Source organism: Tenrec ecaudatus, chromosome 10 (genome assembly GCF_050624435.1).
Source record: "Tenrec ecaudatus isolate mTenEca1 chromosome 10, mTenEca1.hap1, whole genome shotgun sequence".
NCBI classification, from domain to species: Eukaryota; Metazoa; Chordata; class Mammalia; order Afrosoricida; family Tenrecidae; genus Tenrec; species Tenrec ecaudatus.
The window spans coordinates 34,884,345-35,169,182 of record NC_134539.1 but is presented as its reverse complement, the minus strand read 5'-3'; the positions used below and the strand labels follow the sequence as shown (position 1 = coordinate 35,169,182).

The following is a 284,838-nucleotide window of genomic DNA, read 5'->3' as shown; positions in this document are numbered from 1 at the left end:
CCATATCACCCATGAGTCAGCAACGCATGGTCACAGCTTGGACCACACACCCAAGTCTTGGGCCCAGAGGTTGTCAAAAGTACACACACATAAGGAACCAGAAAAAGCAGCATACACTTGGCCCAAATCCAGCAGAAGGGAAGAAATCATGGGCTCTTGCTTCCTGCCTGTCCTCCCATCCTCTGTTCCTACCACCCTGAGTTTTGTCTCCCACCTGCTGTCTAGGATAAAAGTGGACCTGGTGTTGAAAAGGCAGAGAGACCCTTCTCCATTTAGGCACAACCCTCTGTTTCAGGAGCCCTTGAGGGTGGTTCCACACCGTACCCCTGGAGGAAGCAGAAATGGCTGGTAGACACAGCTCAAAGAGAAATGCTGATTAAGTATGGCAGTTTGGTTTGAGTAGGAGGAATTGTAGTTCATGGATTGAGTTAGTGCAGTCTTGTCTTCTTCCTTTTCTTTAGAAATGTCTTTTTTATTGTTGTTAACTGCCTGACCTTTTGGAGGACTGGTTATTCCCAAAATATCATAACGCCTTTGCTTTTGATGGTTTCTCCCAGTTTCACCAGTTTCTCCATCAAACAGCAAGCCATCCAGGGTCCTAGGTCTTGGGAAGCTCTGACATTTACAGTTCCAGCTCTGCTCCAAGACGCCTTCCCGTGAAAGTAAATTCAGCTGTGCACTTCTGTTCATTCAGTGTCATGTTCCATTTTAAAATCACCACCTCAATTCTTACAGAGAAGGGACTTCAGATCTCTAAAGGGTATCAAGACAAGTAGTTTATACATTCTGGGTAACCTCAAATTTTTCTTTCTTCCCTGGGGGAAGAGGCCTGGCTTTTTAAGAAAATCCATATATTTGCATTTCAAAGGCAAGTTTGAATGTGAAATCTAAGAGGACCTTGCATCCAGTCTAAAAATTAGGGCAAGAACACTTGATTGTTATTGTTCAGTCTAGTCCTGTAGGGAGTGTGTGTGTGTGTGTGTGTGTGTGTGTGCGTGTGCGTGCGCGTGCGCGCACCTCCATTTCCTTGTTGGTTCTTTGGTGGTAAAAGGGAATCCCTTGCAGTGCCAGAGGAAAGACCTGTGGAAGCCGCAATAGAGGGCATGGAAGGAGCATTGTGCTTAGGGTCTATCATTGTTCAGGTTGTAGATCTATAACCTTTTGTGAGTCACCTTGACCTCTCAGAGCCCTGTTCCCATCTTTACATGGGTGCTCATCGCTGTCATGAGGTCAGATAAAGTCCTGTGAAAAGGACTTTGAAACAGAGCTGCTACTAAAAGGTTATAGAGTTGGTCCCAAGTCTGAAGGAGGGGGAAACCATGATGGCTCCACAGAGAAAAGCTTGAAAGGTGTTCCTGTTTGTCAAAGCAGTCCTCTCCCAGGAATTTGTCCTGAAGACAAGGTGAAGATTCACAGTGATTGAGTGACAAAGGTATTCAACTGTGCGGACCACGGCAACATTGCGAACCATGGGAATTCCAGAACACTTAAATATGCTCATGTGGAACTTGTGTGGAGATGTGTGCCAAGAGATGTGTGCCAGGGTTGTATCGTTCCCCCATACTTGTTCAACCTGTGTCCTGAGCGGATAATCCAAGAAGCTTGGCTGCGTGAAGGACACGGCATCAGCACTGGAAAACGGCTCAGAACAGCTTCGATACATAGATGGCACAACCCTGATTACAGAAATCCGCACAAGTGGACCGCTAAACAACATCGTGATAAACAAGGAGTTCCTTTTCCTTGGATCCCCGGTCACCACGCATGGAAGCCTCAGTCAAGAAATCAGAGGACGTATTGTAATTACACTGGGCAGATCTGCTGTCCAGTACTACTTTAAGTCGTTAGAGCCAAGTTGTCACTTTGAGGACTAAGCCCTCAGCCCACTGCCGACTGGTCAATTCTGCTTCAGGATAGGATCACACAGGAGAGACCAGCCCTTCCTTGGAGTCCCCCCTTCCTTGGAAAAGGGCATCAGAAAGAGGAAGCCCCTGAAGGAGATGGATTGACATAGTAGTGGCAACAATGGGCTCAATAGACAGTTGAGGAAGGTACAGGCCTTGGGAATGCTTTGTTCGGTTGCGCATAATCTGACTGTGAGTCGGAAGCAACCCAATTGGCAGCAACACCAACAGCATTGTGCCAGCTAAAACCAGTTGTCATGTCTGACAGCCCGTGTGTGTCATTAGAACTCCGCTCCACGGGGGCTTTCAATGGCTGGTTTTCAAAAGTAGATGCCCAGGTCTTCCAAGGTGCTTCTGGGTGAACTCCAACCCACCCACCTTTGGCTAGCAGCCGAGCACGTTAACCATTTGCAGCACTCGGGGATCCTGATAAGTAACCTATAGCATTTTGGAAAAAAAAAAACACAAAACCTGGAAATTACCTAAATGTTGAACCAGAGGAAACTGTTGAAGTGTGTATGCAGATGGGACGCAGCCAACATAAACTGAGTTACTCCAGGACAGTGGGATGGGATCGTTCAACAGTTCACTGTGCAGTGCTTTTTAAAAGCAGGATTGAAACAAAACCCAAATCCAAACTATTCATATATGATCTTCTCTCCCACTTCCACCTGCATTTGTAGAAACAGACTGGAAGGAAATATTTCAAAATGTGAGCAGTGGCTAGCACGGGACACTCGGAATCTTTCCTTTATCACAAAGGTAAATGTAAAACGCCAACAATAAAACAACAGTGATCTCTCAAGCCCAAAGTGGGTGTGTATGTGTGTGTGTGTGTGTGTGTGTGTGTGTGTGTGTTGGTGACTTATAAGGGGTAAAGTTTAGCCCACAGCCTCCCAGCTAGGGGTGGGGGCGGAGGGGTCCCTGAGTGAGTGATTGAACTTCAAAGCCTGGGCTGAGAGAGTGCCTCATTGTGTTGGAATGTGGGAGATGAGGATCACAGGAAGTGGTGACAAGCCCTTTGTTACATAAGCTCACCGGCTGACTTGCTGGTTGGTCAGTGTTTGGTGCCAATGCTGGCCCATGGTGCTCTCCATGGGGACATCATCTGTGTGTTTCTGTGATGCCAGCCTTAGCTTGGGCTGGGATCGGTTAGGGGAACTGGCCAGCCAGACATATGCTCCCCACATCTCTTTTCCCTCCCTAGTGTATCAGCTCTCCAGTGGTTAGAAGGTACAGTCCAGAGTGGGGGCACTTAGTGGGGGCACTTAGTGGGGGCACTTACTGGCTGACTTGTCCACTCTCCATCCCTGAAAGGAGGGCATTTTCCATTGCCCGTTTAGAAGTCACTCTGTCTTGTCTACCTCCCAAAACAAGAGCAACCTGCATTTTCCTCAGTTCCCATCTGTTTGTCCCATGTTTAAAACCCTGGACCTACCCAAGGAGCAGGCTGGAGAGGTGACTGTTCTTGCAGGTGGAAATGCTGCTGTTCAGGAGGATGGATGGGGGTAGGGGGTTCCCCTCTGTTAACTTCCCTGTAGGAGTCAGGCAGACAGGGCCAGCACATCGCAGGTGCCCGGTGAACCCTGGCAGTCTCCAAGGCCTTCCTGTACAGAAGAGAGAAAGAGTGTGTGTGTTGGGTCTGGGCAGTGGAATCTTGCCTTAAGAAAATATCTCGCCCTCATGTGTGAAATGACTAATTGCTTTGCCTTCAACTAGGTGCTTTAGATATATCCCTTCCTCATAATCTTCCCAGGAAATCTATAAGGAGGGGTTTTTGGTTTTCAGATAAGGAAACTGAGTCAGAGAGATGAAGGGATATGCCCAAGGTAAATGTCTCTGTTTTTATTGACATACCTGTCTTATCAGGCTCCCAGGGATTCTGCTCTTGGCTAACATGTATTCCTTGCTGATGGACTCCCACAACTCCTGGCACAGGGCTCTGGGCCCTATTGCCTCTCTGGGCTGAACTGAACAAGGAGCTTTCCCCTCTGCCTGCCACTCAGTGGCTGGGTGACTTTGACCATGCCCCAACCTTTCCCTGGGTCACACTGTGCCCATTTAGAAAGGGACCAGGAGTCTTCTATCACCAGGCCCTACTCTTCTGAAGACTTTCCAGAGCAGCCCGAGCCCCGCCATAACAGCCACCTCCAGACCGCACGCTTCTGTGAGGTTGGAGGTGTAAAAGACAGTCAGAGGGGAGAGGAGAGAGCCCCAGAAAGTTCCTACCACACATATTTTATGGCTGTTGTTCCCAATTAACGAGACACAGATAAGGTTGCACAAATGTATAATGAAACCACATTTCTCACCAGTTTCATCCACTGTTCAAGGCTAGCAAGTAAGGGAACCATTCTGCGCGCTCTCGTTCTCTCTCCCTCTCCCTCTCTCGGCTTTCTTTGCGGATGATGTCCTTGATGCCATTCCACAGCTCGCCTGGTCTTCAGTCATTAGTGTTCACTGTGTCCGTCATTAGTCCCCCATCGGTTCTTGAGATGGTCTCTAGAGTCAGGTGGCACATACTCAAACACACTGTGCTGGGTAACGTTGAGGGTCAGTGAACAAGGGGATGACCTTCAATGAGACTGCTCGGCACAGTGGCTGAAACAGTGGACTCACACACAGGAGTGACCGTGAGGGAGGATGGAATTGGACTGGACAGTGTTGCCTTCTGATGTACACAGGGTCGCTGAGTCGCAGTTCATTTCATAGCACCTACCAATAGCAGCAACAGGGTTTAAAGCACATGTCCTGCCCCTGGCAACCTGGTACATTCATTCCTTGCCATGTGATTCCCCCACCTTTCACTTAAATTGGTTTGGGGAAAAAACAAAACAAAAAACTATGACACTTTCTGAAGCTTAAAGCTACTCTAGCAGATGGAAGTCTACCATCCCCCGAGATGTTCAAAAGATTCCAACTCACAGCAACTCTAGGGAACTATCCCATAGGGTTTCCAAGACTGAAATCTTTATGGGAGCATCTGCCATATCTTTCTCCTTTGAGCAGCTGATAGGTTTGAACCACTGACCTGTCAGTTAGCAACTGGGTCCTCTAACCACTGCCCGCTAGGGTTCCGTCTATAGCACAAAAGTAGCTATGAACAGGAGGGAGATGACCAGTCATGACCATGTTCCCCTAAGAGTTCTTTACAAAAGTCAAGCCTGCTGACTCTGGTTCTGCAAAGTGGCTCATCTCTTTGTGGATCCTGTCCATGCTGACCAGTCTTCTGTTATTTCACACAAACCTCTGTTGACCTCCCAGAAATCCCCTCACTCCCCTTGCTTTCTTATAAGCTATCTCTGACCTAGACATGCTGGAAGATCTTTAACCACTGCTTACTTGCACACAAGGGACAAGCATGCTCGTATCAAAAGGTCTTAAGAGACCATGTCCCCCATGCAGCTGTACGGTGGGACCTCTTGTGCTCTCTTTGGCTTCTGGGAAAGGTGTAGGAAATGGACACTGGCAAACTGGTTATTGTTAGTGCTGTCAGGAGAAGCTGCACACTTGGGGCTTGACCCTCTGGCCCATCTTTCATCGTCCGTCTTCCAGATGTCAGTGCTTACATACCTACCCTCACAGCGTCTGTCATGTCCCCAGCCTCCAGCTCGAGGCTCCCGCTGGCCCTCACGCTTCTGAGGGACTTCCTGCTGCTGGAAAGCTCCTGTGACTTACCAGGATGTGGGACTTACACAGAGGCCTCGCTGTTGTTACATGTGGCCTCTTGGGTCTGTCCAAATCCAGCTCGGATGTCATGCCATTGAGAAGGCTACCTGCTATCCCTCCCTCTCTTCGTCTCTGGACACGTCCCTGTCGCTCTGGGCGCAACGTCCTCCACAGCATGGCTCCTGGCCTACAGTCCCTCAGGGCGCCAGGCTCCTGGAGAGCCAGAATGCACCTCACACAAGGCCTGGCCCAGAGTGGGTCCAAGAATGCTTGTCAGATGAGTGGCCGCAGAGAGGGGGGGAGGCTGGGCCTGGTGGGCTCTGAAACCCCCAACTCTGCAGTAAATCTAACACAGGAAAGCACCTGAAACCCGGTGCCCTCTGGAGCAATCAGGATGCTAAATTACAGGCAGCTAATGGTCCTCTAACAGGTTGAGTGGCTTCTGTTGCCTGCTGAGGTGGTGAGACTCCTGGGAAGGGGGGCATCTGGGAAATCAGCTTCCCCCCTTCCCAGGGGTGGGACGGGGAGGGGCAGTGGTCCCCAGGGTTGAGCATTGTAGGCAGTGCTCTGCGCTAGGCGTTTACACAGGGGTCAGGGCAGTGGTGCTTAGGGGTCCTTCAGCTCCTTACCATCCCACCTGGAGCATAATTAGTGCTCAGGAAATATTTGGTAAACGGACTACTAAATGAGGCTAGAGAGTTTTCGGGAAAGATTTGTTGGGAAGATGGAAGGGCCTCAGATGCCACACTCAGAGCTAATTGTGCCCTTGCCCCACAGGCACTCAGGACCAGTTTGTGCAGGGAGGGACGGCTGCACAACATGTGTCACGCTTACCCCATTATTTGCCCTTTCCGGCGTGGCTGAGGTGCCAGATAATGAGGTGTTGCGCTGCACAAAGCGCTTCCTTGTGCTGGAGAGAGGCAGGGCCAGCCTTGGAGCCAGTTGGCCAGCGGCCTCTCCTCCCTGTAATTTATGGACAGTGGCAGGTTGGAGTGGGCTGTCAGGTAGAGCCAGGGCTTGCCCGCCTCTCCGGGTTGCCGCCTCGGCTTGCTGGCTGCAGCACCAGGTTGTGGCCCTGCTGGGAGGCCTGCCCCTCTGAGCCTTCCCTGCTGCCAGGGTGTTCAGGGAGGATTAAAGGTGGTTGGCTTTTCCGGGGTGGAGGGGGGGGGCATGCTGACTCAGTTCTTTAGTACTTTTGGCAGGGGAGAGGGAGTACCGCTGACTTTGGTCTCTGTGCCCCTTCCCTCTCCAGTTCCCCTTTCCCAAGCTCCCAACCTGGGGCTTCTCCCGCCTAAAGGTCAGCTGGTTCCCCACAGCTAAGCATTTGGGTGCCCTCCCGTTTATGGAGAGCATTTTTTTCAGGGAGGACGCATTTTCAGATGGGGAAATGCACTGTCTGGAATCCAGGTGTACAGAAAGCTATCCTGTTCAAAAGAATGTGTAGTGGTTCAGTTCCTGGCATCCTTAGTGGGTGAGCGCCCCCCAGCATGGCCCAGTGGTGAAGGTAGAACAGGAGCCCTTAAAGGAGAAGCAGAGAGGGGCTAGGGCAGAGGAGTGTTCACAGCCACAGGGTTAGTATTAGGAGTGTCCGACCCTGGAGAGGGTGCTCTGAGTCTGGTCCTGAAGCAATGAGGAGAGGAAAGGCTGCTTCTGGGCTGAGAGCAGGGCTTGGGCAAAGTCACTCAAGCTGGGGCTGGGTCAGATGGGAAAGGGTGGGGCTGGAGGTGGTCTCGGGGATGGGGGTGCATTTGAGTGGCTTCAATCATGTGGCCAGTGGACCTGTGTTGTACAGTACTGGCTCTGAAGGGGCCCCTGGGGTGGGCCTCTGTCACATTCAGGACCCTGGGAAGACCCTGGCCTGGTGTGTGTTCTGCAGGGTTGGAGGCAGTAACAGACTCCTGGGAAGCCCATGCTTGGTTAGGCCGCAAACAGCCCCTGCTGTTCAGGCTGTGGTGTCTGCTTCCTTGGCCGGCCTTCAAGAGCCTGTCACAAGTGATTTCCAGGGAAGCCAACAGAGAGGCAAGGTGGAAAGCTCTCTCCTGTGGAGGGAGGCCCTTTCTGGTGTCCCCAGCCGAAACTGGAGGCCAGAGAGCACAGGCCACTTGGGCACTTAATAATTTGCCACAGCTCTCCCATCACTGTGGTCGCCCACTGCCCCAGGAGGCAGACCAAGCAGGGATTTCCAGTTCCCAGCAGGGATAGAGGAGCGAATTGCAAGAAGGGGCACCACAGAGCCAGGAAGCATTAATGGGGGCCAGGGCCTCCCAACTCCCAGCGCTATTACTCACCACGCGCTCTACCCCTCAGTAATTAAAGGGCACACACACACATTTTAGAGCTGAGGTTTGCAGTAAGTAACAACTGAAGGGATGGGTGATTCCTGAACTCACTGGTATGTCTTAAGCTCCTGCTTGCTGTGTACCAGGCAGAATCTCTGGGTGTCCTGCAAATGGTGATTGTGCCCAGATGTTAAATGGAAGGCCGACAGTTCTCAGAGACCCAGCCGTTGAGAACCCTGGGGACCCCAGTCCCTCTTGCACACATGCTACCACCAGAGCTGGAGTGGACTTCACAACCAATGGAGTCTTTAGGTGCTAGGCCCAGTGCTGAACAACACTTCTTTCGCTACATCCTTAGAATACCCTCCCTGGTGGGTTCTTTGCTATCCCCATTGTGGAGACGGGGCACCAAGAGTGTCAATAACTCACTGACAGGGCTGCGCTGCACAGAACAGATGTGGCCTTTCATTTCAGTGGCCCGACCCTAGGACCTGCACTCTGTGAACCTTGATATTGTGGTGCCCTGGGAAGCCAGATGTCGACACACACCCCCTGGCCACCCTGGCACTCCTAGCATGTTTTATAATTAGAACAGACTGCAGTTCTGACTAATGACTTCCTCATGAGATTCATATGCAGAAACTTAGGGGGGGAAATTGAAGAAAAAGAAAGGAAATAAGCAGAGAATGAGGTTGTTTCCACGAAGACTCAAAGCACCGCTTAAAAGAAATGTGCTTTTCAAAGGTAGAAAGCCGACTTTGACAGGCTGCATTCCGGCCATTATTAGAAGGCCCCCACCCTTGGTCCTCCTCATCTTCTGTGCTTTGTGCATTCAGCCCTGGCCGTACCCACACTGTCCACATGGGGTGAGAACAGGATCACACGTTCCCTATGGAAAATGCACTTGATCCAGTCTCACGGTGTCTCCAAACCTACAGTGGTCTCACAGAGCCTTTGGGACAGTACTGGATTTTCCTCTCCAGAGCATCTTTCCTGAACTCCTGCATTTTCTTCCCTCTGCTCCTGTCCATTCCTGTGGACAGCATACCCTTTTTCCCTCGGGTCTCTCATGGCTGCCTAACCAGTGCTTTGTCAGCCCTCCCTGACACCAGCTCTCCAGTTAGTCTCGTGGTGCTGTGCCAGCAAAGACCAGATTAACTTGGACCTCTACTGGACCAATGTACAAAGAAGGGTCTTGGTTTGTGAGCCGGCTTCCTTTCCCAGGTGCTCGGTGTGAAGGGCCTCCTCTTTCCTTTGTGTAGAAAAAGAGCAGGACTCCTTGGTGGTGGTGTCACATTGAACTTGCATGCCTGCCTGGAAGAAATTAAGCTTTTCAGGGTAGAGAAGAAAAGGCTTGGCCCTTAGACCTCACCTGTTCAAGTCCTGCCAGGTCCTGGGTCCTGTTGAAGTTAGCATCTGTCCCTAACACATCTGGAGCAGGTGTCTCTTCTCACCTGACCCTGCCACCCCCTTAGGGAAGTGGGATGTCCTCACACTTCTTCCTTAACCTCTGAGCGCTTTATACCTCTGCTTTAGAACATTGATGGCTTCTCTATTTACAGTAAAACTCTGATTGTTTAGCATCTAGAACTTTCAAATCCCACCCCCAAGCCCCATTTCCAAACAAATCCTGCATACATCCACCACTGTACCCTGATCTATTTACTCCCCCCCACCCCACCTCCACACATAACACACACAGGCCTTACCACTACTGCTCACCTGAATCCAGGGGAGATTGATTGTGCCCTCTTCCTGAGGCTGCCCAGCCCCTCGGCACTGCCACTCACCCTCACTGGCATGTAAGAGCCCTCCTTCAGCAGAGCCTCTCGCACCCTCCCCCCTCCCCCACCCCCACCCCCCGATCGCATTCCGTGGTTGCTGGTGCATGTCTGGACCCGTGTGTACAGGTCTCACTTCTGCCTCTTGGTGGCCATCAGATGACTCACTGCCATCAAGTCGACAGAGGCTCTAGTTGACCCATGAAGCAGCTGAGACTTATCTAAAATCAGGGCCGGAACCTGGGCTTTTTCCCTCTGATCTTGCACTTTGGGTCCACCTGTATGAACCACCTCTCAGCCACCAGAAACAGTGGTGTGAGCCTCTGAGGGAGGTCATCCCCTGCAGACTGAAGCATGTCAGCGCCACCAAGAGTCTCTGAGAGAGCTGGGCTAGTGGCAAGCTGCTTGGGGTGTTCCAAGGGGGAAAAGGAGCACAACTTGTTCATAAGAATTGGGCAGCTGTCCACAATCCTGTTGTGGTACAGTCCTCGAAGCTACTTCAAAATAAAACTATGGCTGAGGGACTTGTCCTCCCACCCTGACAGCTGGAACTGATCCATGTCAGGGTCAGAGCCCAGGGAGTTAGTTGCCTGCTGGATTGCCCTGGGGGTCGATGGCAGGCCCCGAGACAGGAGTGGCTCAGATTTGGGAGACAAAAGTTGCACTTCCCTGAGGTATTTTTGAAATCATTGTTGTTTCCGGGTGACCTGCTTGCTCCATTTTTAAACTGTGGGTTGTGTGGTCAAGTTAAAGAGGTGGTTCAGAAACCTAGGCTGGCATGTACAGGAAGTAGGATCACAGCAGACCCCTTGTCGCCTTGTGGCTGTGACCTCTGATCTATAAATGGTGGGAAGGGGTGGGTGAGGAAGGGCCGAGGGAAGTAAATCCAGAACATTTCAGGCAGGAATCATGGGACTCATTCATTCATACACTTGGGACCATGACCCCCTTTCTTTGGATCTTGTAACCTTAAAATCTGCAGAAGCACTAACAGGCTAATGACCAAGTAATTCCTACATTAATAAAGTCTCTGCCTCAGCTTCCTCATAGGCTCATAGGTCAAAATTCACTTTTTGTCCAAGAGCCTATTTTGTCAAGTTCCCTCTGGTTAGAGACTGACCAAACCGAATAGAGTTGCTGTTTCTAAGTTTCCAGTGGTCTGCTGTGGTCACAGTGTTGGGTGCTTCAAGGGCCAGCAGCAGTCTCATGACTAATCACTTCATTTTAAGGATGCTTTTCATCCTTTGAACAACCCATTATCCACATTTTGCCGGGGGGTGGGGCTGTGTGTGGCACACTTTCTCCTGTTCGTGCTGTCCAGGCCAGCCCACTCTCCCTGCCAGCTCTACCTGATAAACTGCTGGAGCTCAAGGACGCCCACCACCTTTCTTGCTTGGACTCCCATGCCTGCCTTTGCTCTCTCTTCCACAGACATGCCCTCTGGGGCTTCATCTGCTTTTCCTACTTCTCCTAGTCACCTCCTTGTTCAGGCCCTGTCACTCTTGTATAGGCAGTACTCCAAGGGTCTGGGCGGAGAGGCAGTGGGCTCGGGTAGGAGGAAGGCTCCGAGACCCGCTGCTTTCCTCCACTGTGTCATCTTAGGGCAAGCGATCCTGTTTCCTTTCCTTTCTTGTGAATTTTTTGTTCCTCCCATCTACTGGACACCTTACTGTGTTGTAGGCCTGCCCTGGGACTCACGTTGTCTTCAAGCCATTTCTGACTCCTAGTGACCTTGTATTGCAGACTACTAGACCTGCTCTGGGTGGAGGATGGGGTTTCTTTGTGGATGGAGCCCCAGTGGAGAAATGTTAAAGGGTTTGGCAGCTAGCTGAAAGGTTGGTAGTTCAAACCTCACATGGGATCAAGAAATCAATTCAACAGCATATTTATGGAAGAAAATTGCCAGACCTTTTCTATGTTGCTGCTGTGGCTTTGTTGGTTTAAACCACCCATCTTCAGGCTAGCAGTCCTGCGTCACCCAGGGACCTGACTTTGTTGGTGTTTGGGAAGAGTAAGTGGTGTCCAGAGAAGGAAGCATCCTGAGGTCTGTGGCTACTTTGATAAAAGGAGACCTGGCATGTGAAATCGGGAGGCCCTTCAAGGCTGGTGACTGCTGACCTGCATGCAGGGACTGTACGAGTGCACACACGGGCAGCGGAGCATAAGGCAAGGGGAGGTGGGAACCAGAGGGCAAGCCCCAATTGTAAAGTGCCGGGGAGAGAAGATTCCGGGGCTGTTTGTTTGGAGTGTTCCAAATGTGGTTTGACCTGGTTGTTGTTGTGTTTGTTTGTTTTTTCCTTCTAGCTCTTAGACAACTGGTCAGGAGTTTCTGAAACTATTTCAGTCAGTGGGAAGAGAGCCAGATTAAAAAGGGGAAGGACTCTTGTTAGAGTGTGACAGGATGTGAAACGTCACTTTTGGCCCCTCTTGCAGCCTAGCCACTTTGTGTCCTGGCTATTTGTGAGCCACATCTGTCCACCTGACCAGCCTGGGGCCTCTGCAGGACAACAGTGATGTCTCACTCCGCTCTGTGCCCCAAAGTTGGCCCTTGAGCCAAAGGCGGAAGGCTCAGAGAACAGTGTATATGGGGGCTGTTTGCTAGGTACTGAGGTGGCTCTGTGAATATCCTCACTTTATAGATGAAGAATCCAAGGTCCAGAGAGATTAAATAGGCATCCCAGAATAACACAGCTACCTAGGGGGTGAAGTCAGGATTTGAACTCAGCTCTCAAGATAGAGCTCATGTTCTCAACCTCTGTGCCTTGGAGACTGGGTAGAATTTGAATCCAGGCTAGGGAAGTGACTCCTTCATGTGAGTGTGTTGGGGGTGGGGGGAGGGCAGGGCAGGGCATATGACCCAGATGGAGGTGCGGCAGGAAGCTTCTGAATGGCCTGGGTTCTTGCAGGCAGGAGCTCTGTGAGTTGACTTCCTCATGCTCAGCATTCCTGAGCACCCTGTCTGAGCCCTTGACCATGAATCAGGAGGTAGCAGAGTCCTCCAGCAAAGGGAAGACTTTGGTTCAGCCTGTCTGCCAGGGCTCTGTGTAGGGTGGTGTCTACAGCCGATTTTCCCAGTCCTCATGCTCTGTGGTCCCACACCAGCCCCTCACCTGCTCTGAGACGGTTTCTCCATGTAATATTAAGTGGCATCACTTCTAAAGAGCTGTGCTCCTTGCAAATAAGGTTAGAAGCCCAGGATGGTGGACAGAGCACCTGAGTTGAAATCCTAGCTAATTGCTTGAGTGAGCTTGGGCAAATTCGAATGCCTCAGGTTTTTCAGTTGCAGAATGGAGGTAATATAAGAATCCATTGTTGTAAGCATTCGGCGTATTGAGCATTACCCCCGAAATTTCCCTCAGTCTTTATTGTATTATGCCTTCTCCTCACTTATCCACTGACCAGCTTCCAAAGACCAGGTTGTTGTGCAAAACCAGTATTATATGAAAATGGGGGGTGACTGCATCAGATCGCAATGGAGATGAACTGTGTAACTGCAGACGACTTGGTGAAAGGTCGCTAAATGTCAGGCAACGAGAAAGTCAAGTGAGAAGAAGGTGCCTGGCTTGTCCCATGACTCGGTTATCGAGGGAAGGTCTGGACTCTGACCACCCTCAGCTCTTACCAGGCAGTGGGGGCCTGGGTTTGCCTGGTTTGCCAGAGCTCGCTTCTCTGCAGACGTTGAGATCACCACAGCCAGTGGCCGCTCAGCTTCTGCCAAGCTCTTGCAACATTCCTAAGGACTGGGGGTTCCTTGTGCCCGAGTCCTGTGTGAGCAGAGCTCCAGGTGGGCGGCACGTTTTGGCAGGTCCTCATGGTATCATTGGTAAGTGCTTCCTCCCGTGGCTTCACCGGCAAGGAAGGAGGACATAGTTTTTATAGCTGTCTTTCTTTTTCCTCCCAGATGCTAATAAACTGGTAAGAACTTGGTCAAAATGCAGTTTCACAAAAGAGAAACATGTTTAGGGTATTCTGTTTTTGAGTTTGTTTGAGGTCACTGAGGTGTGGTTTGGTTTGAAACAGGGTAGGTGTCCAGTGCATAAGAGTGCGTTGGGGTCATGGCTGCATTGGGCACATCTCAGGGGTCTCCACTTTCCCAGGGAAGTGTGAGGTGAACAAGGAGGTGGGCCTGCGTCCCAAGTCCATCTAGGTCTGCCATGGTGCAATGAAAAGATCGAGCCTGGGATGCCAGGCCAGATTCCTTGCCTCTTGAATCACTGTGTGACCTATTCTCTAACCCTCTCCTGACAGGCTGGTTGAAATCAAATGGGATTGTGGGGAAGTGTTTGTTTACTGGTGCCTCTGTTGTGCTGGAGAGTGGGGACTCCCAGCCTCAGGCCCCCACCTGGGTGGGGCCCTCAGGTATTGCTGGTTGTAAACACCCCCAGGTGATTCTCCTGCTGTCCTAGGAGAGCAAACTGTAGTTCTCCATCTGCTGCCACTTTACTTTGTGTCAGTAGTCTGACTGGAGCCCAGCTGCACTCATTCCTTTACAGCTTGTCTAGGCTGCAGACCCCCTGAAGCTGGCGAGTCGCTGCTGCAGTGGGTGATTAACTCCCCAAACATCTATTTTCTGACTTTTCAGAGAAATGTGCTGGCCTCTCAGATAGACTGTGCTCTTTCTGAGGGACTCTGAGCAATATTGGTCCATCATCTTGGGCATCGCTTCATTCCAAGACAGGTGTGATTCCCTGTTTCCCTCCTGACCACCCCCATCTAGTTGATTCTGACTCTCTAGCAACCCTCCAGAAGAGAGTAGAAGTCCTCCAGCCTTTCCTGGACGGTCAGCCTCATCTTTGCCCCTCAGTGGGACACCAGTACCAGTGCTCCTTCTGCCTTCTCAGAGACTGTTGGTGCCCCGGCCCTGTCTTAGCTCAGGTTGAGACACCCTACTCAGTAGCCTCACACTCTCTGGGGAAAGGAGTTGCCCAAAGGACAAGCCCTTGGGCCCTAAAACCAAGAAGTTGTAGGGACTGCTCATGGAAATAGGAGTGCTGAACCCCCCGACCCTGAGTCTTCTGTAGACCAAACTCCGTGGTTCCTTCAGGGACATTTAGGGGACAGAAAGTCTAGCCCATTATCTTGGTTACCGCTGTGTACCCAACATGCAGGGTCCAGGCTGGGCATGCTCTCCAGTAGCCCCTGATTGTGCAGATCAGGGAGGACCACCTCTCTGGCTGTGGGAATCTCAGCCACCAACACTGCCTGTAGCCAGGGTGGCTTCTGGGGAGGGCAGTCTGTGTGATCACAGCATCATTTTAATAAAGGTCCCAGGCACTGGAGGCCCAGGGCACTTCCATATGGGTGGTAAATCCTGACGTTAGTCTGCCAGCCTGTGCACCTGCAGTTGGCTTTATAGGGCGTCAGTGAGCTTCCCCAAAGGGCTCTGTACTTGCCAGGCTCAGCCCTGGGGGGGTAGAGGCGTGCCCTCACCCCCTCACCTAGCAGATGGGAAGTGTAGTCATGAGAGAGCTTCATGAGCCCTGTCTTTATGACATTGCCAGGCCAGGAATGAGGGTAATATTTTAATGGTGAGAGGTGAGCCCCATTATTACCCCAGCTCATTAATCAATGGCAAAACCCGTTTTACCTGTTGGGTGCCCTCTGAGTGAAGAGCTCATGAATGGGAATCCAATTTTCTCTTTAAAACCCAAGCTGCCTCTCCCCTCCTTAAATCCAGGAGGAGGTTCTGCAGAGGGCGATCAGTGCCTTACAGCAGATCCGTCCATCTGAGGTGGGCAGGCCCATAGCAGCCGACTGCCCAGCATGGCCACCATCGGGAACAGGCAGCCAGTAGTATGCAGCTCCCTGGGTGCCAGCCTGGCCTGCAGAATCGGGGGCCACTGAAGAACATACCCAGCCTGGACCCTGCATGTAGTACACAGTGGTGACCAAGATAATGGGCTAGACTTTATGTCCCATGAAGGTAACGGAAGGAACCACTAAGTGTGCTTGGTCTACAGAAGACTCAGGGTAGGGATGGGGGTTCTTCTCTCCTATTTCCACGAGGCGGAGACCTCACCAGCTCTAGTTATGGGACACAGGAGGGATCATGCGTCAACGATTGTTCTGTTGCCTGAGACGAAAGCAGCACGTCTTCAGATTTCCCATTGGAGACCTCTTCACGTCCAAGAACACTGCCAGAAACACCACAGATTCATTCGCCATTGATTTTGAATTAATTTTTGGTTGTTGCACATTCAGAAAGCTTTTACTCTTGGCACATTTCCACAATCCGATACGGGGTCAAAACCCAGTTTACCAAGCTTTGGATTGGGGGGAAGGGGGAAGGCAGAGACTGAGTGTAAGGAGAGCACTTTCCTAGGATCTATGGGATGAGGGACCATCGTGGTCCACAAGGCAGCTGTGATACTGCTGAGAAATAGCTTGCTTTTATCCTACACCTTGCTCTCCCCCCCCCCGTTCTTTCCCCTTCCATCACTGAGCTGTGGAGGGACCCATAGTGAATTTCAACCAGTCACCCCAGCCCCAGAGTCCCCACTTCTCCAGACACCAGTCCCAGCCCCTCTGTGCCACACTATATTTGAGCATGCCTGCTTTGTTTTTTTCCAGTTCCAGCTGACTCATGTTAACAAGATAGTGAACCAGCCCTACCACAAAACACCCACTATTTTGAAAATCACTAACATGTTCTGGGTATTGTAAACTTCAACTTGGGTGTCGTCCACCTTCTTCATGAAGTCAAGACTGACATCTAGGTGTACCCCAGCTTTTATTCTACCTCCCAGGATATTCTGGGGTACAAAGGTGTGGGGAGAGGTGCCCCAGACCTCTCCACTACCTCACTGGGGTGCTATGAACCTGTTCAGAGCAACACTGGCACACCAGTAACCTCTCACCTAACACCAGGACCAGGCCTGTGCCACACGGTGCTTTCTCTGGAGTATGGGGAAGAGATGAGGCCCTTCTCTAGGCAGCACGGGTGAGGCAGGTGAGGGCTGAAAGTGAGTGAGCAGGCTGCAGGTGGAAGTAGCTACTTCCCAGGTGTGGGCCTGACAGGTTGCAGGTGTGCTAAAGTCACAGGGAAGCCAAGGAAGAGGAAGGGCGGTTCCATCACACAGTTGGCTGCGGGCGTGGCAGGGGTGGCCCTTGCCTGGAGTTGGCACTCCTGAGCCAATTGGCAGGGCTTCTCTCTCTCCTTTTCAAGTCTCTCGGAGAGATTTCCTCCTCTGTCCAGAAGGAGCCTGGGATGTTAGCAATGTAGACAGTGGGCCATGAGCAGCAGAGGAAAACTGGAGCTTTGGAGGGACGCTGCCCTGGCTTGGCTCTTGCTTCTAACATCCACTCTGCCGATGAGCAGGGAGGCCAGGAGGACACTGCGGACCCTCTTTGGTTTTCTCATCTGAATATGACAATGACACCTTTAGGAAGAGTAGAGAGTCCAGTATGTAAAAACACCTGGTCAGGTGTCCTAGCAGCAGGCCTTCGTGGTCACCAGCCCCTCTCAGCCTCCTTCTGGCTCTAATCCTTAGGATCAGGGGCTTCTTGGGAGCCTGGCCCTAGGTGCTCGGGTCCTAACCCTGGAGCTTCAGTGCACAGCCTGGCAGGGACATGTGTGACCAGAGAAAGTGGGCTGGTGCCTTGGGGACGGTTTCAGTGAAGCAAGCCTGTAACAGCCCTCCTATCAGTGAGAGGTCATACCTACCATAGCCCTTGGTTTGCTAAGCAGCCATGGATCAAAGTCTGCTCTTTTGAAATTGATGAGTCCAGAGTTTGGTTCAAGATACTTCTGCCACCCTTCACAGATAGAATGTTTCCGGTGGCTGATGATTTACGGCCTTCCTGCGGCAAGGCTTTTGCCATGTGAGTTAATAAATACAGGCCGCTTTCTGCCTGATTCATGAGGTTCCTGTCAGCTGAGGTGCTGGAGGCGCGGTATCAAGGAGCCCAGGGGTGGTCTAGAACGTGCTTTCAGAGTGAGAGGACTGGGATGAGGGGCAGAAGTCCACACCCTTACATAGTCAGTGGGTGGGCACCCAACTGTTGAGACCCAGTGGAGGGCTTGGGTTTTTTTTTTTCCCACATGCCCAAAGGACCAGGGAAGCATAGGCCCTGATGGGCAGTGGAGGTTCTTCCAACATGAAAAAACAAAGCCTTCTCTTGGGTCCCAGTGATCTGATGTTCACCCACCGGGCCTCCTTGCCTTCCCTGATGAGGCTGCCCCTTCTCTGCTTCCTATTCAGTGGTGACAGCCTCGCCTCCAGAGGAGCCCTGGCCACAGTTTTCCTTTCCCCTTGACTGGGGAGGGTGTGGGGACTGGTTACCACCACCCTCCCTGGCCCCAGAAGCTCATCACTGTGTGCCCAGCATAGAGAGCTTGCTGCCTGCCACGATGTAGGGCACAAGGTGAGTGGGTTTGAGCCAACACTTGAAACAGTTACCCTTACTCAGGAAGTGACGAAGCGCTGTCCCCAGCACCTTCACACACACTGGCAAGTGCCGCTAGGTCAGAGCAAGTGTGCTCTAGGGGTCAGGACCGGATCTGAGACCAGGTGACTGCACTTAAGAAAACAATCACCCAGGAAGCCTGGTTACTGGAGGAGAGAAGAAGATGGCATTGGTGAGAGACGGAAACCAGCATTGATAGAGCACCCCTCTCCAGCTGAACATAGCCCGGAACCCTGCAGCAGCACTCTGGGAGATGGCATCTTGGGAAAAGAGAACGTGAGGCTGGGGGAGGGCAGCTCTGAGCACGGCTATGTCTTCAACGCGCTGGCCAGCCTCCTCCTGGCTCCCAAATTGGAAATGTACATGAATCATCTTAATGCCCTGTGCTGGGAGAGAGAAGGTCCTTCTCTGAGTGCCTTCTTGGCCATTGCCACTGAAACGAGCGAGCGATTGAGTGAGCTGCACAGGGCTCACCGGCCCCTCCCCCCACCTGTCCCTGGCAGGCCCTGCATGCATGTGCTCCTGCATGCTTGGTGACTCCTGCCGGTCCCAGGTTCTGGAGGGGCCACTGTGGCCTGGTGTTTCAAGCAACCGTATTCCAGAGGAAAGGCTGCTGGGCACTGCAGTTTTGCTTTGCATACTTTTGCTGTGAGCACACTGCACTGGAGACAGTTTCTCACTGGGAGGACCTTCTGGTACCGTGAGAAAGCCTCACGGGCATTCCCGGTGCTTTTTCCTGGGAAGGGACCCGTGCCTGGCTGTGCCTATCAGAAGGGGAGAAACGCCCGGAAGCTTGCTGGCTCAAGCCCGTTTTGGAAGCAGGCTGGCTATAAATATATAGGTCAACAAACGACTGGGTATCCTATGACTGGGATGTGTCGCCATGCTAATGAGCATTCTGTCACCTATAGGCTTGGGAATCTTTGTTGGGTACTTGTCAATGTGATGGGGAGTCCCAATCTTCAGTTTGACTCTGTCACTGAGCATCTAGATGACTTGGCAAGACCCTGTTCCTCTCTGGGTGGTAGTTTCCTCCTCTGTGTAATGAGGGCACTTGCCAGAGTAGATGGTGTGTTAAGATGATGATGATAGCACCTGACATTTATTGAACACTTAACTGTGTGCCATGCTCACCGTTTCAAGCATGTCACATTCATTCATTCTGTGCATGCCCCATTGTCATTTTAAGAAATGGAGGCAGAGGGAAGTGGCTTGTGGGACCCTAGCCCCCAAGTCCGAGCTCTTGGCTGCTCCACACTCTCAGTGCCTGGGCTGCCCTTCTTGCTCCAGGGCTGGTCTGAGAGCATTTCCCAGACATTGGTCTCATACACCAAGAATAGGAGCTGTGGGAAGAAAGCACTGATTGGGGAGGTAGGGGGTGGAGCTTGATAGGGTGTGCAGGAGGACTGATCGGCACTGAGTTCATTTGGTGACCACAAGTGTTGTGAAGCTGGCTTGGGCTCATCTCCCCCAGGGACATCTTTATGGGGATGGGTGGTGGTCCTTGCAGGGACAGCTCAGAGGATTTTCTTGTCTCTGGGATGGTTGTGATAGATAACATTCTGAACATTGTAGGCATAACCATAGCAATAAAGCTGTTGCTGAAAGTGTGTGGCCTGGGAGTTAGGAAACGTGGCTTTGGCTAGCTGTCTCTGTCATTGACTTTGAGTTCATCCCCTCTCCAGCCTTCTGCTCTGGTGCATTTGTGCTATTCAGCTGGACCCCCTGGAGGGGGAGAGAGAGAGAGAGAGAATATGAATATGTGGGCGTGGTTGTGTGTGTGTTGCCGGGGGTGGGGGGTGGGGGGTGCTGCATGTAAGATTTCCTTTGTCCAAATCGGACACACAGAGAATTTGAAGGACCTCCTCAGCTCTGACCTCACAGTTAGTGATGCTGCCAACCCTGGCTGCGTTGACCCTGTGAGTAGCACTGCAGGCCCTCCATCTGTGGCCCTGGCAGGGGATGGGTAAGAAATGCTAGAACTGAGCTATTTCTGGGTATAGGGTAGACCCTATTACAGTGTCAGATCCACACTCCTCTGTAAGGGGTGGGGGGGGGGGCGGTGTGTGTGTGTGTGTGTGTGTGTGTGTGTGTGTGTGTGTGTGTGTGTGTAAAAGAGAAAGAGAGAGAGAAGCACTCCAGTAAGCCGGCCTCCGAGGAGTTGGCAGAGGCTGTAAATTAGTGTGTTTTTCCTGACAAGCTGGAGCCTGCAGTGTCTAGGCAAGCAGCTGAGCCGTGGGAGGGGCAAGACTGGAAAGACCAGTGGTGACCACTTTAAACACCGGCTCCTGACTTGGGGGCCAGGCAGCTGGCAGGTCTGAGGACACATTTTACAACGAGGGAGGTCAGTGTAGCTCTGGATCACAAAGAAGTGGCAGGCTTTGCCTGCGAGGGAGGAAGCCTGCAGAGAGTGAGACCCACCCCCTCTACTGGAGCAGTGTGGGCAGGGGCCCAGGGCGTTGTCCTGCTGAAGGAGGGGCCTGGGACTCGGAGGTGGCCTGGCCTGGCAGTAAAGAAAGGGATCCTGTCCTAAAGTGATGTGGAAAATGTCACTCACCCCACTCCTTGGTTTCTAGGAGTTGCTGCTGAATGCATGAATGTAGCTAATTAATCTTCTCCCAAATTAATTTCCTTACCATGTCAGAAATGATTTCTTGGTGAGCCTGTGAGGAGAGTTGGTGTGTGGTGGTCAGCAGCACTGGGAGAGGGGGTAGAAGGTGCTGTCTGTGTGCGGGTCCCTGTGGTCCTCCGTGTGACGATACAGCCCTGGACACTGGCTGGCTGTAAACAACCAGGTGGGTGTGACTCAGATCGAAGGGCATCCAGCCCCCCCTCCCCCAACTAAAAGGTGCTCTTCACGGAAAGCATAAAAGAGGAACAAAAAGATCATTCACAAACAGAGTTCTTTTTGGAATGTGGCAGCTGTGGCTGTGCCTAGTGTAGCCGGTTGACTCTGTGTGGTTCCAGGGCAGTGGTTAAGCTTTCTTCTCACGCCTCTGTCTTGCTTCTGGGCAGAAACCAGAAGTGGCTTTGCGAATCCCCACACTTAGCTCAGGACCGGTCACGCAAGAGGTACCCCCTGATCTGTAAGAGGATTGGCGCCTTTCCTTAAAACTGCTGACCCTTCCCCAGAGCAGCTCTTTATTCGCTCTTCCCCCACCCACCTGAAGCAGAAAAGGCAAAGGGTTTTGTCCACTTCACAGATGAGCTGTCGTGCTTGCAGTTGCCCAGTGAACGTGGAACAGGGCAGAGGTCCTGGGTGTGGAGTGCCGCTGCTCAGTTGTGCCCTTTCTGCCGAGTGCCCAGTGTTCCATGTGTTTTCCCAAGCAGCTGCTGCAGCCCACCTGCTATTGGCCACCACGGGTTTTGTCACCATGCCTGCCTCCACACCAATTTGGGTTCTGCAAACAGCCCTGAGAGCAAGGGTTTGGCTCAGACCTGCGTATCCAAGGTGACTCTGGTATTCCCCACTGCATCTGCATCCAGACAGCACTGAGAACACAGATAAAGGGCGTCTGGTTAGCCTGGTCTTTCATCGCTGCAGAGCCCAGCCTGGTCACCTCAGCTGGCAGGAGCCTGATCCCTTGGGTGCCATGTCCCTTTATGGGCTCTTCCTGAATCCCTTTTCCCTGCCTGCCTCTCAAGCTCCAAGAGCTTTGATTCCTTCTCCAGATGCCAAGTCCCTGCCCACTAAGCCCCATCTCTTAGTACTATCCTCTGGACAGTAGGCCTGCCAGGGCTCTGGCCCATCAATGGGGACGGCGACATAGAGGCTGCTGCCACCACATCGTGCCCCACATGCTGCCCACTCACTCTTCAGGGAGTGCCGCTGACCCCTGAGTGAGGGAGATGGCCAGGCAGCCCTTACTCCAGAAGGCCACTTGGCTTCTGGGTTCCCAAACAAAATGCTTTGTGCCACTATTATCTCACTGGCCACCATGGCTTGGCAGGCCAGGCAAAGCTGGCACTGCACCTTCACCCTAGTGTGTGTTGTGGTTGGACTACCAGAGAGCCAGCAAGGCCAAGGGGACACAGTTCCAGACTCCACTGCCCTTGTAATGGACTCTAATGTCCTGGTCTTCACCTGGGGTTTGAGACCTTTCTGAATTGCTCAGCACTTAGTGGGTATGTGTAGCAGAAAGGGTCAGTTGTCAGATCCCCAAAGAGATCCATGACCCCAAGACTGTTAAGTAAAGGGCTCTGAGAGACAATCACCTGGGAGTGATGAGCTCCTTTAATAAACCCTCTCTATGAGACCAAAGGGTTGAAAGACAACGGGGGCAGGAAAGCTAGAACCCTAGAAATGATGCAAGCAGAGCAGTCTGCATGAGCTTAATGACACATTGGGGGCAATGTAACCTACGGCACCCACCGAGTAATTCATGGTATTGGATCATTCAATGAGAACCTTATCCACACCAAAAACAAAAAACTATTACGTAAAAAGAGCTAGCTGCTCCAGTGGCCCCTGACTGGCTCCACTGACAGCAACCCCAGGTGGTGCTCCTTCAAAGCAAAGCTGGGAGCTCACTTGGGAGGACCGCAGGAACACATCCTGGGTCTGAAGGTCTTGTCGCCTGAGGGTGGGTTGCCCTCCTCAGGATCCAGAGCCTGGGTGCTGCTGGTCCCACCAACAGTAGTACATGGAAGGGTCTGAGGCAGTGGTGACAGTCAGAGTGATCACCCCCTGGAACATGAGTCTTTCAGACAACAGGGGCCACTCGCCCTCTCCCATTCTTCCTGGTTTTTGCAGGGATGCCCATGTGTGTCAGTGACACTCCCAGGAGTCCTATCTGGAGCCAGGTCACCAGTCCTATCTGGAGCCAGGAGTTTGCTGAGAGCAGGTAGATTTTAGCAGTGGTTCTTAAGCTGCCTAATGCCGCAACCCTTTAATACAGTTCCTCATGTTGTGGTGACCCCCCACCCATAAAATTGTTTTCGTTGCTACTTCATCACTGTGTGTTTGCTACTGTTATGAATTGGGCGACCCCTGTGAAAGGGTTGTTTGACCACCCCCCCCCAAGGGGTCATGACCCACAGGTTGAGAACCACTGACTTAGAAGCTGATATGAGTTTTAGAGCCCAGAGCTTTCTGCACAGGCCCAGTTGCTCAATCCGGGTCAGCCCACAGGATTGCATCCAGAGTGCCATGAGCTCCAGGTCTTAGATCCTGGAGATGGACCAGGATGGATTGGGTCATCTCTTTTATTTATTTATTTATTTATTGCTTAGATAAAAATCCTTTTCAGTTTATTTTCTTTTTTTTAATTGGTTTTGGGGGTTTTATTAGGGACTCATGCAACTCTTATCACAATCCATATATACATCAATTGTGTAAAGCACATCTGTACATTCATTGCCCTCATCATTCTCAAAATATTTGCTCTCCACTTAAGCCCCTGGCATCAGCTCCTTTTTCCCCTCCCTCCCCACTCCCTCCTAACCTCATGAGCCCTTGATAATTTGTAAATTATTATTTTGTCATATCTTGCCCTGTCTGATGTCTCCCTTCACCCACTTTTCTGTTGTCCGTCCCCCAGGGAGGAAGTCACATGTAGATCCTTGTAATCGGTTCCCTCTTTCCAACCCACTCTCCCTCTACCCTCCCAGTATCACCACTCACACCACTGGTCCTGAAGGGATCATCCGCCCTGGATTCCCTGTGTTTCCAGTTCCTATCTGTACCAGTATACATCCTCTGGTCTAGCTAGACCTGCAAGGTAGAATTCGGATCATGAGGAAGGGTGTGGGGCTGGGGGTGGCATTTAGGGACTAGAGGAAAGTTGTATTTTTCATCGTTGCTACATCGAACCTCAACTGGCTCGTCAACTCACCTAGACTCCTCTGCAAGGGGATCTCCAGTGGCCGGCAAATGGTCATCTCTTACTCCAGTCGGTCCCAGGGATGAAAGCCAAGAGCTGCAATTAGCATGCGCTTCTTGCTTCACTTTGCTGAATGAAGAGTGCTGAGAAATCCTGGGCAGGGTGAATTCCTGAGTCCTAGCTGGAGGCTGTGTTTAGACTTTCCAGGGCAGGAAGGGTGTCTCTAGGTCTAGCATCATGCTTTCCCAACTTTCCTGATAAGAATCACCTGGGTTGCTTGCTAACTATACAGATTATTGAGTCTAGGAAGCTGGTTTTTAAAATATGTATTCCACGTCATGTTCTCCACAGGCAGTTTTAGAAAACAGTCTATTGAAAATCCCCACAGAAAAGTGTTCTATAGGAAGCCTCGCTTTACATTTAATAAGTGCATAAGCTCTCCTTGGTTTTTTAAAAAGATGTTTTGACATTACAGAGTTTGATTTCCCAACCACACCAGTCCCTGTTCCTCCTCCCAGAGGAGGTGTCAGTTTGGAGTGAGTATCCCCCAGACTTTTTTGTCACTGACAGAGAGTTACAGCTGTCTGATTTGTGTGATTCATGAATGGACAGCTTGTTGCCTTTGTCATGCTTACAGCTTACTTTTTTTCCCCATTCAAAAATATGTCCTGGAGAACAATGAGGACAAGGAGCCCTAGTGGTGCTGTCTGGTAGCTAAGCCAAGCATAGGGCTGCTAACTACAAGGTCAGAGGTTCAAGCCTACCAGCTGCTGCTCCTCTGACAAAAAATGAGGCTGGTTGTTCCTGTAAAGCAGTTCTGAGTTGAAAGCAATTCTTTGACAGTGGGCTGTTTATTTTCTGCTGCATACTACCCTGAAGTATGGAATGGGCTCTGTTTCTTTCACAGTTACCTTACTAATGGATATAGCAGTCGCTTGCAGCTATTTCTCTATTTCTTGCCTAGTGAGCATCCTGCCATGTCTCTATGAGAGAAAATTTGAGATGAGAGAAAATAGATGAGAGATGTTAGGTAATGCCAGTCCGGCTACTATTCATAGTGACTCTGTGTACCACACATCTGGAAGCACTGCCCAGCCCCACAATCACTGTGTCATCCATCTTGCCGACCCTCTGTGTTCCTCTCCAGGGATTGGGCCCCCTCAGGAACATGTCTAAAGTAAGGCCATGTGTATTTTTAGACTTTAATGGGTTTGTACCAAAAGTTACCCCTCACAGTGGCTCTACGAGCTGGCATTTCCACAAAGAACACAGAAGACGGCCCAGGTCTTCAGCGTCGTTAAAATGCTAGTCTGCTAGCTTGTGCATACAGAAGTGTGGGGAAGCCCGCGCTCACCAGTCCCATACTTCCTGCAGGGACTAGTAGGAAAGCTGCTTCCTGAGTCAGGCGCTGCAGGACCTCGGACTGCACCGATCCCTCCTGGCAGCTCCTCTGTAACAGACAGGAAGTGTCTGGCACCCACTCTGTTAGCAGCTGTCCCAGAGGTGGCTGGCACAATGGAATTCTAGAATTCCAGTCTGGGAGTTGGAATGTGAGGGCTGGCTTGGTGGGCACCTGTGGCCACCTCGTTGGGTCATGTGAAAAGCCAGGGAGCTTGAGTTGGGTCTAAAGTGACCAGATTTTAACATTGGTAAAGCGGGACACCACAGGACACCATTGATAAAACTCATATCCTGGCGAAGTAGCCACATAGCAGCCGAAAGCCATATACCCTAACTTGTCGTGCATTCTTTAAAAAAATTGGGACTTTTAAAAAATGCCGCGGGACGCGGGAAAAATTGTTAAAAAGTGGAACATCTGGTCACCTTAACAGAGGACACCAGCTTTGCTGCTGGAGTGTGAAAACCCACCGGGCTCTCAGCTGAGCCGGGTTCTCTAGTTTATTTGAAAACAAGAGAAGACCTTGCTTAGGGTTTTGTCATCGCTGCCCCTTAACAGGAGCCCTAGTGTTGTGATAGGTTACATGATAGACAGCTAAGTGCAAGGTCAGCAGTTCAAACCCATCAGCCAGTCCTCAGGAGAAAGACTAGGCTGTTAGCTCTCTGTAAAGTTTTACAGCCTTGAAACCCCTAGGGAACCAACTTGATGGCGGTGAGTTTGGCTTTGGGGTTTGGGGACTTTCTCCAATGGTAGGCTAGTGTATTTGTCCTAGGGGGCCTCAATTGTGAGAGATGGCTCTCTGCCCAGGTGGCTACCTCCAGCAGCCTGCCTGCCTGCTGCTGCCCACCCCTGCCTTGCAGGACCACCTCAACAAGCCTCAAAGGGGGTCAGATGGCCTGCCAGGTCCTGGCCAATCTGAGATCAATGCCAAAGGAAAGCTTCTCGTGGACCCAGGTGGTGTGACCTGCAGAGAAGTCCTGTCTGGCTCCCTTTTGGTCGAATTGTGCAATTAGATTTCAGGGGTTTGTCTGCTAAATGGGGCATTTTAGAGCAAAGCAAAGTGGTCCCAGCAGGGCTCCAACCCTACATCTAGGGACTCATGTTCCCTTTCTGTAAATGCAGCAGAGCCGCCCTGCCCGGCCAACCTGACAGTGTGTACCATGGCCATGCCGCTCAGTACTTGGGTCGGTGCCCATGACATCTGGTTGACTGCCCACTCAACTCTCCCTAAAGCCTGGTTAAATTTTTACTCCCAGATCGGCTACAGGCTTTTGTGAAAGGTCAGCCCGTTGGGTGTATTGTTTGCTGAGTTTCGGGTTCCTCTCCTCCACCCACCTCACTTTGAAGTTCAAAACCAAATTGATTAAATATACATCCCAGGAAACTTCTTATTTGCTTCTTAAATGAACAGAACTCTAAACATTTTCTTTTTCTTTCTTTAAACGGAAGGATTTTTGGCTGTCAGCAGGTATAACTGGAACCACATGTCAGCAGAGGCCAGGGGCTTTTCCTGGTTTTAGGATTTGTAAATTCTTATTGAAACGGAAGTAAGCAGGGCAGGCAGCTGGGGGCCCCATGACAGTCAGGGCTTAGATCTCATTTTAATTAGAAAATATAGATAGCGCCTGCTGAATCCAGGACTCCCAGTGCGCCTGTCCCAGGGCGAACAAGATTTGGTTTATATCCTGCAAGCGTCCGTGTTTGCAAATTACAGAGGGACTGGGGAGTGTGGATTCCTGCATCCGGGAGAAGGCAGCCCGGCCCCTCTTTAGCCCTCCCTACTCTCAGCTAATCCCCAACGATGATTTTGCAGACTAGATGGGGAATGTTCGTGCTCAACAGAGACACAGAGAGGACAGCTGGGCGAGATGCCACCCATAGCACGTTCTTCGCTTCCTCCATGTGGACTGTGGTGCCCTGTGCCCAGAGCCTTTCATTAGATCAGCAGCAGCGGAGCTATTGGGTTGGACAGCGGTCCACTTGTATGATTTTCTTCCTAATGTATTCTGCAAGAGGTAGAGTAGAAATATCAAATGAAAGACAGTGTCAAGCCTGCTTCCCCCACCCTCTCTCTTCTTCCCTCTGCCTAATGTCATTTGAGCTGAGTGTCACTAGCTCGCTTGCTCTCTCTCTCTCTCTCTCTCTCTCTCTCTCTCTCTCTCTCTCTCTCTCTCTCTCTCAGGGCCATGATTACAATGTCAGCATCTGGAAGCTGTCCCCTCAGAGACCATCCCTCCACCAGGATGAAGTGCTGGGCAGTGAAGGGCACACTGGTTCAAATGGTGGGCCAGTGAGGCTGAGTCTTCGCTAACAAGTCTTCTCTCATTTGGAGGCAGTGACAGAGCTGCTGCCTGTTGTTCCTCTGAGGGCATCACATTTCCAGCAGCTGGAAGCGAGCTGTCACCCAGGTCACTCCTGCTCTGCACTCTGCCAGGCCTGCTGCCACAAGTTGCCATTAGCAGACAGACAAAGAAGGGGTTTCTTCCCTCCAGGCTGGCCAGAGGCTGGCCTTCCTTGCCAGCCTACCGCTCCTGATGACTTGGCATCCCTTTGATGCCCAGAATGACCACAAGGACAAAAGGACAAAGCCTGGAGGGCGGTTTCTAATTAAATGACATTTCAGGTAACCAGAAAGGTTGAAAGAAATGCTAACCTACCCCCTCCCCAGGCCAGATGTGTGACCAGACTGATGACTTGAAGTCACAGTGGGTTTGGGGTGACACTCAGGTGTGTTTTGAGGACTGAGGTTGGTAGGTTCATGGAAAACATTCCTAATAAAGGTTCCTCCAGTTGCCACTGACTCCAGCTCCTGGCAAGCCCAAGTATAGAGCTCTCCATACTCCATAGAATTTTCCCCGGAGGGTTTTCTGAAAGTAGGTAGGCAACTTATCATTTCTTTCAGAGCCATCTGGGCAGACTCGAACTTCCAACCCTGAGTTAGGCAGCAGAGTACATCAAGCCTTTGTGCCAACTAGGGACCCTAATTAAAGTTGGGGAGTAGAAATGTAGGGAAAACTGCCACGTGTCCTTGTAGCCTTTGAGTTTTATCCTCCTCGGGGCAAGTGTGGAACGTGGCCTGCCGTGTCTTAGAGTCCAGATTCTCCACATTTCCTGGGGCTTCTCCAGGGGCTGGCTTCTGTCCACTGCCTGCCTGAGCTGCTTCTGTTTTCCTTGGGCCCACCTGTGCCCACAGCCCTCATGACAGTCCATTGATCTCCCCCCGTCGTTTTCTGGTTCCCCAGGCCATGGTTGTGTTCCAGACTTGGGGGGACTGGGATGCTGAGACCACTTACCTCGAGACAAGCTCTTCTGTGCCTCAGTCAGCACGGTGAGCCTGTCAGCGTTTCCAGGCTCCCTGCGCTACTTTCCAGCCATCAAACTGAGTATCTCATCCACCACCATCACCCCCCCAACACACACACATGCCCTTGCCTCTGCACTCCTGTGCCATTTGTTGCCCCTGCCCAGGCCCCACACCAGTCTCTGGAGCACCCCTGTCCATGCACAGGCTCAGGTTCCTCCCTGAAAATGGAACACTGCCAACCTGCATCATTCTCCTTAGCAACCCTCGGGGACAGACATTGGGCCTGGTTTCTGCCACCACTGCCCCTCCACTCCCTTACCCAGCCAGCCTGGTCATGCTATGGGGGCTCAGCATGACTAAACAGAAGGGTGGACTGACACCCATCCCTGTCCTTCTCCCTCCAGGTGACCATAGCTGACGACTACTCAGACCCTTTTGACGCCAAGAATGATCTCAGGAACAAAGCCAGCAAGGGCGAGAGTGCCGGCTACATGGAACCCTATGAAGCCCAGAGGATCATGACAGGTATGCTGAGCACAGGGAGCCCGGGATGACATCGGGGCTCTCAGGAGCAACCCAGGCTCACCTCGGTGGGGTGGGGTGATAAAACTTATCTCAGAGCTTCCTAGCAGCCAGGGCATAAAGGGGTGGCAGTCTGGGTCACCTTGCTTTCATTGCCAGATGTTTTGTGAGGACAAATTTATTTCTGGCCACATACCCAGAAGTCTTTGTTTAGAAACTGAAGGAAGCACTAAGAAATGTGGTGGGTTTACAGGAAATGTGGAGGCTGTCCCCCTGTGTCTGCTTTCCTGTTGGTCTGGATGATAGGACCCTGTCAAAGCAATGTGCAGGCCCCGGAAAACCAGCAGCTGTCCAGTTTCCTGGGGGACTGTCCAAGTTTTGCTCAGAGAACCTTCAGGAGGTGAACAGTTATCTGGGACGGGGGAGATGAGCACAAAGGGGCATTCCCTTAAGTGGGTTCTTCTGGCCTAGGTGGACAGTCCAGGGACAGAAGAGTGATCATGTTGTTGGCACCCTCGGGGGCCTAGCCCACTGCCAGCTGCTGGAGGGTGGCCAGGCATGGGTGTGGATCCTCCCAGAAGGTTTAGACCTGGTGACTGGACTCCCTGTGTCTTGCTCGCTGGATGTAGGAGCCTTGTTCTGGAGGGGTGGTGGTTTCAGTTGAGTGTTCTGGGTCATTTGAGATTTTGTGTGCGTGTTTGTCATTGAGCACTTTCTCTTGGTTGCTCTTAAACTCGAGGGAGGAGGAAGGCAAAGAAGAGACTAGGTGCTGGGCCCATGATGAGTGTGCCCCCACAAAGCTATGGAGCCCCTGTAGGATGGGTGATCTGAGGGCAAATCAGATGTCTGCCTGCTGCTCCTCCTGTTTTTGGAAAGTGGTTCTGTGGCTACAAGCAGAGGCAGAGACTGCTTGCCAGAGGGACTTGGGCTGAGCCTCAAGGTGGAGATTCCCACAATAAACTCTTTGGTACTACAGCCCCTCCACCGCCTTCCTGCCTTCTCTCTCCTCCCCCTTTTCCTAGGGTTGGAAAACTCGGGGGATAGGAAGGGGGCAACTGCTGAGGCCTCTGTGTCCCACCCCCTGCAGCTTTTGGCCAGTCCGATGTTTAGTGAGTATTGACCAGGGCACAAAAAGTGGCAGTTTCAGGAGCCAGCGGGGGCCACTTGAGTGCATTCAGAATGCCAGGGCTGCAAGGACCCTACAGATGAAGCAGGGGAGGCTTGGGAATGAGAGGGACTCGCCCAAGGATTGCCCGCTGCAGCCTGACTTATCAGGGTAGCCTCTGAGGTAGGGTGGGTGGGAAAGCAAGAGTAAGGCATGTGTTTGACATCTGGGTATCTGGGCTGATGCTGGGCACTTGCACATACATGCTCATTAAGCTTCACACAGTTACAGGGAGGGAAGCAGAGAGCATCAGCCGTCTGTCTCCACATTGCTAGCAGTGAGTGGCTGGGACGTCATGGAGGCAGAGGGTGGCTGGAGGTCCTGCAGACAATGCTGAGCAGCAGGCAGACTGGTGGCTTAGTAGTCCAGACTCGGCTCCTGGGGTGGGAAGGCAGCCTCAAACCCTCATAGTCTTTGCAGAGCCAGAACCCCCACTGAAGTGCTGCCACGGACCCCAGTTAAGTGGTCATTTGGCTGGATTGCTGACATTTCACGGGCACACCCTGTAGGGACCAGGTCCACAGCAGAACCATTTGAGTTAGCCAGGCACCTGTTTCAAGATCTCTGGCTTTCTCGCCAAGGAAGCATCCAGTGGTTTGCTGCCCTGAACCAGCCACACATAACATTTCTTCTCAGTGCTGACTCAGAGCAATCCCTATAGGATGGTAGAACTGCTCTGTAGGGACAGGACTCCAGGCTCTCTATCTTTATAGAAGCCGACTGCCATGTCTTGTTTGCTCTGGCACCACTGGCCGGTTTGAACCACTGACTTTTTGGTTCCTAGCCAAGCTCCTAATCACTGTGCCACCAGGGTACCTTGTTTCTAAGGCCCCAGGAGCTTGAGTGGGCCATCTTCTGGCTGTGCTTCTCAGTACTTCTGCTGCAGTTCTCCCTCATCTCAGGTTCTTCGTGGGTCTCATCACCTCAGTGATTGATGGCAGGGGTTGACGTGAGCGAGGGCGAGCCAGGCCTGAGTCATGTTCTGGGAAGCAGCTCTCTGGAGCAGGCAGGAGGAATGCGGGGGACCGGAGGCTGGTGCAGGCTGTGGGCAGGGGTAAGATGTGTCTGGGTGAGCACAACGTGCCATAACAGGGTGTTGTGCAGGGCCTACACGTGACCATGGTGACACTGAAAAGCAGATTGTACCCTTCGTGCATCTGGGAAGGCCACATGCCACCAAAGTGACCCACAGACTGCAGTTGCCTCGTGCGAAGCAGTGGCCTCACAGCAGCCCCTCATCCCAGGCTTCACCATGTGTGGGTTCATGGAGGACAGAAGCCAGAATGGCAGCAGCCACAAAGTCCTCCTGCTTTACAGCCTGTTTACAGCTTGCAGTTTGAATTCCTATAGGCCTTCAGACCCACCCTTCCAGGGTCAAACATAGGTGACCCCGACTTCTGGCCACTCCATCATCTGTCGGTTTTCTCCTAAGTCAAATATGTCCTTTCCCTTCTGCTTTGCCTTGTTCCCACCTTTCGGTACCTCTGTGGATGCAGGCAGCGCCTGTCTTTGGGAGCTGGAGGTGTTACATAGACACTCACTGCTTCAGTATCAGTGCGCCCCGCTTCTGCACTTTGACACATGTTAAGAAACTAGAAGGCAAAACTCAACAAATCAGGCAGAGGCCGCACAGTGGGTTGTAACTCAACGACAGCAGAAGTGCACTCTCCTGCACTCCCTGTGCTCCATTTTAGCACGGAGGGGTTTAGTCAGTGCTCCTAGATGGGCCAGCTAAGCAGGCCGTTGAGGCTGACTCCCAGGGCCACCATGCAGGGTGGCTCTCCGGGCCCTGTGGGTTCCCCTGCACAGACAGCGAGGGCTTGACTGACGGGTGAGGAAGTTCTCCCCTTGGCTCCCCTGGCAGGTGTGCAGAGTGTTTGCTGGGTATGTCTGGTGAGCAGGGGACTTGGCCTTGTCTGGTGGGCTGTGGCTGGGATAAGGACATCGGCCTGTTTCCCCAGGGGCTCCTCTCACTCTGCCTCGCCGCCTCGACACAGGAGCCTGCAAAACACACGTGGGGAGAATCCCACTGTCTCTAAAGTCCAGGTTTTCCATGCACTTTTGAAGTTTCCTGACATGTCTCCTGCAGGGACCGTGCTGTCACTCTAGCGGGGAGGCTCAGCTCTTCACAGGTCCGCAGAGTCCAAATGCCCACGAGTTGCTGGGCCTCCTTTCCCATCCCCGCTATTTCTGGCACCCCGGCAGCAGCGCCAGAGACCTTCCGTGAAGCTTAGATCTCTGGAGCCCAATTGGAAAACGAATGATCCAGCCCAAGCTTCCCATTTTATAGAATGGAAAACCGAGCCTCCAGTAAGTCATAATACTGTTGAAGCTTGGCTACCTCATGAGACAGTCAGCTGTCTGTCAACTGGAGTTATCCAAGCAGAGGCAAATGGTCTACATTGGGAGACAACACAAAGGGTAGTTAAGCCTAGGCTGGATGGCCAGCCCAAACCACCCTGAGGTTTGCTTCAGCTCTGAGCTACTGGGATCTGCCTTTTTAGTTTGGTCTTGGTCACTCATCAGGTAGGACCAACCCTAGCAAGGGAGCACTTGGAAGTGACTCTGTAGAGAAGTGAAGCCGGCTAGTGCCAGCCTGACTTGTTTGAATGGCTCAGCCCTCTTCCCCTTCTCACACCATGCTGCCCACCATGCCTCAGTTTCCTCATCTGTAGATGTGAAAAATCAGAGCATTTCTTCGTTTCTGTGAGCTTGGTGTCACAAGCCAGGCCAGCATCCTGTTGGGCTGGCAAAGTGAGACTGCTCCCTCTAGGCCTTACTTCACAGCCCTGTCTACCCCTACGCTTCAGACAGCAGCCACAAGGGGACTGGCTGGTGCCATGGACAGTGCCCAGGTGGTCAGGATGCTCGCTGTCCAGTAGCCTGCAGGTGGCGTGGTGGTGTGTCTGGTGTGGAGGACCCAGCTCTGCCCATGTGTGAGGAGCAGAGGGGGGAGAGCTTGACCAAGGGCTCGGGGGTGGAATGGTGGGAGATGAGGTATCTGAGAAGACATGGGCATGAACAGGTGGTGTGGTTAGTGAACTTCGCTCTTGCCCAGGTCTTCACTGTGTACCAGGCACTGTCCTGAGCTCTTTCCACAGATTCCCCTATTTAATCTGCAACAGTGAGCCTGCAGGGCATCAGTATGACCATCTCCCCCGAAGACTGAAACTCAGAAAGCGTCCATGAGGGGCAGGCCCTCTCAGGGCTACACCACGCTGGAGCCGCCATGCTGCTCAAGCAATCCGTGCACATCCACCCCAGGAGGCTGCGCTCCCAGAGGGTCTGGGGAGTCCATAGCTCGTGAGTCCCCACTGTGGGTGTGACTCCCGCTCAGCATCCCTTATAAAAGTGTTCACAGTGTCATCTCTCAGGATGAGTCACCCGTGCACTAATTAAAGGCATTTTCACATAATTTTTAATATGTGAGCAATTACACATTAAAAAGTCCTAAGCATGTTTTTATTATTAAATCAACTTTATAGCATAATAAGAGGAAATTAAAGGAAAGCCATGCCGCACAGAGCCTGCTCCCTGCCTGGCCTTGTTCTCAGCCTGCCTTCTGCCCTCTGATTCCCTGCGCCAGGAGTGAGCCAGCTGAAGCCTGTTGCCTGTCTGAGAGATGGACGGGGCACCCCCGTGTAGCTTCTGCCCTCTGCTGTTGCCTCTTCGTGTGGTAACACGTGTTCTGATGCAATTCTGAGGGGGGAGGGAGAGCAGAATCACATTACATTGCCTTCCAATGCAGGCTCCCTCCTTTTCAGGGAGAAGGGTCTCAGGCAGAGGCACTGAAACCCAAGTTCTGTCCCAGCTCTGCCTCTGGTCTGCCATGTGGCCTCAGTCTCCTATCCAGCCAGACTCAGCTTTCTTCACTGGATGTCCTTTAGCATCTAAAGAGCTAATGGATCTGGCATGATATTAGAAGAATCCCAGGGCTTCCTGCTTGTGTGGTCGCCCTGTGCCCCCCCTGCTCCAAGTCCTGGGCGGGGACTGCAAAGAGCTGACCCTCACCCCAGGCCCTGCCACTGGGCTGGGTGGCTCTGTTCCCCTCTGGCCGACCCACCCAAAGCTTCCACCCTGATGTGCTCACTGTTATCCCAGCCCCATGGTTCAAGGCAGAGCCCCATGGTTCAAGCCGGGCCCCTGTTCTCCCAGTACCTGGGAGGGCAAAGGTCTTTACTGCGTGGGCCCCGGATCTACCCTTCCCAGCCCCTGTGCCCTTGCCCATGGACTCTGCCCTTCCCTCCTCCCCTAGCTCTGCCCTGCATTCCTCTCTGGTGCCATGCTCCTCTCACCAAGACCCACAGCCTACAGCCCTCCAGGTGGGGAGGGTCAGGATGGAACTGCCCTCTAACAGCAGCCCTTGCAGCTCAGCACATTATCTTTCTGCTCCAGACCCAGAGAGGGCCAAGACCTAACCAAGGTCACACAACATCTCACCACAGAGCAGGCCTCCTAAATCTAACTGAGGGCTCTTGGACCTTGTTTCGAAACCTGCCCTGAGATCCTCCCTCCCACCTGCGAGACAGAAGAGAAGGCGGTTTCGTCACAGGCTGTGCCGAGTTCCCTGACTGGTCTATCATTTACCAGAATGACTTACCAGCCCAACCGGAAGGGGATAATCAAGTGTAAATAAATTCTGTGTTAGTCACCCAGTGACTTTCCAGTGATTGGGAAACAAGACTCACACGCCCAGGAGCTCACCTGCTGAGCCACAGGCCCAGCGGGCTAGATGGAGGGGGGGGCAAGTGGGCCCCCCTCTCGTCGTCACTTCCAGTCTCTCACCCACACTTCCCTCTACCCTTTGGCCCCTGGCCCTGAGCCCCGCCAGGTTTTCTGGGAAGTTGTGACAGGACTAGACCAGGCCAAGGAAAGCTGGCAGTGGCTTCAGGCACAGCTCCTGCCCATGGTACGGACCACAGCCCTGCTCTTCAGTTGCTCCCTGCCCCATCCAGGTGACAAGGACCACGTGAGCTCTCGGCATCTATACTGTAAAGCCAGTGGAACTAAGAGGCCCTGAGGAGAGAGTCCATCTTGGGGAGCACAGAAGAGGGACAGTGCAACCTCCTGAAGACCAGGGTGATGTTCATGCCATGCCACGAGGGAGGTGTGTTAGTCTGGGTAGACCAGAGAAACAAAATTCATAGATACTCATGTTGTATAAGAAAGAGTTTTATACAATGGGTAAGTGTCCATTCAGAAAGCATCCCAACCCAATGCTGTCCAAGCCCATAAGTCTGACATTAGCCAATATGTCCGGCATTAATCTACAAAGTCCTCCTCCATCTCACACAACGCTAAATAATGCTGACTGCAGGAGGAAATCCTAATCAGTGAGCATGTAAGCATCTCAGTGCTGGCAGGGGTCTCCACACAGCTGCTCTAGCACCTAGGGCTACATCAGGGTAGTTCCATGTGTCTTCTCAGGATATCTCACAGGAACTGAGCCTTGCCAGCTGAAGTAGGGAACTGGCTAAGGCAGCTGCAATTGATCTGACCATCAGAGAGCAAGAGACCAAGAAAGGGGAGGCTCGCTTAGCTATTTATCTCTCTGCCCTTCAATTAATCCCATATGTGTTCATTGGCCAAGTTGGCACGATAAACCTTAACTATCACAGAGGTCGTGACTCAAAATGACCTGCCCCAGTGAGGCTCTACCTGGCCACTTAGCTTAAGTTGAAACCCATCCAAACACTTCCTCCCCAACTCTGCTACTTTGTTTTGTTCTCTGACCTTTCACCATTTAACATGCTATATATGATTCCTGTCTTATTGACAGTCTTTCTCACACTAAGATGTAGGGTGACTCTTCTGTCACCAGGCCAGTAGAGTGGTCTGTTTGGTCCCTGCGGGAACCTCAGGTACCTCAAGCAGTACCTGGGAGCTTCTCAACAGGCATTTGCTGTGTGTTGAATGAGTGAGTGAATTGACTCCCAAGGACCCCGGGGCTAATCCACAGAAGGACTAGGTCTCCTTTAGGGGCCCAGAGACTTCCCACCTTCCTGAAGATGGATATAGAAAATCTGAACTGAGCCAGTTGCTAAAGGAGTAAGAGATCGGGGAGGCTTTGGCCTAAGGGTGGGAGTAGGGCAGGAGACCCTTGGTGCCCTCTTCCCTTTGTGTTGAGACATGTGACTGTGCTAAGAGTGTCACCCTCCCTCGCTGAGATAAGAGGTCTCTGAGGGATGGGACTGATTTTTGTCTCCACTGCTGTTGAGCAACTTCTGAATCTTAGTGACCCTGTAGGACAGAGTAGAGCTGCTCCATAAGTGCCCAGGGCTGTATCATCTTTATGGAAGCAGACAGCCACCTCTTTCTCCCATGGAGTAGCTCATGGGTTTGAACTGCCAGCGTCTCTGTTCTCAGCTGAGTGCTTTAGGACCACTATGCACCAAGGCTCCTGCTCCTAGGCCAGTAAAGAACGCATGCAGGAAGACGAGGCCGTGTGAAGATGAAGGAGAAGCACATGCGCTCTATTAGGGGCTTTCCCTACTACTCCAGAGCCACTTGTGGACAGTCACAAGGCGAACAAAGTGCAACCCAGTCACTCAGTAGATGGGTTTGTGCAAGCGCCTGCTAAGTGATGGCTGCTGGCCTGTGCTCTAGAGCAGCGGTTCTAAACCTCTGGGTCAAGAGGGGTCGCCTAAGATCATTGGAAGACATATTTCCAATAGTCTTAGGAACCGAGACACTGCTCCTCTATCCATCTCCAGGCGGGTCCACCCACATGCAGATACACCCACCTACGACTACCCAGCGTGAATACTGTTACCCATGCTACAACATGCTTCAAGACAACATTTCATTTATTTGTCATTAGAAATAAATACTTCACAATATACAGTGGCATATTGCTTTTGTAATTAATCACTGTGCTTTAATGATGTTTAATTTGTAACAATTAAAATACATCCTGCATATCAGATCTTTTTTTTCCCCTCCCTCCCCTTTCCCCCTGCATATCAGATCTTGACATGACGATTCATAACAGTAGCAAAATGACAGTGATGAAGTAGCAACAAAAATAATTTTATGGCTGGGGGTCTCCACAACATGAGGAATGGTATGAAAGGGTCACGGCATTAGAGAGGTTGCATACCACTGCTCTAGGGGATTCTCAGGAAGCTCACTCTGTGCAGGGCCAGCAAGGACTCCTGAGAACTCTTGAGCAAAAGTATCTCCCCAGTCCCCCACTGCTTCGTCACTATGGATCCGGGTTACAGGGTCATTGGTGTGGTCCTGACCTCCATGGGGCAGAGCCCCTGTTGCTACTGTGGCACCAAGCCTCTTAGGGGGTGGGGCCTGCTGAGCACTTGGCAGCCAGGGGCCCAGGCCTCCTGGAATGCAGCCCCTAGGCCCCACCCTTCCTGGGCAGCTGTGAGAGCAGCAGCCACTGCCAGATCCCTGTGACCCAAGAGGACCCTTCTCCCGACAGCTCGCCACAACTCCGAAACCCCAGAGAATTCAAAGGTAACAAGGACCAGAAATGGCTGGAAGGAAATCACCGTCCAAAAGTAGGCCCGGGGAGACTCGGGTCTGTACAGTGTGGAGCTCTTCAGCCACCGAGTACCCCGCCCCCCGTGCCAGGCAGAGCTTGGGGACAGTGCGGGCAGAGTTAGGCTTTAGGAAGATGAAGTGCATAGGTGGGAAAGAAGGATCAGCATCAGTCAGGGGGCAGTGCTGTGAGCACTACAGTCATCTAGGCCAGAGACCTGACCCTGGGCGGCAGGGGCAGAAGCTCCTCAAGCTGTTCAGATGTGGGCACCAGGGAGGTTGAAGCAGCCCGCCTGGTGCTCAGGTGATTTGAAGACCAGGTTGTTATCTGTTCTATGTAAGAACCCAGGTAGCACCTGGGGTGAGAGCCTGGCTGAAAACTGAAAGGTTGGTGCATCCACCTAGTCAGTGGGAGAAAAGGCCTGCCTGACCATCTGCTCCTTTGAAGAGTACCACCCAGGAAACCCCCCCCCCCCCCCCGGAGCAGCTCCCCTTGTCTGTACAGCAGCACTGTGGGTCAGAATCAGCATGAGGGCACACAAAGCTGCAGGTGCCAAGGCAGAGGAGGGCTCCCAGGGGGGGGGGGGGAGGGGCCCAGACCTGGGGCCACACCTAGAAGCTCCTGGTCTGGTGGGAGGAAGTGGTATGTCGAAGCTGACCCCACCTCAGCTGGGTTTCAGACAGTGCAGAGCAGCCCCTGATGCTCCAGAAGTCTGCAGACCCAGGTTCAGTGATGTGCCCCACCCCTGTGGTTTGACTAGCTAATTAGTGCCCTCCGCTGACCATGTCTCAGGCTAGTAGTCTGGAAATTTACAGACGTGACAGTGACCTGTATTTAAAGGGCAACTTTTATAGGTTATCCCAGCAATCTCCCTAAGGCTCAGGGAGGAAGCAGGTGTGATTGTTTCTGTTTGGCAAATGAGAAAACTAAGTCATGGTGGTCTAGCAGAAACTTTGTTGGCCACCTCCTCCCCAAGGGGGTCTCTGTCTGGTGGTAGCAGGGAAAGAGGCTGATTTGGTTACCTAGTGCTGTAACAAGCAGTGTGGGAGATTAGAAGTCTGAATTCAAGGTGCTGGCCTTAGGCAGTCTTTTGCTCTCTGTGGGCTCTGGGAGAAGGCCCCTGGTCGCTCAGCTTCTGTTCCTGAGCGCCACCTTCCCTTGGCTTCACACCCTCTGTCCCCATCCCCCAAGCCTAGCTGGCTTGTTGAATTTCTTTTATATCTTAAAAGAAGTTGGCTAAAGATACAACCAACACTAATCCTGTCTTAACATAACAAAGACGACCCATTCCCAAGGGGGATTACAACCACCGGCATGAAGCTAGGATTTAAGACAGTATTTTGGGGGGGAGACACAGTTCAACCCATAACAATGGGCTTTCATGTGATGCTGACTCTCCTCCAGCCCTGCCTGCCCCTTCAGTGCCTCAGGTTCACCACTGTCCCCTTCTTCTCTGAGCAGCGCTTCCTGTTTGCTCCTTCTGCTGGCTCAGTCCAGAAACAGGCCTTGTGCGCATCTGTAAGTCAAATGCTGCCTCCTCGCTCTCCCTTGCCAGTCTTCAGTCCTCTAACTGTACCCAGCAGCCTCAGATGCACTGGAGGAGAAGGAGCCATCCAGGGGCCTGACTGTCAGGTGTCGGTCCACCCTCATTCTCACTGCCACCCTCACTCACGGGACTTACTGTGTGTGTCTGCATGCTGATTACAGGACATACCACATTCCTTCCTAATTTCTCTGCTGGCCTGGGGGACCCCCTGGAAGGCAGGGAGCACAGGGCAGGCCAAGATAAGGAACCCTTGCCCCAAGACTGGCCTCATCTTTGATTTGAGGGATTGTTCCAGAACTTTCTGGGAATGTGTGGCCCCAGGTCAGAGCTTGTGGGTTTGGGTCGAGTATTGTACAAGTGCCCAGCACACTCTTCCCAGGGACAAAAGGCCCTCTCAGCTCTTGGAACTGGCTTCATCTGCTGTGGATTGAATTATTGTGTCCCCCAAAAATGCCTTAGAGCAGCAGTTCTCAACCTGTTGGTCGGGATCCCTTAGGGGGTTGAACGACCCTTTCACAGGGGTTGCCTGATTCATAACAGCAAAATGACAGTTATGAAGTAGCAATGAAAATACATTTTATGAATGGGGGGCAGGGGTCACCACCACATGAGGAACTGTATGAAAGGATCACGGCATTAGGAAGGTTGAGAACCACTGCCTTAGAGGCTTGCCCCTCAGGCCTGTGAATATAGTACTGTTTGGAAATGGGATTTTGTTATATTAACAAGGTCATATCAGCCTAGGGCATGTCCTAGGCTCAATGGCTTCTAAGGGACACAAGGTAACAAAGACACACAGTCAAGTGAGAGACGGCAGACACTGCCTGTTGAGTGTAGAGGCAGGTGTAGCCACCAGTCCAAGAACTCCTTGGATGACCAGCTGCTAGAAGTTCTGCTGGACATGAAGGCCCGCCCCAAGAGCCACACCAGAATTTAGACTTTTAGCTTCTTGAACTGTAAGAAAATTAATGTCTTTTTTTTTTTACAGCCATTTGTGTTATAGCAGCAGTAGAAAACTTAAGTTGTCTCTTTCCCAACCAGCTCCCCACTCTGCCCTGGACCATGGATCTGGCTACTTCTTACCCATGCTTGATCTCCTCTTAACTAGCATGGAGCTCTGTGGACACAGTCTCACCTATGAGGCTTCATGTCCCCATGTTCCCAGTGATAGAGCCTTCCCGGAAGCTGCCCTTTCCCGTGTCCCGTCACGCAGCCTTAACTCGGTCCTTACCATCTCCCTGCTCTCAGCATGTGGGTCAGGCACACAGGTGCAGCTTCCTTGTGCTTGTCTTCTGTGCTAGCCTCTTACCTGCCAAACCAGGGCTCCCATTGGCCAGACTCTCACCTGATCTTTCTAGAGCCTCCCCAGATTCACCCACACAGTTCTGGCATGAGTGGGCTCGGGGGTTTGCCTCCTTGTTGATCTCTGACTCACCCAGCTCTTGCTGCTGCTCCTGAAGCCAGCCACCACTAAGGTTCAGGACTCACTGTCCCTTGAAGCCATGAGGCACACATTCATGCTCATTGGCCTGCTTCTTCCCCAAGTGCCTACAGTTTTAAAATTCATAACCAGGCCACCTAACAGTCAATTTTCTGCCTGAATGGTGTGTGTGTGTATGTGTGGATTCAGGAGCCCTGTGACCTCACAGCCTACAAAGCTAACCTCCTGAGGCCTGGCCAAGGTAGGCCATGCCAGGTGGTTCCTTTGGGGGAATGCGAATGGGAGGGGGAAGGGGCAGGGCTAGAGTACCTGCTGCCTCTAGGAGGAGTTCTAGTCCCTGGGGAGTCAGGTCTGCAGTCCAAGTGGTCAGTGAAGTAGAGAGGATCACCTGGCCAGCCTCTGCCCTCCCCAGGAGGAAAAAGCCAAGGTCTGATGCAATGTGCACCCGCCCTATAACAGCCTCCTTACCGAACTGAATCGGAAAATATCTGGTGGGTGACAGAAGTACATGTGCATACACCCCACCCTTACCCCCTGCCCTGCACACACACAGCTCCTGGGCTTTGTCCCATTTCCGTGCTGTTTCCAGTTTTCTCTTTGCTAAGGAAAAAGGAGGAACCGACCCGGTGGAACCTAAGAACAGCAAAGGCAGAGTTGTGCTTGGCCTTGACAGCCTGCTTGCCTGACACTCCTTGGATTGGGGTGGGGGTTGGGAGCCAGCTAACACAAAGGAACCAATGCCCCTACAATGGCTCTGTCCCTGCCCTTCAAGGTGAGGATGAGTTACAGGGCTTTTGCCAGGTGTCTATGGAGCCCTGGCCACCTGGGCACGACACTAAGCACAGGGTGCAGAGTGGAGGGCTCAGTCTGGGGCCCTATGGGGAGTCAAGTAATCACTGTGTCATTCAGGAAGCCAGAAGGGTGGGGAGGTGGGTGCCTTCTGGTGTATAATGGAGGTGCAAGGGATGTGGTTGGATTGAGATGGTGGGGATGGGCTGGGACCAGAAGCAAATAGGAGCTGGAGGACTGGTCTGGGGGCAGACCACAAAGATTCCCGCCCCATGTTTTGCTAAGAGAAGCTTTCTCTCCCCGTACCCAGCTGAGCCCAGGCTGCTCTGGTCTAGTAATCTAATAGAGTCTGAGGACACCAGGCAACGTTACAAGTAGTTTCAACTTCACACCCAGAAATTAGGAGGAAGTGTGTACTTGTTAGGATACTCTGCCTGTGTACTCCCTTGGAACTCATTTTCCTCTGGACCAAGATGAGCTGTGCACTCCAGAGGCTCCCAGTGCTCGTGAAAAGGCCCTGCTACCTTTGGGGCCCTCTGGCCCCATGGTCTGGACTCGGCTCGGAGCACTCAGAGTAGTTGCTTACTCTCTTGGGCTAAGAGCAAGGTGGATGCCTTCTGTTGCACGGGACCCATGGGCCTCCACCTGATGCCAGGGCCTGACAAGCCTCCCCAAGTCAGCAGGAGCTGGGGCTGCATTTAAAGTCCATGGGCTCGTTCTTCACCGCCTTTGACCTGAGCTGTATGTGGTGCTTTGAGAAACACTTGAACTCAGGCATGCAAACCCTACCCCCCTCTGGAAATCTTCCCTTGTTGAGTGAGCACTAGAAGAGCAGGCTAGACTGGGGGCTTCCCTGGTCTGAGAGGGTGAGAAAGTCCTGGTCTGTGCTCCCTTTCTCTCTCATGCCCCTCCAGGGAGCTTCCTTGTGTGGTTCCTTGTGGCCCTTTGTTGCCAAACAGGGCAGCCGGTGCCATGTTCAGTATGGGAGGTCACTGCCTGTAAAGCACAGGTGACTTGCTGCTGCTGTGCATCCTTCCTTGACTGCTGCCCCCTCAGCTAGGTCATGGGGAAGACCCACTGCCTGCATGACACACACACTCGCATGAGCACACCAGTTCCTATGGGCTTAGATTAGGGCGTGGCAGAGTAGAATTGTGCTCTATGCTGCTTTTAATAGCCGATTTCCTGCAGAGACCACCAGGTCTTGGATTCAAACCTTCAACCTTTCTATTAGCAGCCAAGAGTGGTGACTATATATACCAGGGGTTCCCAGGTAGGCAAATTGCTCTGGTGCTAACTGCAGAGCACGCACGTGGACGGGGACTGTCTCTCTCTCTCTCTCTCTCTCTCTCTCTCTCTCTCTCTCTCTCTCTCTCCCTCTCTCTCCCTCTCTCTCCCTCTCTCTCCCTCTCTCTCCCTCCACCCTGGTGTTTCTCCAGGGAGCAGTGTCTTTGGGTTCTCAAGTTTAAGTCTGCAAGGAAAACATCTCTTTGTTTCAGGAAACCCGTGGGTTTGTGGAAACTTCTAATTAATATTAATCAGATGAGCTGGTCTCTCTAATTTCTTCCAGACCCTGGGCTGTGAGTTAGACATGTGGAGTTTCAATCTTTTATACTCCCCTCTTCTGCCGACGACAGAGTGCTTTCCGAGACATTCGCTCATCTCATCCTTAGCACAGCCCTAGAGGCGCCCCTCGTCGTTCTCCTTTTTAAGGTAGAGAATTGGGACTCCACAGACCAGAGGTGGAACTGCACAGATCACAGTGCTGGTCTCCAGACACAAATCTGATAGTCTTTGTGATGTCATATCTTCTACCCCGCCCCTTCCTCTGTCAGCATGAGCCTGCGCTCGGAGCCCATCCTGCGGACGGTGGAAGACAGCCACAGAGGCGCACCCCACCACCCCCGCCCTGTCCAGGGCTCACAGGCTGCTGGGAGGGGGAGGCAGGGCCAGAGGTGGTCTTTTCCTGTCCGTGCTGTGTTCTCTGTCCTTCAACTTTTTGTTTATGGAGACCACTGAACGGGGAAGTCCGGTGCCCAACTTGTTGGTGGACAGCCAGCATATGACCTCCAGGGGACTGGGTGGCATTGAGGCCTGCTGTGCCTTGAAGCAGTGTCCTCCTGTCCACTGTCAGGGGCTGGCCTGTCACCTGATGTCATCCTGCCTGCACAAGTCTCCCAGGTTAGCTCAGAAGGGGTGTAACCCCTTGGCAGCCACTCACCCGTGACTTGATAGACAGTCCACAAAGGGCCTCGCGTGTTTCCACACCTAGGCCAAGCAGAGAGACAGCAGGGGCTGTGACGAGCCCCGGGTTTGACACTAGACACAGAGCTATAATTATCGTCTTTAATTACACGACAGGGCCTTTGCCAGGGAGACAGGCTTGATGAGGATCTCCTCTGTAAGCTCTGACATCAACAAAGCTCCCTTGGGAATCCGGCATTTAAAAAGAGCTGTTCAGAGTTGCCTTCCAACGATGCCTGCCCTGCCTTCCTTCCTGAGAGGGGGAGCCCACTCTTGAAAAATGGTGCTTGTTCATACCTGCGTTGAATGGATCTCTACCACAGAAAGAACAGTTAACCCTTTCCTGATGTGCCCTCCCCTCATAAAGGGGCAACGACCATATAAAACCCACCCTTTGTTTACGTAGAGCACATCCACACAAATATGATACTTGGACCACTGTTGAGGGGTAAAAGGTCAGGTGCTGCGAGTCTGATTAAATGGATAAGTAGATGGAGGCTCTGAGAAGTTAAGGAACTTCCTAAAAGTCACACAGGACACTAGGCCTGGGTGCCAGTACAAGCTTCTGCATCAGTAGGCTGTTTTTTTTGTGGTTTAATTTGGCAAACTCACCTCCTCCCCCACTCTAGGATCACAAGTAAAGCCCCGTGTCTCTGGTCACCCGTCCTCACAGCTGACTCCTGAGGCGTACGAAGTTTCTGGATCCACCCAGCACCCTGGACCCGGGTAAAGGCAAGCTGCCCGGACAACAGGTTGAAAGTAGAGTGCGGCCTCCAGCCCTCGAGGCTCGTCTAGGGTAGAGCTAAGTGGAGCCCAGGAACCTGCCTCTTCATAGAAAGCTTCAGGATGCAGGGACAGTGGTTCTGGCATTTGAGAGATCCTGCTTTAATTAGCAAAAGGGCTCAGACCTTGGCCCCCTTGACTTTCTTAAGCTCTCTGACCTAGCCAGGCTGCTGCAGCCATCTCTCCCCAGGACCTGCTGCCTGTTGTCTCCTTGTTTTTCTGTCATGGGTGTTGAAAACCCGGCCTTGGGGCTTCAGAGAGGAGGTGGAACCCCCTACCTGGGGGCTGATGGCAATAAGGAGGCCCTGCCATGGCTACCCTCCAGAGTTGTGCATCTGTTACCTGGCCAGCAGCAAGTGTGTGGGAGGGGAGGGGAGGGTATGGGGTTAGAGAGAGGTTGAAACCATGAGCTACATGGACACCCTCCCATCCCCCAAGAAAAAACTTCGTGGCCACTGTTTGAAGGGATGCTTTTGTGCCTTTGTCAGAGCCCCAGGGTAGTACAACTAGCGTATGCACTTGGCTGCTAACCAAAAGGCTGAAAATTCAAGTCCATAAAGAGACACCTCAAAAGAAAGGCCTGGTGACCTACTTCCCCCAACTCTGCCAGTCAGAGCACATTCCACTCTGACACCACGAGTAGGTGTCCACTGGACAGCACCTGGTGTTGGTTGGTTGTCTGTCACTATCTAGTCAGACCTCTGTACGACATGTGACACTCGGTGTCAGCAGCTGCCACTCAGCACCCTGGGACCTGTTTGTGTGCTAACCCCCGGGGGGTGTCTTTCCACTGAAGCCCGATTCTGAATAGAACATCGTTTCACCATGCTTGCTCAGAACACACTTGACTCCATCTTACAGGGCTGTCATTCAGCACTTGCATCATGAGTAAGGACAAGCAGAGTTGGGTTCCTGTATCTGCTGGCAACCTGCTGTCTCTCCCCCCCACCCCACCCCCAGCCAGGATAAGCCCAAGGGAAATCCCTCCCAGGAGAGATCTGAAAACTGGTTGAGGGGGTGGGGCTGAATCTCCGCAGGCAACTCAAAGGTCTGCTGGGTCTTCACACCTACATATGTACAGACAGGCTTTCTAGGGCTTGTATGCTAGGGCCATGTCCCCATTGCTACCTCCAACACAGCTTGTCCTTCCTTAAACTTCTGTGATTGCTGTAAATTCTCTTCTGAGAAGCCTTTCCCAGGCTCCAGCGTATCCCACTCCCACTCCAGAAAGTCAGACGCGCTGTCATTGCGTGGACTCCGATTCACGGCAGCCCTGAAGGCCAGGGAAGAACTGCCCTGTGGGTTTCCGAGACTATAACGCTTTATGGGCGTAAGAGACTCATCTTTTTCCCCAGGAGTGGCTGGTGATTTCAAACTGCTGACCGTGCAGTTACCAGCCCAAGAGTCACCGGCTTAGCACTGGACTGGCTTAATCCCTCCTTCCTGCCCTTGTGTTCCTTCTTGTCCTGAGTTCCCAGGGAGGGTGCCTCCTCCTGAGCGTCAGCCTCCTCCCTTGGGGCAGGGCCTGCATGAGTGGCTCACAGGACCCAGGACTCAGAGCCCCTTCAAACGGGGTTAGGCGGGCCTTTCCCTGCACTGGCTAACCCTTCACTTTGAAGGTGGTCTCCTGGCTGCAGACACTACTTTTTTTTTTTTTTTTTTTTTGCACTGTTGGCTCTTATTTGTCCCTGAAAAAATGTGAGCACACACAGAAATAATGGTTTTTGAGGCATGTGCCAGGATTTGTGGGCCTCTCATGAGAAGGGTGCAGTCAAGCTGGGCTGTGCACCACAGCAAAGTTCATGGCAGCCTGTCACAGGGTGGGCCTGCCCCCAGCCCCACCCTCCGCAGGGTAGCTTGGTGCACTATGGGAACCACAAGCCAGCCAGAAAGACATGTGCCTTGTCAGGATGGTAAGAGGCTGCTGGTGTTTGGGACAGACTGACTGCCTGACAAAGGGACAAGGATGCCTCCGCTCTGCCTCTCTGGGGTATGGACTGCAGAGTGCCGAGGGTGGCGTGTGTGTCAGACTGCACTACGTGGACCTCTCAGAGGCTGGCGTACACACACGCTCACTCACTGATTTTAGGCCGGGGGTGGGGTGGCAGTGTTTCAAGAGGGTTTTGTTCCTTTGGCATCTGTTAGCATTGCTTTTAGTCAGACCTTGTGCTGGGGAGTGCAGAGACCCTGGCCCCCAGTGCAGTGGAGGCAGACACAGAAAGGTCTTGGGTTAGACTGGAGGTCCTTGCTGAAATGGTGAAGTCACTTTGCTTCCAGCTGGCTTCCAAGGAGTTGAAGCTTGACCCGTGTCTTCAAAGACGTTGTTCCCCAGCAGGCCACTAGGAAAGGGCCTTCTGACAGTGGCTGGTGTGGTGGGTCTAGGGTCCTGAGGGTAACGTCAAGGTGGGTGCCCTGCCTTGTGTGTGGGAGAGGAGGGGGTGGTGTCCAGAGGAAGAGTGCAGCCTGTGCCCCTCCCCCACAGAGGTAAAGAGAGCAGTCAGGGTGGCTGTGGAGTACGTGTCAGGGGGTACATTGCTACCAAGTGTCTCTGACGACCACTAACCAGTTGGTGGAAGCCCATCTGAGCCCCTGAAAAGTACTGTCTCTGGAATTCCCTAAAGTAGCTCTGAGGGCTGGGTACCTATATTCATCATCAGAATTCTGCACACACACACTTGGGCTAACCCTTGAGCTGAGGGCCGCACAGCCTTCAAGGTCACCATTTCTACCTGCAAGTCTCCCTCCTGAGTGGCTGTGCCTGAACTCAAAGGTTACCGTACAGGCAAGACCTTCGCACCTTCCTTCTCACCAGCTAGGCAGAGGTGGGCCCTGGCCCTCTTGGACAGGTGGCCAGCAGCCTCACGCATCCCCCACCCCAACCCCCGAGGACCCAGGCTGACTATGGGCACCTGGCAAGCATGGCTGCAGTCATTTCTGCTTGGACACCTTTCAGAACAGCCATTTCAGGTTGTCCATCACACGGCCAAATCTCTATAAAGCACACCCGCATTGCTAATGTTAAGCAGCGGGAGCTTCCTGGTGAGCCCTGTAAGAGGAATTAGTTGCAAATTAAAGCCCCAGGAAACAGAATGATTTGACCTATTGTGGAGAACTGTTGGATGGGAGCCAATTGGATGTTGCAAGGCATCTGCCTAAGATGATGATTCGGGTCTCCAAGTAATTGATCTTGAGCTGTCCCTTCTGGCAGATGGAAAGGGGAGCCAGCCTTTACCAAGCAGGTAAGCATGAGGTGGAGGGAGCCTGCCCCCTTGCAGGTGTTTGAGGGGTTTCTTGAAAAGTTTGTTCTCTTACTAATCCCCCTGCCCCCCAACCATTGCCATTATTTCCGGAACCTTTCATTACTCCCAGACTTCTGCTCAGTACCCATTAACTAATCACCAAGCCCCGAGCCCTTAGTCCCTGCTACCCACGAACCCAGTTCTTGTCTCCCTCCATTGCTGTCTGGGCATTTTCCACCCGTTTCACTGAACACGAACCTTTGTGTGTTCGAGGTTCGTCACACTGTGGCCTGTGTCAGAGCAATGTTCTTTTCCGTGGCTTGATCAGAGTCCACTGTACATTCATACCAAACTGTGCTTGTCCACCCACACACTTGGGCTGTTCCCGCCTCTTGGCTCTTGGCAGTAGCCTGCAGTGTGCAAGGCTGTTGGAGTCCCTGCTTTTTGTTCTTTGGAGTGCACCCCTAGGAGTGCAGTGGCTGGCTCAAAGGGGGTCTCTCTCCCGATTTTGAGCGCCGCGCTTCCCCACCTTCCTGCTCTCACTCTTTATCCACTTGCCATTGCCTGGGAGGGCTGAGGAACACAGCTAAGCAGGAGCAGGCTTCCCCCTGAGCAGAGTCTGAATGGATGAGATTTTAATGGACTGTGGGGACAAGCAGCTGCTGGCAGGCCCTCCGAGGTCCTGTCCTCCCTCCGGCTCAGCGCCTGTAATCACTGCCTGCTGGCAGCTAGCATAGACTGGCTGGCTGATGGAAGGCTCAGTGGTCACCCACTAGAAACCGGCTGTAGGCAGGTTACTGCGTAGCGGGCCCAGTTGAGAGGGCCAAGCAGCACTGAGAGAGGGCTCCAGGGAAGGGTGGGGAGCCCTTCCCAGGAGAGGCATCTTGCCTCTCTGTCTCAGCAGGACCTGGCATCCTCATCGCCCTGTGGCTGCGGTTGGTGCCTCAGTCAGGGAACGTGAGTGAAATCCGAAGTGCGTGTCTACATAGTGGCGGCAGCTGTCACATTTCAGCTGTCGCCCGCCCTGCCCCCTCTCCACCGGCTCACCGCCCCCACCCCCGCTTCTGAGTGGGGAACTCGTCCGGCAGCACCGGCTCAGCTGTCACCCGCATCCATTTTTGTAGGTTCCCAGCTCGTGGAAATTTGCCAACCGCAGGCGGATGATAGACTAATAAGACACCCAGGAAGAGCACTCTGCTTCCAGTCTACACCTTCCAACAAGGCGTCCCTTCTCCGGCGAGTCTCCCCATTGTTCCGTGGTAGGGACAGTCCAAATACGGCGTGCTCTGGAACCCCATCACAGGATGCAGGACCCTGCCTTTCCAAGATTTTTTAAATTCTGTATTGTTAGACTACTGCCAGGTTTCCAACCAGTTCATTCCGGTTTGACCTCTGCTGAGGATATGCCTGTCTGCCCCCAGATATTCCGTATCAGAACCCACATTGTTAGCTAGATCCCCAGGTGCTTCTTAGCAAATTCTCAGGAGGGTGGGGTGTGGAACCAGGCAGAATCAGAACAAAGCCTGCAGCCCTGAGGGGTGAGGTGGAACATGGTTGGTGTGCAGTGTCGGTGAAAATCTGGGCACAGGGGAAGTGAAATGTGCACACAGCGAGTCTTCCACACCACAGCTCAGGCTGTATGTCCGCGTGAGCGTGGCTTCCCTTCACATGGTCTTGACCCCCAACTCACCCTCTGCAGCACCCCAAAGTTGATACTAACATTATCCCCACTCCCAACAAGGTTGCCAACCCAGATGCTGCTAGGCCCACTCCCTCCCCAGAGGGCACAGGCTGGTAAAAGACAAGGTCAGAGCTTGAGCCTCTGCCTCTCCTAGCATGAGACTGTGTACACAGCAGCCGGGCTCAGTATGAAAAAGGGGGTGATTCCAGAAAGAACTGAACCTTTGAAGTCCATCTGCCCATGAGGTCAGCTCAGCCAGGCTCTTGAGTGGGCTTAGGTTCCAACGCTGCCTCCTGAAGGTCCTCCAGCTTGAGTTTTCCGTAGACCTTTGATACCACAGACCGGAATGTTCCTCAAGTAGCTTGCAGCCTCGTGTCTTAGTTAGACCTTTAAATGCCAGACTGGGCAAGCCCTCCGGGCCAGGTGAGCCTACACTCAAAGAGCTATAGCAAGGGGTCAGGTTTGCAGTACTTAGCATGCACAGCTGATTGTAATTGCTGTCAATGTTGTGTCCACCTGTAAAGAGTAAGGCAGAAGCTTCGAGATCATATTCACACCAATTCCATACCTACTCCCCTCCCCACCCCACCTTCCAAAGCACCAAAGGCTGCTTCTGTACAACCACAGACACCTCATGGGATTTGATTCCTTGGCTTAGAGGTTTGGGGGTCATAGTTTCTTGGGGACTTAATGACTGACTTGGTGATTCTACTTTACCCCTAGTTCTTGTGTAGGATCTGAAAAGCTTACATACAGACCATCTTGAGTACAATTGGTCTCTGTTCACCTGGAACACCCTGGGAAAGAGTTGGGAACAGGAGCAGGATATGAAATGTCTGGCTGGTTGACCATCATGAAGATACCTGAGACCAAGAACTTGAGTGGTGCCTGGCAAACATTACTATCAAAGATTTTACAGAATTCTGAACTTAAGGGGGTGGAGAATATACAACAGAATTTTAAATTTGCCTGGACACCTGACTTTCTGGCGCTGTGGAGAATGAAGGAATCCCTGAAACTACTGCCCTGAGATGATCTTTACACTGTAAACGGCAAACATCCCCTGAAGTCATCTTATCAAACCAAGCCATAGTTTAGCTCACTAGTAAAAATTTAAAAGACCTGCTCTAAGGATTCTGCTCTCTTAAGCCAGGGTCAAACTGATAAACAGCAACTCAAAAGATGAGGCCGGACCCTTCATGAGGGCTGGGTTTGTTCCTGGGCAAGATGGCTGCTCAACTCAGAACATGAGCCGTGCTTCCCCCACCCCAACCCATGATAGGTGTAATAGCTGGATTAGTGTGTGGTGTTGTGTGTGTTCTCAACAGAACAAAATAAACACCCCCCTGCCGTTGCCCCCTATTTCTCCCCCAGCACTGAATCCACCCTCACGTTCTCAGGTATTTTAGGTGGTCTTTGTTTTCTGTCTCATACCTCACTGGCTCCCAGCCTCATTGGGGTTCTGGTTCCTGTCTCTAGCCTTATTTTTAGCTTGCTTCATGTTTCTTCCCATGATTTGTGTTTTCTTCTAACCTCACGCATTTAAACAAGCATCCTTTCTCTTCTCTCCCTCCCCTCTGTTCTCATTCGCTGCATTGCTTGGCTTAATCCAGCAGACATCTCTAGACCTCAGCTTGTTCCAGGAAAAAGGAAGGGGGAAGAGGCCCCAGCAAATCTCTAGCATCTGCTTGTAACCTGTGCTGCTTTTATTATGGTCTTATTGAAGTCTCTTCACTGGTCATTCACCTGGCCTGTGGACTCCTGGCTCACTTGTGCACACCTGGTAAGAAATGCCTTCTGGCCCCTCTTCCCCTGCAGAGAAAACGTGCTGACCAAGGGCTCCAGAAGCTGGGGCACTGGGCTTCTGGAAGGTCTCACGTGTGTGTGAGATGTACTATTGCCATCCAATATGGTCGAACTTCTACAGAAAGGAAGAGAATATCATCAGCACCAAATGGATTCCTAAGGTGTACCTCCACCTGCCAACCTTTTTTCCCATTTTCTGACACCAGCTGCCCACCCCCAGTGCTCTCGATTTCCCCAGCTGGGCTTCATAATTCATTGCCATGGCCACACAGAACTCACAGAGCATACTCCTGATTGAGTTTATTAGAGAAGCAACCAGTTATATACCTTGGGATCAGGATCAGCTTGATAGGAGCAGGAACAACACAGGACAGGGTCAGACCCTTGGAGCAGGATTGTCTCCAACCAGGACAGCTCTTGGCTTCTTGGCTGAGCCACAGGCAGGCCTTGATCATTTTATCTCTTCTAAAAAATACCCGGAGGCACCCCATTAGACCGGCAAAACTCCCCTGCTTGGCCTTCTTTCTCCCAGGATCAGGAAGCTCACTGTGGCCCTCCTGCTCTTATAGTTGAGAAGCCCCCCACAGCTATCTCTCCTGATCACCTAATTCCTGCCACTTGTGTTGCTGTGCTATCTTATGCCATCATCTGTGGTATTTAGCTCTGTCTCCCGGGTCTAGGAGGTTCTCAGCACAAGGACCCGAGTTGCAAAGGGCATGCTTCACCCAGGTTTCTCTTCTTGATGGTAGTAAGGCCCCATTTAGCCTGTATGCATTTGGTTCTTTTTTTTTTTTTTACATTTTATTAGGGGCTCATACAACTCTTATCACAATCCATACATATACATACATCAATTGTATAAAGCACATCCATACATTCTTTTCCCTAATCATTTTCAAAGCATTTGCTCTCCACCTAAGCCCTTTGCATCAGGTCCTCTTTTTTTTTGAGACTACATTTATTTTTAACAATTTTGGGGGGCTCATACAATTCTTATCACAGTTCATACATATACATACATCAATTGTATAAAGCACATCTGTACAGTCTTTGCCCTAATCATTTTTTCTCCTCTTTTCTTTTTTTACATTTTATTAGGGACTCATACAACTCTTATCACAATCCATACATATACATACATCAATTGTATAAAGCACATCCATACATTTCCTGCCCCAATCATTCTCAAGGCATTTGCTCTCCACTTAAGCCCCTTGCATCAGGTCCTCTTTTTTATTCCCCTCCCTCCCCTTTGCCCCCTCCCTCATGTGCCCTTGGTAATTTATACATCGTTATTTTGTCATATCTTGCCCTCTCCGGAGTCTCCCTTCCCCCCTTCTCTGCTGTCCCTCTCCCAGAGAAGAGGTCACATGTGGATCCTTGTAATCAGTTCCCCCTTTCCAACCCACTCACCCTCCACTCTCCCAGCATCGTCCCTCACACCCTTGGTCCTGAAGGTATCATCCACCCTGGATTCCCTGTACCTCCAGCCCTCATATGTACCAGTGTACAGCCTCTGTCCTATCCAGCCCTGCAAGGTAGAATTCGGATCATGGTAGTTGGGGGGAGGAAGCATCCAGGATCTGGGGGAAAGCTGTGTTCTTCATCGGTACTACCTCACACCCTAATTAACCCATCTCCTCTCCTAAACCCCTCTATGAGGGGATCTCCATTGGCCGACACTTGGGCCTTGGGTCTCCACTCTGCACTTCCCCCTTCATTTAATATGGTATATATATACATATATATATACACATACATACACACACTTATATCTTTTTTTTTTGCATGATGCCTTATACCTGCTACCTTGGCACCTCGTGATCGCACTGGCCGGTGTGCTTCTTCCATGTGGGCTTTTTTGCTTCTGAGCTAGATGGCCGCTTGTTCACCTTCAAGCCTTTAAGACCCCAGACACTATCTCTTTTGATAGCCGGGCACCATCAGCTTTCTTCACCACATTTGCTTATGCACCCATTTGTCTTCAGCGATCCCATCATGTAGGTGTGCAGTCAATGATATAATTTTTTGTTCTTTGATGCCTGGTAACTGATCTCTTCGGGACCACTCGATCACACAGGCTGGTGTGTTCTTCCATGTGGACTTTGTTGCTTCTGAGCTAGATGGCCGCTTGTTTATCTTCAAGCCTTTAAGACCCCAGTCACTATCTCTTTTGATAGCCGGGCACCATCAGCTTTCTTCACCACATTTACTTGTTCACCCACTTTGGCTCCAGCCGTTGTGTCGGGAGAGTGAGCATCATAGAGTTCCAATTTAATAAAAGAAGGTATTCATGCATTGAGGGAGTGTTTGAGTAGAGGCCCAAGGTCCTTCCGCCACCTTAATACTTGACCTATAAATATAGACACATAGATCTATTTCCCCATCCTCCTATATATATTTACATGTACATGTCTTTGTCTAGACCTCCATGAATGCGCTTTGACTCCTAGCTCTTTCCTCATTCTCCCTTGACTTTCCTCCTGCCCTACTACCATGCTTCGTCGCCACCTGGGCTAGAGTATACCTCTTCTCTAAGCAACCTTACCGCATTTGGCTCTTTTATACACCTACTTCTCCCACCAAAGCTATCACCAATCCCCTTAGTAAGCCACAGTCACTTTATTTGCATACTGTAAAACTATCCAGTCCCTATAAGATTGTGCCTGGCTCATCTTTGCAGAACTACAAACCTAGAGCCAGAAAGGCCACATATAAAGAGAAGAAGCCCATTGCACTGCAAGGTGGAATATGGGTGTTCACCTTTATGTGTATACATACATACATACATGCATGCACACATACACTCTACTCAGACCCTGAGTCTACTTATGGCACCTGCAGCACTGGATTCTGCCTCATGGTGTCCCAAAGATGACACTTGGAAGTAACAATAGATGTGTTGGCATCGCTTAAACACTCAGTCCAGAAGTTGGTCCTCTACCCCCGGCATTAGACAGTATGCAGGGGGAAGACTGAGACCCGCTCAGCCCCTTGGCCTCATGGGGCCCTTGCTGGCTCCCGATTGCCTGTCCGGACTGTATGAGCCTCTCAGCTGCTGCTGGACTTGAGCAGGTGTCATAACTAGCCCCAGAGAAGACTGCAGGTATGTGTGGCTCTCAGCAGGTCGCAGGTCTCGCCAATTCTTGTTTCCTCATAACCAGCACTGCAGGTTCTCAGCAGGTGACCAAGGCAGGGACAGCCCTAGTGAAGCTCCCTTCCTCACCCCTTGGCCCCCACGGACCCCAGAGTCAGAACCCACAGGCTCCTCCCCAGGTAACCTCACATTTCACACATCCTTGTCCCTGCTGGATTGAGGAGGCCCGTGTCAGCCCTGTGGATGGCACTCTTTAGAGCTGCTTGTAATCCCTCTTGGCCAGGGTCCTGCAACTGGGCAGTGAGGACTCCATCTTCTGCATCCCTGCACCTCCCCACCCCCAAACGGTAACCGGCCTGTTATTAACCATCTAGGCTTGGTGTTCGGTTCAGGGCTTGCTGATAAAGGTGGCCGATGGGAATTATCTGCACTGATGGCTTAGCAGAAAGGGTAGCTAACTCAGGGGTGGGAGCCAGCCGCAGTGAAGCCATGGCCCCCCTAGCCATCAGGCCTGTCCTTGGACCTGTATATTATATGGTGCTGAGACTCTCTCTCCAGGTCGTTAATGTGTCTTTTAAAAACCCAGCGTCTCCATGGATGGCCAGGGGTGTGCTTGAAGCCATGCTGTAATGATAATGTACATCTTTGCACAATGGTTCTTAACCTTCCTAATGCCATGACCCTTTAATACAGTTCCTCAAAAAAAAAAAAAAATAACAACAAAAACCCAATACAGTTCCTCATGTTGCGGTGATCCCCAACCATAAAATTATTTTCATTGTCACTTCATCACTGTCATTTTGCTACTGTTATGAATCGGGCAACCCCTGTGAAAGGGTCATTTGACAACCCCCCCCCCCTAAAGGGGTCGTGACCCACAGGTTGAGAACCTCTGTCTTAACATTTAAAACCAAAATTATTTGCTCTGAGCCCTAAATTGTCCATTTTGAATGTGTAAGCATGGCATGGAATGGAAGTGGTTTACAAACAGCTCCAGAACAGAAACTGCTGCCTGGAATCTGCTCCACTGGAACTCTTGGGGGGGCTCTCCTCTTAGGGGCTGCCCAATGGCCTGTGATGACAATGGATAGAATTAATGTGCCAACTCCCCCAACAGTCTCTTCCTAGAGGAGCTCAGCTTCCTCTCCTGCCCTCAGACTGAGGAGGAACGCCCAGTGCTGTGCCTGCTTCCCAGTAGATGCCCACTCGGGCTGCTGTGAACAACAGGGATGTCAAAGAGAGTGGTTTCTAAGTGCCACCTCAACCACTTCACCCACCAAACACCTATTGCCATCAAATGGATTCTGAAAGCTGATGGTGCCTGGCTATCAAATGATATACCTTCTGGGGTCTTAAAGGCTTGAAGACAATCAGGCAGCCATCTAGCTAAGAAACAACAAAACTCACATGGAAGAAGCACACCAGCCTACCCCAACACGAATGCTTAAGACAAAGCGGGTGCATAGGCAAATGCGGTGAAGAAAGCTGATGATGCCCAGCTGTCAAAATATGTAGAATCTAGGGTCCCATAGGCTGGAAGATAAACAAGGGGCCATCTAACAGAGAAACAGCAAAGCCTACATGAAAGAAGCACACCGGCCTGAGAGATGACAAGGTGTCGAAAGGATCAGGTATCAGGCATCAAAGACCCCCAAAAAAAAAAATCATACTATTGTGAATGAGGAGGGAGTACAGAGTGGGGACCCAGGGCCCATCTGGGGGAAATTGGACATCTCCTACAGAAGGGCTGTGGGGAGGTGACGAGCCAGTCAGAGTGCAGTGTAGCAACGATGAAATATACCATTTTCCTCTAGTTCTTAAATGCTTCCTCCCACCCACTATCATGATCCCAATTCTACTTTACATATCCGTCTGGACCAGGGAATATACACTGGCACAGATAGGAACTGGAACTACAGGGAACCCAGGGCAGATGAACCCCTCAGGATCAGTGGTGAGAGTGGCGATACTGGGAGGGTGGAGGGAAGGTGAGGGAGAAATGGGGAACAGATGATAAGGTCTACATATAACCTCCTCCCTGGGGGATGGACAGCAGAGAAGTAGGTGAGGGAGACGTTGGATGGTGCAAGATATGGTAAAATAATTTATAAATTATCAAGGGGGAAGGGAGAGGGGGGAGCGGGGAGGGAGGGAAAAATGAGCTGATACCAAGGGCTCAAGTAGAAAGCAGGTGTTTTGAGAAGGATGATGGTCACACGTACGAATGTGCTGGGCACTGTCTATGTACGGATTGTGAAAGGAATTGTATGAGCCCCTAATAAAATGATTTTTTTAATGAATTCTGATTCACTGTGACCCCGCAGGACAGAGCAGAACTTCCCCTGTGGGGTTCTGAGACACAGCCTTTCCTGGAGCAGAAAGCCTCGTCTTTCTCAGTCGGACTAGCTGGCAGTCACGCTGTGGACCTTGGCGTAACCTACTATGCTACCAGTATGCCTTATACAAACATGTCTCAATTATTATACACACCCCAAAATATGTGCTCTGGATAAGAAACTCTGCATCTAGAAGTAGGTGTTAAAATCTCGATCCTGACAAGGACTGTTAAGTAATTTGCTGGCTTCTTGGGGCCCTTTTCTGCTTGTCTGTCAGAGGGCACATCCTCCAAGAATGCTCTCCTACCAATCATTGCCCTGCACGACCAGTGTTGTCCGAGGTCACCAGAGAGGGTGAATGGCTCCGTATGACACCACTGTGTGGCTCTGGCAGTGTATTCTGTCCCTGGACACCGCCACTTGCCCTCCTCTGTAGCCTCCACACTGTCCCTTGGTTTTTTACTCGTTCATTTCATTCAGCTGCACACAGTCATGTGCACAGCGTGTTGCATGTGTAGCTGGGAGTTTCCACTGACAAGATCTCCAGAAGCGGGTTGCAGGTTACGGGACTTTTCATTTCTGTTTCATCTACCAGATGATCCTCTGCAAAGGACAATTTCTTCTTTCCTTATGTCAGCCAGTATTTATGGAACACCTGTGGATCCCAGTGCTGGGAATCATGGGTGTTTGGCGGAGGATTAGACTTGAACTTGGCCCTCAGACATTGGGGTTGGGGCAAGATGCCCATGTGCATGTTTCCCAAAACCTCCAAGATGAGTGAACATCTCGGAGGCCCAGCATCACGACAGGGAATGACCTCTCCCTCGGCTACATGAAAAGGACGCCATGGTGCTGGATTCCTCCTTAACCCCTAGGCTGCCCCTGACTCACCTCGGAAGCTCTACCGCACTCCCAAAGTGAACCGCAGCCAGGATGTGCTGCTCTGGCCAGCCAAGTGCCAGGCTGAGGAACTAGGAGAGGAAGAGCTCCCCAGGGGTATCATGGCTGCCACCTCGCCGAATCTCAAGGCGCCTTTCCAGAAGCACACTTTTGTAGGGCCCGAAGAAGGGACTCTCTCTTTCTTTTTCCATCAAAAAAATTTCATTATCCAGATGTTTCCTCCCAAACAATTCTGGGGATGGTGATCTGGCTGGTGTGATCTATAATATCTGTGGATGGAAAAGAGCCACTTGAAAGTTATTTGAACAGTGTATTTCAGGTCCCCACACCTTTCCCTTCCCAGTCCTGTTTCAATCAAAAGTACTTAGTAGGGTTTTATGTGCTCTGACCCTGAGAAGTACAAGAGAGGGAGGGGGGAGAGACTGATGGGGCAGGAGCTGGGAGGCCCGGTTGTTCCTGGCTTGGTGGCTCTCTCACTGTGGCTTTGATAGCAGTGGTCATTGAGTTGCTTCTGGCTCATGATGACCCCGTTGGGTGCTCCCCAGGGTCTTCAATGGTCAAGAAAGTCGATCACCAGCTCCTCTTGAAGGACCTCAGGTGGACTCAAACTTTTCACTTAGCAGCCAACGCTGCTCATCAGCGAGGTGTAGCTTTCCTCTTTCCTCTGTTAAATGGGAAGGCCAGCTGGCCTACCACAGTGGATGTCTGACAGCAGGTAGTGATAACCCAATACCTCAGAAAGGGTGCGTGGACCATGAAGTGCTGGGAAATATGAGGGAGTCTTGCTGTTGGTCTCTTTGGTGAAGATGGGTTCTTGGGTAGATGGTCATTCCTGGGCCAGGTATGGTCATTCTCCAACATCTCAAGTGTCATGATACTTTTGTTACATGTTACAACTCCCAAAGGTGTACCAGCGGGTGCCTCTCTCAGATATAAGAAGGGGCCGGGTGGCATAGTGGTTACATGTTGGGCTGCTAACTGCAAGGTCAGTTGTTCAAAACCTCCAGGCACTCCATGGGAGAAAGACTAGGCTTTCTACTCCCACAAAGAGTTACAGTCTCAGAAACACAGGGGCAGTTCCACCCTGTCCTTTAGACGTGCTTTAATGTGTCATCTACTTGATGGCAGTGAACTTGGTTTTTGGTCTCAGGTACAGCAGCTGCTAGTTTGTAATGGTCAACAAAGTGGCAGGCCACCCTCCCTCCCAGCTCTCTTTACAGGAACAGTGTCACTGGACAGGCAGCCCATCCAAGTAATACATACCGGTTTTTACAGGGGGAGTTCTTCATAGAGAAAGGAAGGCCCAACTTTTAGTTGGGGTGGAGGGTCTCTCTGGATAGTTTCTCCGCCCATCGTGTGGCAGACTTACAGAGTTGACTTAAGTTCACTTGGGTGAGAGGCCAGTGACCCCACACAGGTGGCCTAGGTGCTGTACCTCCTGTCTCCACATGGCTGGGATGAGAGCCAGGCCTGAGTGTCCATCCCTTGTAGAAGCTGAATGAGGGACTCAAATCATCCAGTTAAGCCCCACCCACCTCACTTGCCATGTTTTTGAGTCCTGGTGACCAGGTATCCTATTGGTGGAGTTTGGGCAGTCTGTCATGGGGTTCAGGCTGCCTTCTGCTGCAGGTAGGGGCCAGGGCCTCCCCTAGGTGTCTTTAGGTGCAGATTGGGGGGACGTGTGTGCCCTGACTCTATCCCCATGCACGTGAGTCACCATCACTGGCCTCCTTGGTGACTTGAGGGTACTTGGCATGTGGTACCTGGTGCGGTGGAGGGAACACCCACTTGGTCTTGAAACTACCTTATGCCGAGAGCAGGGGCCCCGGAGCCCAGCCAGCATTGGCACTCAGGACAATGTGGCTGTAACCTGGCAGTGGCGACCATTGTTGTGAGAATGAAATGGGGACACAGCCCTGCACAGCGGGGTTCCTTCACTGCATAGTTCCTTCACTGTCTCACTCAGAGACCGCTCGCTTGTCTGCAGGGTCAGGAGGCAGCATCACTAAGAGCATAACCCTGCTCGGCCTCACTCTGGCAGTTCTGTGAAAAGGTGGAGGGGAAGCTGCTCTCTGAGTGGTCAAGTCCCCACTGGGTGCCAGTGTGGCTGTGACCAGCCTGGTATGACAGCCTACTCCCTGTGGCTTGATCACATTAGTTTGGCCCGAGCATCTCTGGAAGCTTTCCAGCACCCACCCCTGCCCCGCCTCAAGCTGAGCTTTTCAGTGCCCAGCAGACTGGAAGACTACACTGGGGGGGGGGGGGCGGCAGGGGGCAGAAACTGGCCCTCTTTGTAAGTCTGTTCTGTTGATGCTCAGAGGACACAAGCCTGCCACTTTTACGGAACCCCCAGGCAGTCCCTGCTGAGGCTGTTCCTGTGGTGTGGGGTCCCGGATGCCCACCCCTCTCAAGGTTGTTTCTGCCTGGCCTCTGCCCCTCCCCCTAGGGGCAATGCCAGCCTATCTACATAGTGTTTACTGACATGTGCTCACTTCTTGAAAGGTGGACTTCCCATTGTCTGGAGGGTTGGACCTTCAGGTCATCAGCCGCCACACCCTGGCATTTCCTGCCAGCCTCTCCAGGACTTTGTTGTGAAAGCAGAGGCTCAATGAAGGCTCCTTGTCCATGTTGGCAATCCCTTGCCCAGGCCCCCACAGCCAGACCCGAGTTTCTGCCTTCTCCTCCTCCTCCTGCTCCTCCTCCTTCTCCTCCTCCTCCTCTTCATGAGCCCAGGGCTGCAGACAGACTAAACCATCTGCTGTTTGACTCCAATTCCCTCCAGGATCCTGGCTTTCTGACTCTGCCTCATCTGTGCCTTTTCCCGATACACTTGCCACCCTCCTTTTCCTCTGGTGGGCTCTGCTCATGGGCCCTCCATTCACTGTTGTGACCCAGGCTCCCCTCCGGAGGCTTCTTGTCTGCTGCTGTGATTGTTGCTGGCTGTCACCGTTTCATTAATCTTGAGCCAGAGACCTCTTGTGGAGTTGCTGCGGGCTGGAACCACCGGGCTTTGGTGATAATGCAGCCCAGGCCTTGGCCACTGCGCCACCAGGATGCCTCTCCGAAGCCCCTGGGGTGGGGGGGGCGGGGCGGCATTCCTTTCTGTCTCTGGTGCAGGGAGTTCACGCCAGCATGTGGCAGCAGTGGGAGCAAACATGCTCACCCACCTAAGCCTCCATTTCTGTGGTGAGGACAGGCCACCCCTCCCCCCGCCACTCTGGCTGTGTGGGTGGGCAGTGCCCAGCACAGGCAGGAGCCCGGCATGTGCTGTGTGTGCAGGTGTTCTTGCTGAGCCAGGAGTTGGCTCAGGGGCAGGTCTCATCACCCTGTTGGTTGCCATCTGGCAGAGCAGCCAACTTAGCACACACTAGGGCTCCATGATGTCTCTGGAAGAAAACACACACACACAACTTTAGGTCTGACAGCTGACTCGAATTAAACCGTCCTCTGAGAAAGTGGCCACTCTGAAGGGAGACTTGCTCTCAACCCCCTGGAGCAGCTGGCTCTGGGGGAAGGGCGCTCACTTCCGTGGGGTAAGCAGGGCTGCTGAGAGCTCTGTGGCCAGGCCCACGTGGCCTCTTACATCAGGACAGATGCTGAGCGCCTATCAAGGTGCAGCCACCTTGACCTTGGGCCAAGCATGAAAGAGCAAGCAGTACAGGCAATGACAGGCCTCTCTCTCTGCTCCTTCCGATGGGACCATTGTTATCGCCCACACCTCCTGCTTCCGCAGGGCTCACCCTCTGGTGCTTGGGTGTTTCTGGGTGTTTCTGTGCACGCCTGGAAAAGGGCTGGTAAAAGAACTCCAATTAGTCAGTCTCCTGGCTTCTAGACAGCTCCGGAAACTGGACCTGCTAGAGGAGGAGCGGGGCCTGCCGCTTGTGTGAGGTGTTGGGTCATCTCCAGCTCCATCTCTGAGCTGCCCTGCCCTGCCCTGCTGACCAGTCTGCAACATGACACCCAACCCCCAGAGTTTCGCCGCCTCAGGATCCCCACCCCCTGCTCCAAAGGACCCTTGCATGCACACATTCATTGAAGAACCCTGGCTGTGGGGGCGAGGGGTCTCCAGCAGATGTTTTAACATTTCAGATGAGGAGAGAGTCCTGTCTTCTCTTTCCTGTGGCGCCTCCAAACGTGGCTGTGTTTAGGCCGCATGTCTAATTAGGAACAGCTGCCCTGTGCCCCTGAGGAGCTCATGGCGCAGGACAAGGCACTGGTGCGTTGTTAGCACCTTGGAGACCTGACAGAAATAGATGCCCCCACCTCCAGAGTATGACACACTGCTGAAAACTGCAGTTGAGCAAAGGCAGGAAGATCCAGGTAGGGCCTAGGCCCTGACTTCCCCAAACCTGTTTCCTAATCTATAACAGGTGGTCACTAGATGCCTGGTCACTGAGCCCCTCAAAAAGTGTGGGGAAATGAGATGAAAAGGGAATGGCATTTGCCCATGTCCTTCATGCCCTCCCCCAGCATCAATCACAGACACCGGTCCTGAGCAGGGCTCCCATGTGGTGTCAGCTTGCCAAGGCAGCCGCCAGGTTCGGAAGCTATGGACCCAGAAAGGAAATTGGTTCAGAGGTTGGTGTTGAAACCATTTCTACCCTTGGGAAGGTTGGCCTGTCAGTGCTGTTAGACAGGCCTCGCTCCATACCCTGTGGCTCTGGGAATTGGCACCATGCAGCCTTGGAGGAGGCAGGGATCCTGCAGCAGCAGAACTTGCCGTGGTCAGAATAGCAGTCAGCGTGTGCTCTTGGGGTGCTGCCTGTGGATGCCTGTACTCCCTCTACACCTTCCATAGTGGGGACTGGTTGTGTCCACTTTGACAGGTGAAAACTGGGGGCCCCACTGCATCTGGGCATCAGGTCCAAAGGACTCGGACTGGTCTGTTCTGTCAGATGAGAGTCTCAAGCTGGGCACCCATGTACCTGTCACCACAAGGGCCTTGGGGCTAGAGTAGATGGGCCATGACAGGTACATTGTTCCAGCCCCGAGTCCTTCCTGACACTGGCTGGACTCTTCAATTGACACCAGTAGAGTCTAGTCCACTTGCCCCCTTAGCAGTCTGGACACAGAGTCCAGGCATTGGCAGACCCTGTGGGAGGGGTCAGGTGACTACCCCAGGCCTCAGTGGCCATTGTTCAAGGTCACAACAGCTGGACACACCCACCACAGGCAAAGTAGAGACTTATACTTAGAGAAATAGAAGGTAGTGGCAGAGTGGGCGCCCCAGTCCCTCCCCACCCTGTGATTTGAGGCTTGGTGTGACTTCCCAGACAAAGCAGGTCGGAAAATTAGAGGTGAGGGGCCTGCATTTCCAACCTGGCTCCTGCAGGTCTGTGCCAGCCTCTCCCTGCCCAGAGGCTCTGGGGCCTCCACTTCAGCCTCGTGAAGCAGTCAGGGCTTCCAGCTCCCCGTGTTCCTGATACATACTGACATACTGGAAGGCTGGCCCTGGTCTCCTCTGGCAGAAAACCACCTCTTAGCTCTCTAGGTTCGCAGATTCCAGTGTCACTAAGATACCCAAGCCTTCTCTGGTGGCAGCTCTGGCCCTCTCTCGCCCCCTCAGGTGTCTGTCTCTGTCTGAGAGTGCTGGACATTAGGGAAATGCCCGTCCAGGGGCAGCTAGGTGCAGGTGAAAACACCAGGGGTGCACTGGCTCATTGCCACAGCTTCCCAGAGCCAAGCTCCACTCTGGCTTTTTTATTCCTAAAGGACAGGTAAAGATATACTTTTCTGTTCTTACCATGTGTAGCTTTATGGTTTGGTTTGGGTTCATTTTTTTATTTAGATATGTGTCCAACTGATTTAAAAAATATAGATTTAAGACTGTGCCCATAATTTTAAAAATTGCATATATTGTGGCTGTTAGGAATCAGAATCCACAGCAAAGGGGAGGGTAAGGGTAAATCTGCTTGACATTTAGGTGAATAAAGCTACAGCAGTTAAACACCAAAATTAGCAGAGCTTCCTGGCAGCCAAAGCAAAAAAATAGTACTAATGCTCAGAGTTGAGCACTGGAGAAAAATGAAGCTTTTTGAAATGAACCCTGAGTCCCTGTCCCATCTAATCAGGAGGCTCCTGTTTTCCTCCAGGCTGTGTCCTAGGTCCCAGCCCTCCTGACTCTGTGCCCTTGGGGCAATTGCCTCATCTGCGAGCTAAAGGGGTTGAGTGTATTCCTTCCAGTTCTAGCATTCTCTGATTCTAAAGAAAGTGTTGTTTGGGTTTTTTTTCATTCCTTCTCCATTTGTATTTCCACTTGAAAACCTTTCTCTTCCCAAGGTCAAAGAGAAATCCCCACCCTGTCAATTTCATGTTTCTGCTCTCTGCCTAAGAGGCATGAAATCACAGCCTGCCACCCAATATGAAAGGTCATTCTCCATGAATTTATAGAGAGGGATGTTCAGATAATGTGTGACTTTAAACATGGACACCAACTCCTCTGTGACACCAGTCTCTGCCCCATCACTGATTGGTCTGAGTAATAAGAAGGATAGGTTGGTCATTAGAGACATGGGGGGTGGGGTAAGGGGTGGCGGCTGGCCTGGCCTGGGGGCCCATGACTCCTGGGGGATGCTGGTAAACCATGTCTGGGAGGGAAGATGTTCCCATAATGGATATTGTTCTCAGGGAAAAGCAGGTGCAGCTCCCACAAGCCCAACCTGCAGGAAATCATACTGATGCTCCTGGCTTCCTGCCATCATTAAGTTTCTTCTGTACCGGTGTCTTTATTCATTATTTAAAGCCACTAAAAATAACATTGCCGTCACCCCTGCACTGGCACACAGTCTCCGTTCACCATCTTACATCCGGTTCTCGGCTCCTTATCCGAGTGTATCCGCATGCACCCTTACAGCCCGTCACCAGAGCTGCACTGTTACAGGCCACGTGTGGGATGCTGACATTCTCAGCACTCTCAAAACAGGGAGCAGAATCCCCTTTGGGGCGCTGCTCACGTGCCCAGGACAAGTCTGGGAAGCCCCACAGTATGTAGCTTGCCCTCGACACAGTAAACAACCCCAACACATAACAGTCTTCCCTTTTATCTTCGCATAATTTCATGCACGCTTTCCCATGGAGCTACATAATCTTCAAATTTATCATTATAATGGCTGTTTAATATTCCATCCAGTTAACATGCCATAATTTACTTAACTGTTCCCTATTGTTGGACTTTAATGAAAATTTGGATTCCCCTTGTAAATACAGGGAGACTCTGGTTTTAGTGATTACCGTTATGCATGATGCTCCCCGCCCCCCTCCCCCCAGTCGTGTGCTGTAACTCTCCCTGCATCAGGGACCTATGAATGCACTTACAACCATGACTCCTGTGGGAGCGGTGCCTTCCCAGGCCCCTCAGATTGAATAACTAGCTGATCCACTGCAAAGGCCTTCCTTTCAGTCCTGTGTTTATGTAGCATACCAGTCTCTTCAGAATATTGTGTAATGCTAAACTGGATGCGCTGGGCATATTATACCAGCTACTTTATCACTGTTATCAGGGACTTTCATAAATTAAGTGGCTCTCGGAGGGTAAAGAGTCGTTTCTGGCTGTCAGTTCTCATTCATTTACCCAACCCACACTCAGAGAGAGAGCTGTTCGAGGCTGGGCTCTCAGTGTGAGCCAAGCAGGCAAAAGGCGCTCGTGATGTTTGGGGGCCCCGTGGAAGAGCATCTGTGAGCCATGTTGCAGTGCCTGAGAGTAAATGATGCTTCCGACACAGAAAGTTGAGTAAGCTGCCGAGTGTTTTTAGGGGCTGACAGTTCTGCTTGTAAGGCGGGGTGAATGGAAGGCCAGGTTCCCAAATAAAGCCATGTCTTGCGGAAGCACGGGCCACCTTTGCCTGCAGCAGGCCCCGTTGCAGGCCCTGGTGCACAGGAGGGAACCTGCTTTTTGGCGGCGTGAGAACCAGGTAGTGAGAAAGGGGAGGTAGGGTGGGGGTTTGTTTTGTTTGCGGGGAGTAGGAGTGGGGTGGGACAGGAACCCCAATCCGTTTCTGTCAAACCAATTCCAACTCATGGCCAGCAACCCCGGCCATGTGTCCAAGCAGAAATACATACACACCCTCACTCCTCAGACTTCCGTCTGCTCAGCAGTCAACCTCATTAACTGCTTGTGTCACTCAGGGGCTCTGCTCTCCAAAGAAAGCAACAGAGATGATTCTTCTTAGTTGCCAAGGAAAGTGTCTCCGTGTGGCAGTCCCCCTTCAGCTGCCCGCACTTGGCAGGCTCTTCACCAGAGGGAAAGCAGGCCCTGAGCTGCTCTAGTAGTTGTTAGTAGTTGTCTCTAGTAGTTGGTTTTGTTCTCATTTGTTTATTTCCTGTTTGTTTTGACAAAGATGAGTGCTTTACAAAGTGGTGATACAAAGTTTTGTTTTTTTCCTTCCTTGTAAAAGTGAAGCAACCTAGTGTTACATAGATAGTAGCCTAGGTGGTACTTCCAACCTGCAACATTAAGGCTGGCAAGGGTGCTACTCAGTGACCCCTAGGGAGCCCTCGCATGGTTGGTCTTCCCCCATCCCTTTGCGCTGACCTGAGGACGCATAAAACCCCACTCAGAAGCAGGATTCTTGGGAGAAGTTAACGTTCATTTAGCAGCTGCTCTTGTTCAAGACCCCTCTGTGTGCCATTGGAACCCCATTTGGGGTGCCTCAAGGTAAGTTTGGGGCACCTCGATCTCATGGCCCTCTGGGTCTAGCTCTTGTGGTATTAAGTGTCATCTGCTTTCACCTCTGGACCCTTCTGGTGCCCAAGGAAACATGGCTTCCCACACCCCTTCCAGCCTCCTGGCCATCCAGGCCCAGGCCCTGCCCTTCCTGGAAAGTCCTGGCCCTCATGAGAGAGGGGTGGGCACATGCGCAACAGGAGCTCTAGTGATGCAGTGATTAAGTGCTCAGCAGCCACTAGAAGGTCAGTAGTTTGAGCCCTCCAGCAACACCATGGGAGACCCTGCAGAGTAGCTCCCCTCTGCCTTTAGTTGGCGCTGTGAAGCAGAATCAACCCAGTGGGGGCAGTGGGCTCAGGTACGTGGGCCACTCATTTGGAAAGAGTGGGCTTCCTCCAGGCAACCTGTGGCAGGCCACAGCCTTACCCCACGGCTGTCCCTGTGCCCCTGGCAGGCCCTGGTGCCCAGGAGGCATTTGTGATCAGTGCATGCAGATAAACCTGTTTGACTAGGAAGCACCTGGGTTAGCATCCCAGCCCCTCTGGAATGAACCAGATGCGCGTCTCCTCCCTCAGAGCCTCGTCTAGAGCAGCAGTTACCCAGCTGGAGCCAGGCCAGGTGTCCTCTCCGGAAAGTTCTGACCTTTGTTGCTTATTCAGAAATGAAATCTGACAGCCACTCTGAAGCCCTGTGGGTATCTTCAATCTGACAGGAGCTGGGTGGATGGGTGGGCACAGGGAGGCCTGGAAGGGGACACTCAGTGCTGGGGATGGGAGGGAGGGGTGAGAAATGGCACCCTTGGGTGTCCTGGGATCTCCTTGCTTTTAGTTCTTTTCATTGATTCTGTGAGTGGGTGGAAGCTCGAGGTTTGTTTGGCCCAAACTCCTCTGGTCACAGGTGGGAATGAGTGAGAACTGGAATGGACAGAGACTCCACTGGTCTGGGCAGCAAGGAGCTAGGGCTCTGTATGTCCTGACCAGTCTCCAGCCTTACCTGGAAGCTGTCTTGGAGACTGGATGAGCTTGGCGGGCAGGAGGAAGCAGTGTTTGCAATGCATGAGAAGCCAGCTGGTGAGGGATGGACAATACCTCCCAGAGACCTGATCTCACCTCCGTGAGTGGTAGGTAGGCTCTGAGCTCCAGTGGGGTGGCCCAACGGAGGTCCAGTGTGTTCCTCGCGTCCCTGACATCCCTGCTTCCTCCCCGTTTGCCCACAGAGTTCCAGAGGCAGGAGAGCGTCCGCTCCCAGCACAGAGGCATCCAACTGTATGACACCCCTTATGAACCAGAAGGCCAGAGTATCGACTCAGACTCGGAGAGCACAGTCAGCCCCCGACTGCGTGAGAGCAAGCTCCCCCAAGACGACGACAGGCCCGCAGATGAGTACGACCAGCCCTGGGAATGGAACCGAGTCACCATCCCTGCGCTGGCAGGTAAGGAGCCCGGGGCGGGGGCCCACTCCCTGCTGACCCACACTCACGGCTCACCCTGGGTCAGGGCAGTGGGCACAGCGCATCCCAGCCCTCAAGACCAAATCCAGGGCTTGATATTATCGTCCAGCTGTGTAGTTAGGGGCCATGCAGTCAACTCCTGCTCACAGAAACCCCATGCGACAGAATCGAGCTGCCTCCTCGGGCTTCCTTGCAGCCTCGCAGGGCCTGTTGGGCTTCCTGTACATGTCCCTGGAAGACTATTCCTCGCACCACACCAGAGTCTACTTTGTAGGTACTAGTCTCTTGCCTGCTAGGCTGTGAGATTCTTGGGGGGAGGCGCCTTCTCTGCCCATGTCCTCAGCGCCTGGCCAACAGCCAGAGACAAGAACAGTCATGTGGATGAAGGTCCTTGATAACCCCAAGTCTCATCCATGCATTTTACACTGCCCCTCCTGACACCTAAGGGAAACCAAGCCTGCGCCCTGCCAGGGCTGATGAGAGGCTGGGGGCTTCCCGAGAGAGCTTGATCTCAGCACACACCAGGACCTGTTACATAAGGACCCACTGGTCAGAACTGGTACCTTGCTGCAGAAGGCTGGTCCCTGGACAGGGCCTTTGAGTGTTCTGACCCAGAGTCCGAATTCCCTTTAACAAACTCCCTGGTCATGTGTGTTCCATTGAGATGCGCGCCCCTGGGCCATCATTTCCCCACAGGCACAAGTCAGGCCCAGACTTGTCTGCTCTGGCTCGAGAGTGGTTTCAGAAGGTCTGGAGTAGCCTCGCCTGAGAATGAATTTCTGAGCCCACGGGTCCATTTTGTACATGGCCTCAGGTGGTGACAGAGCTGCTATCACCAGTGTCACTGCAGGTCTGATGTAGATTCAGCATCATGCAACACTGATAACACAGTCTTGATTCCTGGGGCATAAAATCAAGAAGCTGTCGCAGTCAGGGCTGGAGGGACTGTGAGGTCACCAGGCTTCAGCCGTGATCACAGACTCGGTGACAGTTTGCTGGGCACAAGCCAGAGCACCCTTGTTCGTTCTTCTCTCCAGAGAGGAGGTGGAAGGTGTTTTGGGTGGTGGGTACAATGGCTGAGCATTTAGCTGCTCGTCCAGAGGTGGGCAGTTTGAACCCACCACCTGCTCTTCAAGAGCCATGATCAGTTCTGCTGAGGATCACCCCCTCGGAAACCCTGTGGGACAGTCCTGGACTGGAATGTATGCACGTGTGGGAGGCACAAGCTGGTGGCCTGGCCCGGGAAGTGAGGCAGTGTGTGGATTGGCCTCAGCCCCATCCTCCAAGTCAAATGCCTGTTGGGAATACCTCCCTCAGGTTCCCCTTCTTTCTTCCAAGTCTGGAAGCCTGGGAACAGCTGTGTGAGATGCAGCTGGCTGGGCAAGATGGTTTTCATCCCTTACCCCCTCTCAGCGTGGCTAGCTGAGTGAGGAAACCTGGACAGAGAAGTTTGTCAATGTTGTCAAATTTTGAAAGGGGGATGGTGGGTCACAGGTGTGGGATGTGGCCTGGGAAGACACCCAGAGGGCAGAGCTGGTCCCACCTAGCTCATAGGGAATTGGGGTCATGTGACTTGGGAGTTTTGCCCATGGGCCTGATAGCGCCTAAGGGAGTGTCCCACTAGTGGAGGTGTGTGAGTCTGAGATTGACTGTGACGGGCTAGCTGGTGGGGGGTGCCTGGATGCTGGCTGGAGGTGAGAGACAGGGAGACTTCTGAACACCACCATGGTGACTCCATTCATGAAACTTTTCATCTTCCAAGATGCTGCCTGCACCCCACTGTTGATCAAGCCCCGGGCATCCACCTTGCTCACCTGTGCTCTGAGTAGTCATCTGCTGGGTCAGCAGGGTCCCTTCTGGGTCATACTCTGGGGCCCAGAGCTTGAGGAAGGCTAGATAATCGCTTCCTGCTGTTGCAGGGTGTGAAGAGGCCTTTGCTTCTTGAGAATGGCAGTCTTGCCGCTCTCTGTCCTGGGCCCAGAAGCATGTGATGAGTTTGAGAAGCAGGTGACGAGACCCTGTGAGTTGTCGGCAGAGTAAGGATTTTCAGCATGAGGAACACCCAACCCCAGGTCCAGAATCCTGGCCTGTGGAGCCCAGTGTGGGACAGATGCTGGCAGGTGGTACAGCTGGCGTGGGGTGAGCTGCAGCCCCCTGCCTCTGTGGAGGACGGTGTGCTTCCTGTCACCATGTCAACCCAGAGAGACACCTGCCTGCCTAAGCTGTCTGGAGCCTGCTCCCACCCGCCTCTGACTCACCCCCTGAGAGTCTTTATAGCAACAAATTACACAGCCAGCAGGTGGGTCTAGAAATGGCCACTTGCCCTGCCCTCCAGCTCCTACTCTGCCAGATGCCACACTAGTCACATCAGAGACTGGGGTGAGAGTCTGTCCAGCCCTGGGATTGTCTCCTCGGGGACGGCAGTGGATCCAGCGTGGATACCGTGAGATGAGACTCATGGTGAAGGATGCATGCCATTTGTTTCTTCCCATCTCTGAAAGGCCTCACAAAACCAGCTCGTCATCTTCTGCTAGTACTCAGCAGGCGGAGGAGCACCGTCCTCATACCATCGTGTGTGTGTGTGTGTGTGTGTGTGTGTGTGTGTGTGTGTATTGGTGGGGGCTGGGGGGCAGGTTTCAAAGCACCTCCTAGAGGAGCCAGGCAGGCCTTACACAGAGAGTAGTTCAGCATTTCCTTGTAATCCAATGAGCAGAACTAAATCAGCTGCTTTAATTATTTGCAGTTGCCTCTGAGAAGTAAGCTAGCACTTCATCAAAGAGCCAAATGGCAGGCGAGTGTAGAGAGGAGCCCCAGAGACCTCTCTGAGAAGCAGTCACTTCATTTGCAGCTTGCCATCTGAAGATTTCTCTGCAATGGAATTACTTTCCAGCAATGTCCTGGGCTCAGCCAGTGACAGCCTGCCTCAGTGGAGATGACAGACAGATGACTCAAGCTGTGCTCGGCAGAGTTGTTTTGTAGATTTGTCTGCCTGCCACACTGGCTCCCAGGTGGGTCTCCGTGTCCTAGAAAGCTTAGGACAGCTTCTGGCATTGTGGGGACCAGCAAGCCAGTGGGAGGGGGTCGGGCAATCCCAAGTTGATGGCCTGTACCACCAGACGCCAGCCCTCAGACAGGTGGTTTGATGTCCTGGAGACTGTTTTCCCATCTGCAAAATGGGCAGCCCCAGCTTTGTCACACTGCACCTTTGTGACAACCAAAGGAGACTATAGGCCCTAAAGGGCCATGCATATTAGAGTTAGTATTGGAGTTAAAGGAAGACTTGCTGTAGTAAATACAGTTTAATTTTATATTCGTTAGATGTTCATGTGTGAGGACAATGGGGTCTCCTGGTGGGTGTTATTAGATGTTGGTCTGCGAGTCACAAGATTAGCAGTTCAAACCCACCAGCTGCTCCACGGGAGAAAGTTGAGGCTGGGTGCGCTCTAAAGACTTACAGCCTCTGGGGCCCTCTGTAGGGTCTCTGAGCTGGAAATGACTCAGTGGGTGTGGGCATGAGAATAGTATTTGCATAAAGAGGTATTTAAAGGGCACCTGACACATTGCTACCCATTGATTCCAACTCACAGCTCCACTGAAAGGTCAGAGTCAAACCACCTGATGGGGTTTCCGCTAGGCCAGTGGTTCATACCTGTGAGTCGCAACCCCTTTGGGGGTCAAACGACCTTTTCTCAGGGGTCACCCAATTCATGACAGTGATGAAGTAGCAACGAAAATCATGTTATGGCTGGGGGGGGGGCGTCCCCATCACATCAGGAACTGTGTGAAAGGGTCGTGGCATCAGGAAGGTGGAGAACCACTACTGTAGGCTATCATCTTGACAGAGGCAAGCTGCCATATCATTCCCCGTGGAGCAGCTGGTGGCATCGAACTGCCAACTTTTTGGTGAACAGTGCACGTACCTACTGTGCAAACAGGGCTTTTTTTTTTTTTAAGAGGGCTCTGGGACGCTCGCCTGTTGGGTCTGAGTGAAGCCTGCATGCACACAGGGACCCCAGTGGATGCCGTCAGCATCACCTGGAGGAAGTGCCCCATAGTAGAGGGTTTGGCCCATCTGAGGTTGATGCATGCAACTTGACATGTCTAACAAGGGCCTGGGGAGCCCTAGTGGTGCCGTGAGTTAAGCACTGGTTGAGCTGCTAACTACTCAGTGGATGACTGCTCCTGTGGGGCTTTCCAGTTCAGTCGCAGAGACCCTGTGTGGGGATGGATTTGTGGCAGGGAGTCTGGTTCGAACATCATCAGCTCGTGCTCGTGCTGCACACTGGAGGGGCCAGGCTTTACACACTACTGGCCCAGTTCTTACTGGATGTTAGGTGTCAGGCAGGGGGAGGGAGGGGAGAAGATGATGGTCAATTCAGGTGATACCAGCTTCATCTCTAGGAAGCCTTCCTAGCATGACCCATCCCTTCCCCGCCCTCATCCAGGCTGGGCTGGGGCTCTGCTCTCTGCTCTTCCACACACTGCACACGTTGTGTCTGTTCCGGAGCGGCAGGATCAACATCTATGACTGTAAGTTTCAGAGGTGCTGATGTCAGGGTTCTCGGGCAGGAGCCCCTGGAGTTTTGACTCCTTTCCAGCCTCTTCAGGTGAGACTAGCTGGGCAGAGAAAGTAAGGGCCCAGATAGTCAATTGCACGTGTGAGTCATCTGTGAGCCCGCTCCATTGACTAATTGTAAACAATCCTACTAAGATTACTAAGGAAGGGAGAGAAGGATGGGAAAGGAGCATTTACTGGGCACCACGCATGAGCCGGGCAAGGTTAACCCATAAAGGCCTGCGAGGAGGATGTTGTCTCTCCCCTCCCACAGGTGACACCACCGAAGTTCCGAGAAGGTGCCTTGCCTGCTGTAACTGCGCAAAGTGACAAAGCCATTGCTCTTGCTCCATCCATAGCTGTGTGGGCATCATGAGTATTGACAGGGTTGGCTTGAACACTGCCCTCACCTGGAGCCCGTATGAGATGGGCTTTGTGATTGACACAAAACCGCGGTGCCCACTCCATGTTGGCCTGGTGACTTGTCATTGTCACTGTCGAACCCAAATGTTCTGGTGCTGTTAGCACTGATGCTCATCAAGACACTGAACCACATTCGCTGTTCCCACTCCTCTCCGCACCAGGCCACATTCGCTGTTCCCACCCCCCTCGCTGACTCAGCCTCTGGGCAAAGTCAACAGGCCCAGCCTCTGCAGAAGGAAGGCTCCGAGGGAAGGCTGCTCAGACCTGGCTCCCACTTGACGCACCAAGATGCATGCCCCCACCTCCACTCCGTCCCTCCTCCTCCCTCTTGGCTCCGCTCACTCCCATGATGCTTTTTGCCCCCTGCATAGCTTCCCAGAATGTCTTAGGCCTGTAAGGAAATTAGCAATTGTGTTGCTACTAAGAGCTCTTTGCTATGTAATGAGTAACCATTACAATTAATGTTTAACACATGTGAACAGCTGGTCTGCTGAGGAAAACCAAACCTCCTGCCATGGAATTGATGCCAACTCATAGCAACCCTGTAGGGCAGACAGTAGAGCTACCCCTGTGGGATTTACAAGGTTTGAAATCTTTATTGAAGCCAACTTCCACCTCTCTCCAAAACGGCTGGTGGGTTTGAACTGGCAACTTTCTGGTGAGCACCCAGCAACCAGGTGCTTAACCACTGTGACCCCCGGCTGCTTCTGCCAGGAAACCCACTGCTGCCCAGTCAGTTCCACTTCATTGTGGACCTGAGGGAGACTGATCTCACAGAAGCAGACTGCAGAGCTTCCTCCGTGAAGCTCCAGGTGGGCTCGGGCTGCTGACTTGTTGGGCCTGCAGCCAAGCACTTTAACCACTCTGCCACCGGGGCTCCTCGGGTTCTAGGTAGGAGCTGGCACCACTCGCCTGCTTCAGCTAGTATGTCACTGAAGGACAGGTTTTCCCAGTGGGTGTTTGTTTGACATCTGAATGAATCCTTTTAGTAACCTAAACGCAGAAGCACTTCGGTTCACCTGCTCCTTACATTGATGGATAGAGATGTTCCTCCAAGGACCTTTGTCTCCTGTGGACAGAGAGAGAAAGAGAGAGAGAGAGAACGAACTCCACAAAGGCTTGGAGACGCCCAGCAAGTCTGAGACAAGCCACTGCTCTCCAGATAGATAGTTTGTAAGCTCCACCTGGCGCAGAGTAAGCACTCAGATATTTATTAAATTATTGAATGAATTGCTCAGGAAACCAATCCCAGGTTGGGGGGGGGGGCAGAGCTGGTATTAGAACCTCAGGCATTAGAACCTCAGGCATGTTTACACCCACAGTTTTATGAAACAAACCTGTCCACTCCAGGTGAGCTCTGCGGAGACAGACGAGGGCAGGGCAGTCGTGACTCTGTGGACTGACTACTCATGCTGCCACCTCTGGTGGAAGTCCCTGTGAGGATTGGGATGGGAAAGGCTGGAGAGCCTGTGGGAGAGTGTGTCTAGCCAGCCTCTGGCCTATTCCCTCTGTCGTCCTGTCTGCCACCTGCTCTGAGCCAGAGCCTTGATGGAGACAAATGCCCAGCCTGCTCTGTGCAGGTCCCCACAGGCTTGGGGGTGATGTCATAAGAGTCACTTCCCAGGCATTAGGCCCAGCTGTTTACGGGGAAGCTGTCAGGAGACACACTGCATCCTAGGAGCAGACCTCCTCCATCTGTCTGCGTGGCCACTTGTTTTGTCCAAGGTCCCGGGTGCTGGAGACATGAGGTCTGGCATGACACCCCTGTGTCTGTGATGCTGGCAGGGTGACCAGAGCAAGTTGCTGGATAGTCGTGTGGCCCGCCCCAGAGACCGCCTACATGCAGAGCTGGGCCGTCAATTTTGGCGTCACCGTTCCTGTCACTGTTGTTTCTGAGAGCAGCTTGTGCAGTGGGTTGGATGATGCTGAACTTGACTCCCGGGACCCAGGAATCCTGGGTTCAAGTCCAAGGTGACTTTATCCAAGTCTGTGCTTTTTCCAGAAGTGGGTGATTGTTCTGTGGCTTGATGTGGCAGCTGTGAAGGTGCCTGCACTTAGGATATTGAGTCATTTCCATCAGGGTTATCATCAGGTTTCCTGTAGCCAGCAACAGCCCCTGGGGTGGGGTCTCAGCACCCTGGGCATGCACAGATAGAGCACAGAGACACGCCTCCTTCCCCCAGGCTCACCCCAGTCCAGGCCTGTAGGCACGTGTGGACAGCGTTCCCAGAACCTGGCTGTGGCTCAGAGCCTGCCTGACAGCCTTCCCAGTGACCTACCCCTCGCTTCCCCACACAATGGGGACTTCTGTTCCTGGGCACCCCACCCCGAGTGGCAGTACAGTGCCCCAGGGCCTGCGTGTGCCAGTGAGGTGAACACAGAGGCCTCTTGTTGGCGTCCTGGGAATGCAAAGCAAACATTTGCTGAGCGGCTGTTTTACAGGCCGACTGGAGGGCGAGCGAGTGGGCAGGCAGAGCAGAAAGGGAAAATGAGGCCGGCTCTGACTGCAGCGAGGGGACATCAGCCTCCAGGCCTCGGCTCCTGCTTCTGACTGGGGTCCCCCCTGCCCAGGGTCCCACCCCCCCATCAGAGCCACAGTTAAAAGAGCTCAGGCCTCACGCGTCTGGCTCTGAGGCTCACTGCCCTCCTCCAAGACCCGAGTTCTGATTTGATACCTGTAAGTGGAATTCCTGGGAGGGAGATGGGTCTGTGTACACCCATGAACGTTCAGTCACTGAAGTGCTGGAGGGTCACTATGCGTCAGAGTCAACTCGATGGCAGTGAGTTTTATAGGTAAATTAATTAGGTTCTGTCACTCTTAACGATGCATGCGGGTGGCTTGGTGGTGGTGGTGTGTGTGTGTCTTTTTTTCTTCTCTCTAAATGCAGGTAGTCTTGTGAGGGATTGTATCTTTATCTTTTACAGAAAAATCACTAAATTAGAAGTATTGCCATTTTAAATTGCAGATTAAGGAAAAACTTAATTAGAAGGAATGAAAGCAGTTGTATTTGGAGCTTTTGTTCCTTTTTTTTTTTTGCTGCTGAATCATGGCACTTAGAGTTTATATATTTTCATTTTAGGCGAAATGATTTGCCTAATTAAGCCTGTCACTCATCACCACCTGTTCTCTCTTAAATACATAGCTATATTATTAAGCTTGCAGCAGAAGCTTGCAAGTAAATGTATAAATTAATTCAGTAGGGAATTACAGTGTTGACTAGGATGTTATTAGGTTTTATCCAGTTTATCTGCTATGAAAACTGATCTCCCCCTCCCAAAAAAAAAAAGTAAAATAGTAGCTCATTAAGTGTCCTGATCCTGAGCACTCATTCTGTCACAGGCTCAATACTAGACACTGAGGCCAGTCACAGGCACAGACAAGGGTGCCGTGGGGCCCAGAGTCTGAGAGCAAGGTGAGTCAGGAGAAATTGCAGTCGGGTAAGGCTTCTTGAAGCAGGTGACCCCTGAAGAGCAAATGGAGTTGTTCCAATGGAGACTTACATAGGTTAAACATAAGAGGGGTGCCGTGGCTATTTGTGTGAAGGGAAGGCTTGTTCAGAGGCAGGTGCCCCCAGGGAGGCATAAAGTGGGCTGGCTGGAAGCCGGGGGTCATCCTATAGGTTGTGCTGAAGCACATGGGTCTCCTCCTCCCCGCAAGTGAGCATTCTTTGCTCCACACCCTGGGCTCGCTGTACGCAGGAGGAGGTTTGTTGCAGGCAAGAGCAGAACTGTCCGCTTTCGGATTTTTAACCAGGGGAGCCCTAGACGCTCAGCTTATAGTGCACCTCGTTCCTCCCTTGCCCCAGAGAAAGAAGCCTGGAGCTTTTGATTGATGGTCTTCCCGTTGCCTGGAGCAGCCTCTGGCAAGTTGTGAAGTTCCAACTAGGACAACCAAACCCATCCCACACGAGCACTGACCTCTGGGCTGAGATCCCTCAGGGTAACCGTGCTGTCTTTGCTCTCTCCCCACAGCCCAGTTCAACGGCACTGACAAGCGGCAAGCATCCCCCTCGCCTTCCCGGGACCGACGGCTCCAGCTTCGAGCTCCTGGAGGGGGCTTCAAGCCCATCAAACATGGGAGCCCCGAGTTCTGTGGGATCCTGGGAGAAAGAGTGGACCCAACTGTGCCCCTGGAGAAGCAGATGTAAGTTCAACCGACAGCAGTGCTCAGCCATCAACACCCCACCCCCAAGCATTCTGCTTCCACTCTGCTCTTTTCCTCACTTTGAGAACTCAGGCCCAAAGAATGGCAGTGAAAGGGCCTTTTGTCCTGGTAACACTTCCAGCTGCTAACCAAACCCACCAGCCAGAAAGATGGGGCTAGTAGCCTCAGAAAAGAGGTAACTTCAAGAGCCCTGTCTGGTTCGCTATGCACTGGACTCAAAGGTGCTGGGTGTTTTGTTGGGGGTTTAGTCCGGGGTCAGTGCCTCCAGCAAGGTGGTAGGAGATAGAACCCACATTGGAACCCACACTGCCGAGCCCTGGCCCTGAGCTCTGCACCCGTTTCCTCCCTGCCCTTGGATGCCAACAGCATGCCACTCCATTCACCCCTCCCTCTTACACCCTTGTCTCAAAGCCAACGAGTTCTTATGAAGCCAAATGTGGCCTAAACCCCATCTCATCCTGATTGGTTTGCTCCACAGCTGGAGTTTAGTTGGGCAAAAGCCTGTACACCTGTGGGGTGAGGTTTCTCAGTTCCTCTCCTGCTTCGCTGGCCCATCACCCCCACCCCCACCCACCCACCCCCACTCCCTCATGGGCTTCACCTCCTGAAAAGCCCTCGCCTCCACACTCACCTAGCTGAATCACCTCCAGAGCCAGGTACAGTCTCTTAAGCTGCTCTTCGCTCTAAGTTTGACCAACTAAGGTGGCCAGTTTCTCACTTGCCCTGGCTGTCTGGACTACAGTGAGAGGCTGCTCTTGATGCCCAGGCACCTGGTGGTACTCGGTGGTGTGCTGTGCTTTGAGGTGTAGCTCATCCTCTTAGCAAACATATGTGTAAGAAAGCACACCATCTCCTCACTGTTCAGAAGCAGACTTTGGCTCAGAGGGCAGGCTCAGTACACACTCCACACACTCCCGTTCTTCCCTCACCCTCACTCTCTGCCCACCCTGTGCACACCTGGCACAGCACAGGCCTCTGTGGAACTGGCTCCTTGTGGGTTGTGCCCACTCCATGTGGCCTATAATGGCCCCAGTTGGGGACTCTGGTCCTGGCCAGGCAGTATGTCCCCTCACCCCCGCCCCCCCCGCCCGTTAGTAGGATGCAGAGCTTTCCGAAGGATGCAACGCCCCCTCTGCAAGCATATGCTGAGATCTGTGGAGGCTGGCCTGCTTGGGACCCAGCATGCCGGGACCCTCCCAGCAGGTGGCCTCTTAATCACTTCCCACAGCCACGCAGATTGGCTGGCAGGTTTTGCGTATTTCTGATCAAAGGGTGCGCTTTCTCATCAACAAACAAAATATGAGGCCAGCTGCCTAGGGCTGTTCCCAGGCATCCTGACCAAGCACAGCCAGGACTTTGACTCAGCCGGTTCCTCCTCTCCCCTGGCCGGACAGGCCTCTGAGAAGCTAGGCCCTTGAAGGGCCTCTGACAGGACCCTCGGCCATGCCCAGAGCAGCCCCAACATTTTCTCCCTATCTTCTCTTCTCTAGAGATCATGCTGGCCTCTTCACTAAGAGGCGAGATAAGGTCAAGTTCACCTCTGGGGGATCCCTCCTAGTCTGTGCTGCCCTGCTTGGTTCAGGAAAGGCAGGGCTCCAGAACAGTGCCACATGCCCCACTTTCACTGGGTTATTGGGTGGAAGCCACAGGCTTGGCTGGGTGCCCAGAACACCTGCCTTCCCATATGGGCTGGTGACAGCCCCACCTTCCTGCCTCCACATGACCAGCAATGCTCTTGACCCTCATGGTGTTTAAAGGGAGTGAACGGAGATGGTGTTGGCCCAGTATCCCTAGGCTCTAGCTACTGCCCCTCTGCGGACAGGAACGTGTCTGGGTTCTCACTACGCTCCTAGTGCCTAGAACAGGGCCTGACACCTAATGCACCAGACAACGGACAAATCCACTGCCATCTAGTCGATTCCACTCTAGTGACCCTGTGAAACAGAAATGCTCCTTAGGGTTTCTGAGACTGGAAACCCATACATAAGCCTCATCATTCTCCCTTGGAGCAGCTAGCTGCTGAGTTTGAACCACCAACCTTGCACTTAGCAGCCCAACTCTTCCAGGGCTCTGACAGCCCCTAAGAGGTGCTCAGTAAGTAACTATGGGGTGAATGAGCACATTCTTGAGCTTCAGCTTTGTTCTCTGCCTGCCCTCTCCTCCACTCGTTCCTCTCCCACCACACCTGTTTCCTGCTCTGCTCCCCTGGCCGATACTGTGCTGGCTCCTCCTCCTCTGCTAGACCTGAGGTGGAACTTCCAGGGCCGCGTGTCCAACTACAGGCCCACACTGCTCCCAGGGACCCCACCTCTACATCCAGCTGCTGCTTGGCATGTCCACCTGGCTGAAGGTGGGGCCTGTCTGTCCTCGTGGGTTCCCGGCCCTTTCCTCTAAACCCACTGCTCCCCCTATGCCCACAGCTCAGGACAGCATCGCATCTGCCTGGGGGCTCCTTCCATCTTTTCACCTCACACCCACAACTGTCAACATGCCCTGCCAGCGCTTCTCCAGATACAGCCAGAATCCCCCTCCATGTGGACCATGCAGCAGCCTCCTACCTGGTGTCCTCATTGTCCCTCTAGCCCCTGGTTGGTCTTTAATAAGGTCATGAAGAATGAGTCGCATCCTTATTCAGAACTCCTCATGGACCCCCGCTATGCTTAGAATAAGATCCCACAGCGCCCCTGGGCCCCGGACTCTGCCTCTTGCTGTGCCTTCACCAGGCTCTGCAGCCCACACTCAGGCCGTTCTTGCAAACCTTCTGCTCTGTATACAACCCAAGTTCGTGCCTACCCCTGGACCTTGGCACATTATGTTTGATCTGCAGAAAAACTTTAACTGGTGACTGGCTCCACACCATTACAGGTCTCGGGTCACATACTGTCATCTCTTTAGAGAACCCCCCTCCCCCAATTTCTTCTAATGTAGTCACCTCCTCCCACCCTAGACCCCTTCTCATCAAGATGGCCCAGTTCCCAGCAATCCTATAGTAGAACTGCCCCATAGTGTTTCCAAGACTGTCATCCTGACAGAGCAGACTGCCACCACTTTCTCTCGCAGAGTGGCTGCAGGTTCGAACCACTGTGAGCAGCCAAGCACTTAACCACTGTGACATCACTCCTGCCTTCCACCTTAGTCACTTAGCAGCTCTGCTGCATGCCACGTGTCACTGCCTTGGTGCTTCCAGCTCTTCATCCTGTGGGAACAAGGACATCATACTTGGTGAACAGTCACTGAGCCACTGCTCTGGCCAGCTGCTTGTGGTCCAGCCCAGCATTTTCTTTTGGGAACCTCCTGCCTGGCTTCTTCCAACAGATACATTCTGCTCAGGCCCAGTGGCTGATGGCTAGCCCCACAGAACTACCAGTAACCCCTCTGCTTAGCTCTCCTTTGACCCCACATCCTGGCCCTTCTCTGTGTGTGGTAGCCAGGCAGCCGAGGAAGGAACCAGAAACCAGATTCTGCTTCCCCACCAGGGATTATTCATAACAGGCCCCAAGGAGCCCACCTCTACCACCTCCCCTGGATTTACTGCCGCACTCCAGGGCACTTCCCTCGAGAGCCCTTCTGGGCTGTTCTCTGAGGACCGCTCAGCTTCAGTGCCCCAACTTATTTTCTGTATGAAACGACATTTTTGCCAGCCCATTGAAAGGTGAAATTTCTTGGAGAGTCAGAAACTCAAAAACCAAACTCCCTGCCAACGAGTCCATTCCTACGTGTGGGCTGTTAACCACAAAGTCAGCAGTTCAAATCCATCAGCCACTCCTAGGGAGAAAGATGAAGCTTTCTACTGCAGTAAAGATTGACAGTCTCAGAAACCTACAAGGGCAGTTCTACCCTGTCCTGGAGAGTCGTTACGAGTACTGGAAAGCAGTTTTCCCCAAGTTCTGGTCTCTCTCCCCTCCGCCTTGGATTGCAGTGGCCTGTCCTTTCTAGCACATGCCCAGGCTTTAGTGTCCCTGAAGCAGTTTCAGTACACACCCCCCATGTCACTGTCTCTCTGTGTCTACAGCAGTTTCCAGAGGAAGGTGACCCCGTGCCCCGCAATCACTCCCTGCGGGTGTCCAGCTCTACAGTGAGTGGCTTGGTCACATTCCCGTTGGGCAGCAGATCGTGCTGCTCTCTCAGTGACAGCAAAGCTGGGGTTTGTTGGTTTTCAGGTTACAATTAGATGGGGGCCCTGGTGGCATGGTGGCTCAGCACTCTGAGCTCCCCGGCTGCTCTGTGGGAGAGAGATGTGGCACCTGCCTCCGTGGAGGTCACAGCGTGGAAGTCCCTGCCCTCGAGGGTCACCCAGTCGGGGCAGCAGCCACCTCTTGTCATACCAGGGGCTAGCTGCACACAGCCACAACAGAGGCTCGCTCCCGTATCCTGTGGGCCTTCAGCCAGGGAATCGAAGGGGGTCCTTGGGGGGCTGCCTACACAGCAGGGACTGCATGGTTGTGTGCAGCTTCAGCCTCTTCCTGCTCAGGGGCAGCTGCTCAGCCAGTCTGGGAGGGGCAGGCCTAGGGTGTCTGGGCTATGGGCCAGCCGCCCTGCTGGTGCTGACCCCTCTCCCGCTTTCCCCCAGATGGTATCATGGAGCCATCAGCAGGAGTGATGCCGAGAACCTGCTGCGCCTCTGCAAGGAGTGCAGCTACCTGGTGCGGGACAGCCAGACGAGCAAGCACGACTACTCCCTCTCCCTGAGGTGAGTGTGCCTCCCACCGCCACTGCTGCCGCCCCTGCCTCCCCTGGGATCCAGGAGGTTTTAGAGGGGGGGGTTGTTTTCAGCGAGGATTCCCATTTAAGTGACCAAGAATGGCTTCTGTATTGGCTGTGTGTTTAAGATGGTGTGGTAGACCTTGCCCCTCCCCACTCCCCTGGTGAGGACTGGATTCTCTCCACTGTCCAGACGAGGAAACTGAGGCTCAAGGGGGGGTCCAGGCAACACTGGAGGCCAGCTGGCCCAGCCTTGCAGGTGGCACTGGTGTGGGAAGGTCTCTGCTGGTATATGTGCTTGTGGCCGCTTTCTTAGCCTTTGGCCTTCCTGACCCATAGGATGGACGGGCCTAGGCTTAGCAAATGGGACCAGAGAGAGTGTGTAAAACTCATCTTATGGCTAGGAAGACGAGGCCAGAGAAGGCAGGATCTCCCAAGGACAATTGGTGCCAGGGTAGGGGGTAAACACAGGCCCTTGGTCAGCATAGTCCACTCAGAGCATTGAGGACCAGGCCCCTGTCCCTGAGGAAGTGCTGTGAGGCCCTGCAGTGGCTCCGGCAGCCTGGCCTGCTGCAGACAGTTTGCTGAGTGCTGGAGTGAGCCAGGCACAGGCTTCACCAAGGGGCAGTTGCAGAGGGGCCGCGCCCAGGGTGCTCTGCAGGCTCCTGTCACAGCCCCAGAGGCCAGCTCCCTGTCCACCCCTGCTTTGTGCCATTCCTTGGTCAGTAGGACCACCTTGGAGGGGCGGCTGACAGACGTTCTGGCTGCAGGCAGCAGGGCCCTCAGTAATGGTGGCCTGCCTCTCACCCCATGGCCAGCCGGCCTTGCAGTCTGATTGAAGCTCAATCTCAGAGCTATGGGCTGGAGTCTCTCTTACTGCTCACGGTGGACACATCGTCCGTGCCTCCCTAGGGGGTGGTAATTGATGGATTTGAAGGCTGCCATTGCCCCTGATGTCCCATTTTGCCCCTTCTGTGAGCTAAGCCGCCCTCTGCCTTCCAGTGCTCCCAGCCAGGGGAGGGGGACTAAGGAACACCACCCTGGAGTCTGCCAGGACCCAGGGGGAAAACCCAGCTGTCTGGTGCAGGGTCCTGCCAAGTCTGCAAACCAGTGGTGTGACTTGGGTATTAGTCTCACTTGTAGGATCCGGACACTCAGCGTTCTGCATACTCACCCCAACCCCTACCCCCAGGAACCTCACCTGACCTTCTTGCCCTTAGAGAGGCCAAGCCGGGCAGGGGCCACTGGATTGGGCTGAACTGGGACTGGGACTGGGGCATCAGACTGAAGAAGGAGAAGTGGGCTTGCCTCCTCACAGTCCTGTTCCCATTGACCAGTCCCATGACCACCCTGACTGTCCCTTTACTGAGGCTGGCCCCGCCTTTGCCGGCCGCCACCATCCATGGGGCTGGGTGGCACTGCCTGGCGCAGACAGATGCGGGAATTCCAGCTATGCTGCCATGCCGCCTCTGGCCCCTGGTGTGTGAGAAGCAGCTTGGGCTTGGCCACGCTTCCTTCAGCGTTTTTCTCAGCCCCCTGTACCAGCCTGTGCACTGGGTTTCAGAGGGGGAGTGCCGGGGGTGAGTGTGTGGGTGGGTGGTGAAGCTGCCAGAAGGAGGTGTTCATGGGCCTTACAGAGGGGACAGGGTCTCCAGGCAGAGATGGCTAAGGGGGTACATCTCGGGAGGGGGGCTTGCAACAATGACAAGATGTGGGAGAGGCTTAGCAAGTCTTGAGTGACCCACATGGGGGGGGGGGGCAGGGAGACACAGTTTGAGCACAGGGACCCAGCCCACATTTGAACCCCCTTTACATCTGTCCACTGCACTTCAGTTTGCACATGTGACCTGGAGCACATGATGAGGGCAGGAGGAGCCCCCCTCTTTCCCCTCAGGTGTGGGAGCTGAGTCCCTGCCCAAAACCTGCCCCCACCCTTCAAGGCTTCCTGACATCCAGTTAGAAGATCACAGATGTCACCTGTGCTCTGTCCCTGAACTGCACAGATGGAGACAAGACCCAGAGGGGACTTATGACTGGCCTAAGGTTGTCCAGCTGGCATTAGCGCTAGTGGCTGCTTCCCACTGTGGGGGCTGTCACTAAAGGCACCCAGCACTGGCCCCTGGGTGCCATAATTCTGACCTCAGCCTTTAGAAAGAAGTTGGCAAAACATGTCAAACTCCTGAGACGGTTTCCTGTCTTTGGAGAGGCGGGCCATGGGAGAAAGAAGCGAGATCCTTGAGAAGTCTCATAAAAGGACTCTTCGGGCCTGTGGGCCGTGGAGGGCTCTGCACGAGGTCTAGCCTCATGACTTTTTACAGAGGGGTCTGCACCAGGAGAGGGAGAGTGCTCAGACAGGCGCCCAGAGGGGCTGAGGCGAGTGGTACTCGGCCTTGGCAGAAACCACAGCCAGGGAGGGCGAGCTATTGTAGGGCATGGCCCTGTCCACCTCTTTTGAAATCCCCAGAGGCCCCTGCAGGCAAACTGGCTTCACTGACTTGGGAGCCTTGGTCTGTTCCCATGGGGTGGTGACTCTGGCCTTCAGTACCGGCACACTGGGACTCTCGTGCTAATGGAAAGTGGGTTAGGGCTGCTCTTTACAGTGTGCAGCCCAGGAGACTGTGACTGGGCTCCCCAGGGAGTTCTGCTCAGCTCCCCAGCCTCTCTCGGAACCAGCACTCAGCAGCACCAAGGCCCCAAGCCAGGAAAGGGCCCTGCAAAGGGGTGTTGCAGGGCGTGGAGGGTGAGGGCGGAGAGGGCAGCGGGGCTCGAATGGCCCAGAGGAGGGCCCAGAGCCGAGCTTGGACAAGAGCAGTAAGAAAGCCCTCTCCTGGGCCTGGGAGTGACCAGGCCAGGGGACTTGGCTTCACCCTGCGGGACCGGCAGAATCCTTTTTCTGGGCTGTTGTGACAAGTAACGCAGCTTGCTAAGTGAGCCCTGCACACATCAGGTGCCGGGCAGGTGCTGGTCCTGCCCCTCCCAGCTCCCTGGACCTCTAGCAGGCACCTTGGAGTGCATCTGAGCAGTGTCTGCTGGATCTTCTACCTGTATGATGAGGGTTTGGGGTGCTGGCTACCTGTTTCAGGGTTTCTGTCAAGTTGCCCCATAGTGCCCATGTGTGTCTGCTTAGAACCGGCAGGGGGAGTATTGACTGGTGGGCACCCAGTTTTACCCAGCCGATGCTGCTTGGGGCCCCAGTGGAGGTAGGGGAAGAAGGGGGCTGATGGGCTGCATTCCAGGAGGCACTGGGCCAGGCAAGGTGAGGGGGCATAGGAGCTGAGGTTGTTTTTCTTTCCTCTTCCCCCCCCCCCCCGCCAGTGATTTATAGAGTGAGAGAGAGTTTTCAAACAGTGGGCATGTCTGGGTCCAGGCAGGCCAGGCAAGTGATTAATCTTAGTTTGTTGCTGCTGACAGCCAGGAGCAAGAAATAATAAAGGTTCACAGGATGGGAAGGGGGTGGGACTGGCTGTTCACCACCGTCTATCAGGCGGTGCTATCAGGGAGCAGCCTTCTCATCCCCTGATGGGGGTACATCTGAGGCCCTGAGCCCCTGATAGCTTCCCTGATGCCCCAGGGCCATAAGTGAGCCGAGCAGCCTCAGCCCTCAGCAGGGCTGCTGAATGAATGGCTGCACTCCCTCCTTGCCCAGCACACCCTCCGGCCGGGCGCCTGCACTGCAGTGCCAGCCTCTTTCCCAGCCCTGCCCCTGCGTGGCAGTGGAGCCTCCAAGAAGGCTGGCCAGTGATGTAATGGCACAGCCATGCTGTTCTTGGACACGCACACACACGAGGAAATAGCTTTCTCATCCACAATTTCCAAAATACCCCCTCACCAATACCCCACCACCCCGGATAGAGGCCGCAATGGAGACCCAGCTGCCAGGTCAGGCTGGCTTGAGCTCTTGAGCCCCAGCTTCACCACTTACTAGCAGAGTAGACTTGGAAAAAGCAAATGAACTTCTGGGCCTTGGATTTCCTGCCTGCAAAATGGGCTGGTGGCTTCATGTTGAGAGAATGCACGTGAACTGCCTTAGCTTGTGGGCCCCCTTCCTGCCTCCTCCCCCCACCCCAGTGAAAGTGCATTCCTGGGGCCTGCTGTCTTCCTCTTGAACTTCCAGAGCCGCAGGTTGCTGGGGGCTTGCTCTGGGCCGCCCTGGGTCTGACTTGGAGACCTCAGTCCCACACCCACATCCTTCACAGCGGTGGGTTACTGCTCTAAGAGTCCCCAGGACCCAAATGTAGAGCCACAGGGTCCCTTTTTGGCAGTGAGTGGGACCTTGGTAAGTCGTTCACCGGCTCTGATCTCCCAGTAGCTGGAGATGATGTTGACCTCAGCAGGCATTCTTTTTGTCCCCTTCTGCATCTCCAGCCACCATAAGTCAAGCATGCCACCCACCCCCTCCCCACCCCGAGTTTGTTCTGGGTCCCTCGTCATCTCGCACTGCAACATGGGTGCAGCAAGCTGCTCTGGGAATAGCGCTCGGTAGAGAGCCTGTGATTTAGAGGACAGAAACACACCTTGTCCCATCACCTGTTAATAGCCTATACAAGTGGGGAAATTGAGGCCCAGAAAGGTGCCGGGCTCAGCTGCCTCCCGATTCCAGGCCAGACCCTATCATCTGGCTGCATTTGAGCTGAGGGAAGTGGACTTGCTGTCCAATTGACGTGCAGCATCTCTCCGTCTACAAAGGCATGAGGAACTGCCGCAGGTGGGAGTGAACGCTGCAGGCCAAACGGAGGCCCTGCTCACGCTTCACAGGGGACAGGGGTACCGTGAACTTGAAGATGCACAGATGCCTCACAGGAAGGAAGTGTGGGCCCTCAAGAGGACACAGGAATATTCAAGGCATTTCCTTTTATTCCAAATTACTGGGCCCTGGCTCCCTGTTACCAAACCAACCACGCCCTCCTGTTCCCACCGCTGGTAAGGCCTCCCCAAGCACCTGCCCTCCCTGTTCACATGGGACCACTGCTAGGCTCCACCACTGCCCCTGCTGATCTGGGACCTGGCGGTATGAGTGGAGAAAGAGCCCTTGGGCCCAGAGACCCTGGTTCAAATCCTGGCTTTACCTCTAACTAATTAGCTAGGACGTCCGGGCCAGGCTTTGATTTGTTTGCTCACTCTTGAGCACACTTCCCGCACCACCACCACCCCGCTTTTGCCCTCCAGACTTGAGGGAAGGGTGTGCAGGTTGCTGCCGGGGCCCAGGGCCAGGCAGGCCTCTCAACCCACTGTTCCCTTGGGGCTAGGGGTCGCTCAGTGAGGCACTGGACAGTGAGCCTTGACTGCCGCTCAGCCCTGATGCTCAGGGACACTCTGTCAATGTGAAGGCCTCGGGTCACCCTCCCAAGGTGTTGGCGAGGTCTGGTCCACTATTGCTGACAGCTGGGTGACCACCTCAAAGGTCTCAGAGAAACTCTGACTGGCACCCACCATAGACCCGTGGAAGGGTCCACCCCACAAAGGGAAAGGCCCAAGATGCAGGGCTGGACTATCCCTGGACCTGCGGGCACAGAAGAGCTGGGAGGGGGCATGGCTTAGCCAGTCAGCTGTCGTGAGTTTGGCGGTGGTGTCCAAGCGCCCCAGCTCCCACCGGGGCTTCAGAGCTCCACAGGCACTTTCATTCCTTCCCCGACTTCCCGCCCATCTGTCGAGTATTGGAGGCAGATTTAGAAAGTCAGATGTCAGATTTCGTAGCCTTTGTCCTTGTTCCAACAGTTCAAGTACCAATGCCATAGGCATGGTACTTTTCTGGGTGGTGAGCTTGGTGCACACACGCAGGCACCGTGCCCCTTGCCAGTGCCCCTGGGCTGGACCCCAGACCCCCCCCCCGAGAGCAGCCTCCACCACACTTCCAGATGGGAGTGGGGGGCTGCCACTTTTCCTGTTTGTGCTGTTTGTTTAAGAGTACTTCACCCAAGAGACACATCAGAAACAATTGGGCTTGGCAAAGTCGACTTATTAGAATTGCTTTAATTAGAACCATTTTTACCCTCCCCTGTATTCCCTTTGAAAATCTACCCCCTGCTCTTAGCCCCTGGTGCCTTGGGGACCAGCCTGCCACATTCTCAGCACAGACTTGTTGGGCGGCACAGCTGTCATGCTTGTACTGTGGCCCAACCTCCAGCTGGTGGGGGGATGGCGACCATTAAGGAGCCCGAACTTTGGGCAAGGAGGTAGCTGGGACTTGAGAGGGAAGGAGGGAATTGGGCTGTGGCGTCTTAGAAGGCTTCCTGGAGGAGGTGGCATTTATACAGAGGCTTGAAGGGTAAGATTTTGAGAAGAGAAACCTGGGACATAATCGGAGACTGATCTGCAGCAAATACGCAATGGTTAGGTTTAAGATGGGAAGGGGCTCTGCCATGTCCCCTCTCCATCCTGGTTCCAACCTGTAGTTCCCATTGTCCCCTCTGTTTGTAAAATGTCATCCAGTTTTCACATCCAGCATAAACTACAGCACCCTGCTTTCTAAATGAGCCCTCGCATAGCCTGAGACTGCTGACCTTGGCCTTCAGAGCTGTGGTCTGAAATGATTTGGTACCTACCACGTACCTTTGGCTAGGGGCTTCCTTGGGGGTGTCTTTCTGATCATCAGAAGGCCTGGCACGTAGGGGGTATCATGAAGCATCTGGGGATTACATTCAGGAGAAAAATAATCCCATAGAACCTCAGAATGAGACAGGGTTGTCATAAAATCCTGTCACCACATCCCGTCCAGTTCTGTGTGCCACCTGTGTGCGTGTGGCTGGAAATTACCAGAAGGCACCAGGCCAGCTTGTGATTCACAGCTTTCCCGGGGTGGGGGTAGGGGGTGAAATGACGGGAGATTTGGAGATTTTTGTCTTCATTTTGCTTATTTGTGTTGCTAAGTTTTCCTCAGTCTTCTCTTCACAATAGGATTTTTTTTTTTTTAAACGTGGCAGAGTAGGGCGTTTGTTGGCTGTGGTGTCCGAGACCCGGTTCTGGTCTTGGCTCTCCTTGACATTTTCCGGTGCGAGGGCCAGCAGAGAGACTGGGCAAGGTCGTGGCTGACCCGTTTCAGGCCCTCTTGTACCCCTCTGCCCAAGGGGCGCTGGGAGAGTGAGGAGGGTGGGCTGTGCTTTGTAAGTCAGCTATCTCCCTCTCTGCAAACCCCACATCACCCCAGGAGAGGAGTACAGAGTGGGGGGCCTGGCCCAGGGCTATGCCAGCATCCCAACTTCCCAGTTTTATGCTGCCCCTCCCACCCCATCCCACATGCGTCCCCTTCTCCCAACTTGCAAATAGTGAATAGTGTGCTCGAAGAATTGGCCTGAGCCCACTGCTCCCAGCACAGCTGCCCAGTAAGAGATGCGCTAGTCCCTGAGCTGGTGAGCTCTGCAGTCCCCAACACTGGGGTTTGACACTAATTTGAAGGGGCTACAGAGGCAGGAAGAATTGTGCAGACCACACTGTGGGCAGGACAGCAGACGCTGGAACCCCCAAGAGCCTCGCGGTTCTGCGGGAGTTCAAGGCTTTAAGAGAATAAAATGCCTTTCCCGGCCCTGAAGAGTTCCACGGTGAACCTCCCCCAACCTCCTCTACAAAGAAACTGGGCCATCTCGCTCTTGGCGGGGGTTGTGTCCTTAAGAAGCAATGCGCTCTGAGAGTGAGTAACTTTTTTTGGAACCCAATTACTTGCAGCCATGCTGAACAAACCAATAATTAATGTGGTCAAACCCGAGCCAGAGACTAGAACGGAAGCTTTGTTGTGTATCAGGGCAGAAATCAATTTCATCCTGAGCTTTCATTCTGACAAAACTGCCCTGTGGAAAGAGCTTGTCAGGAGGCTGTTGGGCTACATGCCCTGCCCTAGGGATGTCCCCCAGAGCCCAATGACCACGGGCTGGCTGTGACCTTTCAACACTGCATCCCCAAACCTCCCAAGTGGGGACAGAGCCCGCGGGGCTATATTTCTGGATGTCGCCATACCAGTGTCCCTTCAGTTTGGGTCATGGGGTGAGTGCTGTATGCGCCCAGTCACACGTGAATGACAATAGGGTCTTTGGCGGTGAGCTTTGGGGGGGGGGGGGTAACAAGCCTCTGAGGACAGGTCAGCAGAGAGTTTGGTGTGCACACACTGACAGGCATTGTGTCCAGAACACAAGACTGATGGTCTTGGTAGACAGAGCTGGACAGAGGCTCATCAGAAGACACTGACAACCAGGAGGGGGCAGGACAGGAGAGAGACTGCCCCGTGAGCTCATCTGGGGAGGATCAGCCTCCCCTCCCGGCTGCTGCCATGTCTCAGGGGCCCTGGCGGTGGGGGGCGGCCTGGGCCGACATGGGTAACCCAGATGTGAAGGAACTTGCCCACAGACAGAGCTGTCTAAGATTGAAAAGGGTTGCCTTGGTGGGTAGTGAGCTCCCCAACACGGAAGGTAACAAACAAAGGCTGGACACTAAATATTGTCAGTAATGGAGCAGTTTCCATCATCTGCTGGAAGTAGGTTGGTGGTCCTCAGGCTTGGATGTGTCAGCATCTTACAGAGGACCTATTAGAAGCCGCTTCTGGCTCCACAGAAGCCCAGGGGTCTTCTTTGTGGTAGGGCTGCCTCCACCCAGTAGATGCCAGGGGCACCCTGGAATCCAGATGCTGCCTGGTGATGGCTGGGTGGCAAAATCGCCCCAGTGGAGAATCACTGTGCTAAGAAGAAGGTGGGTCAGTGGGGGCAGGCCCTCCACAGAAGAGGACACCTTGGCCAGAATAGTTTCTGCCCAGCCCCAGTGGCCATCACTAGAAAGCCTGCTCTGTTGTGCCATGCTCAGCCCAGGGACACACTGTGGTCAGTGCTAAGCCCTCCTTCCCTTGGTGTGAGGGGGGTAAAGGAGCTCCTTCAGCAGAAGCACAGGTCCAACAATGACTCCTGCCAACCTGTTTACCACTTCCTGCACCAGCCAGCCCCCCCTCCTACACTCCCTGCTGGCTTGTACGGTTTGTCGCACACTGTTGCAACAGTTCCACACAACTTAACTGCAAGTGGGATTTATTAGGGAGATAACTAGTTACCATTCAGGATCAGGAATGAGTCAGGATACAGTTCTTTAGTCATGCAGTTGTGCCTGCAGGCAGATCTCTCTCTGGCCCTTGGACCCTCAGGCCTCTTGGGCCAGCCTGGCTTCTGCCCTGCCCAAGCAAGCATTACCAATAAGTGGCCAGAGGCACCTCACTCTGTCAGCAAACTTCATAGCCAGAGGCACCCGGCTTTCTCCCCCTCTGAGCCAGGAGCCCACCATACACCTCACACTGGTTCCCAGGTTCTGTGTCTGTACTGCTTCTTGCTGTGTTGGTCCAACTCTGGGCCACAAGCACCTTGTTTCCATAACCCCACCCGATCTTTGTGGACGGTGAAAGGCCGTGTCCGAGCGACCTATCACATCACACTTGCTCTGCCTCACCCCCGGGCTGGAGCTGGGTGACCCACACCTCTCTGAGGTGCCCCTCACTGAGTTGAGAACTTCAGCATAAGACCCTTCATCTTTTTTCAGTTGGAGACACAGCCCCAGTGAGGGAGGGGGCTTGTGCAGCAAATGACATCAGTGGGGTCAGAGTTCAAATCCAGTGGCATCTTTTTCCAGGGTATAGTCGCATCGAGCTGGCGGCACATCTAGGACACGCATAGGACTTTGTGTTTCTAGAAAGGTTCTCAGAGATAAAAGCACTATTCAGGGGTCCTCAAACTACGACCTGCAGGCCACACGTAACCTGCCGAGGACATTTATCCGGCCCACTGGGTGTTTTTGCCTCCGCTGCCTGTCCTGCTGCATAGGAATTTGTTCATAATTTTTTTAAAAACTGTAGTCTGGCCCTTCAATGGTCTGGGGGACAATGAACTGGCCCCCCGTTTAAAAAGTTTGAGGACCCATGTACTAGACCCTCTGCCCATCACCCAGTGGCTCTGTCAGCATTTCAAACCTCACCCATCTCAGATTCCACCGCTGCTTGCTGTTTACATGTCTAGTTAGCTGAGCCTGAGGAGCAGACCAGAGCACCAGTGCCTCTTGTTTACATTCCCCCAGTGATGGGAGACTCACTCCCTATACTCTCAGGCTTGATTATAAGAAACCTCATGTTAGCAATGCTTTGCTCTCTCCTGAGAAAATTGACCAAAATAGGTTTGATTTGACCTACCTGCGGTGCAGTGTTCACGGGCAAGCGTCTGGCATCTCTTCTTGTGCCTGCAGGTGACTTTTTGTCGAGATTTACACCCCCCCCCCCCCCCCGCCCTACTTAGAGCTTGAGAAGTGCCTGGGGCCTGTGTCAAGTAGTCTGCGCCAGGAGTTAACAGCATTTGCACATGGGTGTTAGTCTGCACCACAGTCCTGGAGGCCGTCCATTTCAGGAGGCCAGGTGGGAGAGGGCATTGCAGTGTAACCATCTCCACAGGCAGCGGCTCGGAAAGCACTGGTGTCCCTGTGGTCCCCCTCCTTGCCACAGTGACCCCATGGAAGCTCTCAGGGCTCTGCCCTCATGGGGCCCCTCGGCCCATCCTCACTGGCTCTCCCCACGACCAGTACTGCCTGGACCAAGCAGCTCCTCAGACTGAGCACCCAGTGGCCTCTGCCCACCACAGAGCTCACGACCCTGCACACTGGGCCTCGCTTCGCTGGCGGGGCGGGACAGGCCCTCCCTGGGTCACTGCTGGCTGTGTGATTACAGCAAATGCAGAGAAGAAGGGTCAGCACCCGGAGGCAGTTGTGGCTGAGGGTTGGGGCCTTATCAAGTCCCCTCAGAGACAGAGCCTGCCATGCAGCAGGGATGTGCGAAGACCCTACGGGAACTGGCCGGGCCATCTGGGAACAGCTCCAGAGCCCCCAGAGCCTTGGGGAGGCTGCCCCTCAGGCCAGGATCACCCAGAGGCAGGCTGGTGGGAACTCCCAGGACTTAAGTAGACATAGGTTCAAATCCTGACTGACCCTCATCCCATGGGACAGACACCTCACTCTCCGAGCCTCAGTTTCCCTATCTGCAAGCAGCAGTGGCTGTCCTTCATTGGCAGTGCTGCTTTGCAACTTGGATGAGGTAGCTGCCTGCCACCCCGGCAGGTTTCAGGTCAACGATGTCTGTGGTGAACAGCCCCCCCTCACCCCGCACCTGTTAGCCAACATGTCCCAGAAACCTCCTCCTCCCACTGACTCTTCTATGGGGTCCTACCCACAGCTCCCTCTGGGCCTGTTCCTCGCCTTCTCCCATAAATATTGTATGCAAGTATTTTTTAAGTCATTTCATCATGAAAAGGAGCGATTTAACATAACTATTACCCTGGATCCTTCATGAAATATGCATCAAGCAATTAGGTCTAAAAGGGAGAGGTGAGGCACCCCCACCCCTGCACGCAGCCCAGTCGGCCGCAGCTGCAGGCTGAGTGTCATTTGATTAAAGCCGAGGTCTTGAGGCGGGGCTGTTTCTGGGCCCCACGCCCCCAGCATGTTTCATAATCCCAGGGATCTGGAGGACCTTCTGAGATGACAGTGAGCTGTCCCAAGCCTGGGACAGCCCCAGCACCCCGACCTCTTCCCCCAAACAAGAGCCCTCAGGACACTGCCAGAGGCACCCCTGATTGTGACTGTGACCTCACGAGATGTCCTATCCAGTGATGGGCTGACACACCTGTCGGAGCTCCCTGGGGACTGAGGCCTTCCCTCCCAGAAGTGATGATGTCGCCGGTGCTGCACAGGCTGCCTGGGCGGGGGCATCTGAGGCCCACCCAGCCCCAGACACATGGACCCTAGGTTGGCTGCTACTGTGTGCCCTGGGCCAGGGTGGTCCCTCCTCCAGCCTTAGTTCCCTCCCAGGACACCAGGTGGCTGCACTGGTGGCTGGACCACCAGGGTGGTCCCCATCTTGTCGCTCCAAGCATACCCCAGCAGGGCAGCTCCAGCACCCCTCACCTTCCCGCTGCAGGGTACTTTCTGAGTGGGGGGAGAGTCACCACAGCCATTCCTACTCACAGGGCCTTGTAGCCAGTGGGGGGTGGGACTGGGTCTGCTAACAGAGCTCTACTTACTGGCCATCACACTGACTGAGGGTTGGCAGAGACTTGGAAACCATGGCCTGTGTGACAGGGTTTCCACACTTGCCACCAGGACCACTGATTCCTGGGGTCGTCTTCTGGTGGGTCTGCCAGGTGGGTGCTATGGGGGGTGGCAGCCTCGGAGACAGGAGGCCTGGGCCCTTGAGCATGGGCCCCAGAGCTGGGACCAGAACTTGGGTCCTGGACCTCAGAAGCCGTCCAGTTGCTGGTCCGCAGTGTAGGGACACAGAAGCCCACAGAACAATGCTTGAACCCAAGAGGAAGGGGCTTCCAGGACCCTGGTTCTGGTCCCAACTCTGCCTTGGTCTCCAGCCTTCCCCACAGGCCTGGTCCCTGGGTGCAGCTGGGAGAGGTGAGCATGGGGGTCAGGGAAGAACAGTACCGGCTGAGCAACCCCACCAGACCCGTGCTGCCAAGACGGAGGTCGAGTGTAGCCACAGCCCGGGCCCTGCCCACCACTGCCCGCTCTCCTTGCTGAATGTTTTAAAAGAACTAAATCACGTGGAAAGCTTGCCTTCATTAACCTGTGTGAGTTGTTTTCTCTGACCCCCCCCTACACATGAAATCCTCCCTCCCCAGCCTCCAGCCTGCGGTGCTGGCAGGAACCTCCTGTCACAATGCCCACCCAGTCACAGAACCGTGAAAACCACGACGCAGGGCAGGACGCTCACAGGGGAGTGACATGCTGGTCACACTGGCCTGGCTGCCTGAGCTGTGAGTCACACTCGGGATCCATTCTAGTGAGTTCTCACTCCCGGGCACACCAAGTCCCGGAGCATCCAAGAACAGCCTTCACGGCTCCTGCCATTGGCCTGCGAGCTCGGTGCTAACAGAAAGGTCAGGGGTTCTGGTTCACCCGGGGGTGCCTCAGAAGAAAGGCCTGGTGACCTCCTTCCCGGAAGCCATGTGAAGCAGAGCTCTGCTCTTGACAGTCCAGGGGTCTCCAGGGGTGCCTCCGTCAGAGCCCCTCCCAAGTCAATGCAGCCTGTGCGCTCCCCAGCGTGGGTCAATGGGCCTCCACTCAGTGGGTGTCAGTTTTCCCTGAGCAAGGATGCGGCGGCGAAGTAATCTTCCCATGAAATGACCCTTTGCTGAGGCACAGAACCTGCCACGGGCTCTGTAATTAGAACATGGCCAGCCTTAAAAAATCTTGATTTAAATTTCAATACTTTACAGGAATTATTCTCTCTTGAAACATAATTGGTCTCCAAATGATTTCCTTTAAGCCAAGGGTGACATCTCTAAATACATTATTATGAGCAGATGTATTGCTCTCTGCCTGCACTTTATTAAGTGTTTGTTCTGTCCATTTGGAAATGGTCCTAGAGTCCAAATTAACGCATCAATAGAGCCAGTGCAGGGCGATGGGGGTGGAGCTCAGGGAGCCGCCTGATGGGAGCAGTGTGTCCAAGCGGCCACAGCCCTTACCGGAGCAGCAGCGGCGGGATGGGGGCTCAGGCTCAGACTGCAGGCCATTCACTGGGTGCTCTGGGCCTCCCAAAAGCCCAGGGACAGACGCTGGGGTGGGGGCAGGGGCCCCTCAGTGACCAGCATTAACGGACTGGACCAAGCTTGACATTTGAGGCATTGAAGCAAAATCCCAGCTCAAGCAGGACACCCCATCCTGCCTCACACACCAACTTTCCTGTTATTTGACGTTCCAGATTTTCGACAGCGATAACCATCTGCCACATGTGTGTTCTCAGCATGTGTCTGAGACGAGGTGACTGGTGGTGGCCAAGGTTGCGCATCACCTGCCAGGCCAGGATTTTTTGGTGCTCTGGCAGTGGTACACTGATAGGATGGCATGGTGTAGTCATCTTTCAGGGGTGACCTGCTGTGATCATCCTCCGTTTACACACAACACCCAGTGTCAGTGAGTGAGACTAGGGTAGGGCTGAGTGAACAGGCACAGAGGAGCCTAGGCGGAGGTGGGTGTTGGTGAGGGGTCCTCTGGGTCTGGCAGGAGGGAAGGCAGTTCCCAACGCTGAGGCAGGGCCAGCGCTGCCTCCTGTGCATGTATCCAGCGATCTCCTCCCAGCCGGGCCCAGTGCCAGCCTGGGGAGCTGTCAGAACTGGGAAGATGGACAAGTTATTACAATTCCGAAGGCTAGTGCTGATGGGGGCACCTTCTGTGCAGTCAGGCAGGAAGGGGTACTGCCATGGGAGCCCTGGGACACTTCCTGCAGAGGAAACACAAAGGCTGGTTCCTTGAGCCAGAGGGGAAGCATGCAGGGGCAAGAGAGCCTGTGGTGGAGCAGAGCTGGTAAAGTGTACACATCCTGTCCACGTCCCATTGGTCAAAACTAGTCACGTGACTGCATGGCTGCAAGGGAGGCTGGGAAGTGTAGTCCCTGAGTGGCTGGCTTGTAGTTCCTGTGGCCCCTCCATACTGTGGAAGCAGGTGCTTCTGGTTTGGGAGAGCAGCGGCAATGGCCTTGCTCTGCCCGTTTGTCACAGTGTTGTGGGTGCTCCACACCTGGGGACAGCTCCAGCATCAGGAGCAGCACTGGAGCAGGTGGGTGGTTCTTCCCTCAGGAAGCCCGGGAGGCTCCTCCCTGCCAGAACCCTGGAAACTGCAGGGCCCTGGGCGCAGCTGCTCAGCTGACCCAGGTCTTGGTCCTGGTGTGGAAGTGCCGCTCCACCTGCCCCAAGCTCCGCCAGTGCCAGTGGAGTGGGGCTGGGAGTGAACACACAGTACAGCCTTGGTCAAAGCCACATCGGGCAGCTCTCTGAGGCATGTCCCCTGCCCGTCAGCTGACCTCACATCACTGTGGCGCCTGGGTCTCTGTTATCCCACACATCTCAGTGGATCTTTGTGTTCTGTTCACAGGAGCAACCAGGGTTTTATGCACATGAAACTGGCCCAAACCAAAGAGAAATATGTTCTGGGTCAGAACAGCCCCCCGTTCGACAGTGTCCCAGAAGTCATCCATTACTACACCACCCGGAAGCTGCCCATCAAAGGGGCCGAGCACCTGTCCCTGCTCTACCCTGTGGCCGTGCGGACCCTGTGAGCAGACCAGCCCCGCCTGCTTGGACAGAGCTCGAGACTTGGGGAAGGGCGCTCCCCAACCCCGGCCAGCGTGTCCAGTCTGTCCTGTGTACGGTACTAGCCCACCACTGCATGTCTCTCGAATGCTATTGCCACGCCTGGGGCTGGCAAAGGCCCGGACCAAGACAGAAATGATGGTGAACGCGCCACCCAGCCCCACCCACCCCTCCTTGAGTTTTCTGTGAATTAAAACATTTGCAAATCCAAAGAGAGGCCTTCCCGGGTGCCCAGAGGCAGAGCAGCTCCGGGGGCAGGAGTGCCTGGTTGTGTCACTTTGTTCTCCGGCTGTCACCGCGGGACACCTGTGTGTGGGCAGAGCTTCCCACCAGCGCCCGCAGGCCCCCCAGAGTCAGCTGCTGGTGCTGAGGGAGCCTGGGCCCCTCCCCGTGTGCATGTGCATGTGCGCGATTGTGTCCACCCATGGGAGTCTGAGCACATGCAAGGACCTGGGCACAGGCAGGTGTGAATAAACCCTCAGTCTTCTTGTAGTCCCTCAATGTAATCGGTAGGAGAGCTTCCAGGAATCATTGTGCAGTCAAAAGAGGATTCGATTATTTATGAATAGGGTGTGTAAATAAAATAGTCATTTAATATAGATTCTTATCCTTTCTTTACGTATACACACTCAGCAGAGGGTCCCTGAGGGGCAGCTGCTGACTCGCTGGTCTCAGGCCCGGGCCAGATTGTCTTCTGACTGGTATAGGATGGCGACAAGGGCAGGATGTGACAGTCCCCAACTGGGCCTCTGAGGCTCGAGCACCAGTGTGTGTCAGCCCTGGGAGGAGCTGAGCAGGGGGGCCACAGCACCAGGGGGGTGTCCACCTGCAGGAAGGTGCAGCCAGGCTTCTTAGTCATGTAACCAGCCCTCTGGTGTATAACCAGGGTTTTCCTCCCTGGCCCCACCCCATGCCGGGAGGCTGTGGGGAAGGAAACCAGAGAAGAGGTGCCATGCTGAGATCAGTGGATGAAACAGGCCTTGTGCTGGCTGCCCGCTGCTCTGTGACCCCTGGAGCCCCATAGGTCATGCCCATGGCTGCCACACAGAAACCAGCTGCACGCAAGTGCATGCACCTCCGTCTGCCCCTGCCCTCCAAGGGCCAGCAGTCTTCCCTCGAAGCCAGCTAAATCTAACAGGGTGGTGAAGTCCAATCCCTCTGTTCCCCGTCCTTACCCCATCCAGTGTGGATGGAAGAACAGAACATCAACCGCAGCAGCAGGAGGGTGCAGCTCTCATCTCTGCAGGCTCGGAGGGACCGGGAGCCGATCCTCACACAGCGTCCTGCGTGCCCGCCCACCCGGCTGGTCTGAGCAGCCCAGAAGTTAAGGGACGAGTCCTGCACAAGTGGGAATTGGGTCAGAGCTCCCACAGGCTTGGGCCTGACCTGAGAGCAGCGAGTGTCACTGTTAGGATGTGGAGATGCAGGTCCCGAGAGGGAGGGGAGTCGCCAGGTCACCTGTCAAGTCGGGGCAGGACAGGACCAGACGCTGTTCCTCTTGAAGTGGTTTCTGATCAGCAGTGTCCCCTCAGCTGTAGCTCGGGCTGGGTCCATGGCCCTAGAGTGTGAGCCTAGCAGGCCTGTGGGGCAAAGGGGCTTGTGCTCTGTCCACCTGGCCCTGGCCGGCCTCTAGTCTCTGGAGAAGCCCATCCTGACCTCTGGCCTGGATCGCATTTCCCAAGACATCCTCCGTGGCAAGAATACTTGGAGTGATCCATGCCTTCCTTTTGTGAGCGTGAAAATGAGTGAGGAGTTGGCACTTGGTCCGAACAGAGGTGCCAGGGCAGGGACAGGGGGTGTCTGCAGGAAGGGCGATGTCACACGTCTGTCCCCGCCCACAAGCAGGCTGACCGAACCTGCGCGCGCGCACGCGCACACAAGTCATGGGGGCGAGGCTGGGAGCAGCAACACATGCCCCTTCTCTGGAGGCAAAGCTCCCTGCAGACCTGTGCACACACCCCCGCCCCCCCTGCCCTCTGGCATGGGCCGCCCTCCTTCCCTGTCCTTTATCTCCCGGACGTTTCCAGGAGAGGCCCGGCCTGGGCCTGGCTGCCAGCGGAGGAGCCGCTCACAGGATGGGAGCTGCGGGAGGATTTTCCTCTGGATTTATGGACCTCGCCCTCCCCTTCCGCCCATTGTGGTGATTTCCTCTGCCCGTGGGCATTCGTGCTTTCTTGGACAGCGAACAATTGAAGCTGCTTCTCCCTTTCAGAAACACTCAGTCCAGCTGACCGCCTTCGGTTGGGGGTTTTGTTTTGGCCTGCTTTCTTTTTCTCATCTGCTGCCAATTAATGAGGGGGGGCGGGGAAGAGGAGCTGGGTTTCTCTGAGGCAAAGAAAGGCTCACGGCCACACAATATCTCGCCCTCCGCCTTCTGTCTTGGAACACAACCTGCAGCCACTCGAAGGCCTCACTGCCGAGCCACGGCCGCTGTCCCCCCGGCTCGTCATTGGTCAGACGTCCAGGGCACTTCAGCGCCTCTGTCCTTGAGCGCCGAGGAGTCAGGCCCTGTGGGCAGTTCCCAGACAAGATGGCGTCCGAAGAAATAAAGGCTTTGTGGGGACAAGGAGGGCTCACCTGCCTCTTGACCTGGGCTTGTGTGGGGCCTATGATGTCATAGAAGAATCTGGCCAATGTAACAGCCTCTCCTAGAGAGAGAGGCTCTCTGAGCAAGCAGCCTTTGCAGCAGAGGGAGGTTGTGGGAAAGGCTCCGGCCTTCAGCAGACAGCTCCTGGAAGCCGAGTTGTGTGTTCAAACCCAGGGCCGCTCTGGGCTGGTTTGCCCTTGGGGGCCAACCTGTGAGCAGGAGGGTAGCCCTGGACAGCAGGTGGACCCAGCTTTGACCACATGGTCTGCCCATGTTTGAAAAGTGACTCATGTCACATTTGTCAGGAAAATAGCCCGAGCAGCCAGCCTCCCAGACCATGGGGGCAGTACTTGCAAAAGTCCCGCAGAGTTCGCATTGGTACCTGGAGTTGGCCCAGGCTGTCCACATGGGGTCCTGGCTAGACTGGGCACCAGCCAGCTCACAGCCACTTCTGTCTTTTCACAGAACGGGAGCAATTGCCATTGAAGAGCAGAGGGGCCAGCACAGTCCACGCCTTCCATAACCCACAGAGACACAGGCACCAGCCCTCTGTGCCACCCCCACGCCTCACCCAGGGCCCTGGTATCAGTCCCACACATTTGTGTTTCCTTTTAATCTCGTGTGGTAAACACTGCGGGAATGCGTTGACGGGAGGCATTTAGTGTACACGTTCCCTCATTGAGTGAGCATGCTGCGTTTCTTTACACCACAACCTGTCAAGGCCAAGGTTCTGATGCCATCCCCCATGGTGGGTTCTTACAGGAAAAGGAGAGTTGTCCTGCTTCCTCATTGGAACCCACAGAGACACAGAACTTGGACCCACAATCTCGTTTGTTTGACCTGAGGCCATCATCATGAGCACTGAGTGCAGACCAGGGGAGACACACACACCTGAGGAAGCAGAGGCTCCCCACAGCATGTCAGGGAGCCTGCTCTGGAGGGGGGCTTGGAACCCTGCCTCCAGCCTCAGGCCCTGCCATGGCGACACCTCCCCAGGATGCAAACTCCAGGCAATGGATAGGGATCCAGGCCTGGAGGAGCGCTGCCTCTGCTCTGGCCCCTTCCCCTCCAACCACCTCTGCATTCAGCTCTTGGCTGCAGCACCCAACCTCCAGCATGCACCCCCACACCCTTGCAACTCCGGGGGCTCCCCATGCCCAAGCAGCAGTGGCTCTGTGGAAGGCAGGTGTCCCAAGAAGGACCAAGCTCACACTTGGCCCTGGTGTCTGGAAATGTCCCTGGACCCAACCAGACCTCTGGGCTGAGAGCAGGGCCAGGGCTTTGTGGCAGGGACTTCCTGAAAGGGAAAGGGGGAAAGGTTTCTGGGGGTCACCTCTAAATTTCTGATTTCTACCCGAGGGAGTTTTTAAGCTCCCTTTTTAAGTTCCATTTGAAAAACAGCATCAAACGGAGATGCAGTGGTGACCAGGAGGGGGAAACAACATGTTAACTAATAAATCATTGTATTGGGGGCTCTTACAGCTCTTATAACAATGCATACATCAATTGTATCAAATACATTTGTACTTCTCTTGCCATCATTTTCAAAATATTTTCTTTCTGTCCCCTCCCACCCTCGTGGGCCCCTGATAAATTATTATTATTTTCAGAACTTACACCATCCGCTGAAAACAGCATGATGGACATCGTCCTCAACCAGAGTCTGCAGGAAATGGTGGACGGCCAGATGCCATGCCACTTGCGTGGCAGAGCAGGGGCCGGCCCCTATCATCTCTGGATTCTGGAACAGCAAGACCTACCCACCTTGGAGCCCTGGGCAGTTCGAAAGATGGGGCTTTCTACTCCTGTGAAGAGTTCGTCTCAGAAACCCCAGGGGCAGCTCTACTCCGCCCACCAGGGTCGCTATGAGCTGGCATCGACTGGATGGTAGTGCTTGGTTTTGATGGGCTGTTTTTTATAAGTGTTTGGGTTTGGGTTTAGCCGGGGCTGGAAGTCACCAGCGTGGCTCTGTGGACCTCGTGTGGCACACTTTGGTATTGCATGCAGACCCGGGAGAGCGCACAAAGCGTTTCCGCCGTCCAAGTGCGGTACAGAGAAGAAGCTGAGGCCCCAGCAGGCCTGGAAGAGATCACCGGCAGGCAGCGTGGAGAGGTGGACAGGTGCACGCGGCAGAGGAGAGACCGGAAGTGACAGAGGAGGGCCCGGGCCGGAGGTCAGGCGTCCAGCAGAGGAGCGTCCTGGGCAGGAGCTGAAAGCAGGTGCCCCCACCCCCTGTACCTGGTCCGAGCGAGCGGTCCCATGGCCTTCTCCAAGGCGACCGAGCCACCGCAGAAAATTCCAGCACCCTCTGCAGACCCCTTTTGGCTTATTGTTTTCCACGTCACTGACCTTCTGATTATAGCACTCAATCTGAGGATGACAGGGAAATGTGGAAATGAAAACAAAATTACTTTATGCCCAAAGAAAAGCGGTTAGCATCCCCTCCGTGTTTTTTTTTCTATGCATATTCACTATTATTTTCAACAAATTGGGTACATGTTGTCTTTTTGGAGGGACTATTTTTAAAAATCATTTTATTGGGGGCTCTAACAGCTCTGATAACAATCCCTCCATGGAACGATTCCAGCACATTTGTGCCTCTGTTGCCATCACCGCCCTTTCTCCCTTAGCGGGCGATCTTGTGTTCTTCTTCATCTCACTAAAGCCCCGCAATGATGGTCTTGGTTCTGGTGGGACCGTCCACGAGCGCGCCAGGGCATGCCTTTTTGCAGAAATCTTCACCCACACGGCTGAGGGAGGTCAAAGGCTGGGGACATCTTCAAGGTCTCTTGTACCCCAAAGAGATGCTGATTTCTCTTCTGCTGCCTGCGGTGACGCCCCAGAGAAGGGTCACCGGAGAGGAACTCTAACACTGGAGGAACAGCGTGAGCTCAGCCACGGGAAGCCTGCAGGGCAGGATCCTGGGCCACCTCCACTCTGCCTGGCGAGTGTCCACTTGCTCGTTTACAAGACTGGAGGGACTTCCCAAGACCCAGGCACCCAGCGCTCAAACCAGGACCCCAAACCAAACCCACTGACACTGAGTCAGTGACCCCACAGGACACGGTAGAACTGTCCCCTGGGGTTTCTGCGTCTGCATCTGTCTGGAAGCAGACAGCCAGCTCTCTCTCCCGTGGAGTGGCCAGTGAGCTCAAACGGGAGCCCTGCAGGAGCTTCACCACGGCACCACCTAGCTCCTGCACAAGGTGCTGGGCCGTGCGCACAGTCGCTCCCACGTGTGAGCCGCTGTTGCAGTGCGGTGCGAATCCATTTTGTGAAGGGCTTTCCTCGCCTTCGCTGCCCCTCCACTTTACCAAGCATGTTGTCCTTCTCCGGGGACGGGTCTCTCCTGACACCATGTGCAAAGTACGTGAGACGAAGGCTCACACCCCTTGCTTCTAGCATTCTGGCCATACTTCAACAGGGATCGTCCCGGGCCGGCTGCGTGCCCTTGGGGACAAGCCCCACGCCTTCCAATCAGCAGAGGCTTCCTCTGGTGGTGGGAGGCTGAGGGCTGGGGGCTGGGGACCAGGGACTCCTGCCCTCCTGCAGTGTGACAGATGGCTATAGAAACAGTCGTCCTTCCAGGGAGTCCAGAGCAAGCCCTGCTCCCATCCTGCTGCTTCTCGTTCCAGCTGGGCCACCCGGGCAAGCTGCAAACTCTCCAAGCTTCCCTGTCCTCCACTTGAAATGGCCCCGCAGGGAGAACTGTCCTCACAGGGGTCTGGCAAAGACTACACAGTGTGTGCCGGACACTCTGCAGGTCGACTTCCAGATGTCAGCCCTGGGAGGCCACCGCGGTCACAGCATGTCAAAGAGGCTCAGAGGGTCTAAGCCTGTGCACAGATGAACCTCCAGAGCCCCGCTTGCTTTAATTGCTGTATATACTCGTGTATAAGCCGAATTTTTCAGCACAAAAAATGTGCCGAAAAACGGGTTCGGCTTATACACGGGTCAGTGGTACCCTGGCGACATGTAACATGTCACGGGTGATTGCCGTTTCTCCATTGTTCATTCAAAGCCCTGCTGACACTGCAGGGCTTTGAATGTTTGTTTACTCACATCTAACCAATCAGAGCTGTCCTATGACGTGGGCGGCTCCAATTCACAGAAGCACCCGTAGTGATTCACTTAAATGCTGGCAGCTGAACTGGTAAGGATGTGTCTGTGGCTGCGCTCCATCTCTCCCCTCTGGTCTCTGTGTGAATTCACATCCTGCATTTCCCACCCTAGGCTTATACTCAAGTCAATCAGTTTTTCTGATTTCCCAGGTAATAATTAGGTACTTCGGCTTATACTCGGGTTGGCTTATATTCGAGTATATACGGTAAGTGTTTCCCTCACCCCTGCCTCCGCCAGCTGTGCCTTACACCCCAGCCTGTGTAAATTGATCCAAGCATCCTATGGTTATTAGCAGAACAAGACACGTTTGTTGTGTTCATCCCTTCAATGATTTATTTCAGTAGTAACCTATTTATTGTCTTTATTGTTTGCATATTAAATCTAAGCAGTGCCTTCTGACCATCTACATATTAAGCATGTCTCAAGCTGTTTAAATATTAAATGTGTATCATGTTTACTATTGATTGTGTGCATAACAACACTGCGGCATAGCTAGAATGTCGACTCCCCAGGAGCAGAGACCTACATGCTCAATCCCTGTTTGTTCCAGGAGGCACCTCAGTAGCCTGGTGCAGCCACCGCAGAGATGCCGCCAACAGATGGCTTTCACAAACAGCTTTATTCTCTCACGTGTAGGTGGTTAGAGGTCCGCCTCAGGCTCTCTTGCTCTGGCCTTACGGGAAGGCCCTTATCTCCTGTCAGTGTCTGGGGAGCCAGCATCCCCCGGAGATCTCCCTTCATCTTGGCCCCCAGATCCTCTCCTAGGTCCAGGAGGTTCGCAGTGCAGGGACCCAGGACCAAGGGATGTGCTGTGCTCCAGGCCTGCAGGCTGGTTTCGCCACTTCTACAGCTCACAGGACATTGACTGAAGACACCACCTGCTGGGCCAGACTGTCCTCTGGGGCACCAGCTCCCTCCCATCCTCCCCCGTTCACACCTCCCCAGGGCAGCCCCCCGCCCCCGCCCCAGCAGAGGCTGCGCAGCGCTATTGGACAGAGCAGGGCGGCCCCTTCAGGTTGCCAAGGCTATAACTTTATGGGAGCAGACAGCCGCCTCTTTCTCCTGCCGTTATGTCCTAGAGATTGGAAACCACAACCCATAGGACGATGACCTCGGATGGCAATATGGGAATCTGGAGGGTCACCAAGATTGAGGCCCAGCCAAACTCGATGCAGACTCGGGGCGGGAGGGGAGGTGAAGGGGGAACACTGTTTAAATCTATAACTGAAGTGGCAATTATTAAAAAGTCATTTATGACGCGTTAACCCTGTGGATGCTGGACTTTGTCAGCGCATTAGCCTCTCGCAACAAGAGGCCCTCGGGCCGATGGGAAGCTAAGAGGTTTAGTGACAGCTAGGAAGAGTGGAGCACAGTCCTGGTGGCACCATGGTGCGGACGGAAAGCTTGGCAGCTCAGCCCCTCAGCAGCTCTGCAGGACAGAGCCCGGGACACGCTTCCAGGGAGATGATGGCCAAGAATCCCCTGTCGGACTCTGGTCAGTGCAGGGCCTCACAGTGAGGCCTAGCCACAGCTCACAGGACAGCAGGACATGGAGGGGACCTCAAGTTCATCCCCAGGAGCAAGAGAGAGGAGTGACTTGTAGAGCCTGAGGTGACCGCGTGCCTTACCTCCAAAGCTAAGGTGACTGAGCTCCACGTGGCTGCCTGCCATCCCGGCTGCTTCAACACCAGGAAGGCCGTCCGTTGCTAGATGGGAAGCTGAGGTCCGAGAATGGAGGGGGCGGTGACAAGGCAGTGGGGACCTGGGATCCCCCACCCACCGCCCTCCTGGCTGCAGTGTGCTATCTCCAGCTCAGTGCTTCCAGCTTGCCAGACCCCAAGTTCACCCACAGCACTTGTGCTAGGAGCCATTGGGGGGCACCCTGTCCTGCTCATGGGCACCAGGCAGAGCCAAGCCCCTGCGTCTGTGTTTCCAGAGACCTTGGGGGCTGGCAGAGTCCCAGCCTCACCTCTTGCAAACTAACCACCTGGGCGAGGTGAGAACCGTCGGGACTATGTACCAGAGAACTGCTTGCAGAAGCCCCAGGATGTTGTGCAAATATTTGTTGTTCCTTTGTTGACGAGGCCCTGGCAGGACAGGAATGTTTGTCTTTCACAAGTCATCTCACTCAGGTACCCAGCGAGGCGTCCCAGGATCCCTGTCACCTGAGTCCAGACAGCTGCCAGAGGCAGAGAAGGGCAAAGGGGACTCCTTCCTCACCTACCGGGTGGGGCAGGCACGTTCTGGACCCAATGGGTTTAAATGCCAGTCCTCTTGCAGGGTTACCTTCCCCATGAAGCTTTCTTTGACTGTGGCTGGCACACGTCCCAGCTCTGAGACCCTCACACCTCTTGCTCCATGCCTGTCTCTGTGCTGAGGGCTCTTGGGGACCTGGGCAGCAAGCTCCCTCCAGCTCCATCCCAGCCCTGCAGGGCCCAGGGGTTTCCACCTTTGGGCCCCTGAGATGCAGGGCCTGGAAGCACTGGGCTCCAGTTCAGCCCCAGCTGAGAATGTGCATTTCACCATGACCCCAGGAAGAGTCTTCAGAATTCTTGAGGGGAACGAACCCGTTTGAAGCCCTGCTATTACAGGTCAGGTTATCATTTACAGTTGCTGTTTCACCAAGCTGCTTAGAAAGAACCACCTAAGCTTTGCATATACATACATATGTACATGCATTACACATACACACCCCCAAGTTCCCCTGGACAGTCTGAGGTCGCTGTAGATCTGACACACGGCACAGAACACCAAACTCACTGCATCCAGCCGAACTGCCCCTATACGCGTCCAAGACCGGAACTTCTCACTGGGCCTGTCCATCTCACGGAGCATCCTCCCCATGCCAAGCAAGATGTCCTTTTCCAGGGACTGGTCCCTCCTGGCCACACGCCCACCGTCCTCAGACTCCCCTCCTCCAAGCAGCACATTTGTTTGTCTGCCTGCCAGCCCCCCCGCACTATAACGAACTTCGCCGGTACCACCGTGCCAGTGTGACCACTCTTCCCTAGTCACTGTCCAGCTTCCAGTGAGGAGAAGCGGTGCCTTCCATCAGGGGCACTCTGGACCTTAAAGTGACCTCTCAGCTCTTCAGCGCTGGCAAGGGGTCTTTTGCAGCAGGTCTGCCCTCTATAATCCATGTTTGCATTTTCTTGAGGGCTGCTTCCATGGGGATTGATTTAAATGACTAAATGGGGTCTTTGATAACATGGGTGTTTTCTTCACGTACCCTGATGTTGTCTATGGCCCCAGTTGAGAGGCCCATAGACAGGAAATTTCCAAGGGCAGCTCGAGATGACAAAGCCAAGTGTGATAATACAGTATGCACAGACAGACCTGGAGTTGGAAAACCGAAAGGGACACCCATGCCTGGCTTGTTGCACACTGAAGGAACTGGGAAAAAATTCAGGCCTGGAGTTGCAGTATTGAAGAATCGCCAAATATTGAACTACACAAGAAATGTCAAAAAGAAGATGGAAGGACTACACACCAACAGCCCCCGCCCCCCCCCCAAAAAAAATAGTAGTTGATGTTCCTCCACTTCAGGAGGTAGCATATTGGGAGAGTTTGGTTTTATGTCAACTTGGTGTACCTGTGTGAAGGTCTGAGTGGACACAGCCTAAGGACGCCCCCTTGGGGAAGTGGCCTTTATGAGATGCTGTGAAAAATTTCTCTGTCCCTCGTCACCATCCTGCTTGCTTGGATTCTGCAGCTGCCTCCAGGGCTGCGAGATCCAGCCTCACATCTGAACGACTGTGTAAATGAAAGGAAGAAATTAATTTTGGGGGTGCTCACTGGTCTGAGCAGAGAGATTGTATTATTATCATCTTATATACTCTCAGGGCATACAAGCCCCCCTAATGACAGGTAACCAAACGCATCGCTAAGTGGACTGTACCCTCACCCTAAAGGTCCCTGAGTTCACTGGAAGAGTCACGGACAGCAGTGCTGGGGCAGGAAGGGAGGGCCTGTCCCCTGAGCAGGGAGAGCTCCTGTAGATAAAGCTGCTGGGCAGAGAGCAACCAGCCAGGCGCTTGGAAAGGTAAAGGCAGCAGTATTATGGGAGGATACAGTGGGGAACAATATTAATTATGATAATGTGATTAGGACTCATCTCTAGCTCACAAGTCTGAAGGCCTCCCTCCATCCCAGAATCCTGGCCTGCGGACTTCTTAAAATATGAAAATAAAGAATTCGTCCACATACACTCTCTTCCCATTCCTCCATTTCCCACATGGGGCCAGCGCTGATGCCTTTGTATCCTGCCTTTCTTGGGAGATGCCCACGCCCTGCCATGTTCCCATAGACCTTGAGTCCATGGGATTCTGCATGCACTGGCCTGTGATCTCCCAGCTTCCCCCTTGGCTGGTCCACCAGCAGCTATGGGAATCTGGGAAGCCTCCAGCTAATATCAGATCCATAGACTAGAGTTGGACTGGGTTTGGCCACTTTCATGATATAAAGATATTTCTTAGATATTTATGAATGACACTGGTTTTATTTCTCTAGAAAACTCAGCCTCACACACACCGGATCAAGACCTGAAGGGAAAAGACCCAGCTGTACTAGATGCTTTCCTGTGGGGCTGAGGGTCGGCCTGGGAGGGGACAAGGCTCCAGAAATGGAAGGGAACTGCCCCTAGGTGGTGCAAACAGATTTTGCTTGCTTGTTAGCCTAAAGGTTGCCAACGGAGTTCAAACAGATTCATTGCTGCTCAAACCCCGTGTGAGAATTCCTGTTTCAGGGGGAATCTTGAAGAGTGGAATTCCCTTTGTCTGGGGTGGAGATGCAAATTCTCTGCAGGGGTTCAAACTGAAAAGTACCCAGCTAGGGGCCCTAGGTTCAATTCCCCCCAGTGACACTACAGAAGAAAAGGCTGGTGATAGGCTCTCCTTCAGATGATGAGAAGCAACAAAGCCCACATGGAAGAAGTGTACCAGCCTGTGTGATCATGAGGTGTTGATAGGATCAGGTATTGGGCATCAAAGAACAAAAAAATCATATTGTGAATGAGGGGGAATGAAGAGTGGAGACCCAAAGCCCATCTGTAGGCAACTGGACACCCCCTTACATAAAGGTTGCGGGGAAGAGACAGCCAGTCAGGGTGCAGTATAGCACTGATGTAACATACGACTTTCCTCTAGTTCTTTAATGCTTCCCCCACCTCCCCCCTCCACTATCATGATCCCAATTCTATCTTACAAATCCGGCTAGACCAGAAGATGTACACTGGTACAGATCAGAGATGGAAACACACGGAATCCAGGACAGATAAACACCTCAGACCCAATAATGAGAGTAGGGATACCAGGAGGGGAAGGAGAAGGGAGAAAGGGGGAACCAATCACAAGGATCTACATATAACACCCTCCCAGGGGGATAGACAACAGAAAAGTGGGTGAAGGGAGACATTGGACAGTGTAAAATACAACAAAATAATAATAATTTATAAATTATGAAGGGTTCATGAGGGAGGGGGAGGAGGGGGAAAAAGAGGAGCTGATACCAAGGGCTCAAATAGAAAGCAAATGTTTTGAGAATGAAATGGACAAATGTGCTTGACACAATGGATGGATGTATGGATTGTGATGAGTTGTATGAGCCCCCAATAAAATGATTTAAAAAGATGATGAGCATGTGAGGAGACACCTCTATATGTGCTGAGCAGAGAAGGAAAAGTAGAACTTTGTCATGACCTCGGCAAGTCCTCCTGGACACAGAGGACAAAACTTACGCAGATTGGAAGTGAGTGCAGGGCCAGTTCAGGGCAGAGCCCTGGGAGCTGCCAGCCAGGGCCTGGGGGTGTGAAGGGGAGTGGCTGGGCACGCCTGGGCAATGTGAGCTGGAGCCAGGGGAAGGCCGCTGACCTCTGGAGGAGGGCTAACCACAGGTGACCTCATCTGGGCGCTGGGTAGGGTGAGGCTGAGACCCTACAGTCATTGATAATAAGGTGGTAGGCAGAAGGGCTCGGGTCAACTTTCTAGAAAGCATTTGGGGGAGGTGGGGGCACATTAGCAGAGATCCATGAGCAGCGCTGTCCTTCCCCCAAGAACCCAGCCCCTCCCTTTGGAAAATGCCTCCATCAGCTCCTCACTTGCTGTCTGATGGGTGCAGTGGAGGTGGCGGGCTGTGACTAAGAGACTCGGTCACCAGGGCAGAAGGTCCCTGGAAAGAGCAGAGGCACAGCCATCAACTTTGCCAGGGTTGTCAGGGAAGGTGTGAGGAAAACAGGGATTTGCTGAACATTGAGAGACTGTGGGGTGGGGGTGTGGAGGGTGATGAGGTGGGTTAGAACATGTTCATCTGACAACTGCCGCCGCAGGAAAAGTCACTTGAGGGGCTGGCTCAGGAGGGTCACTGGGAGGTTGCACAGGAGTGACAGACAGACAGGTGGACTCAGGGATGAGTCTGAAACAAGCCACAGAGGGTCTGAAGAGGCAAATGAAGGGCTTGGAGGGGAGTGCACGTCTCTGACCAGAGCCCAGAGCCTGAGGGGTCCAGACCTCTGCCTGTGACCCACTGCACCAAAGGGCCTGACTGACCCAGTCCCAGAAACAAGTGTCCTGCCATCCTGGGGTCTCTCCCACTTTGTGTCTGTTTGGCCCCAAATGAGGGCTGAAGTTAAACTCACCCTCCTTTCCAGGCTCCACCAACCTCCCCCCGCTTCCAACAAGAGCTCCCCCACATTAATTACCCCTGCTTTCCAACTCGCTGTGAGATTTCCTTTCCACAGGATATATCCGAAGGGGAATACACACAGGACAGGGCAAACATGGTTTTCAGGTAAACACTTTCTCCGGACTGCCGCCCAATTAGTCTTGCCAAACCAGCCTGGCCTTGTCTTTGTCCTAGGAGCCCGTCTGGTCTACCCCTTGTGCACTCATTAGATGGCAGGGGCTTGCTTCTGACAGTCATGTTGCGCCCAATCAGCCCTGCCACCTGACCTTTCCAGTCTTATCTCTGCTGCTCTGCCATGCACCAGGTCTCTTCATCTGCGCCCTCGGCCAACACCTCTGGCACTAGGGAGCCTTCTCAGGGTCCCTCATGGGGAACACCCCTTGCTCTTCCCTATGTCGAGTCCTCTGATTTCACATCCTTCTTTGTATGCCCGGACACGGCAAACGGCCCAGCCCTCGGTACAATGTTGGTGAAATGAGGGTGGTCCCCAACATCCCAAGCAGCACATCAGCACGCTGGCTAGGACAGAGTTTGACAGGAGAGCACATGTCTGAAGCATGCAGAGAGGCAGGCCTCCCAAACTGACATCGCACCCACAGCAGTGACCAAAGTCCAGGCCTCCTGAAGAGCCCCCCTGGCCAGGTCCACCCTCCCTCTCCCTCCACCCCCTCGTCTATAGAGTGTGTTTCCAAACCACCTCCAGTGGTGCTCGAACTGCCTAAGGCTGTAACCAGGCAGGAGTTGTTTTTCAGACAGGGGTGGGGGCCTGAAAACAGCGACTAGTCCAACATCACTGCCAGGAAGTGTCAGAGTTCTGACTTTCACCCGGGACTTCTCACTCCCAGGCCTGGGCTTCTTCCAAGCCTCCTCAGGTTGCCTGAGGTTCCAAGGAAGAAGGTTTCGTGGGGCTCTGTCAGTCCCAGAGCACTGCGCCGGGAGTCTTCTGTGAGCTGTGGACACAGGGTCTCACACAAACAGGAGGCTGGAGGAAACCAAACGGAAAGTTAACACGCCTTGGCTTCTAACGGAAAGGTTGGAGGTTAAAGTCCACCAAGAGGCAGCGCCTGCAGGAAGGGTTGGTGCTCTACACCTGAAAAGTCACTCGCACACTTTCTGGAGCATAATTTCACTCTGACATGTGGGGCTGCCGGGCAGCTGGTTGAACACTGTTGAAGCAACCCAAGGGAGTGAGGTGGGACAAATGGTTGAAATGTGCCTTGTTAGAAAGACGGCAGAATGCTCTTGTAAGGGACGGTCTCAGTGTAATCAGCAGGGCCCAGTCCTGCAGGACGTGATGCTTCGTGAAATCATCGAGGAAGCACAGACCCCAAGAAGGTGGTCTGACATGGTGGCCATAACCAGGGGTCCAAACAACGACTGTGAGGACGGCTCCTTTCCGGGCTGTTTTCCTCTGTGGGAAGTCGTCTAGTGGCTCTGAGTCAGAGCAGACTCCACGACACTCGACAACAAAGTCAAAGGGCAGTCTCACCCCGACTCACATGAGGTAGCCATGTCAGCTGGTTGGCTGTGTGTGTGAGTGTAAGCTGCAAGCACAATGATGTTTGCGGAGGGCTTCGGTTGTGACAAAATTGGTCCTCAAGGCCAGTGTGTTTGAAGGGGATTGCTACCATCCCCAGGCCAGCCCGGTTTACCCTTTGGGGCAAATAGGCCTGAGTGTGTGTGTGGGGGGCGGGGGGGCTACTAATCGTGGGAACTTATTTATCGGCAACAGAATAATGTTCCCATCCTGGTCCCTCTCCACTTCTGTTTCACTCCCGCCCGTCGTGCTTTCGTGCACGCTTCCTTTGCGACCTAGGTCCTATTTAAGCGGCTGCATAATGAGGACTCCTTATGGCCTCTTAAAGAGGGTGGCCTCTCTCATCTGGGTGATCTGCCTCGGTCCTGTTTCTTAGTAAACGTGCTTTTACAAATGACCTTTGGATTTAGGGTCTCTTTCTTCAGTAACAGCGCGGGGACACTAGGCGCTCTTCAGTTCCACCTGCCGCGTGAACATTTCCGCATCTCCTCTGGCAGAAACGCTGAGAACTTACCGGCGGCGCCTTGCACCTCGAGGCCGCCGTCAGGCACCAAGGCTGCGGGACCGCGGCTGGCGGAGCCCCGAGGGAAAGCCAAGGGCGCGGGCGAGAGCGGCCCGGACAGGGCGGCAGCGGGCTGGAGGGAGGGGCCGGGCTGGAGGGAGGGGCCGGGCTGGAGGGAGGGGCCGGGCTGGAGGGAGGGGCCGGCCGCGTCACCTGACTCCGCCGGTTCAGCGAGAGGCGGGTGGGCGGGGCCTCGGCCACGTGACCCGGCCGCCTCCCGAACGGCACTGAGCGCGTCGCGCTGCGCCGCCGCCGCCGGGGTCGATCGGGTCTGCGCCTGCGCGGGCGCTGGCTCGCTGACTCGCTCGCTCGCCGGCCGACCTGCGGGCGGGCGGCAACCGGGCGTGGGGCCGGGACGCCCGTGGCCATGGGTGAGTGTGGCAGAGGGGCTGAGGCGGACGGCCGCGGGCTGGAGAGTGGACGCTGGAAGGAGGCCGTCGGGCCTCGGGCGCAGCCGCTCGGGCGGCCCGCCCCGCTTCCCTGCGCGCGCGCACTGCCGCCCCAGCGCGCCCCGCGCCCGCATACCCTCCTGGCGGCGCGTGTGGGGGGCCTTGGCGTCCCTTGCTCGGCTCCCGGGCTACCCGGGCCTGGGGCGCCGTCCGGCGACCCTCCGTCCCGACCCCCGGCTCCGGCGTGCGGGGCTGGGCCCTTGGGCGGGGCGGGGAGACACCCAGCGTGCCAAGCCCGCAGGGCGGGGAGGGGCCGCCATGGGGAAGTGGGTGGCAGCTGGGGTTGCTCCTCTACCTCGGGGGACCCCGCTCTGTGACGAAGGGACTTTTGCGGTCATGGCCATCCCTTTTCACAGACGGGGAAATGGACGCCGGCGGCACGGTAAGTTCAGCCCCCGCCAGGCGCTGCCTGCCATCGCAGCGACCCCCCCGGGTGCATCGCCTTGTTGGACGCGATTGCCCCGACTGGGGGAGGAGGGATGCAGGTTGTAAAACTCGGTGTGTTGTGACCTCTGGCATTGAACGTGTAAATGACTCAACGGCTTCCTAGCCTTTCGGCCTAACCGATTTTTGCCCTTTAGAGGATTGCCCATTTGGTCTGCTCACGTTTTTTCACAAAAACCCAAAGGTGCCGCGCGGACCTTGTCGCGGTTCAAAACGGCAGTCACGCTTAGTGCAACAAGCTGTTCGAGCTCTCGAAACCCACATTGTCTCGGCAGGTCTCCCGTTTTGGTAAACAGAAAGCCCAGAGTGGCTTTACCATGAGAAATTGCTTCACGTTTCTTTCTAGTAGCAAGAGAGTGACATCCCTGGGACCAGGCCCGGGACCCAGGCTGCTCAGGGTCGCATTACAGCTGACTCAGCCCCACTGCCTTGTGGGAGTGGACATCCTTGGAGAACTGCAGGCACCTTCTCCCCAGTTTTTGCAGAAGGACCTTTGTCCTTGGGTACATCTCGACCTCGGGCACTCTTGTAGGCCGTGCAAGATGGAAAATGTTGGTGCCACAAAAGTTTTGAGACTGCAATTGCCTGTGAAAGTCACCTTGATTGACCTAGCTTCCTAATGTTGAGATCGATCCCAGGTTTAGGTAGCCAACAAGGGTAAACTTAAATAAATTTTACAATAAAACCAGAGCATTATTATCGCTGTCAGAGATCTTAAATGCAGAAATCAGTTTCACAAAGAAATGCAGCCACATTCACAATCCAGTGTGCCAAAGGCTCGGCTCCATTGCCACAGAAGAATGTTGTGGACACCTCCCTAACTCTGGACTCTGGTCCCATGTGTAGGCAGAAATGACAAGGAGCTGTAACTGAAGGCGGGCTGGATGGGGGCTGTTGGCAGATGCTGGAAGCACCCCCGCCCCCCAGCCCTTCTTCAGACTTGAGAATCAATGTCTAGTAACTTTTCTTAAATGTTTTGAAAGTCACACAAGGGCCATTCTACTAAAAAATAAACACGACAGAAACTTTTGGGCACTGTTCAGGTGCCCAGCTCATTTGGTGTGCATAATCAAAATGTAGCTGCTAAGCGAGATCACTAGTAAGTCATTTAACGACATAGTGCATTTCAGTCCTAAAGAGATGGGATGTTCTTAACATTGCTGAGCTGTGAGGTTGCTTTATGATGTAAGCCTATGCATGTGTCTTTAGATATGGAATAAGGAGCTTGGTGGCATCGTGGTCAGAACGCCCACCAGAGGTCAGCGGTTCAAACTCAGCAGCACCTTCTGCAGGAGAAAAGTGTGGCAGGCAGTCTGTTCCGGGAAAGATGATCAGTCCTGGACGCCCTGTGAGGCAGGATGGGTGTTTTTGCTAAAGTCGATGTTGCTTAGTTTTGTAACTACAGAGCAAAGTATTACCTGGGTATTAAATGTTTATACTGGGATTTTTTTCCCTTTCCATATTGGTTTATCATAGATGAGCAAGCATAATTCTAATAAAAATGTTCCAAAATTCATGCCTAATAGCTGGGGAAGTTGTTAGGTGCTGTGGATCCATGGAGACCCTCTAGGACCCCGAGGACTGGCCGAGAGTGGCCTGGCCTGTCATCTGCAGAGCTGCTGGTGGTACAGACCGGCGGCCTTAACCACTGGACGCTTAGCTATTGTCCCCCCGCCCCCAAGCTATGTCTGAAAGTCAGAGACCAAAATAAGGGTGTGGCAGACCATGTAGTTAAAGCTGCCATATGCTGTTGTGCACCTTCAGGAGCCCTCTGGTGCTGTGGGCTGGAGGTTAGGCTGTAAATCTCAAGGTGAGAGGTTCCAATCCAGTTTTTCAGAGGGAGAGAGATGCTGGTGCTCCCACAAAGGTGCCAGGAAGCTTGCCCAGGCTGCTCTGGGTCAGAATTGACCATAAATGAGTGGCAGAAATGAATTTTCTGTTTTTCTTATATACCCTGGTAAAGTTCTTTTTAAGCATCTACTCAATACATTTTTTAAGTAGATGATACTAAGCCACGAAGCCTCAGTTCATTCATAAATGGAAGGAGAGGGAACAGAAGTCCGGGACCATTCATTCTATTTTTCAGGTAATTTCTTTGTAATTTTTCTTGCAACCAACAATAACTGAAGTGGCAGAATACTTCAAATGTATTGTCAGAAGCTTTGCTGAAAAGAAAAAAAATGCATAACCTTAAACACCCAGCTATGAAACCACGTAAACAAGCTGCCAACTCAAGAATTAGCTAGAAAGGTGAAGCAGAAGGAAGGAGGTGATGGAATATCTTTAATTTATTTAAACTTGGGGCAGGGGAGGTAAAATTGGTAAATTCAAGAGCTGGTCTTTTGTGTGGAAGGAGTTTTGTCTGATAGGTAAGTAGGCTAGCCTGCTCAAGAAGAAAAAGGAAACACAAATACATAATTTTGTAAGTGCTTTTGCACTGCGGGTTAAGTGTTGGACGGCTAATGGCAAGGTCAGTGGTTCAATCCCACTAGGTGCTTCATGGGAGAAAGGAAGCTGCCTGCTCCGATGGAGATGTACAGTCTCAGAAACGGTAGAAGGTTGCTGAGTCTAAATTGATTTCTTGGGTTTGGTTTTATGTGACTACATAAAATGACCGAGTTTTTATTTTATTTCTTTAAGGCCACCCAGTTACCAAAACTGACTCCAGGAGAGAGAACCTAAGAGATCAGTAACAATGGAAGAAACTGGGAAAGTTACCAAAAAGCTACCACTCCCCCAAACACCAGCTCCAGATGATGTTACAGGTGAATTCTTGTACCTTGAAAAGATCGTTTTGATGCCATTTCAGTTGTTTTAGCTTAAAGAAGATAGGGGAGGGGGCCAAACATCCCAAAGATTCTTTTCATCAAGCCTGCAGAATGTCTACACGGGGCCTGTACAGCCGTAATACGAAAACTCCAGACAGATTGGTTACAAACGGCAATGGGACTCTTCAGAATAAAACCTTAGCGAGGGGAACGTAACCTTGCATTGAAAGCTTATAGCGGGTAAGATTTATCCCCGCGTTCCAAGGCTAGATTGTGATCCAGAAATGCCCTAACGTAATACGTCAAACAAACACCAAGAATGAACAATAAGACTTGCTTACCTTTTTTGAGGACCCACTAGAGAGCTTCAGAGAACTCGTGGAAAATGGAATTGATAATGGAATTTTCCCACAGACTGCTTGAAGCCCCTTCGGCCTGTGCTTCAGACCCTCACCTGGGTCCCTCTCCTATGCTAATGAGTGGAGCCCACCTTCAAGGTAGATGGCGTCCTGGTTTTATAGACTAGGGAACTAGGGCATAGCGACTTTGAGTGGTGTGCTGAGAATGGTGAGGTCGATGAGGTGGTCGAGCCAGGATGGGGGTGGGGCCCCGGGGAATACATAGGTTCCAGTGCCTGTGCCCTTACACATCACCCTTGTTCTGTTTGCAAGGTCCATGTGGTCATTTTATGTATCTTCTTAAACATTCTTGACCAGAGTTCAAACTCTGTTCCTCGTTTGGGGGTGAAGACAGTTGAAGATTAGTAAAACATGCCTGGGTGCAGCCCCTCCCCGTCTGAGCCTTTTGTGAAGAGGATTTGTGACAGGTTGTTCTTGAGCACTCCCAGAGGGAGTTCTCTGTAGCGAACAGTGAAGGGGGAGGCTTCCATCACATTGCAGCTGTACAGATTCACAGAAAGTATGCCGGTCTTGGCAGTGGGCTTGGAGCACTGTGAAGACATTCTCGACGCCACCTTTGTGGGGCGTTTTTGAGTGGGGACCCATCTGTCCTGGGTCCGTGTTTCAGTTCTTGTTTCAACCTGGCTTTGTGTCCCTCTGTAACTGCCGGGACATGAGGGATACGCGCTCAGATGACGAGAACTTCTTGCTCTTCACACCAAAATCCAATGTTATCCCTAAAGGTATTTCTGTGAGAGTTCCCAGAAATTTCTGGAAAAGTAAACAGGGTGTTCACTCTCACCATCCTGGAATTTTGTCCAGAAACTGTCTACCAGCCCCCTGAGGGAGAAAGAAGAGTCCTTGCTCTCATGGGGAAGGAAATGTGTGTGCACGTAGTGGTGTTTGTTGTGTAAAATGAAGCAGGCCTGCCAAACTGAGGTGTCTGTAGCCAGAGGAGTGAATGAGTTGGCTGCTGAAAATCTTAATATCTAAGAATTGATACACTTTTTTACGCAGATAAAAAAGTAGGGACAAGATGATGCCGGGTTTGGCATCTGGAAAGGTAAAATACCTGGTGCTTTAAAATAAGAAGGAAAACCGAAGTGTACTAAGGTTTATAAACAGGTAGCAGCACGTAGGAACAGCTGGGGTGGGGGTGGGGAAACCTAAGCAGGAGCCTGGTGAAGTGAGTGAGTCAAGTCCCATTTGAGAAGATGGAAGTTCTTTTAAAATGTGTTACTCACTTCTGCTCTAAAATCCCAGTAGAATTTTTGTGAGAAATAGGATAAAAATCCTCAGAACAGGTATAAGAACCAGGGTACTGAGAGTTCAGATAGAGAAGTCTGGGCAAATCATGAAATATACCTGGTAAAGGTGTAGGGGCTATGAACTGGGCTGCTAACCACAACAAGGTCAGCAGTTCGAAACCACCAGCTCTTCTGTGGGAGAAAGATGTAGTTTTCTATTCTCATAAAGACTCAGAGTCTCAGAAACCCGCAGGGCAGTTCTGCTCCGCCCTCCAGGCCCGCCGAGTGCGAGTAGATGCCCTGTGGCAGTGGATTGAGTACAGGAGGTCCAGGCAGACCAGTCATGACCACCAAGTCCACTGAGTAGAATTGCCATGAGGGTGGGGGAGGCTGTAAATCTTTATGGGAACTTAGAGCCTTTTGTTTCTCCCCATGGAGTGGCTGGGAGTTTCAGACTGCTGACTTTCTGGCTAGAAGCCCAGCTCACCCTGCACCAGGAAGGCTCCTTGAACAGGCGCTACAAGAGAACACATGCTAGGCAATCGGGCACAACAGAGCAGGAGCAGGAGCAGAAAGGCCTGTGGGCGTTGGATCATGGTAAAGCTAGGGTGCACACCAATTTCAGAGGTGTTGCCAACGATGTTGGCAATCTTATCTCTGCCACTCTATGTTGAAATTTCAGAGCTCGAAGTACAGATGATAGATAAACCATAAAGAACTATTAAAGTGTAGATTAGTTATTTATAAAGGCATAACTAGAAGCCTAAAAATGATTCAGATACAATATTAAGAACTTAAAGAGCCTCAAAATCATACAGATCAAATGGGGAAAATCTTTGTCATGTGACCAGGATCGACTTCTACCTTTACAAACACGCTTAGAGGGCCTTAAGGACAAAAGGGCCCACAGCAAAGGGAGCAGCAGTCTGTGAATGCCATCTAATGTCAGTGGCCAAAAAATGAAACAGGCTGCATTTTATTCAAATTTTTCAAATGGTTAAAACAAGATGTCCCCTTTGTGTGTGCCTAGAGCCCACAGTGGTGGAGGAAGAGGTAGTCACATGCGCTCACTGAATACAGAAGCCGTCCCACTCCAGAAACTTGCCCGACACACAGGTGCGCGCCGATTGTGCTCACTGCAGAAGTAAAGACAAGAACAGGGCCGGGAGTGGAGAGCAGGGCACGTGCTTTGGTTAGACGAGGCTGCAGCCCTGTGAGGAGAAGGCCTCTCTGACCCTTTGACACCTCTTGTAGGCCAGACTTGGAGCTAGCTCCTAACCACAAGATCTGGCTTCCCTGTGGAGGACCAGGAGGCGGGCAGCCAACTCTCGAGGGGGCAGTGTCTCTGTGTGTCTTCGTGTGCTGTCTGCTGGACAAAGGACACACACATCTTCGTGGAACATACTTTTTAGAGCTGATTCTGCTTGTTTTGCCCCAGAAAAAAAAAGTATTCCATGTCAGTGTCAGAATCCTAGCACTTACCTGAGAGTTCCCTGAACACTCTTTAATGAAAAATAACTTTAAAAAGCAAGGAGAGTGTGTCCTAGCGTTTCATAAATCTCTTCAGGATCTGGCTGTGCCCCTAGCTGGCATGCCACTGGCATCTGCGCTCGGCATGCAGATAAGCCAGCCTCACGCCCTAGGGAGTTGGGAAGAGAGGTCTTCCCGGCCCCTCACACGGGCACCAGGGAAGAGAGGGCTTCCCAGCCCCTCACACGGGCACCAGGCATGCCCGGGGTCCCTTGGACCGTGCTTGTAAGAACACAGACGTGTGGGTGTTTGGGACGTCGAATAAAGGAGAGGCACGCACGCAGCTCTGTCTAAAGGTGCCCTCCATGTTGCTCCTTGCAGGTTAGGAAAATCCTTCATGAAGAACGACCTTAAGCAATATGATGGATTCAGAAGCTCATGAAAAGAGGCCCCCGATCCTAACATCTTCGAAACAAGACCTGGCGCCTCACATCGCCAACGTGGGCCAGGCGAAGCACTACCTGTGTGGCTGCTGTGCAGCCTTCAACAACATCGTCGTCACGTTTCCCCTCCAGAAGGTCCTTTTCCGGCAGCAGCTGTACGGAATCAAAACCCGGGATGCGATTCTTCAGCTGAGGAGGGATGGATTCCGAAACTTGTACCGTGGCATCCTCCCGCCGCTGCTGCAGAAGACGACCACCCTGGCCCTTATGTTCGGTCTGTATGAGGATCTGTCCTGCCTTCTCCGGAAGCACGTCAGCGCCCCCGAGTTTGCCACCCGCAGCCTGGCCGCCGTCCTGGCAGGGACAACAGAAGCGATTTTCACTCCGTTGGAAAGAGTTCAGACACTGCTGCAAGACCACAAGCATCATGACAAATTCACAAACACTTACCAGGCTCTCAGGGCCCTGAAGTGCCATGGCATCAGAGAGTACTACCGCGGCCTGGCGCCCATTCTCCTCCGGAATGGATCCAGCAACGCCCTGTTTTTTGGCCTCCGGGGCCCCGTTAAGGAGCACCTGCCTACGGCCACTTCGCACAGCGCTCATCTGGTCAACGACTTCATCTGCGGAGGCCTGCTGGGCGCCATGCTGGGGTTCTTGTTTTTCCCAATTAATGTCGTAAAAACCCGCATGCAGTCCCAGATTGGTGGGGAATTCCAGTCTTTTCCCAGGGTTTTCAAAACAATCTGGCTAGAACGGGACAGGAAATTGACCAACCTTTTCCGGGGTGCCCACCTGAATTACCATCGGTCCCTCATCTCCTGGGGCATAATCAACGCGACTTACGAGTTCTTGTTAAAGGTCATATGAAAGAAAGCGGAGTACAGTGGCGTTTGTCAGCTGACGAGCGCCAAGGAGAATACAGTGGGGCCTGGTTCCCGATTGGCCAAATAACTTGTCAGAAGTTCAGGACCCATGAATTGTGGGAAAAGTGGTTTTCCTTAAGCACCAATAATGGCAGAATAAAAGGTTTCGGTGGGAAATTCAAAGGTTCTTTATTCCCTGTCATTTTACCTGAGAGCTTTAGACAATGGCCCAATTAATGGCTGTCTGTCTGATAACCTTTGACAGGGAATGTAATAGCCAAATTGGTTTGTTTGTTTTTTCTTTTCCAAGACAGACAGCCTCTGTATGACAGTGTCAGCGCCTGTGACAGCCAGAGATGGCTTTGGAGCCTGCTGGCTTATCTTGTTGCTGCCCCTTCCCTCCCCAGGAAGGACAAAGAGCAGTCCCAGGAGGTTGAGCCGGCTGTGGTCCGACTGGGGCAGGAGGAAGGAGAAAACGCTTAGGCGTTTGGTGGCGGATTGCTTGTATTGGCTCTGGAGCTAAGCACCCCTTGAGATTGTCATTATGGAAACTTTGTATCGAGGCCCTGGTCAGGCCGGATTTTCGTTCCCCGGTTTGCTTTCTAGGTCTGGAGGTCTTTTACAATTCTGGTGTGACCTTAAACCTTTCCAAATACCCTTAGGCTGATTTCACGGATTTCATTGCCAAGCTGTGGGGGAGACCTTGGGGTCTGGTGGTTTCATCCTGTTCCATATTAACTGCATGCAGATCAGACTACTGACCTGCCGCCTATGGGTTTGTTTTGGGGGTTTTGTTTTCATTGACAATTTAGGCTTTACATTTTGTAATTAATTTGTTCTTCAAGTTTTCTATTCTCTCAATTTTCCTTTAAAGAGCAGAAACTCACTCCTGTAGCAATTTCCCCCAGAAGTCAGCCGGATTTGGTGTCCTGGTCTCCACAGGTTACAAGAAGGACCCCCAAACCACTCAGAGTGGCACCCACCAGTGTTTGCTTCCACTTAGAAGTAGAAATTGCTATTAGGATTTTGATAATTTGCAAACTCAGTTCTACACTTGTGTTATTAAAATGTTTGGGATCCTAAAATTGATAACCAGCCACATGAAGAGTTATTTTAAACTTTGAGGATTTATAATAACCAGGTAGTTCAGTGGTTCTTTACCTGATGCAACACAAACCTGTTTGTCAAAGGAATCAGATTCAGGTTTTTTCATATTTTTTTTAGGGTTTTGGTTTTTTTTTTTTTTTTTCAGGTAAAATAATACAGCACAGTGACTCATGGACTGACTGACTAGCAAACACATGAGCAGCCTACAGAAAAGGCTCATCTTTTTTTTTTTTTAAACCAACCCATCTCTGTTAAATATATAAAGACTGTTCTCTGGTATCTTGACATGGTATATAGAGTAGACGGATTTCTGATTTCAGAGTTTTCATCTTTCTGGGTAACTGCATGTTAATATGCACACCTCCAACAAAATAAAATCAGGGCCTCAACCGGTAGTTTGCGTGTAAGTTTCTGGGCAGATGGTCCAAAACAGTGATTTACCTCGAAACGCAGTATGGCTGAATAAAGTGAAATCCTTCACAGAACCAAGCATTGGCCTGTCAGTCAACAAGCTAAATGGCTTTTACCGCAGCCTTGGCTGATTACTTAGAAACCCAGGTGCAAACTTAAGGATTTCTGCAAATGTGTTTGACACCAAATAAACGCTAATAGCATCCTTTGGCATAGTTTCTGAGATGTTCACACTGAGTAGCAGTGTGTGTCCTCCTAGGGCGCCGGGTGGTCTAGCCTGGGCGAGCAAGCTAGCGGGCCTGGGACGGATGCCCTCAGCCTTGCCTTTCCTCCTACACTCCATGCAGGTGACAAGATCTACGTTCTAAAGCACTTCCGTGAAATACAAGTGAAGTGAGACATCGAGGAGTGCTTTAGTCTTCCGGTGTCAAATGTGGCATTGGACACAATTACTAATAAATATTTCTACTGGTTTTAACTTAAGATATTTTTTGATTTCGTCTCTTTTTATAGCTTTTGAAGACCAAACTGCAAATACATTGCCAATGATGATGTGTGTTGTCCTGTCGACTTAAATTTGACAAATGCTTGAACAGAATTTGTGGTGACTGTATTTTCTGAATTTTGAAGTAAGTTATAATGTGTTATTAATGAGGAACTGACTCTAACCACCATTGTTACCTTCAGGATGAATTGTTGAGAAGACAAATAATGATTGACTAACTTTACCTGATAAGCACCGCTGGCTCGCACTCTGGGGACACTCTGGGTGTTGCCTCCTGCCCATCAGTCTCGAGATGCTACTAGAACCATGTTTAGAGCCTGTATTTACCACACCAGAGAGGGGCTATGCAGCCCCCGGACTGCCCCAGAGTAAACGACCTTTCCATGGTGGCACATGCGAGTGGGCACGGGGGGGTGATATTTGGGCCGCAGTAATCCTGTGTAGTCTATGGTTAGTTAGATAATCCCATGCTCTATATTGCGGACCGTGCAATAAAATGAACAGTCTGTATCTTGCCCTCTGGAAACCTGAGCAATGTCCAATCTCAGGTATCTCGCTATGCGAACACGCCAGGGCAGTAGCAGCGGGGTTGGGTGTGTGGGCAGAAGTATGAAACGAACCAGAAGGCTCATTGACATGCGTCAGTCGTGGTGAGCTGGCACTGCCTTCCTGTCGATGAGGTCCTGCGTGGGCAAGTAATGAAGGCTGGAGGGGGTTACACTTGAGTGGGGGAGGGGGTAAACAGCCAGGCTTGGTTTGTTCCTTAGTGAAACATTGGTCTCGGGTGCAAACCAATGTATTGCAGAGACTTGACCAGACATCCTCCCACGTGGACGAGTTTGGGACTTGCGTCTGTCCTGGGGCATCACAGACACGTGCTTGCCAAAGTGGCTTTCTGGGTGTGCGAGGGCCTCCACCTGTTGGCATCATTAAAAGTGGTTCCGCACCCAAAGCTATTTTTGTTTTCTACTTTGAATTTTGTGACTTATGTGAGTTTAAATGGAATCTGTTAATGTTTCAGAGTTAATATGCTTTTTTGGTTATTCTGTCTGGAATAAAGTTGTTTTGGTTTGTTTTATTTTTTAAAAAAATGAAACTATCCTCTTTGGCCTTCACTTGTGGGTTGGGGAAGTTCCCTAGCACTCTTTTCCTTTTGTGGGTGGAGAAGTCAAGTAGTCTCTTCAATGGCAGATACTTCCCACACTACCTTAACTCAGTGGCGTCACATGAAGCCCTTGTGACAAAAAGTAGAAGAATCGCTCCCTTGCCCAGCGTGTCCTAGTCCATAGCAGTTCTACACGCGGTACCTTTCCAAGGAAGTGGGGTTAACAAACCCAGGGACAAGGGAATAACAAGTGATCCAAAATCAGTGGCGAGGAGGGTGTAGGAGGCCTGGTAGAGCTTGATCAAGGGCAGTGTAACTCAGGAATTACTGAAACCCAAATGAAGGCTGAGCATGTTAGTAGGACATGAGGAAAGTTAAAGGAAATAGAGGAAAGAGCTAGGAGGCAAAGGGCATTTATAGAGATCTAAATACAGGCATGTACATATATAAATATATATGAGGATGGGGGAATAGATCTATGTGCATATATTTATAGGTTTAGTATTAAGGTAGCAGATGGACATTGGGCCTCCACTCAAGTACTCCCTCAATTCTATTAAGCTGGCATTCCATGATGCTCACCTTCCCGACATGATCTCTGAAGACAAAGCGGGTACATAGGTAAATGTGAAGAAAGCTGATGGTGCTCAGCTACCAAAAGATAGTGTCCAGGGTCTTAAAGACTTGAAGATAAGCAAGCAGCCACACAGAGGAAGCACACCAGCCTGTGTGTTCATGAGGTCTCAGGGAGCAGGCATCAAAGAACAAAAAATAACAATGAATGAGAGGGAGTGCAGAGTGGGGACCCAAAGCCCATCTGTAGGCAACTGGACATCCCTTAAAGAAAGGTCGTGGGGAGGAGATGAGCCAATCAGCATGCAGTGTAGCACTCATGAAACACAACTTTCCTCTAGTTCTTAAATGCTTCCTCTCCCCCATTATCGCGATCCCAATTCTACCTTACAAATCCGGCTAAACCAGAGCATGTACACTGGTACAGATAGGAACTGGAAACAGAGAATCCAGGGCAGGTGATTCACTCAAGACCAAATATTGCAGCTTCATGCTTCTGATACTCAGTTCAGGAATGTTGATATTATTGTAAATTATGTCAAACTTCATTTTCTATCAAGTATTACAAGTGTCTATGACATTAAAAAAAGTTTCCAGATAGCTTAACTATAATTTGTCTTGTCTTTTAAAATGTTTTTTTGGAGCGCAATAAGCGTTTCCCCACTGAGTATAAACTGGGAAATCAGTCACTTCTGTTGGGTAAAGTCATACTTGGCCCCAAACTAAATGGTTTACATGTTTGCTTTTTCTGGGCTACTTTAAGTGTTCTGATCCAGTGCAGCCGCCAGGTCGGGTGGTGCTGTGGGTGTCGGGGAAGCCTGTTAGCTGCGTGGGGCTTGCCTGGCAACAGCTGAAGGTGCTCACTTGTGTTGGGATGGCTGGGGTTGCCTGAAGGGCCCTAGGTGACTGAGCAGTTGCAATTCGATGCTTTCTAAAAGCTTAGACTAGTAATCCCACATGGTGAGAAAACAACATCCTGAGCTTTTCATTTAGAATTGATGAAAGAGGTGTTCAGTCTTTTAAATGGGTGAAGTGTTGTTTTAACCTGTCTTTGCTGGTATCTGTAGGTAGAGAGCATTTCACAAGGTGTGACCTGGCTGGAGAGGTGCTGGGCCCCCCAGGCCTCCTTGGGCTTGTGCCCAGTTCAGCCCATTTATCACCAAAGGTTCAACTCGAGCACTTCTTTCCTCGAGGAACATGCCTGCTTTTGAGTAGACACGGAAGGTAAAATGACACAAGAAAAGAGACTTCTCTCCCAGGTTCCCTCTACCTGTAAGAACAGGCAGTTTGTGGCCCCGGGCCAAAAGAAGTTGCAGACTTCTCCTTATCCCTCTCACCAATTTCCTGAGGAAATGACATGGAGAACTGGCAGGTCGGTGGGGTTCTCAGGCACCCCATCTTCATCACCACTAAGTAAGAGCTCACACTTTGGAACCGGAGCATCAGGGACACTGGGAACACAGTCCCTTTCGCTGGTGACTTGTGGATAAAATGAGGTGCTCAGATCCGTTTCCTCCCTGGAGCAATGCCAGGCAGTCGAAGGTCAGGTCTACTGATGTTGGCAGCTCCTGAGGGCTTTGGCCACCCTGGGTTCAGATTATTGGGGCATGTCCCCTGTGTTAGGAGCAGGGCCCCAAAGATACAGAGGTCAGTCTATCAAATCAAGGGACTTGAGAGGGTAAGTCCACACGCATTGCCACCAGGGTTGCAGTTGAGACACGGGTAGATTGTGAACAGAGCTTAGACATGTCTCTGCCATTAGTACCTTCCAAGAAGAGGTTTATGGAAACACTGGCGACTTCAAGGCAGAGAAGTCACCTCAGGTGACGGCAGCTATTGTCTGGGATTGAAAAGGGGCCTTGACACATTTTTTCTCAAAGGACACAGGATCCAGGGGCTCACTGGGAAGAGGACTGAAGACTACTGGAGACTCCACTGGTGAGTTAGAGACCCACCAAGTGGTGAGGATTTTCCGTCCATCGAGGCGGGCACCCGCTCCTTGTTCATGGGCAGGAAGAGCTCTGCCCTAGGGGAATTCCACCTGCCCTCCCCCCTTTGGACTTGTGGTACCTCCAATTCAAAGAACACTTCAAAGGGACACGATGCGAGTCCCTTGAGGATACCGGACTGCGGTGGACTGGGCGTAAGCCGAGGGCAGATTTCTCTGGGGCACTTAGAGAGGAGGAGGTGCCGCCTCCAGGATGGAGGAGAGCCGGTGGCAGATAGGGGGAGCAATGGGACCCCTGCATTCTTTTATTTTCAACAAAGGCTTCAATGATTTTTATGGCGATTTTCATCCGTTTCCCCTCCCCAGCCCCCCACTTTGTTTAGAAAGGTAGCCTTAGGTCTTCTCTGTACTGTAAAATCTCCTTTGAGACAGGCAGTTTTGAGGTCCATGGTTCTAGCCCTGGGGAAATACAGGGAGGCATTTCCCACCAGTTTCTAGAAGAGGCCAATCTGCAGGTGATGGGGAAGAGATGGAGACAGACTTGGCGCGGGTGGCGAGTGTCTGGGAAGGAATGATGGGGGAATGCTCCGGCCTGATGGTACCAGCCTGCATCTGCACAGGGGCCTAGGCTATGCGTATACATTTGTCTAACCTCAACAAAGGTACTCAATATTTGTGCAAATTTCATGTCCAACAGAAATGTGACGTGTACTCCAGTAAGCAATATGTATGCCAAGGAATTTTTGGAGGCGGGAGTAGTCTTCCGTTTACGGTATGCAAACTGCATCACAGCCAGCTGTAAGGAGTGGCAGAGAAGCCGAGTCAGATGTTAATGGCAGGATCTCGGGTCAGTGGGGGGGCCACTACACACGTCTTCCAGCCTTGCTGGTCTGTTTGAGCATTTTCATAAGCCAATGGGTACAGAGCGCTTCCTGTCAGCAGTGCATCAAGAAGTCCCCTGTAGCTCATTCTGTCTGCTAGGTCAATGTCCAACTGCCAGGACAACCTGACCTGCTGACGGCAAAAGCCATGGCCTCCCACTAATAATGATCCTGGCCCCCGCTCCTCCCTACCTCCCTCCCTCGCCTCTGTTGTCGCATGTCCCTAGATTGTGACAGGGCTGGCCTCCCAACGTGATTGTTTGCTAGACTCCCCCATGGGAGGAGGCCCCTCCTGCCCCACGGGGGCCAGGGCGGGCATCAGGGTTTCCGGCCAGTACCATGGAATGTCAGGAAAGCCAGCTCTTCCTTACTTGAGTATGCAAGAAGAGCCTGCTTGGGTGATAGCTGCTTGAGAACCGACACTTGTATTTCATGTATTCCACAGACAAAAAGAACCGACCCTGGCAGCATAGCAGATGAGGGGCTAGCCTACTAACCCCAAGGCCAATCCGTCCCACAACAATCGACAGCTCGAAGCCTGTAGGGGAGCTATGAGTCTGAATAGACTGGATGACAGTTTGATTCTTTGTTTCACAGTAAAATCTGCACAAAAGGTAAGGTTTGGGGTGGGCCATCATTGTTAACAACAGTTGCCGATCCATGGCCTGACCCAGCACTGGGAGGGCTTCCCCAGGGAACTAGGCCAAGAGGCACCAGGTCTGTTCCTGCTTAAACTGCTTAGTCATTTGAACACCACTTTAGCCCCAAACACAAAACAAACTCAGTCATTGAGCATCTTCTATGGACAGGGGAGAACTGTCTCTGTGGATTTCTGAGGCTGTAAATCTTTACTGGACCGAGCAGAAAGCCTCATCTCTCTCCTAACAGCTGGTGGGTTTGAACTTCTAACCTTGGAGCAGCCCAGTGCATGTAGCCCACCATTCCAAGAGGGCTCTTAGCTGCCATCCACCCATAATCCCAAACCCAGATCCTCTGCATCTGCCCAGAGACCCAGCTCTGCGCTATCACACACTGAAATCTACACTGTGTTTGCTTTGTCTGTGGTTCTCAACTGGGCAAGAATTGGTTAGAAATATACATTTGAAAAAAGGGGGGGGGGGAGAAATATACATTTGAGACCCTTAGCCCAGATAACCTAATAAAGGCCCACCAGGCATCAGATTTTTACCAGCTCGCTGGGGGATTGCTTCTGAGGCCTGCTATAGTGCAGCACCTTTTTTGGGGGGGGGCTTCCGCAGGGTGATGAGTGGCCTAGAGAACAAGTCAGGGACAGGCCCAGTGTGGACTGAAGATTAAGAACCCCATGAGGGGTGCGGTGTCGGGAGTGAGGGGTTGCCTGAAGCCTCTCCCAGAATGAGGTCCCACCATGAACGCAGTCAGACTGAGTAATGTGCCACAGCGGTGACCAAGAGAAGCGGGCAAAGGCTGACTCTTCCTAGAGGGCTGGGACAGTGTGGATTGCTTCCAGAGGAGCAGGGGGGATGCTGAAGCCCCCTAGGTAATTGTATAGGCAAGTGGTTTGTCTCTGCCCCCATGCCCAGTGGGGAAGACTGCCAGTTTACCCATCATGTCCTTGGTCCTTCGTATTAGATGCCCACTGGCCACTGATGGCCTACACAATGCCCACCACTCACCCAGTGTTGTAGAAAGGATGTGTGACTCCGGAGTAAGGGAGTCTAAGCCATGCAGCCAGTTTTAAGCTATGGTTTTTGAACTTTCATAAGATTCTGGATTTCTTTTGTCTCAATGTGTCATTTTTTTGAGCTGCAACAACTAACTGCGTAATGTTCCAAAAATGTCTATTCTGATGTCAATTTGCATAGTGGTGTCCCATTGGTATTTTAAGCTGTTACTGGTTTTAAAAGCTGTAAACGAAAAATAGCTTGGCCCTAGGAGAGAAGTCTGGGGGGGAGAAACCCTTAAACACAGAAGCAGCATTTCAGCTTTTTCACAAGTAGAATTTCACATAATCATGAAGTTGAACGACAACTCCCCTCAGGTGTAAATGGTGTGTAACCAGCGGCACTCACCCCTCTCTAAATTTTACCTGCAGTGAACGTTTACGGACACAATCACAAAAGCACAGAGATTAGGCTAAGATTCGAAGTCAGACAGAGCTGGGTAGGAGTCTAGCAGACAGTAGTTTTATGACTTTCAGTAAGTTAACCTAAGCCTTCCTTAGCTCCTCATCTGTCGGTGGGGAAGTAGCAGTACTCATCTGCGAGGAGGCTGTGGAGGATGACGCCAGACCTGTATTACCCAGCACAGCCAGAATCTGAGGCTGTGGTGCAGTATGGCCAGGGCTGCAGTGAGCCGGGTCGCTAAATTGTTGACTCTACAGTGGGAAGCTGTGCCTGGGTTAGGTCAGTGCAATCACAAAAGCCCTAACAGCCAACAGCTGGCAACCGGAGATGCTCTGCAGCTGGCTCTGACGATGGAAGCCAAGGCCACGAGCCAGGGGAGGGGGCGCAGACAGCCCCTGACGCTGGAAAGCAGGAAAAGGGTTCTCCCGGTGAGCCCTCAAAGGAGCCCAGCCCTGCTGACACCAGGCTCGAGCTCAGTGAGGCCGACTGATTTGAACTCTGACCTCCAGCACCATGAGCTACAGGTGTGTCCTGTGCAGCCAGCCTCTAAATTGGTAGCAAAAAGCAACAGCAGCAGTAGGAGCTAGAAAAGGATTTTCATGAGTATTATGGCAGAAGAAATCATTTTTTAAACTAGAAATAAAACCCCACAGCAATCGGATGGATTCTGATCTACAGTGACCCAGTGCAGTTTCCGAGGCTGCCCATCTTCACAGGAGCTGCTGCTTTCTCCCTCGGGCTACCTGATGGGTGTGAACCCCCTCTTTGTCGTCAGCAGTCTCATGCTGCTTTGACAGCACCCCTAGGGTTCTTTGATGTCAAACCAAACCAAACCCCCAAATCCAACTTTCTAAACAGCACAAGGAGATTAGCTACAGAGAGACCTCAAAGAGTGCTAACGAGGGCCACGGTCCAAGGGGCTAGTGACACACAGACACAGGAGTGCCCTGGACGCAACGCAGTGCTTCTCGACAGCTGACGGAGCCAGCAACATACGATCTCAGAAAGAACAAACAACAGAGTGATCTTCATAATGGGATATGTCTGGCATAAAAGGGAATGCAGTTCTAACCCAGGGATGCTCCTTGAAAATATTTTGTCAAACTACTGTGAAAAGGATCACATTAGGTCCTGGGTACAATGAGAGAAAATGGGGACTCAAACTCAGAATCTTAAGAGCCAAGGCTTATTGGTTGGACAGACAGGTGGGACCCTGAGACTATGGCCCTTAATCACCCTCCAAGTCAGGAACAAATCCACCCTGTGGGAGAGCAGATCAGGACAGAATCTAGCCAACAACGCACTTCACAGGGTCAGTATGAAAGGAAGAAGAGCAACGGGAACAGGTGTGAGTTGTTGAAGGTACGACTAGTGATCTGCTCTGTAACCATCACCTAACTCACACAGGTTTTTAAAATAAGCCAGACACAGAAGGACAAATATTGTCTGATTCCACTAATAGAAAGTATCTAAAATATGCGAATACAGAGAGATAAGAAAGTAGATTTTCGGCCTAGCAGGAGCTGGGGTGAAGGTGGGGGACAAGAAGCTACTGCTCACTTGGTGGACTTTCTGTGTGGGTGAAGAAAACATTCTGAGACTAGATGGTAGCAATGGCTACACAACATTGTGAATGTAGTTGATGCCAATGACCTGTACACGTAGAAACCCGCTTACAATGGCTCATCCCGTTACACATTGACCATGACAGGAATATATGCCGAGGGGGGCTCCCCCAAAAAGAAAACAAAAGCAGAAAAAAGCTTCACTGGCCTGGGGATGCTGGGGGAAGGAGCTGTACAGTCCAGCAGGCCATCTTCCTGGAGACCTGGGGAAAGGGCCACACTGACCAGACCTGGCCCAAACAGTAATGTCTCTGCACGTCTATCTAGGTAAGACAGGCAGGATAAACGATTCAGACTAAAAGAATGGGATGGTCCCAGGGAGATAAAGGAGAAGGGGTAGTGGGAGAAAGGGGGGGGGGAGGAAACTAACCTAGGGACAAGGGAACAAGTAAACAAATCAATGGAGATGCCTACTGGGGTTTAATCAAGGGCAATATAGCAGCAAGGAATTAGTAAACTCAAACGAAGGCCGAACATGACGGTGGGAACAAGAAGAAAGTAAAAGGAAATAGAGGAAAGAGCCAGGAGGCAAAGGACATTTATAGAAGTCTAAATACAGACATGTACATATGTAAATATATATATGTATATATAATGAGAGGGGATTAAAACTATGTACTCATATCTGTATGTTAAGAATTAAGGTTGCAGATGGACATTGGGCCTCGACTCAAGTACTACTTCAACACAAGAACACTTTGTTCTAATAATCCTGTATTCTGTGATGCTCTCCTTCCTGACAGGATCGCTGAAGACAAATGGGTGCATAAGCAAATGCGGTGAAGAAAGCTGATGGTGTCCAGCTATCAAAAGATATAGCATCTGGGGTCTTAAAGACGTGAAGGAAAACAAGCGACCATCTAGCTGAGAAGCAACAAAGCCCACATGGAACACACCAGCCTGTGTGATCATGAGGTGTCAATGGGCTCAGCTATCAGGCATCTAAGACCCAGAACAAAATCATACCCAATGTGAATGGGGAGAGGGGGGCATGGAGTGCAGACCCAAGCCCTTCTGTAGACAATTGGACAGCCCCTCACAGAAAGGTCACGGGGAGGAGACGAGCCAGTCAGGGTGCAGTGTAGCCCTGATGAAACACACAACTTTCCTCTACTTCTTTAATGCTTCCTCCCCTACTCAGTTCTACATTGCAAATTAGATTAGATCAGAACATGCACACTGCTACAGATAAGAGCCCGAAACACAGGAAATCCAGGATAGATAAACCCCTCAGGGCCCAAAATGAGCAGAGATACCAGGAGGATAAGGGGGAGGTGGGGAGAGAAAGGGGGAATTGATCACAAGGATCAACATATATAACCCCCTCCCAGGTGGACAGACAACAGGAAAGTGGGTGAAGGGCGACAGGACGATTAAGATATGAAAATAATAATCTATAACTTATCAAGGGTTCGTGAGGGCAGGTGGGCGGGGGAGGGAGCATGCTGATATCAAGGGCTCAAACAGAAAGAAAATGCTTTGAAAATGAGGATGGCAGCATATGTACAAATGTGCTTGACACAATGGAGGAATGTATGGATTGTGATACGAGATGTAAGAGCCCCAAATAAAAGTATTCAATAATAATAAAAAAATTAGTATTCCAAATATGACTTACTTTTCTGGTAAATGAAAATAGTACAGTCTCTTAGCCAGCCATCCTACAGTGACATAAAATGAGCAAACGTCACTCTGGGAAACAATGATAAAAACAGCATATTCCAAGGTCATCTGCCTGGCAACCATCACTGCACACAGCTCAACAAAGAGAAGTCAAACCATCAACCTGGCCTCCTGTTGATATGAATACAACTGCCAGGGAATCAATCATTTATAAGGTTCAACAAACAAGATCCTCCATAGGGAATGGACCCATCAGTGGTTGGAACATGAGCCAGAATCAGACGTAGCCATACAGGATGTTCGTGGAAAGGGCCCAGTCTCAGTTGCAGACAGGGCAGTGGCCTTCCCAAGATGGACCTTGGAGAGGCAGGGGACATTCTTCCTATTTTTTAATATTTCCTTTTTCATCTGTGGCTGTTTTGTGATGTGCACGAAGAGGTCAGCACAAGGGCACACACACAAAGCTTTGAAAAGTGTGTGGGCAGATCCCACTACCTTTTGTCCCCAACATTCACACACACCTTTGGAAGTCCCTCACTCATCGGAATCTGGCACGTGCCCCCACTTAGTGCTGGTGGTGGCTGCGTCGTCTTCAGAGTTGACAAGAGGATCATGGTTGGAGCCACCCTCCCAGTCCCTGCCTCGGGCAGCTTTATGATGACCAAAGTCCATTCTGGTCTGAAACTGCACACCCAGGAAGTTTAAACAAAAGATTTAAACTATGACTTAAGGCAAATTTGCCTAAATCAACTTTTTAAGTAGGTTAACCACACACAGAAAGTGTGTCAAATGTTTCATAGTACTTACTTTAAAAAAATCATTTTATTGGGAGCTCATACAACTCTTAAGGAAACCCACATATTCACTCATCCATTGTGTCGAGCACAAATTTGTACATTTGTTGCCACCATCAGTCTCAAAACATTTTCATTCTACTTGAGCACTTGGTATCAGCTCATTTTTTCCCACCTCCCTCCCTCATGAACCCTTGATAATTTATAAATTATTTTGTCATGTCCTATACTTCCAATGTCTCCATTCACCCACATTTTTTGTTGTCCGGCCCCTAGGGAGGAGGTTATATGTAGATCCTTGTAATTGGTTCCCCCTTTCTACCCTACCTTCCCTCAACCCTCGCAGTATCGCCACTCTGACCACTGGTCCTGAGGGGTCCATATGTCCTGGATTCCGTGTTTCCAGTTCCCATCTGTACCAGTGCACATCTTCCGGTTCAGCTTGATTTGTAATGTAGAATTGGGAATGATAGTGGGGGCCGGAAGTATTAAAGAACTGGAGGAAAGTTGTATGTTGCATTGTTGCTACACTGCACCCTGACTGGCTCCTCTCCTTCCCAAGACTCTTCTGTAAGGATGTCCAGTTGCCTACAGTTGGGCTTTGGATCTCCACTCCGCACTCCCCCTCATTCACAATGATAGGATTTTTTGTTATTTGATGCCTGATCCCTTTGACATCTTGTGATCACACAGGCTGGTGTTTCTTCCATGTGGGCTTTGCTGCTTCTGAGCTAGATGGCTGCTTGTTTGTCTTCAAGCCTTTAAGACCCCAGAAGCTTTATCTTTTGGTAGTTGGACACCATCAGCTTTCTTCACCACATTTGCTTATGGACCCGCTTTGTCTTCAGAAATCCTGTCGGGAAGGTGAGCATCATGGAATGACAGGTTAATAGGACAAAGTGTTTTGCATTGAGGGAGTACTTGAGTGGCGGCCCAATATCCATCTGCTACCTTCATACTAAACCTATAAATATATGCACATAGATCCACTTCCCCATCATATAAAAATATATTTACATATGTACTGCCTGTATTTAGACCTCTATAAATGCCCTTTGCCTCCTAGTTCTTTCCTATTTCTTTTGACTTTCCTCATGTCCCACTATCATGCTCAGCCTTCATTTCGGTTTCAGTAATTCCTGTTACATTGCCCTTGACCTAGCCCTACCAGGCCCTCCTATACCCTCCTAACCATGGATGTTGGATCACTTGTTCCCTTGTCCCTGGGTTTAACCCACTTCCTTTCCCCCCTCCCCCTCTCCCATATCTACCCCAACTGTCCAGTTGTTTTCTCTTCCAGATTGTTGATCCCACCTATCTTCTATAGATAGACCTGCAGAGATAATAATATGCACAAAAGAATGCAGAGCAAAAGAAAGCAAAACAAAAAGGGTCAAAAAGAAAAGCTCATAAATAGTTCAAGGTCTGTTTGTTGACTTTTAAGAGTGTTTTCCAGTCAAGTCTGGTGGGGTGCCACGCCCTGCCCGTGTTCTGGGTATTCCCTAGGGGCTTCCTTGCTCTGCTCCCCTTGCTGTTCTGCTGCATGCCTCCGTGTGGTGCCTCCGTGTGGTGCGGTCAGATGGGCGTGATTCCCACACTGTGGCTCCAGTGTTGTCCCCTGTAGGTCCATGGGTCAGGGGGGGATGTCATGTCTCATAGTGGGGCTGGCCACACGGTCCTCTCTGTGCATTGGCTGTTCGGAGCAGGGCTATCGCCCTCAAAGCTTGGTGGGCCAGGATGTGCTCCACTCTCTCTTCCTCCCCTTTCATTTGCTCCCGTGTGCTCCGATCAGACATGTCCCTCTCCCCGAGCTGCAGCTTCAGTGCTGTCCTCTGGGGGAGTATTTACTTCTTAAAAGCACATTATGAGGTACACTCATACCAAAATATTCAATGTACATATTAATATAAAAGCTTATTAAACCTCTAAGAATCAACTGAAAAGGCAAAGCCGACCATAATTTTAGGAAGCTTCTTGACTTCTGAACTGTTACCAAGTTCGGGGGTGGGGGGAGTGTATTATGGTTAATTTTAGGTTTTAGGTCTCTTGGCTTAAGTCACTCAGTTGGTGACTAGTTTTCAATGGATGTGACTTCCTGTAGTAGGGAAGACATAACCCTCATTATTTTGTTTTCTATCTTATCAAGGTACCAACACCTATGCTGACTAGCTATGTAATCGGTGAGCCCAGAACAAATTGAAAAGCCAGTAACCACAGAAGGTTAAAACCTGGCAAAGCAAGGGGTCGCTAGCTGCAGTCTACAGGAGGCTGAAGCGGCCGCGGACCTCGACCCTCGTACTCGACAAGGGTGTGTAGTGGTCATTCAAATGAATGTTGAATGAAAACTGTGTTGTTTCTTCTTCGCAGCTCAGTTAGGAAGACTCGGCCACCTATGATCAGGTAAAAAAAACCTTACCTGACCAGCATCAGTTGATTAAACTGAGTCCGTGGCTGACTCCTGTAGACACGCTCAGGATTCATAGGAACCTAAGGCCCCATGCAATGAAGGCCTCGTTGAAGCACTCAGCAGGTAGTTACAGAGCCACCACTCCGTGTTGGGCCGTGCACCTGGCCATGGGGACAAGAATAACGGAGAGCAGGCCTGCCCACCAGGAGCTGACAGTCTAACCTCAGAACAGACAGCACCTCAGAGCCTAGGGTGAAAACTTTTAGCGTGTTGGTACATTGTCTGCAACCTTCCCAATTTCCCAAAAATGAATCTAAAATTTGCCAGGAAGCGGTTTAGAAATGGAAGACACAGTAACTTCTCAAAGATTAAAATGCTGACCTTTTGCATTACAAACCATGGAATCTGGATGAGGACAAACCTTAGGAAAGCTTAAAATATTTTAAAGACCTTAGACCAGATTTGAATTAAAAAAAAAAGTTTAATGATTTTCTTCTCTTTGGATAACAATTTATGTTATGGTGACACTTATATACACATACATAAAAGGTTGTGTATATTAGATGTGTTCACTCGGGCTTTTGATACAACTCTCATTTCTACAACTAATGACTTCACAACTAAAAACAGCATAAACATTTCAGATTTCCTTTTGAAACTGCCAGTATCATTCGAATGGGTGCAATGGACATCATTTAGCATCATCTTGAGAATATACAACTTGGCACAGCTTTAGCTTGCAACAAGACGAAACCATTTCTGCTTAACACCGTGTGGTGCCATGAGCAGTTAATTCCTGACTAAATTTATGGCATCTTAAGTTCTCAAGTCTCTCTGGCTATGTTGATGCCTTCCTCCCTCACAGGAGGCAGAGCCTCGGAGTGGGTTGGGCTGTACCCTGGCACACTGCGCTGTTCCCCACTCCGGCAGCACCTTCGGCTGGAGCACTTCCCTTAGCGGCAGCTGGATAGAACCACCAGCCAGAGCCCGCATGGGAGCTTCTCCAACGCAGTAGCTCACAGTGACCGTGGGAGAGCAGTCAGGAATGAGCACCCGGCCTCCTGGGCGGCGTGTCATCTCATGCTGCACATCACACAGGTGAACATGGCTCATTCTGGGGGTGGGGGAGGAGGTGCCTGCCACAAGCAGGCATGCAGGTGTTGGGGCAAGAGACAGCACAGACTACGAATAAGTACAAAAAAAAGTTTTTAAAAACACAAAAAAACAGCAATCTGGGGCAAATGGATGTACATACTTCAGGGCTGAATCATTTAATAGTAATTGATACGATTACTAGCGGCATACATTTGTTATAGCCCTTTACATCTTACGAAGTGTTTGACATATATTAGAGCTCATTGGGTATTTGTAACAGCGTATTATGAATATAGCTTTACCTCTTATCGGGAAAATGGGAATTGCAACTGAGCATGCTCTTTAAGAAGGCAGGGAAATATACTAACATATCTGAAAGACTTTCATCAAAACTACAAGTTTAAAATTTTGGCACTTAGATATGGAGCAATTATAAAAAAAATGCATATATCTGGTATTTTTTGAGACAGGGTGCTATTGGATGACCTGTCACAGCACTCACTCAGTGACTGCTGGTCAACAAACGGGACGATTGTCAGCAGTAAATGATCAGATTTGGATTCCCGTAGAACACCAGCTTAGCAGATCCATACAGATGCCAATACTGTCTGAAGGCTAACGCAGAACCAAGGTTCTCCGGGGCAAGCAGAACATTTCCCCCATTGTACTTTCTAGGGCACCTCGAACCATGACAGCAATCTCAGCTCCACAAAGCAGCATAGCAGACGATGGACTTTACCTTTGTTTGTTTTCCAAGAATTTGGGGAGACCCTTTAGTCAGGGGTGCAACAAGGAGAAATGACAGATCACCCATACTTAAAGAACTTGAACAGAAGCCAGCCACTTCATTTTCTCAATTGAACTTAAGGAACACCAATATATTTGATCTTAACACCATAACATTGCCATAAATATTGTTCTGCAAAAAAGCCTTTAAAAACAGAACAATTCATATGCTTTAAAAAGAAGGCCGTTTGTATTTACCAGTCATCCTGAATGACTGGATCACACCGAGAGTAAATCACACCAGGTTAGACGTTGCACACTGAGAGGACCTTGAAATGGTCGGCTGAGTCCTGTAGTACTCACGAAGCCCTATTTCTGGGTTCAGATTCTCTGACCACTTTTTGAGCATGACACCTCGTGGAGAAAGCTGACCGTTTTGCCGAGTTTTCTGGCTGTTAGTTCTGAATTCTGAGGAGTGTTAAGGTTAGAGAGTATGATTTGCAACATGCATTCCATCCTGAATGACACACTGGGCTCAGATGTCTGGGAATGCGGAATTCCCCCTAGGATAAAGAATAAAGTTCTCCACAGAGAGGGAACTAACGGGTGGATTAACCAAATCATTGCATGTCTAGAAGCTGGGATGGGACTGCTGTGGATGACATCTGTGATCCCCTGTAGGTCATGTTAATCTGCTTTTCCCGCATCAGGGTGATGTGACCCTGATGGCGGGAAGTGCATTCGGGCAACACCTTGTCGTTATGAATTCCAAAGCATGCCCATGATTCTCTGGAGCAGCCCCTCCATCAGCTCCCCAGGGGCTAGAATTCCCAGACAGGCTTGTTCAGGTCGTCAAGGACCTCCCAACCCAGGCCTACTTGGTCACATTCATTCCGTACCTGACCCTGATTCTACCCAAGCTTGGAACTGGCGCCGTGCCCTGCAGCCAAGTCGAAAACTCCTTTCAACCATTAGAGAACCAGGTGATATCACTAATCCAGAGGCTGGAGGATTTGGATTCCGGCCACTTTGAGAGTTGCTTACAGACCCCTTTGCCAATGTCCTTATGAGATTCTGTCTAGTACACCATGCCCTCTGCCAGCAGGCTGGAACCGTTGTGGGTGATACCATCATTGCTAGTGCTGTGGAGCAATCTTGGCTTTTCTGGGCTCATGGTGCAGAATGTTCTCATTTATATTATCGCTCACAAAAAATGGAAGTATTAAAATTCACCCTTTAGCCCAGGACAAGGGAGGGTGAGAGGGAGGGAGAACAGCCTCTGAGTAATGCATCCATGACCTGCAGCGTCAGCCACGGCCTCCATGCTCGCCTGCTCAGGTTGCCCTAAACACGGGTGATTCCTGCGGCGATCAGGGATTGCTCTAGGGGGTCTCTTCTGTCGATCACCCACCAGGCAGAAACGGAGCCTCGGAAACGTAGCGATGACTGGGAAATCAGGCCGAACAACTCGTCTGAGGGAGAGGAGGCCATTTGGAGGGAATGTGTTGATCAGAGTGAGATCAACCAAGCCCAGTGGGAACAAGACCATGGCCAGCTGAAGCTTCTCAACTAGCTGAATGAGGCAAGATCAACAGATCAGGGCCCACCGCTCTAAATGAAGATGGACAGTTGTGGCAGTACATCACCTGGGATAAATCAGCCCCACCTCCCGGCCTGGAAGCCAGCAAACTCAGGACCCAGGTGGGCAGACCCCACCTCCACCACCCCTTGTCAACTTGTGACAGTAAGCAGAGCGAACACGGCGGAGTTGAAGCCAGAGAACTCAAGGGACACTCAGAGTACCGTAGAAGAGGACCAGGAGTCCATCCCCGGATCTTTTCCAGAAGGAAACCAGCACCCTCCTCAAGAAAGCTCCAGTCTCAGGTATGGGTCCATCAGGGAGGCTTCACTCCCAGCAGCGCGTCTCCTGGAGGGGGCGATGCAGGCCTGGCCTCCATTCTTCTGGATTCAGAGAACCCAGTTGGGGTAGGGAACAACAAAGGACAAGCCATATCCGCACCAACTAGTTTCCTAGACCTCAGGTGTGGGAAACAGGAAGTCGATTCTATATCCCTTAGTGTGAGGAAGAAATTCTTTGCCTCATAGTCCGGCTCATGATCTTTGCAGACTGCTAGCCAATGACTAAGCCTCGACAGGCCTGGTCGTCGTGCGCTGGTGATGCCCCGGGTAGGACACCAGCAGTGGTATCCCTATTGTAGTACCTCCATCATGGGGCGTACCCCCGGATACTCGCTCCCATGCACCGCTATTTGATGCAACCAAACTTTTTGTACCTATTCTTGACCTCCATTGGTCCATGAAGAACATTAAAAAAGAAAAATATATATAAAATATATATAAAATTCTCAAATCAATTTTTTGCTTTTTCCTTCTGTGCCTTGCAGGTACTTCTTAGGTAATTAAAAAAAATTTTAAGTGAGTGAACTATATGTTTTGCCATGTATTGATACTGGTTCCATGGAAACTCTTAATCTTGCAGATGTTCTGTTACACGGTACAGAGCTAAGCCAGCTTTGTAATAAAGCACTTCCAGTGGATGCTAAGCAAACAGAAGGCTGATTTAATGTTCTTTTCAAACAAAAGGCCAAAGTGGTGGAGGAGGAAGCGCAGATGAGCCTCACAGAGGTGGGGTGAGCCCCGGGGCGGCACCTCTGTGACCAGGACAAGTCACTGGGCTTCTCGAGCCCTCGGCTTCCTCCCGTCTACCTTCTAGAGTATTGTGAGGGCTGGTGGTAAGGTGTGGACATGGGGGAGCCATAACAGGTTACTTTCTGGTCGGTAACAGGCTTGGATGAGTGAGGTGGTCAGCCTGCGGGGCTGGCCTCTGACACGGGCTCGTTCTAAAGGGCTCGCAATTTACAGGCTTGTTTTGAACCTCAGCAGTCACTGTACATAGTAGCTTATTTTTCATGATAACCACTTGAGTGCTTTTTCCTCCAAAATTTTATTTTAAATACTTTCCCCCCTAAGTTTACGACATGCCTATGTTTTCACTGTGCTTTTGTGGCATTTTTTTAATGGCCACAATAAATCTACAATTTTTTTTAAACATTAGTGGCAAACTGATGTAATTAAAAAATCCTGTTCTGCAGCCAGCAGTGTTCCTAACTTGCATACACACTTGTACAGAAGGCTGTTCGGAAGGGCCTACAAAGAAATACCATTTTTATTAATGGAGTTGAATTGCTTAAAATTTTCTAAAGTATTTATAATACTTTGCACCTTCTGGCTGAATAACTCAGCATTTACTTCTTTTTGCAATCTACTGGCCGGTTTAAGAGTGATCACACTAATACAACTTACAGACAGAATCAAGTGTTCACAAGTCATTAACAGCCAGCATAATACAGTAGAAATTGCCCTGAGCAAGGTATTAGGAGACTTGAAATGAAGTCCTGGCTCTGCCAACTTGGCAGGGTGAACCCTGGGCAAGACATTGAACTTCTCTCATGCGTCAAACTGGGATTGATTCTATTTTAAGTTTATTTCTACCTCTAAACTAATTTTCATTTACTTAAGAAAACAAAACAAAACAAAACATAAACATAGAAAAATCAAAACATCTTTCTGGGAGTTGTGTTAAGCACCAGCTGGGACAGAAGTATTTACTGCCTTAAGGTAGTGTTTGTCAAGGGCAGTTAAGGAACTGCCCAAAGAAAGATGATTCTGGTCACCGCCCTGGTTTAGCAGCTCCAACGTAGTGCTCAGGTCTCTGCATTTTTCACAAGTTCCTCAGTGAGTTGAGAATCAGCCTAAGAGAACATGATTTAAATGACTGCAGCTGCCCACCTTCACTGTGGCGGGGACTGAGAAAGGCTGACCTCACAGAGCAGTCAGCCTAGTCTGTCAGCACCTCGTCCTGACCCTGGTTACTGTTCACTGTTGTTCTGACGTCAGCTGAAAGGAGACTGCGACTCTCCCTTTACTGCCCACGCGCAGGCTGGCTCAAGGAGGAGCGTCAAGTAAAATATTACCCCTTCACACTTGACTCTGCCTTGACCTCAAACCAACAGTGCGAGAGGACTTCAAAAGTTTGTGGGAAATGGAATGGGAAAAAACTGGAATTTTCCCACGCACTTTTCTATAGCCCCTCGTGTCCCATGTCATCCTGTGGGACTGAAATAACCCGGCATAGAAAATACAGAACACTTGTCACATTGCTATTGCAGCCAGATACTGTGCTATCCGATCCATAAGCCTCTTCTGTACATAAGAAATGAGCCATGTCCATCCCTTCCCCACCTTTCTACTGCTGCTGACAGGAGTAAAATGCCAGAGGCTGGCAGACAGAAGCAGAGCAAATTACAGAAAGAAATGGCAATCTTCTTTCTAGACTTTCACAGCGAGCAATATCCTTCTCAAGGCGAAAAACTTTGTATCACTTCTAACAGGCAAACTAAAAAATCACTTTGTTGCAAAACCAATAAACGGCCAGGAGAAGAATATAACCAGTATCTGTGCTCTTTATGAGAACTATAAAAGCAACTTTAAAAAGTCAAGTATATTCAAGTATTAACTGAAAATGAAATCTGGTTCTACAACCAATATGCCAACATCGAACTTCAGGGTTTCATTCGCTCCTGTGGCCACAAGTTTCTCCTATCCCAATCCAAACTCCTGCCAAATGCCCACAAAACTCACATTAAAACAAAACCACTAAAAACATTATCAAAAAGAAAAATACTAAGAGAGAAACAAAAGAAGTGACAAGGAGTTACCATGCAAAGGACCCCGAGGGCCGGCGGGCCAGGCACAGGGCCGGCGGGCCCAGGGGTGCCGAGAGGCTGCGGCCACCAGCCTCCAATGGGAGAGGCCTGTAGGAGGCTGGACACCCCCGGCCTCGGGTCACAGGTGTATAAAATGGACCCACAAGAACCAGAATTGTGACCCAAACTTAGAAGATCTTCTAAGAAGATAATACTTCACCTAAATTGAAGTAATTTATAAGTCAAACACCAGAGGAGTTCCTTATTTGATGTCAGTTGTGCCTAAAACTTTGGCTGATAGAGGGAAACCCGCCCGCTAAGGCACCCAGAGGCAATCTGACAGTGTGTGGGAGAGAACTTTGTGGTCAGGACCACATCGTTGTGAGAGTACAAGGAACGAATCACTCGAAGGGGACTGGCTTCTTTGGGCAAACAGTCAACAAGTTCATTGCAGTGTTTGTCAAATCCCAGGAGGCGGATTCCGTAGCCGTGAGGGGAAGAAATCATTCGCCCATCGGGGCTGAAGCACAGTTCTTTGATGTACCCCCTGCCTACATTGGCTTCTTCAATGTAATGCGTTAGTCGGAGTGAGCAGCGAGGTGACACAGGTCGCACGGGAGCACCTTCTTGGAATTCGTAGACACAAGTCCACTAGGGAAGAGAAGTGAGAGACAAAGGTTAGGGCCCCAGTAGTGCGACCCCCACAGCAAACCCAGGGCAGTGAGCTAGCCAGCTCCGATGCAGTCCCCCTAGTTTACAGGGTTTGCAAGACTGCAAGTCTCTAGAAAACCAGGCAGCCTCATGGTTCTCCCTGAGCAGCTGGGGGGTTGGAATTGCTGGCCTTGTGGCTAGTAGCCCACAGCCCTGTCAAGGCTCCTTAAAGAGTGCCTTAATGAGTGCTTTGGGCATTCCTAATTTTTGCTTTTTTTTAATTGTGAATTGAGTGGATGGGTGGGGTTTAACTTCCTATCAACACCTCTGCATTCAAAGGCTATACCCCCTCCCCCCAGGTCTACCCATCATTCTACTCCACCCCTAACTTCTCCTGTTCCTCTGGCAGACCCTCCATTCTCCTTTTCAACGAGTTAACACCTGTCGACCTTCTAATCTGCTGCTTCTCTTTCCTTCCCCAGCTTGGCAACCTTTAAAGTCTGTGCTCTTTGGAATGTCAAGTCTCTGTCTTGGTCTTTTTGATGTTGGCCCTGTTGTGATCATCAGTATAATGTTCTCCAGATCTGGGCAGGACCCAAGGTGCTTTGTGGTCCTGTCATTGTTTTTAGGGATACATAGTACCCCATTGTATGTGTGCCCCAAAGCTTCTTTATCCATTCTTCAACCGATGGGTAAACGTGGGCTGTTTCCAACCTCTTGCTATCGGACGGGAGGCGACCAAGGGAGTACATGTCTGTTTCTGTCATGAGTCTTTCTTCTCTGGGACACACCCCCAGCAGAAGTACCGCTGGGTTGCACAGCTCTTCTATTCCCAGTTGGTTGAGGCAGTGCTACACGTATTACAGCGCTACCAGCAGTGTAGGAGGGGCCCTGCTTCTCCTCGGCTTCTTCAGCATGCTGTTTTTGTTTGAATGTGGCTGCCCTTGTCATTGTTTTGACTTGCATCTCCCGCAGGGTCGGTGATCATACGCATTTCTTCATGTTTGCTGCCAATGGATGTTGTCATTGGTGAACTGTTCGTTCATGTCCTTCGCCCACTGTTTGATTGAGTTATTGGAGTTGTTTCTTACTGAGGCACAGCAGTGTTCTACAGTCTTGCTTAGCTCCTTATCTGGGTTCTCGTTAATTCTTTTGCGGCACTGAACAAGTTGCGATCTGGATTGGGATTGCACTGCAAATCAGACTGCCTTGGGCAGTCCTAACAATTGTCACAATCTTAGTCAGTGTACTTCACTGCGATCCTTCTTTTTACAAGACTTGCCAGAATGCCAAAGTTACAACGTTGTTGCAAGAAGTCATCCCAGTGAACCAGCTATCCCAGAGGACTTATGCCTTCTTGTCTTGACCCAGAGCACCAACAGAGGGTCTTCCAGGCTAAGATTCTTTCAAATCTCTTCCCTGAGCTGTCTGTGGTTTCTGTGATCATGTAGCAGGTGCACTTTTAGGAGGGCATCAGCAATCTTGAGATTTTCAAAAACTCCTCATACCTTTTCTGAGGCCTAGAGCGCCTCTCCCTCCACCAAGTTCAAAGGCTCTTCTCCCCTTTGACTTGTAGCCTTTAGTCAATGCCACCTTCGGAAGACCCACTTTCCAGAGATAAAGACGATATGGTTATTTAAGCATTTTCACCCTCATCATCAGTTTAGTCCCATCCTCCCCCACAGCACTCATTCCTTAGATTTTAAAAGAAAATAAATTATAATATTCTATTTGCTTTGGAAACTCTCATATTTTAGTCAACTGATTGGAAGCGTCTCAGACCCATGTTTACTGTGTAAGGGTTTTTCTGGGTGCGATAAAGGAGGCAAGAATGCAGCTGGTTGCAGTCAGAGCTGGTGATCCTGCCCAGGCAGCAACAGGGCAGGAGTTCACAAGGAATAATGGCACGATGGACGAACAGAGAAAGGGGACAGGCAGGTCAAGAAGCAGGAGGGCAGAGCCTGTCGAGTGGCCACCAGAGGTCTGCCCACATGGCAGCGGACTTAGTCCGCCCCGCATGGCGCCCTACCTCCTGATCATCAGTGTTACTGGAGCACCGGAGAAGAGTGGCCCAGCCCTTGGGGTGCAGCTGTAGGGACGTGATACAATTTCCACGGTCTCGCTCACCAGGGACTTCCGGGGTTAAGACTTCAAGACTATTCCTGGGTGAAACTCCTGAGAGGAAAGACACCGAGGATGAGATGCACACCATCAAAGGACTCCGGCCGTTCAGCAATGCTTTGGCTTTGGACAGTCACCTCCTACACACATGTCAAATATGATGGCACGCTCAATGTATCAGACGTGAGTGTTGCTGGGCTCAGGAGGGCAGAGTGTATGACTACAACCAAAGAGTTCAAGTTCCCCATGTAGAAATCACCATGACTTAAGCATGACAGTGACTTAGGGGGTCTTCTGGATTTCGCCTGTATCTCAGCTCTTTTGCAAGTGAGAAACACAGTTACATGGCATAAAGGGAATTTAGGGAAAGTAAAGACACAATTCTCATCCCAACTGACCTAGCACTCTAGTTTACAGAACACTTGAAAACCATGAGAAGGACCTTTAAAAAAATAAAGGGCTATTATGTATGCAAGCAGAGTGGTTTCTTCTGCCCCTCAGAACCAGGCTATCAATAAGAAGGGGCCGGTAACCCTGGAGGTGGAGGGAGAGGGGCACCTCACCTCACACAGAGGCATGTCAAAACAAGGGCTGGGAGACAACCCTCTACGAGAACCCTATTTGTTCTGGGAGACACTGCTATTCCCCCAATTTCCTACTGCGTAGCTCCCAAGGAAAAGAATGGCTCAGGTGTGGAGAACCAGTTTCATATACAGTATTGAGAGAACTATTCCAATGTTTCTCTGCTAATGGAAAGTCATGAACCTTTGCGAATTGTTTCTCAGACAGATTTCTTCCTTTTCCTTAAGATTCCCTTTAGATTGTTGACCACTGACAACCGGTGAAGTTCTACATTGCATTCCTGTAACTCAATCTGCACCTACATAACAATTTCACATGCAATTTAACTAACAATTTTAGAGAAAAACAAATCCCCATTTCAAGAATTAGTTTGAAACCTAACAAAAGCAGAGGAGGGAAGCAGGGAGATGGGTTCGGGAAGAGCAGAGGGTCAAAGGCCTCCCTAATTTCACTTGGATCAAAGCGCAGCTCCACTCTTACTTGTGCCAAGCCCCCAGGGGTCCACAGACTGACTCCACCTCAAAAGTAGACGTCTAACTCTGACCTGAGTTATTATACTTGCTCAAGGGCAGTGCTGGCATATTCTGATACCCAGCTCTTCCACATTCAGAGTAAGCTCGCCTATAACCCCACTACCTAGGCTTCTTCCTCCTTCCGCCCTCTGACTTCCTTCTTGAATGCTAGCTGGTAGAATCTGTTGTTATAAGGTTATAAAATCCGACTTTTAACCTACCTTCTCTTTGAGAGGCTCGTGACATGTGTTTCTCAGAAGGTGAATTAGAGTCACTATGATGACAAGGTGATACAGAAACTCTAGGACCAGATGAACTTGACGAAGTGGTCAAATCTTGAAAATACAAAAAGTTCTGAGATAAACCTAGCATAACTCGGGTAGTGTCTCTTATGTATAAATTATCTACTTGAATCATACTTTAGAAATCCACCTACATCATGATAAAGTGCATGCCCTTATAAAATTGGCCTATCACTAACAAGGCAGGCAAGACAGCTCTTAAAAAAACAAAAATTTTTCTACTGAAACTGACTTGTGTGCAAGAAAAATGAAAAAGAAAAATATAGGAGCATGCCTGCTTCCCCACCATCTCTGCAGTGAGGCAGAGCCAGGGGAATTCGAGGAAAACGAAAACGGAGCTGCTTTGCCTGCAGTTTTAATGGTAAAGCCCTGGTGGGTAGTGGTTACAAGTTGGGTTGCTAAGCACACAGTAAGCAGTTAAAATCCTCCCACCACTTCCCCGGAGAAAGACGAGTCTTTCTACTGCAGTCCAGAGATCGTCTCAGAAAGCCACAGGAGCAGCTCTACGCTGCACAAGAGGGTCAAGAGTCAGAACTGAACTGATGGCAGTCTGAGTTTGTTTGGTTTCTTTTTGAAGGTTCAACCAACAGGCCCATTAAGGGGAATGTGGAACACGGTCCTTTGAAAGGACCCTGTAAAACTTGTATTACCATTTTTAAAATTATGTAACTGTTATGTAGGAAGTTCTTGAGTTTGATTTAAAAACTCCAAGTTACAATCTCCATTTTATCATACTTTTCTATTTCTCACTAAGCTAAAGTTGATGAGCAATGTTAAAAAAAGTAATTACGAATCTGGAAAACTATACTTGTAAAGTTTGAAATCATTTGCTTGCATATAATAAAACATAAGTTTCTTTCAGCAGCAAAATTGGGCAACTGCAGTGCACTTATTCTCCAAAGAATCTTCCAGAGTGACCTTCTGCACATAGGCCACAGATTACAGTCTGACGGTTTGAAGCTGCTTTTAATATCACTTTATGAACAGTCTGTGTTCTAGATGTTTCAATCTTCTCTCCTGGGTTTTGTTCATCATGGCAACATTATACAATATGAAATGTCCCCAGACTAGACCTCTTTACCCAAAGGTGGATGAAATAGCATTATCATCTTTGTCACATAATATAGATCAAATACAGTACTAAGTTCTTCTGCGCTCAGGAGAACTTAGTCTAATAGAATCAGCAATAAGAGAAAGAGAGGGCTTTAGCAAGAGAAACAGGGGGTCATGAGAGAAAACGTGTCTGGAATGTTGAAGTCTAGGATACAATAGAGACTTAAAAATGAAACCTCAGAAGCTCTGCTGGCTTCCCGATGGGCTGAAGAAGACTGATCCTGCACTGGGCCCTCACTACTATTGGGAAGTGATGCTTTCGGGGGTACTGATGAAGATTCTGTTTAGCAGAGAGCTAAAATACTTTCAGAATTAGCAGTTCTTCACAGACCATTTTTGATGTTAGAGCCCCAAACGAATGTCTGAAATACATACAGATTACTGTGCTTTTTAAAGAGAGCTATCCCTGAATTTTCCAAAGAATGTCATTTCAGTTTCTTTCCTCCTTGTTTCTGTGACTCATGGAACGGAAATACATACCATCCTTACGTCTTGAGATTCTATAGAAAACTGTCCTAATATAAAGAGGTGAACTTACCTGAACTGGATGTCGTTCTTCTTGCTCTCAAAATAGGATAGCTGCCTACTTCTAAAGACTTGGTTAAGTCAAGATCATGTAAAATCAAGAGATAGCCAGAGGAAGTTGAGATCAACATTTTGGAACAATCTGGTGTTAATCTCATTCGCATGAGAAAACGTGTATGAAAGAATTTCTTATGTGGACATCCATCTTCTGTACACCTATAGAAGTCAAACCAATACAAACTAGGGTTAGAATAATCATAAATATAATGGCTTAATGATATTTTATTTACTCCTTAAACTAGAATGGACAATGTATATACGAATGAGTGAGTCAAAAACATTGCTATAAAAATTATAGACCCCGTAACAAAATTATGAAAATGTGAAGCTATTGTTTCTCAATTTCTTCTCCACCTAGGTCAACACCCTTCTTTCTAACCCTCCTCTAAAGAATTCTTTGTGCTTTGGTTTACGCCACATCAAAACAGCAGTTTTGGCTTCCTTAAGGGACTCAAATCATGTTCCTTTGAAATGGTCTTGAAGTTTTGGGAACAAGGAGTCTGAAGAGGCAGTAGCAGGGCTGTAGGGTGGATGAGGTATGGTTTCCCAATGGAGTTCTCATAGGATAGTCCTGCTGCCGCGGGAGAATAAGATGCACTGTCATAATGGCCAAAATGGCTCAGCGCCACTTTCCTGGCTTTTCCCTCACCAATCCAGTTCTCAAGAATCGTCCCGTGTCCCTTGAGAAAACCTATCAAAATGACCACTTGGGATAAAAAATGGTCCATTGAGGGATTAGAAATGGATGAATTGTAACAAAGTGTATATAAATCGCTGCATGTAAAACTGGTAAAAGTTTAAAATGACCATTTTGGAATCCCCAAACACAGTCTCTGTAACCCTCTGAGATGACATCTCTGCCTTGAATCTAACCAGCTTAATAGAGACCCTTGCAGTCACTGTGCTGATGAGACTTTCCTCTGTGGATGGTATTGATAAAGCCAAGACGCACCCCGGCTGCTGTCCCCTATTATTCCTATCTTGCTTTAAAAACTGACGGAAGGTCAGCTCTTTAAGCTAGCTGATCTTCCTGAAACACTTTATTTTTTTGTTTTGTATTTTTACTGGGAGCTCTTACAGATAGTATAACAATCCATAATTCAGTTAGATCAAGTATAATTTTACAATTGCTACCACCATCAGTTTAAAAACATTTGTTTTCTTGAACTCTTTGATATTAGTTCCCCTTACTCCCCCCCACCCTAACCTCCATAAACCCTTATCATTATGTTGTTATTTTGCTGTATCTTACTAGATTTTTTTTATACAAGATTTTTTTTAAAAGTATTCTTTTTCTGAAGATACCCTAACAGAACTAAGATTAAGTTTGCTACTGTGAGAACTTGTCTGCAGCCATCCACTGATAGCAGATATATTTAAACATACATATTTTTTTGCAGTAAGCCCATCCGTTATTTACGAACAAAGGAGTCCTGGAGGCCCAGTGATTCAGGCCGCTAAGTGCCAGGTCAGGAGTGAGAAACGACCGGCTCTTCTGAGGGCAAAAGATGAGGCTCTTGATTCCCACACAAAGTTCCAGTCTTGGAATCCCATGGGGGCAGTTCTACTGCATCCCACAAGTTCACTAGGAATAGAATTGACTTGCTGACAGGGAGTTTGGTTTTTGAGTTTGGCATGTATGAACTAGAACTGTGTAGCAATACTATTTTCTCGCTATTCCATCAATTCCAAACTACCTTTTGTAGCCCTCAAGCTTTAAGACTCTATTGAGAAGAAAACTTTTATTTTGAAATTGCCTTCAGTTTCCTCTCCTTTAAAAATCGTGGTTTAGCTAAGTATTTAACTTGAGGTTGAGTGATTCTTTCAGCATATTTTTGATAGTATTTCTTTGAGTTCTGGGACCCATTGTTGCTATTTGTCACATCTTTTATCAGTGCTCGGGCTGGTTTAATTTTCTGTATTTTGCTAAGTGAAGTTTCGATTTCTCTTGATTGGGATTCATTCAACTTCTAGATTTTAAAATTCATATTATTCATATATTCTGAAAATTTCTCAGCTGTTATCCCAATACTGTCTCTTAGCCATTTTCTCTAGCCTCCCTTTGAAGACCCAAATAGAAGTTGGAGCCATTCCTCTTTGATTCTCCTTGTCTTATAACTAACTGCTCTCTCATGTTTTCCACCTTCCTCTCTCTATGCTATATGCTGGATAACTTTTTCACTATCTTCCAGTCCCCACTCCCACCCTCCATTCTGGGTTGTGTCTAACCCGCTGTTTGACTTGTCTCATATTTCCAAGTTTTCTATGGTTGTGTGTATGTGTGTGTATTTTAATCATTTAAGTTCCATGTGGTTCTTTTAAAAAGCTGTAATTAGTTTATTTGCCTGTGTTTCTTATTCTTTTATGTCCTTGCTAATGATCTAAAACACTGAGCAGTAAGTCTTCTCGGGATTATTTTGTATGAGCCGTTTAATAAAACTTGGGACTAAAATAAAAACACCTGAGTAGCATACCTACAGCATACACAAAACATGAATTTACAGGGAAATAAACATTGCATACTAAAAAGTTGAAAATATTTTAGAAGTTCCTTCTATTTGTCTTATCTGTTGCATCCCATCTTCTTTGACGCAGAGCCTCTCCAGATACGAAGGGCCTGTCTCTGTAGTGCCTTTCCCTCGAGCTTCCCTGTAGCCCCCAGAGCTCTCAGCTCTTCTGGCTGTGAAGAACCTGCAGGGTTGCGATGAGTTGTACACTGACTTACGGTCTCCCCACTGCCAGCCTAGCATTCTTTCCTGGGCTGCCTACGTCATCTCAGTCAGTCACCACTCATCTGGTTTTCAGCTTCTAAAATTGTTTCGCTTCCCTTCCTATTCCCGCTTGTGGACTTACACTCTTTACTTTATTGTACTTTTAGAGGAGTCCACGTCCGTAAACTAGAACGTTCTTCTAAAATTAAATTCCCTACATTACACATACTGTCTATCTATGAACATTTTATACATGTATATGTATGCATATATACAACAATCTTGTTGTAGCTCATGTCTATGCTCCAGATAATTTTTTTGGCCATTAAAAACTATATAGACTTCAAAAAATTACGTTTCCTGGATAGGGCAGAGGTGGTACACATGGGGACTGGAGGCACAGGGAATCCAGGGTGGATGATACCTTCAGGACCAGGGGTGTGAGGGGCGATGCTGGCAGAGTGGAGGGTGAGCGGGTTGGAAAGGGGGAGCTGATTACAAGGATCCACATGTGACCTCCTCCCTGGGAGAGGGACGGCAGAGAAGGGGGGGAGGGGAGACTCCGGATAGGGCAAGATATGACAAAATAACAATCTATAAATTACCAAGGGCACATGAGGGGGGGGGGGGAGCGGGGAAGGAGGGGGAAAAAAGAGGACCTGATACAAAGGGCTTAAGTGGAGAGCAAATGCCTTGAGAATGATTGGAGCAGGGAATGTGCGGATGTGCTTTATACAATTGATGTATGTATAGGTATGGATTGTGATAAGAGTTGTATGAGCCCCTAATACAATGTTTAAAAACAAAACAAAAAAATTACGTTTCAAAATTGTTGGCTGTGATATACAAGACTCCTATTTTTATCTACTTGGTTAATTATTAAGTCTGATAATCTGTCTGAAATCTTTTTATATAGACCAAGAGTAGGCCAGATCTGGTCCAGTAATTATTTTTATAGAAAGTTTTATTGAAACAAAACCACAACCATGCACTTATGTATTATTTATGGCTGCTGTGAGACCACACACTTACTCCCTGGTACTCTAAAGAAAATGTTTTCTGACTCAGCATAGAAATATGTGCATCAAGTCTTTATGTGGACATGTTCGCTTCTCTTGGGTATATACATACAAGGGGGCTTCCAAAAGCTCATGGAGACATTTTCATTACCTTTTAATTTCAGTTTTTAAAAAACTTCTGAAGCTCCCTCATAATTTGGAATAAAATTAATGGCATGACTATATGGTAACTATGTTTAACATATTAAACTGGTTGTTTTCAAATCATCTATGGATAATCATCCCCCCCTTTCTAATCCTTATTTATTTTATTTCTTCTTCCTTTAATTGTACTAACTCCAACCCTACCTCATTCTCCATCAAGGCACAGAATAGTACTGACACTTCACTTTATTGGGCTTTGCAAACCTCACTTTTCCCCTTTTAAAACAAATGGAAGGCTGTGGTAAACCTCGACTGAACAAGCCTACTGGCACCACTTTCCAGTATGTGCTCAATTCATGTTTCCATATCACACTGTGGTAATTGGCATGGCATCCAAAACTTTTTCAAACTGCTATTGCATACTTAATGTACTACAGAATCACTTAAACAGAATGTGTACATGCACTGAGAAACCAAAACATTTGTGTGGCAGTGTGTGTTTTATCGTAGTGGTCTACAAGAGATCTGGCAACATCTTTGAGTGCTGCCCAAACCTAAACTTCTTTCAGCAGTATTGCATAGTTTGAGTGTACAAATTTTGTATTTCTGATGTTAAATATATTCATAAGGGCTTTGTTCTTTTTGATGCTACTGGTAATGGAACAACTGTCTTAATTCACTTAAACATTTTATTGGGGGCTCTTACATCTCCTATCACAATCCATACATTCATTCATGTGTCAAGCACATCTGTACATATGTTGCCATCATTTTCTTAATTCACTTTTAAGTTGTTTATCGTTAAGAAATGGATATATTCCCAACTTGTATTAATCGTACACTGTATGAACTTTCTTGATTTATTTGTTGTAATAGGATTTGTGTGTGTGCACACATCTAAATTCCTTAGGATTTCCTACATACAGCCACGTCATCTGCATAAAGACGAGTTTACTTTCATTCTGGACGCTTTCTATCGCCAGGTCCTCTACGACAGGGCCCCTTCCAAGGTCCTGTGGAGGAGAAGTACTCAGAACTGACCTCCTGGACTGGTTCCTTCAACAGGTAGCATGTTCCTATCTGGAGGTTTCTCAGAGATGCCTTTGATCAGACTGCGGAAATTATTCTATTCCTAGTTTTATCATGAAAGTGTTGGACTTTGGCAAGTGCTTTCCTGAATATATTGAGATGATCATGAGGGAGTTTCTCCTCTTAGTATGATGTATTAATTTATTTGGGGATATTAAACCAAACTTGGTGGTGGCCTATAATTCTTTACATGTATTGCAATAATTGGCTTACTAAAGTTTTGTTGGGAGTGCTCAGGTGCTTCAATGGCTAAGCATTTGTGGCTAACAGAAAGGTCTGCAGTCTGAAACCACTAGCCAAGTTCTGGGAAAACAACCTGGTGATTGGCTTCCATCAAGATTATAGTCTCAGAAACCCAATGGGGTAGTTCTACTCTGTCCTGTAAGGTTGCTGTGAGTTGGAATCAATTTGATGGCACACAAAAACAAAAAATATTTTGAGATCTTTTGCATCTGTATTCAGGAGTCTGTATTTTTCTTATGTTTTTGGCTTTGGGATCACAGTAATACAGAATGATCTGGAAGTATTCTCTTATCATTTATTTTCTGAATTTGTTAAGACTTGGTATTCACCAGCGAAGCCATCTGAGCCTGAGATTTACACCGTGGAAAGATTTTTAAGTAACTAATTTATTTGCTTGCTGTGTGTCTATAGCTCTATGGATTTTTTATTTTCCTTAATCTGTGTCTCTCTAGGTATTTATTTAGGTATCTATATTTTAACTAACTTTTCTATAATTTACCAGCATAGTTATTCATAATATCCCCTATAATTCTTTAATTTCTATAAGAGCAGTAACAAAATCTCCCCTTTTATTTATTTTAAATTATAACTAAACATGGAATACTACTCAATACTTTTTGTCTTTTGATTAATTCCCAACTTCCCTCAGAAATCCAAACAATCCCAGTGGAGAGCCACTCAATGGAAATGAGCACTTAATGCACTTCAAAACAAAGTGCTAAACTTAAAAAAGAAATAGCTAGAAGGATAAAAAATGAAAAACATCCCACACAGAAAACAAAAATATTTCTCATTAAATCCTCTACATTCATTTTATAAGCCAGCTTTCTTCATTAAGTAGACATCTCCTTTCCATCCACATCATGGCCTCCAAAAACTTTATCAGTGAAACACGACAAAGCGCAGTAACAAAGGAAGGAATCAGTCACACAAAAGACACGAAAGGAGAGAGCATGCAGTCTGTCCACCACATCCAATCAATTGCTCACAACTCTAACCTGGTCTCCTATTTACAGACCTGTTAGTGTCCCAAATAATGACATTTCCATCAAATCCCGATGTCACTAAGAGTCTTGTATTAGTATCATATTCAATGTTCTTCACCCAGCTGGTGTGGCCATGTAAAGTGCATACTTTGGAGTTTAGTTTTCTCAGATCCCACAGCGCTATGGTAGTGTCATCAGAGCAAGTAGCAAACAGGCGGTTATCAAGAAATCTGCAAAAGGAGAATAGAAAGTGGGCCCACTTAATCTGTTATTACCAAAAACGTGACTTGAGAAACAGTCCCAAACAAAGCAACTGCACAGTCACTGGATAAAACGCGTTGATTCTGATGTACAATAGAGTTGGTATAGTTCACAGGATCATCGGGTACTTATTGAGGAAGACATTTTAGTTTCACTACTTTACAGGGTTCAAAATTAGGATAAATGCAAAACTATCCTTTTGTATTTACAACATGTTTATATATAAAGACTGATGTTCAAACTGCTGCCATTTTAAGACCACTCAAGATTATGTGATGAGCTTAATGTAAAACCTAATTAAAAACTCTACAATTCAGATGTTTCACTATTTTGTATTGATATTTCAATTCTAGGTAATATGAGGGGTCAAAAAGTTCATGGCAAAGTGAAGTTACAAAATAATGGAATTTCTCCATGAACTTTAGGAAATACCCTCATACTTATACATACTTAAAATATAAAACAACAATACATTCTGGAGCCACTTCTATAACAAAATCAAGTATAAGTTCTTTTTCATCAGAAATAACCCAAAATGGATTAACAGAAATGTGGTTTATACACCCCAAGACTGGCAGGAACAGGGCAAAAGAAGGGGTAGGCTATTGAAGGAGGAAGAGTGGGAAGAGAGAAAGGAGAACCATACATATGGAGGGCAGGATACTGTCATTGACTTCATTTCTTGAGATGGACTCTACAGATATATAGTGTTTTTTTAAAAACACACACACACACACCCTCTAGATTTCTTATCCCTCAAACATATATAGTGGTTTGAGTGGCTAAAAAATGGGAAGATAAGTAAAACTGAATAGACTTGGGAGTCTTTAGTGACTAAAAAATTCAAATTAATCCAGTAGCCACAGCATTAGGATAACCTTCCCAAAACTGATGGTTTTAACTTTCTAGGCCTCTCTATTGGCTGAAGCTTCTCCCTGAAGCCCTCTTCACCTGACCTGTAACCTGCTGAGTCCTTGATTTCTTTTAATATTCACCTTCTCTGTCTAGACTGGAGCAGGTTTACCAACCCTCTACGCTCCCAAAGCTGTCTCTATTTTTGTCATGACACCTGACATTACTATATAAGGAATGACTTCACAAAGCTATAAATTTTTAAAAGAAAAAACTGCTGAGTATGAGACTGGATCTACAGCATCCCAAATAGTGCTTGACACATAATATATACTTAAAATTGTATGCCACGAATGAGAGAGCTTACTGACTACTGGAGAAGGCATTAGAAATATAGCTGCATGGGAATAAGCAGAGATAAGAACATGTATAGGGAAATCTCTACGGTAGTATCATTTGAACTGACTTTCAAAGATGATCAGGAACTCCTGAAGTGGCCAGGGGATAAGCATAGACTTGGAGGCATTTAGGGACATATTGTATTCTAAGATCAGGAACAAGTTTGCAATGCTCTGTATGTATGGAAAAATAGAGATTGAGATTTAATCTAGTGATTCCCAATAACTTAGAATTATGTACTACATTTCACTGCATAGACTTTTAAATTTAAAAAATTAACCACTGAAAATAAACATTGGGAGTCAGTGGAGGGGTCTGAGGGCCCAGCCCCAATCCCAACTACATGGACATCCGTCCTTCCCAGAGAAGAATTCACTTCAGAGGACAGTACGAAGCTGCAGCTTGGGGAGAGGGATATGTCTGACCAGAGCACAGAGAGCAAATGAAAGGGGAGGACAAGAGAGCACATCCTGGCCCACCAAGCCTGGAGGACGATATCCCTGTACTGAACAGCCAATTCAGATTGGACCTTATGACTGGCCCCACTATGAGACACGATGTCCTCGCTGACCCATGGCCACATGGGGACAACACTGGAGATACAGTGTCTGGATTGGCCTGGTCTGACCCGACCACACTGAGGTAAAACACTAAGGGCGTGTGGCAGAGAGGTGGGGGAAGCAGAGTAAAGAGATCCCGAGGGAGTGCCAAGGATAGTCTTTGAGGCCAGGCCGTGGCACCCCACCGAACTCGACTGGAGGACACTCCTGGAGGTCAAAAAACAGACCAGGTCTTTCTTTCTTTTTTAATGTATTTTTAAATTTTTTTGGTTGTTGTCATCATTTTGTTTTCTTCTGTTGCTTTGTTTTGCTGTCTTGTTTTTTTGTGCATGTTATTACCTCTGCAGGTCTATCTACATAAGATAGTCTGGATAAACAGTCTGGAGGAGTAAACAATGGGGCCAATGGGACCAGGGGGACATGAGTGAGGGAGAGGTGGAGGAAAGAAGGTGGTGTTGACCAACTCAGAGACAAGGGAACAAGTGATCCAAAATCAGTGGCAAGGAGGGTGTGTAGGGTTTGATCAAGGGCAATGTAACTGAGAGAAATTACTGAAACCCAAATGAAGGCTGATAGTGGGACAAGAGGAAAGTATAAGGAAATAGAGGAAAGAAATATGAGGCAATGGACATTTATAAAGGACTAAATACAGGAATGTACATATATAAATGTATTTATATTAGATGATGGGGAAATAGCTCTACATTCATTATTTATAGGTTTAGTATTAAGGCAACAGATGGACACTGGGTCTCCACTGAAGTACTTCCTCAATATAAGAACATTAAAGTGGCCTTCCATGATGCACACCCTCCCAACACAATCACTGAAGACAAAGCAGGGATCAGGTATCAGGCATTGAAGAACAAAATATATCATTGTGTGCCCACCTTCCAATTAAGATCCCTGAAGACAAATGTGTGTATAAGCAAATGTGGTGAAGAGAGCTGATGGTGCCCGGCTATCAAAAGACATAGCATCTTAAAAGCTTGAAGGTAAACAAGTGACCATCTAGCTCAGAAGCAACAAAGCCCACATGGAAGAAACATACTAGCCTGCATGACCACGAGGTGTTGAAGGGATCAGGTATCAGGCATCAAGAACAAAAATAATCATATCATTATAAATTTGGGGGGGGGGGGCAGTGAAGACATTGTAAATGAGGTGGAGTGAAGATTGGGAACCCTAAGCCCATCTGTAGGCAACTAGACATCCCTTTGCAGAATGTGTCAAGCACATTTGTAGCCATCATCATTCTCAAAACATTTTCTTTCTGCTTGAGCCCTTGGTATCAGCTCATTTTTCCCCTCCCTCCCTCCCTCATGAACCCTAGATAATTTATAGATTATTATTTTCATATATTATATCATCCTGTCTCCCTTCACCCACTTTTCTGTTGTCCGTCCCCCTGGGAAGGAGTTACCGTATATATAAGTAGATCATTGTAATCCGTTCCCCCTTCCTCCCTGACCTTCCTCTTCCCCTCCTGATATTGTTACTCTCATTATAGGTCCTGAAGGGTTTATCTGTCCTGGATTCTCTGTGTTTTGATCTCTTATCTGTACCAGTGTACATGCTCTGGTCTAGCCGGATTTGTAAGGTAGAATTAGGGTCATGATAGGAGGGGGAAAGCATTAAAGAACTAGAGGAAAGTTGTACGTTTCATTGGTGCTATACTGCACCCTGACTGACTCATTCTTCCTTGTGACCCTTTAGTAAGGGGATATACAACTGTCTACAGATGGACTATGGGTCTCACTCCGTACTCCCCTCATTCACAATGATATGATTTTTTGTTCTGGGTCTTTGATGTCTGATACTTGTATTGGTCTCACACTGCTGATTAGATCTGAAACAACATATGCAAATGAAGTACTTTTCAGTGGAAATAGGAAAGTTCATTTTTTAAAGGATATTAATTTCCACAAAATCTCTCAGTGTGATAGTAGAGAACTTGTCAAATATATATAAAATAGAGAATTAGAATCTGACAGAGCTAGAAAAACTGTATGCTGATCAAATAAATGAAGGAAACCCTGTGAAGAAGAATGGCATCAAGATTTGAGGATGGCCACACTTAAGATCATGGTTTCACTCAGTATTTCTGACTGCGGAGTGGCCTTGTGATGACAGCGCACTGAAGGTGGATCACTGCAGGTGTAGTTACATTAAAACGCGACACCTTGTCATTTCATTTCCCTTTGGGCTCAATGGACATTAGTTCCAGTTTTTAATGTTTTCTGCTTTCTTTTCAACTGAGTTTTTTTTTTACTGTCTTGTTCTTTTGGTTTTGATTTTTGTGTGAATTTACGTATATGAAATAAAGGAGAGGTAGTAAAGCTATATGAAAATATTTGAAGTTTCATAGAATTACAGAACATCCTTGGGAAAACTGATAAAACATTTGAATATTTATACAGCAATAACCTCATTTGTTATTGTAGTACAAAAGACAAATGTTAAGAATGTCATTTCTGCCATCATAACTTCAGTAGAAAAATTGCTGCTTGGGATAAACCATTCAGAGATGAAAAGAATGGCCCCCACGGTCCCAGGGGATACGGGAGAGGGGGAGGTGGGAGAAAGGGAGGGGGTAGGAGCCGGCAACCAACCCAGGGACAAGTGAATATGAGAAGTAAGAGAAGAAGTTGTAGATGATCTACCACTGTAGATCAGGCATTACAAATTCTCATTAACCCCTAAAGTAGAGTCTCTTGGGCTCCAGTGGTAACACTAACCTGATATTATTTACACAGTCTTCGTGAGCTTCAGTAAGTGTTTTTATGTGCTTTGAAGATATAGGGTCAAAAAGCAGAACTTCAGTTTGTTCACAAGCAACTGTCAGCACTGACCTGAAAATAGAAAATTTCTCTTTATTTTATTGATTTCTCTGGTTATCAATATTCATTTATTTATGATTACATATTAACAAATGAATAATTTTTTTGTTAGCAGCAAATAATGAAAGATTGATACTGTCCACCATATGCAAGAGTCATAGAAAACAGTATGTTCATACATTATATTGTGTGCCATGGAAATGATTACACCTCATAATGATCCTATAGGACCGAGTAGAACTGCCCCTTAGGGTTTCCAAGATGGCGATCTCTACAGAAGCAGCCTGCCGACATCTTTCTCCTGCAAATTGGCACTAATTATCTCTGGAGGAGATCTTTGAAATATCTGTGAAAGTTTTAAATTGCAAATGAACCTTTTAGTAAAATGTTTTTTTCCCCCTGAGAATTTAACCTATAAAAACAACCACTTGGAAGTACGAATAAGCATACGCTTCACTGGAAAGAAAAAAAAACTGAAAGTAACCTAAATGGTTTTCAAAAAAAAAAAAAAATTGATTATCCAGGTCACAGCATACTCATACTTTCTAATACACAGAAATTTAACTATAAGAGGTAGCTTTAGCTTTACACACAATGAAAAAAATACAAAACCTCTAGGAGGTCAAAATACTGCTACAAAATCAAAGAAACCCTTATAAAACATTTCAAAATGTGAAGTCATTAATTCTTGACATATCCTCCATCTAGATCTACACATTTATTTATTTGTTTGTTTACATTTTATTAGGGGCTCATACAACTCTTATCACAATCCATACATATACATATACATACATCAATTGTATAAAGCACATCCGTACATTCTTTGCCCTAATCATTTTCTTTCTTTTTTTTTAAATCTTTTTATTGGGGCTCATAAGGCTCTTATCACAATCTGTGCACACATCAAATGAGCAAAGCACCCTCATACATTCGTGGCACTCGTCACTCTCAAGATCTGCACATTTCTTAAGGCAGTTTTTCCATCTCTCTTTCCCTTCCCCTGTACTCTTTCTTCCATGTCCACCACATAAAAAAATGGCAGTTTGGGCATCCTTTGGCAACTCAAATTGTACTTTTAAATGTTCTTGTCTGTATTCCTACAAATTCTTGTAAGGCAGTTCTTGCTACCAATGAAGAATGAGGACACATTGTCATGTTGGGGGAATTCCTCAGTGTAACTTTCCTGGCTTTTTCCTCACCAATGCAGTAGTACTTAGTTTCCTTAAAATATCTCAGTTACAAGTCAGTGCGATCATCCTGTATCTGTCAATAAACTCCACCAAAACGACTCCCTTGGGATCCCCATCCCATCCACCCACACCCCACACACAAAGTTCCCATAACTCTCTGAGTTTACCTCTCTGCCTTGAATTTAAGTGGCTCTGGATCATACTGATAAGCCCAAGACTCATCCTGTTTACAACTTGTTTCATAAAATTGTCTTTATTAGCTTTGCTCTTGCTGAAAGGACTGATGGAAAGATCAGCAGTTTCTTTAAGGGACTGATCTTCATATAATCCCTTTACAACCTCCACCAATTTTTAGTATCCCTTTTTTTAAAGGCATCATCCGTAACAAGATTAAGTAAGTATATCACTGAGTTTCCCTACAGCCACCCAGTGACTGCAGAGACATGGTCAAACATCTTATTTTGAATAAACTTACTTGGTAGACAGGACAAGGAGGGAATGGGGAACAATCAGAGGAATTCCAGCACAAAGAGACAGGAAGGGCAGAAAAGTCCCATTTCCTTTACCTATAATTTTCAAAGGATAAGAAATTCCCAAAACAAGAAAGAGAGGGTAAAAGGGTGTGGGCTGGGATAGGCAGGACATGCCTCCAATGCCATAAATGACTGAACCAACGCTTGGGAGTGAAAGGAAGAATCCAGCCAATGTCCTGGCTAGGTGACAAGACACAACATGAACTTAGGGGCGCACATTTGTAAAGCAGAAGTACTAGAAGGAGCCAGCCAGTAGCAAAAGGCCTACCATCAGTATAGCAAAACGTATCTTTCTATCCAATGGCATGCTCTCACACTAAGCTGTGCTAGATGTGACCCTTAAATAAACACTCCTTCCAGTGGAACCTCGTATTTCTGGTCTGACTTCCTTTCTACTAGTATGGTAAGAAGGAGCCCTGAAGGCCTAGTGGTTACATTTTGGGTTGTGAACTGTAAGTTCAGCAGCTCAAAACCATGAGGCACTCCTTGGGACAAAGACAGGGTTTTGTACTGCAAAGAGCTGCAGTTGATCGCTGAAGACAAAATGGGTGCATAAGCAAACGTGGTGAAGAAAGCTAATGGTGCTTATCAAAAGATATGTTATCGGATAGATCTGATATATAAATAGCAAAAGATATAGCTATCAAAAGATATAGCATGGAGCATGGAACCAGTGGACAGATCTGAGGGGCCGGCCCCAATCCAAACTACATGGACACCAGCCCCTTCCCCCAGAAGAATTTATTTCAGAGGACGGCACTGAATCTGCAGCACACGGGAGCAGATGAAGGGAGAGGAGGAGCGGGGCACATTCTGGCCCACAAGGCCTTGAGGACGATGTTCCCACTCAGAGCAGCCAGTCCCCAGAGAGGACCACATGGCCAACCCCAATATGAGACATGACATCCCTCACAGACCCATAGCCCTACAGGGGACAACACCGGAGACACTGTGGGGAATTGCGCCCGATCTGATCTCGCCACACCGAAGCAAAACACTAAGGGGGTGCAATAGAACAGCAAGGGAACAGAGCGGTGAGGTCCCCAGGGAATGCCGAAGGAGGACTTTAGGGCCAGGGCTTGGTGCCCCAACAGACTGGACTCGAAAACATTCCTAAAGGCCAACAAACATCAATTGTGTAAAGCACGTTTGTACATTCATTGCCCTCATCATTCTCAAAATGTTTGCTCTCCACCCAAGTCCCTGGCATCAGGTTCTCATTTTTTCCCCTCCGTGCCCCCTCCCTCATGAACCCTTGATAATTTATAAATTATTATTTTGTCTTATCTTGCACTGTCCGACGACGCCCTTCACCCACTTTTCTGTTGCTCGTCTCCCAGGGAGGAAGTTATATATAGATCCTTGAAACTGGCTTCCCCCTTTCCAACCCACCCTCACTCCACCCTCCCAGTATCACCACTCACACCACTGGTCCTGAAGGGATCATCCACCCTGGATTCCCAGTGTTTCCGGTTCCTATCAATACCAGGGTATATCCTCTGGTCTAGCCAGATTTGTAAGGTAGAATTGGGATCATTATAGTTGGGGGGGAGGGGTAGAAGCATTTAGGAACTAGAGGAAAGTTGTATGTTTCATCATTGCTACATCGCACCCTGACTGGCTCGTCTCCTCCCTGAGACCCTTCTGTAAGGGGATGTCCAGTGACCTATAAATAGGCTTTGGGTCATCACTCCCCACTGCCCCCCTCATTCACAATGATTTTCTTGTTCTGATGATACTCAATACCTCGTGACCACACAGGCTGGTTTGCTTCTTCCATGTGGGCTTTGTTGCTTCTCAGCTAGATGGCCGCTTGTTTGCCTTCAAGCCTTTAAGACCCCAGATGCTGTATCTTTTGATAGCCGGGCACCACCAGCTTTCTTCACATTTGCTTATTCACCCGCTTTGTCTTCAGCGATCATATCAGGAAGGTGAGCATCATAGAATGCCAATTTAATAGAACAAAGTATTCTTGCAATGAGGCAGTACTTGAGCGGAGGCCCAATGTCCATCTGCTACCTTAATACTAAACCTATAAATACATGCACATAGATCTATTTCCTCATCCTAATATATATATATTTACATATGTTCATGCCTTTATTCAGATCTCTATAAATGCCCTTTGCCTCCTAGCTCTTTCCTCTGTTTCCTTTTACTTTCCTCTTGTCCCACTATCATGCTCAGTCTTTATTTGGGTTTCAGTAATTCCTCTTGGTTACATTTCCCTTGATCATGCCCTACCAGGCCTCCCACGCCCTCCTCACCACCAATTTGGATCACTAGTTGTTCTCTTGTCCCTGGGTTTGTTAATACCACTACCTTTCCCCCACCTCCCCCTCTCCCATGTCCCCCCCGGAACTGTGGGTCCCGCTGTTTTCTCCTCTAGATTGTTCATTGAACCTATCTTATTTACACAGACCTGTGAAATAATAACATGCATAAAAACAAGACAGAGCAAAATCAAGCAACAATATACAACAAAACAACAACAAACCAATGACAAAAAAAACACAAGAATGTACAAATGTGCTTTACACAATTGATGTATGTATGAATTGTGATGAGTTGTATGAGCCCCTAATAAAACGATTTTAAAAAAAAGACATAGCATCTGGGGTCTTAAAGACTTGAGGATAAACAAGCGGCCATCTAGCTGAGAAGCAACAAAGTCCACATGGAAGAAGCACACCAGCCATGATCATGAGGTGTTGATAGGACCAGGTATCAGGCATCAAAGACCCAGACCAAAATACCATATCAATGTGAATGGGGGAAGTGCGGAGTGGAGAACCAAAGCTCATCTGAAGACAATTGGACATCCCCTTACAGAAGGGTCACAAGGAAGAGACAATTCAGTCAGGATGCAGTATAGCACTGATGAAACAACTTTCCTCTAGTTCTTTAATCTCCCCACCCCAAACCCCCACTCCACTATCAGGACCCCAATTCTACCTTACAAATCCGGCTGGACCAGAGAACATACACTGGTACAGATAAGAGCTGGAAACACAGGGAATCCAAGACAGATAAACCCCCAGGACCAAAAATGAGAGTAGTGATACCAGAGGGTAAGGGGAAGGTTAGGGGAGAAAGGGGAACCGATCCCAATGATCTACAAATAACCCCCTCCCAGGAGGGTGGATAACAGGGAGGCATCAGTCAGTATAGGACATGAAAAAATAATAATTTATAAATTATTAAGGGTTCATTGGCCCTACAATTGCGCTTACTGGATCTGTGATAGTATGAGGGGCTGGTTACCTCCACAAACCCCCAATAAAATGATTTCTTGTAAAAATCAATAGAAATGGAAAACAGAAATGATAAAGCAGGATATATAACGCTATTGTGAGGGGTGCAACTGATACAGTGAAACAAATTGTATATAAACTGTTGAGTGGCAAACGTATTTGCTCTGAAAACCTTCACCCAATTTACAATAAAATTAAACAAAAGCAAACAACTGGGGGGAAGAAGCTCCTAAAATGCGGTTGACTGTCACTGCCGCCATCTCGCAGGGCCGCGTGTTCCACCGCCTGTTCCTTGGTCACGAGTCCCGCATTCACCTGCGGAACTTGCTTACAGGACTGGTGCGATAGGAACACAACCAGGCACCATGGGCGCGCGTGGACGAAGTGAGAGGCTATGCAGGGAAGGATTGATCCCAAAGCTGTTTAAAGTGCTGGACCCTGGACACCAAGGTCAGAATGATGGCCACACAAGAATGGTGCAGATCCCAAATCGGAGTGCGCAGGACCGATGGCAGTCCTCGAGCATCAGGGGAGCGGTCTTCCCCTGCCTCTGCCCCGCAGAGACCTCAGCCAGGCGGAGGAAGCCAGCATCCACAACCCCAGCAATTTAATACCAGGACATCAGCGGCCTCCATCAGGGCCCGTGGTCACAGTGTTTGCAAGTCTCATCAGAAGCAATCGCTGTAAAACAGACAGTGTTGCCGGGGCCCAGAACCATCTGGCCAGTGACATGGCTCTACTTTTGCCCAAAAGATCAAATGGTTCATATGGTTGTGTAAATTTATTTTTCCCCCCTCCCTTGAAGTTTCTGGTGAAATGAAGCCAATGCAGATGTGAGTCTGTCTGGAATAGAAAATTCATGGCTCGCTTTTGGTCGCTGGGGAAAAAACAACAACAAAAGAAAACAAATGACTGAAAGTCTGCACATGCCCTACCATCACATAGTTGGACACATACAAGCTGTCCTTTGCCTTGATGGCTCTTTGGTTTTCTCTCGGTTCATGTCTTCTCTAGTGCAGAGCTGATTTTAAAAATCTTCACACATTCAGAATCACCATGTCAATGTAAACACATGCAGAACTCCGGCTTGTGATTGCACTGTATCTGAAATCCTACTACAATATAGACAGCTGTACAATATGGAATTTTTCTGTCTAAAAATATGCTATTTTACTTAAATATTCTGAGCTCTTTCAATCGAGTTTTCTCATTTTCTCCATATGACTCACACCTACCTTTTATTAGATTTATTCTTGGGTAATTGCCTTTTTTGATATTATAAATGTTCTTTGAAACTTTTTGCTTTGTTGCTGGTATAAAGAAATGCAAGAAAGCAAATGTTTTGATGATGCGGACAACAGATGTACAAATGTGCTGGACACACATGGAAATATGTATGGATTGTGATAAGAGTTGTACAGCCCCAATAAAATGATTATATGTAAAAAAGAAATGTAATTGATTTTTAAAAACATGATCATCTTGCTGTTTAATACTTTATAGATTATTTAGGTCTTCTTTATTTGTAATCCTATCTGCAGACAATTGCTGTGTTCTTCTTTATAGCAGCTCTTCCCTTTCTTTTCTGGCTGTACTGGCTAGGACTTTCAGTATAATGCTGAAGAAAAACTTTGATAGCAGGCACTCTTGCCCTATCCTCAGTCTTCAAAGAATTTTCAGCATTTCATCAACTACCATCATTAAGTTTAGGTGTCTGGAAGATACATGCCTATTATGGACGGCTAAACCCTTGGCTACTAACTGGAAGACAGGCTATATGGACCCAGCCATAACTCTATGTATAAAAGTGGTGGTTAACTGTGTTGAAAATGTTATCATAGAGGGTAGCATGAAAAGGTACCACATACTACTATTTAGTGAATAAATATTAATAATTTTCCTTTTTCAAAATTATTTTAGGAGGTGATATATTTATTTTGTCCATGGTTGCTACTGCTGATACCATTTTGGGGCTTCTTTAGAAATTACCTTCGAATCTTTCATTATTTTTTAGTGCCAAATTCTTATGGTTCTGATTCGATGAAATTCATAATGTTAATTCTTACCGTGTTTGAAATAAGAATTCCTTTTAAGTTTATTTAACCCATATATAACTGGAAGACATAGAGATTACCTCATTTAACACTTGACATATCACTTGCTAAAGTAAAAAATTCCTATATAACTTTTAGGCATTTAATTAGATATAATAAGAATAGTTAAAAATTAAAACACTGAGCTATGAAACAATGATGGCAAGATATGTACAAATATGCTTGATACAACTAATATATGGATTGTTACAAGCTGTCTGTAAGAGCCTTCAATAAAATGTTTTTTTGAGTAAAAACAAACAAAAAAGCCCCCCCACTCAGCTATGTTCACCCCTTACCCAGACACAGGTGAAAAAGAATAACAATATACAGTTGATGGCAAAGTTATGAGGAGAAAGGCACTTTCATATATGGATGATAAAAAGAATTTACACAATCTCATCGAGAGCAATTTAATAATACTGACTTCCCGTTGATTCTAACGCTAGGAGCAGAGGTGAGCTGCCTCATATGATTTCTAAGATGGCAAGTGCTTATGGAAATAAACTGACACTTTTCTCCCCCAGAACTGGTGGGTTTGAACTGCCACCCCAAGTTAGCAGCTGAGTGCTTAACCAATGAGCCATCAACCGTCTTTCAATCTAACAAGAGTTAAAAAAATGTTCACCAAGAATGTAGTCAGCCTATACTTATATAATTTCCTTGTCTCTTAATATCTATACCACTGGCTAAATTAATGACACCATCACAAGAATTACCTTATGCCCCATGGGGACAATGTTCTCTAACAAAATGATAATGTCTCTAAAGTGAATCAGAGTAATACACGCGCGCGCGCGCGCGCACACACACACACACACACAGACACACACACACTATATGAATGATTTGGGGGCTTAATTTTAGCCCCAATCTAAAAACAATTAGTACTTATGACATGGCCCTGCTTGACACTAGCTAGCCCTCATGAAAAAACCACTGAAGATGTACGTATTATAGAAAAGTGTGGCAAAGAAACTACACTGTGCCCATGAGTCAGCAAGAACAGCGTCTGAACAAAAGAGATTAAACAACCAAACAAAAACACAGCGTCTGGGGACTTAAGGGCTTGTCTTCAAAGAAGCAGCATCTAAGTAATACATCACCAAGTCCACATGGAGGAGTTCTTGCACACTAGTCTGTGATCATGGATTGTAAATAATAAAATCCAAATACAAAGGAGGGAATGGTCTCAGAGCTTAAATTGTGGAGTAACCAATTTGCAGAAGGGCACTAGCCTAAGCGCAAAATCCATTTGCAGGGTCTACGTATAAATTAGGACTCTGGTGAATCCCCCTGAACCTGGACCCTAGTCAAGGGCTGTGAATCGTCTTGTTATCAGACGGAGCATTGTAAAGGCGATTATGGCAGGAGTAGTTAGGTTAAAATGTAATGTCTTATCATTAAATCTCCCTTTTGACCCATTTTAAAGTTGTTTCAGTTAAAAAAAATAGTGAAGAAATACACATGGATTAAGCCTCCAGTGAATTCCTTCTGCCCAGAGAAGAGGAATGTGAACAGTCTTGCTTTCATAGAGTGCATTGATAAACGGATCAATGCAGACTAATTAGGTGAAAACTTCACAGCTTATCATTTGATCTTCCGTTTGACCTATTTTAAATTTGTTCTAGTTTCTATTATTTTGTTTTCTTTTTTATTGTGTTTTTGTTTTACTTGGTTATTTTTTAATGTTTTCCTGTACATGAAATCTATGATAGGTAAATATAGAGATCAGTTGTTCTCAAACTTCCTAAAGCTGCAACCCTTTCATACAGTTCCTCATGTTGTGGTAAACCCCCCAACCATAAAATTATTTTCATTGCCACTTCATCACTGTAATTTTGCTACTGTTATGAATCGGTCAACCCCTGTGAAAGGGTTGCTCAACCCCCAAAGGGGCCACGACCCACAGGTTGAGAACCGCTGATATAGATAGTAATTGGATTATTGGTTTCTTGGGGGAAAATGGACAGCTCCTAATAATGAATACAAGAAAGAAGAAAATGTAACGTCGATTGTTCAATTATTTTTGAATTATGATCATTGAAAATTATATGCCAATAAAACTTAAAAAAAGAAGTAAATAGCTTTCAAAAAGTTTGACTCATTCTAGAGTACATCCTGGAACAGCCAAGTCCACCAATTCCTTCAAACCATCTATTCCAACCAGTAAATATGTATTACATCTTATTATGTATGATTATCTAACAAATATCTAATTGAACCCAGAGGTCCTACCAAAGCTCCATAAAGCCCCCGCCACTGAGTTGATTGACTCACAGGGCGCTAATGGATGGCCTAAAAAGGGCAAAGTAGAACTGCCTCCTGTGGGTTTCTGAAACAGTAACTTTTTATGGGAGTTTCAGAAAGCCTCATCTTTCTACTGCAGAGCGGCTGGTGGTTTTGAACTACTGACTTTGCAGTTAGCAGCTCAATAGATAACCCACTACACCACCAGGGCATGCATTCGAGCTCCATGAACGCATGCCAGTATTATTACATGATTTTGCTCACTACTGTTACCCTTCAATTTGAAACATATCAAATGCTAAACAATTGCTTCCTAAATGAGAGAATGAACAAATGAATGAATGACTGAACTAAGCAATGTAGATTTTACCCTTGATCTTGTATTAACTATATTGTCTCGCTGCATTTTTCTTCATTCTGTCCGACTTCTAGAATCAGAATGCAGCATCAGGAATTGGAGGGAAGCTCATTAACAATCTGTGTCATGTAGCTGATACAAGCATGCCTGGTGAAATTGAAGAGTACTAGAAGCACTTATGAAGATCAAAGACTACAGGCTTCAGTATGGTTTATACCTCAACAGAGAAAACAAAAATCTTTACAAATGGACCAATAAACAACATCATGATAAATGAAGAAAACACTGGAGCTGTCAGGAGTGTTATTTTACTTGAATCTACAATCAACACCTATGGTAAAAGCAGTCAAGAAATCAAGTAACATATTGCAGTGGTCATATCTGCTGTCTGCCCTGCATCTCCCCACTCCCACCCCACCCCCTAAAAAACTCTCAAACTCACTGCCAGGGTGCCAATTCTGACTCATCGCGACCCAATAGCAGGGGAGGGCTGCTAACCACAAGTAGGTTAAAAGCACAAACTGCTTCTCAGGAGAAAGACGAGACTTTCTACTCGGCAGGAACAAGATCAAATCCAGGGATGCACACGGTAGACAACTGGGGAGGAAGTGGCGAAAGGGGGGGAAAAAGAATGAAAATAAGGAAGAAGTGGGTAGCGGGGGCACGGGGCGCTAACCCACCAAGGGGAGGGTACTGTTTATATCTCCACAGGGAAAGAGGGACCAGACTTCAACCCAGAGCCTCAAGGTGTGAATGCAACATTCTGGCATGGGAACCAGTGGAGAGGTCTGGCAGGCTGGCCCCAGTACCAAATACTAAGTGGATGCCTGCCCCTCCCCCCAGAAGAATTTATTTAAAATGACGGCATTGAATCTGCAGCTCCAGGAGAGGGACATATCTGATCGGAGCACATGGGAGCAGATGAAGGGGGAGGAGGAGAGAGTGGAGCACATCCTGGCCCACCAGGCCCTGAGGACGATGACTCCAATTAGAACAGCCAGTCCAGAGAGAGAACATGGCCAGTCCCACTATGAGACATGATGTCCCTCACTGACCCATGGCCCTGCGGGGGACAGCACCGGAGATACAGTGTGGGAATTGCACCTGACCTGATCCCACCACACCGAGGCAAAGCACTGGGGGAGTGCAGCGGAACAGCAAGGGAATGGAGCGGCAAGGTCCCCATGGAATGCTGAAGGTAGATTTAGGGGCCAGGGTGTGGTGCCCCAACAGATTGGACTGGAAAACATCCTAAAGGCCAACAAACAATTCTTGAACTATCTACAAGCTTTTCTTTCTTGTTGTATTTTGTTTTGTTCTTTGTCAGTGATTTGTTGTTGTTCTGTTGCACATTGTTGCTTGATTTTGCTCTGTCTTGTTTTTGTGCATGTTATTATCTCCGCAGGTCTGTCTAAATAAGATAGGCTGGATGAACAAGCTGGAGGAAAAACAACAGGACAGACAGTTCCGGGGGAAATGGGAGAGGGGGAGATGGGGGGTAAGGAAGTGGTGTTAACAAACCCAGGGACAAGAGAACAAGTGATCCAAATTGGTGGTGAGGTGGGTGTGGCAGGCCTGGTAGGGAATGATCAAGGGTAATGTAACAAAGTGGTATTGCTGAAACCCAGGTGGGGACAGAGCATCATAGCAGGACAGGAGGAAAGTCAAGGGAAATAGAAAAAAGAGCTGGGAGGAAAGGGCATTTATAGAGGTCTAGACAAAGACATGTACATATGCAAAAATATATGAGGATGGGGAAATAGATCTATGTGCCTATATTTATAGGTTTAGTATCAAGGTGGTGGAAGGACATTGGGCCTCTACTCAAGTACTCCCTCAATGCATGAATACTTTCTTCTATTAAATTGACATTCTATGATCTTCACCCTCTCAACACAACCACTGAAGACAAAGTGGGTAAATAAGCAAATGTGGTGAAGAAAGCTGATGGTACCTGGCTTTCAAAAGATACAGTGTCTGGGGTCTTAAAGGCTTGAAGATATAGAAGCAGCCATCTAGCTCAGAAACAACAAAGCCCACATGGAAGAACATACCAGCCTGTGTGATCACGTGGTTCTAAAGGGATCAGTTATCAGGCATCAAAGAACAAAAAATCATATCATTGGGTGCACACCTCCAGGAGACGATCGCTGAGGACAAAGGGGTGCAGCATAAACAAATGTGGCGAAGAAAGCTGATGGTGCCCGGTTATCAAGAGATAGCATCTGGGTTCTTAAAGGCTTGAAGGTAAACTAGCTCAGGAGCAGCAAAGCCCACATGGAAGAAGCACACCAGCCTGTGCGATCATGAGGTGTTGAAGGGATCAGGTATAAGGCATCATCAGAACAAAAAAATCTTACCATAGTGAATGAAGGGGGAAAGTGCAGAGTGGAGACCCAAAGCCCATTTGTTGGCCACTGGAGATCCCCTTGCAGAGGGGTCTCGGGGAGGAGATGAGTCAGTCAGGGTGCGATGTAGCACCAATGAAGATTTCCTCTAGTTCCTAAATGCTTCCTCCATCCCCCACCCCCCACTATCATGATCCGAATTTTACCTTGCAAGTCTGGATAGAGCATAGGATGTACATTGGTGCATATGGGAGCTGGAGGCACAGGGAATTCAGAGTGGATGATACCTTCAGGACCAGGAGTGTGAGTGGCGATGCTGGGAGGGTAAAGGGAGAGTGGGTTGCAAAGAGGGAACCGATTACAAGGATCTATATGTGACCTCCTCCTTGGGGGATGGACAACAGAAAAGGGGGTGAAGGGAGACGTGAGACAGGGCAAGATATGACAAAATAATAATTGATAAATTATCAAGGGCTCATGAGGGAGGGGGGAGGGGGGAGGGAGGGGAAAAAAAAGAGGACCTGATGCAAAGGGCTTAAGTGGCGAGCAAATGCTTTGAAAATGAGGGCAATGAATGTACAGATGTGCTTTATACAATTGGTGTATGTATGGATTGTGATAAGAGTTGTATGAGCCCCCAATAAAACACTTATAAATAAATAAAATCTTTTTAAAAATAAATAAATAAAATAAAGTGCGAACGAAAAAAAAAAAAGAGTTACACTCTCCCAAACCCACAGTTCTACTCTCTGTCCTATCAGGTCACTGTGATCTTCTGCCAAAGACCTCTTTAAAGTGTTAGAGAGCAAAGCCAACACTGAGGACTACAGAGCGCCTAACGGAAGGCATGGTATCCTCAATGAACTCCTAGATATGCCAAAGCTTGACAATGGATAAGGAAGCCCAAAGAATTGATGCCTTTGAATTATGGTGTTGATGAAGAACAGTGACTACAACATGAACTGCCAGAAGGAAAAACTCCGACTTGGAACTACAGTAAGAATGTGCCCTGTACATTCCATGACCCTCACCTTCCCAACAAGACTGCTGAAGACAAAATGGGTGCATAAGCAAAAGTGGTGAAGAGAGTGATAGTGCCTGGCTATCAAAAGATATTAGCACCTGGGGTCTTGGTAAAAGGCTTGAAGGTAAACAAACGGCCATCTAGCTGAGAAGCCACAAAGCCCACATAGAAGAAACACATCAGCCTCTGTGATCATGAGGTGTTGATGGGATCAGGTATCAGGCATCAAAGACCCAGAACAAAGAATATCAATGTGAACAAGGGGGAGGGTGGGTGGAGACCCAAAGCCCATCTGTAGACAATTGGACATCCCCTCACAGAAGGGTCACACGGAAGAGATGAGCCAGTCAGGGTGCAGTATAGCAACGATAAAACATGCAACTTTCCTCTAGTTCCTTAATGCTTCCTTCTCCCCACTATCATGACCCCAATTCTACCTTACAAATCTGGCTAGATCAGAGCCTGTATACAGGTACAGCTAAGAGCTGGAAACACGGGGAATTCAGGACAGATAAACCCCTCAGGACCAATAATGAGAGCAGCAACACCAGGAGGGTAAAGGAAAGGTCGGGGGGAGAAAGGATCATAATGATTGACATATAACCCCATCCCAGGAGGATGAACAACAGAAATGTGGATGAAAAGAGACAGCAGTTGGTGTATGACATGACAAAATAATAATTTTCAAATTATCAAGAGTTCATGAGGGAGGAGTAGAAATGAGCTGATAACAAGGGCTCAAGTAAAAAGGAAATGTTTTGAAAATAATGGCAATATATATACAAATGTGCTTGACAAAATGGATGGATGTATGGATTGTGATAATAGCTGTAAGATCCCCCAATAAAATGATTTTAAAAAAAAGAATGTGACCTGGAGAAGTGGACCTCATGCTTGGTAAAGTAGAAGGTCAACAACATGATGGATTGGCACCGTGGCTACAATGGACTCAAACAGAGCAATCATTGTGGGGATGGCTCAGGACTGGGCAGTGTTTCGTTTTGTTGCTGTGAGTTGGAATTGACTGATGGCACCTAACCACAACACCACTTTTGTCTCACAGTGGGACAAATATTGTATATACTTTTCCCCTTTTGACTGCTGTTAAACTACTGTGAAGCCAGCTCGGTCAGAAACTCACAGGGACAATCCTACCCTGTCCCAAAGGGTCACTACGAGTTGGCATGACTATGACTCAATGACAGTGAGAGAAAGTTGTTAAACTTGCCCATGTACTAAAGACATATTTTCAAATATATACTACAAAAATTGTCCACTGTTCACAGTAAATCTAGGCCAAACATGAAAAAAACTGTTTAATCATCAGAGAGAAAAAAATGCTGGTTACCCATTATAGAAGCCTATCTGCATCTGCAGTCAAAAAACACATTGCATTGAGCAAAATCTGCTGCACGAGTGTTGAAAAACAAGGACTTTAATTTGACGACTAAGGTTCACCGGATTCAAGCCATGGTATTTTCAATTGCCTCATATGCATGTGGAAGTTGGACACTGAGTAAGGAAGATTGCGAAGAATTGATTCGTTTGATTGACATGTTGGCAAAGAATATTGAAAGTACCCAAAAGGAGAAAGTACCAAAGATGCCAAACAAACAGCTCTGTCTTGGAGGAAATACAACCAAAATGCTCCTTAGAGGCAAATTTGATGAGACGGTCTCAAGACGTACTTTGGACGTATCAGGAGAGACCAGTCCCTGGAGAAGGACATTAGGCTTGGTAACAGAGGGACAAGATGGAACGACAGTGGCTGCAACCATGAACTCAAACATGACAAGTGTAAGGATGGCGCAGGGCTGGGTGGTGGTGTGTCGTACACAGATGTGAGTCTGCGCAGTCACTTAACAATGGCCATCCAACAGCTTGGGAACCTCACAAAACTCAAAACCAAACCAGTGCCATCGTTTCCATTCGGACTCAGGGCTCCACGATCCTGGATAGGGTTGCACATCTTTATGGGAGCAGATAGTCTTGCTTATCCTACAGCCCCCATCGAGCTTCCTTGGGAACTGCACAACCCCTCTCCCCGCCAAAATCCTGAGATACCAGTCTGCTTTGGGCCCACTTCACCCTTCCTTCGGAGCACGCCAAGCACGTGGCACCGCACCGGGACTTTGCGGGCCAGGATGGACTGACTGGCTGGCAGCAGGTAAGAGGATGGAGGCACGAATTGGAATCGATTCCAAAGGCATTTATAGAGCACCTGCTGGGTGCCAGGCAAGCTGAATGCGTGCTGGCTCGGACAACCTGCTTGTGGCTTTGGGCCTCCTTGGGGCCCGTCAGCAGGCTAATGGAGTAAAGCGCGTGAGGCCTGGCGCGAGGCTCGCGGGCGCGCGCGCGGGCCTAGGGATGGCGGTGCCCCCGCCCCCACCCTAGGCCTCGTCCAGGGCCCACTCACCCGTCAGGGGAATACTCGAGGTTGAAGACCGCGCCGTGGGTCCGGGTGCTGAGGTACACGGAGTCGGCGGGGTGAATGGAGCCGTAGAGGTTCGTCATGGTTCGGAAATTGTCCCGCGCCGGGTCCACGAAAAGCCCGCGGCCCAGGCTGCGCTCTCGCAGCCACCCGAACAGCCGGGCACCGGGGGCCCCGCTGAAGCCCGGCCCGCCTCGGCCCCCGGCCCTGCCGTCCGGCCCCGGCTGCTGGCGCGGCGGGGAGGACGGCGACGGCTCTCCCGGGCCCCGGGCTGCCGGAGGCTCGGCGGCGGTCTCGCCGGCTCGCAGGGCCGGGGGCGGTGAGGGGGCGCCGGGGCGGCCGGGGCTGCGGGCCGGCGGCGGGGGAAGGGCCGCGCCAGCCGCGGGCGGGGACGGGGGCAGGTCGGCGGTGGCCGCCGGCTCCTCAGCCCCGGCTCCGGCCGCCTCGTCCCCAACGGGGCTGCAGGGCCCAAAGGGAAACATGACCAGCGCCCCCGCCCCCTGCTCCGGGCCGCTGCCCGCCAGCAGACACCTCAGCGCGCCCGCTCCAGCGGCCACTTCCGGCGTGCGGAGACCTAATCCTGCCGGCTGGGAAACTCGCGCCACACCTCGGCCACCGCCCGCGGGGGACCAGGATTGCGGGGACACCGCCCGGCCGGCGGGGCCGTGAGGGAAACGCGTGCCTCGGTGGGCTCCGGATGCTCGGTTACAATTACAGCAGTGTTAGCCTCTGGGCGAATCGGGCAGTTGCAGTGGCAGCGAGGGCCTGTGCTGTAGGAGGCTGTGTTCGAGGACGATCCGTGGCCCCCACTTTACACTAAAGATGCGAGCATATGTGCAGGTCACACACAGCAAGTGGCAAGGCCGACTGAACCTGGGAGTTGCACAGGCTCAGAACCGTTGCACTAAAACGCCCTGACCTGTTCAGTGTCTGGACTTGGGGGGCCTTTTAGGGCTCCTACGTAACTCTTTTAACTCCTAGCTACTGCCCTACTACCCCAAGACTGTATCAAGGCCCAAGTCTTCTTTCCTCTCTCGAAGGAGGGGCGCATATCCATGCAGGAAGCATGGAAGCAAGCTGGAGCTGTGACTCAGGCCAGAGGCGCTCTGGCTTCTAACTTTAGATGAGGCTTGCTCCACTGCCGCGCGGGGAAATGCCTAGCACTCGCTTGCAGAGATGGTTAACAGGAGCGGCAGGGTTTCTTGACTCAAGGAAGCTGAGTCCTGGATAACGGGAAGCCTGAGGTATACGGAGAAGCAGATATAAAAAGGGACAACTCAACTCCTGGGACTTGCTGGAGTTGTAGAAAGTGACAGTGAAGTCAGAAAGGGTGGAGTCAGAAAGAGACTTGTTTTGTTTTTTTTTACTTAAGTCCAAGTGGCTTCACTGGGAATGTGTAGTAAACCAGAAGAATGAATACTCATTCTTTAAGAATTCTTAAAAAGAAAAAAGAATTCTTCCCCAAACTAACAAAGCGAATACAGTACACCCAACTAATTCTCTGAAGCCAGTATTATCCTGATACCAAAAACAAAAGGCATCACAAGAAAAGTATTCTGATGAACACCGACTTGAAAGTCCTCCACAGAGGACTAGCCAAGCAATCCAGCAACAAATTAGACTCCGACCTGCGGGGTCGGCATTTGAAACCACCAGCAGCTCTGCACGAGAGACTGGGCTTTCTCCGCCTGCAAACAGCTCCGGTCTCCCACACCCACAGAGACCACTAGGACTGAGCAGTGACTCCACAGCAGTGAGTTTGGTTTTATACCACAACCAAGTGGCATTTATCCCAGGCATGTAGGTTTGGTTCATCATCTGAAAAGAAAATCCTGATCGCAGTAGGTATAAAAAATAAAAGAAAATGTAACACCCTTTCATGATAAAACCACTGAAAAAACTAGGAATAAAATAAACTTCCTGAGGCTTAGAGGGTAATCTTGAAAAACCCACAGCTAAGTTATACTTAATGGTGGAAGGTTGAAAGACTGGACTTAATTACTGTCCCTGGTAATTACTGACTCAACTTAATTACTGTCCCTTACATGCTTCATGAAACCGTGTGCCAGCTATCAATTTATTGCCTCTGGGCTCCAAATTAAGGAGCCTTGGTGGCATAGTGGATTATGCATTGGGCTGCTAACCACAAGGTCTGCAGTCTGAATCCACCAGCAGCTCTGTAGGGCAAAGTCAAGGCTTTCTGCTGCTCAAAAATATTTACAGCTTCGGAGATCCAGAGAGACAGGTTGAGTGTGCCCCTAGGGTGACTCTGAGTCAGAACTGATGCGATGGCAGTGAGTTTGAGTTTAGAGGCTCTAAACTGATCGTTCACCACTTGGTCTGAGAAAATAAGATCTGAGCCTTTTAAGTATTTTTCCTCTGCCAGCTGTCATAATGCCAAGTTCTGTTGGGAGGAGGCCTGCAAAATGAAGAAACACTGCAGGAGGAATGGGCTTTACTTCCAGGTCCAAATATGGCCACTGCCACATTCCTGCAATGCAGTGGACTCTGCATTATGTGGCTCTTGCTTTGCTTGGTGCCCAGAAGTAGTAACAAGGGGCCAGCAGTTTTCTTTAGCACCCCATTGGGCAGTTTTTTAAGAGTCTTCCAGAAGGTACTGCTCCAGGAATAGCACCCTACAAAAGGCAGCAAGTTCTAGAGAGCAGATTTACAGCAATTTCAACTGGCACCACTTTCCACTACATTTCTGCCATCTAGTAAGCCATGGCCACGCTCACTCCATCAATTTCCCAATCTGCCTGAGCTGCTGAGGGGACAGACTCTTAGGGGACTGCATCCCACACTAAGGATAGGGCTATTCATTACAGTTGCATCATCTGTCTTTTTTTTAGTCTCTTTTTACTTCTCACTAGCCAATCACTTATTATTCCAATACCCTCTTATAGTTCATTCTTTATATTGAACTAGTCCTGTTCAAGTTACTCTGAGCATATGCACAGCCCCCCATCGGAGCCCAATGCATTCAGTCTGGATTTGGGGGTGGGTGAATCTGTGCTGTTGCACTGATGATCCTGCAGCTTGTTGTACAGATTCATAAAGTTGTTGATCTGGCCCAGGGAATTTTTCGTCTACTTTGGTATCTCTGGAATTACAGTAGGCGAATATTCTTGTATGCTTAGTCATCTCTGTTAGAGCTCCGAAACATTTTGTTATCCTCCAGGAAGTTGGAGGCGTCCTGGTGGTGTAGTGATTTCGCATTGGGCTGCTAACCACAAGGTCTGAAGTTTGAAAACACCAGCAGCTCCGCTGGAGAAAAGACCATGCTTCTATGTCCATAAAGTTACCGTCTCGGAAACTCACAGAAGCAGTTCTACTCTGTCCTACAGAGGCACTAGGAGTCGACATCGACTCGATCACACTGAGTTTGGCTTTTGGAGGAAGTTGAGGTTTTTCTCAGACAATTTCCGGGCAGAACTTACTTTCCTCTGCAGGCGATAGGGGAAAACTAGGAGCATTTGGGAGCAAAGACCGTGGGCGGGGTTATTAAGATAGGTAGTAGGCTTTGGGAGGAAGGATGACAGTGGAAGCATGAATAAGGGTGGTCATTCAGAAGCTGTGACAAGGTCTGACCTGTGGCTAAGGCACTGGAAAAGAGAGACCCGTTTCTTGGGAATTTAACAGAGCATTCCCTGATGTAGCTTGGGAATTGAGTTTGGCTAACAAAACAAATCCGCTTCTGCTATTGTTAGGAGTCAAAGAAGAAATGTCTGACTGGGTCATACACAAGAGCTCATGCTGTTCTGTCCTCCATCTCTACCCTTTCTCCCTCCCCTTACAGGTAGGTACTGTTATCATTTTATCCATGAGCAAATTAAGGCACAAATAAGTTCAATGGATACAGAATCTATTCCATGTTATTCCTAGGCAAGTAAAGAATGTACAATTTGGTGGAATTTTAAATTCTATCTGCTTCCCTACTGTTTTATTTTTCAAGGTTTTTAATTATTTTAATTGGTCATGTATGGTATAAAGTGACTACCAAAGTAACATGATACCCCAATAAGAAATTAGAGTCAATATGAACTAGAAAGTTGTTCTATGTAGTTTTAAGTAACTCCAATTGGTTTTATATTGTGACATACACCAGGCCCAAACTTAATGTCATTTCAAATAAGAAAAAAAATTCTTAGCTTATAAAGGAATGTAGTTCACCTGGGAGTTTGGGAACCAAACGATATTTTATGGAATTCCTAACACAGAATAGTAGTATTTGGTACTAATATTTGGTATGAAGAAAAATGTGTTATTTTCTCCCATAAATCCTGTTTAAGAAGTTATGCTTTTCACAAGAAAGAAAGAGTTCTAAAACTGTTTGTAGTGATGATTGTGTAACTTTTCTTGATGTGACTGAACTATTCAATTGTATGATATGAATTATACGCCAATAAAACTTTTCATGAAAAATTATTTAAAAATCTGTACATTTGTAGAGGAGTAACAGTAAGCATCTATGTTTTGGGATTAAATTCTATATTTGAATAACAATATTAAGCATGGATTCTTTTACGGTATGTTTTTGTATCTAAATCTCTCACTACATATTTCATTTGTAATTTTTAGAAACCAAAAATTAAACAAACTTTTAAATTTCACTCAAAAATAACCTCTGCTGGGCCAACAACCCCACCCCGAGAAAGTCAAGCTCAAAGCTATCCAGTGGATTCGGAGTCACAGCCAGCGACCCTGTACAAACAGTGGAACTGCCTCTGTGGGTTTCTGAGGATGGAAATCATGAAATCATGAATAGAACAGAAAGCCTCATCTTTTTACCATAAGTAGTTGGCGGGTTTCAACGGCCTGTTTTATTTTATGTTTTTATGGTGGTCATTTTCTGAATATTGATGGATCAATAGTTTAATTTTCTCCCATATTTTCTATAATGAACTTGTATCACTTTTATAATAAGGGCAAAAATGTTTTGCAAAAATTCCATAAATTCTCTGAGTACACCAAGTCCCAACTATGTACAATTATTCATTTTTATCTTATCAACCGCCTGGTGTGGTGAGGCAGATAACGCAGCCACAATGCCAGGAGATCTGAAGATAAGCGCTCCCCCTGCAGCGCCCTCGGGCTGGACTTGCAGGAGGCTCTGGGCAAACTGGCTGGCTTTGTCTGCAGCAGCCCTTGAACTCGAACTCGCCGAGGCCCAGAGCAGATGGCCAACCAGTGCCGCTCACTGACTGGAAGCACAAAAGCGAAACGCCCGCCTCGCCGGTCAACAAAGGAAAGCAGCCCAGAGGCCACGATTCCCACTTCCAGAGCGGCACAGCGTCCTCCGCGAGGCCGCCCGCCCGGGAAGGGACCGGAAGGCCGCCATGGCCTTCCGCCATGACAGTCGGCGGTCCCTCTGCCCGCTCGCCCCCAGCACTGGGAGAGTGAGGAGCGGCACCCCGGAGTTCACGGCCGCACGCACGCACGCACGCACGCGGGCTCCGCTGCTGCAGCGCCCGCCCGGGCGAGGGCCCATGGCCGACACTCGCACGCGCCGTGGGCAGCGTGGCTTCGCCACCGGAAGGGCCACCGGCCGCGCGGGCTTCCCGCATTCTTCCCACCACGCGGCCACTTTACCACGAAACTGGCAGGGCGCGCCGAGGCCCGCGAAAACTTTGTAACCGCGACGCCACGGCTCCCACCAGGCTCCGTCCCCGGAGTTGCGGGCGGAGTGTGAACTGAGTTCCACACGCGCCTTCGTGGCCTCAAATTCCCACCTCCACGGAGCGGATAGCCGAATCCTGGGGACCTGTGTCCACGGGGTCTCACGGATTCCAGAATCTTGGGGGTGCGGCCCGCGCGCCCACTCACCGGAGCCAGAGGCCGCGAGGCAGCGAAGCGCGGACCGACGTGGCAGTGGACTTCTACGTGGCGGTTCTCGGTGGAGTGGCCGGCGCCGTCCTCCGGGCGCCACGCCCCCTCCGGGGCCGCCCCTCGGGGTGCGCTGGGTGGGCGTCGCCAGGAGGCGATGATGGCCCGCCCCCTCGGCCCTCGCTTCCAGCCTCTGCAGGACCTCAGCAGCTGCTTCTCCGTGCTTGGGAAGGAGCCAGACTGCCCAAGGGTGGTCTCACGGGAAAGTGGACCTGGAAGGAGTGCCTCGGGAAGGCTTAGGCCGATTTCCCTCCAGACGCCCACTACCTGCGTAGGGTGCAGAAGGGACTTGGACGGGCTCTTGTCTCCCAGGCCTTCCTGGGGTCATTTGTGCATCCTCCGGAAATGGTTTTGGGCCAGCCAGGATTGAGCTTGGCTTGATCACTATGTATCTGCTGGTTCTAGCCCTTCGTGAGGCAGGAGGAGAAAACCCGTATAGGCACCATTTTTCTCCCAGGAGCGTGGCCTAATCCTGCCAGGAAAACGAATCAAGAACATTTATTACCACAATCAGACTGCTACACAAAAGTTGATTTTCTGTCGCCCTTCCATGACATCGGGTGGCCTATTGTTAATGCAATCGGCTGCTAACCACAAGGTCAGCGGTTCAAAACTACCAACCACCCTGTGGGAGAAAGATGAGGTTTTCTACTCTCTTAAAGAATTACGTCTCTGAAACCTACAGGGGCAGTTCCACCCTGCTCCAAAGGGTCACCGTGTGGTGGAATCAACTCGAAGGCAGGGAAGAAAGCTCACCAGCATCTCACCAAATGTTAGGTGGCAAGTTAAAGAAACAGTGCTTAGACTTTTTAAAGTTCACTTTGAAGTAGGTGCCTCGGAAAGATGCGCAGAAGAAATAGGGCCAAGTAAAATCTACCCCCTCACGCCTGTATTTAGACCTCTATAAATGCCCTCTGCCTCCTAGTTATTTCCTCTTATTTACTTTTACTTTCCTCTTGTCCTACCATCATGCTCAGCTTTCATTTGGATTTTGTAATTCCTCTGGGTTACATTGCCCTTGATCAAGCCCTACCAGGCCTCCTACACCCTCGTCATTGATTTTGGATCACTTGTTGCTTCCTTGTCCCTGGGCTTGTTAACACCCACTTCCTTTCCCCCACCTCCCCCTCTCCCATGTGCCCCTGGAACTGTCAATCCTGTTGTTTTCTCCTCCAGATTGTTTATCCAGTCTACCTTATCTAGATAAACCTGCAGATAATAATATGCACAAAAAACAAGACAGAGCAAAACAAAGCAACAAAAGAATTCAGGCATGTACATATGTAAATTTACATATATATGATGATGGGGAAATAGATCTATGTGCATATATTTATAGGTTTAGTGTTAAGGTAGCAGATGGACATTGGGCCTCTACTCAAGTACTCTCTCAATGCAAGAATACTTTGTTCTATTAAACAGGCATTCCATGATCCTTACCTTCCCGACATGATTGTTGAAGACAAAGCAGGTACATAAGCAAATGTGAAGAAAGCTAATGGTTGCCAGGCTACCAAAAGATACAGCATCTGGGGTCTTAAAAGGCTTGAATATAAACAAGAGGCAATCTCACTGAGAAGCAACAAAGCCCACATGGAAGAAGCACACTAGCCTGTGTGATCACAAGGTGTTGATGGATCAGGTATTAGGCATCAAAGAACAAAAAATCCTATAATTGTGAATGATGGGGAGTGTGGAGTTGGGACCTAAAGCCCATCTGTAGGCAATTGGACATGCCATCCCAGAAGCGTCGTGGGGAGGAGACGAGCCAGTCAGGATGAAACATACATGATGAAACATACATCTTTCCTCTAGTTCTTAAATGCTTCCTCCCCCCCAACTATCATGATTCCAATTCCACCTTACAATTCCACCTTGACCAGAGGATGTACACTGGTACAGATAAGAACCAGAAACACAGGGAATCCAGGACAGATAAATCCCTCGGGACCAATAGTGAGAGTAGGGATACCAGGAGGGGAAGGAGAAGGTGGGGTAAAGGGGGAGGAAGCAATCACAAGGATCTACATATAACCCCCTCCCTGGGGACAGACAGAAAAGTGGGCGAGGGGAGATGTCAGACAGTGTAAGACATGACAAAATAACTAGTTTATAAATGTTCAAGGGTTCACGAGGGAGGGTGGGGGAAATGAGCTGATACAAAGGGCTCAAGTAGAAAGCAAATGTTTTGAGAATGATGATGGCAACAAATGTACAAATGTGCTTGACACAATTGATGTATGTATGAATTATGCTAAGTGTTGTACTAGCCCCAACAGAATGATTTAAAAAAACCCACCCCTCAGCCATGCCCATGGAATCCCCAGGTCCTCTCACCACTGCTGGGAAGTCTGACCAAGTAGTCATTGGAGGTGCCAAGTGATGGGGAAAACCAGTGATTCCGAGAGCGGAGACCCAGAAGCAATATGGACTGTAACCAGCTGCTACACACCTGCACAACCCAAATCGCCAAGATGACTTCACAGTGGTCATTGATTTCCCCACTCCCTATCAGGGTAGTTCACAATTAATGAAAATGTGCATCGGTGTGTGGTGTGGTCTGACTAGTAATTTCACTTTCGTTTAATTAAAAAAAGTTAACTGGCAATTTAGTGTAGGCTTTAACATGACCGAGCACAGTTTTCTATCTAGCAATTCAGGCACATGCATCTCTGGCGTTTCCTCCTTCAACCATCACTTATCCATCCCTGGGTTTCTGGTTTCCATTCTTATTTCCTAACCCTTCTGAACATTGTCCTTTTGAGCTTAAGTGGAAGTCGAAGAATACATTCATTCACCTGCACCTATTTCATGTCGGACCCTTGGCTACAAAAAATCACAGCAAGGGTTGACTGCCTCGCTTGAGACAAATGGGTAAAGCCCAGGAGGGTTTATCGTTTTTAATTATTGACTTTTTATTCTAGGTGGTATCCAGAGTGTGAATAAGCCCCTTCCCGGCCACACCCAAAAAGGTTTTCGTTTAAAGAGAATGCCGCCGTCCTAGAGAAGGAAAGGTGGGCCTACCCAACGACCAAGCCCGCTCACTTCCCACGAGTCCACACTAGCGTACATCTGGCTTCCCACGGTGCGACCCGCCACGAGGCTCGCGGCCCAGTGACCCGGAAGCGAACGCACCGCGGTCCAATCAGGCTAAGCGTGTCACGTACCCGCCCGCCACACCGGCGACCAACCCGAAACGCCACCGCAGGCGCCGCGGGGGGTCCGCGCGCTCGCAGCAATTGGGCTCCGCAGAAGTGACGTCTCCGCGACGGCAGTGCCGGAAACGGAAAGCGCTGTGCCCGCTGGCGATTGGACACGAGGCCGGAAATGGGAGCCCGGGCCGGAATCGGTGTCCGGTGGCGCCCGCGATGGCGGAAGCGGCGGCTGTCGGGGCAGAATCGCTCGCAAGCGGCCAGGCCCGGGCGGCGCGCGCCGTGCTGGGTCAGCTGGTGCTCCCGGGAGAGGAGCTGCTGCTGCCGGAGCACGAGGACGCCGAAGGCCCCGGCGGCGCCGGGGAACGCCCGCTGCGCCTGAGCCCCGCGCCGCGCTCGCGCGTGCGCGTCGTGTGCGGCCCGGGCTTGCGGCGCTGCGGGGAGCGTCTCCTGGTCACCAAGTGCGGCCGCCTTCGCCACAAGGAGCCCGGCGGCGGCGGCGGCGGCGTTTACTGGGTGGACTCGCAGCAGAAGCGGGTGAGCTGGAGGGGCGGCAACCAGAGTGGTACATCTGTTCTGGGAGACTTCCGGGAGCATCATCTGTTCTGCGAATATTGCCCGCCTCATCTCCGTCTCCCACCTTTGTCTTTAGCAATCCTGACCGGGAACGCGGCTTGAGCAGGGCGACCAGGGGAGAAAGGCGGGGGTGGGGGGGGGGGAACCTTAGGATATGCCAAGGGAGATGAGGATGGTGACACTTGGGCATTGTCCCCAAAGTCAGGGGCTGACAAACTTTTTCTTTGAGGCCCTAGAGGAAGAACTCGACTCAGTCCGTGTCACAAGGAGTTTAACACTTTCCCTGCAACAAGAAGTTTCTTATGAGCAGACTTGTCAAGCAGTGAATGAGATGGGCGTCCTTGGTTGTAGGGAACCGTGCGGCGCTGGGCAGCTGGGCAAACACAAGCCAGAGACTTTCTGGGGAGGAAGCTGAAGAGGGTATTCAGGAAGGGTGGATAACGGGAATTAAAGCACTTTCTAAACACCTCTAATGATGACCATAATAAATTCACTACTAAGGAGCCCTGGTGATGCAGTAGGCTTGGTGTTGGACCTCAAAGCCTGCGGTTCAAACCTACAAGCTGTTCTTCGGGAGAAAGATGAGGCTCTCCACACCCATAAATATTTAAGGAGTCTTAACCTTCCCTTGCAGTGTTACTGTCACTTGACATCTACTAGATGGCAGTGGATTAGTTTTAAAAATTGCTGGAATTCATTGTAATCTGTACTGCTCTCATTGTTTGCTTTTTTAGTATGTCCCAGTGAAAGGAGACCACGTCATCGGCATAGTGACCGCCAAATCTGGTGATACATTCAAAGTTGATGTTGGAGGGAGTGAGCCAGCTTCTTTGTCTTACTTGGCCTTTGAAGGTGCTACTAAAAGAAACAGACCAAATGTGCAGGTAATGAGGGGGACCTTTGGTTTCAAAAGTCTGGGGTGAGGGGAGAAAAATTCATTACTTAGAATGTGAAAATATCTGGAAAGTGGCTGAATTGTGTCCAAAGAGCATGTCCTTGATCACTCAGGCCCCAAGAGGTCCTTCGGGAGCTTCAGCTCCTGGGGTAGACAGACCATGGGTGCGTTCTTTGTTTGTACCATTAGTTCTTCGGGGCTACTGCATGACTGAGTTGAAAGGTTCTATCTGTTTTCTTCACTATCATGGGCACTGGCCAAGGAAGTCAGTTGAACGACAAAGGATGGAAAAGTGGCACATTGCCTTATCCCTTCATCCATCCTGGTGGTTGGCCCTGGGACTGACATCCCACAGTGCAGGCCGAGTCTTCTTGCCTATACAACCCAGAAGTTGAGTGGTTTCTTTGAACCTTCTAACTTAACTGGTATGTTAACCATTTTTCTTCATGCCCGTTCCTGTATCTCCACTGTGCAAATTCAGGCTTGGCTACCCTTGACTAGACTTGATCATGACTTCATTGGCATCCTGTCTCACCCTCTGGTCTCTCCATCCAGACTTTTCAGAGCTGATATCCTCACCTACTTCCTTTCTCAAAACAAAGTGGTTCTTCAGAGCCTCAGGAGTCCTTAGCATAACACTCAGGGGTCTTGCCTCATGCATAATCATCTCCTCCTTACGACCATGCTTGAATCACATCAAACTCTTAACAGCCCCTCGCACATACGTAATCCCTGCAGCCCTGTGCCTTTGCTCACTCTGTAGCCTCTTCTCTCTTGTGGACCATATACTCATTCTTCGAAACCACGGTGGGTACTTCCACCCAGTAAAGCGCCACACACACACACACACACACCCCGTCATGAATCACTTTATTTGAACTCTTTAATAGCACGTCATCGATTCAGCCTTGAATCAAGTGTTTTTGTACAAATGTACATCCATGCTGCCACCAAGAGCGAAGCGCCTGAAGGGCAGTGAGTGTACTGTTTATCTGGAGTTCTCCTTGTTGGTGCTTCCTTGAGTAAAGTGACCACGTTCACTTGGTTTCCTCGGTTCCATCATTTTGAAGTTCAGCTGTGTGGAGTTTTTAAAGTAAACTTTGCATGGAGAAATAATCAAGGGCTTACCCTGACCCTAGCTATTTTGCTAGGTTAACTTGCATACCAGGAGTTCCTTCCTCTAGCCATGTCTCCTGCACCCTCTAGGGCAGCGGGATCTGATAGAACCCCGTCACTCTGCTAATTCTCTATGTTTGCATTGACCAGTATAGTACTCGCATGTGGTTGTGGAGGTCTTAAATGTAGCTGCTGATTGAATGGAGGAACTGAATTACATTTTAATTAGGTTTGATTTTTATTTAAACTTGTCTCAGTGCCCGCAGGTAGCTAGCAGTTACCATAACGAACGGTACCATTCTCTGGCCATGAGATGCCTCCACTCTGAGGATTTTCTAGTGGGGAAAGGGTAGGGGTACATGTGTTACTTTATCCTCTTTTGAAGAATCAACTCCAAAGGGGCTGGATTCCGAAGTATAGTTAACACCCTCAGCCACAGAACTGCCGGTGGGCAATCTTGCTCCCAGTGGGGAAACACTGGATAACCTGACCGTAGAATGGCTGCCCAAGGTGAAATAAACAGTTTTTAAATGATCGTTGCAGGTTGGAGATCTCATCTATGGCCAGTTTGTGGTTGCTAACAAAGATATGGAACCAGAGATGGTCTGTATTGACAGCTGTGGACGAGCCAACGGAATGGGTGTGATTGGACAGGACGGCCTGCTTTTTAAAGTGACTTTGGGCTTAATTAGAAAGTAAGTCCTGATGCCTGCTGACGTGCTTAGCTCCTTTTACAATGATAATGTCTTGGACACCTGGCTAGGCTGTGGGGTTTCTTAGCAAGGGCTGACTTTCTCAGCCTCAAAGTGAAAAGTTGACCTTCCCCGAACTTTGAAATAATTGGCGTGAAGACGCAGTTTAGAAATGAATAGAATGACCAAATTTCTCTGATACTAGGCTCAGGTGCAGCCTCAATGTCAGTGTTTCCCCTAGTCAGGTTCTCTTTACCTGCCCAACAGAACCAAAGCAAACTCACTGTCATGAGTCAGTTCTGACTCAGCAACCCTACAGGTCAGGGTAGAAATGTCCCTGTGGGTTTCGAGACTAAGTAACTATGAGAGAAGAGGCCTTGTGCATTGTTTGGTGTTTTCGAACTGTCGACCTTGAGGTTAGCAATCCAACATAGAAACCACTATGCCACCGCACTCCTCTACATACCTAAAGCTGGGCCATATTAAAAAGCTTTACTCCCAGAGCCACTGGAAGTTCAGACCCCCTGTTGTACATCTCTTCTGACTACAGATTTGCAGATGTGAGGGACAGAATTAGAAGAGCGTGTTAGCTAAGCAGCATCCTTGTGCTTGCAAAGCACTTACCCCAGGTATTCCCAGGCATCTCAGCAGTCTCAAATTAAGGTTCTAAAGCTTAGAGTTAGTGTTCTGCCATTTATGGAAAGGGCTCTTCTCTCTTTTGCAGCGCTGATGGAGGTGAATGACTTAGCTCTGGTTTCTCTTGGGACGGGCCTCCATTGTGACCTCTGGTGCATTGGCAAACAGGAAACTTCTTGAAGGAGGCAGCAAGTCTAGTTGCACGCTTTTGTTCTTGGACCATTGTCACGGGGCTTTGAGTAACTATAAAGCTGCCCAGATAAGGCGTCCCTTCTACGAAAGAGTAGGAACTTACCCTACCCTTAATGACAATTTCATTTTCTTCCTCTTCCTCACCAGGCTCCTGGCTCCAGACTGTGAGATCATACAGGAAGTGGGAAAACTCTATCCTCTAGAGATAGTGTTTGGAATGAATGGAAGGATATGGGTGAAGGCAAGAACAATTCAGCAGACTTTAATTTTGGCAAACATTTTTGAAGCTTGTGAACACATGACCCCAGAACAGAGAAGACAGATCTTCTCGAGGCTGGCGGAAAGCTGATGGATGGAGACTTGTCCGTGTGTCAGTGGAGCCAAGGGACTGGATTTCCATGAGAAAACTTTTCAGGTGAACCTCTCCCCACCAACTCTTCAGATGGCAACTTGAAGGCGGTCTATCTTGTATAATAAAGTATTTTTGTATAAGACTCACTGGTTTTCATATGCACAATTGCCAGTGAGAAAGTCTTAAATTATATAATGATGCTGTATTTTTTTTGTTGTTCTTTCCAGTAAATTTAATATTAAAATGTCATCTCCTGGTCTGTTTGTTAACTCCCTAGGTCTTGCTAGAGTGCAGCCTTGATCAGAATCTGGAAGTCCACATTAAAGCCACTGTTCTGAAAGTGACAGTGCACACATTCAAAGTGCTTGCTAACACAAACTCAGGAGGCACATGGGATTTTATTCTCATGGTAAAGGACAGCTTGGGCCAGATTTTATTTTGTTAAAACCCTTTTTCTAGAAACCAAACTACCTAACTGCTTAGATTTTGAGCCCAAGGGGAAAAGGTAATGATAAGAGAAGGAGAGGAAATTCTTTCATACTATTTGGTATTTTATGCCAGGCCCTTGAGGACGAAGATGGAAACTGGCAGATAGCCCAGGTCACTGGTTCTGGGTTCGTTGGTTGCTATGATAGCTTGAGCATCAGACCCTCCTTAAAGCCCGTCGATAAGAAGTCCCTGTGGGATAGCAGAGATGATAAAATTCAATGTTGGTCAAGGCCGGCGGCTTTATGTATTCCTAAAAATGTCCTTTGTAAGAGCATTGACTCGTTGATCCAAGCTCCTGAATTGTGAAGGAGGGAACTGAAGTTGCCCGTTGATTCTTTTATGCGAGAGGAAATGAACTGAATTTACTCCTGTGAACTGGCAAGAGCCACACAACACTAGGACACCAGAAAGGGGATCAGATTGATGTGATAGGCTACCGAACATGAATGCACTGTTACTTTCTAGTTCGGGTTTTATCGGGACTGCGTTTTCCCTTTTCAATTTGACCCGAGTCATTCAATGGATATTTGGAATCTATGAGGCTTAGAAAGCTATGAAGTTCCCCCCACCCGTGAATTGTCCTATTAGGATTCTACCAATGGGAAGGGAGAGAAACCCCCATGAGTGGATGGGGGGAGAAGGGGGGTATCCGCAGGTAGGAACATAAGTGCTTTGGGCATTCCAGGTAGGGATGGAACAGGGCAGGCTGACTGCAGAGTATACAGACGGAGGGAGGACCAGGGAATCGAGATGGTCAGATGGGGTGGGGGAAAGTTATATGTAGGTTTATGCCAGTTTAGTGAAATTAAACTTGTAACATTTTTCTCTAAAGAATAGGTCTTCCACAAATAGGTACGTGGACAGAGGAACACACCTGAAGCTGAGGGAGCCTTAGGATGTATTAAGTAAACCTCGAGTCGATCTATCTGGGTGCTTCTGTAGGTCGTGCCACCAAAGCCTAAAACATGGTCCCTGAAAATAGCTTACCATCAGAGTGACTACCCAAGGTGTCAACTAACTGTAAATGCCACCTGCCCTGCTCTTTAGTCACGGCACCTTTCCCACTAATCCTGGCATTGATGCCCAAGACTGCTCTGGTCATCCACTGTAAATCAGGTGGCACTTGAAATCTGTGGTGCTTTTGCTTCTGGTCTTTTCAGTGGGTGTAGGTACAGTGTGCACATAGATTTATGTACACAATGTTGATAAGGTGGGTTTGGGATTATGAATAAACCAAACTTATGTGGCGCTGTGGAAAGCTTTGGACTACTAATCAAAAAGTCAGTGGTTCAAACCCATTAGCTACACCACAGGAGAAGGATGAGGCTGGCTACTTAGCTACAGACTGACAGTCTTAGAAGTCCTCTAAGGATCGGTGTGCCAGAACCGGCTACGTGGCAGTTCTGTTTTGTTGTAAGGAAAACTGTCTCGGGAAGAGGCTGGATACCCCCACCTACCTCTGTGTGCTGTGCGAGGCCGCCCCAGCCTCCTCAGGAGGACAGCTGGTCCGGAAGCCCTAACCTCTGATCTGGTTATCAGGAAGTGAACCCAGGCCGAGTGAGAGAAGGGCAAACTGAGGGGCCCTCTGGGGGCTGAGGCTCCAGCCACAGAGGAATCTGAGAGTTGGAGCCAGGAAGAGTGGAGAGGAAGCACGCTCTGCCCCCGCTGAAGCCAGGCCTTTCCGGTGCAAGTCCTTGTCACACTGCAGCCTGGGAGTGGGCGGCTGGAAACTGCTAGCAGGATTTGCCAGCAGCTCTTCTGACAGTTACCTACTCGGCCACCAACAACCTACTGATGACCCTGCCGTAGTGCAACCTTCACTCTTGGGCACTTGCCCTCAGGGTTTGGGAATAAGTAGTAGGGGCCAGGCTGTGGCTACTCTACTCCAGTTAGAGGGCAAAGCAGCTTCTCTTAACTCCCAAGTGTGGAGAATACCATGACAGAATGTACCTGATGGCCCATGGCGGTATTGATGTCTAATCAGGAGGCCAACTCAGCCCTGAGGTCACCAGCTCCTCCTCATGCTGGCCACTCATCTAGCCAGTCTCCTGTCCGTTAAAGCTCACCAGGACCTACAGGCAAGCTGTGCTTCCTGCAGCCTTGGACGGGAGGGGAGGGAAGCAGGCCGAGGGACAAGCAGCTCGTGCCCAAAGTGGGCTTGTCCAGACGTGGTCTTCAGACCACCGCTTGCATCAAAGCAGTGGGGCAAATGCCAGACCCCAAGTTCTGGATTCTACTTCGAAAAACTCAAACTCGCTTCTTTTCGGTCGGAACTGCCATCTTGCAGTGACCTGCCAGAATGAGGAACACCCAGGGAAAGAGAGGCACCCGCTACATGTTCTCCAGGCCCTTCAGGAAGCACGGCGTTGTTCCCCTGGCCACGTACATGCGAATCTACAAGAAAGGTGACGTTGTGGACATCAAGGGCATGGCCACTGTTCAGAAGGGGATGCTGTACAAATGCTACCATGGCAAAACCGGACGCATCTACAAAGTGACCCGGCACGCCATGGGCATTGTGAACAAGCAAGGGCAAGATCCTCGCCAGGAGAATTGATGTGCGCACTGGGTACTTTAAGCACTCGAAGAGCTGGGACAGCTTCCTGAAGTGCGTGAAGAATAACCAGAAGGAAAAGGAGGCCAGGGAGGGCACCTGGGTGCAGCTGAAGTGCCAGCCTGCCCCTCCACGAGAGGCCCACTTTGTGTGGACCAATGGGAAGGAGCCCGAGCTGCTGGAGCCCCTCCCCTATGAGTTCATGGCCGAGTCCGAAATAAAGCTGTCCCCGGCAAAAACAAACCCAAACTCACTTCTGTGCGGGCAAGGGCATTGAGTAGAACATCCCTGGGGGGCTTCCAAGGCTGTTCTCAACTTTCACTTCTCCCAGACAGCATCTGGTGGGGTCGAAACACTGACTTTTTGCTTAGCAGCCAAGCCTGTATTCTGTGCGACCAGGGAGCCTGGCCTCCACTGCAGACGCCTGATGGCAGGCAGGGAAGGCAGGAGCTGCCACTTCCAGCCAGCCTCACCATGGAGGAGCTGGTCCCAGTGGCAGAGTACCTTGCCCTGCCCCAGGGACTCAGGAACCAAAGGTCAGACACCATGTGCCACCTCTTTCTAGTGAAGTCTCTTACCTGTCAGCTGCCAGGAAGCACAGGAAGACCTGCAGCGGTTGCTGGGATAATAAAACACCAGGACCCAAAGCCCTTGGCATAGTCTCTGGGACACAGTAAGTGCCAACGGCTGTTGACAAATGTTCAACAAGGCGGGCACTGGAGAAACCCAAGCCCTGGTGCTCCTGGCTCGCTTCGGCAGAAACAGCAAAAGGCAGCTGCACCACAGACCCCATTCACCTCCGCGGCTTTATTAGACAAGCTGGGAAAGGCTGGAACAGAGAGTAAGGTCAACCTAATACTAATGTGTAGTATGTAGACCGCATGTTCACCTTCCTCGCATTTGGGTATTATGTGACGATGTCCATGTGCTGCGGACACCCCACACTGCCTCTAGATCTCAAGACTCTGGGGTCAGGTAATGGGAGGCCCATTGCTCACAGAAGAGAGCCGAGGCAGGAGAGAAAACAATGCAGGGTAGAGTGTCCCCCAGCTCCTTAGGTGCTGGCGAGGCCAAGCAAATGCCACCACACGACGCTGCTCTCCTGGACACGGGCCTCCACAGCAGCACCCCAAGAGGGAGAAAGTGTGCTGGCTGGTCTCCGGGCTGGGGTGTTTCCCGAGGCTCCCCTCACCATGAGAGCACCCCTTCTCACCAGCAGCTCTCTGCCTCTGACAACTGCAGTACAGGCTGTCCATCATCCCACTGAATTCTGAAGAACGTAACCCTTTCCAGGAGAAACACCTTTCTTCAGTGCTTCTGGCCAGCTGCGAGTCTCCAAGTAAGTGGACAGGATATCAAACACTTGGCAGTGAGCAGAGAGAGGAGAGAGAGAGAACTGGTCAATGATTGACAAAGAGGAGGGGGTTCTGGATTGTCTGCACCACACGGGGCACTAGGTGCTGGGAAGCCAGAGGCCAACAAAGACCCCAGCTCTGCCTGCCTGCAGGGACCACCGGCTGCACTGGGAGAACAGGCCACCAGATGGATGTTGCTGCCACAGAAGGGCGCCCACACTCCAACTGAACAGCAAGGAGGGCTTCTGCCTGGCCTGAGAGGGAGAGGGGATCCGGCCCTTTCAACTCTCTTGAACGTAGTTAGGAACCAGGGAAGAAATGAAGACTGCCTCTGAGTAGCCAGCATACTTGTGACAAGGTGCATGCAATAAAGAGTCCCAGAGGAGATGGAGTCGGGCCCCTTTATAGTCCCACACAGACCAAGCAGGGCATGCCGCGTGCACTACCTTGATTGATGGCCAGTATCTCGGAATGATAGTTCTTCTTGTTCTGGTGTCGGACCATGTACTCCTGGATGGGCAGGCGGGCCGTCTGCACAGAGTGTTCCCGGGCCTTTTGGAATGTCACCCTCTGTCAGGCACAGTCAAACATTTCCCTTATTATAAAAGGAATACAGAATCACATTCTCACTGTAATATGCACAGCCGCGGGTCCCCATTCACCAGCACTCCATTCCCACCTGTTCATTGTAATGGGAAGACTCGTGCGCTGAAAACAAGCAGCCTGTTTGGTGGGGAGGGGATGGATGGGTGGGTGGGTGGGATATGGCAGCATCTGCAACTAAGGAAGCCCACGGCCAGGTCCCGGGTGAAAGTGGCTGGTATGGCAACCCCTTGCTTATTTGGGGGTCATTCTCCCCTCCCCTCCTCTCCCCTCCCAATGTGACAGCCAAGCAGGAAAGCAGCAAAACGAGGCACCACAGTAGACATAAGCTGTCTCCTGAAGTCCAAGGGTCCAGTCCATCAGGGGAAAGCACCTCAGCCCTAACGCAGACCCCTAAGACCCAGTTCTGGATGGATGGTTTTGTCAGTCAACTGGTAGCAGCCAATTAAAGAGGAGACAGGTTCCAAGCAGTAGGATGTGACAGCGAGCAGTCAGAGTACAAGGAACCCCCCTCGAGTGGGTTATGATTCATCGTGAGCCTAGGGGACAAAGAATTGCACCGTAGGGTTTCTCTGACTGCAGATCTTTACGGGAGCAGATTGCTTCATCCCACAGAGAAATCAATGAGCTTGAACCACTGACTTCATGGTGAACAGCCTATTGCTTAGCCCAGGGAGCCACCGCAACTCCTTAATTCAAAGGACGGGCTGTGTAGCAGTTACATAATCTGTCAACTTGCGGAGGGGTGGCGTCTGCCTGTCAATCAGGTCACAGCTTGATGACCTCAGTTGGAGGTGCTCTGGACAGAAATAGCTCCCATAAGGCCAGATAGATGCTCACTCCCTGCGAGACATTCCTGCTGACAAGACACATGGAGCTACTCTAGAGTCCTGGAGCTGGAAGAGCCATGTGGAAACTCCTGCCAGCATTGAGTTGCTTCCACTGCCACTGGATCCACAAAACTTTCCACCTATTTGCCTGTGATCTTCCTGCATTTGGTGTCATTGCATGTGTTGCGTGAGTCTGAAGAGGAATTTATAGATTGGTATCAGACATACAGGCTCATATCAGACTTAGGGACTGGATCTGGACTGGGCTGGTATGTTTTCTCAATAAGAATTGCTCTTTTATACAAAGCTCTTTCTTAACCACATTAGTGTCTACAAGCTTGTTTCTCTAGTCAACCCTAGTGCAGGCTACAGAGAGGAAACTTGCCTCTGCGGAGGGAGATTTGCTTCTCACTTGTATAGATTGTAACTACTATATCATGCGCAGGCAAAGCAGGTTCATTAGCCAATGAAAGCTTAACATCTGTTTGTATAAGGGGAGCCTAGCTCACATCGCCACTGGTGGTTAAATGCAGAGACTCATGCCTGCACAGTAATTGGCCCCAGAAAAGCAAGCTTGCTGTCAGGAAGCACAAACAGCTGATAAGAAGGCTGAGCCACTGCTTCCTGGGTCAAGGAGCAGCAGCTCCAAGGTGAGCCCTGTTGGTAGCAAACACTCCCCTTCCAATCCCTGGCTCTGGGTCTGCATGGCCTGGCCAGGACTGCAGCTGTTGCTGATGGGGGCAGGGAACACTTCACAGGGGGAGTGGCTCTCTGAGGAGAACAGGCTCCTCCTCCCCTCCTTGTCCCAGGTGCCCCTGAGAGTGTGGGTGCTGGCCTGGATGGCACACTCACCTTCTGAACGCTTTCATCCACAAGCCCACCGAGGACGTAGACTTTATTTGGATCAACATCTTCAAGAGCTACGAGGGGGGGGGGGAAAGGCAGGTCATGTGGACCACATCCAGTCTTAGAATCGCTAACGCCAAAGGAAGAAGGAAAGAAGGCATTACTTTGACAGTAGAAGTGTCGTGAAATAAAAACGAGCGTAAACTGCCTCAATAAAACCCGAAGCTGAATTTCTAAATGAACAAATAGCATAAGACAATTCTTTCTGATACCTAATTAATAGAAAATCAGTATCAGATCCAAATCAAAGAGTTAAAAATGAAAACTACGCAGAAACATGGAAGAGAATCATGTGACCAACGTAGTGCACACCAAGCCACTGGCCCAGGAAGAGTTGGCGCAGGAGCTGCCAAAGGAAACCGAGGGTCGCCTTGCGGAGGGACCCCCTAAACTCTGCACAGCGCTGAGAACGGAGTAGGGGCATGCAGAACACCCAGGGAGGATCTGCCCGTAACAAGAGATGTGCACTTAATGTGAATTCTTTCCTCCTCTCTGGACTCCTCCGTGGGGAGCTCTAGCAAGTGTGGTCACAGGAGACAATCAAACAAAGAGCCGAGAGCCAGACGTGACGCAGAGTCCATGCGTAGAGTACATACCGTGCTCAGAGTCGGGCGTCAGGTACACCAGGGTGCTCAGAGGAAATAAACTAAAGCAGTCTTCTTCTGTTAGGTCTAGCTGAAAAACACACGCCATCCAATGTGGTGGGAAACGGTTCAGACTAAGCCTACAAAATGCAACACCGCGTCACTGGACGTCAGTGTCTGCCACAGCTCCAGGGAAGCCGAAGGCCACAGCTCTGACGGCACTGCTCAGAAAGCGGACAGTAGAGGGAACGGAAGGGGAATGGCCCCTAACAGAGGCGCAGGCCCCGCCCCAGGACTGTAGGGAAGGAGGACCACTGAAGGGGACCTTGTGGCGAAAGGAATGGTGGAGCAGGCTCTGTACAGATTCTGACTCATGGTGGCTCTACAGGACGGGGGAGAACTGCTACTGGGAGCAGAGTGATGGTGGGTTTCAAACACCACCTTGTGGTTATCAGCCGAATGCTTAAGCCTCGGTGCCACCTTCTTTGGTCCACATCATTCCAAGATGGTTCTTTCTCTTTCTGAAAAGTCAAGATCTCTGGAAAGGAGCCAGGATTGTTCTAGAAAGTTCGCTCCTCGAGGAGAGTCTAGCACAGAGTTTGTTCCTGGTGGACACTGTCCAGTCGTGCATGTGCTGGAGCAGAGCTGCCTCCTGGGGTTTTCTAGGCTGTCATCCTTCCGGCTCCCTGGGAGGGAGCCCTGGTGGCAGAGGTGACGACAAGTCAGCAGCTTGAAACCACCAGTCTCTCTGTGGCAAAAGAGGGGGCTTTCTACTCTCACAGAGTTACAATCCTGGAAACCCACAGGGCACTTCTACCCTGTCCTGTAGGGTCACTAGCAGTCTGAATTGACTTGATGGCAGTGAGTGAGTGAGTGAGTAGGTGGGAGGGTAAGTGAATGAATGAGTGGGTGGGTGAGTGAATGAGTGGATAGATGATGGAGTGAGTGAGTAGGTGGATGAGTGAGTGAGTGAGTGAGCGAGCGAGTGAGTGAGTGAGAGGGTGGGGGAGTGAGTGAGTGAGTGAGGGAGTGAGTGAGTGAATGAGTAGGTGGGTGAGTGAATGAGTGGGTGGGTGGATAAGTGAGTAAATGAGGTGATAGATGATGGAGTGAGTGAGTAGGTGGATGAGTGAGTGAGTGAGTGAGAGGGTGGGGGAGTGAGTGAGTGAGTATAAGTGAGAGAGTGAGTGACAGAGTGAGTGAGAGGGTGAGTGAGTGAGAGGGTGGGGGAGGGAGGGAGTGAGTGTAAGTGACAGAGAGTGAGTGACAGAGAGTGAGTGAGAGGGTGAATGAATGAGTGAGTGAAAAACTGGCAGCAGATCACTTGGCCTTTCTCCTCCAGAGCTCCTGAGTGGGTTTGAACTGCCAACCTTTTCGGTTAGCAGCTGAGTGCTTAACTACCGTGCCCCCAGGCTCCTGCTGCACCCATGTACAAACACACTGCCCTCCTGGCTACTGGTAACTGGGGTCTGCCTGGCCGAGGGTGGATGAGAGCACTCTACGTGTGAACACCAAAGGGAGGTTCCGAGCTCCTTCTGGGTTGCAATGGGGAGAGCAGATCACTGATGAGGTTTCATATCGGGGAGGAAAACCGTGAAGAAGGGAGTTTAGCCCACAACCCCTTTCCCGATGAGCAATCACATAGTACTCCAAGAGAGACTTACCACATAACTAGAAAATCCATCATTCATCCTCACACACTCTGTGTACAGCGGACTCTCAGCCGTGAATCCTGCGAGGCAGATCCAAAAGGGCCTGTCGGCTTTTTTATTCGAGCCGTACAGCCTGCGGATCTGTCCTGCCAGTCTGCTCAGCTCCTGGAAAGACCAAGGGCACGGCATGGTGAACAGGCACCAACTCACTCGAAACTCAGCATCCATAGACGCCTGCCCGGTGAGTCCACAGAAGGCGACTCCCGAGCTCCTGTGACACCTGAGTGGGAGCGTGGATGTGGCCACTCTGGGATGTCCAATGACATCACCCGGGCAGCTGAAAAAGAAGGCAGGCACTGCCCGCAGCCCAGAAATACAGCAGGTGAACTGACAGAGAACAGCCAAGTTCTGGACCTAAGGCCATGCCGCGGCCCACAACTGCTAGTGCGGTTTTGGAATCTGTGGTTGGTAGCATTTGTCTGAAAGTCTATGGAGTGAGGCTTAATACTGAAATGATTATAAAGAGGTTAGGGTCACTCGGCAGAGATGGCCCCATTCAGTCACAGTGGCACCTTCTCCCTGCGTCCCCTGACCTCAGAGACCTCCCGCAGAGAAGGTGGCTTCCGTCTCTCCTGATTTGCTTCAGCAGAGGGCAAGGAAGGCTGTAGGCTTGCCTGAATCTGAGATTTCAATGACTACGCACACGAGGAAGCTCCAGGTTGGCCTTTGGGGTGGGCTATCCATCAAGTTCCAGGTCATAAATTCAGAGCTCAAGTTTCCCTAGTTCCTCTGAAAAACAGACAAACACTAGCACACCCAACAGGGGGAATGGGAAAGATGTGATAAAAGTTGACCTACATCGCAGGGAAGGAATGTCACCCCCAGCGAGCCTTTCCACAGCAAGAAACCTGGCAAACGGCCCCCTCCAGAAGAACACCCAAGGTGTCACTTCTGAAGGACTGAGCCTGAAATGGTCCCTCCAGACTGGGGACACCACAGAGAAGGGGAATGGTACTAGGCTTAAAAAACAACAACCCGCTGCCATCAAGTCAGGACTGACGCACAGTGACCCTATAAGACAGGGCAACTGTCCCGGTGAGTTTCCAGGACTGTAACTGTTCATGGGAGTAGAAAGCCCTGTCATTCTCCTGAGAAACGACTGGTGGTTTTGAACCGCTGACCTAGCAGATCACAGCCCAACTCGGACCCACTAAGCCACCGGGGCTCCTGTTAGGCACAAAGGTGGAGAATGAGGTAAAGATGTGCTGACGAGACTGGAGGGTGTCTATTCTCTTTCAGATTCCTCACAGCCCTCAGCACACCACTGCAGAAAACCCAACCCTTGCTGGTTTACTAAAGAATCTCAGGAGAATGGGCTGGTCACACTGGGCGGGACAGCTGCTCCTATCTGGGCCTCCCCCTGAAAGTAGGAATGTGTCCTACCTTCTTCGACATGTGGTCCGTCATACTCAAGTCGATGCAGAGTCTTGGTCCAGAGTCTTTGGCTTTCAAGAGTCTCTCTTTGGTTAAGGCTCTCAGAAAACGTTTGCTGTGCTGGGGGCAGTTGACTAGAACAGCAAGATCAGAAAAGATGGAGAGTGGAGAAACATAAATCCTACTGAGTGAACAACTCTCTCTCCAACAAGGTGCAGGACTTGTGCATGGCACACTTGCACTAGATTTGGGTACCCCAGGGTGGACTCGAGCGGGGGGCAGGGGAAGTCTGAGTTCTCTCGTTGCACACAGGCAGAGAGCTCCTTAGGGGCAAGGAGGGCGGGACTTCGTCTGACACACTTTGGACATGCTGTTGGGAGACCAGTCCCTGGAGAAGGCCATCAGGTCTGGGAAAAGTAGAGGGGCCGTGAGAAAGAGGACGGCCCTCACGGAGAGGGACTGAGGGGATATACACACCTCCCCACACCCAAGGGGGTCGAGGGACAGTAATGCGGGTGCAGGGAGAGAGTGGACCGGTGTAGGAAACGAAAATAACAATAACAATATAAAGTTGATCAAGGATTCATGAGGGTGGGGGCCGGGGGAGAACTGATGCCAAGGGCTCAAGTAGAAAGAAAATGTACGGAATATGATGACAGCAACATATATTCAAGTGTACTTGATACAATCGATTTGATAATAGGACTAAAGATAATCCTAGTCATCATAGCACTGGCCCTGACACATAGCATGGAATAAAGCTAGCTCTTGTCAATACTATTCTTTCCACTCCTGAGCATACAAGCACTTACGTTCAATAGACAGTCGAGATTTGAAAAGCAGCCTTAAATTTTGCTTTCTTAGCTGATGGTGCCCGGCTATCAAGAGAGATAGCATGTGGGGTCTTAAAGGCTTGAAGGTAAACAAGTAGCTCAGAAGCAACAAAGTCCACATGGAAGAAGCACACCAGCCTGTGTGATCATGAGGTGTAGAAGGGATCAGGCATCAGGCATCATCAGAACGAAAAATTTTACCATAGTGAATGAGGTGGGGAGTGCAGAGAAGAGACACAAATCCCATTTGCAGGCCACTAGACATCTCCTTACAGGAGGGTTTAGGGGAGGAGACCAGCCAGTCAGGGTACGATGTAGCAACAATGAAAAATACAACTTTCCTCTAGTTCCTAAATGCTTCCTCTCCCCCAACTATCGTGATCCCAATTTTACCTTGCACGTCTGGCTAGACCAGAGGATGTACACTGGAACAGATAGGAACTGGAAATACAGGGAATCCAGGACAGATGATCCCTTCAGGACCAGTGGTGTGAGTGGCGATACTGGGAGGGTGGAGGGAGGGTGAGTTGGCAAGGGGAAACCAATTAAAAGGACCTACATGTGACCTCCTCCCTGGGGGACGGACAACAGAAAAGTGGGTGAATGGCAAGATATGACAAAATAATAATTTATAAATTATCAAGGGTTCATGAAGTAGGGGCGAGCAGGAAGGGAGGGGAAAAATAAGGACCTGATGCCAGGGGCTTAAGTGAAGAGCAAATGTTTTGCGAATGATGAGGGCAATGAATGTACAAATGTGCTTTACACAATTGATGTATGAATTGAGATAAGAGTTGTATGAGCCCCTAATAAAATGTAAAAATTTTTTTTTTGCTTTCTATGATATTACACTCCTACCTTCGAGAAAACAAAAATCCTTACAATTGGACCAGTAAACTTCATCATGATAAATGGGAAAAGATACAAGTTGTCAAGAATGCTGACTTGGATCCACATCAATAGCCACAGAAGCTGCAGTCAGGAGGTCAAATGAGGTACTGCCTTGGACAAACCTGCTGCCAAAAGACCTCTTTCAAGTGTCAGAGAGCAAAGATGTCACTTTGAGGACTAAGGTGTGCCTGGTCCGAGCTAGGGTATCTTCACAATCACGCAAGAGCTGGAGGCTGGATTCGGCCGGCGGGAGAAGAATTGGTGCATGGGAATTATGATGAGGACTTCCAGCAAAACAATCAGATCTGTCCCAGAGGAAGGACAATTGGAACATTCCTTAGGAATGAGACTTGCACAATCGGAGGGCTCATTCTCTGAAGGACATGCTTGGTAAAGGGTCATTGAAAACAAGACTCGCAGCAAGACTGACTGACACAGCTTGTGACTGGAACCATGGGCTCCAACGTAGGAGCGGCTGTGAGGACAGCATTCTGTTACAGGACCTCTGTGAGGCAGAACCCACTGTAGAGGGAACCTCAGAACGACCACCTTCTGGATGATTCTTTCCCCTTCAACAGCGTGTGCTCTCCTGGGCACACAGACACCGGCTGGCTGAGGACACACACGACTACCAGGACCAGCAACCGGGCTGCCCTCACCTGTGTGTCCAGCACGGCTGGCTCCCCATCCCTCCACCAGCGACCGGGCTGCCCTCACCTGTGTGTCCAGCACGGCTGGCTCCCCATCCCTCCACCAGCGACTGGGCTGCCCTCACCTGTGTGTCCAGCACGGCTGGCTCCCCATGCCTCCACCAGCGACCGGGCTGCCCTCACCTGTGTGTCCAGCACGGCTGGCTCCCCATGCCTCCACCAGCGACCGGGCTGCCCTCACCTGTGTGTCCAGCATGGCTGGCTCCCCATCCCTCCACCAGCGACCGGGCTGCCCTCACCTGTGTGTCCAGCACGGCTGGCTCCCCATCCCTCCACCAGCGACCGGGCTGCCCTCACCTGTGTGTCCAGCACGGCTGGCTCCCCATCCCTCCACCAGCGACCGGGCTGCCCTCACCTGTGTGTCCAGCACGGCTGGCTCCCCATGCCTCCACCAGCGACCGGGCTGCCCTCACCTGTGTGTCCAGCACGGCTGGCTCCCCATCCCTCCACCAGCGACCGGGCTGCCCTCACCTGTGTGTCCAGCATGGCTGGCTCCCCATCCCTCCACCAGCGACCGGGCTGCCCTCACCTGTGTGTCCAGCACGGCTGGCTCCCCATCCCTCCACCAGCGACCGGGCTGCCCTCACCTGTGTGTCCAGCACGGCTGGCTCCCCATGCCTCCACCAGCGACCGGGCTGCCCTCACCTGTGTGTCCAGCACGGCTGGCTTTCCGTCTCTCTCTTTCTTGCTTCCTTTTGCTCTGCTTTGCCGCAACTATCTTTTCCCAGTGTTTCTGTTTTCTTTGCACATTTTTCTTACATTACCCGGAAAACAAAATGGTTTGAAAACTTCGTAAGCACCAGAGAAGGAAAGTGAATATTAGAAACAGTTACTGTATATACTCGTGTATAAGCCGAGTTTTCCAGCACATTTTAAATGCAGTTTTTGTGGTAAAATTAGGTGCCTCGGCTGATATTCGGGTCAGCTTATACTCGAGTATATACAATACTTCTTTATTTATTTTTTTAACTTAAAAGTTAAGAGAGAAAAAGAACATTAGTCTTAAGAAACAAACCTAAGTGAATGGTGTTAACAGAAAAATCAAGCTCGGAAAGAGAGACATGGCCTTTCCAAAATCAAGGTTAATGCAGGACGTACATTGCATTTCCTGGCCCTTTCAATGCTCCAGAAAGATTGTGTGTTCACATCACAAGGGTCAAGGAATGCAATGTGTCCTGCATTAACCTCAACTCTGTTGTTGGGCGCCTTGGTGACACATTGGGCAAGTATTTGGCTGCTCACCAGGAGGCTGGTTGTTCAAATACACAGCTGCTCTGAGGCAGGAAGCTGTGGCAGTCAGCTTCCATCAAGATGCGCGCCCTTGAAAGCCCTCTAAGGTAGTTGTACTCTGTCCCACAGGACCAGTGTGAATCAGAACTGACTGGTTATCAGTGGACTGATTTCTTTTGGTCCTTTTTGAAAAAAAGGTATGACTGACTGGAACTACAACTCTAAGCCAGTTGACTGACACCAGTTTCTCCAGTTGCCAGGGGATATCTACTCCTCGAACAGGGAGGTGCCTTCTCAGAGTCCCAGCCTCCGGATCCTCTTACTCACCGAGCAGCAGGCGGCCCCGCCTGTGGGCAGGCTCTCCCTCTCTGGGCTCTCACGGTCCACTTCAATCTGCAGGAGCGCAAAGCTCTCAGAGATGCCATCTTCCCCAGCACCTTCCACGAGGCCGTCCTGGCCCAGCAGCATGTGCGATTCTGTTTTCTACGTTCTTCTCCCGTCCGGTTTTCACTTCATGGGCTTCGTCCTCAGGAACGCTGACGTGAGATGTGATGCTACTTCAAAGACTTCAGTATCTCTCGATGTCCCAAGGACAGATACTGGTACCGGATGTAAACCACTGACCCACGTTTACTGAACTGAGGACAGCATGTGCACCTAGAGAAATGAGCCACGTCATTGATTGTGTTCTCTGACATGCACAGCATCACCTGAGAGGAGAGCAAAGGTCACCTTCTGAATGTTAGTTTTAAACAGATGTTTACGGAGCACCTATTACGTGCACGTTTGGGTACCAGAAGCCCGTGGGGAGAAGGAAGTGCTAAGCAAAACCATGGTAAGAAAATTCTTCCCGGGTGCTGGGGCTGCATCCGAGCCAGTTCTTTGAATGGCAGTGCAACAAGAGGCCCCAGCACTCTGAAAAATTTACTATGCCTCAAAAGTAATAAAGCAGAAAAAACACGGGCATCTATGCTACCGCACATTTAGCAAACGACACTAACTTCAAAGTTGTAGCCAAAAAGCTCTGAGAAAGAAAGACTGTGGGGTCAGAAATGCTCTGATCCATGGCCACGGGTCTGAGAGAGTGGTGGGACGGATGTAACCTACCAGTTAAGCCCACTGTAATGGTGATAGAGAAGTCAATTGAGAGGAAGGCATTTTAACAATGTAGCCATCCTGTTTCAGTTTTGCAACTACTGTAATCCCTTTTGTAACTGCTGTTTTCTGTAACTGCTGAGCCGCTGCCATTTATTCTTGAATTTGCTGACGATGTGTCTAACCCCACTGCTCTAGTTCTGTAAGATCTCCTATCTCTCAATACCATATCACCACCTGCCTTTGTATACTAGTTCCCCTTTTTTTCCAAACAGTGTGACGCCACCTGCCTCCTGTGCCTTCCTTATTCCATAGTCTAAAAAGCTCCCACTTAGAGCACGCAGGGTCTTGGGAGAATTGGGCTCTAGCCGCCCCATGGCAGCTGGCTCATGAAGGCTTACTACCTTTGGTGAAAGTTACCTGTCGGGTAATTGAGCTCATCCTGGCACAACAACCCACCTGTGCCTGCTCCTCTCAGTTTAGTCTTGTCATTAATTTAGAAAACAGTCCATCTTTAAAAATACAAGTCAGTATAATTAAGATCTATGCATATGGTAAAAGAGCTATCAAAATGAAAAGTAATGGTCCCCATTCTTACCCTTTCCAACGCGAGTGGGAAGCTGACCTGAAATCTTACAGCTACACCATTGCTTCCTTCAAATTGCCCACCTGCTTGTCTTCACTAGGTAGGTCGTCCATTTCTTCTAGGCGTTCACATTGCTGGCAGTACAATTTTTTCCCAGTAGTCCATTATAATCTTTTGGATCTCAGTTGGTTCTATTATGACACCCATCTCATATCTTATTTGGGTTATTTACATTGTCCCATTTCTCTATTTGGTCAATAGTTTGTAACTTAATTGATCCTCTTAAATAACCAATGTCTAGCATTGTTGTTGCTTTTGGCTTTCTGTTTCCTACTTCTTTATCCTTCCTCTGATATTTATGATTTTCTTTTTTTCTCTGGTGACTGTGGACTCTCTTGCTGTTCTTAACACTGTCTACTGATGAGCAGGGACTGTAAATTCTGATGGCTAGTTTATCCATTTTGTAATGTTCTTTTAAAGAGTTGCTTACCCCAAAGTCACAGAGATATTCTCCTTTAAACTCTTCTGGGAGATTTATAGTCTTTGTTTGTACATTTAGGTCTATAATTGAGCTCAAGTTTATTCTCATATATGGTCTGAAGAAGGGTGAAAGGTCTATTTTTTTCTATATATAGCTGGCTCAACATGAATTTTTTTCTTTCCAAACTACATTACTCACGCATCTATAGCCTTCATTGAATTTGCCTAAGTTGTCAAATTAGACATAAAGCTATTCACAAGCGTAATTTTTTAAACACCTGCAGAACCTAGAGTAAGGGGCTCTTGTGGCATAGATGCGTTGAGCTGGGAATCAAAGTCAGCTGTTTGGAACCATTAGCTGCTCTGAGAGAAAAAGAGCTTTGTAGGATGAATCTCCGGAACTCACCACAGGCCCTACCCAGTTACTGTGAGTCAAAATCGACCAGATGGCAGCGAGTTTGGTTTTTTGAGAGGACTTATAGTAATGTTCTCAATTTTGTTTCTGACATTTGTTGTTCTATGTGTGTATCTCCCTCTGTGATCTTCCTCTTTTTCCCCCCTTGATCTATTTACACTTGGGCTTATCAATTTTGTTATTCTTTTCAGAGAATGTACTTTCGGTTTTACTTAATCTGCTCTATTGTCTATCTATTTTTTATTTCATTGATTTCTACTCTTTTATTACATATTTCCTGCCTCCTACTTTCTGAGTTTAATTTCTTCTTCTAGCTCTTAAAGTAGAAGTGAAGATCATTGATTTTAGCCTTTACTTTTTTTATATCTTTGTACCCTCAGTGACCAACCCAAGGCCTGGCACAGAATGGAAGCTCAGTAAATGCCCAACAGATGGAGTCTCAAAAAGCAACAGTGACGCTCAGAATCACAGAAACACAGATCTACTCAATCCATACGCAACAACTTTAATACATTTATTATCTGTGCCTAAATTTAATACCTTTATTCCTTCATTTAAAAATCCTCTCTGACGCTCCAGGTCCTGTCCCGTCCTGTCCTATCCACTGGCTCAACAAAGGCTAATCACTAAGTACAAGCAGGGCCATGGCTGTTCATACTTAAGATTGGGGGACATTTATCCTGCCTTCATGGGGCTTGAATGATCTGACTGAGCCTGGCTTGCTAAGAAGTGCTCTGGCAGTTTCCCTGGAGATGCGAGGGTTGAAGAGTGCACTTGCAAGTCCCCAGTCCTCAGGATCTGAATCTCACAAAACAACATCATCCCTAAATACCTCATAATCATGTCATTCCTCTACCACTCCCTGCGATTTTCCTTTGCAGAAATTCTGGTCGTCTTGCTCTCTTAACATTTCAAGGAATAGTCCCGCCTCGCGGCTTCTGCTAACTGCAAGGCTCATTCCCCATTTACTTGCATGGAATGTGGCATAGAATTTATCTGGATTTCTGTCTGAATGGCCCCATCCCTGGAATGTAAGCAAAGGGGTGTTGTCCGCTTTGTTCACTATCGCAACGCTAGGAGTCAGAAGTGACTGTGAAGGCAGTGAGTTTGGTGGGGGTTATTATTATTTCCACTATAGTAGTCCCAACTTGGAAAAAAGTCTTGGTACACTGGGAGCATGTGCGAGGAGCGGCAGAAAGAGAACCAGGAAGGGGGGTACACTGTCCTGAGTAACTGGTAAATGCTGATTTCCAGTCCCCGCCCCACCTGCAAGCAAAGTGGTGTTTCCGGCCTGACCCCCAGCCCCCAGCCCCTAGCGCAGCCCCTCCACGCGGTCCCGCCGTACCTCGCCCGTCACCTCCTCCGCCGACGGCCGCAGGGCGTGCTTGGCCCGCCTCCAGGATCACTTCCGGGTCCGGGTCCCTCTCCGAATGGCATTCTGGGAATTGTAGTTTTTAAGATGGCAGGGGCAGCAGTTCCTGTGGGATGGGCGTGTGCACGTGTCTCTGAACCCTAGCTTCTTCCGCTTCTCTAGCATTCTGTTAGATAAGCGTTTACCATCCCACCCTCCTGCCGGCCTGCTGCTGCAGAGGATCAAGCGCTCTCAGGAACTGAGCATTGAAAACGGGACTGAAACCAAGCCACGAATGACCCTTAATGCTGCAGACACGTTGCCGCCCCATCCTCCTTTCCCCACGACCAGCAGGGCCTTTAAGCTGATGCTGCCCTTTCCTGGCTGTGCAGCCCCACAACACAGAGAGATCGTGACGTGAGCAGGCAGTCTGGCCTGGCCATGCTTCCCCTCTGTATCTCCCCATGCGGAGGCGGGGGGAATTGAAGTTACCCGTCCAGGCTTTGGCCTGATCCAGCCTCTCAACTACTCTTCCCTTTACTCCGCTGCTCCTTGGGGGCTCACCCTTGCTGAGATAATATGCTATCAATGGAGCAGTCATGGGAGCCAACGCACGCCAAGAGAGCCAAGCACGAGAACAAAGGGCGGCGCACTGCACATGCTCAAAGGCCTAGGTTGTCCCTCGGTGGGCATGGGTGGGCGTTAACCTGGATGGGCCCACCTGGGCCAGGTGAATTCAATCCAGCCAATGGGGTCGAGCTGGGGTCGTCCACCACGCCTCCCCCAGGAATCCTTGAAAAGGCAGGAGCCAGGGTGAGAGAGGAGGAACTGGGGAGAGAACTTTGGAAAGAGATCTTTGCTTGACACCGAGCAGTCTCTGCCAGGCTGCATGGTCCGGAGGAATCCTATGGGTGCCGCGTAAAACTTGGAACTTCTCTCATTAAACTCACTTGGATCACGAGCCAAGGACAGAGGTGTAACTCTATCCCCAGAGAGAGCTTATATCTCCTGCTCAGGAACTTCCAATTCAATTAAATTCCTTCTTGCCCCCCCCCCCCATTTCCCTTATCTGGCTCTATTTTACGCAGCTTCTCCACCTCCCATACCTTCCCCCACACTATGTGTCAGCCCATTGTTGATTGATCTGATTTCAGGGCCACGTTTATTAAAGGCTAAAAGGAAACACAACCCCAACAGGTTTTTTCATCCGGACTCCTGCCGGAAGTTCCTCAGCAGACCTAAAGGGCCCTAGGTGGTCTTCAGTTGCCCTTCCAGGCTTTACCTCCCACCAGCCCTTCACCTGACATTGAGCCATACTGCCCTGTCTGCATGCTCCCTCTCTGCCCCTCTCCCTGCCATCACTCCGTGTCCCTGCACCTCTGAATGCGCTCGTGGCCATTGCCCTTTGCAAGGCCACCTCACTGGGCTCACCACTCCCTCTGCTCCCACCCCAACACGAGTCAGATGATTATGCCTCTATCCTCACTCCAAATCCCTCAATGCCTGCTCCCTGAAGGGCTCATTTGCTGACCCTCCTCTAGTTTCCCATGGCTGAAGCTTGCTCTTTCTGCGTCCGTTTTCCCGGCTCAGAGCCACTGGACTCTGCTGCCCACACCCATAACAATAACTATTAGACTCGCTGCAAAGATAAACTGAGGCCAGGACACAGAGGAGAAGTTTATTCTGTGCTCCCGGACGAGATTCACAGGCTCCAGCAAGGAGCCAGTGAAGTCAAGTTGCCTGGGAGGGAGGAGAGAGAAAGAGACGTGAGCCCTGAGCCCCCAGCTGCACCCCCCCAAGTCTATCTGTGGTGAAGAACAAGTTTTTAAGCTGGTCAGGAGGGTAAACAAGAAGTGGGGAGTGGCAGGAACTGCAGGTGCTTAAGCCTTTGTTCATGAAATTTCTAGCTAGGGTGGTACCTTGATTGTTCGGCCTGATACCCTAGGAGATGGCTCATGGTTGTCTTGGTCTGATAAGAGCAGGTCAGACTGTTCCTAACCCAGCAATACAGTTCCCTAGATGTTCATCCCCCCCTAACCCCCACTAGTCAGTGTGTGCAGCTGTGATTGGACTAGAAACGCCACCCCACCCACTCATGGTTTGTTGCTATAGTTATAAACCCAAGTTTGAGTAGGCTCAGGACTGTGAGACACTGAGCCATGGCTGACTCCCAGTCGCCAGCTTACAATAAAGCGTCTCAAAAATAAATAAATATTTAATAAAGCTTCTCACTCTAGAAGCTCTGTGTGGCCCTGATGAACTTGGAAACCAGGTGCAACTTCATTGTGCTTGGGAGTAAAACCCAGGCTCCCCCCACTCCCACCTTGCACACCTGAGTGTCTGCCTGACCCTTCAGTCTCATCTCGCCGTGGTCTCCCCTGCTGGTTGTTCGGCAGACACACCAAGGGCCTTGCCTCCAGCCTTTCCCCTGGCACCTTCATCTTTAGACTTCAGCATAAACCAGTGGGTTTCACCTCTCTAATGCCGCCACCCTTTCATACAGTTCCTCATGTTGTGGTGACCCCCAACCATAAAATTATTTTCGTTGCTACTTCATCACTGTCATTTTGCTACTGTTATGAATTAGGTGACCCCTGTGAAAGGGTAGTTCGACCCCCAAAGGGGTCGCAACCCACGGGTTGAAAACCTCTGCACACTCCCTCATTAAAGAGGCCTTTCTGACCACCTAGTAAGATTGGGCCACCCCACCCCATCTTCTTGGCATCCTCTATTTTCTTCATACAACATAATTCCCACAACCCTCCCCCCAATACCATTTCTATAAGATTAACTACATCTGCCCTGTTCCTGGTTGTAGTCCCAGTCCCCCTGTACAATATCTGTTGGCAGGAAGAACAAGTGGATACGTTTTCTTTCTTGCTACATCAAATCCGTTTCTTTTCCCTGCAATGCAGGGCATGACCCACAGCAGAGGATCCAATGACACACGGACAGCCCTTGTTTTATGATGGACTTCCCCTGTAAGCCTGTCTCGAAGTTGAGTTTGTCCTTACATTAGAATAATCACGTACGGCTCCTTTGGACATTAGTCAAACATTTGTCTTAGTGTAGAGCATCCTGGGAGAGGCGTCTGTGAAAGTGGGAGGTGATCGTTACAGTGTTTGCATTTTTTATTGGATTAAGGATTTACTTGATGTCTCCTGAGGTGGCCCCATGTGACAGGAGAGAAAAGCCAAGCACTGAGAGGTTGGGTCATGTCTAGGGTCCCACCAAGATAGGCGAGTGGCTCAGTGGGGGTTAATGAGAATCTTTTGCTTTAATAGTATTCTGAAAGGAAAAATTCTTAAATCAGTCCGCAGGAGGGCTTTGATATTTGCCTCTTTATACATTTAAAGCAGAATTAGGGCACAAAATTAGAGGTGCAGTCAACTTCAGATAAAAGAGGGAGGAAGCCAGGCAACTAAGGGATTTACTGCCACCTAGTGGAATTGTCAGCATATGGCATGGAAGCAGCTGGTATCAGGCCTCCAGGTGCAGATGCTACAAACTCAGGGAACAACCAGTTCCCAGTGGCCCTGGAGTGGACTTCCATTCAGGGAGACACCATGTGAGTCATCAGGGTTGAGCAGTGCCCACCCCCCCCCAGTTTTGTCTGAAGGCTGTTTACCAGGCCTTTCTACCAAGGTGCTTCTTTTGCTGGTACCACCAAACCCGTTTTTGGTTTCAAGATACCAAACCCAAACTCACTGCCATCGATGGCTTCTGAGGGCATTCACGTGGCCACCATACAGGGCAGGGTAGAGCTGCCCTGTGGATAACCACGCAGGGCCTCCAAAAGCCTGTCCACCAGTGGCTGTGAAGCCACTTCCAGCGCATGGGTGCCCGAGCAGGGCTTTGCTCTGTAACAGTGGAGGCAGGCCCTCCGTCATCGCATGCATTCATGCCCAGGTGTGCCAGTTATTGACAGGCTGGGACAGGAGGAGTCAACACGGCTCTCTGTGGCTCCTGCCTCCCTGCCTTCCGGGGACACGGTCTGTGCCCCGGGGAGCAGGGGTGGGGGCTGTGTGGGCTCCTGGGTTAGCACCCACTCACCGACCGCAGTCTCTGCAGGCGTGCCAAGCAGAGGCATGGCCCATCCCAGGCTCATGTAGCCCCGGCTGTGAGACTCAAACCAAGATGAAGCCGCACTTTATTGAATACTCTAAATAGTAAACACTTGAAGGGGTGAGGAGGGGGTGAAGGGGGCTTCTCGGGGAGCGTCCAGGGTCGGAGGTGGGAGGCCCTGGGCAGTTGGCCTGCTCAGAGGGCAGTGGATGCTCGGAATTTGTGGGTTAAACAGAACACGGAGGCCGTTAGGGCCGTGCACTGACGGGCCAAGAGTTTCACGCTCAGGTCATGGTAGCCCCTCTCACAGGTCAGCTTCGCGGCCTCCACAAACTGGCAGTAGGTGTCAACCACGTCCCTCAGGTTGCCGGCCGCCTCCCTGTGCCGCGCAGAGCAGCGGCTGCAGTCCGTGAGCTGGAAGCACAGGCCGGCCAGCTGCACCAGGTGCTGGAAGGTGGCGCGCACCGCGCCCTGCATCTCCTCGGGGGACTGGTCCAGTCTGATCACGCTCTGGCAGCTGGACAGCAGCTTCTGGGAGCCCATGCAGAGGCGGCTCCGGCTTTCAGAAAAGTGCCAGGTACACTTCTCTGGCGGGTGCTTGTTCCCATCCCCCCAGGAAGCTTCTAGAATGTCCTGCAGCTCCAGCAGGCTCTCCGTGAGTTGGAGGAAGCCCTCTGGGGCACTCCGGGGGACAGCTCTCAGCTGCCTCAGAGCTCTGGAGCAGTACTCGGGCCACAGGTGGCTTTTCCTCCACCGGGGTTCGGTGCTGCAGCTGTGGGCCCGGGTGGGCCTCCAGGGTAGGGTCAGCCGGCTTCCCGCAGAGGGCGGGGAGGTGAGGGGCGAGGAGGGGCGAGCTTCCGTGTCCCTGTCCTCGTCTTCCCTCTCGGGCTGCAGGCCACTGAAACACGTGGTATAGGAGAGCTGGCAGCTGCACTGCTCCATCCCAATCCTGGGAACCACGGCCTCGTCCATGCCTGCGAAGCCCAGAGACATGGCCACCCCGGGACTGACCGGGACCTCGGGGTGGCTTCCCGGCACAAAGCAGAGGAAAGCCCTCTCAGCCGGAAGGCAGATGGTCGGGCTTTGGCCTTTGCTCTCCAACAGTGAGTGGTGGTGGGAGCCCCCTGCACAGGGCTCCTCTGGGGGGCCTGCTAGTGGAGCTCCTGGGAAAGAATTCACAGCCCCCTGCGGCATAGGAATGTCTGCAGGGGCGGTGGCCTCCTCTAGCACCTGATCCTGCAGCTTGGCCTTGACCCCCTCTGGAAGGAAGGCTGATGGAACAGCCTGGTCTTCAAGCAAGAGATCAGCATCTAAAGCCAAGAGCTCAGCATCTAAAGCCAACTCTGCCCGTAATTGTTGTTCTTGGGTCCGGCAGGTTTGACCCGACATTTCTCTGCTTCGTCCTGGAGGCTCTCTGGCCGGGTGTGCTGGGCTTTGTTCAGTCTCTGTGACCGGAGCCTCCAAGGAGAGGAAGACTCCTGGGTTGCCATCAGTAGCTGTAACCCCGAGAACCTGCAGGACAGCATCGAATGCAACGGGGTCACCGGACTCCTTCTCAGAATCCTCCAGGCATACACGGGTGTCACTGTTGTTAATAGCCTTTCGATCCCTCTGCTGCTCCCCCTCTTCCGAATCCAGACCACACTCACCACTTTGCAGCTGGTCGCCAGGGCACAGCATAGGCTCTGGGTATTCAGGGGTGGCTTCCTCCATGTGGTTTCTAAACAAAGATCCCAACCCTGTGTCTGTCTGGACTATCCCCGGCTCCAGGGTGTTACCCAGAGAAGCAGCAGGTGGCCCTGAACTGAGGACCAGGGCATCCCTGTCTGGGGGGGGATCCCCACTGGAGGGGCCAGTGCTGTCCCCAAGTTCCATGAGCACATCTTTGGGGGGACTGTCGTTCCAGCCTGGAGATGAAGAGAGGGCTTGAGAAGACCCCACCTGGGCAGTACCTGGGTCAGGTGAACCTGGGTTGGGACTGGGAGGGACAGTGGGAGGGGCAAGCCCAGCGTTTTCTCTCTGGGTGGGGTTGATCCGGAGGCGAATGGCAGAGATGGAGGTCACCCGAGAGTCGACGACTGACTTGGTTTCCATGGTCTCGGGCTCCATCTCCATGACCCTGGAGGCAGGGCTCTTGCCCGTGGCCTCCCTCAGCGGGGCCAGCAGCCCCAGGGCCTTGGTCTCCAGGAGGCCCGGCTCGCCCTGCATGTCCTGCAGGGAGGACACAGTTGGGGAGGGGGTACTGAGAGTCAGGTAGGGCTCCCGCTCATAGTAGCAGACGTCACCCACGCTCTCGAGGGAGATGGCAGGCATCATCGGGAAGGAGACCTGGGAGGTGTAGTCGGTCTGCAGGAACGACCTTCTCTTCCGCAGCGTCTTGGCATACTTCTTCGTCCCTCCCCTCCTGCTCTGCTCTTGGCCGTCTGGCCTGAGGTCCAGGCTGCCTTTAGGGTGGCCAGTGCTCGTTTCCACAGCAGAAATCGCTCTGGGCCCTGAGGATCGAGACCGGAAAACAAACACAAACGTGAGATGTAAGAAAAAGAGTGTTGAGAGGTTCAGGACTCAGGCGTGTCAGGTGGGCGGTGCAGCGTTGGACACGTTAAGTCACACTAAACGTGGAGCTAGTCTAGAGGATCTCTGATCCAAGTTTCAGTACCGCTCGCCACCTGGTCCGACTTATGACCATGCCAGCTGGCCACCTGGTCCTTAGTGTATCAAACTTGAGCACGTGGAGTAAGAGACTGGTAGCGTCCATTCTGCCCAGCCACACTGTCCTCGCAATACGGATGAGGAGCCCTGTGACCCGGACTCCTGGGCTGGGTGCCGTCCGTGTCTGAACTCAGATCTTCAGCACGGCAAGCCATTCTACACACTAACTTCAGTCGTTCTTTCAAGAATTTTCTTTGTGCTTAAGTTAACCCAAGTCCCCCAGGACCAAGTGTGCCATGCATGTCAAATACATTCTTACTCCCTGATGTCCTTTCTGACTCAGAGTGACCTTGCAGGACAGGGCAGAATTGACCCTGTGGGCTGCCGCTCTTTGCGGGAATAGAAAACCTCATCTTTCTCCTGTGGATGGTGGCGGTTTCAAACTGCTGACCTTGCAGCTAGCAGTCCAAAGTGTAACCACCGGGCCCCCCAGGCCCCTCTGTCAAGTACATGAGTGCATGTAAAATGCCCAGTGTCGAGCTCGTGCCTCAGAGGGCGGGCCTTGGAATTAGCGAGAAGGGATTAGAATCATAGCCTAACACTGGACACTAAGAGGGCTCTTAAGAGTCTCTCCGCCTCCGCCCGCCCTTCTGTATTTCTGTGGTGCTGATGTTAGGAACAGATGCAGCCAAATACACCATTTCTGTGTGTACCATTCAGGGGCGCTCAGAAGCTGCCGGCAAATCTGCAGATCCGCCGCGGGGGTGGGGGGGGTGGGGGGCACTCACCTGCGAGGATGTCAGGGGGCGTGAGCTTGTCGGCTGCGTCATAGTATTCCTCATCGGAGCTGCATTCCGCACAGGCCAGGGCCGGGTGCGGGCCCAGGGTGTCCAGCGTGGAGCTAGGCTGTCCCCAGCCTGGTGGGGGGGCCCCGTGGCGGGACGCGGAGCTCTCGGAGCTGTCGCTCCGGAGGCTGGCCGGGGAGACGCTGGAGCAGAGGCTGTAGAAGTCGGTCCGGCTGCCCTCGTACAGCCGGGGGTCCAGCCTGACACTGACAGCACCCAGCTCCGGGGCCCAGCAGAAGAGCTCGGGTGCAGGGCTGCGGGCAAAGTCGGCCTTGTGGGCCTGAGGACTGGCTGTCTGGGCCAGGTCCAGGAGACACAGGAAGCCGCTGGTTTCGATCCTGTTTCTTTCCTCTTGGCTGTCAGGATCTAGCCTCTCTGGGAAGTCGGAGGCGCTGAAGTGGAAGAAGCCGGACCGACTAGAGGAGCAGGCGTCCAGGTCGTCCTCTTCCAGCGCGTCCATGGACTCGCTCGAGCTCCGGCAGCCTCGGCTCTCGGTGTTGGCCGAGTCGGATGCCTCCGACTCCGCACTGTCCGTCGCGCTGCTGGCCCCGCACGTGCTGGGGCCTCTCCTGGCCACCTCAGGTGTGGCACCGTCCCCAAGGGGCTCCTCCTCGTTCGCGACAGACCTGCAGGAGGCCGGCTTTCCCAGGCGCCTGTCCGACAGAGGCTCCAGTACACAGTCCATTTCAGAGGACTCCTCTGAGTCACTGCAGGCCCTGGACTCGTAGCCTGTAACACAGGGGACACGGAGCGTCACAGAACCGCGTGAGGGGCTGGCTGATCCCCGTGTGTCCTCCCGAGCCCCCCCACCTGCTCCCCAGAGGCCCAGCAGCCAGGGGCACCCACATCAGTCACACCCGTTCCCACACACAGTCTGTGGGAAGACTCCAGCCAAAGCCTTCCGTCCTGTCTGCCCCAGGCCCTCCAAACAGGCCTGGCCTCAAATTCCTATTTGGAGACATTCGAACAGGCAGCACAGGGCAGTTATCTCTCCCACAGCTCTGGTCTCTCTCCACACAGGCTCATCGGATAGCCACACCGCTCGGCATGGACAGCAGATGAGGGCATAGCACACCCGTTTTCCAGATGAGATGACTGAGCTCCGTAAGTGCTACTGGTTCGAGATCTTGCAGGTCTGCCCGATGCAGGACCTGCAGGACTCAGAATCCCATGCCCTCCTCCTCCACACACCAGGCCACTTTTCCAGCCTCGGCCAGGGGGTGGGGAACACCTGGCCCTCGGGCCATACAAGGCCCAAGAGATCATGGAGAATGTGCTAAGATCACCTGCCGCACTAAAGAGAAGCGGTACACGGAGTGGCCCACAGAGAATTGTCTCTGTGCCTCCCTGCAGGGAGACCCCTTTGTTCAGGGAGACAGTGGACCTTCGCTGTATTTCACTGTGCTGTGGGCAGCATCACCTATGTGTGGCTCCAGCTGCCATAGCGAGCCCCTCTCGGATGCCCCTCACCTTGCCTCCTCTGTCTCCTCCCATCCGGGCTGGTCACCCCGGTGTGCTCTAGAGAGCCTTCTCTGACTCCGTATCTATTTCCATGCCAGTTCTGATGGTCTCATTCCATTTTATTTTTTCTTAGTTATTTATTTTATTTTCCCGTTTATTTTTAATTCCACTTTAATTATTGGAAAGTTAATCCTGTCTTTTGTTTTCCTTTTAAGAAAATTCATTTTCTACCCTTATTCCAAAGAAATCACGTTGTCAAATTAAAATAATAATAACCATAAACGCTCATTATGATTTTAATTAGCATAGCATAACGGTTTATAAACTAATATGGGAGCGTAATAATGCAATATTAAACACTCCCAACTCTAAACATCACAGACCATATCATTGTATTTTAAAATAGTTTCCATTTTAAACCATATTCCATTTATTTAAAACAGAAACATAAACATTGTTCCTAAAGTTATTAAAAGTCCAATATTTTAGCAGTTTTACAAAAGATATGCAGATATCTTCATTCACGTTGTTTTTCCATTTGTTAAGATCTTTTATATGTCTCAGTAAAACGGATTTTTCTTCAAATAAGCTCTGTTCATTCCTCTACTCCAGATATAGTTCCTGTATAGAAATGTCAAAAAATATTTTCTCCATTCTGTTTTCCAACATTTTCCTCCTAATGTATTCTGGATGAACTACATTGAAGCTGTTGATTGTGAAGCACTTATTTTACACACATGTGTTCCTGATACCTTTTTAGGATTCACAGGTTTTCAGTTAGTATCTCGAGCTTTCTAGGTAAACAAGGCCGTCACACGGGCAGCTAAAATGTTGTACCCTCTGTTCTACATCAGCGATTACTTTTCTTCCTTGGCCGTGTCGCATTATATAGGCTAGGACTGTATGTTATACTAATTTGACGTGGGAAATCTTATTTCTGATTTTAATGGGAACAGCTCTATTATCCCATTAGTGTCATGTTGGCTGCTTGTTTCACATACATACATGTTTGATCTTAAGAAAGATTATTCTATTTCTGATTTTAAAATCGGAAATATGTGTTGAATTTTATCAATCCTTTGGTATCTATCTATAATAAGCATTCTTTTTCTAGTTGATCTCTTAATATAATGGATGGATTTGCTGATACCAATATGTTCTTAGATTCCTAGCATCAAGTAAGTAATAAAATAAAAAGTAAACAAAAAACAACCAGCAAAGATTTAGAGGCTCCAAAAATTTGGACTAATAAGGTGACTTTTATAGCAGAATTGAGAAATGTATACCCTATACACGATACTACAATTTTGACTATTAAAATGGATGCATTCAAGCCACGATGGTCTTGATAAACTTCAAAATTCAGAAACAGAAGTTCAGTTCAGAGTGTAATAAAACAAAACGTAACGGATATATAAACTTACCTTCCTTTTACATATTTCATTTTTTCAGTACCCCTATATTCAGTCTGAAAGTACTAATGCTTTGTCTTTGTAAGTGAGATTAGATTATGTTTCGATGCTTTCTTATGCTGTCAGGGCCGTATTGTCTACACAGAAAGCATTTGGAGCGCTGGGACTTCCTGCCGGGCTCAGGGTTGCTCCCGGCAGCACGGGTCCTTCGAGGGCTCGTCTGTAAAGCCATCAGGCCCCGGTGTCCCTTCTAGAGCTGAGCGTCAGTTCTCATTTTTCCCCTGCGGTTGGTCGGTTTGTTTTGCTTGCTTACTGGACGTGCATCTACTTTGATAGTTTCCTCACTATAAACTGTGTACAATATTCTCTTAAATTTTATGAGAAAGCGATTTAAAACATTCAAACAAGCCCATCACATGATTTGGTCACCTGCAAGTTTATAGGATTTAAGCTTTTAAGTGGCCACGTACCATTTATTTAAAACACTGGTGACCAGTCAGACACGTCAGCCTCGCGGATCTGCCCCTGGGAAGAACTCTTAAGTGTCCATCAGTATAGGAAGATCTTATGCCCTCACGGCGTTTGTTAGGTCTACTACTTGCCGTCACTCGACTTCTCAAACGCTTACTGCAACTCCGCAGCTCTGCCGTGGGAGACCAGAAGAACGGACTTTCATACGTGTCAGGACGAGCGGAAGTGTAGCCAGAATACTGCTCGTTAGAAGTCAGGATGGCAAGACTTTGCCGCGTGTAGTTGGACATGTTATTAGAAGGGACCACCTTCCTGAAGGAGACCTTAGTAAAGTCGAGGGTCAATGAAAACGAGGGAGACCCTCAGTGAGGTGGACGGACACCGTGGCCACACGGGGCAGCAACGTGAGGCGGGCAGAGGGCCGGGCAGTACTTGGTTCTGTTGTGCACAGGCTGCGGTCAGTCAGGGCGGACCTGATGGCCCCTACAGCAACAGTAATGATGAACTCAGTCCAGCTTTCGGCTTTTGAATGGTTTTTCTTAGGTTGCCTTATTACCTTTAAATTTTTTTAAATTTACACGCTTGATTGATGTTGTTTTCATTTTCTTGTTTAATAATGAAATAAATATTCCTCTGAGTTCACTTTTGCCCAATCTCACAAAATGTGAATTATTAAAAAAAAACATATACACCCCCCCTAAAAAAAAAACCCTCTCTAACTGAAGGGATGCTCACTTTTCGGCAACTACCAGCTACCTGTTCAGTGATGCCGAGAAGCTGGTCCTGGGATGAAGGCAGAACTCGGGGGTGTCGCTAAAGCAGGCTCCTCTCAGTTCACCCAAGTATTAAAATCCCAGGAATCTCCCTAGCTTATTATTAAATGTGGCCACTTAAAAGCTTAAAACCTATAAACTTGCAGGTGACTAAATCATGTTACAAACAAAGGTAACAGAACTCAAAGGCCACGCCTCCCTGATTGTTCTACCTGTGCTCTTGAGGTGATCTGCTTGACCAACATGGAGGAAAGGGCACAGAGCAGGCTGCCAATTGGCCCCTCTCGATTTCGTGTTCTCCCATTGGTAGCTTGGCATTAGCCATGGTGGGAGGGTTTAGATCACAGAAAGAGCTGATCGCTTCCAATGGGGACTTTTCATTCCCGGCAGAGCTGGCTGTACACAGTGATGGGCACACCCCTGGAAATCGCCTGCACAAATAGCCCTGCGGCCAACATGACTGCCCGGGAGTTGGCCCCTCTGCGTACACTCCATGTCTTCATTCCTTATATGATTTCCGGTACCTTCTACTCCCAGGTACCTGCATTCTCCAGACAGGCTAAGATGGAGAATTTCCATCTTGCTTCAAGCTGACACACAACATCAAAGAGCATCTAGCACAGGGGACGCAGAAAGGTCATTTGTATTTTCTGAACACGTGATGCTGCTTTTTGCTGGGAAACCGTGATACAAACACAAGGGCTCTCAGAGATGGGCTTAGGACACGTGACAAGCAGTCAGGGACCTTCAGCTGTAGCCCCTGGCTGGAAGAGACTCTGTCTGGGATATAAGGAAGGCTTCCTCAGTCCCACTCATTTAAGAATGATCAACGGTTTACTGAAAAATAAATGACTAGCCCGTAGCCACTTATGGCGAATGTCTTCCAAGTCTCAACTCGGCTCCATTCGGACCCTCCTTCAGGCTGCCCTTACCTACCAAGACAGTGAAATGGGCCCGTCCTGGCGGGGCTAGACTCGGCACCTCACCTTCTTCAGCAGACACGCGGTGCCCTTGCTGCCTGGTTCCAGGCCACAGGAAAATGGAGGTCCCCGAGTCCACAAACAGCCTGCAGTACCCAGCTATCAGGCAGGCGAGGTCTTTCGCGCTGTTAGATTCCAGCAACAACGTTAGAACCTTCGAAGGTAAAGCAAGATTTTGTATCTATAAAAGGTTGAGCGACAACCCGAAAACCGACAACAAGGTCAGGTCGAGTCAGTGACAGATTCCAAATACACCTCAGCCTGGTCTATGTCTGTCTGTCTGTCTCTCTCAGGCGCACACACACTTCCTCCCACCTACTTCCCACGAGTTTCCTCTCTGCTGCCCTGTACTCCCAGGCCACCATTCCCACCACCCAATCCAACCCTATTCATTTGCACATTGGGACCACCCCCCTTTGCAGATCGGACCTCAAAAAGAAAGAAGAACAGCAAGCGGAGGATGGGGGGCAGGGTGGCGATAAGAATAAAACACCATTTCTGGGCGCATTGCAGCTTGATTGAAAGGAGGACCTTTCAGAAGGGCGCAGGAGCCCCTGCCCCATTCAGCTAGCCTGTGACCACACCTGTGATGGAACCTTCTCGTGCGCCCATCAGTTTCTGAACCCAACCAGACCTTCCCCATGGGAGAGCGCATGGGCCAGTTCAGTGTCTACAAGGAACCCTTTCGGGGCTTGCCCATGAACGTGCCCCCTGCAGAGAAAGTTTGTATTCTTATGGGACAGGAGGGACCATCTGTCTTTTTATGCAAATGCTGGGCATTAGCTTTCATGGTTACTGGAAAAAAACAACAACCACATCATAGCAACGTTCCCACACTGATTTAGCTCGCAATTCTTGAAGCTGGATCAGAGCCTCTCCCGTTGTGTTACCTTGATGTCCTGAAGGTACACCTTGACCATGCTCACTTTCTCAGACTCCTCCGTGAGTTCTACGCGGCTGATGTTCGAAAACTCGGCCAACGTGGACATGATGTTGAGTTTGCTGTTGATAATTTGGCTAATCCCATACTTGGCTCCAACTAGCAGGGCAATGTAGGATTCTCTGTCCTGTAACTTCAGAAGGAGGGATGGGAAGGGGGTTAGTTTCCATTCGTATGCTAGGATGGGTAGGTCTGCTTTGTGTTGTCAGCTACCCGGCCTCATCCTCAGCTTCTCTGAAGGGGAGACTCACGTCTGATGCCGCTCGACCATGGTCAGGCACCACGCGAGAGCCTGAGAAACGCTCCTCCGTGTCTCACTAGCTGGTTTCTCAAATAAACCCCAGCCCCCTCAGCGATGTGAGGCTCAGAGTGTAAATTGATTTTCAGAGGATCTCTAGGGTCCCAAACACTGTAAGACCTCACAGTTCTCCAACACCTACCATTAGCGTCGCATTGAAGACCTTCCCACCATACGTCTTGAGTTCTCCAAGGATCTGTAGGTAATTTAAGCGTAGCTGAGCAGCAGAAATAAGTTGCTTAAATAGAAAACAACAACAACAACAAAGATGGTTGAAACCAGAGTTGTTCTCGGCCCGGCCAACGATGAAAATGTTCCCCGGGGCTTTGCAATCGACCGCCCGCGTTACCTTCTGTCGGGGCTCCAGCAAATTCTGGTTCCTCTTCATGTGGAAGCTAATGGCTTTCTTGATGTCTTTCCCTTTCATGTTTCGGAGTAAAGTTGGCGATATGAAGTTCTCTATGCCCCAGTCTTTCCTGCGAAAGACAATGAGGCCCGTGTTCACAGTGTACTTGGCTTTCTCAAAGAGCATAATTACACTTGATTCAGTACTTAGTGTTCCCACGAGGCTGCAATTATAACCTCTTCCTCCAGCGAAGGAAAAGAAAACGTACCCATGTGTGTGTGCATATATGTATTGTGTATGTATGTGTGCATAATACACACATACATATGTACACATGTGCCACAGAACCCTCTTCAGCCCCGCACTCCCCAAGTTGAAAGCTCATTTCTCTCGGTCCCGTGTGAGCAGCTCAGAGTCATTTTTTGTCACCAGATTTATGCCTAACAGTGATTGTAGAGACAACAGACTAATGGGTCCCTAAAGCCAGGCTTCCGAATGGTGTCACCTTGCGACAAAGTCCAATTCCTTAGTCCTGCTGCCTGCAGACTTGACTCGGTACTTCAGGGACAAGCCAAGGGTCTGTTTTGCGTGTGAAGCAGGATTCTGCTGTCCACAGAGGGCAGAACTAATCTTTGGTGGGAAGGTTAGCAGACACAGGTGCTGCAGACCAGAGCCAGGAGAAACTCTAAGCTGTGGATCAAGGGGTGCTGGGATCCTAGGACCGGAAACGGTCTCCGTGAGGCACTGTCATAGGAATCAGCTCACACTACCAGGAAAGGTGAATCCCTTAGAAGAGCTTAACATTCAAGTTGACTTTGAATTTCCAAGGTAGGCACCAGAGCACTGGAGGTTCACCAGGGGTGTCCTGTGGTCTCACAAGGGATCACCAGGTACTAACATCAGGGAGAGTCATTCCCAGCAGGGAAGGAAACAGAGAGGACTGGACAGAAAGGCAACAGACAGATGGGTGGGCCGTGGCATCATCAGGAGGGTGTAGAGCACACTGGGGGACACCCAGTGATACCAAAACAATTGTCAAGGTGATTTGCACCCAGTGTTTAAGCAGAGACAGGGGATCTTAAAACAAAAATTGTCCTGTAGTTAGTTATCAAAAACATTTTTTTGAAACTTACATACATACCTAAAAGGGTAAACCTCTCTGTTAATCTACTCTTTTAATCTTCTAACCCGCTGGAGCCCTGGTGGTGGAGTGGTTATGTGTTGGGCTGTGATCTGCATGGTCGGCAGTTTGAAACCACCGCCAGCTCCTTGGGAGCTGTTACAGTCTCAGAAGGCCCCAAGGGGGGTGGGGGGCTCACTATGAGCCATCATTGACTGGATGGCAGTGAGAATGCACTCCGGTCAGAGCCGTCATTACTGCCCACTGGCAGTGACACTTTGGATCACGTGGTTTCGTCTGCCTGCACCCCAAGCCTGTGCTGTGGTTTTCATCCTGGCTGGTGTTTTGGCGCTCACAGATTGGGTCGGAGGAGCCCTGGTGGAGTAGTAGCGTACGTACTGGGCTCCTGACTCTGTACAGTCAGTGGTGCAAACGCACCAGCCACTCCATGGGAGAACGGCGAAGCTGTCTGCTCCTGTCCATAGGTACAGTGTTAGAAACCCACACAGGCAGCTCCACCTGTGCTCAGGGTCACCGTGAGTCAGCATCAGCTACATGGCAGCGAGTGAGATTTCATCAGACTTTCTGGAGATTCACCGACCGACAAGATTGTAATAAGGAGTACTTAGGAACCTGTGTCAGTGAATCTTTGGGAATCAAGTACAATGAAAGGAAGAAGAGGAAAAATTTAAAAGGCTTTTGCTGAGTTACTAATAAAGAATGTTGTAACTAATAATGCTATCATTCAAGGTAGAAAGAGTTTGTGTTCACACAATCTAAACACATTACCTTAAACAATTTATAATGATAGTGATCACATACTGGTCTGTGATTAAGGAGCCCTGGTGGCATAGTGCTTATGCATTGGGCTGCTAACCACAAGGTCAGTAGTTCAAAACCACCTTGGGGGAAAGATGAGGCTCTTTGCTCCAGTAAAGAATTACAGTCTCAGAAACCCACAGGGGCAGTTTACCCTGTCCTATGGGGTCGTTTATAAGTTGAGTTTGGTTTGGGGTTTGGATTCTATGGCTCAGATTGATAATACACATTACTAAGGATTCTATGTGGCTTGGAATGGGAGGAGGGCCACCAGGGGCTGGAGGCAGCAGGAGTGAGCACCCTGGGATGCGCCTGTGGGTAGGTGGGTAGCTCTCAGCTTCTGTGGAATCTAGCCCTTCTGGCCAGGGGCCAGCAACACTGGACATGCTGGCACAGCCACTCACTCAATGTACTTCAAGGAGATCTTCTGGGGTTGGGCACACGCGTAGATCCGTTCCTGGATGTGCAGGGCCGCTAGTCGGAGCGCGGAACTGCATTTCATCTCCATGGCAAAGCGCTCCTGGAGCACATCGCTGCAGCTCTAGGAGAGACCAGAGGGCGCGTTGGGAAGCAGGTGGGGCCCCACTGTGCTCCCTTTGAGGCCCGGCTCAGTGTGTCCGTGCCTGTGTGACCCTGGCGCAGTTCCCCAGGATATAAAACCTACCTTACACAGCGGCTGCGAGTTTAAAGTTGAACTGTGTGTATGAAATCATGCTTACACACATGTTGGGCTGCTAACTGCAAGGTCAGCACTTCAAAAGCCCCCAACTGCTCCTCAGGTTTCCTTCTTACGACAGCAGTCTCAGAACCCCCCAGGTATAGTTCTACCCTGTCCTGTAAGGTCACTGTGAGTCGGAATCGACTTGAGTGAGTTTGGTTTGAGTGCATTTGAAAGTGGTGGTGTGCAGGGGGTACCAGGGTTCCCCTTGACTGCTAACTGAAAGGCCAGTAGTTTGAATCCACCAACAGAGCAGTTTCACAGGAGAGAAGACCTGGCAGTCAGTTCTCGTAAGGAGTGTAGCTTAGAAAACCCTGTCGCTCACCTCGACTGTGTCACATCGGGTCCCTGTGACTCGGGATCCACTTCCTGGCCCATCACGAGAGCAACATAGGAGCAGAATCACACGGGCCTGAAATGCTGCCGTGACGGTTACTTACTGTCACCATTTCAAAAAGACTTTATACAAATCGATTCATAGAGCTCGATTTTGGTTTTTTCCCCCATCAAGGAAATGATGACAGGAAATGAGGAGGGGTGAGGACCGGGCAGCGTTTCCTTCTGGTGGACACTGTCATGAGGAGTCGAATCTGACTCCGTGTCACTGAACAGAAATAAATGGTAATGCTGTTAGGCAGCTTAGCCTAGGGAATTGGGAAGTCCATTTACGCATGCCCAGGAGAGCCAGCATAAGAAAGCTGGATTTTCCCGCTGGTGGGCGCAGATGAGCGTTATACCTGGAGCAGCCCACCTGGGCCAGGTGATTGCAATTCAGCCAATGGGGTCGTTCACCACACCTCCCCCGGGAGCCCTTGAAAAGGTAGGGACCAGAAGGGAGAGGGGCTTGTCTGGTCGTCTTCGTGGGAGGAGAGAGCTCTTTGCGTGACCTGGGGCAGTCTCTGCCAGGCCGCATGGTCAAAGGAATCCTATGGGTGCCGCGTAAAACCTGAAGCTTCTTTTAACTCTCATTAAATTCACTTGGGTCACGAGCCCGGCTTCGGCGTGAAATCTTTCTCACGCGGAGCCAAGGACTGAGGTTGGAATTTAGCCAGGAGAGAGAGACCTTACAATGCCTGACTGACGAACCGCTTCCATCAGGATGAAAGCAGCTCAGGTAAGCAGTGGACTACTAACTGCAAGGTTGGCGGTTTGAACCCCCAGCCGCTCCACGGAGGAAAGATGAGGCTACCTTTCTGTGGAGGTGGAGTGCCGTGGACGCCATCTGGACTAGAGGCTGCAGGAAGTCAGGACGGACCTGGTGGCAGTGGGTGTGGTTAGGGTGGACGTACGCTGTTTCCCACTTTAGAGTATGGTTACAGATCAGAGAACCGATATTTGGCTCTTTGGCTAAAGGGGTGTTACAAGCAAATCATAGCACCTTTCTAAGACCCCATTTATCATCCCTAATATCAGGCTTTTCAGCTCAAAAGCCCCTTTTAGTAGTAAAAGCCAACATTCTAACAATCCTAAAAAGGTATTAGAAAATGTATCATCTACACTGAGCACGAAACCTAAATTTCATGATGATTTTGCAAATCTCCAACACAGCAACTCAGGGAGGGACAAGGGAATTCTAAGGGAGAAAGGTAATTAATTCCAGGGATGGCTTAATTGGCTTGAGCTCTCATTTGGAGTAAGCCCGCGCACCTGCAGGTAGAGGTATTCAAAGGCCACGGGGTCTTCTTTCAGGAGGTCCAGAGGGTCCTTGGGAACGAAACACACCCTGAAGAGACAGCGGCAGTCATGTGACTCTTCCCTTTCCACCACCTGCGATGGGCAAGGGAGAGAGGCCATTAATGTTCTAGCTGCCCCTGTCCCTGGCAGTTATTCCAGGATACAGCGTTAAAGATCAAAGACAGAGCGAGGCCCTACAGACATCAACCTGAGCGCCTTTCGAGAGCCTTCCACCTTTGCTCTTAAGTCTGATGCGCTCCTCCATGGGCAGGAGATGTGAAAGTCCAGAAGGGAACAGGTCCCTCAGAGCCCAGCTCCCAGGCCACATGCACAGCCCCGCACCCCTGCCTCCCCCACACCCCCTTCTCGAGGACACCCATTTCCAGCCCCCGGTGAGTTCTTCCCAAGACAGTCTATGCATGCTCGTGCGTCTGGAGGTGGGTGTCCTTTTCTTGACCACAAGCAATCCTATTTGCACCCGGTCTCTAGATCACTTAATAACTACCACGCTATTTCAGTGTCCTCTTCTTCACGGCCCGACACTTTACCAAACAAGGAGTCCTTGTCAGGAACCATTCTTGCCTGACACCGGGTCCCAAGGGTGGAAGACAAAGTCTCCACCTCCCTGCCTCTAAGACGCCTTCTGGCCGCCCTCCTTCCAACCCCGATGCGCTCGTTCTTTAGATTTCCACGGGGGGGGGGGGGTGCGTATTCTTCCCCACCACCCTCACTGAAGCACACGGATGGCTGCTGCTTCAGCCTCCGGTACCCATGTCCAGCTTGGTCAAGGAGCACGGAAGCGTCAAGGAGGAAGACCCTCCCCACGAGGTGGACGGACGCCGTGGCCGCGTCGACGGGCTCAACCAGAAGAACAGTCGTGAGGACGGCACAGGCCCGGGCAATGTCTCGGGGTGTGTGGCGCGTAAGTCCGCTACCAGTCAGCAATAACTGGATGGCACCTCGCGACAACGACAACAGCGTGATTTAACTCCCGTTTCCAGTTCAAGCGGAATCGAAATGGTTTGCATTTCAAAAATGCTAGCCCCAGTGTTATAAATTGGCGAGTGGACTCAGAAGCCTTCTCTCAGGAGGGCGGCTCAGAATGGTGGCCAGGAGGTCGTGTCTCCTTTCATGCCCTCCCTGCGTACACAGCCCCTGCCCCTGACTGCCCTCCAAGACCCTACCTGTCCTGGCAAGAGTGGGCACCCACCAAGCTTGACTGCACTGACCGGTGCTGGGCTTTCAAAAGCTGGTTCCAGAAATGACCCCTGCTCGAAAAGACTGTGCAGGTTCTGTCTGCTCTCCCCTGGACCCAGAACCAATTGCTTCCCCACCATCTCAAAAGCCAAGGACGGGGAGGTAAGAGCTCTGTAAGCTTGCACCCGTGTCCTGTCTGCCTCATGGCATCAGAGGGACCCCAGGCCCGATGGCCACCCCCTCAGTCCGGGGCTGAGGATGCATGGTACCTCTGCGGCACAAGGAAGCCCCATCCCTTACTGCAGAGGCAGAGCCTGCCCCGGGAGGAGGGGCCGCCCGTACCTGCTGGATTAGCTCCTCCTCATGCAGCAGGTGCAGCCGGGAGATGCTGTACTGCTCCTCCAGCACCAGAGCAAAGTAATCGATGCTGCGGATGGACAGCTTCTCCTTCACCGTGAGGATGATGTCCTACGGGGACAGCGAGGCACGGGGTCAGCCCACCTGCTCTGAGAAGCAGGCGGCTTTCCTGCTCAGGCGCCACACAGGATTTCCTGGGGCTTCGCCCTGTCCCCCTGGGCATCTGGGGAGAGACGTCACTGCTGGCTGAGGCCCCTGCTCAGCCAGGCAGCCGAGTCTCCAGGGGGCCTCCGGCGCCAGCTTTGTCAGGGCACCTGCAGGACTCAGCAGCCGCGTTACGGTCTCTGCCCCGTCCCCGCTCCTCAGGGCTCTGGGCGACTGCTAGGGGGTGTCTGCACCTTCCCCAAGGTCTCGGAGTTCTTCTCTGAGGTTCCGGGTCTGAATCTCCCACCTACGTCACTGGGAAAACGACCTGCCGTTTCTCCATCTCAGAGCCTTCCTCCGTGAGATGGAGGGAACACCGGCTCAGCAGAGCGGCTGGCAGGCCGAACCAGGGTCAGTCATGTGTGGGCCGTGCCGATCCCCGCTCACCACAGTGGTCTTTCCACTGGTGCGGTGGAGAGGTTCCGAGTTGGGCTACTAGCTGCAAGATCAGCAGTTGTAACCCACCAGCTGCTCCTTGGGAGAAAAGAGTTACGGTCTTGGAAACCCACATGCAGGGTCACAGTGAGTGAGCGTCGAGACAGTGGCAGCGAGAGTTGAGCCCACAGGGTGTGTTTGCCGCTGCAGGGCAACCAGACAGGCTCCCCCTGAGGTCCCCCCCCCTGCCTGCCCTGCCCAACTCTGTCCATTACTCTTCACCAGACACCTTCTTTCTCACTTCAAATCTCAGAATATGAGGCTTCTTCAGAAAGGCTTTCTCTGGCCACTTGATCTACACGTGGTTGTCCCTGATGCCCTCTGGCCCAGGGCTCCTCATATCTCCTTCACCATTAGTCACTGTCGTTTTCGCCGACCCTGCTGCGCGTGTGTTCTGCCGTGAGCGCGTGTAGGAAAGAGAAGAGGCGACTTCTAGATCCGAACGACCTGTGTCTGCTGGGTGCCTGGGTCAACTGCGGACTCTTGTCTACGCCACAGGCTCCTCATCCATCCCCACAGGGCAACCTGAATACCTACCGCACAGGCTGTGGTCTGCAGTACGTTCACTTCCTCTTCTACGGCACGAAAAACAATCCACGGCCGGATGCTAAGAATTGTTTTCTAATTTATTGTTTTCATCCCCTTTCGCTCACTGCCATTGAGTCAATTCCAACTCATCGCAATGCTAGAGGACAGAGTAGAACTGCCCCATTTGGGTTTCCGAAACTTTACATCTTCATGGGAGCAGACAGCCTCATCTTTCTCCCGCAGAGCAGCTGGTGGGTTTGAACCACTGACCCGGTGGTTAGCAGTCCAAGGCAAAACCCACTACACCACCAAGGCTCCTGATCTTCCACCCAGGAGATGGGAAACTTCCTGAGAACATGAATTTTGTCTGCCGTGTACTCTATTACATTGGCATCTGTACTGTTGTTAGATGCTCATCAACCCTGTGTCCCACAGAGTAGCTATTTCTTCTCATTCGGAGTCCCGCCCCATCAGCAAAGTCCTGGAAGCTCTACTCCATCGACATCTCAAGGTCAACTCTACTTTGAGGAGGCAACTCTTCCGATCCGAGAGGTGCATTTTCCAGCACCATCGCTGACACTGTTCCGCTGCTGTTCTTAATGTTTGGGCACTTGCAGCCACTGAGTGAGAGTTCGCGTAACGTGTGAATAATCAACACAGATTCATCAGAGAAGTCATGAGAGAGTCTCAGTTCTCTGAGGCCTGCGACTCTTCTCCTGACATCATCCTGAGAAGTAGCAAGTGACCAGGCCCTGAAGAGGGAATCTGCTTCAGCACGTCAGCATTAATTCAGGGCCAGTTTGCCTGGCACTGTGCTGGGGATGGTGGGGAACCTCTCTACTGCTCCACGCCCGTCTGCCTCCTTGGACTTGAGCCACACACTGCTCCTGGCTTTGTAGAGTCCTGCCCTCCACCTTGCATGGGAGCAGGGGGTGGGAAACATGGTCGACAGTCTAAACGCAGCCCACCCACTGCCTGTGCTTGTAAATGGGGTCTTACGGGAACCAGCCCAGTGGCAGAGTGGAGTAACTGCCTCGGAGCCTGCAGCTTGTAAAACATGGAATGCGCACGATCTTGCTCTTTACAGAGACGCTGACCAAACCCTCACCCACAGGCACTTGTGCTCGCCCTGGGTCAAGAGCATTCAGTGTCTTCCAGTGGTTCAAGATTCGTGGCTACAATGTCCTAATCAACACCCCCACTGACCCCCAACCCAGCTTACACTGTTGCTTCTTTCAATGCTCCCTCCTCACAGGCCCCATAATCTTGCCAAATTTATGCATTCCCGGGCTTTGTGGGTACAGATTCCATCACCCAGGAATCTAGGACGCCAGCTTCCCACACCACTTGTGGCCCATGCTGTCAAACTCCCATCTACCTTTTGGAATCTGCCCCATAGCCCACCACGCCAGGGAGACAGTTTCCTGAACCTGCCCCAACACAGCTGCAGGATCGAAAACACGGGACTCTGTCTCCCCGTGAGTTGTCCTCAGGCCCCATCTTCTCTCCCAGCCCCAACCCAAGATTCTAGGCTCCTGCAGGGCGTGACCCTGAGCAATTCACTTCTACCTCACTAGCTCCGTCCACTGCCTGAACTCAAAAAGGGTCCTTGCTGTTCCTTGGGTTGAATGACAACATGTCCTTGTTTTGGGGACAGGGGGTTTTCCGATGCAAGGACTTCGCTTTCCTTGGTATGAGAGGGGACAGAAGTCCCTGAATTGACTTGAACGGCGCCCTCCTCCTCACCGCATTTGCTTGTAGCCTTCCGTCTCTATATCACGAAGAGCTCCGAGACGTGATTTATTAAAATCTTGGTTCCTACAGGATTAGACTGGCTAAGTCCTTGATCATTTTCCCGACTCCTATCATCTTGGGCTTAACGCCCCTATGATGGGTGTATTCACTGTGAATCGCCTCACAGTCTTTCTGGCCACCATGCCACACGGGGACACAGTTTAAAGGAAGCATCCCTTCCAATCCACTTGGATCAGAGATGACAGAGGCAGAGCCCTGTCTAACGCGTCCACACAGACTTCCTGTGTATGCCTGGGGGCTGAGCAGGGCAGGATCCATGCAGACCACATATGAACGCAGGTGGGAGCTAGTGGACCTCGGCAAGCTTTTGATCTCTTGGGGCCTGTTCTCTTGACCGCAAAGAGGGGGCTACTCACAGTGGTCACGTCACACCCTGGGGCATTCAGTGAGATTACATTCAAGGTTGGGCCAGGACAGTGTCTGTCATATAGGACAACCCCCCCCCCAAAACCTAAACCTGTTGCCGTCCAATTGCCTTTCCCCTGTAACAATCCTATAGGAAGAGTGGAGCGGCTTGTGGGGCTTCTGAGGCTGAAATACTTAGGGAAGTAGACGGCACATCTTCCTCCTGAAGAGCAGCTGGGGGTTTCAAACTGCCGACCTGTCAGTCAGCAGCTGAGCACTTGCCTGTGCCCCCAGGGCTCCCGGCATCAACACAACCAACACCACTCCTCCCTCGGGGCACACTCCCTCCTCTGCCTGGGCTTGGGCCTTCCCAGGTTCACAAAGGCTTTCGGTAGAGCCTCCCAAGTCACACTTCCAGGAAGGTCGGAAAGGATAGGTTTCTTGGAGCCGTCTAAGAAGTGCCAAAGGAAGAACTCAGCAGGTACGCATGTGTGTGCACGGTGTGTGTTCCTGTGTGCCTGTGCACACCTACGTCTTGGCTACCGCCCGTTACTGGGCGTTCACTGGCCCACCTTCCCCCAGCAGCTGGAGGAAGAGAGCTGGCTAAGTGTTCCACTGTTTGACAGCTGTTGGCTTCCTTTCCTGGGGGGTAAAGACTGGGCTTTCTTCTCTTGTGAAGAGTTACAGTCTCGGAAGCCCGCAGGGGCTATTCTACCCTCTTACAGGCCTCTGGGAGTTGGCATAGACTCAATGGCAGTGAGTTTGGTTTCTTGGTTTTCCCTTATTGGGGACTCAATGGAACACCATTGACTCCCTTGTTAAAAAAAATTGATGCCTGATTTAGTTTACTGTGCCAACCTGGCTGATCAACACATGAGGGGTTAATTGAAGGGTGGAGAGATAAATGGCTCGGTGAGCCTCGCCTTTTGAGTTCTCAGGTTTTTGCTTTCTGACGGTCGGACCAGGGTGCAGCTGCCTTAGCCAGTTCCCTGCTTTAGCTGGCAAGGCTGACTTCCTACAAGACATCCCCAAGGAGAAGCCACATGGACCTATCCTGATGCAGCCCTGGGTGCTGGAGCAGCCGTGTGGAGAACCCTGCCAGTGCTGAGATGCTTACACGTTCACTGACTCGGCTTTCCTCCGGCAGTCGGCATCATTGGGTGTGTTTTGTGAGATGGAGGAGGACTTTGTGGATTGGTGTTAGACATATGGGTTAATGGGTTAATGTTGGACTTGTGGGCTTGGGCTGAACTGGGTTGGGATGTTTTCTTGATGTGTACCTACCCTTTATATAAAACTCCCTCTGATTCTTATGGGTTTCTGTGGATTTGTTTCACTAAAGTACCCAGACTAACACAGTGCCATCTCTTACGGTCTTCAGATCAAACCTCCCAAATCTATAGGCTGGCATTTGAGGTTCCACAGTCAGCTTGTCCCACTCCTCCCCCAGGAACACCACCTGCACCAGCCCCGTGGGGCCGTTCACAGTTTCTCAAGGATGTTCCATTGGACCGGCTCCCTGCATCACTTCCTGTGACTCCCTCAGACGGATGCTCTGTCCCCATTGTCCTTCAAGACCCCACTCCTGCTGACTTCTTTCCAGAGCCTTGACTGACGCCATGGGATGGAACAGACTGTTTTTGCCCTTTTTCCACCCCTGCTTTTTATGGCTCTTCTTTCATCCAGCCCTGGATGGCTGGGAGCAACCCGAAGGTCCGCCCTCCCCTAACAAGACTGCGAGCTCCCCTTGGCTGGCTCTGTTCCCCACGCAGGGTATCTCAGGAGAGGGGCACCTCATCAGCTGGACTGACCTCCATGCAGCGCAGAAACTGGGCCTCCTGTGACATTCTGCCTGGCTTGCGGGTAGCTCTGCTCTTTTGAGTAGCAGGGGGACCAACGCCCACTAGAGAGGCAGGAAGTCCAGCTGTTCAAGGGAGCTCGAGGTTATGATCAGAAGATGCTGGACAAGTCACTTCACCTCTCTGAGCCTCGATTTCCTCTCGGGTAAGATGGTGATAAAAATATGGTGCAAAGAACTAAGGTAACCCCGGGCTTGGCTAATTGCAGGTGCTCAGATCCAGGTGACTGCAGACCCGAAGAGCAGACACAGAGCCAGATGCCTGCTGGTCCTGAGAGCCAGCACACTCAGACTGGGAAAGAGAAGAGAAGTTTGCGCTTCATACCTTGACAGTTGTGTTTGCCTCAAACTTGAACGCTTTGGTCTGTCCATTCTCCAAGTACAGCTTGAGTACGTTGGGCATGCACAGCAGAGAATGACCCTGGAAGACACAGCGTTGCATTAAAATCTGTCCTTCTTGCCCTTGATGGGGAGAAGTGCCCAGCCAGCCCCAGCGCTGACTGTCTAGGGCAGCGGCCTCCTTTTCGCCACCTCACCATGGCCAGGGTCGATGTAGGGCAGCTCAGGACTTCTGCAGTGGGCTCAGACACGCCACACAGAGAAAAGCATCCTTTGCCATCCGGCACGAGATCTGTCAGACGTAACAGACGGCGGAGTAGAGTGAGTTTTGACCCGGGCTGGCATTCCCTACTGGCTGCCACCCTTGCAGGATGCAATTTGGCAAGTAAGATGGCAGGCATGCCCACTGTCTGAAATCAGCCCATGTGCGGCCTGGAGAGCTCACTCAAAGACTGTTTCATGGCCACGTTCCGTGTCAAGATGCACCCAGGGGGGAGAGCCTTGCTCCCTGCTTCACTCAGCCCTCCCATCACCCCTGGCTGGTGAGTTCTCCTAAGGGGCGCTGCTGCTCTCGAAAGGGCTCTTTGGGAAGGAGACGCGGGAGTGGTCCAGGTCTGCTGACTTTGTGCCAGCCCAGACTCCTGCAGTGGCGTAGGGCAGTGGAGAATTACCTTTGGGTTTCAGGAATGCCCCGCCCACCAGGGTCAGCTTTCTTAAAGCGCTCTGAATGTCCAGCTGTAGGTACAACGGCCTGCAGGGATGCTGAGAGGGTCGAGAGACCCGTAGATTCGAGCTAGAACGTTCCCTAGCAGGTGTCTCTGAAAGAGTTTGGGAAGAAGGCCCACCGGGTACAGAGGTGTGTAGTCTTCTCTTAACAAAACCTGAGAGCCTTTCCGAGAGGAATCAGGACTCTTCTAAACACAAGGGCCCGTATGTCTTCTAAACAAGATGCTCGCTCACCAAGCACCATCTGATCGCTTCCTGGTTTTTAAAACCACAGCGGTTTTCAAAGAACAAGGGCTATGTTCTCACGACAGAGTCCTTTCACCCCAAGTCCAGGACGGACGATTTCCAACTGTTCACGTGGTTAGCATTTTATCTCTTTCTCGCCAGGAATTTAGAAGTCTGACCCTTTAGATTTTCCAAGGGGGAAATATCTGCCTTTATTTGTTCTTTGCTGTTTGTGATTTAGCATGTCTACCAAAGAATCACATCCATAACCGCTACACATATCTACTATTCCTGACTTTTCTCTAAGGCCATTTCCAATTTGTAGCTATATTTTAAAATAATAGAAAGCTAAAATATTCGACTATGTAAAATTCCATCTTCAGTTTTTTTTGCTTTGTTTTTGTCTAACACTCATTTCATGTACACATCTTCATGAGGGCTTAAGGGTTATCATTTTAATAGCTTTACAACATCTGATTGAGCTGACTTCAGAATTTATTTGACCACTCTCCCACTTATTATTATATATGAAGAAGAATATGGTTCCCGGACTGGAGGAAGGCTTATTAACAACCTTCCATATAGAAATGCGCAACCTGGCTTGCTGAAGGTGAGGCGGACTTAAAGCGCTTGCTGATGAAGATCAAGGATTGTGGCCTTGGATTACAACTCCATGCTAAGAAAACAAAAATCCTCACAACCGGACCACTAGGGAACATCATGCAAAACGGAGAAGAGATTGACCTGCCAAAGGTTTCTTTGCTTGGATGTGTTGCTTGGGCCCATAACCAATGCTCATGGAAGCAGCAGTGCAGAGAGCACAGGCCGCCTTGCATTAGGTGACTGCAGCACACGCCCTCTTGACGTGCTGGAAAGCGAGCGTGCTCCTTGGAGGACTAAGGGTCTGCCGGACCCACACAACGATCTTGTCCGTTGCTCCATACGCAGGTGAAAGTGGGACACTGCATCAGGAAGACCGAAGAAAAACAGACGGATTGGAACTAGGGTGTTGGCAAAGAACAGTGAAAGGACCGTGCATCGCCAACAGAACAAAGCGTTTTGTCTTGAAAGTACAGCCAGAATGCCCCTCCGAGGTAAGGATGACAAGACGGGGTCTTGTATTTTGGGCGTGTTGTCAGGAGAGACCAGTCCCCGGAGTAGGACACCGCGATTGGTAAATTGGAGAGGCAACAAACGAGAGGAAGGCTCTTGACGGAATGGATTGACATTTTGGTTGAAAATCATGGGCTCAGAAGAGCTGTGAGGAGCGGGTGCTGTTTCGTCCTGTTGCACATGAGTCAGGACCCACTCCATGCACCGACAACAACACGGACATGGACTATCCAAGAGTCTGCCAGCAGAATGAGAAGCTCTGTCTTGGAAGAAGTACCGTCAGAAAGCTCCTCAGCAGCAAGGATGACAAGGCTGCATCTCTCGTACTTTGGACCCGGGAGGAGAGCCCAGTCCCGAGAGGACACTGGGTCGGCAAAGTAGAGGGTCAGTGAAAGGAAGGAAGCGCCTTCAGGAGATGGACTGACCGGTGGCTGCAACACTGGGCTGGAGCGGCAATGACTGCAGCTGGCCCTGGCCCAGGCAGGGCTCCCTGGGGGTACGGGGTCCCCGTGAGTTGGAACCAAAACAACTGCTCACACCTGACCTTGAAGATGTTTCCTTTGCCACGACCATTACCTTGAAAAGCGTGGATGTTTACATTTCAGTGAGTTAGCAGGTTCAATCAATAGGAATACTGTTGTAAACCATTTCCTACGGCATTCAGGAGTTCAGAAAGTTTGTTTTTCACCCTCCCAAGATGTGCGATCACATTTGGGCTTGGGTCTCGGCTCCTGGAAGCCAGGCCAACCACTGAGGCTTATGAGTTGGGGCTAAGAGGGCTCCCTGGGGGTGTCATGCTAATGAAGCCTCATGAGACATAATATAATCGATCACGATCACATGGTAAAACCAGTGAGAGCCTAGCACCCTGGAGTCCACCTGGAGCTTCCTGGTTGGCGACAACGCATGGGAGAGGACAGCACGTCCCCTCGGGACATGGACCCTCCATGTTGTGAGCCCTCGCAGACCTCACCCGGCTCATCTCTTCATTTGGAAATGTCTGTTATGTGAACGCCGCTGTCGTGGGATTGCTGTCTCCCACGAGCTCTGTGTGTTGTCGCCGCAGCTAGGCGGAAGTGGAGGGAGTCCTGTGGATTGCAGCTACTATTTTGAGGAGTTAGCGAAAAATCCCAAGTTTGGGACTGGCTGGTCTAGAGTAAAGGGAGTTATATGGGTTCCTGAATTTGCAGCTGGGACCCACTGACCTAGCCCTGGCTGCATAAGGAAGAGAAAGAGGAGGCTGGCCGGCAGAACTAGAAAGAGTCCTTGGTTTCCTGAGCGGCCAGCCAGCATCTGCTCGGCCAGCTCCAGGTAACTAGGAATGAGAGAGAAGAGAAGCAGGACAGCTGGGGTCTGAGCTGAATAGGGCAGGACAGCTGGGCTTCCCACAGGATGCAGTTGGTGTGGGGGGTGGCATTTGTTACCTGCCACACAATCGGGTGTCAGAAGTGGTTGATCTTAGCCTCCCTGGACATTGCACAGTTGGCATAGTTGTTAAGATTCACTAGATCGACCCAGAAATCACTGCCCCACACCCTGTACTCCACTGCCCATCCCGTCTCTAAAAGATTAAGCGAATTTACAAAGCCACGAGTTAACGCATGAGTTCAACCACTTTCTCAGCATCAAGACTTCCATGCGCACAGTGGTACGTGAGCTTTTTCATGTTACATCTTAGTATGTTCTCTTGTATTCCTTTAACTATCAGTAAGATGAAGCCTGTCTTTAAAATGGTGGCTTACTTACTATTCCAGATTCTTCCAGGGCGACTGTGTATCCCTGAAGAGGTCTCTTTACATTTCCAGTGTGTGTGTGTGTGTGTGGGGGGGGAAGGAAACCAATTTTAGCCTCTTTTAAATAGTTGAAGATCTGAACAGGTAGGCCATCGTGCTTTGAAGAGGAAAGTTTTCCAACCCATTTTATCACCTTTTAACTAACGAAGATCTGACTAGGTAGGCCAATGTGTTCCCAGGGGGAAAGTTTAAGAAGCGATGTTATTATCTTTTAAACATTTGCCGATGAACAGGTAGGCTACAGTGATAAACCCTTCCTGACTCACTCACTGTCTCTGCGTCTGAAGTCCCACGGCCGGGGCTCCTGTACTTCGTTGCTATGTGACCATAGGGGTTAAAATTCTTAACTTCTCTCCGCCTCTGCTTCCTCATCTGCCAAAGTAGTAACTAAGGACTAGGTACACATAAAATTTAGGTACACATGATAAATACCCAATAGATGAGGCTTTCTTTTGGAAAACAAACAAACAAACAAACAAATAAATAAAAAGCACCTGGAGCCCTGGGGGCATAGTGGTTACACGTTGGGCTGCTAAGTGCAAGGTCAGCAGTTCAAAAGCACCAGCCGCTCCTTGGGAGAAAGGCAAGGCTTTCTGCTCCCCTAAAGAGTTAGAGCAGCGGTTCTCAACCTTCCTCAGGCTGCGACCCTTTCATATAGTTCCTCATACTGTGGGGACCCCCAATCATAAAAGTATTTCCATTGCTACTTCTGCACTGTCATTTTGCTATGGTTATGAATCGGGCAACCCCTGTGAAAGGGTCATTTGACCCCCAAAGGGGTTGCGACCCACTGTTTGAGAACCACTGAGTTATCGTCTCGCAGACCCACAGGGGCAGTTCTTTCTACCCTGTCTTACAGTGTTGCTATGGCATGATTCAAGGGCAGCGAGTTTGATTTTTGCTACTGACGACGATATAAATTAAGTTCAAGCCTAAACCACAGCCAAAGGCTTGGCTCAAAGAGTTGTAAAGGCAGATTGACTCCCGAGTCTGTCAACCCGACACAGGCAGAAGGAGCTGCTCAGACTCACAGGCACGGCTCCTCTCCCGAGTCACCACCAGGAGGCAGCTCCCCGCACGGCTTCCTCCTCTGACTAGCGACCCACCTGGCTGTGGCCGCTGATGCGGACTTCCTCGGCAAAGTGCACCTTCACGGGGTTGGTCCTCAGCCTGGCTCTTTTTTCCTCAGTCAGGAAGGACGACTTGGGAACCCCCTGCAAGACATGCAGCACAGCCCACTTCAGAACGACACGGAAGGTTTGCCTGCCCTCTCGGGACTTAAACACACACCCACGGCCATTCTGGATTTCACTGGGACCCACAGGACAGGACATTAAATGACAACCCATTAAAAAAAACCTCTCTTTTCATACTATCCAAGGATCCCATTCCTGATGTGCCCCCAAACGACTGAAGCTTCAACATGGCAGGAAATGGCCGGGGTGAGAGGAAGACAAGCAGAGGCAGGCTGTGAAGGCCACTTGGATTTTAAGCCACGGTTTATTACTCGACAGCTATGATTTATTACTCAAACATATATAACTAGGAAAGCAAACCAAAGGGGGGTGGGGCGTGTGGGTTTGTAGTAAACAAAATAACCCTCCATCTGGGCCACGTCATTTCCCCTTCGTACGGTGCTTCAGCCTCTTAGAGCTGCACACCTACAGGAGCTGGAAGCCCTGGGATTGAGCCTAGGCTCCTTTCAGTCCTCTGGGCGGTACCCTTTCCCCAGAGTGGGGCAGAGTCTTCAGAGGCTGGCTGTAGTGTTTGTCACTGAGAGCCGGTTGTGACACTTAGCCACACGACCAAAAGGATGTGATGCTCCTGTGCGAGGGTCTGATTCTCTAACTCTCCTTCGATTTTTACATCTGACGGGCGGTTTTGGCATGCTCCAGGGACTCAAACTGCGCTCCTTTGAAATGTTCTTGGATTTGGGGAAATAATAAGAAATCTGAAGGGGCTAGGTCATGCCTGTAGGGTAGATGGAGTGAGCTCCCCCTCCCCCAACTTCACAGGATAACCATTGTTATCTTTGAAGAATTAGCATGTGTGTGATAAGGGGAGATGGCTGAGGGGGGGGGGGGGATTCCTCAAGGCAAGTTCTCTGGCCTTTTCCTTCACCACTGCAGTTTTCCATGTTCCTAACACAGCCTCCTAATAGGCCTCTATGACAGTCCTGAGTCCTTGGAGATAATCTACCCAGATCGCCCTCTTTGGGACCCCTGAAAGCAGTCACCATAACCTCCTCCTTCTCCTCCTTTTTGAGGAAGCCCACAGGGCAGCTCTCTCCAGTCCTACAGGCTCCCAATTCTGAATGCTGTTAAGAACTGACTTAACAGCAGCAAGTTCGGTTGTTATAAATGTTTCACTTTTTCAGAAGAAACTTCATTTGCTGTTTCCCTCTCAGCAAGCATTGTTTCCTGCTTTCATTTCTTGGAAGTGAAGTAGGAAGAACCGTCTAATCAAGATTAAGATGTCCTAAAATAATAATTTATAAATTATCAAGGGTTCAAGAGGGAGGGGATGCGGGGAGGAAGGGGAAAAATGAGGAGCTGATGCCAAGGGCTTAGGTGGAGAACAAATGTTTTGAGAATGATGAGGGCAATGAATGTATATATATGCTTTACACAATTGATGTATGGATTGTGATAAGAGTTGTACGAGCCCCTAATAAAACGATTAAAAATAAAAAGATTAAGCTGTCCTTTGGTGAGATGATCACCAGCTGAATTGCGGGATGTTTAACACCCGCATGATCATGCATATTGATTAGTGTTCTCTAGTTTCCCATCGTTTTAGACAAACTCTCTTCAGAATAGCAAAACTTCCATTTATTTGTGTGTAAAACACTTGGCTGTCATATTTATGTAGGTTTTGTTTTTTTCTACTCTATTTCCAAAAAACAAAAGCAAAAGGCAACGCCTGTCAAAGCTCAGAGGGCCACAATGTCTGTGTTTTGGGGGCTGGGAGTTTTCTGAGCCACAGAAATGCTGTAGCTACATACCATCACACCGCCCAGTCCCGTGATGTGCTCACCCCACTTCCCAAGGGCTTGGGAAGGCTCCCCACAGCTATCATCAGGTAGGGCCCCAACACTGTTGTCTACATTTTTGTGGCTTATTTTTTATGTTGAATTCTTTAACACCAATTGAATGAGGTCTCAGGTGAAACTTTAGGGGTTTTTTTCATACTTAAGAGAATGTCCCAATATCTTTCTTGAATAGTTATCTTCTCTCTCACTGATGGAATGGCCTGTTTATCACATGCTCAAGTCTTGGACTTTCTATTTGATTTCACTCCAAAGTTCAACATCTCACGAATTATTATACTGTTTTAATTACTGTAGCTTTTATTTGTTTAAAAATCTGGTACAGTAAGTCTATTTTCATTATTCTTTTTTTAAAAATGTTTTTGTAGTAAACCTCACCTTGACACATTTTGTAACATTCCTGATAAAACCTTGCAAAAAAGTTTAATTCAGCTTATAAATTAAAATGAGAATAACTGACATATTAATAATACTTAACCTGACCATCAAGGAACACAGTATGCATCTTATTTAATACTCAATTTTTACATCCTTTAGTAATAAATATTTCAGTCTTCTTCAAATAGTTTCCATATGTTTCTTTTCCTTAAAGTTTGCCTTAAACAAAACCTAGTTAGCATTGCTTTTTCACCCTTAAAAAAAATCAGCTCTGGAATTTATTGTACACTTCTCTGGTTTTTTAAAAAGTATCATTCAGATTTTAATATTTATTATTGTCTTTATTCTGTTTTGTTTTCTTTTTCTAAGCTTCTTGTACTAAATATTTAATTGACCAATTTCCTTATTAAAATTATTGACACATTTAAGGCTATAAATGTTACCCTGCTCCAACTGCACGTAGTAAGTTGTAAAAAGTAGTTCTAATCTTTCATAGTTTTTGCACTGCCTAAAATGGCAATTTGGATGTTGGCTTTTACTCCATATTGAGTAAGAATATTACATTTTCATCCCCAAATGATTATAGGAGCCCTGATGGGGTCGTGGTTACGTACTGGGCTGCGATCTGCACGGCCATTCGATGTAAACCACCAGCCACTCCTTGGGAGAAAGACGAGCTTTTTACTCCTGTGAAGAGCGACGGCCTCGGAAACTCACAGGGCAGGGCAGGGCAGGGCCACTCTGAGTTGACATCCACTCGATGGCAGTGAGATACAGTGCTAACTCTTTAATCATCATGACTTTCTATTGTATTATAAGCACAAAATGCAACTTGTATAGCTTCTGAACGTGGACATCCTTGAGGTGTTTTTTGTTATCTGGTATGTGGTTAGTGAGATTAGGTTATTAAATGCATGATTAAGGTTATCCATGCCCTGATTTATTTTGTGTCTGCTTGTGGCCAAGTCGCTCATGATGAGGACTTTCTGGCAGCTTCCCTGTCTCGGGCGCATGGCCCCTCGGACCCCGGTCGCGAGCTGCACCCGGCCTCAGAGAGCTCCTCTGCTCCAGCACCTCATGGGATGCTCACGCAAAGCCAGTAAACAGACAGGCAGTGAGCTGCCCTCCTACCCTACAAGGGAAACGGAATGACTCCCCCAAGTCATGCCACTCCAACCTCTCTCTGAAACTCCTAGTTCCATGCTCTTTCCACTGGCCCACTCTGCATAACACTGGGCTTCGGCCTGCGTCCTTGTCGCCTGGACCCATGGCTGCTTTCTCCACAATGCCTGCACCCCGGAGGCCCAGAGCAGAGAGAAACTAACACAGAAAGACATTTACCGATGTGCAGCGAACAACTGTGATCAAAACAGGATCTTCAGCTTCCCTGGGGGGAATAAGAGACAAAAGTTTAGTCGTTCTGGGTGTGTGTGTGAGAGAGAGCACAAAGCTGCTGCCTCTTTAACCTGATTTCTTTGGCTTGGCAAAGTCAAGGACATGAGGGAGAACAACAGTGCACACAGGGGGCTGAGCTGGCCCAGCGTGGTCCTTCTACTTGGTTGAAGCCTGCACACACTCAGCATCATCCAGGCTAAACCTACGGCCGCCCAGTAGAGGCATTTGGAGGTAATGTGGTCTTTCAGGGTGAAGCACGCATCTAGCTGACATGATTACTCGCTAGATTTATGTCTCCCCCACCCCCCAAACATTTTAAGAGATAACACTCAGGGTGCTACTTCAGAAAGCTTGGGTTAAACACTTCATTGTCAAATAAATGTCTGTGTGGACATCTGTGAGTGTGAAGGCAATCACTTCATGGTCTCTCTGGGCGCACAAAGCCAGTGTAATGAGCCCACTCGTACGGGACTTGTCCCTTCTCACTTACATCCCGACAGCGATCAAATCAACTGGATAATAACCAAGCCATTTTTGTATTAGCAGACAATACTGAACACACACACATATTCTTTTTCTTCACCATGGCTTCACAGAGAAGCAGTTGGCAAAATCATTTCATTTGCCTCCTCGCAATCTGAGCCTTGAGATCAATCGCTGCTACTACGTTATTTTCTGAGGTTTCTTTCTACGTGGCTGGGCTGGCTTCTTTTCCATCCGATATAAACAGGCCTTTTCTGAGATCGTTCACAATAAACCAAGGTCCAAGTGCCATCAAATGGGCATCTGGGCTGTGTAGGTCTTTGCGGGACTTAGAGAGGCTTTGTCGGCACCGTGTCCGTTTGCTCTGCTTTGCCCCCTGCCCTGTCTCTGCAAGTGGCCACAAGTAGTGATGCCGCTCACAGACATGGGACCCGTGTGAGAATGTGAGCAATGCTGAGATTGTCAAGCAGGCAGGTGACAGAGGCACAGGTGCTCAGCACACAGCAAGTCACGGCTGCTCAGAAGCCTCCGGTGGCTCACCCTTCCAGAAGGGGAACTTGTCTCAGCATTCAAGACCCTTGACTATCTGGGGGGCTCATTACTAACACTTGATCTGAATCACGCCTCCTCCATCCTGGTGGCATCTAGTCGACATGACATTTAAGGCACAGATGAAATACTTTGGGGCCCTTAGTGATTCTGTCTGCCATACAACCCTCCAGCTTTTGCGGCCATTCCCTCAGCTTATCCGGATGCCCTGCCTGCCCTCCACCTTAGAGGAGGGCACGTGATCTGTATCTGTGTGCCTAGCCTAGATGTGCCTGGAGCACAAAGTCTCCTTTCCCCGGACGGTTTCTTACCCAGCGTAGGTGTCCAATGAACAGACAGGAGTGAAACGTTTCCTACACTCCTATTCGCCCAAGCCCCAGGTGATGTAGTGAGTGAAGCACGGGGCTGCCAACTGCAAGGTCAGCAGTTCAAAACCACCAGCCACTGCCCTGGAGAGAGGTGCAGCTTTCTACTGCTGCAAAGTTATCACGGGGGCAGTTCTCCTCTGTCCCACAGGGTTGCTCTGTGTCTGAACTGACTGCATGGCTTTGCACGTGGTTTTAGATTCCTGGGAGCAGTGGTCGCCACAGCCCAACAGTGGACTGGCCAGCAGCGTACCCATTGATGATCGGCCGAACAAAATGTGGTAGATACATGCCACGGAGTTATCCTCAGCCAGTCCAAGGATGGAAGTCTGACACATGGTACATCCACAAGAGATGTGCCAGACGCTAAAGTCAAAGGGCTCAAGAAAAGTCAGGACATGGCTATCAGCTGGCTTCATCCTTTGGCATCTATTACAACAACCCTAGAAATCCTTAGCAGGTGGGGCATGTATCGTCAGCATCTTCTTCCCACAGTGCCCAGCACAGCGCCCGGAGCACACAGGGCCTCAAGTCAAGGCAGCAAGCACGCTTCCCAAGCTTTGTTACAGGCGAGGAGAACAGAAGCAATAGCAGCCACCACAGAGAAGCCATCTTAATACACTGGGGGGGGGGGGGGAGATATGCTGACGTGGGCGAGTCTTGCTGCTTTCTAGGAGACTGGACCTCACTAAACTCACAGCAGCGGGATCAGCGATACCATCCCTGTGGGCCCTCTGTGTCGTGTGATAACTTGTGCAGCTTGGCGGATGATGCCAGACAATTCGGTACCTCAGAATAGCAATCGCTCGTTCACAAGAGAGGTCTTCAGCGGGCTCGTTGTTCATTTGGAGAATCTGGTCCCCAGGGAACAGCTTGCCGTGAGCAGAGCCTCCTGTCAGATAGAAAAGCAATCAGAGGTGCTCGTGCCAGGGGGGGCCAGACCCCCGTTGCCACAGCAGCACAGCTGAGCGGCTTCTGCCCTCGTCCCCAGGACACTGGCTCACCCTCCAACCCTCCCCTGAGGGTTGACATGGCTCTGCTCTTCCATCCTGCTTATAAAGCACGGAGAGCCTACCCACCAGCCATTTGAACTTCAAGCGCCGTTCAGAGGATGGCCTGGGAAAGGGCAGCAGAGGCCTCTTCACTCAACAGAGCTGGCCGTGCACCTAGCACGTTCATCCATCTCTAAAGAACGCTGGTGTATGTGGGGTGTGCAGTGTGTGTGGGGTGTGCGGTGTGTGTGGACATTAATGGAAATGGCTTTCACTCATCTGCGGTCTCACATCAATACACAGCTAGCGCGTGATAACATGTACTACATTCTCAGCCGCTCCTCTCCACCTCCACACCTCTCCTTCACAAGCCAAGCGAAAACAGAGCCATCGTTCCCAATATCAGCAGGCCAGAAACTCTCCCTAACTTGAAGCACGGGGGGGGGGGGGGGGGGGGGGAGGGCAGGGGAGGGCTGGCTGCTCAAACCCTTTCTCACGGGCCAGGTGTTGTGGGATGGTCCAGCTCCCATGGAGGCCAACGGGAACTGGAGCCCCGCCCTCCCAGCACCAGAAGAAGGTGACCGCCCCAACAGAGTTAGGCCAGAATGGGGTGTGTCCTTCCTAACTTCCTGGCTGTAGCATTTTTGGGGTTTGCTTTTGCATCTTGCAACAGGAATAAAAGCCAGCATGGTTTCCTCATGAGCAGTGAAGTTGGGGAGTTTTCCAGTGGCCCTCACCTGCCGTGACGGCCACCACGGTGAGGGGAAGGCTCTCGGAGACATGGAATCCGTAGTCCTGGAGGACGACGTCTTTGTCTACCTTTACGGTGTGCCTCACGGCGGGGAGGGTCTGGGTGGGGTTCCCGGGGGACACATCCGCTGCAGTGACTTTAGCCCTGAAGGAGGAGGAGAGGATTCCAGTTAGTGGCCACAAGCAGGGTCAACTCCCGGCATTCGGCAGGGGGCGGCGTTGAGCTGAGCCAAGTTGTCCCTTGGGAGCTGCCACCCAGCACGGTGTTCTAAATGCAAAGCCACGACACGAGGGGGCCCAGGGAAACCAGTGTTCACTTTGCAGGCAGGGGTGAGGGCTCAGGCAGGCGTTGGCTACAAGGGGAGACATTTGGGCTGAACCTTGAGTGATGTCTAGGTGCTGCCTACACATCCCAGATCCTGGGCTACAGAGGATACTCAGTCCCTGCTGCTGAGAGAGAGAGAGAGAGAGAGAGAGAGAGAGAGAGAGAGAGAGAGAGAGAGAGAGAGAGAGAGAGAGCAATGATGGCCCACAATCCACATGGTGTGCAACTCGATAGTTCAATCGGACCAAAACGAGTTATCCAATCATGACCATAATCCATTTCAGAACATTGTCTTCTTCTTTGTACTCATCGTTATTAGGTCCTCATTTCCCCCCAACCTCCCCTGCCATGTTCCCAAGAAGCCATGAGCCCAGTGACTGTCCCTGGAGAGCTCCCTATCCTGGATTTCATACACAGAAAACATTCTCAAACAGAAACGATGGACAACAATAACCAAGGAAAACAGGAAAAATGCTTCAACTGAAAAGAAAGTAGAAAAATATGAAAAACTAGAACACATTAAAAAGTGGGTTAAATGGGAGATCAAATGACAGATAAGGCGTTCATTTTAACCTAACCGCATCTGCGATATTCATGGATCGCTTTTATACGGCTTTTCTCACCATGGTCTTCTAACTCCTACCAAGTGCTTGGGTGGGACTCTGTAAGTAAGTTCTTGGGGCCCACCGAGCTTGCGAATGATGCAAATCAAAGACACAGTGCTCCTTGTGGGGATGGGGCCAGGAAAATAAGGGGTATGGAATCCTACTGAGGGGACTGGTCAGTTTTATCATCCTGTGAGTTTAAGACGCGCCATCCTAGATGAGAAAGGGGGCGTGACTATTATCAAGAAGAAGCAGGTGTGGAGTGAGTCTAGGTCGCTCCCCTGAGAACCTCTTAGATCCAGGAGACAGAGCTCCAATACGGGAAAGGCAGGAATTGGCAAACGACATGGCAGAATGCAGAGGTACAGAGCGGGCAGTGCACAAGACAGTGCAGGTGGTCTTCCCAGCCCACACAGCACGGCAGCTACAGTGGGTGTGCCAGCCCACAGCACCTTTGGGTAGGAGGCTGGCTGGTGGAGCGGGTGACTCCAGGCACTTGGCAGAGCTAGGCTCCCGACCCCAAGTGAGAAACCTTGGGGCAGAAACGTGGAGTGGAATAAGGTGCCTCTGAGCACGTCTGGGCTAAGCTGCACTGCTTTGTAACAGGTGCCCAAGCAGGATAAGGACCGAGGGCCAGAGAGAAGCCTAGGGGCACAGTTGAGAAGCCGTATAAACCCAAGAACTATATCCCTGATCCTGAACTGTATCCTGATCCTGAATCGCAACCTGGCTACTTCCCTAATAAACCCAATAGTCATAAGCATGGCTTGTGAGCTCTGTGTGACCACTTCAACGAATGACCAGCCCGCAGAGGAGAGCGCCTTGGGAGGAAGGGCTCATGTCCGCATTGTTTAAAGGATTGAAGAGAGGAGGTATGTCTGACCCGCCCCATTCAAACCAGTCGTGGGCAGTTGTTGATCTTCTAAAGCCGGAGGAAGTCAGACACCTCCACCTGCCATGTTTATGGTACTGCAGGCAGGAGGCAGGGCTTACATGTGAGGATCACAAATAGGTGAGTAACTGATCAGTTTGGAGATCTGGCGATGGCTCAGTGGTAGAACTCTCCACTTCCATGCGGGAGATGTGAGCTTGATCCCCAGGCAAGTGTAGCCATCACCCATCTGTCCACGGCGCCTTGTATGTGGCTGTGGTGCTAAACAGGTTTAAGCAGAGTTCCAGACTGAGACACACTAGGCAGAGAGGCCAGGAGATCTACTTCCAAATACCAGCCAATAAAAACCGCATGCATCAAACTGGTCCAGTCACTTTGTGCGTTGGACGTTAGGCTGAGGGTGGCTAGCAACAACAAAAGCAATTTTTCAGGCAGGTTGTTTCCTTGATGATTGTGGTAGTTACACAATCTGTTGTCAATCTGAGAGGATGATGAGTGAAGGGGTGGAGTCTAGCCTGTCAATCATTGTATAAACAATGAAGCCTCTGTGTGGGCATGACCTTCCCCTGAGGATTCTGGGAATTCCTGTATTTCTCTCCCTCTCTCAGCTCACACATGGAACTACAGTAGTACCCTGAGCTGGAGAAGCCACATGGACTTACCCTGATGCAACCAGACCTCTGAAGCCAGAGAAGCCACGTAGAGGCCCCTGCCAGCCCTAAGAAACTTACGCTGCCACTGGATCCGCAAGACTTCCCACCTACTGGCCTGTGATCTTCCTGCATTCGGTGTCATTGCATGTGTTAGGTGAGTCTGAAGAGGAATTTATAGACTGGTATCGGACATATGGGCTAATATTGCATTTATGGACTTGATCTGGACTGGGCTGGGCTGTTTTCTCAATATTTAATTGCTCTTGTATACAAAGCACTTTCCTATGCACATATGCATGTCAACGAATTTGTTTCTTTAGTCTGCCCAGACTAACACAATGATTCCCCTCTCCCCCGTTTTATTTTATGGTGACTTATCTTCGTGCCCTTCGACTTTGTACCTGTGAGGATTCTGTGAAGGAGCTTCAAACACAAAAAATCCATGGGAAAATGGAATGAAAGCAGAATGGAAATTGTGCTATACACTGAGGATTCCCTCTGTATTAATCTTCAAAAACATTTATGTTCTATATATCTAAAAAAACCACCCAAAACCTGCTTAAGCTGAAACTTCAATTTCCTACCTCTCAAAAACCACAAAGCTAGTCCTAAGCTATTTTTTATTTGTCTGTGGTTTTTAAACGATTTCACCCCCTCCAAGAATCAGTGCTCTTTTCTGAAGAAGGCTGCACGGGAAGGGATGCGGTGTGTACTGTCTATGTAAACGGCAGAAGGGTGAGCAGAAGCAGCTCCCTCAGGACTCTGAAGTTAAGGCCTATCATTTATTCTCATTCATTTGCTAAATACTGTCAGGGCCTCTGCCTAATGCAAAACGCCTCACTTATCTGCAAATCACTTCTCTGCCATTTGTAACGCGCTCACATTTCCAGGAGGATCAGGAAACAGGAGAAATTGCTTCCATGGGGCCAGAGTGAATGTGGCCGGTCCATCGAGGGCCCATCAAGCCCTCGCTCCAAGCCCGTCTGAGCCCCGAGGTTCTGACCCGGGCAGATGCGGCATAGAGTGAGGGCTTCTTCCGGGAAGCTCGTGGGCCGTACTGAGAAAGGTCAGCAGAGATGGAACAAAAAAGAAGCAAAAGAAGCCTGTGCAAACGAACACTGACTAAAACCTGCGGCTTTTCCAGATTAAAAAAAAAAGTTAAACTATAAAGGTATCTTTATATAACCAAACTCTGTTCTGGACATTGCTGCAAGAATGAGGGTAAACCATAAACGTACAGCTCCCGGTCTTAATCTGCTCCCATCGGACAGAGGCAGGAAGCAAAACTGCATAGGGAGGGCTTCACCAATGACACTGAATAAGGAGTCTAGATGAGCGGGCACAACCGCAAGGTAATCAGTTCAAAACCACCAGGCAAACCACAGGAGAAAGATGAGGCTCTCCACTCCTGTGAAGAGCTGGTCTCAGAAACCCACGGGGCAGTTCCACTCTGTCCTATGGGGTCGCTATGAGTCAGAATCGGCTACATAGGGGTAAATCCGAGATGTCCTAATTGATTGAGCAAGATTAGAGATGGAAGACACCCTCACATAGTGTATAGACCTAGATGGAGAAGAGCCCAAGAAACAACAGTTTCACATTTTGATATTTTTATTTAATAAAGGTTTCTATGGCTTTTGCAGCCAGGTTTCTTGACTTACCCTCCTAAATGTAAATAAAATAACAATATAGAAAATACAAGAAGAAACTTAAGTAAGAAAAGCCTATAACCTCTGTTTTACACTGTACACGCATAAAAAAAACCCTCAAAGTGGATTATAGGCTTAAATGTAAAAGTTAAAATTATAAAATTCTTGAGAGAAAATATAGGAGTAAATCTTTATGATTTCAGTAAGGAAAACTTTCTTATGCATAATACCCAAAACATAGCAACATGATATGTAAAATGAACTTCATAAACTTTGTGCTGAAAGGACACCATCAAAAAAGAAAATGAAAAGAAAATCCACTGAATTGGAGAAAATACTTAAAAATTTTAAAAAAAAGTGAAGAGAGTCTGAAAATTGCTTAGACGTTCAGCAACCATATGACGTAGCCAGTACCCTCCTAGGTATATAACCAAGAGAAACGAAGACACATTTACACAGATGTTCCTTGTAAGCACATGTTCACAGCATCACTGCTGATGAGTGTCAAGTTTCTCTTGGGCATGCCAATAATGTTCTTAAGTTGATTGGGATAATGGTTGTAAAATATTGTAAATTGTGAAGCACCATTGAATTACACACTTCAAATAGGTGAATATAGATGACATTCCAATAAAACTTTTAAAATAAGTAAATATATTTTAAAAGTGAAACCCCACAAAGATGCTTACAACACGGATGTTTTAAGCATGGCTATGAATCCATAAGCTCTCTATCCAGATTTAAGAGAGTTCAATGCTCAAAGAAAGTGAATTGAGATTTCATAATGAAGAAGTTGTTACATAACATGAAAAATACACAACCTTATTTAAGAAACTGAACTGAAGGGCCACAAAGTATTATTAGATGTCCACTACAACACCAAATATGAATGAAAAATAGTAAAGGTCATCGTGGATTGGAGGCTATGCAGGAGTATTGAACTGCTAACAAGCTGGGCAGTTCGGTCAGAAATCTTATTCTATAGGGTCACTGTGTGTTACGGTCGACTGATGGCAGCGGGCTTTGTCTGTTTGGGTTTAGCACGGATTGAAAGGAACCCTGGCGGTCCTGTGGGTGAGGTGTTGGGCTAGGGTTGCCAGTTCAAACTCACCTCCCGATTTGTGGGAGAAAAGATGAGGCTGACTGCTCTCATTAAAGATGTACAGACTCAGAAACTGAGCAACTTTTTAAGGTGATTCTTGAACCCCTTTCCTAAGGGAGTACTCGGACTTGACAGATACCAAACACCCACAGGATAAAAGCCATATTCCTCAACCTTGCCCTCATGGAAGCCATCTGTACACCTCAGGCCCTGGCCATCACCCACCCAGCCCCCACAGACCTTCCCAAGGGTTTACCCCAACCTGATTTCACCAGAGGGGCCTGGAGGCACCCCAATTTCAGCCTAGGCCTACAACCCACGGAGCAATGAAGGTTGAGAGCTTTTGTGCAGGAGACTGGCTTGCAGAGCAATGCGTATGGGCACTTAACTCGGGGAGGTGGGCTTGCTGGCCCATGAAAATGGAGCTGACTGCCTCTGGTCTGAGGTTTACTGGAGTGGGGCACTTCATTCAGGGAGCTGGGTTTGCTAACCCAAGGAGCTGTATGTAGGCTGTGCCTTTGGCTGGGCTTATAACCGAGTGGCATGTCTTTTGGACATTTGCTAGCAGACTTGACGGAACTTTGTAAGATGTCCTGATAAAACAACTCAAGCCTGAGCATTTCTCGCTGGCCATTACAACTTACTAACTTCCTTCATGAACCTTTGATCATGAATGTTTTCTGAGTCCCATGCAGCCATTGCAATGGATATTAGAAACTAGAGCAGTAAAATAGAGGACATTTAGACTGACTATACTATAGGGTCACGATGAGTTGGCATTGATTTGGTGGCATGGTTTTGGTTAATTATAAAATACATTTGTGTCCCCACAAAATATATGCTATAAATTCTAACACGTATGTCTCTCCTAAAGCCAGTCACCCTGAATTCAAACATCTACCTTCCTATACCCGTGCGAGAATAAACTTCTGTGGAGGTCACTCGTTTGTGACATTTGTGTGATAGGAGCATTAGCTAACTAAGACACAGACTGTATAAATTGATTATTCAATCCCTTTAGAACATAATTGAGGAAATTAATAATATGAATTTAAAATCTGATCCTTTTCTTTAACATTTTATGACCATTTAAAATAACATCGCTCAAAGTAATGTCCCCAAAAGAAAATTAAACCTGACCAAGAGTTTCTAGATGACAAGGGTGACATCCATTTATCTCTGTGGCCCTGGTGACCCACCCTTGAATAGAGCATGAACTCAAAACTTCAAAAATATCCATCATGACTTTATATAGAACGTGGACAAAATGGAAAACCATTCAACTGTGAATCAACAGTGAGCCCAGCACAGCTTCATCTCCCAAATTCTACACCAAGTAGCACAGGCCTGTGCATGACCACCAGACACAGAAACAACACCCTTAGAAAATACCCTTCCCCAGCAACCAATATATGTATTATATATTATAGATATAATTTAATGAATACCACACATTTTCTTGATCCTCCCCCCAGCAGTTTTATTGGCATATACTGTAACTGACATACCATCCAATTCAATAGTTCTGACACATCGAGAAGACTTGTACAGTCATCCCAAAGGTTAGTTTCAGAACATTTTCTTCAAACCTGTGCTCATCGTTATTAGCTCCCCCTCTCTCCCCAACCTCCCCTGACACAGGGACAAGAGCCCATTAATCCAGTCCCTATGGATTTACTTTTCCAGGATTCCATAATCAGAAAAAACATTAAAACAAACGACAACAACAAAACCAACAAGAATAACAAAATAAAAAACCTCAATAAAAAGCAGAAAATATTAAAAGCTAAATGGATCACAAGGTGCTATATTTTAACGTAACTGCAAGTAGAACAGCACATTTTCCAGGGCACTCTGCCTGCCAGCAAGGCTACCACCTCCTGGGTCCACGGGCACAGGGGTTCCCCCGGTTTGATCCACGTGTTTTTCCCTTCACAGTTTTTTAAATTGAAACAGCTTTACAATGGGCCTAAAGGGTTCAAGTGACAAGAGATGGGACTCTACAATGCTTCTCTGTGTGATGACGGGGCTAGTCGAATCCCTCAATTGTGACTGATAGGAATTCACCAGAAGCTAAATCCAGGTGTAGACTCAAGCAAACTTTTCAGCTGAGGTTCAACCCTCCCCCCCTTCTTCTTCTTCTTTTTAAGTCATGTTATTGGGGGCTCATACAACTCTTATCACAATCCATTCATCCATCCACTGTGTCAAGCACATTTGTGCATTTGTTGCCATCATCATTCTCAAAACACTTTTTTTCTATTTGAGCCCTTTGTAGCAACTCCTCATTTTTCTCCTGTCCCTCCCTCATGAACCCTTGATAATTTAAAAATTATTATTATTTCTTCATGTCTTGCACTGTTGTCTGTCCTCCTGGGAGGGAGTATATACAGATCCTTGTGATGGGTCAAACCCCCTTCTTAAGGGAGAGCTCAGCCTCACCGGTTCCATCAACCACAGGCTGAAAGCTAAATTCCTCAATCTCCATGGGCCTTGGGTCCTGGCCAGGACCCACCGACCATTGCCCTTCCCAAGTCTTTACTCAGACCTAATTTCACCCCAAGGGTCCTGGTGGTACAATGGTTTAAGCACAGCCTACTAATCACAAAGTGAGTGTTCACACCAGCAGAGGCTCGGCTGGAGGAAGAGGAGGTTAACTGCTTCAGAAATGCAGAGGGACAGTTCTACTCCACCCACAGGGTCGCTATGAGCTGGAATAGACTCAAGGGCGGTGGCTAACCTCACCTCCTGCATCAGCCAGTTTTGTGTCTGGGCCTCAGTTCCCGCAGCTGCCCCTGCAGCAAAGTATAAGGCCAAGCCACAGCCCAGTTCCCACATAACCTCTTCCATCAAGCCAGCCTTCTCGGAAAGTGAGTTTTATGACCCCAAACACTGCAGCTTCCATGGACAGCCACTTGATTCCACACACCACTGCCCCCAACGACCGGAAGTCTCTGGAAGCAGGAATCCCATCACATCTCGAGTTTTGCTGCGTTAGTGCTTACTGGCAAAAGACTATATATATAAACCACGGTACAAAATAAATAGGTAAATACCTCTAAGAAGATTGGCAACGGGTAAAAATGCACATGTAACCAGCACAAATAATTAGCAATTTGAATGAGTAACAATTTAATGTTTGTCCGTTTAAGTGTACAAGACTTCCTAACCAGGATCGTAGGACCTGCTCCGTGTCCCAGAGTCCGGTAAGTGGTGTCATCATCCTCTGCTCGCTTGCTCAAGCCAGACTCCTGTTATAATCGACTTTCTCCCACCAGGAGGGTCAGTCAAAAAGTACTGTTTCTAAGGTTCCGGTTCTTACGTGCATGAGTTGATTCCAAACAAAATGAATTTAAATATGCCTCTGGGATCGGTGGAGGCCTGTGACAGGTTCTCTCAGACATCCACTTACCTTAGTCTCATTAGGGCGCTTTCACAAAGGATACTTTTGTGCCCTGGGACAAAATAACCTCCAACTCAGGACTCATAAAGCTTTAACAAAACTCACATGGCTCTCACCCTGCAGCCTTGAAATATCTGGTGGTCATGTGCATGCTGCCGCACACCAGACAGCACTTGTCAGAGGGAGGAAGAGCTTTCAGGAGGGTCGAGTGAACGCAAGGCAGAGTGGTCTGCTCCGAAGGTTACGGTGACTGCTTCTTGAGGCTCCCAAGAAGATTTGATAGATTTTCCCAAAGGACACAGGATGACTGTGGAGATTTATTACGAAGTTTTAAGGAAATTAAAAATGTCATTGATGACAAAGAGGCCAGGAACATCATGCTGAGGAATTGATTTTTCCATCGGGATGAAGCACCGGAATGAAGAAGGGCTGTCCGGTGAGAAATTTGGGGGGAAGACTTCGTCCCCCCATCCCACCCCCAACAGTGCTCCCTTTGCTGCCTCTTCAGACTTCTTTTTGTCTCCCAAACTCAACGCTGACAAGCTCCACCATTTGAGGCCCCGAAGGAGGCCAAGACTGCCACTTTGAGGTGTGAATTCAAGAGTACAAAATTCTGTGCACAGAGAAAGCATACAGACTACCCCCAGAAGTCTATAGATCTAGAAAGAGGCTATGTGAAGAAACAGCAGCTCCACATTTGGGTATTTTTGCTTAATAGAGGGTTCTATGATTTTCTAGCACTGCCTCTTGACTTAACCTTCATATTTCCCTAATAGCTTATGGAGTCATAACACCAAGAGATCTCCAAAGATGCCCTATTTCTCTCCGCATCCCACAGCCAGCTTTTCTGCCGCGGAGGGCTTCCTGGCACGCCCCACTGTTGCCTCTCCCGAGAGATTCTCCATGCACAGGTCAGGCTGATTTTATCAACAAATGCTGAGCATCTGTCTCCCCTGACTCAGTGACCTTTGGAACAAAATTTCCAAATCCTTCACACACCTGCACTCCAGCCATTCATTTTCTTTCTATTTTTGTCTGTTGTAGAACTTACACTCCAAGCGTGAGGTGGCCAGAAGGCTAGTGTGTACAGCGGGGCACCAAACCCGTTGAGTCTCCCCACAGATTCAGCTTCCCTTGACTTTTTCTCTGACCCTTGGCTGGCAGGGTAAAAAGCAGTGTGTGTTTGAAGGTGGATTGCTGTCACTCCCCTGGCCAGGGGGAGCGCCCTCTTGATGAAAATTGGGGTGCTCGGTTATGATTCACACCCTAACCAAGATTACCAAAGGGCCTCATAACCAGGTGCGTCTCGCAATCGCGGGCCCTTTCCCACGTCCACAGAGCCGCCTGCGACTTAATGAACGATGTGCCACCCGTGAGAATGCTGTAGTTCCGGTCATTTCCAGTGCGTTCTGCGTCTGTTTAAGAAGCCATGTCACGGAATCCTCTGGATACCTTACGTTGGTGGTCTCTCTTATCTGGATTTGTCTTTGTCCTGTTTCATAAGTGAGTTAATACACGAGACTTCATAAATGAGCCTCTATAAACTGCATTAGAATTGGGGTGGGGGGGTTCCGGCTGAACAGTTCTTTGCTTTGAGCTCCTCAAATACGCCGGCCTGTGCCCAGGCTCACCTCGCTGCCTAGAATCTCTCCCCACTCCGAACACAAACAGGCCACCTTCAGAATGGAACACCCCCCGTGCAGCCTACCCACCTAGGCAGTTCCCTCTCAGTCTTCAGCTTTGGAAGACATCCTGCTCTCTCTGCTGAACGCACCCACCAGACCCATGCGTGCGCCTCTTTGGGGCTCATTATACTTGTCAGTACCAGGGTGAAGCCTCTCCTAGTCGCTCGTGCTAAGAACCTTGTCTCTCTTGTCCCATATGCGGAACTTCCTGTCCCCTAGACGCAGAACAAAGAAACGAAGGGCTCTTACCCCGCTCCTTCAACAGGCCGGATTCTCTTCTCTGACACTTCTGCACGTGGAAGAGCACGCTCTGCAGCAGTGATGAACAAACCAGGCCCCACAGTGCTGACTAAACCCTGAACACTATCAGTGACTCGGACCCACGTCTGGACTCGACATTTCCCCCAAAGGCCACATCCCAGCTTGTGTTTGGAAAAGGATTATTTAAGTCCCTGACCAAACCGTGGCCTCTCCATTCAGAGAAGGTTTAATATTTGACAGTCAGCCAAAGGAAATGATCTTTGTAACAAAATTTCCTCCTCTGGAGCATTTTATAAATATCAAACGGAGCACCGATAATCCAAAAACTTTGGCCTCTTCCGGTAATGGTTTTGAGGCATAAATCTAAGATCATTCCCGCAATGTTGCCTGGAAACAGCATAAGGTCTGTGGTTATACTAACAGAATTCCTGTGTGAGAACTGGATCTGCCCTAATGACGACCTAGAAGAAGTATATTAAATTTATGGCAGAAACAGTCGCATGCGGACGGATTCTGTATTTCGTACGTCATAAGTACACAGTGAGCTAGCTGACCCCTTAACCTGCAAAAAGAAAACTAGCAGATGGGCACAGATTAAGCTTCAAACCTTCTTTTTAACCTGGCATGTTGCAAAATATATATTACCTCTATCCTGCCACAACAAAGAATTCCCCATTGAAGTACCGCACGATGTGGAGAAACTATTTTGTACTTCTGGTTAAATTCCTTATTTATGCTCACCTTGAGTGACTTTAGAAGCTCAAGTCCAGTAGAAGCTGAACTTTGTCTTTAAAGTCTATTCAAAGAGAGCCAAGAAGACAGTTCACCTCCTAGACACAACCCCGGGGCCATGACTGTGGGTGTGGCCATTTCAAGGGGGCGGGGTCAAGGCAGACATTGAGTGTGTATGCCATCTAGGGTCAAGGCCTACTATGGAGAGGAGGAGAATTTATTCAACTATTCCCATCAAGGAGCAGATTCAGGAGACACGGGCGTCTTCCAGCTCACCCTCCTTGCCTCATTTCGCCTTTGCTCAGGAATCAAGAAGCCAAGAAACACCTAGTATCGGAAAGGCCTTCTGAATTACTCAGCATACTGAAAATATTAAAAAGGCCCTCTGTCCACACAGCACAGATTCTTTGTGGTTATCATTGAGCAGTAAATCTTGGACACAAGAAACCAATCTTTTTTGGAACAGGTACAGCCAATCGTTCAGGGACTTGACTTTGTCTCATGTGCTTTCAGCAGGTTCTCAAGCGGGACCAGCTCCTGGGAAAGGACACCCTGCTCGGGACAGTCGAGGGGCAGCCAGACAGAGGAAGCCCCTCGCTGAGTGAGACGGACACAGCGGCTCAACAGTGAGCTCAAACATACCACTCCTGAGCGCCACGCAAGACCGGGCAGTCTTCCGTTCTGTTGTGTGAACCTAGGATCACTATGACTCCAAACAGACTCAACGACACCCAACAAAAACAACAACACAGAAAGCATTTCAGTGTGTTTTCTTCATTTCCGCCCCCGCTATCAGTGCTATTAGTTATAGTCTGCAGATGCTAAATCCTATGTCTAATTGGCTGGCCATTTAACACTTAGGCCCTTTAACCTTCCAGTGTGTCTTAGAACTTCGTAGTTGTTTGTTGGATGCCACAGGCTCCAAGCCATGGCAACTCCATGTGCAAAAGAACAAAAACTCCAGGCCATCAAAAATTACTTTTAGAAGGAAGGATATGAATTTTAAGTGTATTTTAATATATCATCCAGTACCTTACTTAGTCTTTGATTGGTCAATGGAAAATTCTTAAACATTTACTACGTGCTGTGTACTCTGCTAACTGAGAGAAAGATGGGGTTTTCTACTCCCATAAAGAGTTGCAGTCTTGGAAACTCACAGGGGCAGTTCTACCTGTCCTAGCAGTTGCTATGAGTCAGAATTGACTCAATAACAGTGGGGTTAGGTTGTTTTGTTTTTAAACTTTCTAGGACCAAGGACTTTGTAAAACAAGACAGCTATGGTCCCTTGTCTCCTAGGCGGCAGGAAGATGTGGGGTATGGTTCATCCAGTAAATAGGTGGGGGAGGTAGACTTTGGGCAGACAAACAAACAGACTCAGTTTTATGAAGTGTGATGGGGGAGCAAGTTCCCTGAAGGAAAGGCACAGTGGGACCCATTCTGCCTTGCGTGGTCAGGACACTTCAATCTGGAGAACGAAAAGAAGCTGCCACAGAAATGGGGGAGCGGGGGGGGGGGGGCTTTTGTTGCTAGCCAGACAGCGACAGCAAGTACAAGATCCCTGTGGCCAGAAAGAAGGGCTTGATTCCTTCCAGAACCGGAAAGGAAGCCCAATCAAGTGGAGGATGATGAGGGAGGACGCAGGAGGAAGATGAGGCTGCGTGGGATGCAGCACTAATCAGGAGAGGACTTGTAGGCCGGGCCAGGACGGAAGGGGAGCCACCGATGGTTTGGGGTGAGCTGGAGCTAAAGGTGACTCTGAGACAGCTTGCAGTATGCAAAGCTCACGCTAGCTGGTGATGGAGAACCGGCTGGGACAGGAGCAGAGGAGCTGGGTGATCACGGCAGTTCTTCAAGGTGGGTCATCTGAGAACTCTCAGAGTTGGTGATGGAGTTGATGCAGAGGATGAGGGAGAGACAGCACTATGGACCTATGGAGATGGGGGGTGGGGGGGCATGTGCGGCAGCAGGGGCTGGGTAGAAGACCAGGCACAAAAGCCCAAGTCTCAGGAGTGGAAGGGGGAAAGCAGATACCTGCAGCAGGTTCACAAGGGGCAGTTCACTTTAATTGGAGCGTAGAGACAAAAAGAGATTTGGAAAGAATTGTTGGTCCACAAGGTACCGTATATACTCGTGTATAAGCCGAGTTTTTTAGCACAAAAAATGTGCTGAAAAACTGGGGTTCAGCTTATACGTGGGTCAGTGGTACCCCAGCGAGGTGTAACATCTCACTGGGGCCCCCGAAGTAACGGGTAAGTGTCCATTATCTCGTGGGTGATGGCCATTTCTTCGCTGTTCATTCAAAGCCCCGCTGACACTGCAGGGCTTTGAATGTTTGTTTACTCACATCTAACCAATCAGAGCCGTCCCATGGCATGTGGCATTGAATAAACCTTTTAAAGACCGTGTGCGAAGGATGTGGCATGAATGGATGTCATCTGGTCAAGCCCGACTAACAAAAGGAGGAAATCTCATGAAGCCTGAAAGAGGGTTAATAGCAAAGTGGGTTCGAGATGCATGGGAAGACATTCCAGAAGACATGGTGCGACGTGCCTTCTAGAAATGTAGTATTAGTAATGCTATGGATGGCAGTGAAGACTGCGCTTTGTATGAAAATGACAGCAGTGATGGTGATGACGGCGATCTCAGTGAGGACAGCGTCTATGATGACCTCACACCAGCTGAAGCTCTGCATTGGGATACGGATGATGATGAGGAATCCAGTTTTGAAGGATTTTAACTCTTTACATTTTAGCTTGGTTGCTAAAATGAATAGTACTCTTAAAGGTATCATTGTTGATACCTTATTATTTTTGTTGAACCTATTTTCCACTTACTGTGCTGGTTTACTAATGTTAAATGACTTGTCCTTTTATTTATGTTTTTTTATTTAAAATAAATATTTAAATACATTACTCCACTGATGTCTCAATTTTTAGTAATTTTATTTTCATTTGTTTTGATGATTGAAACTCACCAATAGCTTCTGCATTTTCCACCCTAGGCTTATACTCGAGTCAATCAGTTTTTCTGGTTTCCCAGGTATTAGTTAGGTACCTCGGCTTATACCCGGGTCGGCTTATATTCGAGTATATACGGTATGTCTCAAATGTAAAATTAAGAATGCCTAAACTTCATCCCATAAGACACAGGGACCACTCCAAGGTTTGAGCAAGGGGGGTGGTCTTAAATGAGTCATTTGCTGAACCTCAATGTCTCACCTGGAAAATGGGGCTACTTTTACTGTCCTGACCTCCATGCAGCGTGAGGATCTGAGGGCTGGCTAGTATGCTGCCCCCCGCCCCCTTGCAGCCCCAGCAGCTTATCGCTCAGCAGCAGAACAGCTGTTTCCAGCTCCTTCGGAAGAATGTGTATCTCAGAACCACCTGACACATGATATTTCATCTCAGTGGCAGGGCCAGATGGGAAATTTGAGACGGAAAATGTACGCGTCAAAACAGAGCATATTTTAAAGTTCTCTTGTAGCAGACGAGTCAGATCTGCATTTAGCTTCACTTTATTTTGTTTAGGATGAAATACAGGCTGTAAGGAAGGAACAGCTGTTGGAAACAAAGGCGCGGAAGGGACAGAGAGCGCAGACTGCCCGAGCATCCGGTGAAGGATGAAGACGGGGTGCAGGGAGAGAGAGAGGTGAGCAGTGTCTGGGCCTGTGTGTGAGAAGACGTGCCTGAGCAAGACGGTTAACAAGCGTGTGAGCGCGACACAAATCCGGATGTATGTTCAAAACAGGACGTAGGTAGTGCCAAAGCACGTGTCCAAGGGAGAGGCTATGTAGGTGTGAGGGTGAGGCTGCGAGTCTTTGTCGAGGTGGACAAACATTGGGCGTGTGTACAGGTGTGGGGTGGGCGTGCATGTCTTAAGGGGCAGAGGGCAGCTGCCTGTTTCCCCTGCTCCCACCATGCCAGAGCCAGGGACCCCAAGGTGTTGTCGTGGCTGGCAAGAGCCTCCTCCCTCGGGGACAGCAAGCCTTTCCAGGTACAGACAGAAGTCGCTGCAGCGCGAGGAGCCTTACCGGGCAGAGCTGTCCCGAGAGCGCCGAAGCCATCTTGCCACCATCTGTTCGATTCGGTGTGCTTTCCGCGTCTGGAGTAAACTGCCCTCCAGCTCTTCCATTTATCTGAAAGGAAGAAGAGCTTGCTTAAGAACATTTAGCAACTGTCCTGCATAATCAATTAAAATAGACCTAGTCAGGGATCAGTACTGCGAAATTTAGGAACCTGAAACAGAAATTATCTTCAAAACTTATAGAGAAAAAATAAACCACAAACAATGAATTAGGAATTAAAATAGCATTTCACTTCTCAGTAGCAATAAAGGAAGCTCAGAGGTATCGAAGCATGTTTTTTTTCTATCCTCGGCAAGACTATCAATCAAACAGCAAAGACATTTTAAGATGTCAAAAACTTTACCTTCATCCAACCTCTCTCAGGAAGGTAGTGGAGGACGTGCTCCTATAAAACCAGCAAGTCAATCAATAAAAAAGAAAGGGGGTCCAAAGAGTTGAAGATCCGTCGAGAGGTGGGGGGAGCACCCGCAATGACTCTGTAAGCACGGACTAGAGCATGTCTGTCTGTCAGGCTCAGAGAGAAGCCAGAAGACATCGAGTTGTAAAAAGGGAAGACAGATGAGCATCTGTGTGCAAAATTCCCTGCGAGGTTTCAGGAAAACTAACAAGTACATGAAAAATGAAGCTAATTTCAAAAGGAGGGAAACGGAATTATATATATTACTACTTGATTCAGCCATGGACATCAACAACATTGCTATAAGAATATTGAGAGGATACAACGCAGGGAGGATACAACGCAGGGAGGATACAACGCAGGGAGGATACAACGCAGGGAGGATACAACGCAGGGAGGATACAACGCAGGGAGGATACAACGCAGGGAGGATACAACGCAGGGAGGATACAACGCAGGGAGGATACAACGCAGGGAGGATACAACGCAGGGAGGATACAACGAAGGGAGGATACAACGCAGGGAGGATACAACGCAGGGAGGATACAACGCAGGGAGGATACAACGCAGGGAGGATACAACGAAGGGAGGATACAACGAAGGGAGGATACAACGCAGGGAGGATACAACGCAGGGAGGATACAACGAAGGGAGGATACAACGAAGGGAGGATACAACGAAGGGAGGATACAACGCAGGGAGGATACAACGAAGGGAGGATACAACGAAGGGAGGATACAACGAAGGGAGGATACAACGAAGGGAGGATACAACGAAGGGAGGATACAACGAAGGGAGGATACAACGCAGGGAGGATACAACGCAGGGAGGATACAACGCAGGGAGGATACAACGCAGGGAGGATACAACGAAGGGAGGATACAACGAAGGGAGGATACAACGAAGGGAGGATACAACGAAGGGAGGATACAACGAAGGGAGGATACAATGCAGGGACGCAGGAGCAGTGGCACGGGAGCTAAATACCTACCTTAACACTTAGCTCAAACTTTAAAAATCAGAAAATAGTAATAGAACCTTCCATCGCAGAGTTACCAGAGGACCGAGCCGGAGAGTTGAAGGAGGTCGGAGACTAAGGAGAGCAGAGGAAGGAGAGATGCAGACTCACGGGGACCTTGCGTAACGGGGTTTTTTAAACATTAAAGGAGGAATCCAAGTCTTTCCCCGACAGAGCTGCTGGGCGACTCCGCCTCGCTAAGCTTTTGCTTAGGAGTCCTGAGTAGTTGGCCTGGAGGACGCTTTTATCAGCCCTTCAGAAACCCCATCTCTCTGCCACCGGGTCCCTGCTACCTCGCAGTGGTCCTGGAGGGCAAAGCGGAACGGCCCTCGCGGTGTCTGAGCCGGTGCCTCTTAAAGGGAGCAGAGGGTCTATCCTCTTCTCGGGGAGCAGCTGGTGGTTTCGAACTGTGGGCTCTACCGTTAGCAGCCCAATGCGTAATCTATTATGCCACCAGGGCTCTTTTTCTTTTTTTTTTTATTTTTAAAATTTTAACAATTTATTAGGGGCTCATACAATTCTTATCACAGTTCATACATATACATACATCAATTGTATAAAGCACATTTGTACAGTCCCTGCCCTAATCATTTTTTTCTCCTCTTTTCTTTTTTTACATTTTATTAGGGACCCATACAACTCTTATCACCATCCATACATATACATACATCAATTGTATAAAGCACATCCATACATTCCCTGCCCCAATCATTCTCAAAGCATTTGCTCTCCACTTAAGCCCCTTGCATCAGGTCCTCTTTTTTTTTTCCCCTCCCTCCCCTTTCCCCACTCCCTCATGTGCCAGGGCTCTTTTTCATGCCCTTACTACCATTATTAATTATTTAACCCAATTTTTTAAATGAAAGTAACATGCTAATAGTAAAAGATATACAATAATGTAGTAAAAGATACATACATATAATTATCTTTAATTCTCCCTCTCAGAGTTATCAACTATCATTTTTTTTTTTGCTCTTTTTCTACATTTATATGAGAGGGCTTCAGAAAGTTTGTGGAACCAAGGACTGAGGAACCTCTAGGGACAGCAAGTAGAACAAGGGTTTTGGGGGGTGGAGTACAGTGGTGGGGGAGGAAGTAAAAGGGAGACAATGTCGAAGAGTCGAGGAAGAAAAAGAATGTTTGGAAACTGATTGTGGTAGCAATTGTACAATCGTGCTTTATGTGATTGAACTATGGAATGATATATGAATTAACTCCCAATTAACATCCATCCATCCATCCAAGGTGCGGCTACTGGTGTCTCCCGGTCCAGAGGAAAAACGAGTGCTGAAAATCAAGGATACCAGAAAATATTACTCCAACTGACTAATAGACCAAACCAACATCAGTCTTCAAATCCCTGAGACCAGAACAACTAGACAGTGCCCCACCACCACTACCAAGTGCTCGGAAAGAGGCTGCATTAGAGGATCCTGGATAGAGTGGGAGGAAGCTGTAGAACCAAACGGAAACTCGGGAAGGAGAAGGTCTGCTAGCTAGCTCGAGAGTGGTGGAGCCCCTGAGCTGATGGTCCTTGGTCACCCGTTGGGTCTGGCATGAAATTCACTCCCCGCTTTGTGGCTCCCATTTCAGCCAAATTATGGACAGTTCTATAAAGGAATAACAACACTTATGATTTGTGCACACCTTAGAGTAACTGACCATTTGGGGCCCAGGGGACAGCCTTTACCTGAGGACAAAGCTCAGAGGGTTAAAAAAGAAGGGAGGAATGGAGACGAGAACAAGCAGGAGGGAGGCTGGGTGAGAGTACACTGAGGGGATTGCAATAATGAGGTGAGCACTGCACGTATGGATTGTGGAGTGCCGAGCCGATTGTGCACTCAACAAGAGTGCACAAGGCACAAGACAAAGGCTGTTTGTTTTTAAGTTCATGGGAATTGACAATGGAATGTTTCTACAAGTTTTTTGAAGCCCCCTATGTGCATGCATTTATATTTATCACTAAAATAGCGTATTGTTTGTCATGTAATATGACATCTTTAACCATATCAACATTCAATCATTCTATATTAATATTTAATAATTCATATGATTATAATATATTGTATTATTTTCTCTGATCATATCACAATTTATTCAACATATGAAGAGTCACCGAAAAATCTGAGCATGGGCAAAATAATAATAATAATGTATAAATTACCAAGGGGTTCATGAGGGAGGTGGGGTGGGGAGGGAGGGGGAAAATGAGCTGATACCAAGGACTCAAGTAGAAAGAAAATGTTTTGAGAATGATGATGGCAACAAATGGACAAATGTGTTTGACACAATAGATGTGTGTATGGATTGTGGTAAGAGTTGTACGAGCCCCCAATGAAATGATTTTTAGAAAAGCAGAGATGAGTAAAGATGTAAACTCTTCAAAAGAGATGTAAGGTGATAAGAAAAAGATGTAAGGTGACAAGAAACGAGTTCACTGAGGAACTAAAATCAACGGACGCAGCAAAGGGCAGGCAAGAAACCAAAGGGCCAAGAACCACATAGGCAGAATTGGAATTTTAAAATAGAACTGAGTAACCAACCCAAGGTCATTGCTGTGGAGTTGATTCTGACTCATCGTGACCTTCTAGGACACAGAACTGTACCTGTGGCCGTGATTCTCCCGGGGAACGGCTGGAGGTTTGAACCAGTGACCTCCCTGTTAGCAGTCCAGGTCTTAAGGCACCGTGCCTCTAGAGCTCTTTTCACCAAGAGGACAGCTGTTCAGGAGAACATGTCAGAACGAGAGTCAGATTGAAGGCATTCAAATAGAGGAGGAGCTAGAAATTAGAAAAAGAATGTACAAAATTTTAATGATAGAAACAATAAAGGTGAAATAACAAAGCCCACATGGAAGAAGCACACCAGCCTGTGTGATCAGGAGGTGTCGAAGGGGGTCAGGTATCAGGCATCATCAGAACAGAAAATCATCATTGTGAATGAGAGGGGTGCAGAGTGGGGACCTAAAGCCCATCTGTAGGCAACTGGACATCCCCTTGCAGAGGGGTCTCGGGAGGAGATGAGCCCGTCAGGGTGCGGCGGAGCAACGATGAAAGTCCGCAGTTCAAACCCACCAGCTGCTCGGAAGGAGAAAGAGGCGACTGTCTGCTTCTGGAAAGAGGCATGGATTCGGAAACCTTATGGGGCCCCTCTGGCCTATCCTATAGGGTCAGAAGGAACTGTATGGCTGTGAGTTTGAGTCTTGCACACAGTACACGTCATTTAGATATATGTGCTCATTAAGATGGGTGACTGAAGGATAAGTTCAGAATGCATCTTTGTAGACTCACTCTGGTGAGCCCTTCTATTTCACAGAGGGGCACATCCCGGGGAGCTGAGCTCCGTCTCAGAGAAGGTTGGTTTACCTTAGCAGCCCCTTGGTCCGCAATGACATTCTTTACCTCTCAGGGGTGCTCCCCAGGCAGTTCCTTATGCGGTGTGGTAGACTCACCTTTCAGGTAGAGTTTTACAGGAAAAGGATCTAACCCATTCAGGGAGATAAAAATAGGATTCTCACCAGTGAAAGAGTCAGGCGACTTTCAGGGCCTGAGGGGTTGGTGCGGCTGTGTTTTGTATATGCTAAAAAACATAGAAAGGGATCCAGCTCACCAAACATACACTTATGGAATAAGCACTCTACGAATGTGCCCAAGAACAAGAAATGGAGTAAGACAGCGCCCCACCTCAGGAAAGGATCAGTCCCTAAGCTGTTCTCTGCCTGCAGAGGGGGCGTAGGGAGAGGTGCCCGCAGGGCAGCCAGTGACTTGACTTTCACTGTAGAGCTCTCTTGGAACTTCAGGAAACTGAGGCAGTGCACACACTCCCTAACTCTCAAAATCCAAGAACCAGAACTTATCCCCCAAAGCAAACATTTTGAGTAAGCCAATATCTGCTAAAGAATATTGGAAAGGAGTTTTATGAATCCACAAGGGAAAAAAATCAGATATAACTTGATGTATTGTTTTATCAGAGAATTTTTAACTCTGAAAAAAAATTCATTGGCAATATTTCTCAACAGAGAAAATAACCCAAACTACTCAATTCTTTTAATGAAGCAAAATTAGCCTTAAACTTAAAATCTGACAGACTACACTGAAAATTGTATACACACGTCAGTCTTACTCACGAAAAATCACTGAATTTCTAGATAAGATCCAAGTCAGAAGACATTAGTAATTCTTAAACCTGGGGAAAGAGTATTTGAGGTTCCACTTTATCATTCTTTGTGTGTTTGTGCACATTTCAAATGACTGCTAACAAAAGCAGCTATCTATGACGAGGATGATATATAATTACATAGGAGCCCTGGTGGTACAGCAGTTATGCATTGGGCTGTGATGCTCGTGGTCGGCAGTTCAAAACCACAAGCAGCTCCTTGGGAGAAAGACTGGGTCTACTATTCTGTGAAGACTTCTTGGCCCAGACACCCACAGGGTGGTTAGTCAGCACTGACTCAACAGCAGGGAGGGGTTTTTGTTGTTTTCCTATAATTAAGTTGGATTTTTTTTCCTACAAAACTAAGAAAAGTACAAAAAGAACTACTAATATATTTATCACATCAATTAAGAGATGACCATATTATAAATGCTGGGGAGATATGACCTTATAATTTAGTCATATTGCTTGATTTTTTTAAAAAAAACCTTAAGTGGATACCAGGTGATTTAACATTATTTGAGAAAGAAAAATTGAAGCAATCCATTTAAAAGAGAAAAGAATATTTCAAAAACCATCACACCATTAGAGCTGTTAACAAGTGCAATGCCACGTGACAGAGAAATGCAAGCTACCCAAGCAGTGGATGCGCCAACACCATCATCCTGCCGGGGGGAAGACTCACCAAGCCACTGAAGGCCATGCATTATCTGAACAAACCTGTTCAGTTGTGATGTCTTTATACATTTTTTTAAAAAAATGACTGGACCTATAAGGCCCTAAAGTTAACAATTTACCAAAGTTCAAGATGACAATTTTAAAAAAATCATTTTATTGGGGGCTTGTACAACTCTTATCACAATCCATACATACATCCAGTATGTCAAGCACATTTGTATAATTGTTGCCATCATCATTCTCAAAACATTTTCTTTCTACTTGAGCCGTTGGTATCAGCTCATTTTTCCCCTCCTTCCCCCCCCCCACTCCGTCCCTCCATCATGAACCCTCGATAATTTATAAATTATTCTTATTTTGTCATGTCTTACACTGTCCAACGTCTCCCTTCACCCATTTTTCTGTTGTCCGTCCCTAGGGAGGGAGTTATATATAGATCCTTGTAATCAATTCCCCACTTTCTACCCCACCTTCCCTCCACCCTCCTGGTATCACCACTCTCACCACTGGTCCTGAGGGGTTCATCTGTCCTGGATTCTCTGAGTTTCCAGTTCCTATCTGTTCTAGTGTACATCCTCTGGTCCAGCCGGATTTGTAAGGTAGAATTGGGATCATGATAGTGGGGGGAGGAAGCATTAAAGAACTAGAGGAAAGTTGTATGTTTCATTGTTGCTACCCTGCATCCTGACTGACTCATCTGTAAGGGGACCCTTCTGTAAGGGGATGTCCAGTTGCTTATAGATGGGTCTTGGGTCCCCAATCTACACTCCCCATCATTCACAATGATTTGATTTTTTGCTCTGTGATGCCTGATACCTTTGACACCTCGTGATCGCACAGGCTGGTGTGCTTCTTCCATGTGGGCTTTGTTGCTTCTGAGCTAGATGGCCGCTTGTTTACCTTTAAGCCTTTAAGACCCCAGATGCTTTATCTTTTGATAGCCAGACACCATCAGCTTTCTTTGCCACATTTGCTTATGCACCCATTTGTCTTCAGCAATCATATCGGGGAGGTGAGCAGAAGATGACAAATTTTGAGTCAATGATACACAAGTAGGTAAAATACTATGATGAAGCTCCACACATCTATTACTAAGCTTTAACAAATATCTACCTTTTGCCTGACTTATAAAGAATTTTTCATAATCAGTTACCCAAAATGCCTTGCACTGCCCTCATGCAATGAGAACTCTTTGCCACTGAGGTGTGTAAGAGAAACAAAGATATAAGCGGGTCAGGGGTCCTGGAGGGAATAGTCAGGATTGATCTGGGCTAGATACAGACGTGTCTGTCAAGCCTGGGCAGCTCTGACTTTGGAGGTAAGCTCGATCCAGGTTGCGGGTTGTCTGGGCCAGATCCTACAGGACTAGGCAGTAAGATAAATGGAGTTCAATGGATAAATGCTGAATGAGTGTCTGAAACACAAACGGAGCACAACACTTCTTGGGTAGAGCTTCTATATTTCAATAATAAACAGTTAAAATATTAAATATATATATATATACATCTTCCTGTCAAGCTTACTATCCAGGAAATACAAGGTCCAAAGACAAACCAACAGTTGACAGAGAAAAATTAAAACAGAAAAAACGCAGAGTACAGATCCAGCCTTTCAAACAATGAGAAAAACAAACCACCAAACTAGCATGTTCTCTTACATGAACATCAGTGAAAGTGATCCTGTTTCCTGGCCTTCTGCCCTTGACACGCGTGTCTCTTCCTTTTCCTCCAGTCTCTCAGGCTACATCCTAGGTTCCCAAAACTATTTGGCCTGTAATCCCATTTCAGAAAGAAAAATAAATCATTCAGCGCCCCACTAGCAATGAAAACTGTTTATATTCTGACTCATAATCTAGGATAAAGTGTGGATAACTTGGGAAACACTGGGCAGCATCTACTCATCCTCTGTCTTAGATTCTAGTCCTGCTGTGGCTTCAATCATCAGAAATGAATGTTCTCAGAACAGGAGCTAGAAGTCCGAATTCAGGGCACCTGCTCCATGGAAAGGCACAGGCAGGTCAACTGGCAATCCACTTTCTGAGATGGGAGGGAGGAAGGGCCAAGTTACTTAGCAGCTGGCAAAAATGGAGTTTCTTTTGCTAGTCGGCCTCAGGATGACCGATGCCAAATTTGTTGCGGCCAAAGTTTGAAGTCTTAAAAATGTATCCCTACCATAAAAAGCAATGAAGTCCTGATATCCATGCTCCAACATGCAGGAGCTTTGAAAAGAGCAAGCAAAAGAATCCAGGCCAAAGGCTCTACACTGCCTTCGCTTCACAGCTTAACACAAAGCCCCACATTGTTTTAGTCCCGGTTGCTCTTCAAACAGAAACACCAAAAGCGGTGGCTTTAACGAACAGAAATGTCTTGTCTGACAGCTCTAAGAGAATCACTCACTCAACTCACTACCATGGAGTGCATTCTGACTCCCAGTGACCTTGCAGGACAGAGTACATCTGTCCCTGGGGGCTTCCGAGACTGTAAATCTTTACAGGAACAGGAAATGCCATCTTTTCCCCAAGGAGCCGCTGGTGGTTTCAAACTGCAGACCTTGTAGTTAGTTAGTAGGCCCACACTTAACTAAGACACCAGGGGGTAAGAGGCTGACAGTCCAAATTCAGGGCACCAGCTTTCTCTCTCTCTCCTTACCTCTCCCTCGCTGTTGACTGGTGGGAAATCCTTGTCTCAGCCTCGGTAGTTGGAAATCCTCAGAGGTCTTGAGTCTTCCTCCTGTGTCTGCCTTTTTCCCGGGGCCTGCTCTGCGGAACGGGTCTGTGCTGGGCTGCTAACCCAAGTTCGGCCACTCCTTGGGAGAAAGATGGGGCTTTCAACTCCGATAGAGAGTTATGATCTCGGAAACACTCAGAGAGCAACCTGACCCTGCCCTGTAGGGTTGGGATGAGTCAGCACCAACTTGAAGTCGGTGATGTTTGTGAGTGTCCTTGTTTTGAATCTGCTCTTTTAGATCCCAAAAGTGATTGGCTTCAGTCACACCCTAAGGCCTCATTAACACAACAAAGACCAGACGACTCCCTTTTAAGTGAGGCTGAGTCCAGTTGCCTTCAAAATGTTTCCAATCACTACTGACTGAGTCGAAGGGCCACACCAGGTTCTCAGAAGCAGCCTGCCACAACGGGTTCTGGCTGAAGCAGCTGGTGAGTTTGAACCGTCGGCCTCTAGGTTAGCAGCCAAGTGCTTTAACCACTGTGCCACCACAACTACACCAGTGGTCCCTGAACTTTGAGGCATGTTAGAATCATCTAGGGAGCTTTTAAAATGGTCAGGTCACCCAAGTAGCCAGATGCTGAACTCTCCTTCCACCAGGGCTCCTGACTGGTATAAGCAATGACAGCCCACTGCCGTGGGGGCAATTTCAGCTCAGAGTGACTCTATAGGACAGAGTCAAACTGCCCTGCGGGTGTCCGATCTTTTTGGAACTAGAAGACCTTGTCTTTCTCCCTAGGAGCACCTGGTGGTTTTGAACACTGGCCTTGCAGCTAGCAGTCCAAGAAATAATCATAAAAGTCAAGGACACGGTGAAATGGCACCAACCCTGCAGTTACCTCTATGTTTATGAGAGTGGTCTGCCTCGTCTTCTCCCTCAGGGGGGTGGTGGGTTCCCGTTGCTGACCTTGGGGTTCGTAGCACAATGCATAACTATCCACGCAATTATGCTCTTCAAAACCTAGACCAGTGCTTGTCTAGTACTCCAAGCCTTGGAGACAGCTGGGATTCTGGTTGAAACTCACATTCTGGGGCTCCCAGGGGTTCAGATTCATTCCATCCGGTGCAAGGCCCAAGAATTCACATTTCTAACAAATTCCCAGATGATGTTTAACTGCTCATCTTAATCCAAGGACTAGACGTCCAGAACCATGGCTCCGAAAGGAAATCCCAGGAAATGTTGAAGAGACCCGGTCACGAGACCCGGATTCTCCTCCTGGCTTTGTCACCACCTAAGTCTAGAATTGCATCAATCACCAAACTTCGGGTTCCCTCCTTTATCTTCTTTTAAATTAATTGGGATTAATCCATATATTGAATCATTCCATAGTTCAATCACGTTCAGCAGAATTGTACGTTTGCTGCCACAACCAGTTTCCAAAGATTCTGTTTCCTATGGACCCCTTGACGTCATCACCACCCCATCCCCTCCTTGACTTTCAAGTACTCTTTTCTAACCATGCAACTGCATCATTTCATCAGTTCTCTGCTCAAACCCTCCAGGGTGCCCCATTCCTAAAATCCAACTTCTTTCCAGCTGTCCAACTCTATCGGCCACCAATCCCCACAAAGACCCACCTGCTATGGGAGTGAAGGCGCCGGGAGAGCTCACCTCTACTCTAACACTTCCTTCGTTCCTCGGACAACCCCACTGCGACCCAGGAATCCATCGTTGCATTTTGAGGACAACGAAATGAAAGCTTTGTTGTCAGGCTAAAGAACTTGCTGAGAGTGGCTGAGAGGGGTTTCTGAGAGTCTGGGGAGGTCGACAGGAGCAGGAGCCTATCCTTTGGTATTTCTCTATTCCAATGCTTATCTTTCCACAACAACCACCCTCGGCAGCCGCTCCAGTGCCTCCATTCAAGAACTTACTCTGAAGGATCTATTCAAAACAAACACACCCAAACCCCAACTCAGGGCCAGAGAATAGATTCTGGATGCATAGGACCCATTCAATTCCTACAACTCCAAGTCACACCCACTGTCATGGAGTTGATTCCGACTCACAGCAACTCTATCGGGTTTCCGGGGGTTTATAGTCTTTCTGGGAACAGACAGCCTCATCTTTCTCCTGTGGGTTGGCTGGTGTGTTCGAAGCACCAACCTTGCCCTTCCAAGTCCAATGATTATCCAAAGCATAGCAATGAAACTCAGCTGTAATGCTACCGTATCCAGGACGGTTCCTCCATCTACCGCGGTCCACCCAATCACAGTCCTGTGTCTCCTCTCCCTTCCCCACCCAGCCCAGGGGTCCCACTCTGCAGTTGTTGTTTTCTCACCAGGCATGGCCTCAGGCTTTATTTAATTCCCTTAGGCAGCAAACTCCTTGAAGCTTGAAGAAAGGTCTCCTGCTTATTTGCGATTCTTGTAGGGTCTAGCAGGCGGCCTTGAGCTCAACCAAGGTTTACTAAATAAATTGAAGCAGGTTAAGTCTGGAATGCTATGATGAAATCAGAACATCAGGGTAATATGTAGGTTCAATTCTTGAATATTCTAAACCAAGAGAAAATACTATTGGCAAATATTTCAGGGAAGCTCATATTTCCATTTGGAATGTCAATCAGTTGCTGTCGCCTTGGTTCATTAGTGACTATACAGCTCAGTGAGTGATAATGAGCCAGAGTCTCACATCTGCACAGATTTCCTAAAGAGAATTCCGGTTAAGAGGAGACTTGATGGACAGCGCAACTGTAAGCAGGATGCCATACAGGAATTTCAGATCCCTCTTCCATCCAAGAGCCTTAGGGTACAGTGGTTAAAGAGCTCCTCCGCTATGTGAAAGGTCGGCAGTTCGAATTCACCAACTGCTCCTTCAGAGAAAGCTGCCAGTCTGCTTCCATAGAGATTTGCAGCTTGGAAACTCCGGGGGGCAGTTCCCCTCTGTCCTGTCGGGCTGCTGAGTCTGAATCAGCTGGATGGTCTCAGGTGAGCTTTGTCTCCTTCTCGGAGAGCCCGGTCAACCCAGGCCTTGATATCTTGACTTCAGAAGGCATTTTACCTGTGATCATGAGCAGTCGAGAAAAAGCGCCGAGAGAGAGTTGTCATTCTTATTTGGGGCGCCACACCACACAGCATCCCGGTTCCGCTTCTAGTCACCGCGCTCTCCAGGGGAAACCTCTTTTTTTGTTGTAATAAAAATTAAAAAGCCAGAGAAGAGATTGACTGTACCAAACCCGTGGCTCAAAGCTTCTAAGCATTTCGATCACCTACAGGAGCGCCGGTCCTTCTCATCTTGCATCCAGCAGAAAGCGGCCGCAGGAAGAGGCTCCTGGGAAAGTCCCGTGGCTCACCACCCTCTCAGGGTAGCATTTCCCAAAGGATGGCTGACCCCAACTGCCCTAACAGCCTCTGTCATGTCTGCAGTCTGCCAGACCACCATACCTGGGGCACACACAATTTGCATTAAAAAAGAATTCTATGAGATGGTACTTACAACTGGATTCACCCTCAGTTGTACTATGAATTAAATCATAGGTTGGATCATGGTCAAACCCAAACTCACTGCCACCTAGCTGACTGATCCTGAGCCACCCTATAGGGCACAGGGACCCCAGCCCTGCGGGTTTCCAAGGTGGTGCCTTGAAGCTGATTCTGACTGAAGAGTATCCTGTGGACACACAACAGAATGCGGCACTGCGGGCCCTGGGCCATCCTCACCATGGCCCCTCATTCGAGCCCCCTGTTGCAGCCACTGTGCCCATTGATCGTCTCCTCTCCTCTCGGCTGACCCTCTCTGTGATGAAGCATGATGTCCATCCCCAGGGACTGGTCTCTGCTAATGACCTGTCCAGAGCCAAGAGCTCAAGTGTCACCGTCCTCACTCATCCAGCACTCTGAATTCTTCCCCATACAGACGCGCGTGTTCTTCTGACCCGTCATGGTGTTGAGAGGTGAAGGAGAACCCTGAGTCAGAGTGCGGGAATGAGGCCTGGTGTGGGGAAGCACTGGGAGCCACAGCAGATCTCAGCAGCCTGGGACAATCTAGTGTGAAGCCTGCAGGCATCAGAGCCCTAGGCGGATTCTAAACTCCAAGGTCATCAAACCCAAGCCTCTCTTTGCATGTGTACTTCCTTGTCCGTGTACTTCCTTGTCCGTATCCAGGCAACACCCAGCTGAGGGGAGAGCATGACGGCGTATGTGATTGGACATGAGAAATGGGAGCAGGCCTAAGATAACCCAGAGATGCAGACAGGTCACGTACCCCGCACCTGATAAAAACCTCTAGACACGGTTCATTCAGGGGCAACTCGCTCTAGTCCCTACCTGCTGCGTCAGGTGATTTTCTTTGCTTTCCAAGTGGATGCTGCTTTCCATCTAGATCAACTCGGGTAGGTTTTATATTACTAGGTAATGAGTTCTTATACTACTTGTGGTAGTTACATAATTTGTTGTCAATTTGGGACTTAGGAGTGAAGGGGTGGAGTTTAGCCTGTCAGTCAGGTTGGAGGCGCTAAGGACAGAAATAGCTCGCTGGAGGCGGGACACTGGCTCACTACCGGTGAGGCATTTCTCAGGAGAAGCCACATGAAGCTACCCTGATGCGGCCAAAGTCCTGGGAGCTGGAGAAGCTAAGTGGAGACCCTGACAGCACTGAGAAACTTACACTGCCACTGGATCCACAAGACTTCCCTGCCACTGGCCTGTGATCTTCCTGCATTTGGTGTCACTGCACGTGTTCTGTGAGTCTGAAAGGTCTTTATAGATTGGTATTGGTATCAGATATATGAGCTAATATCAGACTATGGACTTCATCTGCACTGGACTGGGATGTTTTCTCAACATTCAACTGCTTTCTTAATGTACAAGTACCCTTTATATAAAACTCCCTCTTATACATACGTGTGACCATGAATTTGTTTCTCTAGTCTTCCCGGACTAGCACCTGAGCCCTCTTCCAATCTTGATGCTGTGTTCCTCTTCACAGAATCCAGTTTGTAGGATTATTTGTTCAACGTACAAATCAAATAAGAACGGTGAAAGGATCCAACCCAAACACACATCTCTCCTGATTTCCAGTCACTCAGTATCCCCTTGTGCTGTCCCACAGACTGCCCTTGGTCTCTGTACAGATGCCCCATGAGCACATTCGGTGTTCCAGAATTCCCAGTCTTCCCAATGGTATCCAGGCTTTTCTGTGACCCACACAGTCAAACGCCACGGCAGAGTCCATGAAACACAGGTAAACATCATTCTCTGCTCTATACATTAAAATTAATAGACAGCCATTAAATTAAAAGAAAACAAAAGTTCCTTCATGTACCACCGTTAGTCATCATGGGTCCTACATAACTTGCAGACAGACAGAGCTTTGGGAAACACTGGCTCAAGCCAATGCCACGCCACTCGGATTTCAGGTCTGCGTAAGGGGCTTCAGCATCTCACAGAACGCGCTTAGACCTTCTCCGGTGCATCCTCGTGCGAAGACCTCTGCATGGCCCTCTGGGAAACACAGGGCAGCGGCAGTATCAGCCAGCACGCTGTGCTTTTTCCTTGCCAGTGACATAACGGCACAGGGACCCGGGCCAGTCCCAGGAGAAAGCTAGAGGCTCATCACATCCCTCCCCAATGGACGGTGAGCCCTGGAAAGGTTGTGGGAAAGGCAGACACTTACTCCGATAAGAGAGGCAATGTTCCCCTCAAGGCCTCATCTCCCCGCAGCGGTCCTGGCCAGGGCTTCTTAAGTAGCCTCAAAGATGGATAGTAAAGTGACACTGCTGACCCGGCGGTGTGGCTGAACCCAATGCAGACACGGAGCATGGGGCAGAAGCCCTTCAGTCAAGTCCCTGCTCTTCCACCGGCTGGATATGTGACTCCAGTCAAGTCCCTCCCTTCTCAGAGTCTTCGTTTCCTTAGCTGTAAAGATGATCTCAAAGCCCTTTCAAATCCTAAACTTATTCATCTTTCAACAAACTACTGCTTCCAAAGGCCCACTGACCTCCAGTCTTCTCCTCAGTGTCCTCCAGTGCCCCGCTCCCTCACCTGCCACCCTGGGCAGGCGATCCTGCGCTGATGCCTGGAGATGAATCAGGCACAAGGCCTGTCCTCCAGGAGCACCGACAGAGTGGACAGCAAGGCCTCCCAGAGGCTCTGGAGGACACCGGGATGAGCAGGACATGCTCCTCGCCCTCAAGTTGTCTGCAGTTCCCTGGGGAGCCAGGAGAAGCACCGAATGAAAACTCAGGGCCGAATGGAAGAAGTGATTTGCGAGCGATGTGAGCAAAAGGGGGCGAGGTCTTTGCACCCCCCGCTGCAGTTTCTATGCACTCTCCTCAAAGCCAAACCCACACTGACTGCCACCGAGGCCTCCGAGGCCACAGGGACAGTTCACCCCTGTGGGTTTCTGAAACTGACTCTATATAGGGCCCCTCTTTCTCCCAATGCACTCCCATGGGCAGGGATGGTCACACCCAAGTCCCCTCCTTCCGTGCTTCCATGGCGAGCACTGGGCTCAAAGTCCATCCTTAGTGACCAACTCAATCTTTACTAACCGTGTGCCAACCATGTGTCGCTGGACACGTAGCTGAAGCACGCTGGGCTGTGCCACAGGCTGTGAAACAGGTCTGGCCTCACCCATCTCGCGGTACATTAGAGAACACACGAGGGGGCTTGAGAACCTTCACGGACAAGTGCAATCAAGAGAGCGGAATTTTCCCACGGACGTTTGGAAGCGCCCTCCTCTACGGAGCACCTCCAGAATGTATGACCTGAAGAACCTCCTGGGCCTCCCTGAAACCGGTCAGCGAACCACCGCCCTGCCACCAAGGCGTTTTACAATAAAGGCTGAACCAATCAACTATATTAAAAAAGAAGATTCTCAATAATGGTAATTGTTATATCCTTATTATTAATTTCAGCTATCCTCTTGTCTATATTTTTACTTAGCTATTTTATCTATGTTCCTTTGGTTTTCCTAACAGAATTCCTAGATTGTCCACAGTCCTGGCTATTGATCAGTGTACTGTTGAATGAATCAGTAAATCAACTGGGAATTGGAATGAGAGAGAGAAAAAGGCACCTACAACCCCCAGGTTTGTGGTTCGGTTCACGTCAGCAGGGTGCCGTTGTTCCTCTCACCGAGAAGGACAAGGTTGGAGGGGAAGAGGAAGCATTTTGTTGGGAAAAGCTGAATTTGAGGTGCCTGAGGGCCACCCATGGAAGTACCTACAAGAGGGTTGGAGCTAAACGTGAAACAGAGACCATGAGAGAGTCCTGGGGCTGTGAAGGGTTACCAATTGAGCTGCTCACCACAAGCTCAGAAGTTCAAACCCACCAGTCAGCCCATGCCAGAAAGATGAGGCTCTCTGCTCCCATAACGATTTTCTAGCCTTGGAAAGCCACAAGGTCAGTTCCTCTCTGTCCTTTAGGGTCACTCTGAGTCGGAATCAACTTGATGTCAGTGAGTTTCAGGACCACGACAAGGAATGGTGACCTAGGAAAAGTTGGACATCAAAATTACTGGGATGGGGGGGGAGTCTTTACATAACACCAGTGCCTAGGTCCCACCTCCCACCTCCCCAAGAGGCAGCCTTAGTCTGAGGTGGGGCCCGAGCAGGGTTTGTTCAAGAAATCCTTTGTCTTGTGATGTGGTCTTAAGGAAGGACACCACCAGGGTGGAGTGAGGCAGTGCGAAGCACAGAATGAACGGGCTGTGTGAAGCACAGAATGAACGGGCTGTGGGCGGGACCATCATTTCAAAGGTTGAAGATGAAGCTGAGCCACGAAAGAATCAGAAGAAATGGTCCCAGAGGGCGGAGGGCAGCCAGAGAAGCTGGGGAGAAGAAAGGGTCGGAAAGTCACATGTCACATGTGTGGGCAGCTCCTCAGTAAGCGAAGCGCAGACTTGCCAAACCCACATCAAACCCATCGTAGTCAAGTCCTTGCCTCTAGAACAAAGGAAAATGGTCCCACAGGGCGTCCTAAGCCATAAATCTTGATGGAAGCAGCATGCCACGTGTTCCTCTGGCAGGAGCAGCTGGTGGGTTGGATCCACCAATCTCAGGCCGTCCTCAGTGCCGTCGGTGCGTGTTAGAATGGCCATGTGGCCCAGCAACTCCACTCCCAGGCCTAGATCCCCAAACAACTGAAAACAGGTGTCCTAACAAAAACCTGAATGCCACTGTTCACACCTGTGTGGCTCACAAGGACCGAGCGGAGGAGACCACACGGACATCCGTCAGCTGATGAACTGGTCGACACATGGTGGCGTGTCTGTGCCACGGAGCAGTATCAGCTATGAAAAGAAACGAAGGACTGATCCACACGACCCCACGGGAAAAGCTTGAAAACATCATGTTCAGTACAAGGAGCCAGACACACCAAGGGCACGTGTCTCTGCAATGTCACCAATAAGCCTTTCTGTAGACAGGCAACAGATTGGCTCCAGTCGACAGAGCTGAAGAGAGGGAGGAATGGGGAGTGGCTGCGTCCCAGGTCCCGGGCTTCCTTTTGGGGTAATGAACTCGACTCAAGTGGTCCGAGGGCCCCAAGCCAATCTCATAAACTTTGCAAAAGTACCTCTCCCAATCATGTCCTCTTTCTGCTTCTGCGATCCTGCCTGCAACTCTGATGGCATGACCTGCTGCCCGTCATGACCGTGTGACACTGTCCTTTGCCTGCACATGCTGTGGGAGCAGCCATGTGACTATGAATCCTGGGACACAGTAGGCGCTTGTGCTGGTCTCCCTTGACCGGATGATTTAGCTTCATCTTTGTCTTATCTTGTCCTGTTTTAAGACTTAATCAAATGGGTCGGTATAAGTTATATTTGAATTTAGGGTCTCTTTTCCCTCATAAGGTCAGCAGTTCGAAACCACCAGCTGCTCCGTGGGAGAAAGCAGAGGCTTTCCATCCCCATAACAACTGAGTCTCGGGCACCCGCAGGGCAGTTCTCCCCTGCCCCACAGGTCCCCTGAGTGGGGATCAACTGGACGGCAGAGCTTGAGTTCCTGGTTTTTCCAAAACAGAACCTCCATGAGAACACGTTTGGTCTGGTGCCGCCTGCTACTCCCTCCCTCCCTCCCCCGACAAACTGGGGCTAACCTGGAAGCCTGTGTGGCCCGTTCCCGCTCTGAGATGGTGAGACCCCAGGTTCCCCAGGGTCCCCTGCCATTCAATGTGAAGCGTTTTTCCTCTCTATTGATGTGTCGCCTGTTACAAGTGTCCCGGATCTGTTAAGAAGAAATTTTCTTGACAACCATCTGGGCCTAATTCAACAAAATCAAGGAGTGTGAACTCCACGGCTAGATTTGTTTGGGATTTTTTTTTTTTTTTACTATCAAGTGAGTCATGCCAACTCATTTCCAAGAGCCTCAGGACATGTTTGATAAAATAAGCCCACGGTGATGACAGGGCTTGGGAAAGGCAGACCCAGGACCCTCCGAGCTGCCCACAGGAAGTACTCACCATCCTCATGGACTGAAATTTGGCTCTGTGTGTCTGTGTCCGAGAAAGGAAGGCACAAGTCCAAGCCTACTATGCTAAAAGTCAGAGGCCACTGAACCAGCAGCACGGGAACCAGGAATGGTTTGCAGAGCAGGGCCAGAGGCATGCTCCACAGAGTTCTCGCCTGGGACCCCTGACCTTGAGCTCTGTCTTGGCCAGACCTTGAGGTTTTATCTGAAGTCCTCTCCCTTCCCTGGTACTGGTCATGGGCGTGTGAGATCCCAGTCACTGCATTTTGCAATTCCAGGCCTACGTCGAGAGGCCCCGATGGCACAGTGGGTAAGCACTTGGCTGTTAACCGAAAGGTCAGCAATTCAAACCCATCAGGCGCTCTGCAAAAGGAAGACGTACCAATCTGTAAAGATTCAGCCGTGGTCACCCTGTGGGACAGTTCTACCCATCCGTATAGAGTCACTATGAGTCAGAATTGACTTGACAACTCTCATGGGCAAAGGAGGGGTGGTGACATCTCAAGTCAAGGGATCTTGTTCAAAACTCAATGCAATTCGGCCAATTTATAGCATAGTCCTCCTTGCCTGGCAGAGAGGACTGAGGTGAACCTGGCGTGGCCTGAGCCCTTGAAGTGTTCACTGCCTGATAGAGAGCCTAAGAGCTGGCCAGTAAGGCAGAGTGTAGGGCCGATTAGAAAGAGGTGTCTAAAAGGCTCCCTGGCATTTAGGGACCAGCTCCTGCCAGCTGGTGGGGCAGCGTATACCTCGCCCATCTCTGCACAGGGCTTGGGAGAGGCTGATGACTGTCAGCCAAGAACGCTGGGTGCCGCCTGCCAATCAGGACCCTGTGCTCCGGTTCAGGCAAACAGGCCACTCTGGCTGTCTTAATTAAGGCCTAATTAAGCATTCTGCCTGGAAACCTCCTGTGGAACTGCCCAGTTCGCTGCCAATGATTCAGAGAATCGGGTCAGCTGTGAGGAAAAGGCAGCCCTTAGGCGAGGCGCTCCATGCTGTGACTAACTACCAATGAAAACCTGAGGTCCCGGGAAACCACAGGACCAGAAGACCAGAAATGAAGCCCTAAGTAAGCCTTCTGCCCTCTGTCCCTGACCTCAGGAGAGAACAGTGTCCACTTTGGGTCACCCCACTTTAAAAGGATGCTGAGATGGCCACGGCTGGGAGTGCTGCCTAAGGAGAGAATTCAGAAGAGGGACGCTCTCTGAGACAGGAACCCTAAAGATGAAGCACGAAGCAGCCAACAGAAAGTGCTTATCTCACGCCAGACAACATTCAAGAAAAGCCATTTGCTTTCATGAATGAACCCCATAGGTGTAGCTGTGCCTGTCCTCGGGGAGCACGTTCGCAACAGTGTGCCTGGGGCACTCAGGCAAGGAACTCTATGCCGCCCCTTGGAGGGGAGGAGGCTGGATGTGGCTGTTACATAATCCACTGTCAACTTGAGGAAGGGGTGGAGTCTAGCCTGTCAATCTGGTCATAGCCAATGAAGCCTCTGTGTGGTTAAGACCTTGTCCTGAGGATTCTGGGAATTCCCGTTTTCCTCCCCGGAGGCAGGACACACACTTTCTCTATGAGACATTGCTGTTGGAGGGAGAGCCAGAGCCCTGGAGCTGGAGGAGACCCATGGAGATCCACGCCAGCCCTGAGACGCTTCCACTGTTCCACAAGACTTGCCACCCACTGGCCTGGGATCTTCTTGCATTTGGCATCCGTTACATGTGTTGTGTGAGTCTGAAGAGGAATTTATAGACTAGTATCAGACATATGGGCTAATATCAGACTTCAGGACTTGATCTGGACTGGGCTGAGATGTTTTCTTAACATTCACTTGCTCTTTGATATAAAGCTCTTTCTCTTACACATACGACTGTCTCTGGATTTGTTTCTCTCGTCCATCCGAGGGACACACTGGGTTTGGGTGGTCCCTTCTTTTCATTTCTATTTGCGTCCCCACTGTTCTTGTTTGTGCAGCAATGCTCCCTCCTCAGAAGAGAATCAACGTTTTGAGGGTCGAAGCCGAGGTGCTCTGGGGAGTGGCAACGTGGCAGGCAAAGACACACCAGCCTGAGCTTCAGCAGGGGCAGAACTCGTTTTGACCTTGCCACTGTCCTTGTGTGACCAAGTCCTTCCTCCTTCCCGAGCCTCCATTTCCACCTCTAGATCTGGAAGAGATGCTAACGTCCCTGCCAGCTGCGATGATGCCATGATGCTGACTAGTGACGAGGTCACAGATGTAAGGTCCTCTCCTGTGACAGCCCCAGCCTGCACCACGCACACCTGTGACCGGACAGCATACCCATCATTTAATGAACCACCCACCCGACTTCTCCGATCCAGAGCCCAGGCCTCCACCGGAGAGTCTTCCCCCTCCCCCTCAAATCCAACCACTCTCCCTGCAAATGAGCCCTCCTCTCTCTCTCAGGTCTCCACTTCTTGCTGCCCCCACACATGTCTGGGCTAGCATGGCCCCTTCCTGCGGCAGCTGGTCTCCCTTCCTTCAGTCTTGCTCACCCCAGTCCATGTCCCTGGCCACAGAGATGGTTCAGAGAGATTTTTCTAAGATGCACCCAGATCACATGACTCCCTTGCGTAGAACTCAGTGACACAGAGGGTGCTATTCTGGACTGATAGAAAGTGTTGAGACTACTGAGCAATGGCATCCGTACCACAGTATGACGGTACTAAAGGGGCACTGACTTCTACACTTTACAGTGATTACTTGGATGTTATATAAAATGTACCTCCATTTTGAAAAAGTTCTTAAAAAACAGCTTCGAGATGTCACCTTATACCTTTCAGGGTACTTACTGTGAACTCTGGAGTCAGACCTCCTTGGATCATAACCCAATTGTTCCGCTTATGAATTAGACCGTGACGGTGAGTAGGCTACTTAACGGCTGGACCTGCTTCCTCTGTGTTAATGTGCTCATTACAACAGTGCCTGCTGCAGAAGGTCATCTTGAGCACCGAGGAGCCACGCATGTAAGGTGACCAGACATCCCGCTTTTGGCGGGACAATCCCGATTTTTTAAAAAATCATTTTATTGGGGCTCATACAATTCTTATCACAATTCATACATACATCCATTGTGTCAAGAACGTATGTACATGTGTTGTCATCATCATTCTCAAAACATTTGCCTTCTACTTGAGCCCTTAATATCTGCTGCTCATTTTCCCCCTCCCTCCCCACTCCCCCCTACCTCATGAGCCCTTCATCATTCATATATTACTATTATTTTATCATATGTTACACTGTCTGACGTCTCCCTCCACCCTCTTCTCTGCTGTCCCTCCCCCAGGGAGGAGGCTATATGTAGATTCTTGTAATCAGTTCCCCCTTTCTACCCCACATTCTCTCCACCCTCCAGGCATTGCCACTCTCACCACTGGTCCTGGAGGAGTCATCTGTCCTGGATTCCCTGTGTTTCCAGTTGCTATCTGTCCCTATGTACATCCTCTGGTCTAGCCAGATTTGCAAGGTAGAATTGGGATCGTGACAGTGGGGGGGGGGGAGGAAGTATTTAACCCTGCACCCTGCCTGGTTCATCTTCTCCCCACAACCCTTCAGTAAGGGAGTGTCTAGCTGCCTACCAATGGGCTTTGAGTCTCCACTCTGCACTTAACCTCATTTATAATGATATGATTTTTTGTTCTTTGATGTTTGATACCTGATCCCTTTGACAGCTCGTGGTCACACAGGCTGGTGTGTCTCTTCCATGTGGGCTTTGTTGTTTCTGAGCTAGAAGGCCACTTGTTTATCTTCGAGCCTTTAAGACCCCAGACACTATATCTTTTGATAGCCACACACCATCAGCTTTCTTCACCACATTTGCTTATGCACATTTGGCTTTATTGATCGTATCAGGGAGGTGGGCACCCCCTGATATGGTTTTTAGCTCTTTGATGTCTGATAACTGGTCCCTTCTGCACCTGTGGTCAGACAGGCTCATTTGCTTCTTCTATGTGGGCTTTGATGCTTCTCAGCTAGATGGCCACTTGTTTATCTTCAAGCTTTCAAGACTGACAGTCCCGATTTTTAACAATTTTTCTTGTGTCCCGTGGCGTTTTTTAAAAAGTCCCGATTTTTGGGAAAGAATGCACAACAAGCTAGGGTATATGGTTTTCGGCTGCCGTGTGGCTATTTCACCAGGATATGAGTTTTATCAATGGTGTCTCGCTTTACCAATGTTAACATCTGGTCACCTTACATGCATGCCAAATTCTTAGAACAGTGCTGGCATTTGAGGGAGCTTCAGAAAGCTCATGGGAAACTTTGATTATCTTTTCATTCCATTCCCATCATTTTTTAAAGCCCCTGGTACAAGAACTCCATACATAGTTGGTAGGTGCCATCGAGTTGGTTCTAGTTCAAGGTGACTCTGTGCTACAGAACCAGAGACTGCTTGGTCCTGCACCAGCCCCACATCTGTGTGATGTCTGAGTCCGTGTTGCAGCATCGATGTCAATCCTCCTCACGGAAGGGCGCCCTTTGATCCGCCGCCCGTCCATGTACCAGGCATGATGGCCTTTTCCAGGGACGGGCCTCTCCTGACGTGTCCAAAGTCCCTGAGATAAAGTATCACCATCCTCATGTCTAAGGAGCATTGTGGCTGTACTTCTTCCAAGACCGATTCGCTTGTTTTTCTGATAATCCGTGGTACTTGCAATATTCGACCCCAGAACCCCAATTTGAATGCACTGATTCTGCTTCAGACTTCCTTGTCCAGTCCCCGACTTTCACCTGCCTGTGCGGTGACTGAAACATCACGGTTGGGCCAGGTGTGCCTTCGTTCCCCAAACGACCACCTCGCTCTTCAGCACAGTCAAGAGGTCTCGTGCAGCTGATCGCCCAGTGCAATACATCGTCTGATTTCTTGACTGCTGCTTCCAGGAGCCTTGATGGTGGATCCGAAAACGAGGAAATCCGTGACACCTCCCACCTCTCCTCCATTTATTGTGACGTTATCTGCTGGTCCAGTTGTGGGGATTTGGGTTTTCGTCACATTGCGTTTTAATCCAAACTGAAGGCTACCGCCCTTGATCTTCATCAGCAAGTGCTCCAACTCCTCCTCGCTTTTCCCACGCAAGGTCATCGTCTGCAAATGGCAGCGTGTCGGTGCGCCTTCCTCCAATCCTGACGCTGGCTCCTCTGCCTGGACTCCATCTTCCCTGACTACTTGCTCTGCCTATGGGCTGAGCAAGTGTGGTGAGAGGATACAGTCCTGGATGAAATCTGGCAGTCCTCCCTGTTCTGTTTGAATCACGCTCTCTCGGTCTAGGTACAGATTCTGCATGCGCACAACGAAGGGCTCTGGGATCTCTCATCTTCCCATTGTGGTCCCTGCTGTGTGACGGCTTCCACAGTCAAACACCTTTGACAGTCAGCAAAACACAAGTAAACCTCTTCCTGGAATCCTCTGCTTTTCCCCAAGTCCGTCTGGCAACAGCAATGATGTCCTTGTGCCATCTTTTCTTCCGGCTGCTGCGATTACTATGCTTAGGTGTCCTGGGCCTCACCCACCTCTCCTCGTCTCCACTTGCCTCTGTGGCACCGCTCACCACCTCCAGGAGGCGCCAGTCCCCCCTGCTGGGCATTGTCTGGGACACACTTCCTGCTCCTCCTTGGCTGGCTTCCCCAAGTGACTTTGCATTAGTGCTTTATGTGGATACACCTCACATCCTATACAAAGGCACCTACTTCAAGTAGTGGAAGCAGAGGTTTTCAATATAGTCACAGAGTTGAGCGACCATCCCACAATCAATTGCACATTTCATTACCACCACCACCACTCAAGGAGCCCTGGTGGCATAGTGGTTATTCACTGGGCTGCTAACTGTAAGATTAGGGGTTTGAAACCACCAGCCGTGCCACGGGAGAAAGACGAGTTCCCTGCTCCTATAGAATTACTACAGTCTTGGAAACCCACAAGGGTGGTTCTACCTGTCCCACAGGGTTGCTGTGAGGTGAAAACATGATGGCCACAACTCCGACTTTGACCACCAGGCAAAACCAAAACCCAGCCCTGCACTCATTTGCAGTCACTCCCCATTTCCCACCACACTTTCCAACCCTAATGTTAGGTTAGCTTTGTTCCAACTCGCTGTGACCTTCTTCTTTTATACCACAAGGAAACAGTGGCCGGTCCTGTGCCCTCCTCACTGACCTACTCCAGTTGATGTTCAGACCTCTGTCTCTATCCCGCTTGTTAAGTTTTCTCTGACCATCAACTCTGGGTCAGGTGCTCCCAGACCATTCCGTATTCTCGCCCTCTTGGAACTATAGTTGACGATTCACGTATATACAAATGTATACGTATACGTACGCCCTGTTGAAGTCTAAGCTCCATGAGGTCAGGGTCATGGTTCTCAGATCCGCCATGATTCTTCAGTGCTTAACGGACCTCCACTGCACGTTAGATGAAGGATGAAAATCAATGGTGCTAACTGGCCACAGTCCAGGCCCTATTACAGATAGTTCTACCAAACATGGCAAAGAAAGCTGATGGTGCCCGGCTATCAAAAAATATTGATCTGGGGTCTTAAAGGCTTGAAGGTAAACAAGCAGCCATCTAGCTCAGAAGCGACAAAGCCCACATGGAAGAAGCACACCAGCCTGTGTGATCACGTGGTGTTGAAGGGATCAGGTATCAGGTATCATCAGAACAAAAAATCTTACCATAGTGAATGAGGGGGAGTGCAGAGGGGAGACCCAAAGCCCATTTGTAGGCCACTGGACATCCCCTTGCAGGAGGGTCTCAGGGAGGAGAGCCAGACAGGATGCGATGTAGCAACGATGAAAAATACAACTTTCCTCTAGTTCCTAAATGCTTCCTCCCCCCCCCCACTATCATAATCCCAATTCTACCTTACAAATATGGCTAGACACTGGTACAGATAGGAACCAGAAACACAGGGAATCCAGGGCGGATGATCCCTTCAGGACCAGTGGTGAGAGTGGTGATACTGGGAACATAGAGGGAGGGTGGGTTGGAAAGGGGGACCTGATTACAAGGATCTGCATGTGACCTCCTCCCTGGGGGACGGACAACAGAAAATTGGGTGAAGGGAGATGTCAGACAGGGCAAAATATGACAAAATAATAATTTATAAATTATCAAGGGCTCATGAGGGAGGAGTGAGCAGGGAGGGTGAGGGAAAATGACAACCTGATGCCAGGGACTTAAGTGGAGAGCAGAGGTTTTGAGAATGATGAGGGCAATGAATGTATAGATGTGCTATACACAATTGATGTATGTATGGATTGTGATAAGAGTTGTATGAGCCCCTAATAAAATGATTTTTAAAAAGAGGAAAATATAAGCCATCAGTAATCTTACCATCAAATATTGTTTGTTAACCATTTTACCTGCTGTCTCTCAAGGCATAGTTCATACATGGTGCATATGTTTCAAATGTAGTCAGCCACGTGCTACACCAATAGTTTAATCCCTAGATTTTCAATTTAGTTACATCATTACCATTTCAATTTTTTCAACTTTCCAGAAGTATAACTTTACTAGGTTAACAATGATACATAATTGAATTTTCTTTGACTATTATTTTTAATTACTTTCAACCTTTCATTTTTATAAATAATGCTTCAATAAATATCTTTGTACTTAAAAAATAGCTCTTCCGAATATATATATATATACATATAAATATAAATAAAATGGTATCAGGGTCTCTCTAGATTACACATACTAAAAGTAACAGCATATTTGAAAAATTATGACCTCCAAATTCCTATACCAACTCTCACTTAAACCCCCAGTGCAG

The 284,838-nt window shown here is 50.0% G+C and overlaps 6 protein-coding genes and 1 pseudogene across 12 annotated transcripts in view; 4 read left to right on the top strand and 3 right to left on the bottom strand.

Annotated features, from left to right (window-relative positions):
- Positions 1 to 97,264, top strand: part of SHB (SH2 domain containing adaptor protein B) — a 115,657-nt gene extending 18,393 nt beyond the window's left edge. The window contains exons 2-6 of the mRNA XM_075560188.1: positions 28,969 to 29,089; positions 67,487 to 67,702; positions 76,671 to 76,842; positions 81,434 to 81,553; positions 96,448 to 97,264. Of these exons, the coding sequence (XP_075416303.1) occupies positions 28,969 to 29,089; positions 67,487 to 67,702; positions 76,671 to 76,842; positions 81,434 to 81,553; positions 96,448 to 96,631 (813 nt within the window). The 3' untranslated portion in view covers positions 96,632 to 97,264. The remainder of the gene's footprint in view (positions 1 to 28,968; positions 29,090 to 67,486; positions 67,703 to 76,670; positions 76,843 to 81,433; positions 81,554 to 96,447) is intronic.
- A 15,111-nt stretch (positions 97,265 to 112,375) lies between these two features.
- Positions 112,376 to 123,355, top strand: SLC25A51 (solute carrier family 25 member 51). Of its 4 annotated transcripts, XM_075560186.1 has the most exons (4): positions 112,376 to 112,522; positions 115,685 to 115,809; positions 118,488 to 118,573; positions 119,309 to 123,355. In XM_075560186.1, exon 4 carries the CDS (start codon positions 119,347 to 119,349, stop codon positions 120,238 to 120,240), a length of 894 nt encoding a protein of 297 aa, XP_075416301.1. In that variant the 5' UTR covers positions 112,376 to 112,522; positions 115,685 to 115,809; positions 118,488 to 118,573; positions 119,309 to 119,346; the 3' UTR covers positions 120,241 to 123,355. The 4 variants fall into 4 exon arrangements, with proteins under 4 accessions (XP_075416301.1, XP_075416299.1, XP_075416300.1 ...); XM_075560184.1 differs by lacking the exon at positions 118,488 to 118,573 and having other exon boundaries at positions 112,377 to 112,522; XM_075560185.1 differs by lacking the exons at positions 112,376 to 112,522; positions 118,488 to 118,573 and adding an exon at positions 112,843 to 112,982.
- Positions 123,356 to 135,781: 12,426 nt separating this feature from the next.
- DCAF10 (DDB1 and CUL4 associated factor 10) lies at positions 135,782 to 179,477 on the bottom strand. Of its 2 annotated transcripts, XM_075560179.1 has the most exons (7): positions 174,308 to 174,819; positions 158,737 to 158,850; positions 153,959 to 154,156; positions 147,688 to 147,890; positions 145,956 to 146,069; positions 144,549 to 144,694; positions 135,782 to 142,519 (listed from the first exon to the last, which is right to left on the bottom strand). In XM_075560179.1, the coding sequence occupies exons 1-7, from the start codon at positions 174,802 to 174,804 to the stop codon at positions 142,151 to 142,153; spliced, it is 1,641 nt and encodes a 546-aa protein (XP_075416294.1). In that variant the 5' UTR covers positions 174,805 to 174,819; the 3' UTR covers positions 135,782 to 142,150. The 2 variants fall into 2 exon arrangements, with proteins under 2 accessions (XP_075416294.1, XP_075416295.1); XM_075560180.1 differs by lacking the exon at positions 145,956 to 146,069 and having other exon boundaries at positions 174,308 to 179,477.
- A 4,040-nt stretch (positions 179,478 to 183,517) lies between these two features.
- Positions 183,518 to 188,078, top strand: EXOSC3 (exosome component 3). 2 transcript variants are annotated; one of them, XM_075560182.1, is made up of 4 exons: positions 183,530 to 183,897; positions 184,671 to 184,820; positions 186,491 to 186,642; positions 187,615 to 188,078. In XM_075560182.1, the coding sequence occupies exons 1-4, from the start codon at positions 183,577 to 183,579 to the stop codon at positions 187,814 to 187,816; spliced, it is 825 nt and encodes a 274-aa protein (XP_075416297.1). In that variant the 5' UTR covers positions 183,530 to 183,576; the 3' UTR covers positions 187,817 to 188,078. The 2 variants fall into 2 exon arrangements, with proteins under 2 accessions (XP_075416298.1, XP_075416297.1); XM_075560183.1 differs by lacking the exon at positions 186,491 to 186,642 and having other exon boundaries at positions 183,518 to 183,897; positions 187,615 to 187,778.
- Positions 188,079 to 190,589: 2,511 nt separating this feature from the next.
- LOC142458480 (large ribosomal subunit protein eL21-like) lies at positions 190,590 to 191,139 on the top strand (annotated as a pseudogene).
- Positions 191,140 to 191,650: 511 nt separating this feature from the next.
- TRMT10B (tRNA methyltransferase 10B) lies at positions 191,651 to 205,885 on the bottom strand. 2 transcript variants are annotated; one of them, XM_075560177.1, is made up of 9 exons: positions 205,812 to 205,885; positions 202,218 to 202,547; positions 201,306 to 201,414; positions 198,236 to 198,360; positions 196,805 to 196,957; positions 195,153 to 195,231; positions 194,503 to 194,570; positions 192,664 to 192,787; positions 191,651 to 192,224 (listed from the first exon to the last, which is right to left on the bottom strand). In XM_075560177.1, exons 2-9 carry the CDS (start codon positions 202,356 to 202,358, stop codon positions 192,118 to 192,120), a joined length of 906 nt encoding a protein of 301 aa, XP_075416292.1. In that variant the 5' UTR covers positions 202,359 to 202,547; positions 205,812 to 205,885; the 3' UTR covers positions 191,651 to 192,117. The 2 variants fall into 2 exon arrangements, with proteins under 2 accessions (XP_075416292.1, XP_075416293.1); XM_075560178.1 differs by lacking the exon at positions 196,805 to 196,957.
- Positions 205,886 to 210,077: 4,192 nt separating this feature from the next.
- Positions 210,078 to 258,722, bottom strand: FRMPD1 (FERM and PDZ domain containing 1). The gene is made up of 15 exons (XM_075558983.1): positions 258,622 to 258,722; positions 243,272 to 243,429; positions 242,332 to 242,434; positions 240,092 to 240,137; positions 236,430 to 236,537; positions 231,453 to 231,548; positions 225,928 to 226,053; positions 224,362 to 224,481; positions 222,401 to 222,537; positions 220,061 to 220,187; positions 219,854 to 219,949; positions 219,364 to 219,546; positions 218,480 to 218,627; positions 213,320 to 214,105; positions 210,078 to 212,374 (listed from the first exon to the last, which is right to left on the bottom strand). Exons 1-15 carry the CDS (start codon positions 258,720 to 258,722, stop codon positions 210,078 to 210,080), a joined length of 4,632 nt encoding a protein of 1,543 aa, XP_075415098.1.
- Between the last annotated feature and the right edge of the window lie 26,116 nt (positions 258,723 to 284,838).

Excerpts from the sequence above, each read along its gene's own strand:
- SLC25A51 (XM_075560186.1), top strand. The coding sequence starts at position 119,347 with ATGATGGATTCAGAAGCTCATGAAAAGAGGCCCCCGATCCTAACATCT.
- DCAF10 (XM_075560179.1), bottom strand. The coding sequence starts at position 174,804 with ATGTTTCCCTTTGGGCCCTGCAGCCCCGTTGGGGACGAGGCGGCCGGA. Across the intron at positions 154,157-158,736 it reads GACTGTGTAAATAATATCAG|ATTTCTTGATAACCGCCTGT; the intron begins GTTAGTGTTACC and ends CTCCTTTTGCAG. Across the intron at positions 144,695-145,955 it reads ACGAGCCTCTCAAAGAGAAG|GAGTTTCACCCAGGAATAGT; the intron begins GTAGGTTAAAAG and ends CTTTCCTCTCAG.
- FRMPD1 (XM_075558983.1), bottom strand. The coding sequence starts at position 258,722 with ATGGAAGAGCTGGAGGGCAGTTTACTCCAGACGCGGAAAGCACACCGA. Across the intron at positions 224,482-225,927 it reads AGGAGGAGCTAATCCAGCAG|GTGGTGGAAAGGGAAGAGTC; the intron begins GTACGGGCGGCC and ends TGCCCATCGCAG. Across the intron at positions 219,547-219,853 it reads TCTTCAATGCGACGCTAATG|TTACAGGACAGAGAATCCTA; the intron begins GTAGGTGTTGGA and ends CTCCTTCTGAAG.
- EXOSC3 (XM_075560182.1), top strand. The coding sequence starts at position 183,577 with ATGGCGGAAGCGGCGGCTGTCGGGGCAGAATCGCTCGCAAGCGGCCAG. Across the intron at positions 183,898-184,670 it reads TGGACTCGCAGCAGAAGCGG|TATGTCCCAGTGAAAGGAGA; the intron begins GTGAGCTGGAGG and ends TTGCTTTTTTAG. Across the intron at positions 184,821-186,490 it reads GAAACAGACCAAATGTGCAG|GTTGGAGATCTCATCTATGG; the intron begins GTAATGAGGGGG and ends TGATCGTTGCAG.
- TRMT10B (XM_075560177.1), bottom strand. The coding sequence starts at position 202,358 with ATGCTGCTGGGCCAGGACGGCCTCGTGGAAGGTGCTGGGGAAGATGGC. Across the intron at positions 201,415-202,217 it reads GCGGGGCCGCCTGCTGCTCG|AAAAATGTGCAAAGAAAACA; the intron begins GTGAGTAAGAGG and ends GGGTAATGTAAG. Across the intron at positions 198,361-201,305 it reads CAGCCGTGCTGGACACACAG|TCAACTGCCCCCAGCACAGC; the intron begins GTGAGGGCAGCC and ends TTGCTGTTCTAG.